Raw genomic sequence first — 288,358 nt, forward strand, 5'->3', positions numbered from 1 at the left:
CTCCGGGGGAGGTCTAAAACCCAGATATCCGTGGCTTCGAAGTCCTCCAGCACCTCTGATGAGGTGATATACGTCACTCCCAGTCCGCCCGCTTTTAAGTGGCGGAACAGCTCTCTCGAGCGAAAAAAAAAATGCAGAGCCCTGATAACAGGCCCATAAAAAAAATTCCTTCCGTTCCATTTTCATGGAACTGTCGAGGACTGTTTAGGAATTACAGTGACATAGCGCATATCTTAGGGTCAGTGTTTCCCGTTGCATTGTGCTTTCAGGAGACCAATTTTGGTCTGCAACTTGAGAATATCTTAAAAGATTATAAAACTTATCCACGCGATCGCGAGCTGGCAAATAGACTCTCGGGAGGCGTCGCAATGGTCGTCCAAAGCGGCGTCCCTGCTCAAGAAATCAAACTTAACACAAAACTTGAGGCAGTTGCAGTTAGCGTCGTTACCTACAAAACAATAACAATATGTTCTGTGTACCTTCCCCCACATATCGCATTAACAATCCAAGATTTAAAAGGTCTGATCGATCGACTGCCTGAGTCATATCTGATAGTTGGCGATTTTAACGCTCACTCTCCATTATGGGGAAGCGAACGATGCGACTCGAGGGGACAAATAATCGAAGTTTTTATCCTCTCAAATAATGCCCGTCTTTTAAATACGGGAAAAGCCATATATTGTTGCCCAAGCTCGGCAAAAATGAGCTTCCTCGATTTAGCTTTCGCATCCCATCTCTTTTTAACGATTTTAAATGGGATGTTTTCAATGACCTTCTGGGAAGTGATCACCTACCTGCTGTCATCAGCCTCTCGTCGTCTATTCCATTCATCCCCACAAGACCACGGCGCTGGAAACTTCACCTCGCCGACTGGTCACTTTTTACAGCAAGGGCCACTCTAGAAAAAAGAATTTTGTTAAGACCTCAGCACGGATGAAATAATGAAAAGTTTACTACTATAATATCGGCCGCTACACTGGCTATACCACAAACGACAAGATCCGTACACAAGAAACAGAAAGTATGGTGGACACAAGAATACACATTGGCAAAAAACAGCAATAAAGAACTTGGGGTGCTCTGTGTCGGTATTGTACTGCAGAGAACTTGCTTGCCTTTAAGAGGGCTAAGGCCAGGGCACGTTTTGTTCGAAGAAATGCAGAGAAATCTTCGTAAAAGAAATATGTGTCCTCAATAAACAGGTCAATAACTTCAAAGAAAATGTGGGAAAAGGTTCGTAAATTCACTGGTGACCATACCCCTTTCACACTTCCCATATTGACAACACCCGGTACACAAACATTGTTGCAAGAACAGGCCAATATGTTAGGCGAGCAGTTTGCTGAAGTCTCAAGGTCATCCAACTACACTAAGACAGAAACACAAAACTATCGCTGAAAAACAAAAACTTCCGTTTGCGGCAGGCATGCACGAGGACTACAACCAGCCCATCACACTCCAGGAATTAAATAGGGTATTATCTTGCGGTAAAAAGGCAGCACCAGGCCCAGACAACGTGCACTACACTACGCTTGCCCATCTCGCTGGGGCTGCCATACAGGTATTGTTGAAATTCTTTAATAAACTATCGGCAACTGGGAAAATACCTGACGAGTGGAAAAGAGAAATCATATTACCTTTTCTGAAACCTGGAAAACTACCAAGTCCTAACAGTTACAGACCGATAGCCCTCACCAGCTGCATTGCTAGATCTTTTGAAAGTGTAATAAACGTTAGACTGACTTTCACACTTATTGAATCTCGGCAACTCTTAGAAGTACATCCATGTGGATTTAAAAAAGCATGCTCGACCACTGATCACCTTGTCCGCCTAGAAAGCACCATCCGGAAGGTGTTCATCCACAAGCTGCACTGTATTGGGGTCTTCTTTGACTTGGAGAAGGCCTACAATACCACGTGGAAGTTCGGCATCCTCCGTAACCTAGCAGAGCTAGGTATCCGCGGCAGGATGCTGAACTGTTTGAACGACTTCCTGGCTAATTTCACATTCAGAGCGCCTAGAAGCAACTCTCTCCATGACTTTCACCCAAGGGAATGGCGTACTTGAGGGGTGCATTCTAAGCACAACACTCTTCGTAGTAAAAATTAATTCCTTAGCCAAAGTAACACCAAAGTCCATAATGTAATCGGTTTATGTAGACGACCTATAGATAGCATGCACTTCCTCCAGCATATCGTCCTGCAAGAGACAAATGCGAATCATGCTAAATAAAGTGGCTGCCTCGGCAAAGAAAAATGGATTCCAGCTTGCTCCTCGAAAAACAGTAGCTGTTCGGTTGTAATTACGACGAGGCCTACAGGTCAATCCCAAGCTGCACTTGAATCAAACCACACTACCAATTAAACAAGGCCATAATTTTTTAGACGTCGCATTTGACAAGGAACTCACATTTCTACCACACGTTAAAACGTTAAAAAGAAAGCATTCCAAGCCCTCAATATATTAAAGGTGCTCTCGCGAGAACGGTGGGGATCTGATAGAGCGTGCCTATCACAAATCTATCGCTCTCTGGTGCTCTCCAAGCTGGACTACGGGTGCATAGTATATGGTCCAGCAAGAGCATCCTGCTTGAAATGACTGGACCATGTTCAAAATCTTGGTCTTCGCCTATCAACTTGAGCATATAGAACGTCCCCGGTAAACAGTCTTTACGTTGAACCTAATGAGCCCGCATTAGAGGATAGGAGTGTCACACTTACATGCACATACGTACTAAAACACCATTCTCTTCCTAAACATCTCTGCCATCCCATTGTTACCAAGTGCCCATCTAAAAGATTATTCGACAATAAACCACATTTTATCAGGCCTCTAATAATGTTCTTTGAAGATAAATGCGAAGAGTTAGCAATACTAGATGCCCTACCGAATATTGCACAAAGATATAAATATTTGCCACCATGGTGCAACCTCCCTTCACTATGTGACTTCACACTGACACACTCAAACAAAAAGTAAATACCGCATGAACACATACTACAAGGATTCTTTACACTACGAGAAAAAGTGGACACCTACACTAAATTTTACACTGACGGCTCAGATACAAAAAGTCATGTTGGAAGTGCAGTAATTCAAGGAAAAAATGAAGAAATAATACGACTGCCACAGTACGCATCGGTTGTTACTGCCGAGTGTCATGCTGTCTTTTGTAGTCGTAGAACAAATACTAAAAGAAAACAAAAATAACATCATTTACACCGATTCTCTGAGTATGCTCAAACCACTGCACTCTAGAAATATTGCTGAACCCATAATAGGAAATATCATACATAATTAACATATTTAAAATAACAAAACAAAAGCATAACATTATTGTCTGTTGGGTCCCTAGCCATGTTGGAATTGTGGGTAATCAGAGAGCAGATGCTTGCGCAGCAAAAGCTCGAATTGGTCAAATAAAAGAAGTGAACGTACCACACAGGGATTTTTTTAAAATTACTGCACAGTAAACTCAGAAATAAATGGCAGGTTGCATGGGAAGAACAGACAAACAACTAACTGCATTCTATAAAGCCTCTTCTAGGAGAATGGCAATCAATTAGACATCAAGAGTGTTTTATTGAAGTTGTTTTATGCCGACTACACACTGAGCACACAAACCTCACACACAGCTTCTTGCTGACAAAACAAGAGAAACCTCTCTGCGAAATGTGTGGCGACGAACTCACAGTAAACCACATTTTAATTTCGCGTACAAAACCGGAACAACTAAGGAAGAAATATTTTAGAACATTCTACAATGAATACATCCCATTACACCCCATGTTGCATTTAGGTGATCGAGAACTGCTTGATTTTTCAAGTATTTTTAAGTTTCTTAGAGAAGTCAATGTTTTAAACAAACTCTAGGTATAAAAAGCATCACCTTTAACAAAACTCTAGCCTTCTGTTTGGCACATCGTAGCCTCAGTTTGTTTTGCGCCAATAAAATCAATATAACTAACCAACTCGTCTTAGAGAGGTGCATGTTTCCGCAGTTAACATCATCGGCAGCAACCCAGCCACATTTGCTGCAGCTGGGACAATGACCTTTTCCACTGATCACCGGTTGGTATAGTTCTGTGCCAGCTATAGCCTTCTTAATATCCTGTGACCACCTGACTGAGTTCTTTCTGCTTCTGCTATGCATACCTTCATGCAAAATCCGCTGTCTAATACTTTAAGCCATTCGATTCCGCCATTCCATCTCTGAGGGCACAGCGCTTCGTGGGTTGCTGGAAAGAATTACCGATAACTCGTGGTAAAAACATGCCAAGAACGCGGTTATTATGTTCAGGCTGATTCAAATGGGGCAGAATGCAGAGAATTTAGCAGAACACGTTATCACTGAAAATAAAACCGAAATACTTCTGATAGTCTTGCCCAACAAAGCAGAAGCAGTGAAAGCCTCTCTCTAAAGGCTGTTGAGAAAATTTAACGAATTTCATACTTGCTTACTTGTTCAAAAAAACTGTTGTGATCAGGCAGGGCTAACATAGTTTAGAATAGTGCAGCTCTCACTTGAATATGAATATTCTTGGTATCCTGCAGAAAAGCGAGTTTGCATTTTCAAATTAAACTAAATAGTATTGAATGTGAGCCGATGCCTCTGACTTAAGATGGCATCACAAATTCCTTGGATAATTCTATTAAATTATTCAGAAAATTTCTCCTTTACCTCGAGCTTGGTGCATGGTGGCCTTAGTTGCTTATGTGCCATATAACCCTACACAACACAACAAATGTTTTTGGGCTGTGCAGATTAAAGCTAGTATAGTTGCAAATGTTGTAATGAACTTTCAACATTCCCATGGTACATCACAAGGAAGTGATGTATCATGGTAAATGTTATGGTAAGTGCTTGCTGTAAGCTCTTATTATTTAACCTTAATGAGAATAGTTTTTACGTAACAAGTGCGATTAATTCAAGGAGCATACTGTGTGGGTCTAGTACATACAACATGATTTGTAAACAAAAACTGCACAAGGTATGCACTCTGGAGAAAAGAAGAGGTGCAGACAGGACAAACAATGACTTTCAAATACTAGTCGCAGTTGAAAGCTTGTATTTGTCAGGCTGCATCTCTTCAGTGTCTCATTATTGGCGCAGTTTTTATTTTAAAATGAAGTCTTATGAAGTGCATCTGCTACACTGTGCCATAAACGATTAATTTGATTTGTTCGCCAAGACTGCGCTTTTTTAGCAATAACCATATTCTACTCAGTGGGAATGATTTGTATCTTAGCTTATAAACCTTCCTGCTGCTCCGCACTTTTTGTGTAGTTGTTTGAACTGAGTTGATTTCTTGCAGGCATGTCTGACTGCTGCTCCAACCACTTCTAAAGTGACTTATCAAGGCAGTAAGTTGTCCTTTTTGATTCGGAAGCTCGTACAGTGCAATCTCATCAATTTGGACTGACTTAATTCACGCTTCTGGTTTATTCCGGTGGTGGGAAGAGGCATCTCTCCTTTACTCTCGCTAGCCAACGGCATAATCCTATGCTATGGCACTACTACCATTGTCACAGTTAAATGCTTTGAGAGTCGCCCATCTGATAAGTAATTGTAGTGCCCGGCACTCAATCTCTCTGCTTTCGGGCATGGCAGGCTTGTTGGGAAATCATCTAGCATATCCCACAGGGTGTACCGAATAGTGGAGAATCCGAAAATGCCGTGCGATCTGCGGTCAACCGATGCTCCAAAATATTTTACGAAGGATTTTAAATTATTACAGAAGGTTAGGCGTCGATCTTCAAAAATTCACCCTCCCCGAATCTGAAGATTTGTTCAAAATCTGAAGTTCATTCGTGGACGAATTTGTGTGTGCGTGAGTGCGTGCGTGCGCGCGCGCGCGTGCTTGCGTGTGTGTGTGTGTGTGTGTGTGTGTGTGTGTGTGTGTGTGTGTGTGTGTGTGTGTGCGTGCGTGCGTGTGTGCGTGTGCATTTGTGTGTGTTTAGAACGCTTGCATCAAATTCCTGTTTAAAAATAAAGCAGTTCTGTGGCCTATAGGTTGCGTGCTCGATTCCCAAGCTGAAGGTCATTGGTTCAGTTGCCCACATCTTCGGAAGAAATTCTATATTCCTTCGCTAATGACGTCACCGGCTTTCTGGGCGCCATTTGATCTCATGATCTGTTGTTGACGTCATGCGAGACGAATGTGACATCATGTGGGGTTTTTGGGACCCCTGCTGCTGGACAACAACGCTGGTCGTCGTGTTTTGTTGCCGCGTGAGCCAAATTTTTTTTTTTTCATTAAAAAATGAGAGGCGATCATGCAACGGGATGCCGAAAGTATGCGACAGCATCGAATTTTAGCTTCTCGGTGTCGCTGTAGCTCAGCGAGATCTCCTTCATCGCGTTGGCGCCGAAGCCGTGGCTGTTGCATCGCAGAGAGCGACGAGTAACGTCTTCGCCATTGCCAGACGAGGTGAAACAAGTTGAACACGTGCGAATCTTTCTGAAGCAGAAGCAGAACTGAACTGATGTGAAGCGAGAGCTGCGAACTGACACGCGGAGGTCATGCTATCGTAGCGTGAGAAGCAATCCGGGCGCAGCGTACAAGTATCGGGTGATCGCTCTGCCCCAGCAGTGGCATCACGGCTCGCGTCAGCCCGAGCTTTTCCGTTGTGAGTACTTCTCGTGCCGCTGTGGGAGCTGGGAAGGTGAAATCACACACAATACACGATGACGACAATGGCGAATTGGCGCCATAAACTGCAGTCGCATTATAAGAAGGGCAATTTTCTGCAGAAGCTGCAAAGATGTCTGCTTGTGCATACAGGTTGGCCTTACACGGCTTGATGATGCTTGATGACTGATTACGACATGAAACGACATTTTTCATTTTGAAAGAATTGTCGAACACATTGACATACGATTACGATAGTCGGTGATGCGAACTCAGCTCTTCACACTCCACCTGCACTGTAAACAAGAATCAACTCAAATGTGAGCTAAAATGGTTGGCGTCACCCTTTAAACTCCATATGCGGAAACATTTACTCCATCAATATGAAGTAAAGATGTGGTAAATGACCTAATTTACACCGTGCACTTAATAAAGGGGCACAAAGGAGGTTTCTACGCCTTATACCTGCTATTTTTAAATTGATATCTTGGTCTCAATGTGCCCAAAGTCCCGAATGGAGTACAAAAAACACCATGGATGGATGGATTAATGGATGGATGGATGGATGGATGGATGGATGGATGGATGGATGGACGGACGGACGGACGGACGGACGGACGGACGGATGGATGAACCCTTTATATCGGGCGGTGGCTCAAGCCACATAGCCATGACTTATGAAATTTTACTCTTGTCTTCATTTTAGCCACGAATCAGATAACCTTCGTTTGGTTACTTCTACCCGCTTAAAATCTACTTACCCTTCACTTTCCTGAAACCCCAATGCCTTGGATAAATCAGCCCCGCTGCTTTTCCCTGTAGGGTGAAGCCCTTACCCCGCCATTACACCGCCACCTTGCGTCTTGTCTGCTTCTGGTCAGCCGTCTGATGATGGCGGTGAGTGACGGCCCCTTGGTTACCATCGTCGCTGGATCTCAGCTAAGTTATACGTCTTCACGGTCGCCTGCCGCGGTACAAGATATTGGCTTGTCACCGTTTTCTGCTACAGTAAGCTACACATTTGAACTGGTCATACGAAGCCTCCAGTGCTCTAACAATACCTCACCTTCCTCTGTTAGTCTAGCCAGCCTGTTAGAGCCTCCGCTTAGGCCTAATTCTCAAGGCTTTTTTTTTTCAGTGTGGTACTTGGGGTGTGTTGCAGCAGATTATAGTGCGTTGCATGAACATGAAACTGTGACAGAACATAACTTTAACGCTGAGCTTTTGATTGAGCTGATGAGGCTACATTTTTCGTCAGTCATATTGAAACGACAAGCCTTAAAGAAGTGAACATGAGCGCAATTACTGTCATACCAAACTACCTTCAGAGGTGTTTTCATTTTCAGCTTATTCTGCACTGACTTTTGTTGAAATATGGCATCGTGTATGACCGCTAAAACTACCAAGAGACTTCTTTTCAGTTTTGAAATATTGAGTCTAATATTACATCCCTTTATCTAGCCACAAGCGACCAAACGAGCTCGTACAGCAAAAGCAGACGACAAGCAGACGCCTCCTGTCGCCTACGCCGCTGCTGGGCTTGCAGACGGCGAAAAGAACGTGTGACGCGGGGTCACATTAGACGTTTATAGCATACGGGAGACGTACTACCGGAGACGTATACCGGTTTACCGTACGCCGGCTGCGCATGCGCAGTGGCTCCCCTTCACCCCAACAATGCCTCTGCGCATGCGCGAGAGGGATCTGGTAAACTGGTATGCGTCTCCGGTATGCTAAAAACGTCTATTAGGGCAGCGCAGTTTCTCAAGTTAGACTGCCGGCGGCCCCCTCAGCTACTACCCCTTTCCGCCGCTGGCATTGCTGCAAGAATGAGCCTGAATGAGAATAAATAAACAAGGCACAATTTTTCGGCTCCATTTCTGTGGGTAGTAAAAAATTTGCTCTCTTGTACGCCTAAATTCCTACCTTGTATAAGGAGGGAATAAAATACCCTATTTATATGGAGTAAATAAAACCTGCTTTTGGGAGTGCGCTGGTTGACAGGCCATTTACTCCCATTTGGGCATTTTATTTTTAACAGTGTGCCACCGCTGGCAGGTGACGTGTTACGCTGCTAGCCACCCTCCGGGATTTTTCCGTGGCAGCCACCTTCCGGTTGTCCATCCCTCCGCTCTCGCCGGGGCAGATGGCGTTTTACGCCGTCGACGCCGACTACGGTGCGGAACGCAGGAAAGGGCGCTTAACAGCTGCGGTATAAAAAAAATACACAGTCAAGGTAACTGATCATCTGATAAACTGACATGCATCAAAATATGCATGTCGGTGGCCGGATGGCATAATATCTCGAACATGAGTAGTTAACACCTATAACGGAGATAAACTCATCTCAATACGCGTAAAAATGACGATAAACCATCCCTAGTATGGGATCGCACTCCCGGTTGATAAACGTGTTTCTGCTTCGTTTACTGCAAGCGCTGTTAGACAAGTATTGACGGCCGTCTTTGGTAAGTAGCTAGACATGACCCGCATGCGCTGTGCTCACACTAGGCTGAGAACAAAACTTCTTGCATGTTTGGTGTGTTCACCTTTGTCATACCTCTTTCACAAGGCATTCCTCGAAGGCATTTCTAGAAAGGCCCTCTTTTCACCAAAGAGCGAAAGCTCAAAGGAGCAGCGACGCAGCTACACGGTGCTGCCCAGTGGCGAAACAGTCGCTGAGGCTTAGCACCCGCTGCTGTCCTTGAGGAGGCTGCTGAAGTGAACGTTTTAAAATTAAAATGGGGAATTCTGTTCATTCGTTGAGCTCAGAGATTTTTTTCTAATTGCTTCCTTAAAAGAACAGCAACAGCTACTATCATCATCATCAGCAGCAGCAGCAGCAGAGAGCAGCAGCAGCAGCAGGAGGAGGTTTTGTATATTGCCTTGGCCTCTGGGGGCAGTCGGTGTTGCTGCAACACTTTGTTGTCTTAAATCGGGGCATAAAATATAAACACTCGTGCAAAAAGCAAAGCCAGGCACACCTTTCGTTTTTTAAACATGCTTCCAAGCATTGCAGGTTGAATGTATTTTTTTATTCCTTTTACTTTTTGACTTGGGACGGCACTGGGATTGCAGGTTCTCGAAGGCCGCGCCTTTGGGCTCCAAAGGTCTCGGACGGGAGCCTTCGCCTCCAAGGCCCTTAATAGCAAAGGCGCCACATTTGTGCCATGTAGCTGCACTCCTTACGCCTTTAGATATAAGGACCTGCTTCTCAAAGGCCTTTTCGGCACCCGTGTGACAGGGGTATTTGCCATATTTCTTTTATCGCAAAAGCGTCATAAACAAACGATTACTATAAAACGTAATATTCGATACTGCATCCAATCATAAATAAGTATCAGTCCATATGCAATCCTGTTTCTGCCATGCTCTTTCAAACTCTGCAAAAGTGTCCATTTTCTTCTATTGCAAGTTCCCTTGCGGTGCCTCGTGGTGGACGCGTGAATTTCTCTTTTTTCTGCATCAGTATCTTCCCATCAGACAACTGGTTTATTTGCATTCTTCTTTCTTAGAGCCTTGCTAAGAACTACCGTAATTATGGGTGCAACGTTAAGAGACCGGAATCAGGCAGAGTGGGTGAGGGAACAAACGCGTGTTAATGACATCCTAGTCGAAATCAAGAGGAAGAAATGGGCTTGGGCAGGGCATGCGCAAGATAACCAAAATGGTCCTTAGGGTTATCGGAGTTGATTCCAAGAGAAGGCAAGCGTAGCAGGGGGCCGCAGAAAGTTAGATGGGCGGATGAGATTAAAAAGTTTGCTGGCATGCGGTGGCCGCAGCTGGCAGAGGACAGGGTTGATTGGCGAGATATGGGAGAGGCCTTTGCCCTGCAGTGGGGGTAGACAGGCTGATGATGATGACCGTTTGCTGAGAACAGGTGCTCATGCTGAGCGTATGCTGACCAGTTCACGCCTGGAGGATCAGAAAGCACTAGTCCAAAGGGCGAGATAGGCAACTAAGGATTTTTTACACTTTACCGCTCAGTTGAATTCTCCTATGAACAGTGGATAAAAATGAAACCGTGTGGAGCTCAGGAGATAGCTGAAGAACAGTTCACTTCCTTCCTATTCATTACTACAGATCCTATCACATGACTCGCTTTAGTGCTCAAAAGCGAGTCATGTGATACGATTAGCCAAAACTCCCCATATAACGCTCAGCCAAACACTACTGAAAACTTCGCTCCATATTATTACGCGAAAACAGTCTGGAAGCGGCAAAAAGAGCTCGTAAATAGCATTTTGCTGAGCTAGCAAAAAGCTCTAAACTCAACTTAGACTCAAAACTCTATGCTTCACCGAGCTCCTCTTCCTGTAAACGCTAGAACTTCGCGGCACCGACACCAGAAGCGCTAGTTTCTAGGCGGTCGGAGGTCGAGTAAGTGAACCAGTTGGTGGATGACGCCGCAGGTGTGCATCCGGCGTATACCACGGATAAAACGCATTCTCCTCATGACGCACGGACTCGCTTCGCAGCGCATATATCATTTGTCTACGCCGTTAGTAATTTCGCAGCTGGTACCTCTCGCGCATGCCGTCTAATCTATTACGTCACAGAAAACAGGTGGATGGCTATGGTTGTGTCTGGCTATCCTTCTTTAAGTCTGCGTTCTAGGCCACATTTTGCCTCCCACATGCGGAGGAGCCTGCTGTCGGCTATTATTGGAGCGTCTGAACCCTCTAAAGATATCGTCGCCTCGGCGACGTGTATCTTTAGTGTATCTGTCCAATTCCCAATGTCCGTGATGGTTCCGATCAAGATTTCCCCCGTCGTTTTCTAAATCTTTCCCATTCCGTGACTTTCGGCTGTTTTAGCCGGTGCAACTTATGCGATGCAACTTTGCGAGCAAAACAGGTGTAGCAGGTGCGACGACATGGAAAGAGGTATGAGCCTAGCAAAAACTTGGAACATTCTGCGACACTTGCTAGATCCAACCAAATCAAAATCTCAGGCCGAAATCAGGCTAGCCAAAGCGCGACACGTATATGATGGGTCAGACGAAGATTTTATGGAGGGAATCATACAAACATACGTAGGAGATGTAACTCGCTCTAGCCTACCGGAGTATAGGGGGCCTCCCAGAGAGGAACTCGATGCGCCTATAACGGAGGCAGAGGTGAGAACAGAGATAATTAAGCTCAAAACGAAATCTGCTCCGGGCCCGGACGGAATCACAAACACAATGCTGCGGAATCTAGACGACGAGTCGATCACAGCAATTACAAACTACATCCAGCAAGTGTGGGAAAAGGGTGAGCTCCCCAAGCAGTGGAAGGAAGCTAGTATTATACTAATTCCTAAACCAGGCAAACCACCAAAGCTGAAAACCTTAGACCGATCTCTCTTACGTCCTGCGTAGGAAAGTTAATGGAGCACGTGATCCAAACGAAAATGACTCGATTTATGGAAGACAACGAGTTATGGCCAAACGAGATGCTCGGCTTCCGACCGAGCTTGAGCACCCAAGATGTAATGCTGAGACTTCAGCACGACATCATAGATTCGCGGTCGAGAGACGCAATGGTAATCTTAGAATTAGACTTAAAAAAGCCTTTGATAATGTCAAGCACGAGGCAATCCTAGCAGAACTGCAAGAAGTAGGTGTAGGCTGTACAACCTACAACTACATAAAAGACTTCCTGTCTGATAGGACAGCGCGTATAAAATATCAGGACATAGAATCAGAGGAAATCACGTTGGGAAGCAGAGGTACCCCCCAAGGCTCTGTACTATCCCCGCTCCTCTTTAACATAGCAATGAGAGGCCTCCCAACGAGACTCAAAGAGATAGAAAACCTAAACTTCAGCAAGTATGCGGACGATATAAACGTTTGGATTAACCAGGGTAGCGACGCTGACATCGAGAGCAAGCTGCAGGAAGCCACGAATATAGTGGTGGACTACGCAGCAGCTATGGGGCTCTCGTGCTCACCAGAGAAGTCAGAGCTCCTTGTGTACAACCCTAAATCTCTGAGACTTAAACAAAGCAATGACTTTAACATCACAGTCGAGGGTAAACCGGTCCCTAAGGTAGACAAGAACAGGATTCTTGGTCTCCATATCCAAAGCAATGGCTATAATGATGCGACTATAAAGAAGCTGGAAGGCTATGCGGCACAGGTCATAGGAATCTTTAGGAGAATAGCCCTCAAGGGAAGAGGGCTTAAAGAGAGGAGCCTAATTAAGCTGGTGCAGGCCTACGTTATTAACCGTCTGAGCTACGCCACACCATACCTTAATATACGGGCCTCGGAACGAGACAAACTAGACTCGATAATCAGGAGATGCTACAAGCGAGCACTCGGTATACCCATAAGCACTTCAACCGAAAGACTCTTAGGAATGGGAGTTCACAACACATGGAAGGAAATCGCCGAGGCTGTTAAAACAGCCCAGCTGGAAAGACTTAGCCAATCCAGCACTGGTAGGGCTATCCTAAACATGGTAGGACTACAAATAGACAGGTGTATGCAAAAGAAGCAGGACATCCCAAGAATAATTAGAGAACAACTTAGGGTGGATCCTCTCCCTAGGAATATGCACCCCATCTTTCACAAGGAAAGGAGGAAGAAGAGAGCTGAGGCGCTAGTCAGGCGCTTCAGCGAGGCAAACGAGAAAACAGTAGCATACACGGACGCGGCGAGTGGCAAGCTGGGAGCGGCGGTAGCCTCGGTGGTGGATGGCCGGGGTGAGGCAGTCTCATCAGCAACCATACGCAGCCGCAATCCGGAGTCAGCAGAAGAAGCTGCAATAGCGCTTGCTTGCGTAGGGACAGAAGCAAAATTCATAGTTAGCGACAGCAAAACGGCCATATATAACTATGGTAGAGGTAGGATTGCACCAGAAGCGGTGCGGATACTAACAGGAGGAAAGATAGACAGGAAAATTAGCCTCGTATGGGCACCAGCTCACACGTCAGTTCCAGGCAAAAAGGCGGCACACGCTCTGGCTCGAGATCTCTACTTCCGAGCCGGAGCAGAACCGCCCGACTGCAAAGAACTAGACGAGAGACTGCAGAATTACACGGAAATAACTGAAAACTACAGATTACAAAGGAGGCTAGTCCCTCCACCGGACAGAGAGCTCGGAAACAAAGAGGCGACGATCTGGCGCAGATTACAGGCAGGAAATTACATTAATCCGGTCTGGGCATCGCACGTCCTCAAAGACGAAGACATAGATGATAAGTGCAAAAAATGTGGAGAGAGGGGAACCCTCGATCACGTAATTTGGGAATGTGTAGACTCCCCAGAGGCTAACGAAGGAATTGATAGCAGAGAAGCCTGGGAGACCCTTCTGCGGAGCACGGACCCCGTCAAGCAGAAGCAAGCCATTCATCTGGCGGTGGAGGCCGCGAAGAGCCAGCAACTCTTTGCCTGCCTTTAATCGCGGGGGTCCCGGCCCCTACCCCCTAGGCCTGCGTGCCGGGGGTAGGGAGTAGGGGGCCTCCCTTCTGATGGAAATAAAGGTTTTTAAAATAGAATGGACGGCTATGGTTTAATATTAATTCTTACTTGCTAACATAACCGATAAGAATATATGCGTGTAATATGATTTGTTCGGCGGCAGTTTCTGCGCGCTTTTCTCGGTATACAAGCTTATCAGCCTTAGGCATCCCAGATATAGCAGACACATGGAAGGCGCATGATATCCTCATCTGCTTATGCCACATAAAACCCAACAAGATATGCAAACACCAGGGATAGCACACGCCAACGGCTTTGTTGATGAGTCCACCCTTGCCGTCACCGATCTGAGTCGTCATGTGCACGAATAACATGGACCCTCTTGCATATGCAAAGCACCCGGTTTAAGTCACACGCAGGAGATGTACAAGCAGCTAAATATTGTCAGCGTAGAATCTGTGTATGACTACAGACTTTTTAAGCAATACAGATTAGAAAGAACTAGAGGGAGTGACACCTTGAAGTTACTGGCAAATCTTGAAAAACACACGCCAATGTACCCAATGCACAACCAAGATGAATTGAAATTGAGCAAATGCCGTACAGGATATGAAGGCAAATATTAAAATTTAGACTACCAACATTGCTGAATGATTTCGCGAGGGGCAGAAATACAGATTTTGACTCTATTTCATTGAAGAGCCTGCGGAATAAATATGTATAGGACTGAAATGTCACCACGTCTTAAATTTTGAAACTGTTTGCGCATTTACTTTTTTCCTTTCTTTTTCCTTTTTTTTCTTTGTTCTCTATTTCTGATGTCTTTGGATCATGTTGTATGCATGGGTAAACATATAAACGCTTCATCACGTAAACTAATAATTTCACTACAATGCACTTTATTTTCATGTATGCTCATGTTTGACTTGCGTTTGTATTCTCCTATCGCACCTATTTTTTATTCTTTATTTTTAACCATTGCAGCATGTATAGCTGCACACTGCTTGCCATGTATTGGGGTACGGGCTTAGTCAAGCCTTCCTCTGGCTTTTTTCTCGTGCTCCAAACATCCCTGAGATGCCGAATAAACATTGTATTGTATTGTATCATGTTCACCGGGCGGTTGCTGCATACAAGGGTTCCGCGAGTTACCTCGAACTGCAATTTGGTGAGGGCCATCTTAACCGAGAATTCCAGTCTCCTTCTCCCGCCTCATTCAAGGCCGCTCTAGATTTTTTCTTAACATATTCATCGCTAAAACAGAAAAATAAATATGGGATGTTAACATCGACGCATAGCCAGAACGTTTCAACCTGTGAGACACTTTCTCTTCAGTAAAATACTAGGCATCGACATTAACATCAAACTGTAAGAAAATAGCAATGATTCAGAGAGAAATGTGCATCAAATGACCTTAGGTACTGAAATAAACCTTCAATAAATATCGGAAAATCACCTTGTTTGGAAATAATAGAGAATAAACATTGTTTCTTCAGTACACTATTCAAAGGTATTCGGTTCCAGTACGAAATGTTTCTCGGCACGAATGTCGTTTTAAACTTGTCAGTTTTGACTATATTTTTGCCGTTTCTATTCACACGATCCCATCGTCAAGAATCATAATCCGGTCTGGTCCTGTATTCGACCATAAATGAAAACTGTCATGCAGAACTTTCAATTTCTTTCGTTGCTCTCGAGTGAATTCCAGCTAAGGCTTTTTTCGGTACCTGTAATTCTTTTGTATAAGTACTAAAATGAAACAAACTGCAAATTTTTTTATTTTTTCTAAGCATTCGAAGTGATTTTTAATCCAGTGACTCGACAAGGGAAAGGTGCAATCAGATTTAGCCCGAAAAGAAAAAACGTTTCCCTTCCTTTCCTCTGACCTCCTCCATTCATTTGGCATTAATATATACATTCAAACGAGGCTTAGGATGTCGTCGAAACCAGGCAAAATCGGCGAGGACCAGAGTAGTTATACAAGAGCATTTAATCTGCACTGGAAATGCTCACTTGATGAATGCAGTTCCCGCGACCGGAAGAGGATCTGGTAAATAAGAAACACTGCCCTAAGCGTGTTGCATGCTGAACCTGCGGCACGAGTCTTGGCGCAAAGTGTGCCGTGTAACCAGCTCTTCCTGCGGTGGGCGCTTTCGGCAAACGAGGAGGAGGCCCGCTTTCCCTCAAGGGCGTCTTCGAGGATCAAGACACTGCATTGGAGACCGCTATCTGCGAGCGACATCAAGATCTAACGAAAGCCTTTTTATGCCTGCACATGAACCTGGGTTTCTATGTGGGATAGCCTTCGCTGCATCACCTAAGCGAAAAATTCGCACTTACTACTGTTTCTCGTGGCAAGCCGAGGAGTTGGAGCTGCTGAAAATTTTCCTTTTGCCTGCGTGTGAGTTCTGATCGATGTGCGTCCTGGACTGCGCGCTGATTCGGTGGAGAGAGACGGCAAGATCCGCTTTCACTATCAATTCTTTACACTGCAGAAGCACAGAAGAACTGCAGTTTTTAACCGTATCCAAAGCTGCAACGGGCCAGTGCCATACCATCACCGAAACTTGGCCTCATCAATTGGTGACCGCATGATCTTCCAACGCGTCTGGGCTGCATTAAAAGAAATAGCCTTGGTGCGCGGCAGTTTTGTGTTGCGCCGAGCTGCAACCATCAGGGCACCGTTTGACGCGGAGAAAGCAGCCGCTGTAACTGGCACATCATACTTCACAAACAGCGAGAATTAAGCCAGCGGCGACAACGACCGCCCTGGCACCGCCATCTGGCCGCATCCAGCAGCTCGAAGCGTGCTGCTGCGAGTTCACTCAAGCGAGAAGGTATAGACGCGAAAGCTGGTTTCATCCCACACGCTTTCCGGCGTTCAATCGAGACGGTGCAGACGTTGTCCCTCCTGCTGTGTGAGTACACCATTGTGCATTGAACGCTCGTATATGTAACGCTACTGTTTTATTTGACTCACTGCCCAACGAGGATGTCATTCAGCTGAGCAGGGCACTCGAAAGTATTTGTCTAAACCGGACCCACGTTATGAGTGGCTTGAAGGGTCGGTACAGTTGTTTTGCATTTCGCACCGGGAAAACGTTTTTCCAGTACTACTCGCTAGGCTGGCGGTGGCCACCTGTGAGCAACATGGTTCCGCCATGGTTCCGCAATGACAATCACGAGCACGAGGTCGCGGGGGGTCGAATACCGTCCCAGGGAGCAGCATTTCAGTTAGGGCGAAATGCAGAATAGTCAATCTGCTTTGCGACGACAGTGCACGTGAAAGAACCCCGAGTGGTAGTAAATCAACTCGGAACCTTTCTTTCATTACAACATTTATCACTTCCCTCCTGTCACGATTAAGGTTTCCACATTGGGTGTGACGTCTGCTGTACCTTCCATTTCCAGTTAAAACACTCACGTGCGGCTGGAATTGAATTAGAAAAAGCGATAGATTCGAATAAAGCAGTACAATGGCAGTTCCTAACGTGTCACCTGCTCATAAAGTGTCAGCGTCGAAAGCACCTTAACGTGCACAGCTGCTCCTGTCAAGGGATGTTCCAAATTACGGACGCTTGGCTTATGTGCAACTATAAGGGCACCTTCTTGTAAGTTAAGACTGCAAGCCGGCGAGGCATACATAGAGCTTAGCCGCTGTGTCTATTCATCGCCGGTCCAAGGACACGAGGTATGTACAGGCGGTGACTTTGCCGTCAGACTGCGAGTAGCAATCTACAGCATCCGAAGATAGCACGTAGGTATGCCAAGTGCACAAACGATGTCACCAACGCAAGTCGGTTGCTGAAGGTGTTGCTGTCGAGTCGGTTGCGAAATTGGATTTTCTTTAAAGAACCACGTTCGTTCCCATTGCAGACAGATGCCGGCATCTGCTCCACAGCCATCGAAGGAGACCCGCACACGGAAACATGAGGATATAGACCGTTTCTGGGGCCTCGGCGTGGTGGTGGCATTGACGTCATTTCTGGCCACGACGGTCATCGCGAACTCTGCCTTCTTCTACGTGCGCCTCAGAGAAGCCTACGGGGTCGACCACGAGACGGCCCTATGGCCCCTGACGGCCATGGCAATCGCCAGCAGGCTAGTGGGTTCGTATGCGGGTGCTTTTTTTGCGACTGCCGCTCCTCCAGCATGCAACCCTCCTTTAAACAGAACATATAAACGAACCTGAACCAAACTGAGCTCAAGAAAAAGTGAGCGAAATCGGACTCTCGAAAAAGACGCGAGTTCAGACAGGGACGCAGTAATTAAGCAGGAAGAAGACAATTAGTCTTGACATTCTTGAAATATCCAGCGACGTCATGCAGGCTGTCAGCTCCATGCTGCACTGCGCAGCTCTGTATTCGCAGTGGCGTCCACAGGCTCTCAGGATACATGGTCGGTCAGCTGGTAGGTCAGGTTTCTCGAGCACATTATTAGCAAACTAGATACTGGCGCAAACGAGGCAAAACACTTATGTTCCTTTTGTTTTATTCCCAATCTCAGAAACTCTAGTTTAGGGCCAAAAATTTTTTGTCGGAAATTTATTTCCACTCTTAAAAATGAGTTATGCATATTGCAGGAAACCGGGATGGGAACAATGAGCTGGGCAGTGCGCATGATCTCCCTGGCTGCTCGCGTGGCTGAGGAGCCTGCGTCGTCAGCCACATTTCTCAGATTGGCTTCCGCTGCCGCTTCCGGTGACAAGGCACCGCTGCGTTCCCCCGGTTTTCGTTTAGAGCGCCAGCCCTTCAAACTAAAGTTACCGAGAAAGACGTAGAAGTTTTTGTCGTCAGGAAGTGTCCGCGGCAATTCGAAATACGGAGGCTCGCGTGCTTTCTTGTGCGCCGCGCCCCATTTTCAAAGAAAACATATAAAGGAACGGTGCGCAAACGTTACAGCTAAGCATCCGAGGGAAAAATAATTGCGGAAGGAACCACGCAGAAGTGGAAACCAGTGCCATGAAACAGTCACGGCGCTCTTTACAGTTTTTCTTCTTATTTACAACTCCTTACTTCCATGTAATTTCTAAAAGTGCTCGCTCAAGTACCCGGTAACATTCCTTAGCACTTTTTTTTTTTAAAAGAGGAAACAATATCGTACTGCTTCGAAGGCACAGTTCGGAACCAAATATTCTGGTTCCCAACTTTTGCTGTGACACCACGTTTTCTAGGACTAGCTGCTCACGTGGTCCAAAAGTGGATGCCTGTCTACGGTGTCGCCCTCATCGGCAGCGTGCTGGCATGGCTTGGACTAGTCGCGTCCGGATTCGCACCCAACATCTTCTGGATCACCGTCACTTTGGGCGTCGTTCATGGTAAAAACTTCACAATGTTTTCCTCTCAAGCACTCATGTCATTTAGTTTTTGCTTTACACGAACTAATTCTAGGCTCGTCATCAATGCAAATTCTAACCGTGCTACAAACGTTAGCAGAGCTCCGTGTTGCGCGAGTTACTTCATAACTCAAATTAGAGAAAATTGCTACGCAGACGATCAAAATTAAGAAGACAAATAAAGAGGTACGCGCTACTGACAAATATCAAGACTGCAAAATAGCTGCAAAAGAAAGTAAAAGGAAAGCAAAAAAGCAAGAAAGCACGACATGTAAAGAACGAACAATCTGCGAATAACAAAATGCCTTTATTTTCTCTTGAAGTGTGCTGCAAGTAAGTTCGAAGAAAAGAGTGTTTCTTTCCTTGACGCAGTTTGCAGATGTCTCGGCTTGCAATCTCCAGGCTTTTCCCAGCATGATGTTAGGACCCCAGTGGCCTAGCGCGAACAGGATTTGTCGCCGCGCCTTCCAATTATTCCAGCGACTCATCCATTCTAATAAAGCAAATTTCAACTTCGTTCAGCGTGATTCCAGCTCACACAGTGCATGCCCTTGCAACAAAATTCGGATTATGGCAGAAGTAAAACATTCCCCTTACATTCCATGCTAATAATCTAACATCTCTGGGAAGCAGTTGCAAATGGTGCGCAGCTTAAGGGACAACTGAAAAGAAATTTTCGCTGTGCTGATGTGTGTGTGTGTGTGTGTGTGTGTGTGTGTGTGTGTGTGTGTGTGTGTGTGTGTGTGTGTGTGTGTGTGTGTGTGCGTGCGTGCGTGCGTGCGTGCGTGCGTGCGTGTGTGTGTGTGTGTGTGTGTGTGTGTGTGTGTGTGTGTGTGTGTGTGTGTGTGTGTGTGTGTGTGTGTTTATGTATATCCGAAATACTCAAAACAAGAGATGGAATTAGTAGGTGCGTCAATAATCGCCATCAAGAATGTGGGTTTTTCAAGGAGGAGCTTGAAAAAGTATCCTGCTGTTACTGGGTGTCGAAAGCGACGCGCAAAGATATATGCCGGCTACGCGCTGGTAGATATGTACCTCGTTAGAATAACAGCAGCACCGGACATAGTACCAACTTTGAGATACTTTGCTTTTATAATGAAAAAAAAGGTTTTAACCGGCAGTACATGCAGCCGATGCTAACTACTGCGCGGTAGTAATTATTTACTACTCTTTAAAAAGTTACATCGAGTGTAAACATGCAAAAACGCGCAAAAGAATAACTATCTCGCTCTTAAATAAATAGTCCAAGAAATGGAGCTGTTTTTATGTTTCTCTTAATCACGCAGGATCCGGAGCGGGTACTGTGCTCATCAGCTTCTCCGTGTGCACACTGACACACTTCCGCCGATACCGCGGAACCATGAGCGGCCTCAAGTACGTGGGCTGGTCAGCTGCCGGTCTCGTGGGCCCGGTCACGCTGGCCTTTCTCGTCGACCGATTCGGCCTGAAAAGAACGTTCATCATTCTCGGCGCTGCAGTCACGAACATCAGCCCACTAGCTCTCTTGCTCAAGACCCCGGAGGCTGCTGGGTGCGACTGCTTCCGCAGGCTGTTCTTCCCGAGGTCAGGGGCTGTGAACATCAACAGCAGGCTCCTCGCCGGAGGACCTCAGCCGAAATACACGGAATCCCGAGAAACTCACGAAGCGCAAATTACGATCTGCTCTGTGGGTACTGCTTTTCAGGTGTGCACTCAAGGACCTGAAACCACGTACACCACATCAACGAGTATTGAAGTTGAGCTTCGCGGGAACCCTCAGTGCTCAACTCGCAGTCAACAAGCGGCTCCGAAAAACGGCGGTGGTTCTAGCCTGCATTCAAGGCAGAATTTGGAAAATGACCCGCCAAACCTTGTGCCCACGGACGAAATCTCATCCCAGCTTCCAGAGGCGTCGGCTTTGGGGTGCTCTCCAGAGAACTCCACCACGTCTTCACCTTGCAGCCTCCGGACCCTTTTCAGAGCTCGTGCGTTCTACGTTTTGCTTGCAACCTACGTCGTGCTCGACTACACTACCTTCGCAGTTAGGGCAACTTTTGTCGCGTACGCTATGGATAAGGGCCTAACTCGCGTCGTGTCTGAGTCACTTATCATGTACGACGCCATCGGTGGACTGCTGGGGCGCCTCGTGCTGCCCTTGCTTTGCGATCTCTTCAGAGTTGCGCGAGGCGCGGCTGTCGCATTCAGTCTGGCGACGCTCTCCGCGTGCTTGGCGGCGCTCACGTTCTTCACGTCGCACCCGGCCGTGGCCTCAATCGTCGTCGCTGCGAGCCTACCCACCGGCTTCTTGCTGGCCATGAAGCCCGTGCTCATCGGCGATTACTTCGGAGTGAAAATGTTCGCCGCAACGTGGGGACTGACTGGAACGTGCACCGTGCCCCTGCTTTTGGTGAACCCAGTTATAACAGGTGCCACATCCATTTTCTTTCGGGTCGCGAGCACCGGGCAGCCAAAAACAGGAGCGCTAGATATCGAAAGAGGAAGCGAAAAATTACGCGAGAAGGGAACTTATCTTTCTAGAGGAATTCAAAACGGATGCCTAACTCAGTTCAAGGTGTCAAATGTTGAGAAAAACTAGAATAGTTAGAGGTTTAGGTGCTTTTAAGAGGTCGAAAGCTGCCCGACTTTTGGAGTTGTCGAGAAAGAAAAAAAATGAGCTTCGGTTCAACTATTGCTGAACCTGGTTCGAGAGCGAAAATTGTGGTGCATCGGCCAAGTATACGTGGCATGGCGTCTGTAACGTTGAGTGCGTTCCGTACACTGGATAGGCAGCGTGTCCACCCTGCCACCCTGGCAGGTGGCAGTTAATGGTTGATCGCGAGAGGTTGGTCACCCAATAAGCGCTGCGGCCTACTGCTGCAGTGTGCCACAACGTTGTCAGCGCTAACCCATTAAGCCCACATCTCTCACCACCGCCACGTAACTTTGAGGCGTCCACTGACTCAGGGAGCCAGTTATGCGCCCTTCTTTTCCTCACGGCCATTGGTGTCTAGAACATTGTCAACGCCAACGCCAATGAACACAATGAACGCCGACGGCCTATAGAAACAGAGGCGAGCGCTCGGTTTCGGCGGCAGCGGCGGCGGCTGAGTGGTGTCAAAGCTGTCACGTGGTCAAGTTCTTAACCCCAGGCTATCACTGTACGAGGGTGTAGTTGTAAAGAGAGCGGGAGTAGTAAAGCATTTGCTTCAAAAGAAGTGGTTACGGGTTCATCTTAAACGTGTAGAAGCGCGACTAAGCACATACACAAGCAGCCCGAATTGAGGACGGGTGCTGCAGCGTATCCTGTTGCCCTGACTCAGGTGGTCACGCTGCATGCGCACTCTGTTCAAAATGCAACACTGACAATGTGAGTTTCATCTATGTGAAGGGCGGAGATCTGCCTTGCTGCGAGGACATCAGCTGTGACCTTTTGCGTTCCTATATACGTTCAACTCAATTTGTATGGAACTGTGAAAAAATTTCATCCCCCGACATTTATACAGGGCACTGAGAACAAGCTGAAGCTCGTGGAGATTTGTTAACGCCTTGAAATTACAAAGAGGGATGAGCGGGAACAACCAATTTTAATGGCCGCGATCTTTGATTCGAGGAATCGAAACTATGCCGCCATTTCGTCCCCTGACATCATACTCACATAGTTCCACCTCTGTCCACTATATTGGACCTTGACGTCATCATCAGCACGCGGCAGGTGGTAGTTTCTGCAATGCTATTGCAGATGGCGCTGCAAGTCTCAAAGCGAAATGTGCTGTTTTCTAGTTGCTGTCACAGATGGCGCTGTGATCTCAGGGTGATAGCAGACCCCACGAAATCCGAAACGCGATGAGTAAGATCTAACGTTCTTAAAAACAAGAGTCTATTGCAGTATACCTAACGTCTCAGGATTGATGCGCAACAAACTGAACGAATCTGCTGTCATTCCTTAGGATATGCCAAAGGAATCAGAGATGAAAATCAGAGAAAAAAAGTGAGAGTGAGAAAATCAACATTAAAGTTTGGCTTCCTTTGGCTCATTTATTCCGCCGTGTACGCTTCTGCGTTTGGTCATGCAATGCATACAGCGGAAGCTTTGATCTTTCCTGTTCATGGCGATATTGTCGCATAGCGAGTTTTAGAGTTGAGCCGGGAGCAGAGTCTTCCTTGGTGCTATCTGTTTCGGTTTAGTTCAGCCCTTCTTGTTGCAAAGAAGACCCAGCTCCCCTGTTGAGCGCCCCGCGAGCTTTCCCCACCTCCGGTCTTGCCGTGAAGGGGTCTTTGGCCCACGTTCCGCGGTAAGCGTGTGGTTAGTGGGTGTCCTTCGGTGGATGCTTCTCGCACATACACGCGCGCATTCTGTCCCTGCTTGTACAAGGGTGCGAGCTGGCGCCGCTGGTTGTTTTTGTGTATTTCAGTTTGAGTGAGTGTGTGTTTGCTGTCGGCATGTCTTGAAAGGATGGGCTCTGGTTGGTTCCGGTAACGGCTTTCTTGATTGGTCCAACGAAGGCTCGCCAGAAAGCTGGTGAAGTGTATTTAAAGGGGTTCTGAAACACCTTCCGAGGAAAGCACACCAACTCGATGAATCCCTGCGTTGTGTTGTCAAGAAAACATGAGTCAAATAATACACTTTACACGCAGCAGAGGATCCACAATCGCGCGCGAAAGTTGGCGAGCCCTTCCCGGCGACTTTTTCTTGCTCGCACCATCCTCCGTCGCTCGCATCTACGTATACATGTTGAGAGGTCCAGAAGGTGCGCCCCCGGAGGCCGGGCCGGCGGAGGAGCGCCGACCTTCCAGCGTGCAAAAAGTGACTAGAGGAGAGGGAAAGGCGCGAAGTCGCTGATATTCAAATTTTGCCTGCAGATAACTCAGCTTCTACAGAGCGCTTTAAAAAAATTCTTGCTGGGTAATATTCGTGAAGCGGCCTGCTTTAACATCCCAGCCATACTCCAACTTTATGAGAGCCCCATTCAGAGCCCCTTTAAGAGCGGGTTTTTCAACGCCAAGGGTCTCGAGAGAAGAACCGCTGCCTTCCGGCTGCTGCTCGGGACCTCCGCTCCGAAGATGTTGCGCGCCCCAGTGTATGTCTGACAGTTTTTCTATGTGATCTCATATATTTTGTCTCAGTTTATAAGTTTAATCAATACTTCGGATCTATCTTTAACAAATTAAGTTCATCAATGCATCTCATCGACACCTGCTGGTCTCCTTCTTCAATGCGGCGGAGCTCTCGTCCCGGCACGGAAACACGGACACTTCTCAAACTAAAATACACAAAAACACCCAGCGGCGCCAGCTCGCCCGCTTGTACAAGCAGGGACGGAATGCGCGTGTGTTTGTGCGAGAATCATTCACCGAAGGACACCCGCTAACCACACGCTTACCGCGGAACACGGGCCAAAGACTCCTGCACGGCTAGACCGGAAGTTGGGGAAGCTCGCGGGGCGCTCAACAGGGGAGCGGTGTCTTCTTTGCAACAAGAAGGGCTCAACTAAGCCAAAACAGGGCACCAACGACTCACTCTGCTTGTCGGTTGCCGGCTCCAGCAATTGACGCGCAAATCTCCGAAACTCGCTATGCGAACCTCTAAGATGGTGGTGCTCTGTTCTAAAAAACCGGAGGGATCCACTGTGGGCCAGGACCACCAGGAACGGCATTGCCTCGCAATTTTCCACAACAACACATCAAAAATTCGGTGTTTACTAAATTTGTACAGCCTATCCAGCTATAATACTCCTTCACGAGATAGATGAAGAACCGCGGGTTACGAGGAATTAATTGCGAAGTCTAAAACTTTGACAAAATTGGGCATTTTATTGGCCGCGTTCCTCTTTATGATATGCATGGCCACTGCGCTTCATCGACAGGTTCACTCCAAAGTAAAGTGCTGGAGAGAGTACTCATAATTTTACTTTTCCTCGATTTGAAATCCACATACTGAACCCAGTTCCATGCTATCATACCACTGCGTTATTCCCGGCTGTACACTCATGCATTGTGCATGTGGTTTATCGAGGTCAGGTTGTCACTTTAGCAGATAACTTCAAGTCATCGCGTGTCCATATCCTGAATTCGCAGAAAGCATAGAAGGAAGAATGATTCTATGCTCAGTATGTTGGACCGCGTTCTGAGTGACCATCACCTGAACAGATATGCTTGAGCAGGGGTGATTTTCCAATTAGTATCAGCGAGCCCGACTACTTGATAGAACTCGACTGACGATTTGTCTTTCTGTATTTCTTTTCCAGGGTTCTTCCGTGACACCATAGGATCCTTCGATTATCTCTACCGGATTTACTCGGCGTTAAATCTCCTGGCTGGAATTGTTCTACTCTCCTACGTTTGCATGGAGAAGATTAGCGTCGCATGCTGCAACAAGTGCAGAGAATAGTATCTGAACGACTTCCACGTCTGCTTACTTATGTTTTCAAAGGAACCGGAGAGCAAAAGGCGCTATCGAGGAAAACGGATATATGTCCTGGATGAGCTCATCACTTCGACAAAGTTTTCCCGGGATCCAGCGTTTGCAAGCCTACCTTTCTTGCCCTGCTGAGTTTGAACTAACCCTATCGGACAGTGCATCGCTTTCTCGTGAAGTTTCGGTCCCTTTCAGTCCTCTGTAGGCCGTTTTTAGGTCCCTGCTCGTCGCAATGTTAAGCCTAACCACCCCCACCATTAAAATTTCCGGGAAGGGAAAGTGGCACCATCTGCCTACCAAATAATTGCCAGCCGCCAGACGAGAAAAAGCTCAAGCACTGTCCAGATAGGTATGAGTCTACGAGCTGAGGAGCAAAACCTCTAGAAAACGGCGGCGTCAGAGCACGTGCCGTCACAATCGGCGTACCATCCGGCGGAATCGGCCCTTTTCATTTGCTTGTGCTACCACCTGTAGTATAGCGCTGGCATCAGAATTGTGGTGTGCTCGCCTAGAGTTAGTTCTCTTCAGATAGCCGAACACGGAGTTGTTCCCACGGGGCACGCAGTGATTCTGTCGAAGATGGCTTGTCCTAGGCGCCATCTCATACCTGAAGGATTTCGAAGACTCAATAATGGCTCGGCGAAGTCGGAGGCAAGCTGCTCACAGAAGAGAGAATTCTTCACTACCCGCAGTCGTCCGGCATTTGGTGCGATCTCCAGATGAACAAGCCGCCCTTCACTTCAGAGAAGAGGGTTAGCGTATGTCGGGAAGGTAATGTTTAATCAAATATCCTCTGAATTAGTGAGGCCGACGTTTTCTGATGTATATGCTTGTCATCAATGAAAGGTTGCTACCACGTCATGCACGCAATGAAGAGAACGACTGGGGCTCTCACGGGGGCTCGCTGCCGTTGCCCGCACTGCTACGTGATTATTCGTAACAGCGTGCAGTCATATTGAAGCGTTCACTCGATCCCGTTTGTTTCTTTAAATATCAGTATTGTTAGCATATTTCCGTGTCTATTGTCGAGAGTACTGTTTTTCTTTACAAATGTTTTCCGCCTTTTGTGTAAATGCATAGGAACGCAGAACTCAAGAACAAGACTATTGCTGGAAATCGGACTGGCGGCTACAAGAGAGGAGCATCTTTCCTTGTGGCTAACGGACAACGCTACGAGCTGGAGCCTGGTCAGGTTTCTATAGAAGAGAACAGCCTCCACGACCTACTCAGCTTATCGACAGCTCTATCTTATGCCACATGAAATAAACAAAAAATCGCGAGGCTGACCACTGTACCTTTGTCATCGCACGAAACGCGATATTCTGAGCGCGCAGTCTCGCATGTAAAATTCCGCGCGGCGTGATGCCTTTAGTACACTGTCCTGAAGTGCATTTATGTGACAATATCTGTACCTGACAGCTGAGAAATTAGCTTTGATTGAGAACAAGCTACCAATTTACGAAAAAGGTGTACAGTGCCATATCTCCCACTGCAGCCGAAAAATTTCATCCACTATTGACTAAGGCTAAAAGGAAGAAGATGTCGGCATGATGCCCTATTCAACAACTTCAACCACAACGAATGCAGTGGTATTTTATAGCCAGATACAACTCAACAGCGAAAGTTGCTTTACCCAGTCAAAGGACCCCCTTCCAGCTGAATGCGTCGGCCGAGTCTCATGACCCTGCTAGCGTGACAATGCATGGGAGATAGTCCCCTCCCTGCACTGTCGCGCCGCTTCCTGCATTGTCACGCTAGCAGGGCCATGAGAATCGGCCAAAGCCGTTGGCTGGAAAAACGTCCTCTGACCGGGAAAATCCGCTCAGTTCTTGAGTTTGTCAGACTATATTAAAGCAGGCGCTGGCTGTCAGTTTTTTTACACTCCCAATGTGTTTCGTGGCTCTTCCGCTAGGGCCCACGGGAATGCGAGAACACAAATGCTTTCCGCTGTCGCTGACACTCCACTGGAAAAGCGCAAACCTTCGATTGCGCTTTGCAATTCACACGCAGACCTTGCTTTCACTCTCTCACACTTCATCATCATCAGCATGACTACGCCCCCTTCAAGGTAAAGGCCTCTCCGATATGCCTCCAATTAACCGTGTTTTGTGCCAGCTAGCTGCGGCCATCCTCTACCCACAAACTTCTTGATCCCATCCGCCCGTTCTCATTCGTACCACCATTTGCCTCACCTGCAGACCGTGTGCGTCAGACCAGTATGACAGGCCTTTACACTCCTCCCGCTGCGGTTTCGCTTCCATCCCTCGAGAGGCCTTTGAGACCCCTTTTGTACCCTTTCCCTCCATCAACCTCTCACTAGATTGGTGTGGGAAAGAAGAATGCTTTCGCATTTCTTCCGCACCAATCTAGGTGAGCGCATCTTTTTTTCGTCTTAATACTTAATAACCACTGACCGTCATTAGCTATAGGTGGCCGGAAGCAGCATTCCCGCTTTTCGAGGTGAGTGCCAGTGAAGACACCGAAGTTTGGACGTCATGGCCCAGAAGTCGAGTGTCTGCTGTGTATTTCAATGGATAAAGTTGCGTTTTTTCGTCCTTCTGTTCGGAACTTTTTAGGTTGTTCTAGTGTAACGTCTGCAGTTATACCAAAAGAATTAGCAAGCTGAACGAGAGAAATGTGACAATCTTTTGGATAACCCTGTAATTTCCGAGAAACCGAGAAAAACAAACGTTCAGGTTTCACCTTGACGCGGTAAAAGGGGACGTATATAAATACACTGCGGGTTGCTAACATTGCGTTCTTGTCCGGTTCGTGTCTTCTGAGCGCAAAGGAGCGCTAGTGGAATGACGATGAGGCTATAAGGTGGTTTGAAAACCGAATTCTCGCGTAGCAAAGAAAAGACGAACGATAACGGAAATGCTGACGCTCGGTCGTCCCTGGAAGAACCGCTCTTTGTACAACTGCTGTAGTGTCAGTTTCGAGTTGCAGGCGGCCAGTGTCTGGTCCCATCGATGGCGAGTGAGGTTTATCGCTTTAGGGCGTCATTGACTCTCCAGACGTGCTTTTAGCCTAACTCTATAGCACCGCCACATTTGACAGCTGCACCATGCAGGAATGCACGCAAAACGACTTTCAAGCCAGTCATTAGCATATCTAGAGATGTACAACGACAAAGAAACGACCGACGAGAAAGACGAATGCTGCAGCGCGTGCCTTTTTCGGTGTGCACAGCGCGAAATTGTGGACGAGAAAGAGGAACGGAGGACAAGCGTTGTCAGAAGTCAACTGCACCATGCATCACGAATAAAAGCCTGGGCCATTCAGGGATTATTCGGTGCAGAAGGAACATGCACTCCGTTGGAAGGCAGTACCATACCTTTTGGAAGCGCTGATATCAACGACAACTCCGCGAGCATTTCACCAGATAGTAGCCGCGCCCTCGCTCCGGTTCGATCGAAACATATAATTGGGTGAAGTGGCCACTGCAAGTCGGCCGGCTGCCTGGTGAAGGTTTCCACCTGTTCTTTCTTAAATTTTTTCGCCATTGATGATATAACTTGGGGTTGGAGCGCAGAAACGTGCATCACAATAAGGAGCGGAGCTGGCGACGCTTCCGCAAAGGGACGACACAGAGCTGAGCAGGCGAGGCTCCGTGTACATACTACGTGCTGTCCTGTCGTCCATTGTAATGCAAATGACCCTCATTTTTGAAACGTCTTTCCCGGAAGACTTTGCTGGTATCCTCAAGCAGTTGACGGCGCAAGAGGTAGGCACTGTCGGAAAAAAGTCTAGAATGGCGAAAAACTGAAATGTCAAAGGGGAAGCGGAAACTTAAATGGGCTGGTTGGTTCTTGAGGAAAAGAAATAGCGCAGCAATTGTCTCGCATCTCGTTCGGCACCCGACCCGTTCCGTAAGGGAAGGGAGGGAGGTGGGAGTCAGAGACAGAGAAAGAGGTGGCGTGGTGCCATAGTGGAGGGCTCCGGAACAATTTCGACCTGGGGATCTTTAACGTGGACTCTCATCGCGCAGCACATGTGCACGGGCGCCTCTCGCGTTTCGCCTCCTTCGAAACGCGGCCGCCGCGGCCAGATTCAAACCCGGGAACTCCAGCTGTGTAGCCAAGCACCCTAACTACTGAGCCACCGCGGCCAAAAACTGAATAATAATAATAATAATAATAATAATAATAATAATAATAATAATAATAATAATAATTGGTTTTGGGGGAAAGGAAATGGAGCAGTATCTGTCTCATATATCGTTGGACACCTGAACCGCGCCGTAAGGGACGGGATAAAGGAGGGAGTGAAATCTGCTGATTTTCCATTTGGTGCACCGCCAAAGGCCGACTTCGGGACGAGGCCGCTTCCTGTGGTTTCACTCTCGGGTGTAGTGAACTGCAATATATTTTTCCACTTATATTGTTACGGTACGCAGTAACGAAGCGAAGACGACGTTGTTGCGTCACTGGGCAGTCGACGAAGACGAGGACGCTGCCGCTAGTGCTTGAGTGACCCGTTTTCTGGTGTGTCTTCTGTGGACGGCCTACAGTTCCTGCTGCTGAACTAACCTCGTAATAATATTTTTCTACGCTACTAACTACTCTAGTGGCGCCATACAGCGGCTAAACTGCATTTCCTGGCAGTTGGCAAGCCTTGAGCCATCTCGGGGCTAGATGCTTCGTCTTCTTCATCTCTCGTGCTGCCCGCTGCCTTGCACGTTCCAACGTCTTGCGCGTCTAATTAAAGCAAGTAAACCAGCCCTGCTTACGTCAACCGTTTCTCAGTGACAATATATTTATATATTCTAGTTCACTATACCAGCGCTAGGCTGTCTAGAGGGGGGGGGGGGGGGGCGAAACTGGCCTCCGAGCACGTGACTACCGCGTAGCGGCGCTGACGCCGTCACCGCGTCGTGTGGCGTATACTTTCTACCGCAGCAGCAAAGCTTGCGCAGCGCTTGCTGCGTGCACTCTTTGATCGCACCAGTCTACCAGTCTTGTTTAATGCCACTGGCCTGTAATGCTATTTATCTTGTTTCATGGAATTCACATACTGCGTAGAACCACACCTAACTCTGGCGAATACAACGGCTGACCTCTTGCGAATTGCAGACCGATGAATATTGATACGTGCCACTGTGGAAGAAGAAAAAGCGCCTGCATCCGTAGAGAAAGAAGGTGTTGCTCTCCCGCTCGCGCGCTCGGACCGCTTAGGGACCGCCACAGTTTTGCGTCTCGTCTCCGGAGGTTCTCCTTCGAATTGCTCGTAACAATATCAACAAATTCGCCAGTTTCCAGTCGGAAGGCGATGAATCGCTCTTGATAATTTCTGAAGGGAGTCGTTTACTTCCAAGAAAGCCTATGCTAGTTTGCTTTCACTTTTTACTGCTTTGTTTTGGTTTTTAGTAGTCCGAAAAATTATGATGACAGGCTGACCTGCTGAAGTACACTTTCATTTTCTGCTGAAACCGACGAGCTTTAAAACTGGATATGAAAATTCATAATTTAGTGTCTGTTCTTTATAAATCGAGATGAATGCATTTCTAGGCAATGTAAATTGACGAGACCAGTAAACGGCGCGGCTTAATTTACGTTCTGCAAACTTTTCAAAGTTACTAATACAACTACGGATTTCACGCAACTCAGGGCTTTTCATTTTCTTTAAACTAAATTCAAGGTTCAGCTTACACGAGTGAAATCCCTCTTAAGCAGAAAACTGTCACCGCTCAGTGCATAAGTAGAGTACGTGTATGCAGGATCAGCTAGCTTATAATGGTACTGAATTAACTCTGACCATGTCTGAACACTCATTAATGGTATACTGGATGCGATGCTACGCAGAGCACTTAACATATTGCCTCCAGAATCGGAAGCATCCATCGATAGCATCCATAGATTGTTTTTTTTCAATTTTTGGCCTGCATGGAACGTTTGGAAATACAGTAAGCGCTACGCGCCGCCTAAAAAAGGAGCTAGGGCGAAGACATGCGATATCGTAACAAGACCAACTGCCAGCTGCAATGTGCTTAAAATAGCGCAGGGCTTAATATCGGCACCAAATGAATCGTGAACAGACGAATCCGGGGGTTAATCGTAACTAAAAAATCTACTAAGAAATGCCAACAATAGGTTTGCAATGGCTTCCTTTAAAGTGTATTGCAACCACGCTTCAGAAGTGATAAGCCATGCAAGTATTTATTCTGTCTTAGCTAAAATATTTCATTTCGTATCGTCTGCTGTGCTCGTTTACTTTCTTGCTTAAATTACCTGCCTACAAAAAAGAATACCCGCGTCAAGGACGCATGCATGCAGTTAGCAACTGTGTTTAAAAAAGGGTTGCAAGAATTGCAGCGTAGCATAAGCAATTGTACTTCGTATCAGGAGCAGTCGCTTTATCTGCGGTAAATATGAATACTTTAAAATCACGTACGTGGATTGCGTGTTAATAATAATAATTGTTTTTTTCGGGAAAGGAAATGGCGCAGTGTCTGTCTCAAATATCGTTGGACACCTGAACCCCGCCGTAAAAAAAGGGATAAAGTAGGGAGTGAAAGAAGAAAGGAAGAAAGGTTCCGTAGTGGAGGGCTCCGGAATAATTTCGGCCACCTGGGGATCTTTAACGTGCACTGACACCGCACAGCACACGGGTGTCTTAGCGTTTTTTCTCCATAAAAACGCAGCCGCCGCGGTCGGGTTCGAACCCGGAAACTCCGGATCAGTAGTCGAGCGCCCTAACCACTGAGCCACCGCGGCGGGTAGGATTGCGTGTTGCAATCCACAAAAAAAAATAAAACTTTCACAGTGTCATGTACTCCCATTCTGCTGAGTTAAATTTCTTGTACTTCTGTGTCTCGTATCTGCTTTCATCGTCCTTGTGTATGTACGCTGTTTTAGCCTTATATATCATACCGAAGCGGTGGCCTTGTGGTAGAGCATACGCCTCGCATTCGGGAGGTGCTGGGCTCGATTCCCAGTGCCGCCGGGTACCCACCGGTTTTTACTGGGTACAAGATTTCCCCCGGCCTGGTGCTCGGCTCTTCTGGGTGAGATGCTTGGGAAAAGGGTCTTGACCACAGTTGCTCTGATGGATCAGCGATAAGTTCCGCCGTCAACAACGTTAAGTCCGCCTCGTGCGGTAGAAGCCCATTGAGGGGCACGGCACCGTGAACGCCATGGAAATCTTACAGCTGCGGATTTTGCAGGCCGCGTTCCTATGTGGTTCCTGCTGTTTCCCGGATCCCGCTGCTTCATCGCCATCCGCTGCCGCTGAGCGACCTTCGCTCTCGCCTGCTTTTTGGCCATACGTAGTTGGCGACCGATTTTTCATCTGGCAACATGGATCTTCAGCTACTATCTCCGACATCGACGACGCATATAAGAGCAAGCCCGGAAACACCCACCTCGGGCACGGCACCGTGAACGCCATGGAAATCTTACCGCTGCGGATTTTGCAGGCCGCGTTCCTATGTGGTTCCTGCTGTTTCCCGGATCCCGCTGCTTCATCGCCATCCGCTGCCGCTGAGCGACCTTCGCTCTCGCCTGCTTTTTGGCCATACGTAGTTGGCGACCGATTTTTCATCTGGCAACATGGATCTTCAGCTACTATCTCCGACATCGACGACGCATATAAGAGCAAGCCCGGAAACACCCACCTCGGGCACGGCACCGTGAACGCCATGGAAATCTTACCGCTGCGGATTTTGCAGGCCGCGTTCCTATGTGGTTCCTGCTGTTTCCCGGATCCCGCTGCTTCATCGCCATCCGCTGCCGCTGAGCGACCTTCGCTCTCGCCTGCTTTTTGGCCATACGTAGTTGGCGACCGATTTTTCATCTGGCAACATGGATCTTCAGCTACTATCTCCGACATCGACGACGCATATAAGAGCAAGCCCGGAAACACCCACCTCGGGCACGGCACCGTGAACGCCATGGAAATCTTACCGCTGCGGATTTTGCAGGTTAGTTATTTGGAAGGCGCTGCCTGTGTGAAGAGCAGTGATTACTGTCTATTTACGGTGTCGTGCCCTGGAGAGTGTATTGATGTACTGAAGCGTGTATTGTCTTTGCCTTCTCGCCTTTACCTATTTTTTTATGGTATGCTGCTCTCACTGTCGGGTGACATCGAAAGCAATCCTGGGCCTATGAATGCAACTGAAAGAGAAACATTGGAAGCCCTCTTGCTGACTGTCCAAAGAATTGAAGCTGGCCAAGCTGTAATACTTAATGAAATCAAAGGTGTTAAAGAAAGGCAGGATGCTACCGATAAAGAAGTCAAGCAGCTGACGTTGAGAGTGGCAGCCCTCGAGGCAACGGCAACCTCACTTGATAGGCCTGATTCTCTTGTAACTGACAATGCCATACAAGCCATTTCTTCTCAGCTTTCTAGTATTTACTCAAGGTGTGATGATGCTGAAAATAGATTGCGCCGAAATAACTTGCTTTTCTTTGGCATCGACGATGTGGAAGACGAAAGCTGGGCAGATTCTGAAGGGAAAGTCATTGCATTTTGTTCAGAGCACCTAGATTTATCTATGACTGCTTCACAGTTTGAAAGGGTTCATAGATTAGGCAAATTCAAAACTGATAGGCACAGACCAATCATTGCCAAGATGACCTTCTTTAAAGACAAGCAGAACATCCTTTCAAATGGCCACAAATTGAAGGACTCCAGTTTTGAAATCCGTGAGGATTTTTCCGCTACAACTCGTGAGGCTAGAAGCAAGTTGACCAAATTTGCAAAGTCACAATCCAAGTCTTATAAACTGGCATTTGATAAACTTAGAATGGACAAACAAACATATGCGTATGACCGAGCCACTGATTCGGTCATATTAGTATCACCATAGCTAGGCAATGCACCTAGATTGCGTGATTGTCCTCAGTCCACGTCATGCCCCCAGGCTCCGACGCTGTCCCTTTCATTTTCTAATATCCGAAGCTTGATGCCTAAACGTGATCATCTCTGCTCTTTTCTGCAAGACAGTGAATCTGATATAGTTGCTTTAACTGAAACTTGGTTGCACGCCGGTATCAAAGACAATGAAATCTTTCCAGACGCCCATGCTTACAATATCTACAGACATGACCGTGCAGATAAAAGAGGGGGTGGGGTGCTTCTTGGTATTAAAAAAACGTTACCATCCACTCCTATCAATTCTAACTCAGACCTCGAAATAGTTTGGGCTGCCTGCAAAACTATATCTTCGAATTTACTTTTTGGAGTGTGTTACCGTCCGCCCGATTGTACGACTTCTTTCATTCACGATCTTCGGTCTAGCATTGCTGCCGCTGTCGAACACAGTTCACCTAGCAACATCTACTTGTTGGGTGATTTTAATTTTCCTGAAATAGATTGGCCTTCTTTGTCTTCAACTAGTCATGCTGCAACATAATTCATCAACCTAACACTAGATTTCAATTTATTTCAAGTGATTAGCCAGAATACGCGTGGTTCTAACATTCTTTATTTAGCTCTATCCACTGCTCCCGATACCATAGGGCCGGTTATGTATCTTGACGGATTTAGCGATCATAAGATGTTGCAGTTTGATATTCTAGTTCCGAGCTTGTTTGCAGGTATTACAACTAAAAAAATTAGAGATTATAGTAAAGCACGATATGATGAAATTAACACGGAACTTGCCTCATTTTTCAATGAGGTGTTTTTCCCGCTAAGGAACGAACGATCTACCGAAGAAAACTGGTTGCTCTTCAAACACAAACTATCTGCACTGATAGAGAAACATGTTCCTCTGATTACAATAGCTAATGACATAAAAAATCCATGGTTGAACAAGACCCTCCGTCGATTACGGAATAAAAAGAAGCGCCTATACAGAAAAGCTAGATCTGCTCCTTCTTCAACCTCGTTGGAAAGATATAAACTGTGTTTGAAGGCGTACTGTTCTGCTGTTACCGCTGCCAAAAACAAATACTTCACTCATGATCTGCCGTCACTTTTGCAGACTAATCCTAAGAAGTTTTGGCAGACTATATCTCCCGAAAGTAAACATGACCTCATACAACTACACAATACTGATGACTTGCCGCTAGCTGACACTGAATGTCCAACCGCGTTCAACAGATTTTTTGCATCAGTGTTCCTATTTCGTTAACATGCATATGCTGTAAATTACTTGAGCATATTATCGCTTCTCACATTTACAACCATCTGGAACGAAATGACTTCTTCTTTTCAAATCAGCATGGTTTTAGGAAAGGCTACTCATGTGATACCCAGATATTTGAATTTACTACTGACCTGCATTTCAACATGGATGATAACCAGCAAACAGATTGCATTTTTTTAGATTTCTCAAAAGCATTTGACAGAGTTGCACATGGCCGGCTTCTTACAAAATTATCTACCCTTTGCCTTGATTCCCTCACATTATCTTGGCTTCGAAACTTTCTCTCATTACGTCAGCAATTCACAGTTGTCAACGGCTCTTCCTCATCCCTATGTGACGTAACCTCAGGCGACCACAGGGAAGCGTACTTGGACCCTTACTTTTTCTAATCTACATTAACGACCTTCCCACTAACATTTCATCCCGTTTACGCCTTTTCGCAGACTGTGTTGTTTACCGTAAGATCGCTTCTGAGACTGACCACCTGACCCTTCAAAATGACCTTGACACTATTGTTGATTGGTGTCAAAACTGGCAAATGATTCTTAACCCTAATAAATGTAAATCAATGACTTTTAGCCGCAAGCATGTTGTTTCTAACTTCATATACTCTATAAATAATACCTCTCTATCAAGGGTTACGTCGTACAAATACCTTGGAATTCAGTTCACACCAAATCTTTCATGGTCTTCTCATATTTCTGCAGTCTGCAACAAAGCGTCGAGGACATTAGGTTTCATACGCCGGAACCTTCGAAACTCACCTAGCTCCGTTCGAAAACTTGCATATTTTACATTTGTTCGCCCACAGCTGGAATTTATCTCACCTATATGGTCTCCCCATCAAAAATATCTCATAGATATGCTCGAGTCCTTTCAAAGCAGAGCTGCCCGGTACATTTTTAGCAATTATAGTCCCCTCGCAAGTGTATCCCAGCTTAAATACCTTAATGACATACAGATACTTGAAATTCGTCGCTCCATTTCACTTCTGTGTTTATTCCATAAATATGTTCACACCCGTCCTTCGTTGTTACCTCTGGCATCACCTTTCCGCTCTTCACAACGCTTACACAATCAACTCAGCTTCAACCGGATATATGGGAAGACCCTGTCGTTTAATTCCTCTGCATTACCTAGAGCAATAAAACTCTGTAATGATCTTCCTGACAACATAATCTCTTTCATTGATCCTGGTGAGTTTAAAAAACATCTATGTATACATTTATTGCCATAGTGATGTTCGAAATGTACAACAGTTTCATTTGTTCTTAACGTTGTTTAGTGTCTGATGTTATTTTAACTCGGTTTTGTATAAATTTCGTGTTCCTTTCTTGTATTTGACTTGTACCTCGTTCTTGCACCGATATTATGGTTTTTTTTCCATCTGTATGTACATCTGTATTTGCCCCCCTCACCCAATGCCCTTCGGGGCCTGTGAGGTACTAATAAATAATAATAATAATAACTCCCCAATCAGTCGGCGTTGTACATTGTTTCGCAATGTGTCCCACCAAACAGCTTAGTTCTCTTGCTGAGTCTGTTTTAGGGTACTTGGCGGGTATGAAACCAGTAAACTTGTTTTTTCATAGCAGGTGCGATGAAGCTCAAAAGCTTTACACGAAAAATGTGTAGCTTGAATCGCAAGCGCGTACAAAAAGCGATTGTCAATTTATTCACAGCGAGAGATGCCCTCAGCTCGTACAAGCAGCGAGTCTCTTGCATTTTATCGAGGAAAGGATCGTCGTCAAGCTCGTATATTCCTGAATTACCACAACTAGAAAACGCAATATTATCAGCAAGTGTTTAAAGCGTGTGTTCATTCCGAAGACAAAACTGGTCGGTGAAATTTGCAGAAGCAGTAGAGTGCACTTCAGAAACATGCACACGAACGATGCATCACGACTAGCTGCCGCTCTTGCACAAATAACTCAGCGGTTTTTTTTTTTGAGGCTGACGGCATTTCTTGTGGCACATCGCAATCCTTCACGACATACCCACACTGCAAATTTTACCAATCACGCATACATGCCGTCAAAACTCTCAAGCGACTGCGGCGACTGCCGCTGTTGCGGCCTCCACGCCTGCAAGCAGAACCCATCCCTACCTCCAATCCCAAACCCCACCCGAGAGGACTGGGAGGCGACCCTGTCGGGCTGCTGCACCCTCGAGGCCCGAAGGGCCTTGACGCAGCGCGCCCGGGCTGCGGCAACCGACAATGGGGCGCCTGACGGAGGCATCCCACCTAGTGGTTGTAAGCGCGTGACCCTTCAGGTCACGACCCCCAACACCCCTCTCTATGATTACATAAATATTTTCACCACCACCACCTCCCCGCCGGTGCTTTGACGGCACTTCGATGGGCGCCCTGGGGTGCCTCGATAACCAGCGTCGCTTTCAGGGTGAAGACACCGCTCTCGGCGAGATCATGTTTGGTCTCCCGCTGCCGTTTGGCTGCATTGGGCGCAATGCGGTGGCGCGCCGTTTCAAAGAGAGAACCGCAGCTACCGCGTGGAATTCAGGAAATTTGGTAATCTACAAATAGAGCGTTGTACCATAGATTTTTTAAAGAGTGTATCAGAGTTCGTTACCCTAAAGTATACCATATTTCGCAGCTAATCTGCCGAGAAAATCGACGCCTTATGAGCAGCCGGTGCTCTCATATGTGTTGGTTCTCTTCTGTCCCGCTCCTTTTGCTCTATGTTCCTTCACAACAGCATTCTTACAAAGTGCGTAGCGTATTCCAGTGCCATCCCTTGACACGAATACTCTACATTTCGACTACTTTTCCAGCAATCAGGATTATATTTAGAGCTGCAGTTGCATATTCCTCAAAGACGGCTATTAAACAACTTCTCGTTCGCCATGAAACCACAGTGAGAAAGCGCTTTTATGGCTGCTAATTTCAATAATTATGAAGATCCAAAGTTAAGTTGGGCATTATATCTCCGTCTCCACCAGAAATTGTTCAGGAAAGCAAGCATTTCGCATGCCTTACCTCGCATGCTTTGCTTTTAAGTGTTGGTCCAGCCGCCTGGTTTGACCTGCAACGGCCAATTTTTTTCGGCGCGCACGCTGTCATCAGCAAAGCGAAATAGCCGATTCCCTTTAATAGTGTGGGCAAAGCACCCGGGCACACAACAGTCCCTCGTTGTTTGATCTCTGACTGCTGCACCACAAAGACAACACGAGCTCACTTAATTCAAACAAAGGGGCGTGGCCCGCGAGGGGCGAAATTGCCAGTTTTCGCTTCAGTTTTGCATGTTTCGTGCGTTCTCCGCTCCCTTTCTCCCGATTAGAGATGTCTCGTTGTCATTACCCGTCGGGGGCCTTTCTTCTGCCGACTGCCGCCGCCAATAGGTACACAACGCACCTTCTGTACCACACTATAAAAAATCGCATGTTTTGTCCACCAGACCAGAAACACTTGTGCCGATGCGTAGGCCAGGAAAGCTAAAAGGCGAGTTTTAAGGGGGCTTTGAAGAGGGCTATAATAAAGTTGCCGTATGCCTGGAATATTAAAGCACGTCGCTTCACGAATTTTGTCCAGGAAGAATTGTTTTATTGCACTTTGTATAAACAGAGTTATCTGTGGTCAAAATTTGAATTTCAGCGTCTTCGCGCCTTTCCCTCTGCTCTAGTCACGTTTTGCACGCTGGAAGGTCGGCGCTCTTCCGCCGGCCCCACCTCCGGGGGAGAGCTTCCTGACCCGCCGGAGCTACGGGGTTCATTGGCCGCGGCCATGGTTGCTGCCTGACCTCTGAAAGAATCTAACCAGTAGCCACCTCTCAACGTGTCTACGTATATGCGAGCGACGGAAGAGGGTGAGAGCATGAAAAAGTCGCCGGGAAGGGCTCGCCAACTTTCGCTCGCGATTGTGGGTCCTCTGCTGCTTGAAAAAAGTGTATTATTTGGCTCAGATGTTCATGACAACACAATGCAGTGAATGAGAAAGTTGATGTCCTCTCCACGGAAGATGTTTCAGAGCCCTGCCAGGCCACCCAAAAATTTGCCTAGCGCCTTCTTCACAATCTGACCACAAAGACTGGTCCCGATTAAGGCAGCCGTATTATTCAGGCGCTCTTGCTGATAAGCGAGTACGTGGAACTCTCGTCGCAGCGCTTTGTTCAGTTTACTGTTTGTGTTATCTTAATGCCGTAAAGGCATTATAACCCCTCCTCTCTCTCTACTTCTTTGTGCCAGCTCACTACGGATATCCTGGCGCCAAACCTGTCTTCTGCGCATCAGTGAGCAAAAAAGTCATGGCTACATGATGCCAATAGAAGGTGGCTTTTTATCCAGTAATCGTGTTTAATGCGACAGGATTAGATGGCTATGTCCCGAGCACGTACCGAGTTTCGTGTCAGCAAAACTTCCTCCGCGCGATTACGTCGTTCTGTGAAGATAATGTGCAAAAGTTTAGTTGTTTAAAATAATGTGTGATGAGGTCTCGCTGTGCAAAAAATTTGGTCGGTGTGGTGTAGTTAGTTATTTAATTAAACGCGAACATTACAGTTCGACGTCACAATCGCTATTGACGTGGACATAGATTTTCCGCACGATTACGTCGTTCTGTGAAGATAAATGTGCAAAAGTTTGGCTGTCTAAGATAGTGTGTGATGAAGTCTCGCTGTGGGAAAAATTTGGTCGATGTGGTGCCGTTAGTTATTTAATTAAACGCGAAAATTTCAGTTTGACGTCACAATAGCCATGTACGTCGACATAGCTTCTCCGCATGACTGTGTCGTTCTATAAAGATATATTTGCAAAGTTTGATTGTGTTAGATAGTGCGTGATGAAATCTTACTGCAGGAAAACTTTGGTTGATGAATTGTAATTAGCTAATTACTTGAACACAAAAATTACACTTTGGCGTCACAATAGCCGCGTTTGTGTCCCGTGTTTCGTGTCAGCAAAACTTTCTCCGCACAATTACGTCGTTTTTGTGAAGATAAATGTGCAAAAGTATGATTGTGTTAGTGCGTGATGAGATCTTGCTGTGGGAAACATTTGTTTGATGAATTATAATTACTTATTTGATTGCACTTGGACGACACAATAGCCACGGATGTCGACATAGCACTTCGATGTCAAGAACCATGGACGTCGACGTAGCACCTAGACGTGAAAAGTAAAATAAATAAAGTAAAAAAATTACAAAAACGAGAAACTAAAAATAAATTAAAAACAATAAAATAATTAAATAGATCGCGTAGTGGCGTCGTGGTAAAACCTCGAGTTCTAGAAAGTCCCATGCTTTCGCATTCCCCCACGTAAGCTGCTCTGGAAATTTTTTTTCGTTCCTTTTCCTATCTCTTTTAAAGAAGCTGCAACTGGGGAAATCGGGCTCTTTTCATTGCCATCACGCAGCCACATCAGTAAAATTCGTCACGCGTGCTTCTGGGCAACCACCTCCTATAAATTACTTTTTTTCCTCTTTCAACGGCAGCAGCAGGGATGACAGCTAGTCGGTCATGTTCACCACCCCGCTTCTTCCTGCGCTCTTTACCTGAAACGTGGTTTTGAAACTAAAGTAGCCGAGACCCATTCCTTAATGAGAGATCTATTGCCCTGCTCGACGGCTATCGAGTGAGGCGGCCAGCCAGCGTCTCTTATGGTGTCTTCGACTGGTCACTCCCGCGATCCGGTTAGGATCTGGCAGAGTGGGAGCCGCTCTCGCTCTGAGCGCATAGCGAGACTAGTCAAGCCGAATGGTCAGCGAGTTTTCAGAGCGGAAGCGCAGGAGGCAGAAGGAGGACATAACTTCCGGAACCATGACGCGGCATCGCTGATGATATGTCAACAGTAGCCGCTCGTAAGGACCCTTGATTACCTTTAGCCGCACGTGGTCGCACACAGTTTGCACCGCGGTCACCGCGCTTAGCCTGTATCGATCGCTACCTCGGCTTTCCGTCCCACGGGACGCTCATTTTTCGAACATCCGCCTTGTGGACAGCACTGTCATCCTCGTCTGAGCTGCTGCTGGAATCGCTGTTGTCATGCGACAGCAACACAGACCGCGTTCCTAGCTTATCCGGCGTTTGCCTCACACAGCGCGGCACCCGCAAAACACAACGAAGCAAGCGTGACTGCGTCAAAAGCCTACAATTGCTTCTGCCTACGTGTAGGGGACGCCGACGCATCGCACCGCTTTCGCGAAATGGCGGAAGTGGTTCTGTCATCTGAACTCATCTCGGAGCCACTCCGACCTTTTTCTTGGAGCGCGTCGGAGCACTCTGAGCTGGAAGCGAGCGCTCAGAAAGAATCAGCAGATTGTTGTCAGAGCGGCCGGTTTCGACCAGCCGAATGTGCTGTCGCCTCTCAGAGGGACAATGGGACAATGCGATTCAAAATATGTAGTTATCAGAGACTTATTTTGTGAGGTTACTTTGTGAATTAGTCGCTTTTGATAATTTTTCGTCATGTTTTGAAAGGAAAAATAAATTGTTTAGTTAAATTTGTTATCCCTACGAATGATAGAAGACGTCGTCGCATCACATCATCATTCTACGTTTAGTCAACATCATCCAAAGGGCAACGCAACCATCGTAATTATTTTGTCACGGTACAAACCACCAAGGGAAGCAGTTCAGAAAATATGACCGTTTCTTTTCAGACGCGGCCTCAGCCTATCACTCCAGAGCAGTGAGGCGCCACTAGGAAGAGAAATTTGACATTACTACGTGGAATTGTTCAGATACGGTGCAGTAACAAGACAGATGCACTTCCTCGAGTGTTAGAACAGTGGGTGTTAACTACGCGGAAATTAATATTTGGCAGGTCATCCTCCGCGCTGCTTGTATACAATAAATAAACTTAGGGCCTTATATGTCAGTCGTTTACGTTCAAAACAACAAAAGCAGCATAATTCAAAGCAATTCGGCGACGCTAACATAGTCAATATTATTATCACTGTCAACGAAGACCAAATAACCGCAGTTCTTTTTCATTGCAGCCGGTGACTGGGAAACACAACAGTCCGTCACAATTCTTTTCGATTGTCATGTAATCGGAGCGAGTGCATCATGCATAAAATGCACTAAAAAGTGCCAAAACACTACTGCCACGAGTGAAACAACTATGTACTTACTATTTCCAGTTCACTCTAATCATTACAGTCGCTACGCAGCCGCACACAAACCATGCCACACGCTGAACGGGCAGGGCGAGACCGGCGCGTGGGACCCAACATGCCACCGCGAAAGGGAAACGGCGGCGCGAAGGGATACAAAGGGTGTCCTCACTCTGAATGCTGAAGCAAGCAGGCATCCAGGCACCATTAGGCGCCCTAACGGGCATCTGGGGTATATGCGGAGGAAACTATGAAAGGAAATGCACCCTAAAATGCGCTCTAGACGCACCCCAGTGCACTAATCTCCACTAGGGGGCTGGATGCCGCATCGGGAGCCCGAAAGTGAAGCCACCGGAAGTTGGGCGGCATGTCCCGGAAGTCAGCCTTTGGCAGTGCACGAAATTGGGCCTCAGCATGGTTTTTCAGTTTTAGTTTTCGTTTTCCACTAGCATTTTGCCTTTTCGACGTTCTCGTCTTTTTTCATGACAATGCCTACCTGTTGCGCCATCAACTGCATGAGGAGAGGAGCAAATTCTTCAGGAAAGCCGTTTCAAAAATAGGGGTCCATTGCATCGCTATGGGATGACACTAGCAGACGACAGAACGTCGCTACACACAGTTCGTACATAGCCTCGTCTGCTCAGCTCTGTGTCGTCCCGTTGCGCTAGCGTCGCCAGCTCTGCTCTTTTTTGTGATGCACGTTGTCGCGCTCTAAGCTCAAGTTATACCATCAATGGGGGATAAATTTAAGAGACAATAGGTGGAAACCCTTCTTATGGCAGCCAACTTTGCAGTCACTATTTTACCGAATTAAGTTCAGACCGAATAACCGGAGAGAGGGCGAGGCCACTATCTGCTGAGGTGCCGACGGTATTCTGCTGTTTCACATTAGCGCGTCCAAAATGTATATGGTACTGTTTTTTGGCGGTATGTATTAAGTACGGTTTCGTACTGTAGCAAATTATGCCTGAATGGGCTTTTATTCGTGATGCTTGGTGCAGTTGACTTCTGACAGCGCTTGTCACGTGCGCTGCTGCGTTCGTCTTTCTCCTCAGTCGTTTCTCTCGTGCTGTGTAGATGAAACGTGGCTGTGCTTTAGATTTAAAGCACGTCTGGAAGGTAAATGACAGACTAAAGCGATAAACATCAACTGCCATTGATGAGAAGAGACATCGTCCGCCACCAACCCGAAACTGAAACTGCCGCAGCTGTACAACGAGTGGCTCTTCGAGTGTCAGGATTTTCGCGCCATCATTCGCCTGTTCTTTGCTACACGAAATTTTGATTTTATGATGACCTAGACTCATCGTCTACTACTTGTCCTAATTATGAACGGAAGACAAGAACCAGACAAGAACACGGTGTTTAATGCACACACCCCTTTAGCGGAGCAGTGTGAGACCTGCATGCCTGTTTTCTTCGGTCTCTCTGAAATTACAGGGTTCCTGAAACAATGTACACACTTCTCGCGTTGAGCTTGCTTATTTCTTTGATATTACAGTACACATTACACGAAAACGACGCGAAAAACGGAGGACGGAAGGGCGAAAGACGCGACATTTTGCATTGAAATACACAGCAGACACCGAACTTCCAGGACATGCCACCCAACTTCCGACGGCTTCACTTGCGCCCGCTTTGGAAAGCCGGTGCATGTTTCCAAAGATCCGAAGCTGCAGCAGCGGAAGTTCCGGTTACGACACTAAGCACAAAAACACAAGCAAGAGAAAACGAATACGCCGCTTACTTTTGTTCGAGCATACGACTTTTTGCACAAACTGAAATGCTTTGTTCATAAAATGGTTCGCTGCATTAAAACTTCTCAACAGCAATCCGCCACCTACATCGGCTGCGCATATCGCGCCATCTACGCGCGATGTGCGCAACGGGGGCGTGGCGCTCTCGCTGGCTTGTGCTTGTGCCGCGTGTGCACGTCTGCATGGCCAGCCAGGCTGCAATGTTAGAGCATTATGCCTAAGGAAGATGTAGCGGAGTGAAATCGCGCAACGGACCGCCACTGTGCAGGTTTGAAAGGAATAATGCTGAAGGTGTCATATGCCGCAGCACACGCGGTCACGCCGGGCTCGCAGTGCATTTACTTTGCACAATTTTGGTCAGAATTTGAAACCTCTCAAATGCGATCTATGCTAGTTATATATACAGCTTATCGGGCCTTATACTTCAGTGAGGTTGTCTTTGAAAAACGACTATTCCATTTTCGGCCTCATGACAACGACACTGAACACAGCCCCCAGTGAAACTATGCGCGTCTTTGAATTTCAGCACATCGTTGTATTCTTCGATCGACAGAGATGCACGTGACAACGTTCTGCCATCACAGGCAAAATGCATTCGCTTTCAACACATTGTACGCCACCGTGATATAAATCTGCATACGAATAGAAGTAACAAATGTTGCATTCGCGCATTCACATATGCAACCTGAATGATACTTGTAGTTGGACCCTGGTTGCATGGCCTTTGTTATAAATAACGACAAGATAATTTTTTAGAACGGGTGGTTTCTGAAAGATATGTGTATATGTAAAGCAATAGTTTGGAAAAATTTATTCTTTTGTTTCTGTATGGCAGGTTTCACTGCCATAAGGTTTTGCAATGTTGCCTTGCTGACTCGAACAAGGTGGGGAGCTGACGCTACCGGAGATGGAAGGCAATGGCGCATGTTAAGCCCAAAAACATGACCAAAAGCTTAAAAAGCTTGGGCGCCGCATAACCTGCCCTTAGGAGTGTAATTCAATAACACAAGGTCCCTCGCGCACAAGAACTCCTCTTTCATATGTTCATAAATTGTGGGGAGTCCTCATACCACTCTTGGCGCAGTGGTTAAGCCATGCGCAAGTGCCCCGGCAGGTGGCTGTTTCAAACAGAGCCACCGATGGGGCTTGCCAGACACAGGCTGCTCTTCCCGAGCTCCCGCAAGGCTCATTTTTGCGGGTAGTTATTTCAGGGGCTGTCTTATCTCTCACCCAAATGAGCTGATGCGCAGTTCCATCGTGAGTAGGCGGGAATTGCAATGAAATTATTTGAATTATTTTCATCGCCACCTGCTTTTTCGTGACATGAACGGTCAGAAGCCAACTTTCTTGTGAATGGGACCTCTAATGTTGTCGCATTAAGAAGGAATTATACATTCCTTTTGCTAAGCTCCTATACGCAGTTGCATAGTGAGCCACACAGCAGGAGCATCACCACCTAGTTGAAAGCGCCAACGCCCCACACCTTTAGCATTTGGGGAGTAAAGTGAAATCACTGTTCTTTAGGTTCTTTGCCGAGGGACTGCCACCATTCGAAACCTGTACACATGTGTGAAAACAGACTGGCTGTTGAGGACACTGCAGACTCGGGGCAACTTCCTAGTAGTCATTTAAACCTGACTAAGAGTATCGCGCATATTTTCTGTGCTGCAACAAAAACACGGCACGGTTGTCAGTCTGCTGAAAAGGTTGCAAGAGAAACTTCCTGGGCTTGCAATTAAAAAATCAGCTGGTTAGAGCCTGACAGATTCCCTCTCATGAAGAGCCAGCTCCCACATGAATTAAGATAGCCTCGTAAGACCTGAGCAAAAGTTCTCTTTGTTAGCATTAATCGAAATATATTTCCATGGCCTAGGCATTCTCATGAATGCCCACAAGAAAATTTCCAGGCATAGGGCTAGCAGTTATCACTCCAGGGGTCTGTGTATTGATAAACCTACAATATTGCCTAATGACACAGATTTAGTTACTGAACACATACTTTTCTGGAACGACAACCCAGAATTACAATACTAGAATGAAGCATGAGAAACTTGTGAGTTATTTCGTATCCGGGAGTAGAAAGCTAATTTAGAATGTAGAAGGCTGCTTAGGGTGCCCCTGTTGTTACACAATTTCTGAAAATATGACAACGTGGGAGTACAGTCACTACTTCCTAACTTCCAAGAGCGCTTAGGCTACAGCACTGGTGCGTTTTTTTATATTAAAATGCCATAACAGACACATCTGCGTTAAAATGCACGTAAAATCTGACAAGAATATAATGAAGTTATGGTGTATTCCAAGCCAACCCAGTCTCGGTAATGATACACGGTATAGTTCAGTGCCTTGGATTTATTTCAACTGCCTGGAGTTGTTTCACGTAATTTGAAATAATGTACGCGGAGTTTAGTTCTTGTACTTAGTATCCGTCAGAAAGTCTCCTCTCACAAGGAATCAAACATGTAACATATAGCTCGTGCAGCAGAATGGCTTCGTCACTGCATCACCACAGAGGCCAGGTCACATTTTTTGAAGGTTTCACTCGACGACATCAATGAAACCAGCATGGCAAAATAATGTATAGTAGTAAAGGTGAACATGGAAGAGAAAAAAAAATAGCAAGGAGAACACTGAACTTGACACATATCTAACAATGACGGTCTATGAAGCTACACGCACCAGTGCGAGGTTATGTGTTACTTCACACTAAATCTCAGTAGGAATATTTCCACAGTGGAACATTTTTCACCCTGTTGATGAGGCACACAGAAATCAATATTGTGCTTGTGGTTATGGTTCATGTTTAATGTCCCAAAGCGACTCGGGCTATAGGACGACGCAGCGGAGGGCTCCGAAAAATTTTCGACCACCTGACGTTCTTTTATGTGCACTGACATCGCACAGTACACGGACCTCTAGCATTTCACCTCCATTGAAATGCGACCGCCGCAGCCAGGATCGAACCCGCGCCTCTCGGGTCAGCAGCCGAGCACCATAACCACTGAGCCACCGCAGCGACTGTGTTTCTAATTAAATATGATCAATTATCTTTACATTCGTATACCAAAACCATACATATACTTAACTTTGAACTGCTTTATGTAGACAAAAAGGTTGTCAATTTCAATAGTTTACCTTATGCGCCGATTAGCACATTGTAAAGTGCACTGACATATAATTGAATTGGGCGTTTTCAGGATGTCTGTCAGCTTTCTTAGGAAGTAAAAAAGGAAGTAAGGAGTAGGAAGTAAAAAAGAAACAATGCAACTTCTGGGCTTTTAAGTGAACTGTGAGCACATCGCTTAGTGCTGGGACAAATAAAGCATTCATGAATTAGTTTTAGTTAACTGGCAGTAAAAAATTTCTTACATCGACTTTAATCCATGTCTAGCGCATCATATATTTTTACTCTTGGAACAGTGTTGTTGTGATACCAAGCATGAACACTGCTTATGAATGAAGTACGAAGAGCATAAAAAGGATGCTTGAAAGTTAATGCTGACTGTATATTGGTGCAGAACTGACACACGGGCTAGTTGGTCTTCATCATCCGACGGGTCACATCCGGTACAGGAGTGTCGTCTCCCATTTATCTCTATTTACAGTGCCTTGCCCTGTGTCACCTGTTAAGGCCGGCAAATTTTTAGATGTCTTTTCGCCTGTGACTGTCTGCAGCCAATTTTTTGCTGCTGTCTTTCTGGTTCTTACCCGGCCTTGGAAAGTGGGTGTGCAGCTAATAGAGTTTTGTTCTTCTGCCGTCTCTTAACATTTGTGCTATCATTTTTCTTTAATAGATCACTGTGCTATCCTTAAACAGAGTGTTTGTGCAGGAGGTAACAAGAACACAGCATGGCACAGGCACAGGCTAGAAATAAGTATTCTCTGAAATAAGCATACATGCGGCAAGCAGTGTTACTTTTTCCGTATCAACTGAAAATAAGCATCAAATGCAAGCCACTGTTCAGCACATGAATCATATCTTTTCTTAGAAAGTTAAAGCAAATGACAGCAATGTAATAAAAATAACTTATTCCTGCACGTGAATAGTACATGAGTTCGCTGCATAACCCAAACTGCAACATCTCGACAGGGTATAGTACCTGTCAGTCAGTACAAGTGGTGTAACACAAATCACTTGCATGAAAGATGCACAAATCATACCACAAACATGCAGATAGGTTTTCAGTGAACTTTTTCAGTATGCAGAGAAAGCCCAGTGAGGTGCTGCATCCGCATTTGTGGATGCGACTTGAGCAGCATCAGAACATTGTGTATGGAATGCAGTTCCTACGAACACAGACGAAATAAAATGTGCTGGAATCTCAAAGGTCATGTAAAATCATATTAAGCCAGGCATGCAAAATGAGCACAGATAATCACTTTCGAAATTGACGCCTCCATGTTGTACAGTAGTCATGGTATGGCTTCGGTAAGTTTGTTTTGGTTTGCTTGTCTTGCAAATGTTAACACATCAGAATGCATAAAATGTGCTCATTTTGTTACATAGTTATTTCATATGGCAGGAAAAAAATTATATCATTTAGACCTTTAAAACTGTTCTGACCCTCAATTTGCACATACGAGGTTGTAGCGGGGTATAGTGGTCCGGCCGCCAAAGACGACGACATGCCGCAGCACACCTGTCAAGCGTGAACAGATTCGATTTTTCATGGCTGCACAGTGGAATGACGGCAGCATGCTGTCCCACTCGCATCTGACTGAGCGGGTCCTGTCAAATATATTTTGTAGAGACAAGACAACGACTTGTGTCGGTACTTCTCCACAAATTTGGTGACTCTGGACTTCCCTTCTTCGCACTCTGCCCCTGACCTGTGCTTGCCTCAACCGCTTAGCTAGACCTACCGCCGTCCAGAGCTCGAGTCCCCGGCTGCCTTTGCCTGCCTGCCTTCCATCGTGCAAGCCATGGCCATGGATTCGTTCGCTAGGGTACCGACTCCGTTGCCTCTTACGCCACCTCCTCGCGAGCCCGTAGTCTCCGCCCTCAAGCTCCCCAACTTCGGGTCAGCAGACTCAGAACTTCGGTTCCTGACCATCAAGGCCTTGTTTCGTCAGCACCATGTTACTTCGCAGATGACCATGTTCGGCCACGTCATTGTTGTGCTCACGCCTACAACTGCTGCGGTTGTTTGCGACGACCTACGTTCTCCGCCTGCCGATCGCCCTTACGATCACCTTAAGGCGACGCTCATCCAGTGCACTTCTGAAACGGAGACCGCAAGCCTACCGAGCTGCAGCGTCGTATCAACGCCCTGGCTGGAAATGTGACTACTGCACAGCATAGCGCACTCCTCCAGGACCTCTTCCTGCAGCGGCTGCCTCCGCAGGTGCGCATGATCCTGAGCGTGCCTTCGTTTCAGAACCTGGAATCCCTGGCTGAGCTGGCTGATAAGATCGATGCCAATAAGAAAGGAATCGGGTAGAGTTCAGGGACTGTGGCCTTGTTAAGCGCATGGTAATCACCACACGGTCGCCAGTCACCGCTCTTTTTGGGCACCATGTGGAGGGTCGATGCTCATGGACTGCAGGAGGGAGAGACGCATGAAGCCAAGGTCCAGCATGTGTCCAAATTCATGTTTGGCAGCAGCAATGCGATACAGTGCGAGGCAACGAGCGCGAGCAAACATGGGAGGCCCAGTCGTCACAAGTTTGCAAGAGAGCACAATTGATCACTGGAGAAGACAGAAACTTTTTCTGTGGACTCTGCCATGCCCATTATAAAAGTCTGAAAATTGTCCTCCCTTTGGTTTATGGGGGTTTAACGTCTCAAAGCGACTTGGGCTATGAGAGACTCCGTAGTGAAGGGCTCCGGAACTTTCAACCACCTGGGGTTCTTTAACGTGAACTCACATCGCGCAGTACACGGGCCTCTAGAATTTTGCCTCCATCGAAATTCGGCCACCGCGGCTGGGATTGAACCCGCGGCTTTCAGGTCAGTATCCGAGCACTGTAACCACTTAGCCACCGCAGCGGCCCTTGGAGTATAATTAGTGCCTGAAGGGATATATGACTTGGAAAGTCCACAAGTCTTAGAAAGAATTTCTAATAATAAATACATCTTGCAGTAAAAGGTTTCTGATGATATTCTGAAGGACATGAATGTCTGATTATCACTGTGTTTTCAAAATTGCTGGTTATAATTTTTGTTTGAAGCAGTTCTCTTCTAGTAAATGTGCACGAGGCAAAGAAGTAGCAAATTTTTGTGTGCACTGACATCACACAGCGCATGTAATTTTTCTTCCATCAAGATGTGGCCTGGATTTGATCGAGAGGCCTTGGGCTCGGCAGCCAAACGCCACAGCCACTGAGGTGGGTGGCTTTGTTCACATCCACTACAGTACTCTCACGGTGAAATCTCTACGTGTTTGCGTGGTGCTTAATTTTGCCCAGAGAGCTGCCTCTGAAGACAACTGGGTGATCATTCGAAAGCAAGTGTGCAGCTGGTGCTATTATGCTCTTTATTCAACTGCAACCATGTGCAGGCCAAGAGTGCAGGAGGGCCTCCAAAGTGTAGCAGAATCTGGCAGTCATCCTTGTGTTTCAGTGCGAGCATCAGCTTCAATATTGTGGAATCTGTAGCTGTAAAGTGATTCTTCTGCCAGTGTGCTAGCAATGGTGTCAATAGCACACTACTCAGTACTAACAATAGCCAGGTCACAACAGCAGGAGGGCCTCCAAGGAATTTGGTAAGCACACTGAACAGAATCTGCGATGCCACTCGTATGCCCTGTCTTCAAATGCTCCTGCCCAGGTCTTTTTATAAACAGGTTCACTATTTAGCCATTTCTGTCACTGCTCCCAATGTAATCATTAAATAGCTGGAAGACAGAGCACTCGGTTAATCCCATCACCCGAGGTTTTTGTGCGCTACACCAATGACCCTTCCATGTAAGAAAGGCGTGACTACCTGCGTTCACGGCGCATCTGAATGGCGTCGAAAAGGCACCCAGTTCACAGTAGAAGGAGAACTGAATAGACAGCTCTTTTTTGAACAAACTTTTGATGCCGCGCTCTCATTTAGTGTGTGCATGATGTGTACCCAAACATGGCCTCTTAAAAGAAAGCAGTTCCCACTCCTCTTCCCTCGAGCAAATACAAGCACATGGCCAGAAAACGTGAAAGGTGACGAGAAAAATGTGTGCAAATATCTCTGCGCAAGAGGCTACTCAAAGCCATCATAAACTCACCGGAACGGCAGCTGCCAGGCTCTTCGCAATGAAAAGTGGCAGAACAAGAAACTCGTGAACACCTCATGTACCTAGCAGCAAGTCATTGGCCCACATCTCACGGTCTTGGGATATTGAGGTACCAAACTTGAATGTACAACAGCTGACGGCATGCCACCAACAGACACACATTCGGGTGTGATTTAGAGTATCCTGTGTACAGAATTTGATCGGGTATACATAAGTGAAACGTATAAAAAAATTCCGAGCTGATACTGCTAACACTGCTGACACTGCTAAGGTACTTTTGAGTGAGTTGGCTCATAGGTGTAAATCGGGACAGTTCCTGTATGAGTTAGTCTGAGTAGCACTCTTCTATCAGACTTACCATGTCTACAAAAACAGATCCTCAAATGCGCTTGCTGAAAAACACTGAAGTCAAAGGCCGTGATAGACTTTGTCAAGCAATGCATATTAAAGAAGGAAAAGAACCTGCATTGCCAGATATATATGAAATTGCGGATTAATCCAACCACCAGGTACACCGTAGTCTTGGCAACGGCGCCTTTTTGCATGCTTGTGCCCGACGTCTATGGCGCATACTGAGCCATAAATTGCCACTAGTTTTCGTCATGCGTCACTTCACGTGAACAACGCCCCCTCGATACATTATTGGTGCGGGCGGGGTCTTCTTCTATTGACAGTACGCGAAGACGGCTCCTGAGTGGAAGCCGAAACGTCTCCAGCTTCAAACTGAATCATTTACGGCCACTGTTCCGATCCTTTCGTATTCATGCCTATCCAAGAACTAACGGTGCCATCAAAATCCCGACTTCCTGAGCAAGTGAGCGCATTTCATTGCAATTCTGGCATCTACGTATAACATTACTGCAACGCTTGATTTGCGCCTACTCGAATATTTGACGCGTTCAGCATCGCGATGCGCTACCCGGTTTGCCGGAAGTGAATTACTTTAGATCTTCCCAAGGTGAGTTTTGGGTTTCTGCTAGGTTACTTTCACACACCACCATAGCCTTGTCGCCAGATGAGCGCACCTGAGGTGGTCTATGAGCTGCGACTTGCGACTTATGCGAGCAGTTCTGCGTTCCGGCGATCACGCTCACATGTCGTACGAATCAAAGGGCTGTGCTTCATTGCCGATGCCTCTTACGCTGACGAAATTCAGACTCGAACGGTTCGCTGTGTGGTGCACATCGGGCCTACGTTGCACGACGTGCTTGGGCTTCGGTTCCCTGATGCTTGCTGCAAAGACTCAAAGCGTGAATTTTCCCCCTGACATCCTTTATTTGGCTGCGAAGGTCGTCGCTGGTCTTAATTTCATCGTGAGTAGAATGCGAAAGCACTGTTAGCTTCAATAACTATGTTGAATGCCTCAGAAAAAAAAGTTGAAGAAAATCAACTTCCAGTGCTTCTGTCCCGAGATCGAGCGTTCATGATGGTTTGGATGAAGATTCGTTCGACTTCGAGCCTTTGTTTTTGAATACGAGGCGACGAAGCTTTGCGAGCTTTCTAAAAAATATTTTGTTTCAATAATTTTACAACTAATTTGTTAGATTAGGCGCTACTTTTTGTGCTTAATTTAGAAAAATATGCTTTTCCAAAATTGTTGATGTAAAACTTCCCTAAATTTGACTGATTTTTTTGTCGCCACAGTTTTTTGGTTTCTAAGATGGCTGCGTCAATGGGTCAGACAATAACTCGGAGGTTTTGTTTCCTCCCAGATAGAGAATGGTTTTTTTAACATTTGTGTGGAAATATCTGTGCTGTATGTTCATAGTTTTCGCGCAATGCTTTTCGTAGAGGTGGTGTTTTTCTCACGCTTGCTTTTTGAATAATTCTGTTCCGAGGACAGGTTTCAGTCACCGCAAATACTTTCATTCAGTAGGGAATGCCCTGTACAGATTATTGTGTACTTCTAAAGGCATTCAAATTTCGCTGACGTGGCCCGCTGCTGCCGCTAGCCGAACGTTTATTTCTTCAGGTGTGTTCTGTTTGGCTGCACTAGTTTTACTAAGTTGTGCACCACCGGGTCAATCAGTGCAGCTTACCACTAGCGTTTTCACCTCCGAGCATTTCAAATGATTAGAAATTCTAATTTGACCATGTTTTTTTTCTTTTCTATGCCTATAGTTCCGGCTAGACGGAACAATAACTGATGCTAGTGTTCCATCCAGGCGCAATATAAATCGCTCTCAGTTACATCCACACAGAACAATGGCTGTTACTAAATTAAGTCCCCTATGACAACAAAAAACCTGCAAAGCAAAAACCACTCATCAGCAGATATTGGTGTATTTTGTGATGCCGTTCAACAGGACGGAACTCCACAGGTGTTATATTGTTCCGTCTGGGTGGAATCTTCGGCATTCTGAAAAAAAGTATAACTGCTCTCGGAATTATGTCCAGAAAGAACGGTAACTGCTACTTGTGTGACGACGAACCAAGTCAAACCTAACCGCTTGAGGTGCAATAAGTATGAAAACAAAACTATGCAGCAATGTACATAGCACATCTTGCGATGCTATGTTCTGGTGCTGGCCTGATAAACACCTGAAAGGACATTCAGCACTGAGGATCAGTCCTAAGGGGAAAGGAGGGTCTGGTGCGGCCATAACTGCAGTGCCAGTAAATGCTGCTTTTGGACAGAACTTTAGGCGGCAGTTCTGTCTATACGAAATACTAACCACACTTCTTTTTTATAAGTGGTGGCCTACATCCTTGAAAAATTGTTATTTGAAGCTTAGCTATGCCATTTTTTCCTTTTCTGCCCCAGAAGCAAACCAGTTCTCTGCTTGAGCAAAACAGAAAACTTTACGAGATGGCGGTTGCTGAAGATAAGTAGCCGCAAACTCGAGGACACGGTAATACAATATAGGACATGCTTCATTCTTGCAACTGGTTTATTAGGAAAGTGAATGAAAACTTAAGACAACAAGAAAGACACCGCTCCTGTATCAGTACAAGCTCACAAAATCATGAGTGTTAAAATCTCTGGAGATAGCCTCATTCTGCGGGAGCGGGAGTGACAGCTTGGTTACACATTTCCTACCTGAATAGATCCAAAATGTCTCCATTGTGTCCCTTGGTGGTGCTATGAATGGCGAAACAAGATAACTGTTTTGACAACGATGGGCCAGCAACCTTTGCATGTGCAAAGGTTATTTTTGTGCTCTCTGATACGTTCGGCCTATGTACGAATGTACGAATGTCTACACTTGAGAGCAATCTCATAAACAATACCGGACCAAGCCCTAGCTTTAGTGAGTCCAAGCTCACTAAAAATGACATTCTGCTGTGGTGTCGTGGTGAAACGTGAAACGTGCAGCACGTGGCTAGTCAAATGCAGACCATTCGGGCTTGAATGCGCTGAAATCCTCTCGCATGTAGCTTCTAGCTTCTCCGCAGCTCGATCATTGTCCTTCTAATGCAGGGGAATTCTGTGCTACACCAATGTTTGCCACTTAGTTCTGGTTCTCAAAGTTATACTGTTCTGTACAAAAATATTTAACAGATTACTATTCATCTTTTAGAGAAACAAATAATCGGATTACTGTCACTTTACAAGAAGCAGTCAATGCATTAACGAATTTGAAGAAATTGTAGTTTATTTCAAGTAATCAATTACTTGTAATGCATTATGTACTAGTCTGGAAGTCACAACACCAATATAAAGTTCGGAGTTTTCCTTGCTACTTTTTCTGTTCTATGCTTGCTTTTACTGGCTTATATTTATTTATTTATTTATTCAAATACCCTAAAGGCCCTCTTGGAAGAGGGTATTACATAGGGGGGGGGGGGGGGGGCACACGAAACACACTAATACGCAAACACCAATATTGGTAGTGGATTAAAGTTCAAATGAAGATAAGAATAAAGTGTGAAAATTGAAACACTGGGGGTTTAAGGATAACACAAAAAGAGAAAAAACTGCAATACAATGTCGAACAAGATACAAAGGTATTAAAATAGCCCTGAAAAAGAAAGCTAATACCAAAAACGCACAGAGACGTCAAATTCAGATATGAGTCCACAGCATTTGATGAAATTGATCGGTGTTAACTTCAGTGGCAATATCTGATGGTAGGTTATTCCAGTCAACTATGGTTTTGGGGATGAATGATTGTGTGTAATGGGCCGAGTGGCATACTGGGCGTTTGACTTTGCAGGGGTGATCACGGCGAGGAAATATGACAGGGGGTGACTGAAAGAAGTCGTCGCGCAAACGATCATGATGATAAAGTTTGTGAAAGAGAGATAGGCGGGCGTGTTTCCGTCGTAGTGATAGCGGATGCAGATCAGCACGAATTTTTAAAGATGTAACACTGGAGTACGGAGAATAATCTGAAAAAAAGAAGCGAGCAGCACTGCTTTGCAGGGATTCAATGTTACATATAATGTAGTCCTGGCTCGGGTCCCAGATGGCACATGCATATTCAATTTTCCGCCTGATTAACGTGGTGTACGCGAGTTTTTTTTAGGTGTGAAGGCGCTTCCTTTAGTCTGTGTCTCATGATTCCGAAAGTACGGTTAGCAGATGCAAGAGTAACGTTTTGTGATGATGCCATGTTAGATCCGATTGCAAGTTGATTCCTAAGTATTTGTACGTGGTAGTAAGTTCGACAACATTGTTACCTATAAAGTATGAAGTTGGAATACGGGAAGAGGAGTGTGTAAATGACATGCACTTAGTTTTAGTATGATTTAGGGTCATTTGCCAGTCTGAACACCATCTGCTTATTGCTTTGAGGTGTGGCTTATTGCTTTGAGTCCGGCGGTGCACGACATACGTGTAACATGCATCTGGTTCTTTTTCACTAGGCTGAAGACGGTATCTCGGAAGGAGCGTAAAGACGGACTACGGAAGCGCACGACGAGTTTCATCGTCCGGTCAACCAATCAGCAGCGGCGATTCTCAATACGTCACACCCATGGAAAAGTTAAAAGCAGCGACGAGGCAGACAACAGATGCAGTCCGGCGGTGCACGACATACGTGTAACATGCATCTGGTTCTTTTTCACTAGGTAAGAACCCAGACATTTTCAAACGGTGCATTTTTCCTCAGTTGTCTTTTCCATACCGCTGGACTGCCTCTTTACGTGTGTGAAAAGATGTCGAAAGTTGATTGTTTGGCGTGCATGAAACCTCTATCTCCTGAGCAAGGAAGAATGCAATGTTCCGAGTGTACAAACCAATACCATGTAGGGAAATGCTCAGGCGTCACAAAAACCGCATTCAAGGCAATGAAATCCGAAGAAATAGCAGACTGGATTTGTTCTACGTGCCGAGTGCACAGCGATAGACAGTATTCAGCGGAAAAAGCAGACAAGAGTGCTGAAAAGGGACAGCATATCAGATCTGAGGTTCTTGAGGAAATACGAAAACTTGCCGAAGCAGTCAAAGTGATAACTGATAAGGTGAATGCGATAGAGAAGGTTCTAGAAATGCAGGCACTAAAGGCCGACACACTGGAAACTAAACTAGATACGGCAGTGGAAACGACTAAAGAAATTGAGAGGTCTGTAGATTACATTTCAAAGCAGTACGACGAAATGCTGCAGAAAGTAGACGATCAGAGCAAGACAATCGAAGGAATGCAAGACAAGATTGGGGGCTTGGAAACCATGATATCGGAGCGAGAGACCGTGATTAAGGAACTACAGCTGGCAGTCGATCGAACAGAACAGTATTCCAGACGAAACAACATTGAAATACAAGGCATTCCAAAACAGGATACTGAAAATCTAGTGTCAGTTGTTCAAGATTTAGCGGAAAAGCTACAGCTGCCCGTCCCTGAAGAAGCGGAAATTGAATCCGTACACAGATTGCGAGCAAAAGAAGAAAAGACACCGGCGATCATGGCTCGGTTTACTAGCAGGAAGACAAGGGACCAGTGGATTGAGAAAAGGATGGCATTGAGATTAGATAATATTTATATCAACGAAAACCTGACACCAAGAATGAAAAACCTTCTTTGGAAAACCAAATCAGCTGCAAAAGCGAACAGTTTTCAGTTCGTGTGGACCAGAAATGGCAAAATTCTGGCCAGGAAAGCACCTGGCGCTACAGTGATTCAAGTGGAGCACGACAGTGACCTTGACAAGATTCGTTAAGATGTCTCAGACCTTTTTGTCTTTTCCGGAATGGCAAGCATATGTCCAAGAAACAATAGAAGCAAATCCTAAACATGAAGTTGACATTACTGTTCTTCAGATCAACGCGAGAAGTGTAAAGAAACACTGGAACCTACTCCACTCATATTTATCGCAGGCTTCTGTCTCTCCTGATATTATTGTTTTATGTGAAACAAACTTACAATATGCTGAATGCTCCCTGTACAACTTGAACGGCTACAACCAGTACAATTATTGTAGAAAGGAACGCAAAGGGGGTGGCATAATGGTGTTCGTCAAATCTGAACATAGATCGGAAATTATTGAGTACAGCTTAGTTTCAGCCGAAGCTGTCATGATATCGCTCAATACGAAAACAGAGAACTACGTCATAAGTGCCATTTACAGGCCTCCTGGAAACAATATAAATGACTTTTTGAAAGAATTGCATGTGTGGCTGAAGAAAGTTCACAGTAATAATCCGTTAATAATAGGTGACATCAATATTGATGTGGCAAAGCAAGGTAACAAGAACGTTCTGGACTACCTAGGTTTACTTGCAGGATATGGATTAAAAAATATGATTGAGGACTTCACTAGAGAGGAATGGAAGGGGAGCTGCTTCACACAGACAAGCATAGACCACATTGTCGCATCAACGAGCAGACGATCAGTTGCTGGGGTGATTCGACAAAAGGTAGCTGACCATTATTTTGTAGCTCTAGCCTATTTAAAAGGGAAGGACTTATGCAACGAAATCGACGTGCAACTTCTAAAGCACATAAACACCGTTACTGTGGATAAACTAATTAAAGAATTTGACTGGAATGCGATGATGTGCCAGAATCACGAGGAAATGTATGAGAAGTTCGTTAAAGAGATGTCGGTCATCTATTTGAAAGCAACTAAACAAAAGGTTTTAAAGCAAAGAAATCCAAAGAACACATGGATTGACCGCGAAATATTAGAACTCTGCAAGGAGAAGGACCACATATGGGAACGGTGCAAACGAGAACCAGACGACATGGTGCTGAAAGAAGAGTATAGAAGGATGAGAAATAAGGTGACAGCAAAGCTAAGGTTGGCGAAAAAGCGATACTTTCTAAACAAATTTTCAAACAGCAAAGGAAATACAAAAGGCACATGGAATTTAGTGAACCAGGTTTTGTGTAAAAAACCAGAGCAAGGTATCGACGAGACCATTAAAGCAAACTTTAGAGAAGATGCAGATGTCAAGAAACTTGCCGACAGATTTAATGACCAGTTCGTAAAATCAATTGAAAGCTTGAGAGATACTGTGCGGGAGGCACGGCCAAAAACAAAGGAGATAGACTCGCTCCAGAAATCGGCCTACTTACCCCCATTAACAGAAACTGACTTGTGGAACATAATAAATTCAATACAGGTTAATAAGCCAGCAGGAATAGATGGCATTAGACCAAGGGACATTCAGAGGAACTTTAAAGAACTGAAGAACGTTATTCTAACAATCATAAATGGAGCCTTAAACTCTGGAGTAATTCCTGAAAAACTTAAAATTTCAGTTGTCAGACCTTTATACAAGAAGGGTAAAAAAAATGATTGCATCAATTACAGACCGATATCAATATTACCTGTCCTTGCATACGTAATGGAAAAATATATAGCGAAGATAATGACTGTATTTTGCGAGAAGAACTCAGTGTTTACAACAAGTCAGTATGGTTTTCGAACCGGTCGAAGTACGATTATGCTGTTAGAAGATTTTAGCGACCTTGTGCACTCAAAAATTGACCAAAATGAAATTGTGCTGAGCTTATTTCTTGACCTGAGCAGAGCATTTGATACAATCGATCGCAATATTTTACAAGAGAAGCTAAAAAAGTTGGGTTTCCGAGGGCCGTTTGCCGCATGGTTTCAAAATTACTTCACGAACCGTAAACAGACGGTGAAAATTGATACCGAATACAGTGAATTAATAGTCACTAAATTTGGTGTACCTCAAGGTTCTTCTCTAGGAGCGTTATTATTCAACTTATACGTGAACGACCTCGGATTCCTAAATTTAAACTCCAAGTTGTACCAATTTGCTGACGACACCGCACTGGTAATGGCACATTCCAGTTTGGAAGAAGCCTCATTCGCTCTTCAATCGGATGTTCATAAGTTTATGAACTGGTACAAGAATAATTACATTTTTCCAAATAGCTCAAAAACAAAGCTCATGTGTTTTCACAATCCCCACAAAAAACTGGATGTGCTACAGCCAATATTTCTACACGTTGAAAAATGCCACAACTGTCTATGTGTCCCACTTGAATACAGTAATAATGTCCGGTACTTAGGCATTGAATTGGATCCTACCTTGTCGTGGAGTAACCATGTGAATTTTATTTGCAAAAAGCTACGAACTGTTGCAGCACAGATGTATCATATAAAAAGCTGCACAACTGTCAACATAAGAAGAATGGTATACCAGTCCTTGGGGGAAGCACAGTTACGGCATGGCATTACACTGTACGGGTTTTGCTCAGAAACACTAAAAAAGAAAATTACCAGCGTAATTTATAAATGTGTTCAAAATGTTTTGTATGGTGTGCTATTAGAGGGTAAAGAGAAAAAAGACCTGTATAGAGCAGGAGACCTACTACCATTTGAAGAATTCAAGAGATATACTATCTATACCAGGTTCTATTACGACAATATGTTTAAGTCAGAGAAGCCTCAAAGCAAGTTCACCTTAAGAAACATAGAACGATTCAGCGTCCCCAGAATTTATACGAATTATGGCAAACGGTGCAGAGCTTACTATGTGCCTGCATTATTCAATAAACTATCCGATGTCGAGATCAGCCATACATCGATAAAAAAGGTAAAGCGAGTACTAAAGGATGTTTTCCTTAAAAATCTAAAGAAAGGTTTGCACCTTAACATTACATGCTGTATATGTGTTACGTTGTATATTTCCACATTCACTATTTCATTTTCTTTATTCAAGTGTCTAGATGTGTAATTATATATATTAGCCTTTTTACTTTTTTTTTATGGAATTTCCCCGGGTCGTAGAGAAGATGCAGTATCTGTGTATGCTTGCCCAATTCTTTAGTTACTAACAAAATTCAATCTGTCCACAGACTAACGATGATGACATGTCGCGCTTGTGTACAAAAACTGTGAATGATCTTGTGCTTTAATCAAAAATTTCCGCTGTCCAGATAGCGACGACGGTAACATGTGCTCTTGTTTTTTTGTTGTACTTTGATAAGATTGTCAAGCCAGTGATTTAGTTCTAGAAAGGTACCGAGAAAACATGTGTATTTCGCAGGCTGCCGGCACCGCAGACAAGCACAACAGTGCTTAAGCGGTGCGGGAATGTACGCTTTGTAAACAGTTGGACAAAATAAAACATTATTATTATTATTATTTATGGTCAGTGTCAGTAGAAACGGTACGGTAAATTACGCAATCATCGGCGAACAGTCTTACTCTGGACGACATGCAGTTAGACAAGTCATTAATATAAATTAGAAAAAGCAAAGGGCCAAGCACGCCGCTCCCTTGTGGAACGCCGGACGTGACAGGAATAAAATGGGAGTTGTAATGATTAATATTTGTGAATTGAGTTCGAAATGACAAGAAATCCTTTATCCGTGCAATGACTTGTGCGTCAATGTTAAAATATTTTAGTTTCAGTAGTAGCCTGTGGTGAGGAACGCGGTCAAAAGCTTTGGAAAAATCTAAGAATATCGCGTCGACTTGGTTGCCAGCGTCAATACATGAAAGCAAGTCATTAGTAAACCCTGCAAGTTGCCCATCGCATGAAAATCTCTTGCGAAAGCCGTGCTGGTATTTGAAGATTATGTTATGTTCTTCTAAGTATTTAATGATTTGAGAATGTATGACATGTTCCAGTAGTTTGGAAACGGTGCTAGTTAACGAAATAGGCCGGTAGTTAAGCGGTGATGAGCGATCGCCAGATTTAAAAATTGGTATGACCTTGGCTGTACGCCAATCATTAGGAATTTGGCCGGATGACAATGACTGTGAAAAAAGAGCGCACAAGATTCCCGAAATACTTTGCGATGTACTTTTAAGCAACTTGTCGTCGAACCCAACGTGGTCAGATGCAAATGATACCTTACGATTATTAAGTAGTGATATGATACCGGACTCGGTAATATTTATCTGCGGCATGATGATATCGGAAAGTGTACCTATGTTTGGGCATGAAGTGACGTCCTCGCGGGTGAACACAGACGAGAATGCATTGTTTAATATTTGTGCACACTTTGACTCGGGAACAGTGGCGCCTGTGGGATCGGTAAGCACAACGTCAGGGTGATTGCTTGGATTTATTACTTGCCAAAATTTACGAGGATTGTTAGTCAGCATAGATGACAGGTCGTGGTTGAAAAAGTGACGACGACTGGATTTAAGTAACTCTTGGTATTCTTTGTCGCACTGTTTGTATTTAAGCCAGGATGGAGCAAGACTGGATTTATGGGCTTGCCTGTACAATCGCTTTTTTGTTGTTTAGACGCCGAAGTTGCTTGTTGAACCATGGCGTAGAGCTCCTACTCCTAATTGTCATGGACGGTATATACTTGCTAACGACGTCAGTAAACATATTTTTGAACGCGACCCAGTTTTCTTCAACTGTACGGGACAAGAAGTCATTAAGAAGCTGGTCTGCAAAAAGAGATAATTGTGCATTCATTCCATCAAAATTAGCTCTGCTATAGCATTTAATTTTTTTTCAGTGATCTTCCTACTGTTATGCCGACAAACAATGTTCCCAGTAATGACGTCATGATCGGAGAGCCCATATAGGTGACTGATGTTGGCGCAAATGTCAAGGATATTAGTAAGGATTAGGTCAAGAATACTGGAGCATGTGGCAGTGCGCCGTGTGGGTTGCATGATAAGTTGGGATAATGAAAAATCTAAACATGACTGAAGAAATGCATTCGATTCTCTTTCACTCTCCGTGACAGATAGAGTTGCCCAATTGATGCGTGGATAATTAAAATCCCCAAATATTAATAACACACAATTTGGAAATCGGTTACACACTTCACTCAAAATGCGATAGAACTCTTCAACAAAAGCACTGCCCATATCAAGGGGGCGATAAAAAACACCAATAAGTATGTCAGTACTGCTACCGTTTAACAACACCCATACACATTCAAGAAACGTAGAAATTATGATGGGTACACATGATAATTTTTTTTATTGCCAATAGAACACCACCGCCTCTCCTATTTGACCTGTCGCAGCGAAATATGTTAAACGTCGCCTCGGTATCAAAAATACTCTCGTCGGGAACATTGTCCGTAAGCCACGTTTCCGTGAACGCGATTAAGGATGCAGAGCATGAATCGATAAGCGAGGAAATGGGAACAGCTTTAGAGAGGATACTTCTGGTATTTGTATAAAGGAAAGTTAATGCGGTAATATGGCAAGGCTTATGAACTGACGGCAAAGAAGGGTTGATTACTTGAGCTGAGGAGGGAGAATGATTGGGTCATTCGTCAGCACTTCCGTGGGCGCCGTCCTCTACCTCTGGCGCATCATTTCCAGATGTTTGTAAACGGACTGCGCAGTTGGCATCCGTGTCCCAGACGTAAGCGTCATCATTTAGAATGAGCTTGGTGAAAGCAAGGCGGGGACGATCACCCTCCTTTTTTATTGACTTCGAGAACTGCCAAAGCTTTCGGCGCTTATCGCGCACGGCAACAGAGTAGTCCCGTGCTATCCTGAAATCTGTTTCCTTCAGCTTGCTGCCATTACTGAGCAAAGTCTCGATTTCTTTTTCATTGTAGAATTTAGCTATTATTGGCCGATTTTTCTCGGCTGAGAACCGACCCAGGCGGTGGGCCCTGGCAATAGACTGTACTGAAACCCCCAGTTTATTTTTACAAAATTCTCGAACTATAGCCTCGGTACTGTCCCACGTTTCTGAATGGTCGGTGTCTGCAATGCCAAAAAACAGTGCATTCGATCATCGTGAATGGTTTTCGAGGTCATCAATTTTCTCTTGGAGTTTGCGAACGTTGCTGTCACAGGTTTCTGGGAGTTGCGTTGGAGGCATAGGCACACATTTAGATTCAAGGTCATCGATGCGTTTAGTTAGCGTGTCTAAGTCATTCTTAAGGATGCTATGCATTTCTAGAATTTTATTTACAGATTATAGAAGGCTCGCGTTATTTGTCTCGAGACGCTTAATTGCATCGCACACTAAGTCAAGCTTCTCCTGCGCCTTTGTCATCGGACCAGGGTTCGACTCAATATCACCACCTAAGCAAATATTCATTTGCTTCAATATCACCACCTAGCAAATATTCATTTGCTATGTTTGCTTCATTGATGCCACCAAGTGGAATCTTCCAATTTTCATTCTAATTAATAATGTTATTCCTCCTCCTCCATGGTTACAAATAAACTGAAAAGATCGTATTCTTTGCAGCTTGAAAAGCTAGCAACGTGGTCGTGGGTGATAGGAGAAAGAATCAACAAATGTGAATGATTTCCTGTGGTGATGCAGCAGTAAAGCAGTCCTGCCTCACAAATAAGGTTAAAGGTTTTAGTTTGATCAGAAGAGATGAATTTCTGATGCAGACTAAGTACAGAAACTCCAGTCAGCGCATCATTTTAAAACACACCAGGCAACCTTGGTAGATTGAAATGAATCCAAGGAACTGCAATACATGCCTTATTGCCTGCACTGCATTGGAATTATATTTCTTATACCCTGTACACGTTTAATTGAACAACTTTTATAGCAATTTTCATTTAAAAAACACATCAGTTCTATAGCTGAAGTGACATTGGAAGTCAGAGAGTGTGGGACACAGTCACCTTTTCAGGAATGTGTAGCTACAGGGCCCCTCTGGGCAGCCTTCCAAGTGTGTTTCTTTTGTCCAAACCAGCTTCCCACTCAAAGCTCCCAAATAACACCAAATTAATTCTTAACAAGGGGAGCTTTGCTCACGTCTAGCAATGTCACGATATGTGGTCTATGTCGGAGCTACCTGTCGTGAGTGGGGACCAGGATGAAACCAGCGGCTGACTTTCAAACTGCAAACAGAGTATTCCAGAAGCTTATCTTTCAGCTTTTTCAGCAGCCTGACAACGTTGCCGACATGTTTTTGTAGCTGCACTTAACAGATCTTGTACATGGTACTTTTCATCGGGTTTAAAAAATCACTATAAGTCACCCTGAGCCTGTAGTGTCCTCTTCAACATGCAGTCTGCTTTCATGCAGGCACACAGGTTTCAGGTCGCAGAAAGCCCTGAGTTAAGTACTTGCTGAAGCGTGCCTTCACTGCTCCAGAGCTAAAAGCGCACCGCATCAGCGCTTTCAACTGTGTAATCATGGTCATGCTAGATGGCTCAGCTTGTTATTGCACACAGAAAAAGAGGCTCAGCAAAGGGCTCTGTAATTCTTTTCCGTGAGTTTGTTCACCTTTTTAGCATTGACAACTACCATGGCCTTGCACTTCGCGCTGCATCAGCTCGTCACATTATTCTCGCTGGCATGGTAACATCGCCATTTTTTATGGCACAGCAACCTGGGAGAAGCAAAAGAACAAATTTAAGATCCCGCATACATTTTTTATTGTCTATGGTACAAAACTATGCCCTTCTCGTATATGCATGTAACAAAAACCATTTGTGCTGAATTATTCCACCACTTCAAATGCGAACACCGAGCAATGTAGGTCAAACCAGGCGTTGGTCCAACAAAACTCATCGTCTGGCAGGTTGCATCTATATGCGCGAATGTTACATTTATTCGTTTTTGTTCCTGTGGAAACTGGCATCGCCGGCACAAATGCTGGCTTCAAGGAAAAAGCATTTCCTATGTGCTTGCAGTGTGTTTTTCGTGCATCTTTAGAAGCACTCAACAGAGTGGCAAAAATTTTAAAAAGTGCACCAGCTTGGAAGGGTGTGCCTGCATTATATCTCACGGACATAAGCCCTAAAATGCAGTTCCTTAGTGGCATTCGCATTGGAACATAGGGCGCAACTGGTCGAATTTAATCAAGCACTAGTCGCATTGTGAGGCTTCCAATGCTGAAGAAACTTATGCAAAGAATGAAGTTGTTGGTTACCTTAGTGAAGATGGCACATATCCATGCGCGGAGATTGGCCCAAGTATGGCGGTGAATGGCAAGGAAAATCATGTAGCATTTTCACAGAAAAGAACGAGGTGGAGAAGTAGAATAATGGAATGACAGAGGCTAGGAAGAAAATAGTAATAATTGTTTGTTGAAAAATTCAAATAAATTAAACAGTTTTGAAGTACTAGGAGTAGCAAAAATACACGTTTTTGGAATGCGGAAGAATTTTGTATAACGTTAGCAAGGTAACATACCAGTTGTAATCTTGAAGGTATCCACAGACAATACTTAATGTGTAGCTTGTTGGGCCAGTTGGTGGAGACACAACTGAAAATTTTTGCTTGACCAAGGAATCGAGCAGAGCAGGGTGCACATGCGCATGAGCAGGGTACCTCGACAAAAGGAACAAGACAAGAGCAAAATAAAGGTCCGTCATTAAAAATGCTGCTATCTTGCACGTGAAGACTATGTCCCATTCATGAACTGGTATTCTTTGGAAGAAAATTTGACTGATATATCGCTGACACAATGAGTGTCTGACTTTTTATTTTAAAAGCTTCCAAGATTCCACGTTCTATCTGCGTTTTGCCTCAGCCGATCATTTTTACACTGCTAAACAGGAGAGCATACAGTTTTGACATTTGTTACAATTTTTTGGGAAATTGACCATATTATCCGGTTGCTATGCTGTCTTTTCCGGTCATTAATGCATTGGCCAGTCTGGCCGATATAGGCCTCGCCACGTGACAAACCTTCAAGGCGGTGACCGCTAAGCCATCAAAGGTAAAAACCGTGCTCTTCAACTCTTGAAGAACCTGAATCTCGAAGGTATACTGAACGAATTGAGCAGAAAAGAGAAAACTGATGTCCTGAAAGTGTTGTTTGCCACAAAAACGCACAAGACCGGCTGTCCCCTCAGGGCCATTGTCACCGAGGGCGGTACAATGCAAAAATTGTCGGCCAGTTCTTGAAAGACTCGCTGGACCCCTTGGCACCTGATGACCGTTTTTCAGTCCAGTCCTCAATGAGCGTAGTGAAGTTTGCCTCCAATATTCCCCCCAGTGGATGCCACTTATGCCATATCCATTGACGTCGAGGACTTGTTCTATTCGGTACCGCACAAGAAGTTACTTCAGACTGTGCGTGGCCTCATCAAAAGCAGAGGTACGATTCCTTTTCAGAACAGTATGTGTCTATCTGTCTACTCGTTTCTGGAAGTTTTAACATGCTATTTGTCATCTACTATTGTAGAGCGTGAGGATTGCACATACATACAGAAGCAGGGTATTCCTATTGGCTCGAGCGTAGCTCCTGTGTTGTGCCAAATACTTTTATCTAGTTTTGACAATGTGTTACTTCACAAGCTTAATACTGACGCTCAGGTTGTTAAGGTTTCTAGATATGTTGACGATTTTTAACCCTTTTAAAACTAACTCCCCTTGACAGCGTGGATTGGGCAGCCAATGACGTTCGATCTTTCATCACACTTTCACTGACCTGAGCTTCACTCATGAGGTGCCACTTCATGGCAACATCCAGATTTTCTCACGATGGCCGCATTTTCTGAAAATACGCTCTTTGAACTAAAAAACGCCTTTTACCCTACACTTGTCGCACTCAAAACTAGTGAAAAAGGTATAAAAAATCTATGTCTAGGAAATGCCCGGCAAAAAAGCTGCCTCCACGTTATACAGAACAGTAGCTTTGAACAAGCTTGTTGTCTCTTATCAGCCGGTTACCCCGAACAGATCCTTGTCTCAGATGCTGAATCTCTGTCACGTAAGCTTAGGTTACAGCGCGCACCTCACAACGAAGAAGCGTCTCATCAGGATTTGAGGCCTGCTGTTATTCCCTACATGCCCAAAGTCTCGCATGGTAAAGGTGGAAATGAAATACGGTGTGAACGTTGTGTTTTCAGCACCCACAAAACTTTCGTCATTATGTGCCCGTATGTTTATCATTATCCGTGCCATATCTTTATCATTACGTGCCCGTATATTGTAACAAATGTCAAAACTGTACTCCCCTGTTCAGCAGTGTAAAAATGATCGGCCGAGGAAAAACGCAGATAGAACGTGGAATATTGGGAACTTTTAAAATAAAAAAAGTCAGGCACTGATTACGTCAGCGATATATCAGTCAAATTTTCTTTCAAATAATACCGATTCATGAATGGGACATAGTCTCCACGTGCAAGATAGCAGTATTTTTAATGCCGGACCTTTATTTCGCTTTTGTTTTTTCCTTTTGTCGGCGTGTCCTGCTCATGCGCATGTACGCCCTGCTCTGCTCGATTCCTTGATCAAGTAAATATTTTCTGTTGTGTCTCCAGCGTCGTCCGTGTGAATTCCTTCTATTGTGTACGCGTCCTCTTCTGCTGGTTTTTCTACCTGCTACCTACTTAATGCGGATCCCTTGGTGCTCACAATGAATGAGAGAAGAACTGGAAGAGACACAAAGAGTCCTAACGTCTCAAGGGTGACCTCCAGATACGACTATCTCTGAAATGTGAACCGCAGGCAAGAGAGGAGAAAATGTTTTATTCTTTCAACTTCCCCAGATCAGTCACAAAGATTTGTCGTAGCAAACCCGCATCTGCATATGTACTATCGGGGACAAAACTGGTATACTCCACGCAACGGGAGCCGGAGCAACGTAAAATTGCATCTTAATGCCATCTAAAGCACGAAACATTGAAACGAGTCAAGCGACATGCCTGCAGATAATAAAGGGCTCCAATTGGCTGTCTCGATCCGAGATGCCACCTGTAGATGGCGTTACGACGCATTTTTCCGTAGAGTCACTGGAAAAAATTTTTTCCAGTGACTAGTTTTCCATAGGGTGCCTCAGTGCCAGCGCCGGGGTGGAGACAACTTCAGCGGCGCCGCCATATTGAATCACACGGGATCAGCGGCGCTAGCGTTTGTAACGGTGCCGTTGATCTTCTCGGCGCGCTTCAAGGTGCTTTAACTTGAACGGCCTTTTGCAGCGAGAGCTACACTGGGCTACCAGTCGAGCATTTCGCGGTACAAGGCAGAGGCAAGTTGTGATTCAATATGGCGGCGTCGCTTAAGTTGTCTTCACCCGGGAACCCTAGTTTTCCATAGTGCTCCTATATATGCTATATATATATATATATATATATATATATATATATATATATATATATATATATATATATATATATATATATATATATATATATATATATATATATATATGCTCCTATATATGCTCCCTGCGGGAGCATTTATAGAAACAATACGGAATAGCCAACAGAAAACTAGTGTTCCTGTATATGCTCCCTGCGGGAGCATGTATATCCTGTATATGCTCCTTGCGGGAGCATATACAGGAACACTAGTTTTCTGTTGTTCCGGCTCCTGCTGCATGGAGTATACCACTTTTGTCACGATAGTACAAATTTAGGTGGGGGATTGTGCATCGCAGAAGCGCCATTGACACCTCACAGAGCCTTGATTTATATGACCAGACATTCCAACTAATGGTATACTTTAAACGCTCAAAACCCGCGGTATTGAGCAACGGAATCACTGAAGCTGGCTGAGCTATGTTAGAAATGCAAGAAATGAAATCTCCACCAGAATGAGGCAAAGGACGGGATTGATTACAAGGGCACTGAGAGCTGACCTTGCATTAAACCGACCACCTCGCTAAAATAGACACCCTAATGACCAGGTACTCGGACAAAATATCTTCTCTCACGGAGAGTGGGACAAAAACCAAAAGGAACGATTCAATAGAGATTTTCCTGAAGTTTGGAGAGAGATAAAACTGAAAGCAGTCTGCAAGGATAAGAACCCGTGCTACATGTCTCGGAATTTTGAGAAGAGCCAAACCAATAGCCAAACACTCTGCAAAGAATAGAGGAGTGTAATCACGGATACGAAACGGAATAGCTCCAAGGCATTCCTGCGAATGTATCATAATCGCCGCCTTCTCGCAGCTCCCGGAGGAATCAGTGGAGAGAACAGTACGGTGGGGAAAGTTCTCTAGGTGATCAGCAGGAAGACCATTTAGGATATTTGCGGGCATACATTTGGGATGGGACGGAAAAATATGGTCGTAAGACAAGACAGGCCCAGCCTGCGTATCACCAAAAATAAAGTAAACGCACTGCACACCAATGAGTACGACACGATCGCGCGATAACTATCGAGACGGAGTTTCGGCATAGCTCACCTTCGGTTTTCTTTTTCTTTTTTTTCAACCTGTACACCGTTCGTGCTGGTTTTGGGGCTGTGCCGTAGCGCGATACTCAGTCCTATGCACATTTCTTCCCGGCGAAGCTTCAAACTTCGATCGAAACCAGCCAGCCCGCCAGCGGCACCGTCGGCCGACGGGAAGATGACGCGACGAACGCAGGCGATATAAAGAGTGGATTGCTGAGAGGAAGTTTTAATGCAGGCGATTATTTTATTTACAATGCATTTCTGTTTGTGCACTAAGTGGTATGCTCGAACAAACGTAAGCGGCGTAATCGTTTTGTTTGCTTGTGTTTTTGTGTTTAGTGACGTTACCAGAACTTCCGGTGCTGCACCTTCGGGTCTTTGGAAACAGAAAGACTGACTGACTGACTGATGTTGCTGAAAGGAAGTAGGAAAAGGAAAGAGCACGGGCTTGCCTACTGGCTCAAGCCGAGCCACGACTTTCTGCATTGAAATACACAGCAGACACCGAACTTTCGGGACATGCCACCCAACTTCTGGTGGCTTCACTTGCGCCCACTTCGGAAAGCGGGAATGCGGCATCCAGCTACCTAGTGGAGATCAGTGCCCCAGTGCGCTCTAGGGTGCCTCGATGCGCGCGCGCGGGCGCGCGCACATCTAGGCACCCTAGTGCGCTCCAGACCGCAGCGCTTCGTTTTGCCCTAGCGGCAGTCACGCGCAGGACGTCCACTCCTCTCAGCGTCAAGCGCGCCTCGCTTTTCGCATTTTCCCTTGTAGGGACTCTACCAGCCAATTTTTTTTAATAAGTGTTTTGGGGAAGGGAATGGCGCAGCTGTTATCTGTATCACAACTCAGCGGACACCTGAACCGCGCCGTAAGGGAAGAGGTAAAGGAAGGACTGAAATAGTGAACATATGCACCATTAGTTTCGCACATGAGCTCCAAGGTAACGCTACGCATCGTCTACTTCCCGCCTTTGGATAGTTGCATCGTTGCATTGGTTGCACAGCTTACATTTCTCCCTACATGTCAACCACAGCCTCCATAGCCAATCCCTCCTGAAGAACATGTCTGAAGCGTCAGGGGTTTTTCCAGGAGTGCGACCGTTGGTGCTATTTAGACGAGACTGAGTTCAGGAGCTTAGCCGAGGCAGGTGGGGCTCGCTTTGCATGCAAGATATGTAAGCGTTTTGAGGAGGACGTTCAGACGTTGAAAGGGGAATGGGCAGCTAGGATTAATGAACTCAAAGGGGGCCTGAAGGTGGAACGAGAGGAACAGATTAAGTCAGAAACTCAGGTCGCCGATCGCTTAAAAGAGAGGAGGATAATGCTGACCTGTTGGAGCGAATTGTGGGCGAGCTTAAAGAGGAGCGGGAAAAGCGGGCCCAGCTAGAAGAGCAGGTAGAAGCTCTCGGGTCGCGGCCGACAAGGCACCCCGGTTAGGAGCAATGTCAGGTGGGGGACGAGGCTCGTCGATCCTACAGTGCTGTAGCGCAGCGGGCTTTGAGTGGGGAAGAGAAGGAGGTAAAAAGGGACATGGAGACTCGCGACAGTAGCGTACGGCGGCGGGAGAGACAGCTAGTGCGATCCGGAGGGCAACAGTCGCAGTTAGGAAGCGAACGGTTAGAGCGCAGGAGGGTTCTGGTAGTTGGGGACTCGAAAGTAGCGAGGGTTGAGGGAGGAGTTTTGACGGCAGTGAAGGCGGACAGGCGGATGCAGGTGGAGGCCCAGCCCGGGAAGTGCATGGTAGATGCAATGGCCAAAGCCCAGGAGGTGTAGGGGGCAACATGGATGGCGAACACCAGGTCGTTATCCATGCTGGTCTCAATGATGTGCTGAAAGGGAGGAGCCAGAATCTCGAGAAGCAGTTAGAAGTGGGGATGCGTAGGCTTAGAGAGGCCTCTGAGAGTGTGCATGTGACCATATGCACAATCCCAGAGGTCCAGAGGCAGGCTCGCGAAACGGAAAAGAGGATCGTTGAGGCTAACCGTGTAATTAGGTTAATGAGTCGACGGCTAAGATAAGGGGTAATGGAAGTTAACAGGGATGTGTACGAGGTCAGGCTCCACCCTTTTACGCAGGATGGCATTCACTACGGTGGTGCCACTGGCAAGTGGGTGGGTAGTAGGATAGGTCGCCAGGCAACAACTTTTATAGGAGACCCAGAGCTCTGAGGGAACCAGTGTAGAGAAGGAAGAACCAAGATCAAAGGGACGATGGAACCATAGGAGAAGAAATAGACGCAAGCGCCATTAGCATGCAAGGTGGCAGGAATAGACTTAAATAGGAGGAAATAGAAGAACAGTTACGGCAGGAGGTTAATGGTATATGGTTTAGTTGAAACGCATCTTAGAGACATGGAGCAACCACCCTGTAACTCATACTACGCATGGGAATATTGCAATAGAACAGAGGGCACCAGAAAGGGGGTGGAATTGGGGCATTCATTCATAAAAGTATGAATTTTCAAAGGGTTAAACTGGGATGCAAGGAAAATTTATGGCTAAAAGGAAAAGTGGCAGGGAAGCAAACACTCCTTGGCTTTGTATACTTGGGGACAGGAGCTAATGCCAAAGAGGAAAACAGGAAAATGTTAGAATGTATTTCAAGCGACATTGATGAGCTAGGAGGACAGGGCGAGATAATTATATTAAGTGACATGAACGCACGTATATAAGACCTGGAGGGGTACACAGATTCGACAGGAAGCATGCTGCAGGACATGTGTGACAGGCATGATTTAGTTGTATGCAACAGTACCGAGAAGTGTGAAGGGCTCATAACATGGGAGGCAGGGAGTCTGAACTCGATAGATTATGCACTAATGTCACAGAGGATGTATAATAGATTAGGAGTAATGAGCATAGATGAACATGGTTCCAGAAGTCTAGGTAGGGACCACAAGCGTATCAAGTTGAGCTTCAGAAGAGAAACCAATGAAGGACTGAAGCGAGATGAACAATCAGAGGGGAATTTTCACTCAGAAGAGCAATTCGAAGCTGCAGCCAAACAAATTGAGAAAGTAATTTTTGAGGATAGTGAAACAGAATGGACTTATACCAAATTAACTCGATTACTGGAGCTAGAGCTAGCTAAGGTGCGCGTAAAGCTAAAAGAGAAAAGACGCAATCCCAAGAGTTGGTGGGATGAGGAGGTCAAGAGGGCGATAGAGAAATGTCAGGAAGCGTCCAGGGAACACAAATATTCCAAGGAGAGCAGGGAACCAGAAGTTGAAGTAGACAGAAAATGGGATACCTTCATAAAGTGTAGAAGGGAAGCATCCTATTTGATTAATGAGAATGTTAGAAGAAAGGGTGCCCAATGGATGTCAAAAGTAAATAAAAAGAATAGAAAAGCAGCTCAGAAATTCTGGAAACATCTAAATGCAATAAGTAATAAGACTAGGCGAGAACAAAGGTTTATTGTTACAGATCAGGGTATTCAACTAGAAGGGGATGAAGCAATAAAACACATAGGAACAAGGATGACAGAAAAATTTAAAGAAAGGAATGTTGTGCATAATTTATCGAAGGAGGATAGCCCGGTTACTGCAATAGCTTCACTTGAGCAAGGAGAGTGGGAAAGGGCAGAGAAGAAGGTTCCTAGTGGCAACTCAACAGGACCAGATGGTATCCCGATTATGTTGATGAAGAAGATCGGAACAAAATCCAAGCAAACATCAATACAGGTAGTGAATAAAATAATAGTGGATGGGAAAGTCCCGATGAATGGCGATTAAGTAGAATGAACATGATATATAAGGGAAAGGGGGATAAAGCTCACGTAAGTAACTATCGTCCCTTAACAGTGACATCTGTGGTGTACAGAGTGGTGATGCAGATTATAAAGGATAGATTGCAGGCTTGGGTGGAGAACGAGGGGGTGCTAGGGGAACTGCAAAATGGGTTCCGGAAACAAAGGAGGTTGGAGAACAATCTATTTTCATTGACGCAGTGTATAGAGTTTGCTGAAAAGGAGCACAGGCCCCTATGGCTATCATTTCTGGATATTAGGGGAGCCATGACAACTTTATTCAGGAGTATTTGTGGGACATACTGGGCACATTCGATGTGGAAGATGGAGTAAATAACCTTTTAAACGAGATATATCTAGGTAACAGAGTGCTTATAAAATGCGAAAAAAATGTATCAGGGCCTGTAGAGATACAGCGGGGGCTTAGGCAAGGATGTCCTCTGTCTCCTTTGTTGTTCATGTTGTACCTGCAAGGGTTGGAGACCAAGCTAGAGAGGAGCGGACTAGGCTTCAACCTTTCTTTTTTCAAGCAAGGAGAATGGGTTAAACAGTCATTACCGGGACTAATTTACGCGGATGATATAGTGCTAATGGCTGATAAGAAGGAAGATTTACAGAAGTTGATAGACATATGTGGTACAGAGGGAGGTAGATTAGGTTTCAAGTTTAGTAAGGAAAAATCTGCGGTCATGATATTTAATGATAAGGGCGGCGAGCATAGAATACAAGAGTTCACGATAGAGGTAGTGGATGAGTACAAATATCTTGGGGTGTGGATAAATAGCAGTACTGAGTATCTGACAGAGCATGAAAAATATGTAATGAATAAAGCCAGTAGGAATGCAGGTGCCATGAAAAACAGGGCACTGTGGAATTACAATAGGCAGGAAGTGGTAAGAGGGATCTGGAAAGGGGTGATGGTCCCTAGACTGACTTTCGGCAATGCGGTCCTGTGCATGAGACCAGATGTTCAAGCAAGGCTAGAAATTAAACAATGGGGCGTAGGGAGGCTAGGTTTGGGAGCACATGGCAATACACTAAATCAGGGGGTACAGGGTGATATGGGATGGGCGTCTTTCGAGAGCAGAGAGGCTAGCAGTAAGATAGCATTTGAGGAGCCATTGAGAAAAATGGGGGAAAAGCAGTGGGCTAGGAAAGTTTTCAGATACCTGTATATAAAGGATGTTGACACGAAATGGAGAAAGCGAACTAGAAAATTGACAAGCAAATATCTGGACAGCAGTAAGGGGGCAAATCAGCAATTATTGGTTAAGAAAAAGGTTAAAGAAACAGAGAGAGCTTTGTGGAAAACAGGGATGTTGACGAAATCGGCACTGGAAACATACCGGACCTTTAAACAGGAAATTGTCAAAGAAAATATCTATGATAATTGTAGGGGAAGTTCTTTGTTGTTCGAGGCCAGGACTGGAGTTTTGCGGACTAAGACGTATAGAGTCAGGTACCAGGAGATAGACACTTTGTGCATTGCGTGCGGAGAGGAGGAGGAAACTGCTGAACACTTCATACTTTTCTGTAAAGGGCTTCACCCTACAGTGGAAAGCAACGGGGCTGATTTACACAAGGCATTGGCGTAGATTTTAAGCGGGTAGGAGTAACCAAGCGAAGGTTATATGATTGGTGGCTAAAAGCAAGACAAGAGTAACATTTCATAAGTCATGGCTACTTGGCTTGAGCCACCGCCCGATTTAAAGGGTTCAGCTGTATCCGTCCGTCCGTCCGTCCGTCCGTCCGTCCGTCCGTCCGTCCGTCCGTCCGTCCGTCCGTCCGTCCGTCCGTCCGTCCGTCCGTCCGTCCGTCCGTCCGTCCGTCCGTCCGTCCGTCCGTCCGTCCGTCCGTCCGTCCGTCCGTCCATCCATCCATCCATCCATCCATCCATCCATCCATCCATCCATCCATCCATCCATCCATCCATCCATCCATCCATCCATCCATCCATCCATCCATCCATCCATCCATCCATCCATCCATCCATCCATCCATCCATCCATCCATCCATCCATCCATCCATCCATCCATCCATCCATCCATCCATCCATCCATCCATCCATCCATCCATCCATCCATCCATCCATCCATCCATCCATCCATCCATCCATCCATCCATCCATCCATCCATCCATCCATCCATCCATCCATCCATCCATCCATCCATCCATCCATCCATCCATCCATCCATCCATCCATCCATCCATCCATCCATCCATCCATCCATCCATCCATCCTAGCAGACGACACACAGGCAGCACAGAATTTTCTTGTGACTGCCGTTGCAGCAAAAGTTTTGGGGACCTGCCCTGCAGCCCCCTGTGTTTGCTTTCCCGCAAGGCACCGTGCAGCAGCAGCCTCACCTCGAGGAGGAACGCATTTCCTTGTCAGTTACATTAACTGGCAAGGGAGAGCGCCAGCGTCGCTGCACGTGAGACTGCTTGAAGTCCGAGCGCGGGAGAGGGGGATGACGCTTTTCGGCTGGGATCGTCGGCGCAAGCGTACGTGTCGCTTGCGGCTCCGCTCTTCCCAGGCGGGGCGAGGAAGCGGCGGGGAGACTGGCTCCCGTACTCGGCCCGTCCAGGGGTGCGGAGTATCCCTTGCCCCAGAGCGGGCGAACATTCGCTCGGAACCTTGCTCGTGAGTCGGAAGACCTCGATTAATTAGCATATCTTGTTGCTAGCTGGCGTTATTGTTGCTGTAGCAATAAATGCTTGTTTGTGTCAGCCAATGTGTGGTTCCTTTGTTCCCCCAGAGCAAGGCCCGCCGTGGTTGGCGTGCGCTCGGTAGCGTACGCGATCACGAGGTGGGTACGGGCGGCTTTGAACCGTGTCAGCCGCGATTGAGTGGGGAGAACGTATTTATCTCCCCAAGTAAACCCCACAAAGTATGCCTTCTTGTCCGCTGTTTCTTATATTATTAGTGTGGTGTGTTTTTTAAGCGGAATTTATTGCCCCAGTGCATCAATGATGGGTGAAGGTGTGATGAATTATATAATAGAGATTAAATAAATAGAAAAAGGTTAGCTGATTTGATGAAGTCCAGTAGAGAACGATGGTATGGTCCCTGCGTCCAGGCAATGTATGAAGAAGGGTTGCTTGGTGAAAGACCTGCTACCATCAGGTGCCGGATCCTTGTAGGCTTGAGAGCTGGGCAGTCCCACAGTAAGTGATGAATGAATGTCCTCGTGTTTACATATCGGACACCCTGGCCGAGGAAACACTTCTCGGTACTGAGGCCACTTCCGAGTGATGGCTGGTGTGAGGGCAACCCCGACCCGGATCCTCCTAAGCGCAACCTCCTCTTCACGGGTAAGACCGCGGGGGAGGGTTACCGCACACGGAGGGATGAGAGCACGTGTGCGGCGCCGGAGGAGTTCCTTTCTTGATGAAAGGAGGGTAAAATTGTCCAAATGAAGGAGCGGAGGCGGTGATAAGTTTGGATTCGCAAAGCGGGTCGCTAAATCTGCCTGGCTTTGATAGGTCAGCAGATCCCGTGGGACCCACTCAATACGTACTGGCTGCGGGATGCGTGCCGCGAGCCGGTGGATGTCCTGACATATCGTGGGACAGCGGCTAACACGTCGTAGCAAACGGACAACTTGAAGGGTGTCAGTGCGGATGACAATGCGGGCCGCAGGGAGCATATTTATGTCGGCCACAGAGCAGAGTGCTTCTTGAACTGCAACGAGCTCAGCACAAAAGGACGAAGGGGGTTCCGTAAGCTGAAACCAAGAGGTTTGATTCAGGGCAGGTCTGCACGGGCAGTAGATAGCTGTTGTTGCTTTGCAGTTTTGTATGCTTGCGTCTACGTAGACAACAATGGATTCTTCAGGCAGGCAAGCATCTTGTTCCTCAAATTTCTGGCGAAGCAATGATGCCGAATGAGCAGATGTTGCCCGGCGATTATCTGTTGGCTTGTTGTCGCTGAGCTGTACAAACTTCCATGGGGGAAGAGCTGGCGTTGGCGGCTGAAGAATGGAGTGTGACGTTGCATAAGTCCTCAGTGCATGCGTGGAGTGCGATAGACTGGCCTTAAGGCTGCGCGCTTCACGGCACTGCTGCACCAGCTCATCAATGGTATTGAGCTGCGCATTCTCTTGTAAAGCTATGACCGGTGTGATGCGTGGAAGGCACGTAATGGTCCTCATAGCCTCTCGGTTCACGGCTTCAAGGCGATCCCATTGGGCTCTTTTAAGATGTTGAAGCTGGGCTTCATAAACAATACGTGGCTGCAGAACTGCCCTCACCAATTTCCGTGCAACGAACGAGCCTGCGCCACCAGTTTTAGGGGCAATTCTTCTAATCAAACCCAAAGTCTGAATAGCTTGCCTTTTTGCCTGAGAAAGCCATGCAGTCGCTGATCCTTATAGGTGAATCATTAAGCCAAGGATTTTTGCACTCGGACTTTCCTGTAGTGGGGTTCCTGATAGTCAAAGACGGATTGGACTTGCAGCAAGTTTATGGCGTCCCCTGAGGTTGGCGACTGAGGTGTATGTTGTTTTATGCACGGATAACTGAAGTCCGTTGGATGATGCGTAATTACAGGTAACATCCAAGGCAGATTGAAGGGCAGCCTCCAGAGTACAGAGATCTTGGTGAGTACTCCACACCGTGATGTCGTCAGCGTAGTGAAGAAATTTTATGTCACGGATATCATGCAAGCGCCAAGCCAGCGGGATAAAAACAATATTAAATAACGTCGGCGACAATACTGATCCCTGGGGCAAGCCCGCAGAGAGGAACAAATGATCCGACCGCTTCGCCGCTGAGGCGTATTGCAAATTCTCTGCCTTCCAAAAATGATTGGACAAAACTACGCACTCTCAGAGGGAGATGAAGCATGTCAATGGAGTTCAGAATGGCTGCATGACTGATGTTATCGTATGCCTTTTCAACGTCCATTGCTAAAACAGTACGCACATTGCGGCTGCGGGTAGGTGACAAAACTGCAGATGCTAAGACAGCCAACCCGTCCTCTGTACCAATATATGGACGAAAGCCGATTTCTGCTGGGTGATAAAAACTGTGCTGCTCTAGCCACCATGACAATCGTGTGGCTAGCATTTTCTCCGCCAGCTTGCACAGCGTAGGAGTTAAGGAGATAGGTCGCAAGTTGGCAAGGTCCGTCGGAGGCTTTCCTGGTTTCGGGATAGGAATCACGACAGCGGATTTCCAGATCTCGGGCACTACGCCATCCAACCATACTTTGTTTATGGTGTCAAGTAACTGAGGGAGTGCAGCGCTACTCAGGTTCTTGTACACCTCGTACTGAATATTGTCCGGGCCGGGCGCTGTTTTCCGTTTCGCTTCATCTATTGCAGCCAGCAACTCAGGCATAGAGAATGCACACGCAATTCCATCTACGTCGACATCAGACGGCGTTTGATATACATGCGCTGGGATGCCTGCCATATGTAAACTAGCGGATGAAGGCACAGCATCGTATTTCGGAAAAAATTTCGCGCTCCTTCTTTGGCGAAATCATCTGGTGACAAGTTAGCCGCGAAGCATGCGGTTGCCGCTGCGTCAGTCGAACGGCGACCACGTTCCGTTATACGGAATGTTCGCCAGAGAGAGGAATTTGGGGATTTTGCAGAAAATGCTTCGCACCACGCATGCCACTGCCGCCGAGAGAGGTCGCGTTCATATTTGCGTGCCTTAGCTGTAAGATAGTGCAATCGCATACGTGCCTGCGACGAAGTACGGTCTCTCGTAGCAGCCAGCTCGGCTTGACGGCATGCCGCCCACAAGTTAAGAAGGCCGAGGTCCGGTGCCGGTCGACCAACATCGGTCCAGGTGGTAGTTGTAGCACTGTTGAGTGCTGTTTGTATGCGCTCAACAAAGATTGGCGAAGAATCTGAGGAGAGATTGCCCATACAGGAGCGGAAACTGTCCCAGTTGATCACAGAACATTTGTAGCGTAAAGGTCAGAAATGTGAGGTGTGAAGACCGATGATGATAGGGTGATGATCACTTCCCCAGCAGTCTGGCTACATGTGCTAGGAGGGAGTACCCGGTCCCGACCACCACGTCAAGTCTGGAGCATAGGAAGCACTGCTAATTTGACGCACTGGCCGTTTTGCTGTCCCAGATTGGTTGAGCAGCACAAATTGGGCATCCATGAAGGCGTCCCGCACACGCCTGCCACGAGGCCTTGAAGTGGGGTACCCCCAATCCTGGTGAGGGGCGTTAAAGTCACCTCCTACTAAAATCGGACACCCGGGATACTGCCGACGGACACTTGTTAACCAGCCAAGATTAATACGGGAGGAAGTACCACCGGCTGGTCTAACGTAAAATGAAACGACCACAACGGTTCCCTTCTTAAGTTCGCAGCCACTGCCACTGTATCATATCAGATGACAGCACGCAAGCTATCTCTGTAGGCTTCCTTACCACGTGCTTATCCCTCGCCCTCTGTCTTCACTAACCCCTTTCCACCTTCGGCTGTAAGTATCAGCGCTGAATAAACAAGCACGTTCTTTGTTATCCAGACACACTGGCTGTCCATTCCTGTCGTCCCGCTCGAGGACGATACAGCCACTACCTCTTGATACGACGTGCACCAGTTTTCGAGAGCAAGGCGTACATGCGGAAAACGTGAGTTCACATAACCGCCGCCTTTCCCGGGGGAGCAGCAGTTTGTACACCGCGGTCTATCATTGAAGGAGACATGTATGCACTGAAGCCTGTTACCGATGGTAAGGCGTTTGCTTCCTTTAGCAGCATGGCCCATACCTGGAGCTTGTGAATTTGTAGTCGGGTCTTGAGCTCTCCCACCTTCGTGGAAATGCCTCTGCAGTGGAACTGCAGCACACCAGCACGACTGGAACTTGCCATTTCTAGTTACTAGCCCAAGCGCTGTAGAATCACGGACGTCAGGTTGGACAACTGGTTAACCATAAACCGGAGCAAAGAAGCCGCAGAGTTGTCCAGTGGCATTGCGGTAAACTGAGAAGAGGCTGCAGGAAATGACACTGGTGGGCGGCAGGAAGGCGATGTTGCTGCGTTTGACAAGTGACGCGTCGATGACTGCAGTTGCTAGGGGGAGTAGCGAGTGAAAATGCGTTTCTGGTCGTTTCGTTTTGCATGTCCAGTCAACGAAACAAGAAGACCGGCGTTTCGTTCCATGAAATTCCTGCCGGCTTAGAACTCCGGGGAAGACGGCTCAAGGTAATTAGAGGAAAAAACTGGCAGCCAAGCACAACATCAAATTATTCTGCAGTTTGCAGCTTGCATTTACAGGCAAGGAAATGCTACTGTAGACAGTTTGACTGCCCACCAAGGCAGGGGTGGACTCTTTTAGCCGACATCAGCGCTCGGAAGACTGTTACATGGCCTCAAGAAGTTCGTTGATGTCATGCTCAAAGACAGAACGCATCTTCAAAGGCCACTGGACACATGCTTGCTCTACAACAAGTGCGAATAAAATCGCGGGTTTGCCTGTCCTGACCTGTGAGAACAAGGATAGCGGCCACAGAGAAGCACTGCTGCATATTATATGTAAGAAGTTCATCAAACCGTTTCTAAAAAACAATGCACTTGACATAACAAACAAGAACGCAGTTGCGAAGAATGTACAACAAGAAACCTATTTGCCGAAAATTCTTGAAATGGCAGTCAGACGTGCTGTGTTACTCCCAAAGTCACTGTGCTCGTGTGCATCACACAGGAATCTGGTGAGCTGTTTTTCTTGCAGAAAGAATAGAGAAGAGGGGCATGGGTTTATTAGAAATTTGTCAAATTTACTCAAGGAGGTGCCATTAGGCGAAAGCTCGTCGAAAAAAATGACCAGAAACAGCGCAGGCTGGGCCTTCCAAGATCTGCTTCAGCCGATCAAGACATCTCTCGCAATGCTCCGCAGACAGATTGTAAAAGACGCGCGCTTCGCAAAGTTCTAAGACCATTGGCTATGAGGGATGTGCCCCCGCGGGCCAACGACTCCCCAGGCAGCTTACCGCGACGTCTCCGGCCTCCATCCATTGAGCGCCATGCAGTCCTCCTTTCCCACGGGTCACCTCTACATTTGAGAGATCAGGTAATTCCGGACTTCCTCCTGTCCCTACTCTATCTCATGGATTATTTTCACTTTTTTCTTGTCCGATCGAAGTAGTTGATTTCTTGCCATTGGCAGCAGTACAATATACAACCATGCATGATGCAGTGTAAATACTTATTTTGCGGAATTTATAGCCACTTCAAGCACTTGTTGCAATATGGATGTTTCGAACATGTTCATTTTGTTGTAAACCGTCCAAAAGTTACTGGTTATGCAGCAGACAAAAGGTACTGGCGGCATATGATAGAACGGCGTGCACAACACGCTTTCAGATTTCGAAAACGAAACTGACGATCCTTTTTCAGTATTAAGTGGAAGTCAGCTCAGACTTCTTAAGCATTTCCTGCACTCTAAGCCCTTTAAAAACATGTTTTTTGTCATTAACAAAATAAAAGTTGAAATAAAAGTTGTGGCTCATTGTTTGAGCAAAGGATGAAGCAGTATGATCGGGCGCCGCGCATCACAGTCTCCCAGCCATTGAAACCGAAATTGAGGGTCAATTTTTAGCGCCGCCTAGCGATGAGGCGATCTCGGGGCCTATTGAAATCGAGCAGGCATGTTCTTCAGGAGGGAAGCTTGGCGTTCGCTGCAAGCTGTGCTGGCGCGCGCCGGCCGTGCGGACTTAATTTGTCGTGCTGTCTTTTCAATGAGTGTAGCGGCTTACGCTTTCTTCTACAAGGATTTTAACTGCATCAACCCGGTGGTGGACAAACTCTGTGGTTGCAGTGCTTCCGGGACGATGTCCCTCGGGCTTCACATCATCGGAGCTGTCTACGCAGGTTTGGTCTTGTGACTTCACTATAATGTGGCCCGGGTAAAGTAATGCTTCGCCCTAAAGAGTGGTAAAAACGACGCTCACCCCTCTGCCTTGGTGCCGGAAATGCTTTGTTTGGGGCTCGGAGAGGCCGTAGTTTGGGAATGGTGGCCCATAGTGAGTGCGGTTGTCGCCAGCGGTTCTTTTATCAGATTGGTTAAGAGATCATTTAAATTGGTATAGCTGACAGACTGCCTCTGTGGTATTATCAAACTTGTACCACGCCACCCTGATGCGAGAATTGAACATCGCTCCGAGGTGTACGCTCTCCGCGGCCCGCCTTTGGAATGAGGCTCTCGCCTTACAGTGGATGTGCTGGCTGGCCGCCCCTTCACCGCGGTCCGCGCGAGACAGCACCTAGGAACAGCAGACAGAGTAAGCTTCACTGAAGTGCTGAAATGCACACAGCCGGAACACTTCTAGTACTCTTCAGAGAACTAAAAAGATTGGGCAGAGAACAGGAACTCTAACCTCGTAATATATTCATGACAACCCTTATCCTGTATTTCTGTAAACCAGTTGGTTTACAAGTCCCAACTGGGCGTTCCGATTGGTTCCCACAATCCAAAAAGATTTTGCAACCCCCAGTGGAGATTACAACTGGTTCCCACAATCCCAAATGGTTTCGATGATTCCAATTGGTTTTGCAGATTTCAGTTTACAAGATCTGAAATGTTGTCACCTTGCTCAATAGCGGGGTCGCCTCTATGTGGATGATATGATTGATCAGTTCGGGGAAAGCGATCAGGGAGCTATGCCAGATGAGAGGGAATGTTCTTATATAACTTTCTCAGAATATGCTTACCTGTTTGAAATTTTCACAAAAGCATGTGAAAATCAGTTTGTGTATAAAAGTTTTAATCACACCGAAAACAATATAGCCAATGCAAGCATATCATTTATTTGAAACTGTGCAGCAATAAGATGACACAAGAAAAATGAGAAGGAATATAATACAAGCAATATAATACAAGCAAAAATATGTACTATCGGCGTCAAATGAAATGCGAACAGCGGAACGCGTGGCGAACAGTCCAGCTTAGGCCGTCTGCCTGTCGCTAGCAGCGATAGGCGCTCGCATCCGGTTATCGACACTTTCGCTTCTGTTTTCTCTTGAGTTCGTTTTCTCGCTTTGCCACTGGAGCGCATGGATGGATGGATACGGCTGAACCCTTTAAATCGGGCGGTGGCTGAAGCCATCTAGCCATGACATGAAATTTTACTCTTCTCTTGATTTTAGCCACCAATCAGATAACCTTCGCCCCCCCCCCCCCCCCCCCTTATGTAATGCCCCCTGGGGCCCTTAAGGGTAAATAAATGATGATGATGATGATGATTTCTACCCGCTTAAAATCTACTTTCCCTTCACTGTCCTTAAACCCCAATGCCTTGTATAAATCAGCCCCGCTGCTTTCCACTGTAGGGTGAAGCCCGCAACTGGTGCAGCGCAGTTCCTCTTGCGGCAGTGGCTGTCGCCCGCGTATGCAAAGCGAGCACTGATAGAGCCCTGGCTTGCAGCACTTCGATTTTCCTGCCATCATCGTGGTGCTAAAGCGCCTGCTCTGCGAAAAAATAAAGGTTGACCAGGGAGATAGGGCCGCTCGCTTCCTTCGCTGCCGCCCGCGAAACCACGCTGTGCAAGTTGTGATCGGTGAAAAGCATGAATGTGGCACTCCAGCGGCAAAGCAAAGAAGCGAAAGTCAAATAAAACAAAAGAGAACTATCGCAAACCGGAAGAGTGCGCCTGTAATTGATAACGACAGGCAGACGGCCTAAGCTTGACGGTTTGCCACGCGCTCCGCTGTTCGCATTTCTTTTGACGCCGATAGTACAAAAATGAGTCTAGAGCTTACATTCTCTTCAAGAATGTCAATGTCAACTCCTATAATGTATGCACTGAAGGGAATGGTCATTACACTATCCAAAGCAAAAATGCACAGAGACTGCCATGATTGATAGCTCACTGACTAGGCACCTGGATGCATGGCTTATCCTTACCAAGCCATAGAGCAGCCAAGATGAGCTTCCTCATTCTTATTTCATCCCCAGCTGCGGTGGCCAAATGGTTTGATGGAGAACAAATACAAAGGATCTGAGTGCTGTGATATGTGAGTGCACTCTAAACCACCCTAGTAGGTCGAATATTCAGTTTCCTTCCAGGGAATCCATCCTAGGGAATTTAAACCATTTATAACACATTGCAACATCTATAAGTGCACAAAGTGAGAAATAATTTCATTTTTGAACTGTGATGGAGCTATGTAAAATGGCATTTAAGAGCAACTCATCTGATTTAGCCATACAACTGCCTCTGCCGAGTGGTTTTGACGTGAAATAGTTGGTAGCTCAATGGTTAAGATGCTCGACTATTGACCAGAGTATGAGTGTTCAGTTTCGACTATTTCGATGGAGCTGAAAGACAATGCACCCGTGCGCTGTGCGATGTCTGCACACAGTAAACATTCCCAGGTGGCTTAAATTCAACCGGAACTTAAATTCAACTGCAGCACCTCTTACACGCAGCTGCTTTGGGAGATTAAAGCCCCACAAAACTAAGGCAAATCGCTCAGATGCTGACCCGAAAGACGTCGGTTCGATCCCGGCAATGGCGGTCGGATTTCTATGGGGGCGAAATTCTAGAGTCCCCGTGTGCTGTGCAATGTCAGTGAACGTTAAAGAACCCCAGGTGGTCGAAATTTCTGGAGCTCTTCACTATGGCGTCCCTCATAGCCTGAGTCGCTTTGGGATGTTAAACCCCCATAAACCATGAACCAAAACTAAGGCAAGTCAACTGTGGCAGCCAATGGCCGCGAGGTCAACCAATAAGATTAGCAGTTTGTAATGATAAAGTGGTTGCACCTGGCATAGAAGCAGGTAACTGAATGTGAATGGGGAAGGCCTTTAAACGGTCACAGAAAGGGGTGTTTGAGCTTGGCTTTAAAATGCTTGCACTATGTAGAGTACAGGTCACCGAGCGTCCATGCTGCGTACAAGGCCTCAAAAGCGAGCGGGAAATTTACAATACATTTTTAAAAATTCCCGCTTTTGCATGACAACCTGGCATACGATGTCACTATAGTCGGGTACAACTTAAGAAGGCAGCGGCATTTGCCCCTCAAAGGCGGATGCACACGAGCCTCCGCCAATAGGCGCGCACTTCAGGGGACGTCATGAGCCGGACGGCCGGTGACCCCGCCGACGGAGAACATGCCTAACATGGCTGCCCTCGCTTCGAACTGGGCCGAGTCGCATCAGCTGTGTGCGTCTCCCTTCGTCAGAGTGAATTCGAATTGTTTGTGGGTGTCTGTCATGTCGGAAATATTATTGCAAGCTTACGATGCACAACTTGTGCCGCGTGCGTTTGTTCTGAGCCGTGAGGCGACGAAAAAAGGTTACAGCGAACATCGGTGACTGCGCTGTGCTTTGTCTGGAAACAGGATCCTGCAGCGGTGTGAAACATCATGCGTGTTTGTTCTATGGTGTTTTGTTTTTCTCCTAAGTGAAGTTACGACGAGGAGAATTTGCCAAAGTCTTGTACCTACTGTGAGCGGCGGGTGTATTAGTGTACTGTGCCCCTGCGTTTCACGTCGGACGTGGCGAAGTGATGGAGCAAAACCATTCTCAGGATAAATGAGAAAAGCGTGCGCGGATGAAACCAACCTACGAGTTCCTCAACCGAAAAGATTTGCGGAAGCAACCTCCAACGCAAAGATTTGTTGCTGCCAGCTCAGCGCGCAATTGATCGATCGTTGGCAGCAGTATGATAAGATAGCCGAGCGTCTAGCAGGGCGTCGTTCGAGTGTTGTGTAGCACCGTCGATTGATCACTCTCCACCAGTGCTAACAATCAGTGACTAACACGCGCTGCTTGAGCGAATGTCATTGGATTATTAACGGCCAGGCGTGTGGGAGCAGTGTTTGTTTCCTTAATGTCAGCCTTAGTACTAATATAAAATTATGACCGATACACTGGTGCCTTTACAAGGGAGCTTGGCATGAATTCGCGTCTCTGTATGGCTTAGAATTCTTCACTCACTGCACGCGCCAGCTGTAGAATGCCTGCTGTGACACAATCGCACATCAGTTGTGCTGCCAGCGCTCGACTTGCTTTCCCACAACACAGCTTTGCGCTTGTTATGATATGTTGCTACTAAAACAATTCCAAGACAGTGAAGGCAACAGAGCCATTATGTACATCAAATAAAAGTACGACAAAGTAGGCACAGCTGCTTGTGAACTGACTCCTAATACCTCTACTCACGCCTGCATTAAATGTGTGTGCATGTTTTCTTGCGTGTTTGTTTATATTTGTTATTTTCCCCTTTTTTGCATTTTAGATCTTAGTTTTCGCGCTCACGTTTGTGTGCATGTGTGTGAATATGTGAGTGCTTCTGTGCGTGTATGTGTTTATTATTCCTATTTGTGTCCTTTTATTTTTGTGTTTGTTCTTGTAACCATGCTGCATCCACCTCTACCTTTACAATTTCATTAACTCGTCTCATTCAAAGCACCAAGTCCTGTGAATAGCAGGGCTGGCCTCTTCGATGTCATTAAATCCCTACATTCTTGTCTACCTTGCTTCCTCAGTCTGCCATCTTGCTGTGTTTTCTCCTACTATTCTGACCTTGCTTCTTGTGCTGTTGTCGCAACGTGATTAACCAACTTGCACTAAAGAAACTTCTATCAGCTGTGACGACAGAAACATTGACCGATACAAAATGTTAAAAGCATCACGTGGCTTGCGCAATAACTTCGTCTCTTACCCCTGTTAATGTGTTTATGCATCAGTGCATACGGCAGCTCGCCAGGAGTGCACATGAAAGGGTGCCATATTGTGCAACAGCATCTTGCGATGTTGTTGCTTTCAGTCTTAATAAATAGATGGTTTCGCTGCCCGTCACATGTGGGGGTACACATAACATTGTGCAGTGGATTATCATTTCCTGTCTTGACGCTTTCATCATTACAAATGCAGTTTTCTAGTGAATGGAGTCCAGCAAAGCAGTGGTGTGAGGGCTTTTTCAGCTTTCACCATTTATTACCTCACCAATATCACTGTCTGAATCTGGCCGTCATTTTGCCTACGGCTTGTATTGAACAAAGGGACTCACTAAAACACGTTCAACCTTGCTGAGCATTTTTCCGGTACGTAAATATGACAAAAAAAAATGCTAGCAAAGTTATTCACATTAATAATTGTGCTTGCATTCGCGTTAATGCCAGAGTCAGATAAATAAATTAAAAATTGGCTATGACAAGGCTGCGCTTTTCAGTGCATACTGCTAACAGAGCCATAAAGCGTGCTCAGACTACTGTTATTTCAACATGGGGCCCGACAAACTCGACGATTGCTGCCTGAATGAGCATTTTGGGCCTCAATAAGCTTATGATGTTTTATATTTATTCTCTTATTCTCATTACTTGTGTGAGCCAGAAAACCAAAATAAACAATGCAACCACATGAATATGCTTTGGCGTGCAAGCTGCTAACAGTGGCTATCAGTTTCGTGTTGACTACTAGTATCGCAGCTGCACTGGCTATGACATGACTGCGATTTTCAGTGCATACTGCTAACAGAGCCATAAAGCGTGCTCTGACTACTGTTATTTCAACATGGGGCCCGTCAAACTCGACGATGGCTGCCTGAATGAGCATTTTGGGCCTCAATAAGCTAATGATGCTTTATATTTATTCTCTTATTCTCATTACTTGTGTGAGCCAGATAACCAAAATAAACAATGCAACCACATGAATGTGCTTTGGCGTGCAAGCTGCTAACAGTGGCTGTCAGTTTCGTGTTGACTACTGGTATCGCAGCAGCACTGGCTATGACATGACTGCGATTTCCAGTGCATACTGCTAACAGAGCCATAAAGCGTGCTCTGACTACTGTTATTACAACATGGGGCCCGTCAAACTCGACGATGGCTGCCTGAATGAGCATTTTGGGCCTCAATAAGCTAATGATACTTTATATTTATTCTCTTATTCTCATTACTTGTGTGAGCCAGATAACCAAAATAAACAATGCAACCACATGAATGTGCTTTGGTGTGCAAGCTGCTAACAGTGGCTGTCAGTTTCGTGTTGACTACTGGTATCGCAGCAGCACTGGCTATGACATGACTGCGATTTCCAGTGCATACTGCTAACAGAGCCATAAAGCGTGCTCTGACTACTGTTATTTCAACATGGGGCCCGTCAAACTCGACGATGGCTGCCTGAATGAGCATTTTGGGCCTCAATAAGCTAATGATGCTTTATATTTATTCTCTTATTCTCATTACTTGTGTGAGCCAGATAACCAAAATAAACAATGCAACCACATGAATGTGCTTTGGCGTGCAAGCTGCTAACAGTGGCCGTCAGTTTCGTGTTGACTCCTGGTATCGCAGCAGCACTGGCTATGACATGACTGCGATTTCCAGTGCAGACTGCTAACAGAGCTATAAAGCGTGCCTTGAATACTGTTATTTCAACATGGGGCCCGTCAAACTAGATGGTGGCTGCCTGAATGAGCATTTTGAGCCCGCCAAAGATAATCAGAGTTAACAGTTGTTCTTCAATTCAGATATACCAGCATTTAAACATGTTTCTATGCCTATTCTTAAATCGAGCACAATGTGTGCTTGACGTTGCTTATCAGAATTGAGCTTCTATTATAAGGAATATGCCATAAATGGAACTGCTTATTTATTTCAGAGGTCACCGAATGGATGGTTGTCTGTTGCGAACCAACGGGAAAAATTTTGGTAGCCCTAATAAAGGCTGTGTTTTTGTTAAAAGAAGCCGTTATGCTTCGTCGAGTGGCTCAATGCCAGACAGCTCGCAGTCGGAGTCGCATTCTTCAGTGTCATCTTCACCCAACTGGATGATGATGGGTTGAATGTGCTCACTCCCAGACGTGTCAAATCTGAACTTTGCCTCCAAGTCCATCACGTGCTGAATGCTCTTCGCCCAGTCTTCCGCCGCTATGTGCTTGATTTTCTCCCTCAAGATGGCGTCGACCGTGGACAGCTTGAAGTCTCTGTTGTCCGCAGCGATGCCATTTTTGACCTTGGCCCAAACAAGCTCAATGGGATTAAATTCGCAGTGGTACGGCGGGAGCCTGAGTACAATGCAACCTGCGCTTACAGCTGCATTGTCTACGATGTAGCTCAGAAAGCGTCACTTCACAGATGCCACCAGCTCAAGCAGCTGCTTCTTTATCATCCTTTCAGCGTAGGTGATCTTCTTGCTTGTGATCCACTTCTGTATCTTCTCCTTCTTCCAGGCCGTCGTTGGCAATTTCTCTTCTCGCCGGCTATGGTAAGGTGCATTGTCTAAAACAATAACGCTACCAGCTGGCAACTTCTGCAGAACGCCATTAAACCAGCCCTCAAAGCGATTGCCGTCCATTTCCTCGTGGTAGTCGCCTGTCTTTTGGCCTCGGAATACATCCAAGCAGCCGTCGACGAAGCCATCCTCGCTGCTGATGTGCGTGACGATCAGGTGCTGACCTTTCCCAGAAGGTTGTTTTAGACCCGTCGTTAGGCCATTTGCTCGAGCGAACAGGCGTCCGCGCTTCTGCACCACGGTGTCTGTCCACACGATCGACCGAGTGTGTCCAGCCGTCACCCATGTCTCGTCCAGGTAGAAGATCTTTCGGCCTTCCGCTCGGTAGCGCTCCACGTCACGGAGGTAGCGATTCCGCCAATCGGTGATGTCATCCCGGTCGATAAGCAGCGAGTTGCGGCTTCTCTTTTCGTGCTTGAAGCCGATCTCTGCAAGCAGACGACACACAGTTCACCGCCTTAGTGATAGGAGTTCCATACATTCCGAGAACTCGGTAGTGATCTTCTCGACCGTCGGTATCTCGTTGCGGCGAAAGAAATCGTGCACACATGACCTCAGCGCGCACAACGTGAAGCTGTCAAACTTTGCGCTGCGTCTTCTCTTCTCCGCATTGCGTGGGCACTTCCGGGACGGCGTCGTCAGTTTTCCACCCGAAAAATGCGAAGCTTTAACTTCCTTCCTCACCCTGAACACAGTCCTTTCGCTGACACCGAGCATGTCAGCGACAAACTTGCTCGTCTCCTCTACGCTGCGTTCAGGCTCCCTGTTACGCCAAAACGTGTAGCAGTGGAAGATCATGTTGCGTGAATCGCTGTTCAGGATGCGGCCGCTCTTGCTCTTGCCGAGGCTCCTTGATGGTGTGATCATCGATGCGACACAAGGCTCGTTCGGCAACAAAGGCTCGCGTTCCGATGTCACCTCGCTGGGCTCCATGGCGGAAAAGAGGTACGGAATGCCGTGCGCGAACGTGCGGGAACTCACGAGATTGTAGGTTCGCAACCGCAAAAAAAAAGAAACAAGTAGCAATTGAAAAATAAGCCTCACACATTAAAAAAATAAGCTTGTGAAAACACACAAAAAGTACATATGAATCCTATGCTATTGAGCCAGACTGTTTTGTAATTACACGCCCGGTGCCGTCGATCTCGCTCCGTAGCAGACGACGCACAGCGTTGTAGAAGGCACGGAGTTATTTTTCTCTCGCGATCCGGCATGTGCTGAAGCATTTGCATCATGATAGTTTTACTAAACCACTCATCAAGATCACAAATCTTATTTATACAGAGAAATACGCGTTTTAGAAGCAGTCACAATTTTTTGAGCAGGACTATTTCTTTAGTCATGGAGGCAATTGGCTGCTGCGCTTCGGTCATCTGGGCGGGGCCTCTCCTGTCTTCTAAAGTTGTACCCGACTATAGGTGCAAGTGACGTCAGCATCCGGGGGTTATCATTGGTTCCAAATTCTTTCAGATGTCACGCGCCATCGCGGCCACTTTATGTCTGCCACAGCCAGCGGAGGTAGGGGAAGGGCCGAGTGGGTGGGGCCGGCGAAGGAGCACTGTAATTTTGGCATGCTATAGTAGAGGGAAAGGCATGAAGACGTGCAAGTTCAAATTTTGCCTACATATAACTCAGCTTCCACAAAACACATTAAAATAATTCTTGCTGGAGAATAATTATGAAGCGGCGCCTTTTAACATCCCAGGCGTATCGCAACTTTATTGAGAGCCCCTTTCTAGGTCCGTGTAACACAATGGGCAGAGGTGGACTGGTGAAGAATAAAATGCGTGAAACTGGATATTCTCTACAATTCAGTTCACAAGGTATCTACACAAACACAAGAGCCCTAGCTCCACTACAGCATCCCTCATGGCCAGAGTTGCTTTGGAACGTTAAACCGCATGGTTTTTAATTTTGCGAATACTGACATCAAGGAGACTGTTTTTCGGAAAATATGTTCCAACTAGCCTGCAAAATTGTTCTCGCACATAAAAGATGAATTGAATCAGACAAAACTGTGATGCATTACTCTCTTTGCGTGTCTCGTGTGACCTCATTACTGTTAATTCTGATGTTATAGGTATTGTTGCATCATGGAAACCTGAAGCAGGAAAAAATATAGATTTGCAATTATTTAACAAGCACAGGCAAATGGCACGTGGTGATTCATGTATATTAATGCCTGGCATTCCATCGGCCATGCTATGCTGAATACCCCGGTTCTAGTCTAATCACGGAGGCTATATAGCATTGAAATCTATCAATACTTGAGGGAGGCTACCTAGAACCACCCGAGTGCCGGCTCTCTTGACCCGCCACGGCGGCTCAGTGGTAATGGTGCTCGGCTGCTGACCAGAAAGACGCTGGTTTGATCGCGGTCGCGGTGGTTACATTTCGTTGAAGGCGAAATGCTAGAGGCCCGTGTACTGTGCGATATCAGTATACATTAAAAATTCCCAGGTGGCCACAATTTCTGGACTTCCGAAGACCCCTACTGCTGCATTTCTTATAGCCCGAGTTGCTTTCGGACAATAAACATCATGAACCAGCCAACCATTAAAAAGTAAACACAAAAGTTAGAAATTCAAAGGCCTCGGAACTGCTGAGACATATGTACTACCCAGGTTAATGAACACACAAGTTTTTTCAATCTGTGTGATTGGCAACAATGTCACCACACTTCCATGCCTTATAACTCTTAGCACATGATGCAAAATTAATGCACCGAACTTTGGAAGTATGCACTTCAGCAGCTGAATGACAGCAAATGTGCTTTCCCCACAGCAGAGAATATTCCTAAGGATGCCATATGATCCATTTGAAAGAAAAACAACTGAATTATTAGTTCTCCTTCCCACAGCATAATTTGAGCTGGTAAAATTGCAGCCATTTCTATACATTCTTGCATATTCCACAGGCCTTTCAGGCAGCATATAGATGTTTCTTATTTCATACTGCGGCTGCAAGAATGGTGTGCCCTTCCCAAAGAATCGTGCCTCACCAGGAATAGCAACACTCTTTAGTGTCCTGGAGCCCGAACCTAAAGTGGCACTATAAGATGCAACTCTGATAGATGTTGCCTCACTGAGCTTGTTGACCAAGCCATCTACTTGCAGGACTCTGCATACTTGTTGTGGGATGCCATTGGCAGCTTTGCTTGCTTTAAGGTCCCATTACCAGACTCAAATGGGAAGGCTGAATGAGCCCACAGTGGACCCCAGTGGCACACACTCTTTGTCAGGTGAAGGAGTTGGTTCTTATTAAAGGTCATGCGCTCCTTACCGTACAAATGTTGTGCATAACCATGGAAGGTCACTAGGTATACTTCAGCAACGTTTAGGTCTGAGGAGGAAATTTTTTCTTGCATCAAGATTTGTATAGCCTCTACAAGACGTGCCCAGTGGTGTAAATATTTTTTTTCCAATATGCCTTCAAGAACTGGTACACTATAAAAAAGAATCCAATTTTACCATTATTTGCTCTTCCACCACCTTCTTTCGCGTGTTGTCCTTGGAAACCTCACTTCTTTTGGAGGTGCTATTGACTGAAGGTTTTTATCGAGTTGTTGCTCTGAGTCTATATAATATGCATGAGCTGAGGGCTGAAGCCATAACTCTAAAAACTGTTTCCCCACCCCTAACAAAACACAATGCATATAGTCAGGAACAAAGCTCCAGACTGTATGAAAATGTTCCAGGTTGATGAGTGGGGAAACACTTTTAACTCCATTTACAGGGTTATTTTGAACGGCGTCCTCCATGTCATTGATCATCTACTCCTCAGTTCGATCTGGGCACTCAGTAACAACTGGATATTTCGTTGCCTTTCCAACTCTCTCGCCTCTTTGGAGACACCAGTTACAACCGAAATATCCATTAAACTGGGTTATTCCCTGCATTGGTGCTCTTGCCACAGCGTCAACTGAACAGCAAATTCAGAAAGCATGAAACACTTCTGCATGACCTTTGTAGTTAAGTAAAAAGCTGTTCGTGGAAAGGCTGTTCATATCTTGCACAAAAATTTTTAGACATTTCCATGCATGGCTTATCCTTGCCAAACCATAGAGCAGCCAAGATCATTCTTTCTGCTGCAGGAACCTCATTTACGATCAGCTGAATAGGCCAAATTGATGTATTGCTTGATTTAAATTGAGGAATACCATCAGCATTTAGTGTAAAAGTGATCCTATGGCCAGCATCACAAGTAGCAGCAACAAAGTCACGGTACATAGCTCCATCACAAATGTCAGACAGCTCATCAGTGCACGGTAGAGGCTGTGTGAGATCAAGGAACTCGCACCCTGCTAAGACCTTTTGCAGCTGAGGAACAATGTCTAACATTACAAAAAAAGGTGCCTCAGAGACTGACCACCACTTCTTGCACTTTGGGCAATCAAACTGCTTTTTTTTTTCCAACCTCCCCCATATGTACAATGTACATAGGACAGTAATAATTAAATTTCAGTGTGTCTCCTTGCTGATTCAGTAGTTTTTCAAACAAATACTGAGAAGTTGGCATTATCGGCTGGCTGAACATTAACTCATTCAACAAGGTATACAAGTCCTGTTAGTGTCAGGTTATGCCGCTGGGAATATTTTAAAATTAAAAGCAATATGTCGCCTTTAGACAGTACAACTTTTTCAGTCAGTGTTTTCAAAAAGCTCAAAAATTGAATCCTCTGTTTTGTCCTCCAAACTTGAGGTGCCAGGATCACGGCTCCCTACTTGATCTGGACTCTCAGGCCGGATTTCCTCTTCACTGAAAGGTTCCTAGAAATGCAAACAGAGTATTTACCAGAGCACAAATAAATTTGTAGGAATTAGCAAATGTGCTGTGGGATGCTATATTCTGCAAAACTTACCGACAGCTGTTGACGCCAGGTTATGTTCTGGGTCGCCTGTGAATTCCGGCGCCAGCGACGACGCACTGCTCTTGCAAAAGCTAAAAACTTGCTTACCAGTGATTGCAAATGCCCATATGCCGGGCCTGCACGGTCTTGCGATGCAGTCAAATTAAAAATGTCGTGATCAGCTGCTGGGCAAGGTACGTTCTGCACACAAGAAACTGGCTGCTAAACATAAAAAAAAGTGAGTAATAGAGGGGCTCTAAACTTAATTTACTAGCGCATATGGTGTAGTAAATCAAGCTGCTTCCTGCTGCTTCCTACTGCTTCCACTTACCTCGGCGTGCTCCCGAGATCTCGGGTGTCCCTCTTCTGACAAGCTTGCCTGTGACAGACCTTTTGCGCCATTTCTACTCTGTAATGAAGAAGATTTTTCTTTCTTTTTTTCGGTTAGCGAAACTACGCAAGTTGAGTGCAGCACATGCAGCTCGGAATGTCACTTACAGCGCCGGCGCATTCGGGGTCACTTCTCTGCTGTCTCAGGGCCGTAGTCCTTGGCAAGCATTGTTGTGAACTTGGGTGTAAATAAGTCGTATAGGGTCCTCGCACTCGCTTTTTAGAATGTTTCATTGGAATCAATGGCGTTTGCAACCGCACAGGTGAATTTTCCCATCCTTGTGAACCACTATGCGACCGATGCAAGCGGCTAGCCCTCGGAGGAAGAAAATGCGGCAGCCAATCTTTGTTGTCGCTTCTGGTAATAGGCCACAATGAGCGTCGATAGATACGTATTCTACAAACAGATACCAACCACGATGGTGTCTACCTTGAATGCTTTCAGCTAGACAGAAAACTGTTTTAAGACAATTTTGTTTTTAGGAAGGCAATTATTTTTGCATGCACACGACTCTACTGAGAATCCAAAACAAGCCTCCGTCAGGGAGCCAGTAGCCAGTAGGCCCAGTGGCGCTGTCATGTTTTCAACCATGCTGAACCACGTGAATGCCAGCCGTGCTATATAGCTAAACACCGTGTTCGCAATTTGATTCGTGGTTGTCGTGGTCGCCTTGCATTTCTGCAATATGCCTTCTTACGCGTACGTACGGTACAAGGACAACAACAGCTTCGCTATTGTTGCTCTCACCGATGTGAGAGGTTTTCATCTCGTAAACAAAAACTTTTCAGCACGGACGTACTTCGTGAAATGGACGGACGCCAATGGCGAGAGCAATTATGATGCTTCAAGAATCCTAGTTCTTGGAAGTGAGTACAAAACTGGATCCATGTAATGCTGGGAAATGAGTGCGCATGTGCACACTACTGGGCATTGTGCAGTAGATCGGCACCATGCACTGCGACACGCGAATCTTGCGAGTGATCATATTACCTAGCCCTGATTTATCGAACCCTTATCTCCTGTTATGCACCTTAATTATTTGATTTGTTATGTGAAATGCGGGATTCTTTTTAAGCCATCAATTGACATAACACGTGTAGAAAAAATTTTAGTGCAGCCATGAGCATGAAAATGATTCGAACCACGAGGATTCGTAAAATATGCAGATTGAGTTCCAGGGGCAGTAATACTGAGAGGGTAATTGTCAGATATGTATGATACAAGAATTGCACAACTGCAGCATACTTTATAATACTCTTAAATTGGAGAAGCTGCAGAGAAGTATGTATGTGAGCACTTGTTTTTAATTATTAAGGTAGGCATGCATATATGTACCAGATGTTCTTGCTTTAATCTAGTGCTTATACTGCTTATGTTTTAAATCAATTTTTCGCACTTATTTTTTGGGGTAGCATTCTAGGGCTTAATTTGTTCAGAAACATTGTGCTTGATATTTTTTATTTTATTTACATGTTAAATGTTCGTCAGTTTTTTCTTGGTAGCAGTTTGGAAGTACATAGCTTAGTGTTCCATAAGCATGTTTCTTTGATATGGGGTTATAGTGCAGATGTAATAAATTAAACAATGCCAGTGTATTGTTCAAAAATTCTTGGTAATTATTTCCAGATTCTGAAAAAAGAAATAGAAGCTACTCTAGAAAGTGGCCGGCTGCATGTGTAGAAAAGCTTTGATTCTAGCACGAGTGAGGACGAGCCTCGGGAGGTACAGTGCTCAGTGTAGTGGTGGGATGATCACACTCCTTGTTAAAACATATCAGATGTGTAGAAAACAGTTGACTTTGTTTGGAGATGGAGAAGGAAAGGAAAAAAAAATACAGTGCCAAAAAATGACGTCCTTGAAATGGTCGGAAAGAAGATAAGAAAAATAAATCAAGCAGCAAGAAGTGAGGAGACCGAAAAAAATGCAAGGAAAACTTGAAAGAGCAGAGAAGGAATTGAAAAGAAAGGAGGAAATGATTGCAAGTCTGAAAAGAACCATAGAAAAACGGGAAGGAAGAATACTTAAGTTATCAACACTGAATGAGGGCCTTCAAGAAACAATTATAACGATGAAGGATGTTGAAGGTATGTCACTGATTACTTATATTTGCAGGAGTAAATTTATTGCATCACCTCAAGTGGAAGTATTTCTCAAACACCCTTCTCAAAAGGATTGTTGTGTTCAAGAAGACAGCTGCTTCTTTCAGCAAAAAACTTGGCATAGGCAGAGAACCTGCTATAAAAAGACGCAGCCATATCATCTGTGAGATGTTGCATATCAAACCGAAGCTTTACTATTTTTGCTGAAATTATGCATGTAAAATGCAATGCGATCACCAAGCCATCCACTTGCAGGACTCTGCATACTTGTTGTGACTAAAAATCTCTAGTAGCTATACAACTTCATGCTATACAAGACCACTGGCATTGCAGCCACTTGAAGGATGAATAATGCCAAGAAGGTTTTCTAGATGGTTAGTACTAGGGCATGATGTCATCTTGTTGTCAGTAAAGCAGTGTGAGTAAACATCTCGATTTACCTGTCCTGTTTAGGGCAGCAAGGCATACCAGTAAAGGTCTTGCAGTACAGAAATCTGTTTTTCTCACATTTTGCTCATTTTGTGAATTTTTTATGTGTTTCTAAGCGAATTTGGCACCTCTTCTGAAAAAATTAATGCCTTTCTTGTTAAAGCAGTATAGACATCTAATTCTGGTGGCATGTTTTCTTATCTGCAGTGATGCGGAAGACACTGCACTGTGCCAATCGTGATGTTGTACTCGCCTACAGCCACTAAATAATTAAGAACCGAATTTTTCTGTCGGGCTGTTTTGGTTTCAGTGTCAACAGCTGAACGATGGCTGTGACTCAAAGTGTGGTTACATGGCATGTGAGTAGTAGTAGTAGTAGTAATTGTTTATTGATAAACATATAATAAAAAGGAAGTTAAAAGATTTTTGCTCACCCCGGCATCTGCCATCACTGTCGGCGGCACCTGAGCTGGGGCAGCGGAAATAAAGGATAGAAGGCAGTATGAAGAACAGAAATGAAACAGGTGAGGGGACAGCAAGAAAGGACATAGGGAGTGGTCATATATAAACTATTTACAAAGAGTCAAAATAAAGTTGTCCAGGTTCTGCGCGTGTACAGTCAATGAGAACAAATAAAATAAAAATAAAAACGCGCACAACACTTTGCACACAACAGCTGGGGTGGGGCGCCCAGCTATTAAGCGTCTGAGATAGTGCACGGGAGTGTTTGGTCACAGCGTATCAATACCTGCCGCAGAACAGACGGGACGTCAAGCCCGTCTTTTTGAGAAATGCACAGAGGCTCACCATAGTTTGCTCACGGGTGTGCGCACTGCCCTGCGGCCACAATAGTGTCTTGAGCGAGTCTGGGGTAAGCCCAGCTCTCTGTAGGCCGCGAGCATATCATGACGAGCATCAGCGAGCGTGGTACAGCGAAGGAGCAGGTGCTCCAGTGTCTCCACTGCACCGCATCCATCACACACATCACTCGTCGCGAGTCCGTGACGCACCCGTCGGTCCCCGGGCCACACGCAGCCGATGCGCGCGCCGAGGATAATTGCGCGTTGCGACCGCGAAGAGCGGGGCAGCCGTTGATGCTGGCGATGCGTGGGTCGGGGTGCTGCCATCGGAGATATTCGTGAATGACCGCACGCACGTCCTTCAGCGCAAGGGGGAGATCAGGTGCCGGTAGCTGGTGTGCGGCGGTTGCGAGTTCGTCGGCCTCCTCGTTGCCGGTGATGCCGCAGTGGCCGGGCACCCACGGTACATACACCACGCATCCTTGCTCGGATGTCGCGCAATAGTGGGGTACCACGGCCGTTGCACTGCAGGCGGGCGAGGGCGGCGCGGGAGTCGCACAGCAGAGCACTCCTGGGTGGCGGAGGGACGATGGAGAGCAGCAGGTCCAATCCCAGCTGGATCCCCATCAGCTCCACCGTGGTGGAGGAGCCCAGAAAGGTGGGGTGTGTCTGGCTGTGCAGCCGCAGCGTGGGTATGATAGCTGCCGCCGCGAGGGAGCGGCTGTCGCGGACCACTGAGCCGTTGGTGGACACGAGGAGATGGTCCTGAAGCTCCTCGTATATGATGGCTCTGATCAGCTGCTGCACAGCACACAGGAGTGTGCTCCACTTTCCTGCGATGCCGACGATTTCTCGCTGTATCTCCGAGGCAGCAGGCCAGGGCGGGCAGGGGCCGTGGGGGGGGGGAGCGGGTTCGGTGAGGCGCTTATATTCCTGCAGTGCCACACTCATTCGTGAGCACGGGTGCATGCGCATCCGCTGCAGGAACGAGCCGCCGTCCGGTGCGCGATGGAACCGGTCGATGTGAGGCAGTGCCCTGCGCGCTGCTTGGAGCTGGAGGGGCCACGCTCCTGCCTCGGCCAGTGTTGTGGCGCACTGGGAGTTCTTTGGCAGGCCGAGGCACACGTGCAGGGGCTTGCGGTGCTGGAGCTCCAGTTTCCTCCAGCACGGCTTGTGCACCGAGATGAGCGGCAACGCATAGAGTGCCACCTTCAATGCTGCGGCGTTGTACAGTCGCAGCACGGCTTGCTGGGAGATGCCCTGGCCTCGAGCGGTGAGCTTGTGCACGGTGGCGGTGATCCTCTTCATCTGCAAACAGGCCTTGGTCGCCGCGGGGCAGAAGGAAAGGCGCCAGTCGATATCCAGGCCAAGGTACCGCACCGATTTACGCCAGAGAATCAGAGTCCCATCCAGTGACAGTGGCGCAAGGCACGCGCGCGAGGGCGAAACGCAAGCTATGGCTACCGATTTGTCTGCGCTTAGCGACAGACCTAGGCCGTGCAAGCAGGCATCAATTGCTGTCAGCGCTCCCTGAAGGCACTTCCGCACGCATAGCGCCTCACCCGGTGGTGCGGTGGCCCCCGGCACCACAGAGCAATGTCGTCACATGGTGTCGGCCGCTCTTGGGGAGGCAGGCCGTCACCACCGACATGGCCACGTTAAACAAAAACAGGGATAAGACAGAGCCCTGCGGCAAGCCCAGTTCCACTGGACGAGGCTCGGAGAACTTGCCTCCTACTCGTACGCGCATGGTGCGCCCGCTCAGGAAGCCGGTAACATATTGCAACAGGCGCCCGCTCACACCGGCTCCCTCGAGCACCGCGAGAATTGGTGCGCGGTGGACGTTGTCAAAAGCGCTCGAGACGTCCAGCAGCAACAGCAGCGCGACCTGTCTTGCCGCCCTGGCGTGCTCAGCGCCGTGACGTCTGAAATCGAACCTGCTGTGCACCGTATCCCACGGAAACCCGTCTGCCGCTCGTCAAACAAATCAGCATCTGCGGCTCGCTCGTTCAAATGCTGCAACGCCGTATGCTCCATGAGCTTACCCGCCGCCGATGTTAGTGCCACTGGTCGGTATCTGCTCAGCTCCGTAGGTGGGCGCCCTGGCTTTCGGACAGGACAGACGACTGCGGTGCGCTAGTCCTCCGGTAGCTCCCCGCGTTCCCACACCAGGTTGATCTGCTGCAGGAGGATCTGTCGTTGCTCCGCATCCAGGTTTCGCAGCATCTGGTAGGTCACCCCGTCCGGTCCGGGCGCCGATCGGCGGCGGCAGCGCTGCAGCATGTTGTTCAGTTCCGCCGCTGTGAAAGGCACGTCGCAGGTACCTTCCGAGGTGACGAGAGAGGGAGTGGCACCGCTTCTGGGGCTCTCGGGTGCAGCCATGTTAGCTGCACCTGCGGGGCTGGGTGGCACAAACCGGTCGGAAAACTGCTCAGCGAGCTCTTCGTCGCTGAGTCCGCTGGATATTGCCAGGGCAGCAAGCGGCTGCGGGTTTGCCTGGGGTTCCTTGATGCGCCGCAAGGTGTCAAACAGCCTCCGCGAGCTGGCGTCTTCCTCCATCCTTTGGCATAATGAAGCCCACTGCCGGCGGTATAGTTAGTTGGCGTGGCGGCGCGCTGCCGCGTCCAGGCGGTTGTAGACTGTCCAGTCGGCGGCCCTGCCGGTCCGTCGCGGCCTTCGCTCTGCGTGCTCCCTTTTTTTCGCGCAGCTCGAGCAGTTTGTTCTCAGGTGTGGGCTGCCCCACCCTCACCTCTGCTCTTCGGGTGGATGTGAGGGCGCTCTGTACCAGACTCGTGAAAAATATGGCGCCTGAGGCGGCCGCCTCGTCTACAGCCTGCCTGAACGCACTCCAGTTGACAATGGAGTATGTCCGTGTGGCGGGCGCGTCCGCCGCAGTGGGTCCAATCAGGATGGAGTAGTGGTCCGAGCCCCAGAGAGATGGTGATCGGTGCCATATTGACACGAGAAGCCTCGATGCTTCTGGATGCGAAGGCAACGTTGATGCAGGAGCCGGGTGTTCCGCGTCGTCGAAAGGTGGGCTCGCCGGTGTTCATTGGTGTGAGTGCCAGCTGCATTGCTGTGTCGTGCAGGTCGTCTCCTCGCGCGGAGTGGTGCGCACTGCCCTACGCACTGTGGTGATCGTTGAACTCACCGCAGATGATTTGGCGCGGGGCACAACACGAACTCACTGCACGAAAACACAGCGCGTTTCACGCGACAGCTCGGCGCACGTAAACACAGGCCACCGACGTGTCAGCACCACCGACGCGCACTGTCACCACCACACACTCCTGGGCATCGGTTGTCGCCGCCGCCGAGCCGACGAGAGTATGTTGCACATCCCGCCGCACATACACTGCACACCGCGATTTCCTAGGTCGATGGGAGCGGTCCACACAGGGCACTGCAGCACAGGACTTCTCCTCACATGTGGTTGCTGAATGGTAACCAACATAGCCGGGTAGCCACCGTTGGGGCTTCCCATCGTGGACCCGCACATATGTCTCCTGCAGCGCGATAACCTCCGGCGTGCTTTCGGCGATGCGCACGCGAAGCCCGGAGTACCGTGCTGCAAGAGATCGAACGTTCCACTGCAGGATTGTGGGGATCCGTGGTGGAGCCCGGTGACTAGCCAGGTTGTGTGGCTGGCTCTGTCCTCCGGTCACCACCTGCGCATACGAAAGAGCTCCAGGCGGTGTAGTGCGGTGCTGCGGGGCGGCCTGGGGCGCCGTTTCCGCGGTGGCCATGGCCCGGGCAGCGCGCCGAGGCAGTGGCACCTGCGACGTGGCGAGCACGGTAGCCACATGTCTCTCGCGCTGCCAGTGAGGGCACACGGGGTCCGTGGTCGCATGTTGCCTGCCGCAGTTAATGCAACGCGGCTTGCGGCGCGGACAGGCGCCCTACTCGTGGGGGCCCCCGCAGCGGGTGCAGCAGTGTGGAGCCTGGCAGGCCCCGGTGATGTAGCCCAGTCTGCCGCACCCTACGCACTGCAGTGGACGAGGTCTGCAGACCCGCACAGCCAGACGCCTCCTGTAAATGGATATGTGTGCCGGTGTCACCGGCGCCACAAATCTGACGGTTAGTGTGGTGTAAGACAGCGACGCCGACAATATCGGCACGGCTGACTCCGTGGCGGCGAGCAGCTCAGCAACCGTCTGGCGCCCGTCCACTCCGAACACCAGGCCAGCGCAGTGGTTCCTAAGAGCAGGCTCCCTCGCGTTCCAGCCACTCCGCGGATCACCGAGGTGGCGAGCAGCTCGCGCATTGTGGCTGCAGTCTCCACGTCCACCGCCACAACACCGCGCCGAGTGTTGACGCGGACTGCCAGGCTGCGGCCCAAGCTCCTCTGCCAGCTCCCAGCCTTGTTCGCGCGAGAAGGCCGCGTCCCGCTGGGCTGGGCGGATGAGGACGGTCCCATGGATGTCGTCCGGGATCTGCACCGCGGTGGCAGCCCTGGCCAGGGCAGCTTTGCGACGCTTCTGGGCCCACGACGTGACTTGTCTCCTTGGCACCAGGCTGCAGTCCGCTTCCCCTCCGCTGGTGTTGTGCGTGGCCTGCTGCTGCATGGGAGGGAGTGGTCCGCCCGCCGCCAGCTCGGCCGTTTCCGCTGCTTCCTCCCATTGGTCCCGCGGCGCCGATTCCGTCGTCACCGTATCCGGCCTCCTGGCAGCCTGTGTGGGAGAGGAGGTGCCTTCCTCCTCGGTGGGCCCCTCTCCCCTTGCGCCGTGTAGGGCGAGGCTGAGCTGAGAGGGGGAAGGCCCTTCACAATGGCGGCCTGGTCAGGGAGATGCTGGAATGCCCGCCATTGTGCTGCTTGGGTCCCCCTGGAATGCGGTCCGGCCAGGGGACGAGGCGAGGCTGCCTGCCACACTCCTTGTCGCTCCCCGTGGTTGTCTGCCGCGGCCATCGTTGTTCCCAGTGCCTGGGGAAGGCCAGCAACGGCGCTTCCGATGAGTAGACTCATCCACGGCCTCGTTCCCCACGTCCGAGACCACGGCTGCACGTGGTGAGTCGATCTCCGGGGCCCCCTGGTTGGTAGTGGGGAGGCCTGCCATCGTTGCCAAGGCTGCTGGTGGTGGTGCAGCAGCGGATCCACGTGGTGGTTGCTCCCGGCTCAATCCAGGGAGTTGCAGGGCCTGCACCAACGCAACCGCCTCGGCCGGGGGACAAGCCACCAGCAGCCTGGTCAGGGTGGCATGATCACATGGCCGAGCGTTGAGGCTGATAGACCTCGGCAGTGGCCTCAACGCATTCTGCTCGCGGCGAATGTGTCTGAGGCACGTGGGCTCCATGCTGGAGCCCATCGATGCGAAGAAGTCTTATGCGTTGCAAACCCTGAAAAGACACGTCTGCTCCCTTCGAACGCGTAAACCAAACTCACATGTGAGGCATGGAAAAACTGGAATATAAACACTGCCTCATCATCTTATTTCACTACAGTGCTGAAGCCAGCCTTCCTCAAGAACCGGAATAACAACGTATATAGAAGCAGCGATTATATTGCAGTTTTTTCATGTCTCACGGGACCTACAACCACACTTTGACATCACAGTCACCGCTCGGCTGTTGAAACCCAAACAACATAAGAAAGAAATTCGGTTATAAATTATGTAGCGGTCGTAGGAGAATTCCACACTAGGAGAATTCCACACGGTAATTCATTTATAATAATGCATTATTGCAAAAAGAAAACGCATTCAATAGTTAGGTGTCTATACTTCTTTTATAAGCTGCTGCGTCTGTTGCACATATTTTTCACCTCTCTACAGCTCCTTTCTATCCGAAAGAATTTGTAACACCACCAAGGCCACAACAGCAGCAGTCCACTGCAAGCACTTCTGGTGCTGTTCTAGCATGTGTAAAGAGCCCTGCTTCCTCGCCGCCGAGTAGCTTGGACCACTCAGTTGCATATACTTTATTCATGGGTAACAAAGGGATAAATGTATTGGTTGAAAACATTTATTCAGGATTGTGGTGCGGATGACTGATCAGTTCCTTATCCCAGGGGCCCGCAGCGGTGGCTCAGTGGTTATGGCGCTCCGCTGCTGACCCGAATGACGCGGGTTCAATCCCGGCCGCGGCGGTGGAATTTCGATGGAGGCCAAATTCTAGAGGCCCGTGCACTGTGCGATGTCAGTGCACGTTAAAGAACCCCAGGTGGTCGAAATTTCCAGAGCCCTTCACTATGGCGTCCCTCATAGCCTGAGTCGCTTTGGGACGTTAAACCCGATAAACCAACCAACCTTAGTCCAGGGATTCACTGGCTTGAGCTGCTGTTCTTGCCCTGCATTCCAGCTGTAGCTGGATCTTGGGGTCAGAGCTAGAGAGCACCATCTCTTAATTCTTCATAGTTGGATTTGTTATTGTGTCTAGTGTTGGATTTTCCTGGCACTCCCATCCCATGTGTGCAGTGTACTAGATTAGGTGTAGTGGCGCGAGGACTGGAAATTCTGTGAAGCTGTAATCCCAGACACGCCTACTTGGCACTGCAATACCTTTCACCTGTGTTGTCTTTCAATGTACTCCCACTCAACCAGCATTCTGGCAGGCTTATTAACTGCGTTATGAAGTCTGGACTGCGCTAGGTCTATGGATCCTTCAAAGAAAGAAAGCATGCAATGTTTTTTTTTTTTTTAACCCATGGAGCATCATTTGGGAAACTGCACTTACATAATCCTTTGCAAATAGGGCTATGCGGAGACTTCGCGAAAAAAAGCAAGGAACCTTTACCACCCACAGAAAAGCCTTTATTTAAATAAAATATGCAGCACTTAAGGAAAAAGTACTGAGAAGCCAGAGTTCTTGTGCTCCTGCTCAGCTTAAGATGTTTTGCTCACTGCCTTTTTGTAGGATTGAGCTATTCAGCCCTTAACAAGGAAATGCAAGCACGTGAGTACATAAAAGGAAATTATTTTTGTCCTCATTTGCTCTCTGTGCTGGTTGCCACCAACACTTTTTGAGTGCAAAAAATTTGCTTTACCCTGTAACACATCACAGATGCTGTTGAGGTGCAGCTGTGCTGCACTAAAAAAGTGGACATATTTTTGAGTCCAAGCATGAAGTTGTATAGCACTTTTGCTGTGTACAACAGTCCACCCCTGACACATTGCTCAGTATAGCTAGAGGGTAGGCAGTCAGAAACTGCTGCTGGCTCAACGAGCAGTATCTCCTTACATGACGTGCATTTGAAGTTGATCACTCATTTTCGTGCTGCATATCTAGCAGTGTAGTAAATAAGTCAAGCACCGCTTCCCTCAGTCACCAGTGAGAAGTGTTGAGCGCTGTTGCGAGTGATTATGTTTAAAGAAATTTCTGCTTCCTCCATTTGGCCCCTGGCAAGCATGTCGTCAATCCTTTTTGGCGTAGGATGTGAACTTGCCCGGTCATCAACACTGATCAGTCCACTAAAAATGCCAGGTGCAGCATTAGTGCCATTACCGCTTCTGGCTAAGTTGTGAAAGTAAAGGCAACGAGCTGTTATAAAGAACTGTTCTGGTGGAGGACTGGCATTGCAGCCACTTGACTGATGAACAATGCCAAGAAGGTTTTCTAGGGGGTTAGTACTGGGGCATGACGTCATCATGCATTTGAACCCAATACTTTGAGTCAGGTACTGCAGCAGTGAAAGTGTACTCATAATCATGACTCTTAGTCCCGTCACAGCAGATTCACTAACAAAACCACCCTTGCATGCTTCCCATCTCTTTAAATAATGAAGGAAGTCCACAAGGCTTGCTTCCACCAGAGAACTTGGCCTCGGTGGCTCAGCTGCATATCTGGTCAGCAAACAGCAAAAATGTAAATCAGTAAAATAGGCTGTCAAGTATGTAGAACAAATCCTAAATGTCTACTCACGCAATGAACTCCTGAGTTGCAGTGATGTTGCCACATTTTCTCTTAATATCATTCTTGTAGAACATCATTTCCTTGAAGAAATTTTATCCAGAAAGATGAAATGTGTAAAACAATCTCATTTTCTCAAGTTAGTTCAGATCAAAATGTGCCTGTTTTGACCCAGCCATCATCTTCGGTGTCCTCACATTGTTGTCACGGTCAAATGTCTCTCGAACTGGCGGTACACATACCTAGAAGCAACAGCACTAAGAGGAGGAAATATTAGTTCCAGAAGAGATGGTACCTTTACCAAACAAGACATACCTTTCCCTCTGGTGTAGTGAAGCCAGACTTCTGCAGGGAATTGTGCAGGCACTTAATGTGAGAAAAATCTGAGATGAAATTTAAGGTTCTGTCATTGTCCACAGCTGCTCTATTTTGCAGACAGTATCATTTGCTGATGCACACACTCCGGCCAGTATCCACATCTTGCGGTGGCAAGTCACTCGATCATATGTAATGTGAACAGCAAACAGGTCTGCTTTCTCAGCAGTCATGACCGCTTTAATCATTATTTTGAACAGGAGGTGACCTTTTATGTTACCTTTGGTAGCAAAAACTGTAGTTATTTGGCTTCGTTTTCCAGCAAATGGAAGAAATGTGACAATCATGCCATAGTCAAACTGCAGGTTTTTTTTTTTTTTCTGGTCTTGTGAACTTGTCGAGGTCAACAAAACCTTGAATTTAGTCCCGATGATGTGGCACTGAAGTTTTCGGACAGCTTTATCTCGTCCACAAGCAGCCCGCCGTGCGTCTGAAAGACTGACATGGTGGAGGTCTTTAAAATATCTACAGCTTTAGCATTGAAGCCAAATTATGATTTGTGCAACCTCGAATAGTTCTTGGGTGTGGTTTTGCTTGGAAAAACCAAGATATGACGCTTCCTGATATGGAGGTAGAGTCGAAGGCTCTTTAGTTTCATTAGTGCCATTGCGGTGGCTCAGTGGTTAAGGTACTTGGCTGCCAACCCAAAACACGTTAGTTCGATCGCAGCCACGGTGGTCAAATTTCAATGGCAGCAAAATTCTAGAGGCCTGTGTGCTGTCCGATGTCAGTGCATGTGAAAGTACCCCAGGTGGTTGAAATTATCCAGAGCCCTCCACTACGACGTCCCTCATAGCCTGAGTCACTTTGGGATGTTAAGCGCCCCGTAAAACTAAACCATCTTTAGTTTCATGAGTCTCTACTTGAGTATCTACTCTTTGACTGTAATGCATACCTTTGCTGCTGCAAAACATAGCTGTACACTTAGCTTCTGCTTGAGCGGCAAGTGTGAAATGTTCATTTTAACTCCTGATTTCTTCAAGCCGAGCAGTCGTGGTGACTATTCGGGCAATAGCACAGCAATTCTTTTCACTGAGAAGTCTCACTTTGGCTGCAGGTGCACTGCAGGTACAGCCTTCTGTGCTTCACCTCACTCAGCCTTGTCAGTAAGACCTTCCTGACATACAATATATGCAGGCTGTTCCTGTAACAAGCAAGACTTTAGTGTAGAAGATCTGTGCACAAGACATTAGTCTTACCAATGCTAAATGAATTGGTAAATAGTACATTCAACACATGCAACATCGCAATTGGAGAAAATGCGTAGCAATGCTGTTCATTGTTAAATTTCAAGCATATCACGGCACATGAATGAAAATCACAATTCTTACCTTTTGCTGGCACATATCCTTTGCACTTCATGCTAAGGACAAGTCCATCGGCATGCATCATTTGCTTCTCTAGTCCTTTTGGTCATAGCAACGATATCTGCTGGTTTACCCACTTCCTTGCAAAGGCTTAAGGGCTCGGCGTCATCCAGCACACGTTTTGCATCATCTATTGCACGGGAAACTTACGCCTGGATAAACAGTCCCCCAGCAATATGTTCTGCAAATTACCTCATTCGGATTGCAATTGCAGTTCAGAAAAACAGTCTTCTCTATCACGACAGAATGAGCTTCGCTGCTGTACAAGGCCTGGACGTATGTAGCACCAACATCATTTGGAAATTTGTGCGTAGCCCTCTGGTCGGTTGGATTGGGCACATTTTCACTGTGAAATAGAATGGCTGGTTCCACACATCCGTTTGGTTCGCTGGGTTGTGGTGTTGTGCTACAGCCGCGTATCTCGTCATCACAGAATTTCTTTGTTTCATTATATTTAATCTGCATGATTCGCTCACGGTTTTCGTCAGAGCTCAAATGCGTTGCCATCCAAGATATCATTCTTCTTTCTAAATGGTAGGTATAGCATAACGTGTTCCCTTTTGTAATTCACCGGGTCGTCCAAACCGTAGTCCCTACATCTCAAGGTGGCCGTCTTCTGCCGCTTTGCAGTCTTTGCCCGGTTGTAGTCAGTTGCAGTCTTTGCCCGGTTGTAGTCAATCACGAATTCGGCAAACGTCACGTCTTCCATGTTGGACGAGCGTTCCTCGTACTTTTCAACAGCGCTCTTATGCCAAATGTTTAGACTATTGGCTGCAAGACCTTCGTCATTCCTTTGCTCGTTACTCTTTCTAGACTTTGTCCTCTCGTCGGGCCAAAGTGTATTGACATACAGCACGTCTTGACTAGTGCTACTCATATCGAATTTCAGTAGCATCCAAGCAGCCTCCTGGGCTGGTATCTCAAAGGCATTAATGATCTGAACCCCCAACTTTTGGAGGGCTTGTTCGTATGAAAGTTCCGTTTCGGGGTTTTCTTCAGTCATCTTGATGGCTCGGCTGAGAAACGAAACACCTCGGTTTGCCTTGTTTACATACTCCACGACGTAAGTTGCACAAGCATACATGTCCAGTATAATCTGCAGGTCCATGTTGGAGCCCAAGACAGAGGCTATCTACGGGTTAAACGGGTTCACCTTACATTGGTCCACCCCTCGTTTTAGCAGAAGCGTAGGGCGACCGAGACCCATGCGGATAATCTTCTCATATTCGGCGTAGTTGCCAATGCCGTGTTGTTCCCATATGGACTCCATATCCGTATAAATCGTGCTGTTCAGTGTTTCGTGCAAAGCGTTATGTCTAGCCTTCAAACTCTTGTAGTGCTCAAGTTCTTCGACGCCCGTCTTCAGGGGAGCAAGTGGTGTGAGTATCTTTGTCGTATGCATAGGCCAAAATGGGACGTGAAATCGGCATGTTTGACAGTTTCCTTTATAGCAGATATGAGTGTGTTGGTGCTCCTGACATCTAGGTCTGTCCAGTTCAACGTGGTCAACACAGAGGAGTCTTTCCGCCATAGCCACAGTTTCCGGCATGTTGTCGTTGTCAACCTGTTCGTCGGGCGCTTCATTCAGCCAAAGAATTAAGTGTGCATGCGCACTACCCCTATGTTGAAACTCTATCCATTTAAAGTATTCCACCACGTGGTTAGGCTTAAAGGGACTTATACAATTGGTCGACAGTATGGAGATTATAACCCTCACCATGTGCTCAAAGTAAATCGCACACATGGCTGGATCATAATTCACAAGTGTCGCGGCGTATTGTTCCATCTCATTGACGTCAATGTTGACGTCAGTCGGTTAAACCTTTAAACGCTGAAGCAGATCGAGAAGCTTAGGCCAGTGAACTTCTGATGCCGATAGAGTCGGAAAGACCGTTGGCTTGCTGAGTTGACAAATCATGGCAAAGAGCTCTGATTTACGTGTGTGCCAGTATTGCGTCGTGTTAGGCGCACCGTCCATAAACCCGATATCGCGTTCACTCATCTGCTTAACTTTCTCGAGGTTTTCAATGTCAGCGCTTGTCATCTTGTTTCGCCCTTATTTCGGAACATGACATTCATGTGTCCGCATACCCGATGACGGATGATCTTCATCGCCATGTACACTACATGCATCGGTAAAACACCTCTTCTATTGCTGCGTCAAATCTCTGACGAAGCCATTGTGAAGGGCGTCAGTTCGGCCTCTGGGCAAATGTACCTGGCAGGACTGAGGTAAATCTGTGGGAACGATAACTCTTCCGCGTGTGTATCATACAGTATGCTTAGAGGACGTTTCCCTTCACCCGGAGTGATCGTCAGCGTGAAATTCTCGTCGTAAACCATCGTATGTTGATCCAGAGTCAGAGCAACTCGTTCCACCAGTGGATCCGACCAGTCAGCCTAGTCTTCACACTCCATTGCCGGCAAACTTGATGCCATTGGCAAATGCCTTGGAACCCCATCAAGCGGCATTCAACTACAACTTGTCAAGTACAAGAAGGATTGTACAAAACGCATTTGGCTGCTTGAAAGCTCGCTTCAGAGGCGCAATGAAGCGCATGGAATGCAAATTGCCGACAGCGAAGTGGGCAGTCAGAGCCGCACGTGTTCTTCACAACATCTGCGAGGCTCTGAATGACCCCGTGGAACAGTAGTGGGTGCAAGAGGCACGTCAGTTCGATGTTCTGTACGCATAGCACTGATGTAGCCAGTGGCCACGGACGGGAAGTTAGGGCAGCTCTTGCCACCTTTTTCAGGAAGAGCAGCCAGCATGTTCAGTAAAGGTTACACTAGTGGCAGAAGTGGTGTGTGCGGTGTGGTGTGTGCAAGAATACTGTCTGCACTCTAAGAAACTCCAATTCTTACTGTATAATATGAAAACAAGCAAAGTAGCAGCCACTGTTTTGTTGTGAGGTGCAAAACGAATCCTCAGGGGATTTTTTAGTGCAGTGTGTCGACAGTGGTGCGTCGACAGCGGAGCACTGCGCGTGCCATCCCAGCGTTGAGCGTGTGCGCGTGCAATGCTGGGATGGCACGTGCAGCGCTCCGTTGTCGATGCACCGCACTCAAAAATCCCCTGAGGGTTCGTTGTGCACTTCACATCCGTTTATTTCTTGCACAGTTCAACCAGAACAGAAATCAGTTTTTCTTCTCTCCCAGCCACTTTGTCCTCCCTTGCATTGGCTGCTGCCTGCACCTTTATTTCGCGCTCCTTGAACTCGAATTCTTTCTGTTTTGATGACTCGTATGCAAGGTGCAACTTTCGCTGCTCCTCAATGAGTTGACTAAGAAGTACTTCTTGTGGCCTTTTTGGGCGTGTGTTTGCAGGCCGCTGGCAACTTGGCCAGCGACTCGCTTGAGCACTTGGCGTAGGTGGCCCTGAACATGAATTTCCGGTGCCAGTCTCAAGGCTCTCAGAGCCGGACAGCTGCAGTGGTGACGGGCTGCTGGACTCTGGCTCGTCCTCCAAATATTGTTGGCTATGTGCCATACTATGGAAAAGCTTGAAGAATGAAACAAGTATGCAGAGTATAAAATTATGTGCGCGAGTTGAGAAGTACGATGCTAAGTGTGCATGCCACACTCGTACTGTACACGTCATGTGAAACAGAGCATATACATCTAGTAAGCTGTGTAGCATATTGTGGTAACATTACGCATAACTATGTATAATGATCTAGCACATTACAACGAAAGCAGACTGTATTGATGTTTATTGAGTATGAAGTACAATCAATTATTTTTGCATTAAGTGATTTTAACTAAACATGTGGCATCCTTAAATGAAAGACTAGCAAAGAAAGATACAGCTTCATAAGTATGCTCAATTAGGGAACAGATATATAGTCTACACTATATTTTGTTTCAAACAAAACTAAAATGTCGTGTAGCACCAGTAGCATTTCAATAGCATAAATGCAATGGTATTTTTCTTACTTCTTCAGCAGTAGCCTCCTGAAGACAACCTGTTTCGTCTGCCAGGCTGACGTCATTTGCAGGCAGTGTTCCTAGGAACTTGGGTATGTCCCAGTAGAACTTCCACGTTATTCCGGAAACCCTGCCCTTTTGTTTTCTTGCTTAGCTCCCTGGAAGAAAAAGTTTTAGAGCTTTGCAATACAAACAACACAGCCTAAACAGTTACTATGCTTCGCATGCTGATTTTTTTACCAGGAAGTCACTAGCAAACTAACGTTGAATGGTATAATTTTGAAGGAAATGAGCAGCGCGCCGTAAGAGCATAAGCTGCTCTGACAAAAGAAAAACACAAGTCAGCACACAGTCACGTGAGTAAACGCACGGAAAAGGCAAGCGTGACTGCGGTTACGCAAGTTCAGCTCGTGTGCCAATGCCTTAGGGTGAAAACCTATATTTGATATTTGAGGTTTAACGTCTCAAAGCCACATGGGCTATAAGGGATGCCATAGTAAAAGGCTCCAGTTTATTTTCAACTAACAGGGGTTCTTTAACGTGCACTAACATCGTACAGCCGGCTCCTTGCGTTTCGCCTCCATCGAAACCCGTCTGCCGTGGCCGGGACAGCGCCTCTGGCCAGGATCAAACCCGCGTCCTCGGGCTCAGCAGTCGAGCGCCCTAATAAGTTATCAACTGCAGCGTGGAGGACTGCCGCAATAAAGGCGGCACTGTTTGTTACGATGACAAAAAATGCTGCGGCAAAGACGAGGCTATTTTGAGTGAACATCCACAACGAGCTGATTGTGAAAAAAAGCTCGAGGCTTGCACGCGGCTGTATCTGGCCAAACATTTTGAAAAAGATGCAATGCTTACCTGTATTTGTTGCCCAGATTTTCTATCTTCGTCTTGATAGCCTTCAGCGGCTTGTCAATGCCCTCAGCACGAAGGGCTTCCTCCATGGCTGCATAAACTTTGGTGTTGCGCTTTGTGCGGTGGAGGTCGCAGAGGTGGTCTTGCCACACTCTTATGAGCACGAATGTCTCGAACTCTGTCCACTGAGCTCGATTTCTGCCATCTGTTTCGGTCATTGCGCATCCACAATTAAAACAATAGAAAATTTCGCGGACAGCTGCTGGCCACCATGCTGCTACAGCAAATATGCGACAACTGTCACAGCGACTACAGCATGGACTGCAGCTACCAAAACAACAAACATGTCCGCCCGACCACTTGGTTGGCTGGTAGCAAGAGTTGTAGTTTTATTTTTGCGAAGCTATTTAGAATCTTTCACACGAATAAATAAATAACTACAAAGTTACGCGAGAAAAATATTATTAGAAGCTTCAGACACTTTTGTAATTTTAAGTGGATATTCTCACCGAGTCTCTGGTTCGAGATAACACATTTGCTCGGAGATTGCTGTCGAGTGAGTTCCTTAAGCTCATTCGGTATCTAATATCGTTTTCGTCAAATGTGACAGCAAACTAGGCCAGTTTACTCTTTTGTTAAACTAGTTTTGAACGAATGTGATTCGATGGGAATGACATTAAATTTGCCATTTGGCAGGGGTTTTAGTCTTCACACTCGTCATCACTACAGCCTTTGAGATTTGTGCGGGGCAATCGGGACTGCTTCTATCACCATTTATCCGGTGTTGTAGTCAGGGCTCTTTAGGCACTTGTGGTTGACAACGTAGTCACTATAGCCATCATCACAGGGGTCAGATGGCCCTTAGAGAGGGCTACATGGTCGAGCAGCAGTCCCATGTCCTTTTAGTTATGCACCCCACTGCAATGTTTGAGTTGTGTCCACATGTCTTCCAGGTGCTGTAAAACATGACATCCACTTTTTCTGATGTATTGAGCAAGTCCTCGCACAAGCCAGTGACAGCTTGCAACTCCTGCTGCTTGTGTTCAAAACAGTCAGTGATGTGTATCTTTTCCCAGTGTTTCTCAAGAAAAGCGATGGACATAGTCCCAGTGACCTTTTCTTTATCAGGCCACTGAATGTGTGGCTGCAGCCTGTCAAAGCAGGCATCAAGCCTTGTATCGCACATCGATGACATTGTTGCCTGCAACATGTGGAACTCGCAGGCAGTATCTTGCATGCAAAGCTGGAGGCGAAAGTGAGTGAAAAACATCCTCGTTTTCCTTTAAAGGGGCTCTGAAACACCTTCTGAAGAGAGCATATCAACTCGCTCAGTTTTTATGTTGCCACGAAAAACTGAGCCACATAATACACTTCTACACGCAGCAGAGGACCCACAATCGCGCATGAATGTTGGCGAGCCCATCCCGACAACTTATTTATGCTTGCGCCCTCCTCCGTTGCTCGCACCTGCGTATAAAAGCTGAAAGGTTGCTATTGGTTATATTCGTTCAGGCGACAGGCAGCTACCATGGCTGCGGCCATTAAGCCGCATAGCTTCAGTGGTCAGAACGCTCCACCTCCGAAGGTGGGGCTGGCAGAGGATCGCCAACCTTCCAGCATGCAAAAGGTGATGAGAGGAGAGGGAAGGGTACGAAGACACTGAAATCCAAATTTTGACTTCAGGTAACACAGCTTCTATAAAGAGCATTAAAAAAATCTTGCTGAACAGCATTTGTGAAGTGGCATGCTTTAACATCCCAGACCTACTACAACTTTATTAGAGCCCCATTCAGAGCCCATTTAAAGGGGGAACGCCCCTCCTAGACCTTTTTCTTATTTATGGATCAATTTGGATGAAACTTGCACTACTTATATTTTGTCATGCTGATTTCAAATATATAATCAGTTTCTTTGTAGAGCACTTAGATTTTAAAATTTTATCTAATGGATGTTCTTTTGGAGGTAAGCTAATTATTAAACACTCTATGGCATGTTGAAAGTGAGCCTGCCAAAATGATCTAAAAAGAGTGCAACAAACTAAAAATTGATGTGCTAGGTTAATTTTATCCGAAAGAGTGCATCAAACTTTTGTGTGCAAAATCTCAAGTTAAATGGCCACAATATATAAGTTTGTAAATGTTTCCTCATAATAATTGTATATAAGTCTTATAGCACTCTTCAGGATTGTATCTTCGCAACAAAAAAGGAATGAAAGCAATAGCACAAGCAATTCAAGAGGTATCGCTCCTCCAAAATTTCATCACCCTAAAAATTGCAGTTCTAAGAAAAACGAGGAAAAACGTTTCAAACCAGAATTGGTTAGAAAGTGAACTAGAGTTAATGTTAAATGTTCTATACCATTTTGAACCAAAGTTAGACCTTTAAAAAACTTCTGGAAGGAAAGGACCATTTCGGTACCAAAACAATCTTTTTAGTAAATTTTCTTCTGTATCATTTACCTTAGTGTCAAAAGGTGCACGACATTGCCTTTTTAGCAAAATAAAATAATTATAGCAAGAGAAGGACCAGAGATATTGGTTTTGGTTCCAGAACTGCAACACCATCCAAATTGGGGAACTGTGAGGAGCACACAAGTCTCATAGTATATTTATTAATCGGGAAAGAAAAGCTTAAAATATATCAGGTGCATAGTTTGGGTGCATGCTGCTGCAGTGCTTTTTTTCTGCTGCTTTAGCAAGGCCAAGTGAAGCTGCCTGCTTAGCAGAACGTGCTACACTGTAGGTCCTTTTCTTGAGCCCTCCTGGAGCCAGTTGCTGCCGCATTCATGTCACGTTCTTGCAGCCAACAATGAAGAGCTGCACAGCTTCTGCTGTGGCTGCCTCCACAGCAAACAGTAATGCATGCTGCTCTTTATGAATGATCGTCCAGATGATAGAATGAAACCTCTGGTTAAAGTTCTGCATCCTCCCCCGCAGGTACCTCTGCAGCAGGCTCTTCTCTGACAAGCGATTGTAGACGGGCAGAAGAGCTTCAGCCACATCACTGGGCAGGTTGTACTTGTGCCTGGGTTCAGGCTCCTGTTAAGTTTTCCCAGCGTTGTGGCCGCACCAAGACTGCTCACCAGTGGGGCACAAGGTGTGATTGGGGCAGCCATCAGTGGACGTGATATGATATGTTGCCATCACGGCTCACTGCATATGATCCACATCACCTGTATTAGATCTTAGCGCCCAGCCATAATATGCAGCCAGCTTGTCAATTAGCTCAGATGCAAGTCATCCCCTGCCTTCTAAACTTTGTTTGCCCTCACCCTTATGCTTCTGCAAGAGGTTACACAGCGCTTACCCCATGTGCTTCCATAGACTTTTGCATCCTGAATGGCGTTGAATGTGTGGCTGTCCCCATTGCACAACATGGTTGTGTAGTGCTGGTTGTGCTGTTGTAGCGACCTCTCAAATAGACTTTTTCCTGCCTCCGCCTCCATTTGGCCAGGCTTGCAAGTGATGTTTCTCTGGCACTGGTGGTGCAATTTCAAGTGTTCGTAGCTGTCAGTGTTCAGCTTTGGGCCAGTCTCGCATCCCAGACAAAAGTTGGATAACACCACATTGTCCAGGGCATAACCATTGAACAATTGTACTATGGCACCGATGCCTATATGGGACAAATGCCTGCGCATCATCCATGTGCCGTCGTAGCACACAGCACCTTGTACCCAAAACACAATTTTTCACCTTCACCACAGCTTGTGTGGCCTGTGCCAGAGCGGTCGCAGCAGCTCGGGTGGCAGCAGGTTGAAGAGTGGTTTTTAGGCTCCGCTGAAATGTCCTACTGTGCATTCCATGACGAGATAGTCCCATCACCGAAAAGATGACGTTCATCACTGCCTGACCATTACTCGTCGACAGCATAGCACAACTAGCCAGAATGTTCACCTCGAAAGGGTTCCACTTTTTCGTGCCGTCAACCCTTGGTGATAGTCTACTTGACCACGATCTCACCACAGTTGTCACACAGCACGTCAAGTTTCACAGCGAGGGCATGCGCACGCTCCCTTGCTGCCAACCTCACACATCCGCGGCACGCTTTGCGCTGCATAGCACCAAGAGGAACGTTCGCAATGTTAAGGTTGATAACTGTATATGATGCTGCTCCGTCTGCGGGCGATGCTGGGGGCGCATCACTTGAATCGGCGAGGAGCATGCTCTTTCGTACAGTCACCGGCGTCGATTCTAGCTGATCAAGCGTAGCCTACTCATGGGCACTTACTTGCATTATGTCACTGTTTGTGATAGGTGCAGTGTCAATTCGTACACAATTGCAGTCGGCACGAACATCGCCACTGTCCAGCAGTCGGAGGAGCGTCGCTGCCCGCAACACGACTGGCAGGCAATCACTGAGCATTGATGGTTGCTTGTTGATCACCACTCACAGGATGAAACGATGTGATGTCAATAACACTGAAAGAGCGTTGATGCTGAAGTGCGGCACACTGTTCTGCAATCCCAAATACTGACATGAATGTGAGGAATGAATGTAGCTGGCCAGTATAGAGAGCTGCTCTTTCACTGTAATGCTGCAAGGCCTCCTGTGTGAACTTGGTTTTCCTTGCTGCATTCAAAAGTTCGTAGACCTCTGAATTGTGAACATGAAGCTCCTTCAGCAAATCTGCTATGTCATCAGCATCAGTGAGCTCAGTACCTCAAAACCCATTTTTTTAACTCTGGCTGTCCGAACATCATTAGCATCAAAATGGAACACAACACACAAAAATATCAGCACTACAGATGGGACAATAAGGAAGAGACAAACACGAGCGCTGACTAGCAACTGAAAGAAATTTTAATGCAGCGAATCAATTTATACCCCAGCGAATCAATTTATGCCCACAGCATAAAAACAAGAACATCTAAAAAACAAACAGCAAGATTCTCCGCGTTCTCAGCAATCAAGGAAACTAATCTTTTCGTTTCAAACTGATAGGAGTGTGCTCACACACTTCACTCCTCTTTTATGAATGACGTGCACTTCAAATAATTCGCGCGCAAGCTTTTCCTTATATCTCCTGAGAACTTTGCTCTTGTCAAGATTTGCAGTGCACTTGCAGGTGGCCACGTGTCCAGGCAGATTCTTCCTCATGCTGTCTTTGATATCTCTGCTATGTTCTTGGAGCCTATCATTTAAACAACGTCCAGTCTGTCCTATGTAGGATGATCCACAAGACAAAGGCACATCGTAGACCACTTCTTTTTTATATTCGATGAAAAGCCTCTCGTGTTTCTTTTTTCACTGTTTTGATGGCTTTTCTTCTTGATTGACCATTTTGCAAAGTTTCTCCAGTTTGTTAGGTGCAGTAAAAACCACCCTTACGTTGTACTGCCCCAAAGATTTCTTCAAAAGATGACTCGCGCCATGCACATACTGGATCCCAACTGTTTTGTCATGTTCCTCTTCCTGTGTCGTCGTGGCTGCCTGGTGGAAATCTTTCAAAATTTTGCAGCCTACACTAGAAAGAACAGCGTCTGCAAATCCGGCGATGTGCAACCTCTGTAGTTGGTTCTTAAAGCTTTCTTCGCTACAATGCACCCTTATGTACCCCTTATGTAAAACCCCCTACAGGGGGTCTTTAAGGAGATAAAAATGAAATGAAATGATGCAGACATGATCTATTGAGGGTGCTTTTCAAGGCGCTTTTATCTGCTGCTCTTTTTACTAGTTTCGACTGAGCCGAACAGTAAGGCACGAGACCTTTCTTTGAGCGTGGGGAGTAGCACCAACAGATGGTGCTCTGGGTGAACGAACAGGCGCAAGTCCAAATACTGGAGTTGGTTGTCTTGTGGTAATTCCTTCGTCAGAGTGAAGTCTTCAAGAATCTCTTCGAATATCTTGAAAAGTTCCCCTACATCACTCTGGGACCCCAGGCAGAGGCCTTGTAGACGATCAGAAAATTGTCTATATAGTTGAACACATTGAGCGAGCTGCTGTTTTCTAGGGCTTTTTTCAGTTTTCTGTCACAGTGGCCATTTTCTGTCACAGCGGCCAAGTAGCAGATCGCTGAGAAGCGGCACCACGCATGATCTTATACATACTCCTTTTTTCTGGATGTAAAGTCCATCTTTAAAGGTTATGAAGGTTGAGTGCAGATAAAACCGCAGGACTTCAAGGAAGCTCGCACAACTAATGCCACAGGCATTTTGAAACCTAACGGTTCCATGGTTTCAATGCTTTCCTTTACCGCCTCGAACAGCAACTCGTGCAGGAGAGAGTAGTAGAGGTCTTTCAAGTCTACCGAGAAAATGTTTGCCCCTTGTGGTGTATAAATTGATTTGCTGCATTAAAATTTCTTTCTGTTGCTAGTCAGCGTTCGTGTTTGTGTCTCTTCCTTTTTGTCCCATCTGTTATTTTTGTGTCATGAACCAACTGCCCCGGCTAATTCCACTCTTAAAACGGAACAAGTGCTTGTTTTGCCATGGGTGTGGAAAGGAGGCTGAATAATTCCAATCTAGGATGAGGTGTCTCACAGCTTTCTTTGTAGCCCATGAGTAAAGTTGCCTGATGTGAAATGATGGTTTGGCATTGGTTTGCAGAAGCAAAGACTACCCTGCAGATGTTGTGAATTCCTCTTAACTCTTTTGCTACCGCGGAAATATGGATGATTTGGAGTGTACGGAAAGAAAATTTTTTTTTCATAAGAAGTAACAAACCCAGTGCATATTGCAACACATGATATTATAGCTTAATAGTTACACTTCTGAAGGAAACAAACAGCAGAGTCGTGTGTGCAAGTGTGCTTGAACATTTATTAGTCAAATGTGACAAAAACACACTGGCTGCACTAAGCACGAACTTGATTTGAGGACAACTGGAATATACAAACTGGTTCACATGTTTATAGCGGTCATTCCTCCAAGTTTCAGCTCTGAGGAAAAATTATTTCAATTTCCATAGCCAGTCAAATCAGCGGTCAACACTGTCGTGCCACTGTGAAAAGCAATCACGTGAAGATTTGAATCAGAGGTAGACGATAGGTGCTGCACATAACGTTTGATCTTTGTTGATGTTTTGTTCTCTGATAGCGGAGCTTGCAGTTCCTTCTTTCTTCTTTTTTTTTTTCGTTGGTGACGAATGGATTCTATGCGAGGATTGGGGCATGGACTTCTACTTCATTCATACTCTAAAATTTGTTGAATGAGCTGCTTCCTGAAAGCCAGCTTACCAGATTTGCCGTTTTGGACAAGCTCTGGAACATCAGGATCGATGAACTTTTATTGATGTGGTTCAAAAGCCAGGACACTATCAAGTATTGCCAATAGATGCAGCCGCCACAGTATCCTCCATGTCCGCTGTGTGCAGAAAAACAAGCAAAGTGAAAAACTGAATTCGGCAAATGTTATTTGATGGCTGAAAGCCGGAATAGATCATTCCTGTATTCCAATAGAGATATAGTCGGGGCAGGTCAACAATTCCCTTGTGTATGATGATTCCAATGAGCTTGTCCAACGGATTCACCTCTTGCATGAACCGTCACACTGAGCGTGTGTTTGCCTCTCCGAAAACTTCATTCAAGCATACTTATTAATGTTTTCGTACAGAGCCTTCATCACCTCCACTGTGAAGAACATCAAGAAGGAACTGAAAGGTTGAGCAAATCTTCGAACGCCACTCCACAGCGTTGCGCCGACATGGACGCCGGGCCGTCATCTCGGTTGGAAAAACGCGACACGACCTTGTGCATTTGACAGACTGTCTTGGCCATATGTTGTGAAGGCCCTGAAGCACAAAATTAAACCGCTCTCAACAGTTACAAACCTCATGCACTGTAGAAAGCACAGAGCGAACGAAAACAAAAGTTACGTGCGAATTCACGCTGACGTTCCAGGCCCCTGAGACGAAGTCTCGTTGTTGGAACTGAAATCCGACGTTTGTGCATCATTGCCTGACTTATCACCACTGCTTTTGTCGGAAAAACTGGAACCGACACCAGCCGAAGCACTCGGTGTCGGATTTCGACGGGTGGATGGCGACGCGGATGCCATGTTCGCTGACTGACGCTGCTGCGGCTGTTTAAAGTTTCATTTTTCACGGCGCCCCCTCACGCTCTAAACTGAAAACAAAAGCTACAATTATGAACTTGGTTCCGTAGAAACAACCTAGATGGCACAGCGTGTCCTCAAGTGCCGAAATGAATTTTGGCAGCTTCTTCAAAACATCGGTCATATATGCCCGGTCGCCTATGGCATAGTAGCGAATGAGTTAAGTGCCCCGATAGGTCTGGAAAGCCAGCTATCTGTCTACAAACACGTGAAAAAAACTTCATGCAAACAATGCATTAAGTACTGCAATAAGAAGTCCTTGCCTGTGGCACTAAGTGAACAAATACAAAAGTGCACAAATATTGTCATGTGGTGACTGCAGTCCAGGCAGTAAGGAAGACCGGGAAAGAAGGCTTCCAAAAGAAACTGCTTATTGGGCTGACCTGCACCCACAGTGAACTGAATGACTCGGCGGTGGCGAAAACAAGCATCGAACAGAATGCTGCGAGCCGCACTGAATTTAAAGCTGGCCAGGAAACTTAAAGAGAAGGGGCCAAAAGCAACTACAACAAAATTTGGAAGCAGTTGCACATGGTCATGATCAATCGAGATAAGTTCGGTTTCATCTTTCATCATAAACAGAACGATAGCGTCGTGTTTCGGCAGCTTTGAGTGCGAACAAACAAACAGTACAAAGATTCGCAGCAATATAAATGCATGCAGAAAAATGTAACCATGCATTTAATTACTGAATCTTATTGTCAGTGAAAGCAGTGAGAAAATTGCTCTGCACTTGTGAAGCCACACCACGTCTAAGCGTTAGTTCCGCCGGTACACACCTGGGTGTAGCACTTCTGGTTGTGAGGCTGGCTGTCAGCTGCAACCATTCAAGCGTAGGATCAAGCTTGCGCACTTACGCCAGGCATGCCCACTCACTCGTGTTTCCCTTGACGACACCACTGTAATGCATGAGGCAGTCTGCTCCTAACGTAGAAGCTAAGGATCTTAATTGGGCTAGTTTGTTTATGGATGCCAACATAGCAACTAGCACTAAAAAGAGACCTGTCTCTGAACTGCTAGAGTTGAACCTCTTCCACATAGCAGCTTTTGTGTTTGTGCATGTGAACTCGCTACTGATACATGCCCTGCCATTCGAACACCTCGAAGCAAAACATGCAAAACATCTATGAAAACAAAAGTTCTTAAGAAGAAATATTGTAAACAATGGGCATTCCGATCACAAGTGAAATTAGTAAACAACCTCAGGCGTCAACCAGTGGCTATGGAACATATTGCACGTCCGTACTCTAATTCAGGTGACTTTTTCACATGGTGACACCAGCTTGGGTTGCTGGTGTCTCTCCAATTAACCCTGTCCTTTGCTAGCTGCGCCCACCCTATGCCTGCAAACTTCCTAATTCCATCCGCCCACCTAACCTTCTGCTGCCCGCTGCTACGTTTGCCTTCTCTTGGAATCTACTCTGTTACCCTTAAGGACCAGCGGTTATCTTGCTTCCATAGTACATGCCCTGCCCAAGCCCATTTCTTCCTCTTGATTTCGACTAGGATGTCATTAACACGCGTTTGTACTCTCACCCACTCTGCCCGCTTCTGGTCTGTTACATTTCACCTATCATTTTCCTTTTCATGGCTCGCTGTGCTGTCCTTAACTTAAGCTGAACCCTTTTCATTAGCCTCCACGTTTCTGCCTCATAGGTGAGTACCGGTAAGATACAGCTGTTGTACACTTATTGGTAACCTGCTATTCATGATCTCAGAGAACCTGCCATATGCACTCCACCCCATTCTTATCCTTCTAGTTATTTCCCTCTCATGATCTGGAACAGCTGTCACTACCTGCCCTAAGTAGTCGTATTCCTTTACCACTTCCAGCACTTCGTTGCCAATTGTGAACTGCTGTCCCCTTGCTAGACTGCTGAACATTACTTTGGTTTTCTGCATGTTAGTTTTTAGACTCAGCGCACTGCTCTGTCTGTCTAACTCATTCATCATGATTTGCAGTTCATCTCCTGAGTGACTCAGCAAGGCAACGTCATCAGCGAATCGCAGATCATTTAGGTATTCCCCATTAACTCTTATCCCCAACTGTTCCCAATTCAGGCCTCGAAATACCTCCTGCAAACAGGCGGTGAATAGCATTGGTATGATCGTGTCTCCTTGCCCGGCGCCCTTCCTTATTGGAATTTTATTGCTGACTTTATCGAGGACTATGCTAGCTGTACAGTTTCTATATATATATATATATATATATATATATATATATATATATATATATATATATATATATATGTAACGTGAAGATGTGCACACCAAAAGGGAAAAATATATTTACAGGGAAACAGCTTACAGCCACGCAGCCGAACAACCGGGCACGCGAAGCCCAGCAGCAGAAACGCACTTCGTCCTCTTCGCGTTCCAAGCGCGAGCGCACCAAGCACGAGCGTTCCAAGCACAAGCACAACCGTAGCATAACTCCCGGCGGCAAAAGCACCGTCCCGGTGCTAAGTGGATGATGTAGCAGGCGTGTGGTACGGTTTGAGACGGACTACATGAACGACGTCAGTCAAAGGGCTAGTGGACGACGTCGGAGCATGAAGAGGTGTAATCTCGTAGGTCACGTCGGTCACCTGACGGAGAACTCGATAAGGGCCACTGTACTGACGTAGAAGTTTCTCAGAGAGACCGACATGGCGAGAAGGAGACCAAAGGAGGACGAGTGAGCCCAGCGGATAGTGTACTGGGCGATGCCGGCGGTCGTAAACTATATATATATCTTCCAGTATTTTGACAGAAGGCTTATCTACACCCTGATTCCGCAATGCCTGTATGAATGCTGAGGTTTCCACTGTGTCTAATGCTTTCTCATAAACAATTAAGGCTATATATTGGTTATATTCTGTGCATTTCTCTATCATCTCATTGATAGTGTGAATATGATCTATTGTGGAATATCCTTTACAAAAGCCTACCCGATCATTTGGTTGATTAAAGTCTAAGGTTGCCCTGACTCTATTAGCGATTACCTTAGTAAATATCTTGTAGGCAACGGACAGTAAGCTGATCGGTCTGTAATTTTTCAAGTCCTTGGCGTCTCCTTTCTTATGAATTAAGATTATATTTGCATTCTTCCAAGCTTCTGGTACGGTCGAGGTCATAAGGCATTGCGTATACAGGGTGGCTAGTTTTTCTAGCAGAATCTCTCTTCCGTCTTTCAACAGATCTCCTGTTACCTGATCCTCACCAGCTGCTTTTTTCCTTTTCATTGCTCCTAAGGCTTTCTTTATTTCCTCTTTCGTTATGAGCGGGATCACGGATTGCTGTGTGCTACTGTCTGTATCATTAACGTTCTGATTACATTGGCTACTGTATAGATTTGTGTAGAATCCTTCGGCTACTTTAACTATCTTGTCCGTATTGCTAATGACATTGCCCTCCTTGTCTTAACGCATACGTCTGGTTTTTACCTAAGTCTAATTTCCTCTTAAATGCTTTTAGACTACCTCCGCTCTTTAGAGCATGCTCGATTCTCTCCATATTAAACTTCGTTATGTCAGCTACCTTGCACTTATTTATTAACTTCGATAGCTCTGCTAGCTCTATTCTTTCTGTAGGGTTAGATCTTTCGTCTCCCGAGATAGCTTGCCGGTATCCTGTCGAACCATCCTACCGCTTACTTCTACTGCGCACTCTGTAATGATAGCTGTCAGATTATCGTTCATTGTGTCAACATTAAAGATTGTCTTCCTCAGTTTAAGCTGAATATCTGTTCTGCAGTGATATCCTGAATTCCTCTATTTTCCCTCTTGCCGCTAGCTCGTTTATGGACTTCCTCTTCACTAGCTTCTTCCGTTCCCTCTTCAAGTCTAAGCTAATTCAAGACCTTACCATTCTGTGGTCACTACAGCGCACCTTTGTGAGGACCTGCACATCCTGCACGATACTAGGGTGAGCGCATAGTATGAAGTCAATTTCATATTTAGTCTCACCATTAGGGCTCTTCCAGGTCCACTTCCTGTTCTCTCGTTTGTAGAAGAAGGTATTCATACTGTGTAAATTATTTTTATCTGCAAACTCTAGTAAAAGCTCTCCCGTTATTCCTAGAGCCTATACCGTAGTTGCCTACCGCCTGGTTGCCAGCCTGCTTCTTGCTCACTTTCGCATTGAAGTCGCCCATCAGTGCTGTGTACTGTGTTTTGATTTTTTTCATTGCTGATTCCACGTCTTCATAGAAGCTTTCAACAGTCTGGTCATCATGACTAGATGTAGGCACGTAGGACTGCACCACCTTCAGCTTGTACCTTTTAATAAGCCTAATTATGATAGCTGCCACCCTTTCGTTAATACTATAGAACTTTTCTACGTTGGCAGATTTATCCTGATTAATGAGGAATCCCACACCTAGTTCTCGCCTATCCGCTAATCCAAGATAGCACAGTATGTGTCCGTCCTTTAGTACTGTATACGCCTCACCTGTCCTCCTAACTTCATTAAGCCCTATCACATCCCATTTAATTCCTGCTAGTTCCTCGAACAACACTGCTAGGCTAGCCTCACGAGATAAAGTTCTAGCGTTAAACGTTGCCAGGTTCAAGTTCCAATGGCGGCCTGTCCGGAGCCAGAAATTCTTAGCACCTTTTGCTGCGTCACAGGTCTGACTGCCGCCTTTGTCAGTAGTTGCTCCGCAGCCGCTTGGGACTGAGGGCCGAGGGTTAATTGGTTTGTTAATTTATACTCTGTATAAATGATGACTGCAGCTTGGTCAAAGAGCAATCGATGGAGCTTACTGGACAATATGCAAAAATAACTGAAATTCACTTTGCTGTACCAGGAACATGAACACAGGCCAAGGAAATAACAGAACGAATGTTTGTAGTTTTCGGGTGTCATTTTGGTTTACAGCACGCAGCTTCAACTGCACAGGCCAAAGCAGGCATCAGTAAGCCGATTAAACCTGTGTGGCGCCTTTCACTGTGCTGCCTGTCACCAAAATGATGGCCACTGCGGCTTTGAGTGCAAGCTCCCTGTAATAATGGGTGCAAGGTGTGCTAATTATTACGGTTCTGGGCGTTAAAGGTTTAACAGGGGAAAACAGCACAGAAATACGAGACTAGGAAGAACACGACGTAGTGTTCTTTCTTGTCCCATGTTTCTGCGCTTTTTCCTCGTTAAATATGATGCACCAACTTGCCCAAGTCTCTGCCTTAGCACAATTAAAGGCTCAAGTAATCAGGTTTAGCTGAACTTCCAAGCTCTCTGTGCCTGCATTGTCGTGCCCCTTATGGTTATTGAAATGATGCCTGGAAGTGTTGCGAGATTCACTTTCGGGCATGAAAAGAATGCACAGAGATTTCAGTTTTGTACCCATGGGATAACCATCCATTCACATATTTTAATGTCCATTGAGTACTGAGAACTTATGCGTCCACTACTCTTATGATCACAGCCAATGATGACATGCAAAAAGTATTGTATGTAAGGTCATGGACAAGTTCATTTGGAATGTCGGAGCAATAACCAACTACTTCATGTGGCTGTGTGTATCCTGTGGTAACCTGGAGCTGAATTATGGATCGCTTTAAAAAACGCTCTCAAGTTTGAGAGCGTGACTTCAAAATGACGGCACTGCGAGATGCCGACCGTGGAATCAGCCAGTTAGCAGCAAGGTTGTGGTGGCTAGTAGCAGGGCTCCGCCCCAGAAGCATTTATGTGCACGACAAGGGACCGTAGGCTAGCATTTTGCTGTAAAGGCAGAGTGAATAAAACGAGTAACGTTTTATTTTGCTAAGAAACTTTCTCAACAACACCAAGCAAAACAAGAAGTATTCTCAGTTCTGCAATTAAGTTTGCTGTTCAGTCACTTTTGTTGCCGCGAAGGTGCGCTGTCAGCAGTTAAGCGGGAACATGTCGACCTAAAAAAAAAGGCAATATATAAACAAAATAATGTTTTATTTTGGTACTAAACTGCGTTGAAAACTCAACAACCTGAAGGAAAATTACAAGCTTTATGAGTTTTGCAATTAAATTTGCTGTTGGGTAATTTCTTTCGCCATAAGGGCGCGCTGGCAGTGGTGTAGCGTGAATATGGCAGCCAGCAAGAGAACAGTTTATTCCATGGCTAGTTCCTGTTTTTTTACATGTCGTCTAAAATCAAGGTAGTTTGCGGATGTCTTTTAAGTGCGCAGAAAAATCTGTTTGAAGGCAGTGAATGCTATGTGCTTGCAGAGATCAACTTACAAGGAGCGCTGGGCTCAAAAATCTACGAAGACAGCATATTGTAATGTGTTCTTGGTTGGTGCTTACTATCGATGGCAAAAATGGCGCAAAGATGCTCTTAGGGGCCGCTTTCACTTGCTTCTGGGTTTCAGTTTTTTTGAAGTACGGGGGGAGATTTGGAAGGATCATTCAAACAGCATCTTCCGACATTGTTGGCCTTCTGCTCGGAATGCGTATCTCTTCACCGTCAATGACGTGAGCATAATCTCTAATTACGCACTGTGGCTCAAAATGCAAATTTCTTTCCTACTGTTTCCTTCTTTCTTCGTCTTGTGGGACATTAAAAAGGAATGCCTTTGGAGTATCTTTTGACTGTAGCCTGTCTGGAATCTGGGCGCAAAGCAGTAACTGCACCACTGAATAGTAACACTTGCACATTAGAGTCAAAGGAAGTCGATGGACCTTGCAGAGATGAATCGACGAACATTGCACTCGCACCAAAAGCTTGTCGACTTGTGCCCTCGTGGGCAGTAAGCAAACGGGAGAGGCGTGCCGGTGGGGCAGTGGCACATGGAATGTCAGGTGGAAACTGCTGCAGCGCCCATAGCAGCCTCCAGCTCTGGCAACGTGAGTGGCTTTAGCACGAAGTATGCACAGCATAGGGCAGAGAGCACACTGCCCAATATTCCGGTACACTATTGTACAGCCATGGTACAGCCACTGTAAGCTAGATGCCTGAAGTGTTCCACGATGTTTGATCGCCACTATGTTGTGCAGACTAGCCACCACTACATGGCTCTTGACAGATCACCCTCGGTTCAGGTTTCAAAGGCTAGAAGATAGCGAAGGTGGTGCTAGATAATGCTATGCATCCTTTATTTCATACTTTAAGCAGCAAGTTTTGTGTGTCTTACAGCAGAAAACATCTTTGGCTTAAGAAATCTGTAGATAGCTTTAGAGACCTCAGATATGATGCCAGATTAGTGTTGTGTGTCCCATAGAATAAGAACTGCAAAGGCATTTCGCTATTTACTGAAAAAAAAAGAATGTGGGCATTAATGTACTGTGGACGCTTATGTTTTCTCCAGAAGGGGATTTGAATCTGGCATGCACAAAAGGCTAAATTATCTGTTAAGCCAGCTTGCAACACACCTAAAAATGCTTGAAAAAAAAAACTGCCTTTGCAGAAAAGCATTGTCACTGCATTGCAGAGAGACTAGGTGCGAGTGCTGGCAGGTGTAGATGCCGAGATGTCATTTAAAATGTAACCTCCAGAAAACGGCTAAAAAATGCATACGGCAGATGATTCAGAAATTCCAAAACTATGTTGTAGTGGTATATGTATGGGAGTCCTGCTGAGACTGTTCAATTCATCTGCTTAGCTTGTTTCTTGAAACACAATAGAGCAGGCAGTACAAATACAGTCTATTGCACCGTATTTTGCTTGATTTTTCCTTATTTCCCATGATTGCTTTCATTTGGCTCATTCACAAAACGTAAAAAAACTTAGAAGTGCTTCATTGCCTAGCTTGTTTCTTGAAACACAATAGAGCAGGCAGTACAAATACAGTCTATTGCACCGTATTTTGCTTGATTTTTCTTTATTTCGTATGATTGCTTTCATTTGGCTCATTCACAAAACGTTAGAAAAATTAGAAGTGCTTCATTGCCTCACAAATTCACCAGTTATATTTTGTAGCAATAGCTACATTACAGTAGCATTCCGAGCCTTCGGCGTGGCGGCGTTGCCACCCTGTGGTTGCGCTGCCACCCTGTGGCTGCGCCGCCACGCTGTCACATGGTTGGTCACGTGATGCGGAGCAGCTGCTGGTGGCGCGGCGCCGTGTCTGATCACATGGTTGGTCACGTGGTTGGTCAAGTGAGGAAGTTCCACTCAGCAGCTGTAGCTATCGTGTCAGTCCAGGTTTAACCACAGCTAAACCACCGCCAATTTTTTTTATGATGACTAGCAATATTGACTTTAAGTGCTTAAAGGTACTTGATTATCACGTTGCGTACTTAATAAAGGGAGATGAGATCTTGCTACTTATGCGCAAGAGCAAACCTTTGAGGAATTTAGACATGACAGCGCTTGAACGGCAGTGCTTAAGTGATATGCTTAGATCATGTCATTCTGCAAAATTTCTTTGGAGTCTAGGCTCCTGTAAAACACAAAAGGCAATAAACGTCACCGCCAGGTCCCACATCTGAATCTTCGATGAGTTTGAAATGTGCCAGATGTCATTATATGTGACGTTGTACTCAATCACCTGTTGCAAGGTACCGGAGTGTAATGGCGAGCCGTTATCCTGCCTGAGCCACTTTTCTGAAATGTCTATCTTTTTTGTTAAGGGTTGAACTTACCTCATTCAGGAGCGATTCAAAGGTGATCGTGTCTACCTGAATCCAGCAGTGATACTTCTCACTGTCTTTGAGAGTGCGCTGCCGCATAAGAGTCTCAAGGGCGGTTCACATGTAAGCGAATTGGCGAACAGCGGCGCGGCGCTGCTAAGTGGTTCGCAAGCTTTCGTTTCACATACATCGCTCCTGCGCGTTTCCCACCGCTGCAAAAACCTATGTTGCTGGCAAAAGATATGTGCTTCCAACTGGCTTTGGTGGCCTGCAAACGCAAAAAAGCATAATATATAAGCATTATTTTGTCATTTCTTTTCACAGTTCATGTAAATATAACTCTTGCGTTTTAAGCATTAAACAGCACTTTATACAATTTCTTTTTTAAACAAAAGTTCGTATGTGCAGCGTACAAACTTGCGTTGCAACGCCGGGCCGTCATTGGTTGAGATGTGGTGTTGCCGCGTCGCCACCGCGAAAATTTCCAACTTGCCCGTACCTCGCCGCTCCAGCCGCTGGAGCTTCCTCCGCCGCTTGAGAGAGGGTGTATTCGCCGCGGCGGCGGAATTCGTGAGCGGTTCGCTTGCATGTGAAACACGCTTCCTACGTGCACTGCTGTTTTCTGCTTCAGCGCGACCCAGGAAGTCCACGGCTTCTTTCCGGGAGGTTCCTCCAACAGCTCCAGTATGACTAAAGCTGCTGTACCAGCAGCAGCCAGCGATTCAGCTTTCATTTCAACTTCGAATACACGATCCTGCACGGAGACTGCCGAAGTGTCGGTGCCGAGCAGCACGGATGGCGGAAGCAAGAGGGGAATTCCTGGGAAGCTCCAGCTCACGTGATGAACTACCACTTTAGCGCGCCGTGATCATTACAACACGCGATGACTGATAACGAGAGGGCACGGAGTCGGTCGTTGTTTTTCTAGCGTTGTCTCGCTAGTGTGACATGGGAGTTAGCAGACCTTCGGCCAACAGCTGTCTTGCTAGAAAGATGGAGCCGATGCCGACAGTCGGCTGACAATTCACATCGGCGCAACGTGATAGCCGCAGACATCCTGAAGACACGGCGTTGGCAGACTGAATTGATGTATCGTGCTAGTGTGATAGGCCTTTTATAAAACAATCCGCACTGCATGCAGCTGACAACTATGCACCAGACCTAATACTGTTAATACTGTTTGGGTCACACTTGTACAAACCCCCCAGTGCCACCCCATTTCTGCCATACAGATCATATGGTTGCGTGCAAACTGGCGTTAGTGTAGAGACACTTTGCTGCTGCTCCTGTGTTTCAATAGCATAAATATTGATTTCAGATATTTTCTGAAGTACATGGAAGGGTGATGAGGTCGGCGTATAGTTCTTCATGCATTTTTATTATTTCTCTGGTCATCTGTGTGAAGTGTGGCCTTGGGCGTTTCCTCGGGGAACCACCTATAGTCCTCTTCTGCTCCATGTTTTTCTTGGCCCCTGCTATTCCACTGTGAAACCTTGTCTGTGGAAGACATGCCTGTCGACCCTCTCGAAACCGGCATCTGTACTTTCCACAGAATAGCACCTACATGCCTGCACGCTTTGCCGTTGCTGGCTATACACATGCAGCCTGCAGTCATTACTTGCCCTGTGGCTTTCACACATCCCTAAGCATTCCTAGGGTCAGCATTTAACGATTGTGGAGGGCACACTGCTCGTTTAATATAGCACAGATCAGCACATGTTTTGGCACATAGACTTTCTTCACCCACCTACTCTGAACATAATAATTTGACTCCAGTGACCAATAGTTTTTCGTCACCTGCAGGTCACAGGCTTTGCAGTTTAAGAGAAAGTATACAATATCTGTGTCACTTATGGAAGGCCACTCTCGGTTGTCACTTATCCAGGTTCTGATGATGTCTGGGTGGTTGTATGTTCGGTTGTCTGTAAGTAAGACATGAAAAAAAGAAGGTATCCAAATACAACTCTGCTCTTGGCTTCCTGAGTACGCAGTGACTACAAAACATTAGCAAGTAAGCACTGCAAAAGTAATCCAAAGTGCGAATAACTCGCGATGACTCTCGCAATGGGTAGAACGCGAAACAAAGGCTTTGTTGTGCTAAAAGACAAAAGTTTTCAGAGGTTCGTTTTGAGCCTTTTTACTCGAGTACTAACGACGATCGTTTATTAAATTCCACTCTAAAGACCCCATGTCTACGTATTTACATGCCTCATTCACCAGTAAGAAAAACAAAAACCCCAAAGTCATTTTCTTGTTCCACAATTGGTTCCTTCGTTCACTTGGCCTCACGGTAAAAGAAAAAAAAGAACAAGCTGGCCAGCACAGCTTACTTAGTGGAACGCGTCACGTGTACATCCTAGCTTATGCATAGCTGCATTAAAGCCCGCAGCAGCGACCTGGCATACCCCTCTAATTATGACTGAAAGCTGCGATACATATTAAATCAGCAAGGACCAACATCAGCTGTTGCTTTTGGCCAGACTCTAGAGAGGAAGGAGCCTGGTAGTGTGCTGGCTGTCTATGTATGATGTGCACGCCAAACATTTTACGTTGCTTGGAGCACATTCAGTCAATGCAGTTGGTTACAAAAAGAAGTGCACAGCCAATAAGAGCTAGTAAATGTATATAACATCGAGATCACAATGCATCTCAGGCCTCTTCGGTTAAGTGATGCGCTACAGCGGGTAAGCAATGCGCCACTGCCCTGCGATTGCAGGTGCCGCCACCAGTGGGGCTTTTGCTACCCAGGTTGCTCTTCCCGAGCAACCACTCGCGACCAATCATTGATTTAACTTCCACCTACCACGGTAGCCAGTTTTCTCACGATTCGATGGTCAGGTTGTGATGGCGCCACAAGGTCACGTAAACTGGTCGACCCACCTAGGTTGCTTCTCAGGAAATTTTTTCGCTCACAACGCCGCCGACAATGGATTTTCTGCAGAATGAGATCCTCAACTTTGCGGTGTTAAAATGAGACTCGTGTCGTGTATCCTAAGTCGATGGTATTGTCATTGGCTTGCTTGACGTAGAGGCCGGCGGCGAGCACAGCTGGTGATGGCTGGAGCACAAGAACACACGAACCAGAACACAGGTCTGCCAGCAGCAGCGTCGTCTTCGGCATGCGCAATCGCACTTCAACTTTCTCTTCGCTACACTACCTCCCCCTATAAAGAAGCATCGTCCCGATGCTAACCCGAGAGCAAAAATCACGCGGTGGAAAACCACACAGGGGCCCAGAAATCTTGCTGGCCGATGTAGAAGGCAGTGGAAAATGCAGGCGATTATCGCGTGTAATATGGCCTTAGCCAGACAACGTGCACGATTTCAGGGCAGGAGGAACGGTGAGACGACGGTCGCAGTCCTTCGGGCAGCACCTCGTAGTTCAGCTCACCGATGCGGCGAAGAACCGATACGGGCCAAAGTAGCGCTTCATGAGTTTCTCGGAGAGACCTCGTCACAGTACTGGCGTCCACACCCATACCTTGTCACCAGGGTAAAAATGGACATCACGTCGACGGAGATTGTACCGACGAGAGTCTGTATGCTGTTGGTGCTGGAGGCAGAGTCGAGCGAGTTGCCGAGCTTTCTCTGCGCGCTCGCAGACTAGACGGGCATCATCGACTACGTCGACAGATGGCTCGTGTGGCAACATAGCGTCAAGTATTGTGGCGACGTGTCTGCCATGCACCAGCTGGAAAGGGGACATACCTGTCGTCTCCTGGACTGCGGTATTATACGCGAAGGTAATGTAGGGTAGTACCTCGTCCCAACTGCGATGGGCGACGTCCACATACATGGCGATCATGTCAGCCATCCTCTTGTTCAGCCTCTCCATCAGTCCATTGGTTTGTGGGTGGTACGCCGTAGTTCAGCGGTGGCTGGTGCAGCTGCGACGGAGGATCTCCTGTGTGAGCTGTGCCAGAAACGCGGCACCCTGTTCAGTGATCAAAACGGCAGGGGCACCGTTACGGAGCACAATGCACTCAATAAAAACTGGGCGGTCTCAGCAGCCGTCGTGGAAGCAAGTGCTCGGGACTCGGCGTATCGGTTTAGGTAGTCGGTGGCTATGATATCGTACTTGTTACCCGACTTCGACGTTGGAAATGGGCCGAGAAAATCCATTCCGATTGTGTGGAACGGAGCATGCGGTGGTTCTAGCGGCTGGAGAAGACCAGCTGGTCGTGTAGAAGGTCTTTTCCGTCTTTGGCACTCTCGACAAGTTTTGACGTAGTGACGGACGTACTTGGGAAGTTGCGGCCAATAATACTTCTCTCGAATATGTGCAAGTGTTCGGCTGTAGCCAAGGTGACCAGCAATAGGATCATCGTGACAAGCTTCAGCCACCTCGTCGCGCAAGTCTTCTGGCACAACAAGGAGCCATGACCTCGGGCTGCTGTCGAAGTTCTGCTTGTACAATACGCCGTGCAGAATCCGGAACGTCGGCAGAATACGCAGGAAAATGCGGGCACCACGTCTTTGTGGCCTTCCAGGTGTGCAATCAGCTGAAGAATCTGAGCATCATTGCGCTGCCGAGCAGCCATACCTGCCGTGTCCAATGCCCCAAGGAAGCAGTCTTTGTCGTCATTATCGCCCCCTGGCGCCGGATTCACGGGGGCTCGAGACAAAGAGTCAGCATCATGATGTTTACGGCCAGATTTGTAGATGATGGTGACGTCGTGTTCCTGTAGCTGCAGGCTCCACCAAGCAAGGCGGCCTGCAGGGTCCTTGAGATTGGCGAGCCAGCACAGGGAATGGTGATCGGTAACGACGCAAAAAGGGCGACTGTACAGGTAGGGCCGGAATTTGGTGATCGTCCAGATGACAGCGAGACACTCTTTTTCAGTTGTCGAGTAATTGCCCTCCGCCTTCGAAAGAGCTCGGCTGGCATAGGCAATAACCCGCTCGGCGCCGTCCTGGATTTGCACAAGCACTGCCCCTAGTCCTTTGTTGCTGCCGACCGTGTGGAGTTCAGTGTCGGCATCTTGATCGAAATGGCCTAATATAGGAGGCGCTGCAAGGGCATGCTCTAATTGGTGGAATGCTGATTGCTGCTCCTCGGTCCACTCAAAGGCGACGCTATCCTTTGTAAGACGGTAAAGTGACGTTGCGATCTGGGCGAAGTTGCGAACGAAACGTCTGAAGTACGCGCAGAGGCCGAGAAAGCTGCGGACAGTCTTCTTGTCAGATGGTGGAGGGAAGGATTCTACTGCAGCTGTTTTCTCTGGATCTGGCTTCACACCCATTTGGCTGACGACATGGCCTAGGAACTACAGCTCACTGTATGTGAAGCGGCACTTCGAAGGCTTGAGCGTGAGTCCGGCGGTTAGGGGAGCTTGAAGAACCGCTTCAAGGCGCACAAGATGGTCAGCGAAAGTGCTGGAGAAGATGACAACGTCATCCAGATACACGAGACATGTCTACCACTTCAGTCCGGCGAGCACAGTACCCATGACTCGTTGAAATGTCGGAGGCGCTGTACACAGGCCAAACTGCATGACCTTAAGCTCGTAGAGCCCATCCGGTGTTATAAATGCGGTCTTCTCGCGGTCGCGCTCATCCACTTCAATCTGCCAGTATCCACTCTTCAAGTTGATGGACGAAAAATAGCGGGCATGACGGAGACGGTCGAGAGTGTCGTCGATGCGAGGTAGTGGATACACGTCCTTCTTGGTCACCTTATTGAGTCGCCTCTAGTCGACGCAAAATCAAAGGGTCCCGTCTTTTTTCTTGACCAGTACTACAGGGGCGGCCCACGGACTGTTGGATGGCTGGATGACGTCGTCGTTAATCATTTCACGCACTTGCTCTTGTATGGTTTCCCTCTCCTTCAAGGAAACGCGGTATGGCAGTTGGCGAATTGGGGGCATCGCGGTATCGACAATAATTCTATGCTTGGCAACGGGCGTCTGGCGAACTCGGGATGTCGTCGCGAAACAGTTGTGGTATCGATGCAAAAGCGAGAGCAGTTCACGTCTGTGGAAAGGCTCAAGCTTGGGATCGATATCCAGGGGCAACATTGTAATGTCACATGACCCGGGCGGGGCCTCCTCCTCAGGTAGTGCAGCAGCTTCGCAAACGTCGCTAAGTTCGTCCAGTTGGGCTATAACTACCCCTTTCGTCAGGTGCTGTGGCTCGTTCCTGAAGTTGGTCACTAAAATATTGGCATGCCCACGTAGAACATTGGCGATCCCTCGCGCTGCCCCAATGCCCCACGAAAGTAGCATCTGGACACTTCCTTCGAGAACGCTTTCGCCACATGTGGTGGTATCGGCTCGGACCGGCAGGAAAACGGTCGACAACGGCGGCAAGTGAACATGGTCGGCATCGACTTTTATGGCGGGGGGGGGGGGGGGGGGGGGTGGGGTGAGGGGGGCGGGCTCGAGGAGGTATTGGTAACGAAGAACGTGCGCGGAGGGTCAACTTGTTCCGCCCTGCGTCGATTTCAGCGCCATACTCACGGAGAAAGTCCATGCCAAGAATAACGTCTTTGGAGCAATTCTCCAGGATCATGAATGTGGCTGGGCACGTTTCACCTTGAATCTCAACGCGGGCAGTGCACTTGCCAACAGGGTTTACGATGTGTAGCAAAGAGAAAGTTGAAGTGCGATTGCGCGTGCCGAAGACGACGCTGCTGCTGAAGACCGAGTAATCTGCACCCGTGTTGACGAGCGCCGTTACTTCACGACCGTCGATTAAAACTAGAGGCCACAGAACAGTCTTCGCTTCCAAGGGTGCCATTAGTCGAGCGTGGACATTCCAACGTAGGCAGAGGTTTTTTACTGCGTGCAACACCGGCAACGCCACCTCCAGGCGTCGCCGTACTTAGTTTTCCCGACGTGGCGAAAGGCTTTCACGGCGAGATCCGCGAGAAGGGGGTGATGATCTGCGAGGGGGCGAAGACCGGGAGGTGCGAGATGAAGCTGACACTGGCGATTCAGAGCGTCAAAGGTAGTCCTGTATATTGCAGGGATGTTCACCGTAGCGTGGGTGCGGATCAGCCCGGTTGAAACCTCGAAGGCCGAGTTCGCGGTGCGGGCAGTAGCGGTATAAGTGGTCAGGTTCACCGCAGTGGAAACACAGCGGCCTCCGGTCTGCAGTCCTCCAGATGTCGGTTTTTCTGTGGCCTAGTGGTTTCAGATCCAGGTGTGCATCAGAGGGGGCACACACTCGTGGCGTTGAGAGCCGGAATTGGCAGCGGCCTGGTACTGACGATGTACGGGAGGTGGACGACGGGCGGCGGCGGCGTAGCTCAGAGATGGTTGGTCGGCTGCAGCTACAATGGGTACGTCTTCGGACGCCAGCGCATGTTGCAGTTCGTCCTGAACAGCCGTCGCGATGGAGACAGATGCAGGCTGGTCAGGAGCTGGGAACAGCCTTTTCAGCTCCTCTCGGACGACGTTGCGGATAATTTCGCGAACATCAGCCAAGCCACCACTGCTCAGGCCAGACGAAGCAAGACTTGAGACAACAGGAAGGGCGCTTAGTCGCCGAAAGTGACTGGTTCTTGTCGTCAATGCCTGCTCAATGTTGGTAGCGTCAGCAACGAATTTGGCTACTGTGGTAGGAGGATTGCGGACGAGGCCTCCAAAGATGTCATTCCGGATAACCCTCATCAAGGCCCGCACCTTCTTTTCTTTAGTAGCCAGAGGGTTAGTACTCAGACGCAGTACGTCTTCGACGAAACTTCTCACACTCTTGGTGGGAGCCTGGATACGAGCGTGCAGCAGATCTTCAGCATGCTGTTGCCGATGCTGGTTTGCAAATGTGCGTACCAGTTCGCTCTTGCATATCTCTCATGACGTTAGCGACGCCTCGTGGTTCTCGAACCAGTATTTCGCTGTGGCATCTAAGGAGACATACAGGTTCTGCAGATATTGTTCGGTTGTCCACCCATTATGTCGAGATACCCGTTCATAGTGCTGGACCCAGTCTTCAACATCATCAAGTCCATTGCCACCTAACGGAGTGACAGATCTTGGGGTGACAGGCACGTAGACGATCCTCGGCGCAATCGCGGGGTCGGTTTGTTGTAACTGGGACGGCATGGTGGCGTTGGTTGTCCTAGATGTCCTCGATCCCGCGGACAAAAGTACGAATTCCGGCGCTTGGCCTTGCTGCCGTCGGCTAGCGCGAGTCTCTGTTTCTCCCGAGGGCTCCAGGAAATCCCGACGGCCGGGACTTAGTACCGGGCTCTAATTGCGAGGCGGGGTGTGTGGCATGAGATGCGTACCCAGCACCTCCACCAAATGTCACGGCTTGCTTGACGTAGAGGCCAGTGGCGAGCACAGCTGGTGATAGCCGGAGCACAAGAACACACGAACCAGAACACAGGTCCGCCAGCAGCAGCGTCGTCTTCGGCATGCGCAATCGCACTTCAACTTTCTCTTCGCTACAGTATTACCTGCTTTGCAGCCTGAAGTTCTTGCGAGGATTGTCAGTCTATAGCTACAAAGTCTCTACATCAGTCTCTCCATGAAAAATTTAAATCAGATCACCCCATCCATTTGCAACTGCTCGTCCCTGGCGTGAGAAGACGAGACCCTCACCTTTCAGAGACGGCCCCGAACATCGTGGCTTGCCGAGCAGCCCCAGCTCCCGAGCAAACACTTCGCCGTACCAGACGAGGAGCTCTTCGCTGGTGCCCACGGCCTTGGGTGTCCAGTAGGATATGTTGCCATAACGCCTGAAGGCCACCAGGTTCTGTTCCTGCGGACTGGCCGTGCAGTTCATGTAGCGCATCCAGTTGGATCTGTCTAGCGGACGACCGTCCACCAGCAACACCTTCCCGTCTTTGCGAACCTGCGTACAAAATGGGAACAAACTCAGCTGGATGTTCTGTCCAGCTTTAGCTTCGTGGCGCTCTGAAGTACTCTCAAATCATTTGAAGCCTTTGCCTTTCAGCCTGCAGTAGCCACCGCTAGCCTGATAAAAGCTACAGGACAGTATAGGGGCCCTTACTCTTTAAATTTCGTTTTGGTTTCTTTTTTTTAGTCCTTTATCGTTGATCATGGCTTTCCGCTGATGACGCAGGCTCTGCAGGAAGACCACAATGACCAAGAACCAAAATAAATGCGCTTAAAAAATTGCGGATGTCATTTACGCTCCGCGTTAACGGTATGACGCGATAGCTGTAATCGATTAATGTCTATATATCCTGAATTTGTCATTCCCTACTTTTGATTCACAGATCCCTGGAAGTCCTTATGCCACTCCTGGCTCTGTGGTACAGCGATTAAGCGATGCGCAACTGCCCTGCGATGGCAGGTGCTGCCACCGGTGGGGCTTTTGCTACCCAGGTTGCTCTTCCCGAGCAACCTCTCGCGACCAAATCATTAATTTAACTGCCACCTACCACGGTAGCCGGTTTGCTCACAATTCGATGGGCAGGTTGTGATGACGCCACAAGGTCACGTAAACTGGGCGACCCACCTAGGTTGCTTCTCTGGAAATATTTTTGCTTACAACGCCCCCGACAACGGATTTTCTGGAGAATGAGATCCTTAACTTTGTGGTGTTAAATGAGACTCATGTGTCGTGTATCCTCAGTCGATGGTATTACCTGCTTTGCAGCCTGAAGTTGTTGCGAGGATTGTCAGTCAGTAGCTACAAAGTGAAAGGGGCAGGAGTAGCAGGGTGCATTGAATGTTTCCCGCGTCAGTGTTCGTCCAGAGGAGATACTTTTTGTCCAGAAAGAATTGATACATGGAGATATTTCGCCAAGCACAAAAATATTTACGGGACTGGTCCGGCATGGATGAATGAAACTTACTGCTGCCACCGACGATTCCTTGCTCGAGAGCTCAACTGGCAGTCGCAGTTTCTGAATGAAATGCTCTACCGGAGCACTCTCCGTTGCTTTCTAATCAGTCTTGACATCTTTACTATTGGCTTAGTAGCTGTACTGTAGCCGCATTTTCAATTGTAATTTTGCATTGCTTGTTTTTTGGTATCTATATTGTTCGGGACTACCGTACTTGCTTTCCTTTTTCCCCTCTGTGTATTTCCCTCTCCTGCTTGGACATACCGCATGTCTGTAGTATTCAATGAATAAATAAATAAATGGAAGATCATGCCGAGGGAGCTTAGAGTTGAGCATTTCAATGGTATATCAGGCAATATGTTGGTTTATCCTGGAAGGTAAAAACAGACGACTCACTGAAAAGTTCCTTTTGATCATATCTGATGGCAGTAGGCCACTGAGTGAAAATATTTCTTGTTGGTAACTAATTAACTGCTGTCGTAAACAACGGGGAACACAAGTTCTCTAACCAGTGCCTCAATGGTTCTAAAGGGGTTCTGTTGCGTCGACGCACCTCCAAGATGTCGCCGTTGCCCTCTCTGTTGTCCTCCATTTTGACGCCCTCGTAAGGGCAAAAGTAGACCCTCTCGGGCAGTGGTTTCAGGGTGAACACGCTGTACTGGGCCCCTTTGATGGTAGAACGGCAGATGGACAGGCCCTCTCGGAGGGTGTTGTTGGCACGCAGCGGGTCCCCGTCATCCACTTGCGAACAGCGTGGCCGTTTCGAGGCTGCCTGCAGTGTCATTGCCCACAGCACTGGAAACACACAAACCACACTTCCGATATTCTCTGGAGCTGAAGTTTCAGACTCGAAAACTATCTTCATTTGTATTTGCATGAATATGCACTGTGACAAAATAATGGAATGAAGCCTTATATACGGCCGGATGTGGTCAAATGGAAAGGTGCAGTGAATGGTCTTAATCAAGGTGGGAACCGGAACCACGCAGTCAGAAATAGAATGAAAGAAACGGTGAAAGGATGGAGAGAGAATTGCCATAGTTGAGACCTGCAATAAGAATAAGGCATGCTCTGACGCTACACACAACTATCTCTGCTCGGCAAGTTGGCTGTCATTTTTTTCGCCGGATCACTATGTGCCGGCCGAAACCAGGTAGATGGGAACGTGGTCTGAAGGCAGCTTTTCAGATTCACCATACAAAGTTCTCATGCTTGGCACTCACCTCCGCGTCTTTGACATAGGTTAATGGTCCGTGTTTGGCGCAGTCGCCGGGATGATTGACACCGCAGTCATCGCAAACTAGAAGCAGATTACCCACACCGTGGTTTAGGAAAAAAGGTGTGAGGATGCTGCATCCGAATTGGCACTGAACCTTCTTTGGACACGTTGCAGGCCTGAACGTCCACAGGACATCCAAGGTAGTTTCAATGCCTATTGGGATTTTATATGCAATGCTCGCTAAGAGGAGCGGAATCAAGCTCTCATGAAATAAGCGTGTCTAGGTGTCTAAGGCTCATTCAGGCCATGATAAAAATAATTAATCGCAGCACTCCTTCTGTGCTTCATACATTAACCGTATAAGAAGTTGGCCAACTGGCTGCTCTAGAAAGTGAAGCGTGCAAGTAGCCAAGAAGGTGTGTGCTAAAAGCTACTGACGCTGTAGACGGGCCGCTCTGCATTTAATATGTTCATTCCTTACTAGCTATACTAAAATATTCATTTACAATGAAGTGTGCATTTCTTATCCTCATTTTGGAAGCCAGGAACCGGCTTTCGCAGACAACTCGCACAGATAATCCTCTTCCCAGTCACATGGGTAATCCTCGTCCGAGTTTTCCTCCCATTCCATGTAGTTGGTCTCTTTGCTGGCGTCTCGGGTAGCGGGACCCGTTGGAAGACGTCTCGGGCAGCCTTCATTTCATCCCAGGATAGTTGTAAGCATAACTTCTGGCGTAGAATCATGCGCATCGAGCAGCTTTAACGGAATGCTACTATTCTGCGCGGAAAAACAAGCATTTTGCAGACCAATCAAGTGTCATTTACTACATTCTATTAGGAGAACAAAATCAAACAGCAGTCCCCAGCATAGTAAAACATCGAACCATATATAATCCCTAGTAATTAAGTGATGTTTCAAAACTTCCGCCCATAACGTCGCTCAAAGCTCTGCTGATTCCTGGCTGGAGTGTCGAGATCTCACTCTTATATTATCTTTTTTGTCTCCCAGACTGACTCTCTTTCAGCGAGAATCGGCGAGAACTTGGCTGAAAACTGCGTGATTGCCTCCGTAATTAACTTTCGCCGAATAAATTAGCTCGTAAATCTCACAAGTAAAATAAAAATTAAATTCCGGCTGGATTAGCCAGCTGAAACTCCTGCATGCTTTTCCATCTGGAAACTTCCTAATTTCTGCATAAGTTACGCTTGTTTCCCGCTAGATTATTGAGCCGGAAAACATGTCCACCTGGAACAGTTCTTGCTCCCAGCTGGAAAATTCCCAAGCTGGAGCATCTCTTCCGCAGCCTGAAAATGCCATTCCAGCTGGAAATTCTGCTGGCAAAGTGCGTTTCCAGCATAAAAACTTATGAAAAAAGCCTGCCTATGTCGATACACTTTCGCCCGAAATAGTCTTACTGTGGCGCTCTCTTTTTCGTAACTGTTGTGTCTGCACTTCATTTATTGCACAACTAAGAACATGGTACAATACTGACACACAACGTTGAAGCCATGCCGCCGGCAACACACACACACACAGCGTCAATACGCACGCATGCAGCTTGTGTCCACAGTTGCCAACACACGCATGGTACGCCGCTGCTTTTGGCACACAACACTTCCTCCCTTGTAATTTTTTTTACAAGTCCAGTTTCGATGGTGGTCGACGTACCCTCACTGGGCGACCTGTGATAGGATCAGGGAGGCTCACGGGAACTGCTACCCGAGGAGTATTAAGTTTGTCTTCTGGTGCTTTCACACATGGATCACGTCGAGGTGATGCAGATTTGTTTTCATCTGGAACACAAGCAGGTGATGTCTCGCTGTCCGGGGAGGTTTGCATACTGGGTAGGAATTCAGGTTCCGAATCCAGATGGCGTTTGTCTTCGGTGTAACCCTTGCGCAGTTGATCAGTGTGACGTTTCCAGGTTGTTCCTCCAACTTCCACTTCATATGATAGAGGCCCTGTTCTGGTTGCGATTGTTCCGGGCACCCATTTACTTGTACCCCTATAGGAGCGCGCACGGAAACTTCTTCCCCCTCAGAAAAGGAGCGCTGAGGCTTACTTGGTTGAGATGACCCTTGTTTCTCATACGTACGTCCACCGGGTTGTGGGCGTAATAGTGCCAGTCGAGTGCGTAGCTCGCGCCCGAGATAAAGGTTTGCTGGTGTCTCACCAGTAGTACAGTGGGGTGTCGTACGGTATGCCAAAAGGAAGTTTGTCAACTTCTTGATGATGGATCCCTCTCCTTTCATGGCCTTCATACTGTGCTTGAAGGACTGCACGAACCTTTCTGCAAGACCGTTCGTCGCTGGGTGATATGGCGCGCTAAATGTGTGTCGCACACCATTCTGCATGAGAAAGGTCCGAAGCTCTTCCGATGTGAATTGAGGACCATTGTCCGTGACAATGCGTTCTGGAATGCCGTGAGATGCAAACATAACGCGCAGTGCATCCACGGTACACTCTGCCGTAGTTGAACTCATCACATGTATTTCAGGCCATTTTGAGAATGAGTCAACAGCGATAAGAAACATTTTGCCCAGGAATGGCCCTGCAAAGTCTAAATGAACTCGGCGCCATGGTCCACTCGGCACTTCCCACGGGTGCAGAGAGACCTTTGGTGGCATGTTGCTCTCGCTGGAGCACCCTGCACATTTCTTAGTGATGGCTTCGATATCGGTGTCAACAGATGGCCACCACACAAACGAACGTGCAAGCGCTTTCATTTTCACAGTGCCTTGATGTCCAGAGTGCAGGTCGTTGAGGACTGTTTCTCGCAATACAGCTGGAATGACAGTTCTTATGCCCCAAACAATGATGCCGTGGTGTAAAGAGAGTTCATCTCTACGCCTGTAGAATGGAAGGATTTCGTTGTCTTGTTTGCACGAGTCCCACCCGTTCAAAACATGGTAGCGGACTCTCGATAGCAGACGGTCACGCTCTGTGGCTTGTCTGACTTGATGAGCTGTTACAGGTAGTTGCTCCATTTGGTTCAGGTAGAAAAGTTCAGCTTCATCTGGTTTATCTTCAGGACTGTCTGGAAGAGGAAGGCGTGACAATGTATCTGCATTGGCATTATCCGATGACTTGCGGTACTGTATCTCGTAGTCGAGCCCAGCTAGAAACAAGGCATAACGTTGAATGCGTGCAGCTTGCATCGCAGGAACACTGCTGGTTGGGCCAAAGATACGTGTCAGGGGCTGATGATCTGTGATCAGCTTGAAGTGTCTTCCATACAGGTATGCATAGAACTTTTGTATACCCCAGACAATGGCTAGTGCTTCTTTATCTATCTGAGAGTACTGCTTTTCCGAAGCCTTCAAGGTTCGAGATGCAAATGCGATGGGTCTTTCACTCCCATTAGGCATTTTGTGCGAAAGGACTGCTCCGAGTCCGTGGGGGCCAGCATCACATGCTAGACGTACTTCCAGGTTCGGGTTGTAGTACACAAGGACAGTTTCTGAGGCTATAATCTTCTTTGCTTGCTGAAATGCCACCTCACATTCTTTTGTCCACTTCCATGGTGATGATTTCTCCAGAAGTGCATGCAGTGGTCTGAGAAGATTAGCACTGTCTGGAATAAACTTCCCGTAATAGTTCACAAGGCCAAGGAATGACCTCAACTCAGACGTGGACTTGGGTGTAGGGGCACGTATCACTGCCTTGATCTTGTCCTCTGTCTTGTGTAACCCGGTTCCATCGAGCTTGTAACCACAGTATGTTACGGAGTCTTCAAAGAATGAACATTTCTGGAGGTTAGCTCTGAGCCCGTACTCTTGCAGTCTTCTGAGCACTAGCTCTAAGTTCTTGAGATGAGAATCTTCCGACTCACCAGTGACAAGAATGTCATCTTGAGTAGCATGGCACATTGGGATTCCCTGCAGGATTTGATCTATTGTTCTCTGCCACACAGCTGGTGCAGAAGAGATGCCAAAAATCATTCTGTTGTACTGATACAGCCCTTTTTCTGTGTTGATGGTCAAGAGCGGCTTGGACTCATCGTCTACTTCCATTTGTAGGTAGGCTTGTCTCAGATCTATCTTTGAAAACTTCTGTCCTCCTGCTAACTTTGCAAAGATGTCCTCAATGCGGGGTAAGGGATACTGGTCCACCACCAAGTGAGGGTTGATTGTGGTTTTGAAGTCTCCACATATGCGGACAGTTCCATTTGCTTTCACTACAGGCACTATGGGCGTGGCCCAATCACTGTGATTCACTTTTGTCAGGATGCCGACTGCTTCCAACCGTTCAAGCTCAGTGTTCACTTTCTCCTTCAAGGCATAGGGCACCTGTCGTGGCCTGCAGAACTTCGGTTGCACACCACTTTGAAGACGCAGTTTCAGTTTGATGTGCTTGAGTTTTCCAATGCTATCATCGAAGACGTCCCTGTGTTCTGCGAGGATCTTGTTCAGTTGATCTGCACGTGGCCCCAGTTGGTTGTCGATCCTCAATACGCTGCTCAGCTCAAGAAGGTTGAAACGATTAATCCAGTCTCTTCCGAAGAGCGGAGGTCCTGGAGTGTCGACTACAAAGAACTGCACACGTTGCGTTGACTTCCCAAACGTGACATTGGCTGTTGCCACACCGTTAGGGCTGAAGGCTTGACCAGTCAGCGTCTTGAACCGTACTGAAGTTCCCTCCAGAGGCAGATGAGAGAGATGCGCTTCGTACGTGGTTCTTGGCACAAGAGAATACTTGGATCCAGTGTCCATCTCCATTTCCAATGTGTACCCTTCGATCTGTGGCTTCAGCCAGATCGGACTGCTTTTGTTCCCATCATCGACATGTGCCAGAAGTTCAAATGCATCATTGTCTTGTTCAATGGCATGCACTTGACTTTTTGAAGCCTGCCTATTCTTGTAAGTAAGGCTTGACCGGCGTGGTGCTCTATTGGCGTCGCTTGACTTGCTTTTACACGCGGTACTAATGTGGCCAACTTTATTGCACTTGTGGCAAACACTTGTGAGAAACTTGCATTTCGACGGTGGATGCCCCTTGCGGTCACACCTGTAACATCGTCGTGCTTCCTTCTCGACATGAGCCACGGAAGCCGGCACTTCTTCCCTGCTTTTGAATTCGGCGATGTCCTTCACGGCAAGTTCATGTGCTACTGCTTCGTCAAGGGCGTGCTCTAGCGTAACCTTTTTTGCGGTTAGCAATCTCTGCTGGACTTGCACGTAGCGAAGACCGCACACAAATTTATCCCGCAGTGCCTGGTCCAAAAATGACCCAAAGTTGCAGTTCTGTGAAAGCCGCCGCAGTTCTGCCATATATTCGTTAGCAGACTCGCCTTCTCTCTGAAGTCTCTTGTAGAACCGATGTCGCTCAGACATTTCAAGGGGCACAGGTGAAAAGTAGTCTCCCAGGTACTTTTTAATGTCTGCGTACGTTTTCTCTGAGGGTTTGTTCGGCGTGGTCAGCTTGCGAAGGATAGCGTAAGTTTTCGCTCCCATGCTTGTAATTATAGCCGCTACCTTCTTCTCTTCCGGTAAGCTGTTGAGCGCGAAGTATTCGTCCGCCCTTTCTATATACGACGACCAGTCTTCAACAGTGTCATCGAAACTGTCGAGCTTACCGATTAGCGCTGCTTGAGCTGCCATTGTTCTCCCGCCCAGCGTAGGGCTCGCAGAGTTAGGCCTGACACTTCGTGTTTGTCAATGCTCTTCTTGCGGCTGCCAGTTACTGTCGCTTGATGTGGTGATCTTCAGGCCGTTCTTGGAGCGTTCTTGATCCGGTCCTCGTCGCCATTTGTTGTGTCTGCACTTCATTTATTGCACAACTAAGAACATGGTACAATACTGACACACAACGTTGAAGCCATGCCGCCGGCAACACACACACACACACACAGCGTCAATACGCACGCATGCAGCTTGTGTCCACAGTTGCCAACACACGCATGGTACGCCGCTGCTTTTGGCACACAACAGTAACAGTCAAAGTGTGCCGGCCGGCGCAATGCAGGCCAGTTGTACAATTTCTCAGTTGTTTATCCTTTCCTTTTTCTGTTTGTATTTTTTGTGTATAAAAATGCTCAGGTGTGCACATCTCTGTTTGTTATACTCCAATGTATTTTCAACCCAATCCTGCTATAGCACACAATGTTTTGCAGTATGTAGAAATAAATAAATGAACAAATAAAACATTGGAGGACACCTAATTGTCATTAACTGTGACAATGGGATAGCATAAGAACCTTGTTACGAGCTGCTCTGCATAACCACATGCCAGAATAGAGAGGGAGATTTTCCGCTCCACTTATTTGTTGCAAAATGTGACACCTTGTGGTTTGTCCAGGGACGCGAGGATCTTCTTATGCGATCGCATAAAAAAAAAATTCAAGGAGCATACAGTGAGCGGATACTTAGTATGACATGATTACTAAACATAAGACCTGCAGAAGGTATGGGACACAAGAAAGGGTAGACAGGACGAGCACAGACTATCATTTTGATTCTTTTCCATGTCCCATTCCTTGTGTTAAATTCTTGTGTTTTAGAACCATGTTTGATGGAGCGTATCTGCTGCTGTCTGGTATGAAAGATATTTTTGATTTGCTTCACTAAGCCTATGCTTTAATCTGACGGTGATTATATTGCACTTAGTGGATATGATTGTCTTAGATCATGAGTCTTGCTGCCACTCTACACATTGTTGGTGGCTTGCACGGCCCTCTTCTTGCAGGCATGCCTGACTGCCACTACATTGAATTTAACAGCAGTTCACCAAGGCAGTGAGTTAAGCTTCTTCCGATTTGGAAGCGAGTGCAATGGAATCTTATTAATTTTGGGCTCAATTAATTCGCCACTCATTTATTTATTTAACAGGTACTGCCAGCCTTATTATCAGGCCTTAGGATCTTTCACCTGATTCCTTCCTCGTCACTCGAACGTAAGTGCGCATATTAAAAATGAGCACGCTTTTCAAACAAGCAGCTAAGAGGCGGTTCGTCGCAGCAAATTATGAATAGTGTTCGCGCTATGTTTCATGCCCTGAAATTTAGATCGAGACCTGTGAAGTCTTAGCACTATATTCGCGCTTTTGAAGAGACTCAACATACTGCCACACAACAATGCGAACAAACGGACCTCCAACAAACTTACATAAAAAATAACTGATTACTTGATTGTGGCCAGATGAGTGTTCGGATCCTGCTAAACCCTGCACTGGCTGTGTGATCATTTGTAATCACTTGTCTGTAATTACTGGATGAGTGTAAACTAGTATTCATCGCAAAACGTTTAGAAAAGAATTACTAGTTCCGTGATAGTCAACCTAAACTGATTCTGCATGCCTAAGCTGTATTATCGTTACATGAGCCGCTAAGCGCTCACGCAGACGACAGCCTTTTCAAGCGGCAGTTAACACGCAGAAATTGAGAGAAATCTTTGCCGAGACTTTCGTGCATTCATTGCGATGGCGAGCGAAGACAACTGTGCAGAAATTTGTCACTATTTCACGGATGAAGAATGGAAGGGCCTTTCGGAATGCATGAAGACGCGGTACGCAAACTTCAAAGAGAACTACGAGCTGATGGGGAAGCTGGATGAGTGAACTCTCTTCTACTGCCCTCCTTCGGAGCTGTTTGCTTGCAAATAGGTCTTGCTTCAGCAATTTTCTGCGATTTATACCCCTCATGGCTACCAGAATGACGCAATTTTCAAACACGAGCTGTGCATATTAGAAAATTTCATGATGCCCCTCGATTTGAAAATCAACGGCTCACAGTCGTGCACAAAAATATGAGTCACTGATTTTGTATAAGACATAAGTGTCTTACAGACTCCTGCCTGCCGTCTTGGTTTCTTCGGCAGGAAATATGCATTTTAACAAAACCTATATGTTTTCTGTTTCTGCTGCAACAACGAACGGAATGACGACAATTTCCATGAGGTTTCTGCATCGTAATTTAGCGTGCTTTCGTAAGTGTAACTGCCTTGCCTCATTTTTGCAGCTTCTGCACATGGGATATTTTTAACCGAGGTGTGGCTTTTTACTGCTTACCGAGAAGAAACTCCCTATCTTCTAGCTGGCCTCGCTCCACCTCCTGACGCAGCCAAGAATGCCGCCACGAAAATAATTTTCATGTTGGAGTCGCAGACCTGAGAGAAAGCACACCACAAGCTTAGTTGTGAACTTCTGCTGTCGAGGCCCGAGCTTGCAGCCGAATATGCAGCCAAAAACAGAGCGAAACGTACTCACTATTATTGTGTTCAGGGCGTAGTAGCCCTTGCGACTCCAAAAGGCGGCCTTGCATGCAGCATTGCCCTGTGGCACCTTGATGGCGATGAGTGTGCCATTGACACACCCAATGACGCCGGGGATGTTGCTGTGGCAAAGGATGCCCTCCTTCGCTGCCGCCTTCTTTTCTGGGCTCGCCGGGAACCGAACCCAAGCATCCCGCGACCCCACTTTAACTATGCGACACCCACCGCACAGACTTGCTGACTGTGGGCTGGGCTATGCTGACGTTTGCATCATTGCCCACGGTGCCTCGGTGCCTTGGATTTCGTCGGTGGCAAAGAAGCGCAGCGCGCACAGCACCTGCACTGACAGCGTACTCGCCGATGCACCTCCCAGTTTATCGGCGAGTTGGTCGCACAGCCACTGTGCAGTCTCCCTCCTCAGTCGCAATTGGCATTGAAATAGCCTGTCCGGCAAGTCAAAACTGTCTTCGTGCACCCTCCTACGCTGTTGCTCGCGCGGCCAGCCGCGTGTGGCGAAGTATATGGCCGCCATCTTCTGTCTCAAATGCTTTGAGACCACTTTTTCTGCTCTCAAAAAATCGTCTCAATCTGCTCACATAATTAGGTGAGCAAGGTCAACACTTCTGGGACGATTATGACGTCAGCCAGTGACGCAAAAAATCAACATGGCCACCGCTCACGGCCGACCAATAGGAGAGGGGCAATGAGACTGTTTTTGGGACTGGTTTTGATTGAGAGTGATCCGTAATTCAGCCCCTCAAGACCATTGGTGTGACAGTGCTTCCTACATCTCCCTTTCAGCAAAATAAGCCTGACATGATAACGTATATAAAGGCACATTTGCAAAACTAGCAGCAGAAGTAACACTTAATCACAATTTATTTCTGCACTAGCAGTAAGCACATGGGCGCATGTTCTGGAAGTAGAAACGAAATGAAGGCATCGTTTTTTGGCATGCCTAACACCAAAAATGTTGATCTGGGAGTGCTTGTCTCTCCTCTTATGCCCGTAGTCTTCTTGCTGTTGGTCATGTTTTCATATCTGTGTGCTAAAGGTAGTTTTCGGTCATCGCTCTCATTTGAAATTAGCTTGTCCATGATTGTACAGTAAACTCTCACTAGAGTGAACTTCAAGGAACTGAAGGAAATAGTTCACTTAACTGAAAGTTCACTAAACTGAATAGTCACTAAACCAACATAAGTCATGGCTACAGAGTAAAAAGTTTAAGTGCAATTCATGAAGCATAAGACATGGCATCCATAGTGTCAAAAGTGTGAAATAGAATTTATACATACCAACATGTACAAGGTACATAGCAATGCTATCTTTCTCACTTTGAAAAAAAAAAATCTGTAATCTTCTGCGCTTGTTGCACAGGAAGCAACAAAACTGTCCAGAGAATCAACGTCTTTGTACACTTCTTCTGGCACAGCTTGCTGTTGAGACGCAGTCTCTCAACTTTCCACTGCACCCTACAACCCGAGCTGGAGTTATAGGGCTTGAAACTGGCTGTGCAGTTGCCTCTTCTTCAGGACGAACACTGGAAACAATCTCCAGATCCGTCTGTCCAGTACAGGTAATCTGCACTGTCACACTGTGCATGAAACGAAGTATTGCTATCGACCTCCAGATGATGGCAGATCTCTGTCCACATCGCGGAGTCTATCATCTCGTCACGCTGTTCCTCAGGCTCCCATTCATTGCTCAGGGGGGAAAGGCCAGATTTCTGCCAGCAGTTCCTAATGGCAACCAGAGTTACCGACCACCAGGAGCGTGTCACCATCACGGCCGCCATCCTGACGTTGATGGGGGCATTGTTGCCAACCCTCAGATTGATCAAAATTCACTGAACCAGCCGCCGTCGGTACTCCACTTTCAAGTTTTGAATGATGCCAGGTCGAGTTGTTAAGCACAGCCATGCAGTTAGGCGGGAGGTATTCGACACGCACATTGCTCATATGAACATCAACAAGGTGGGCTGGGCAATTGTCCTCTATCAGAATAATGTTATGCCGGATGTGGTTGTACATGTGGGAGCTGTTCATCTTCATGATATCGCACTCAAAAATCCACATCTTGCGCTACCAAATGCCTTTTTCACTCTTGCTGCCGTAAAACAGTGTGCGACACTTTATTGGTGAGTGGTATACAAAGCTCCCTCAAAAGCAACAGGAATTTCTTCATTCAGCGAAGCATTTAGCGCCTACATTTCACTCTTTTTTCATTGCAGTAATTCATGAGCCAAGGTGTCTGTTTCTCTGTGCTGCACATTTCAGCCTCTGCACCATGATTCATAATGGCCTGAAGATGCTTGCTGATTTTTTGATCACCTATTTAAAAGCACTTTGCTCAAGTACTTGCACCAAATGCTCTGCCCTCATGCAAACAAAAAGCATTTGGGTTAAAATGTGGTTGGCAAACAATAAATTCTGATGTTTACTCATTGCAATTAAGTCTAATGTAAAGGTGATGTTGTTTTCATAATTCTTACCTATGTTTTCTACTCTAGTAAGACATTTGTTGTTGAATGTTTCCCTGTTTTACTGTCAGCTGACAGTTGATGCCCGTTGTCAGAAAGGCTGGGCAGTAATCATCAATATTCAGTTCTCCAACACAAAGTTCAAAGACTTCTGCTTTTTTCCTAGTGTGTTTTCTCCTTTCAGGAGATTCAAACAACATTCTTCAACGAGTCGCCCTTTGACATTCACTTTACAGTAGACATCAGGTGGCCTATCACAAAGAAATGACTTTTCTGGACACTATAGTCGTTTCCTCGCACACTTTTGCAGTGTAGTATCGTACACCATGCAGGTTAGGGAAACAGTGCTGTGTCCAGTACTGACAAAGATTTTTCAGATGAAACAAAAACTTCAGACTGTCCTTCACCCCATCTGAGCTGGCTGCTCTTTGTGTCACATGCGACACAAAGCGGCGACCGGTCGCATGTTTTATATTCAAACAATGGCTCATCAGGCATGTTTCGTATTTTCTTGCTCCCTGTCATCTGTTCAGCTTCATGCCACTTTCACTTGCTCCTGGGCTTCAGAGTTTTTGAAATACGTGGGGAGATTTGGAAGGATCATTCGAACAGCATCTTCCGACAACGTTGGCCTTCTGCTCGAAATGCATACCTCCTTACCGTCAATGACGTGAGCATAATCTCTAATTATGCACTGTGGCTCAAAATCAAAATTTCTTTCCTACTGTTTCCTTCTTTCTTCGTTTTGTGGGACATTGAAAAGGAACGCCTTTGGAGCATCTTTTGACTGTAGCCTGTGTGGAATCCAGGCGCAAAGCAGTAATTGCACCACGGGCGCCTTAGCTTTTTCCTCCATAAAAACGAACCCGACCGCGGCGGCTGCGTTTTTATGGAGGAAAAACGCTAAGGCGCCCATGTGCTGTGCGATGTCAGTGCACATTAAAGATCCCCAGGTGGTCGAAATTATTCCGGAGCCCTCCACTACGACACCTCTTTCTTCCTTTCTTCTTTCACTCCCTCCTTAATTCCTTCCCTTAGGGCGCAGTTCAGGTGTCCAATGATATATGAGATAGATACTGCGCCATTTCCTTTCCCCCAAATCCAATTATTAATTATCATTGAATATTAACACTTGCACATTAGAAACAAAGGAAGTCGATGGACCTTGCAGAGATGAATCGAACATTGCACTCGCACCAAAAGCTTGTCGACTTGTGCCCTCGTGTGCAGTAGGCGAATGGGAGAGGCGTGCCGGTGGAGCAGTAGCACGTGGAATGTCAGGTGGAAACTGCTGCATCACCCCTAGCAGCCTCTAGCTCTGGCGACGTGAGTGGCTTTAGTACGAAGTATGCACAGTATAGGGCAGAGAGCACACTACCCAATATTCCAGTACACTATTGTACAGCCACTGCAAGCTAGATTGCTGAAACATTCCACAATTTTTGATCGCCACTGTGTTGCGCATACTAGGCACCACTAAATGGCTCTGACAGATCACCCTCGGTTCAGGTTTCAAAGGCAGAAGATTCAGCGAAGGTGGTGCTTGATAATGCTATACATCCTTTATTTCATGCTTTAAGCAGCAAGTTTTGTGTGTCTTACAGCAGAAAACATCTTTGGCTTAAGAAATCTGTAGATAGCTTTAGAGACCTCAGATACGATGCCAGATTAGTGTTGTGTGTCCCATCGAATGAAAACTGCAAAGACATTTCTCTATTTACTGAAAAAAAAAATGTGGGCATTAGTGTACTGTGGGCGCCTATGTTTTCTCCAGAAAGGGATTTGAATCTGGCATGCACAAAAGGCTAAATTATCTGTTAAGCCAGCTTGCAACACACCTAAAAATGCTTTAAAAAAACTGCCTTTGCAGAAAAGCATTGTCGCTGCATTGCAGAGAGACAACTTTAGGTGCAAGTGCTGGCAGGTTAAGGCGCCGAGACGCCATTTAAAATGTAACCATAATCTGCTCACAGTTATTCAGTAAGCTGCTCAAGGTATCTTGAAGCTTTGTAGATGATTTGAGGGCTGTTTTTATGAAACCATTATTTGCTTCTACTCAGTTGTGTTGGCTGCACAGGTAAACTCTTAGTCACAGATGTGACGGGCCCACATGTTCTTCATAGAGTTCCAGTTCTTCTCGAAGTATTGCAATGCTTCTTTACTGCCAAACCTTTCAAACTCTCATCTTCTTTCATCATATTTGTTTGCTGTTTGTGCCTGCAACATTTGGTTGAGTAACTCCATCATAAGCTCTCGTTCTTCAACAGACCTTGCGAATTGGCTGGCTGCTGTTCTAAAAGCCTTAACAACATGAAATTGGCACAGTTGTATTGATGGCACACTAAGGAAAGTGCTCCAAATTGCACTTTGTCTTTGTCTACTACTATTACATCTCTCTTTTCGAAGCATGGGTTTTCCTTGACAAAAAGTTCCAACAGTTTGGACACAGGGTGGCACTGCTCAGAAGCAACAAAAGCATATGTGACCACCTGGCTGTCTCTACAACCGTGCTATACTAAGAAAATGAAAATTGGCATCTTAAATTTGTAGGTTCTGTAAGTCGCATCTAGTCGCAGCACTTCTGGAAATGACTGATACACCTGCTGCATGTGCGGTTTCTGGATCAGGAGAACCTGGAGTTGCTTTTCCTCATCGCTAACAGGTATACTTTTTGCTTTGTGCCATTCACGGCAGCTCTCATTTTCTTCAATTAGTAGTTCGGCCTCATCTGCTTCATAAATTGAATGAGGTTGTGCAGGTCTTTAGTTGTCACTGTCTTCCCTGAAAATAATGTAATCAATTTGTTACTAAACCATTTGTTTCAAGAGCAAGGCTATGCTATTGAAAATTAAGGTCATCAGAAGAAAAAGCACATTCCTCACCTGTCTTCGACTAGCTTTTGAACAATTGCACTCGGCAGAACGTTGAATTCCATCAGCGGAAGCACATACTCCTTTTCTTCTGTGAGCCCACGATGCTCCGGATATTATACGAAAATTTCTTTGCTGACATCATGGTTGTGATTGTAGTCAAGTGTTTTTTATTGAGCTGCTGGTTTGCGTGGCAATGCTGCAAATACAACTGTGGCCAGACATACTTTCTTCATTGTCCTTCACACAATTTAGAAACTGTAATCAAACTGACATCCTTGCATGCTTGAAAAATTTCAATTCTATACAGCAGCAATTGGGGCAAGTTCATGGCAAAACACGGAAAGCTTGCACAATGCAAGAAGACTATAAACTCTCTCTTGTGCCTTGGTCTTCCCACACAGGTTGCAAGAATAGCAGCTGGTTTAGCATGGCTAATGCAAAATATTGTTCAGTAGTACTAGTTACGATGGGCACTTTACGTGCTGTGAATTCGAAAACATGCTTTTACCAAAGGCCTTAACAATAAAATCCTCTGACCTAAAGGCATTGACACAAAGGTCTTTAACCTGATGGCATTTACCTTGAAGGCCTTCACCCATGATTACATGCTAAATGGAGCTAATGGTTGTCTAATTACTAACCTTGCCATTGAACCTAACACCAAATTTATTTAAATTGGCTAACTACCGCTGGATGTGTAGGGTCACAAAATCTGATCCAAAACAGCCCAGACTTAACTTCGCCAGTTCGAGTGATATGGCCTGACTGGCAAGAAATTTTCATACACACGACTAGCCGTGTGCACAGGGCAGTGTATTCCAATAATTTTGTAGAAATGTTGGCCACAAAGAGGCTACACTATCAGATTTACTGCACATCATGCACTGCCAACCCTTTCCCAACATCAGCCTCCACGTCATCTGTCTGCACTCATTGGTCAGGGCTGTTTTGACATCCTGAAAAAGTATTTAAGCAAAAAAGTGCAGTCTTCAAGGATCTGATATTACCAAGAAAAATAGAATACCGTATACGTAGACGCGTGTAACGGCTGCATGTTTTCCAAGATTTGGGTTGAAAATCGGGGATGCGGCCATTACATGGCGAAAAGGACACCAAAATAAATACTTTCCATGGTACCTGCCTTTATTGTTGTTCAAACATTATTCCTCATCATCCTATTCCTCCTCAGAACTCGTCGGGAGTTTGTGCTTGTCCGCGTCCCAGATAAGGTCATCCTCCATACCATCCAGTTTTTTGGATATTTCTGTGACCTTGGAACTTCTTTCTATGGTCTTGAATGAAACCGTGCCCTAAGCTTTGAGTATCCAGTGGCACACATCCTCAAAAGATGCCTTCTTTAGTGAACCGGTCGACGTCTTTTGATGGACAGTCATTGCCATCCACTGAGTGTATGCACTGCGAAATCCACACAAAAAAAGGTCGGTTTTCCGAAACAACTTGAGGCTGAAGCATGGCAGTGAAACCTCCAGTTACGACGGCCAAGTCCATTTTAGACGCGCAAAGCTGTTGCCGCACGCTGTCTGTCAGGTTTCCTGGGACGCTGTCCAGGACGAGTAGGGAACGCGTATCAAAATTTGCACTTGGTCGCTTTTCCCAAATACGTCAACCAGTCTGTCACCAGCTCATCCATCATCCACCCTTTGTCCTGTACCCTAACAAAGATGCCATCAGGGAATTTCTCTGAGGGTACACGCTTCCGTTTAAAAACAACATAAGGCGGTAGTTTACACCTATCCGCTGTGATGCAAAGCATAACAGTGCATCGCTCTCTTTCTCCCCCCATTCTAAGAACACACACGCTCTTCTTTCCCTTCGCCTCGATCGTCACATTCTCGGGTGCACCAAGCCGTACTGGGGTTTTATCGGCATTACCAATCTGAGGGAGCAGTTGCCCTCTGCGCTTCTGGATAATGAATTTCTGGAACACTAGCAGCTTTTCTGCATACTCCTCTGGCAGACGTTGACATGTCGCTGTGCGACGGCAAAGAAACTGGTTCTTTAATTTCGTGAAGGGCCGGATCCATCCATTGCTGGCTCTAAACACCGTGGCCGGAACCCCTTTGCTTTGTGCGATGTCTAGCGCTTTCATGCACAACATTTCAGTTGAAACTGCAAAGCCGTTGTGCCGCGTCTCTTTCATGTTCTTGAAAAGTGAGTCTTCGATCTCCGGGAACATGCTCTGCTTCCCTCGGAAAGCAGAACTGTACAGACATTTTCTGGCAGCTGTCCTGCCAGAAAATGTCTTTACAGTTCTGTTTTTCAGTTCTTCGGTTGCTTTAAAATGTCACTTTTTTATTATTTACCAAAAATTTTAGTTTTCAGTTATTCTGTTATTTTACAATGTTTGTTTTCTATCATGTACAGAAAATCTGTGAACATAAATTAAGTTCAGTTTTCTGTTTTTGGCTGCCCTGTTAATTTACATGTTTTCTTTTGGTTTGCAGAAAATATATTTGAAATTCTTACAAAGTTCTGTTTCCTGGTTGTTCTTTTATTTCAATGTTTCTTCCGCACAAAGTACAGTTTCTGTGCAAGCATTTAAAGAACGTGCACATTAAATTACGAATACGATGTTTACGTCGATTACGCCAATGAAAGTGTGAGATCCCTTAATTCGCTGCTCAAGGGAAGTTGCCTGTAGCTAATTTAACAGTATCTAAATATGAAACATTTGCACAACACACTAATTTTCATCGGTATAGCATTGCCTGAGAACCATAAGCCAAACAGCTTGATATGAAAGAACACTTTGAAAGGGGGTTTAATAGCTCAGGCAACACCAGAACCAGGAAGGCAGAACCAGGCGCAGAACGAGGCCTTCTAGGCATCCGCGGTTATTCTAGAGCCCGGCAGCAGCACGCACTCAGCGATAGCACTGCCGCTACCTCGTTGTCACATCTTCGTCTTTACAGTGGCCCCCGGGGATGAAAGGAGCCATCCTGGCGACTTAAGGCGTAGTGCAGATCAAGGGGTCATGGTAAGGCTTGAGGCGACTGACATGCACCGTTTCACGGCCATGACGGCGAAGGTCAGAGGAGGGTGTCAGTGGTTCAACGACATAGTTCACAGGGGAAGGTTGAGAAAGAATATGGTAAGGGCCTTGATATTTGGCTTGGAATTTGGACGACAGGCCAGGAGAGCCAGCAGGGATCCAGAGCCAGACAAGTGAGCCGGGGGAAAGGGGTACGTGAGTTTGACTACCGGAATCCCGACGCTGTTTTTGTTGATTCTGGTCAGCGGACGTGAGGGAACGGGCGAGCTGGCGGCATTCCTCGGCATACTTGGCAATTTCAGAAGCAGTTGCGCAGTCAGATGCATCAAGATGGTAGGGAAGAATGGTCTCAAGCATGCTTGTAGGTTCGCGGCCGTAAAGAAGAAAGAACGGAGAATAGCCTGTGGTGGACTGGACGGCGGTATTATATGCGTAGGTGACGAACGGAAGAACGAGGTCCCAGTTGGAATGGTCGGGACTGATATACATGGTGAGCATGTCACCGAGTGTCCGGTTAAACCGTTCGGTGAGGCCGTTGGTCTGAGGATGGTACGCTGTGCAGGTTCTGTGAACGATGCGGCACTCTTGCAGAAGCGCCTGGACAACCTCGGATAAAAACACACGGCCGCGGTCGCTCAGAAGCTCACGAGGGGCGCCGTGGCGGAGAATGAGCTGGCGGAGAATGAAGAAGGCCACGTCTCGCGCTGTAGCTGCCGGAAGAGCCGCCGTTTCAGCATAGCGCGTGAGATGGTCAATGGCGACTATAACCCAACGGTGACCTGAAGGGGTAGAGGGCAGGGGCCCGTAAAGGTCGATGCCGACGTGATCAAAGGGACGGGCAGGGCAAGGTAATGGCTGCGATGGGCCAGAAAGGCGCTGTGACGGAGACTTGCGGCGTTGGCACGCAATGCATGAGGGAATGTACTTGCGTAAAAAGCTGTACATTCCACGCCAGTAGTACCGGTGCCGAAGTCGAGTGTAGGTTTTCAAAACACCAGCATGAGCAGTCTGGGGGTCGGCATGGACAGAGGCGCAGACTTTAGCTCGTAGTTGGCGAGGGATGACGAGGAGCCATTTGCGACCGTCGGGCATGTAATTGCGACGATAGAGGAGACCGTCATGCAGAGTGAAGTGGCGGGCTTGTTGCCAAAGTGAGCGAGAGACAGCTGCCGTAGGGGGCCCAGACAGATGGTGCACGAGAGATGTAATCCAGGGGTCCTTGCGCTGTTCCACAAGCATGTTTACCGGGCGCAACGAGGTCAGCTCGGAGTCAATGCTCGAGATGGTCGCAGTGTCGGAAGGCAGCGGAGACCGGGAGAGGGCGTCAGCGTCAGAGTGCTTACGGCCAGAGCGATAGACGACTCGAATGTCGTACTCCTGGAGGCGCAGAGCCCAGCGGCCAAGGCGACCCAATGGATCCTTCAACGATGACAGCCAGCACAAAGCGTGATGATCGGTGACTACGTCGAAGGGGTGGCCCTAGACGTATGGTCGGAATTTGGTTATCGCCCACAAAATGGCCAAGGATTCTTTTTCAGTGACGGAGTAATTGATCTCGGCCTTGGACAGCGTGCGGCTCACATAGGCGACAACGTATTCTGGAAATCCAGGTATTCGCTGGGCGAGCACAGCACCAATGCCCACGCCGCTAGCATCGGTGTGTACTTCTGTCGGGATGTTAGGGTCGTAATGGCGAAGGATGGGAGGTGAAGTAAGGAGTCGACGTAGGGTAACAAAAGCTTCATCGCACTCAGAGGACCATGACAACAAGGAGTTCTGGGCTTGAAGCCGCGTCAAAGGCGAAATGATTGTAGCGAAATTTCGGATGAAGCGCCGAAATTAGGAACAGAGGCCAATGAAACTCCGCAGTTCTTTGAGAGTAGAGGGCTTTGGAAAGTCGGCAACAGCGCAAAGCTTTGCCGGATCTGGAAGGATGCCCGCTTTGGATACGACATGGCCGAGTACGGTCAGTTGGCGAGCGCCGAAGTGGCATTTCTTCAAATTTAGTTGCAGGCCGGCGGCGGTGAGGCAGATCAACACTTGGCGCAGACGAGTCAGATGTGTGGAGAAGTCGGCCGAGAAACCAACGATGCCGTCGAGGTAGCAAAGACACGTCTTCCAGTGCAAGCCGCGCAAGACGTTATCCATCATGCGTTCGAATGTTGCGGGGGCATTGCAAAGACCAAATGGCATGACGTTAAATTCATATAGTCCATCGGGCGTGACGAAAGCAGTTTTTTCACGATCGCATTTGGACATGGGGATTTGCCATTATCCAGAACGTAGATCCAGGGACGAAAAGAATTCCGCACCTTGCAGACAATCGAGGGCGTCATCGATGCGTGGTAGAGGATAAACGTCTTTCCTAGTCATTGTGTTTAGGCGTCGATAATCCACACAGAATCTTATGGAGCCATCTTTCTTTCGAACCAGCACGACCGGGGATGACCAAGGGCTGTGCGACGGCTGTATAATCCCACGCTTGAGCATGTCGTCCACTTGCTCGTTGAGGACTTGACGCTCTGTCGCTGACACGCGATATGGGCGCTGTCGCAGAGGTGAATGGGAGCCGGTATCGATGGTATGGTAGACGTGAAGAACTCCCAAGGGGAGACTGGCACGCGTCAAACGATGAACGAAATTGGTGTAACAGGTGGAACAGCTGGTCACGGTAGGGAGAAGTGAGATCTTGATCGATGGTGCTATACAGAATGTCAGAGGGCGGTGGGGGTGACAGGGGAACAGGAGTAAGAGAGTCCAGCGATGGCGGGAGAGCAGTTTCTCGGTCGTCGTCAAGGTGCAGAAGTTCAGCCGGTTCGACGCACCCAAGGCATTCACCATGAATCAGGGTCACTGGAGATGAGAGAGGGTTGCTGACGAGCATGGCTGTCGTTCCGGAGGTCACCGTGAGGACAGCGAAGGGTAGCGGCATGTTCTTGCGGCGAAGAAATAACTCCGAGGGGGTAAAGAGTAGAGCTACAGCAGGTTGGTTGCATGATGAGGCGCACGAGAGGGATACAAGGACAGAGGAATTTGCCGGGAGCTCGACATCGTGAGACAGGTGTACTTTCGCCGGATATTCAGGAGACGGTGCGGCCGGGTAGGCGTTGGGCAGAGAAAGTAACTTTGGCGCAGGCACAATCGACGACGGCGGAGTGCTCAGAAAGAAAGTCCCATCCTGGAATTACGTCATGGGAGCAAGAGGAGAGGATCAGGAATTGAATGTACAAGACGTCTTGAATAACGACTCGCGCGGTGCAGGTTGCGAGCTGCTCGACCTGTTCGGCGGTAGCAGTGCGAAGAGAAACTCCCGAAAATGGCGTCATGACTTCCTTCAGTTTGCTACAAAATTTCGCGTCCATAATTGAGACAGCAGCTCCGGTGTCCACGAGAGCACAGGTTGCAACACCTTGCTACACCTTGCAGGTTGCAACACGCAGCTCTTGCCTCGGGAACTGCGTTCATTAGTTTTCCGCAGCGGAAGGGCTGGCCCGACGGTGCATAGGAGATAGGGAACGGCGCCGCGGAGAAGAGGAACGATGAGAGGTGGCAGCCTGGCGGTTGGTGGAGAAGGCAGGAGGCAATGGGTCCGCTTGCACGCGGGGCGGCTGTATGTAAGACCCATGCGCAGATGGTGGCATGACGTCAGCAGGCGAAGAAGGATGTCCGCGGCAGTAGCGGGCTACATGGCCGGCGAAGCCGCAGGCAAAGCAAATAGGCCTATTGTCGCGAGTACGCCACAAACGACCGTAGTGCGAGACTGCCGGCGTGAAGCGAGGCGACGGTTGTGCCACCTGAGCCCGATACGAGAAATCAGGCGGGGGCGTCGAAGGTGGCGGCGCTTGAGTGGCGTCTTGAAAAGGGCTCAAGGGATGGGATGGTGGTCTGGCAAGAACGGCGGCGCCACAGGTTGCTCTGGCAGGGGTGGCAGGGCCTCCGTGACTTGGGCTCGGATCGTCTGCTGAAGGGTGGGAGACAGCGCTGGCGGGGGGTTCCGAACTCCAGAGATGAGCGCTAGTTGGCATGCGATCTCCTCTCGAATGAACTTCTGAATGTCATACCTGAGCTGCTGCCCTCCTGCGGTCTCGACATCAGCGGACAGGACGTCGGCAGGCTGTACGGTGCGACGAGTGAGGACGCGTTGCTTGCGGAGCTCCTCGTAGCTCTGGCACAAGCTGATGACGGAGGCCACGGTGGCCGGCTGCTTGGCTAGAAGCATTTGGAACGCATCTTCATCGATACCCTTCATGATATTTTGGATCTTATCAGCCTCAGTCATATCGCTGTTCACGCGCTTGCAAAGATCCACCACGTCCTCAATATAACTAGTAAATGTCTCGCCAGGCTGCTGAGCCCGTTCGCGTAAGCGCTGTTCGGCGCGAAGTTTGCGCACGCCAGGACGGCCAAATACCTCAGTGAAGCTCGTCTTGAACGTGGACCATGTGGCGATATCGGCTTCGTGGTTACGGAACCAGAGGTTGGCGACATCAGCCAGGTAAAAGATGACGTTTAGTTTCATGGCGTCGTCCCAGCGGTTGTGCGTGCTGACCCGCTCGTAGGAAGCCAGCCAGTCCTCGACATCAGAGTCACTGAGCCCACTGAAGACAGCCGGGTCCCGTTGTCGAGGTGTGCCGGAGCAGACATGTGGAGCAGCCAGTGGCTGGGGAGCCAGGGGGGCGGTATTCGGCATTGCTGATGTGACAGTGCCGCTGCGGAGCTCCAGGACGGGATCAGGAGCAACCTCCACCACTTGAAAGGGGGTTTAATAGCTCAGGCACCACCAGAACCAGGAAGGCAGAACCAGGCGCATAACGAGGCCTTCTAGGCGTCCGCGGTTATTCTAGAGCCCGGCAGCAGCACGCGCTCAGCGATAGCACTGCCGCTACCTCGTTGTCACATCTTCATCTTTACAACTTCATTAAAATGAAAGTGAAAACATGGGACCATGAGTTTTAAGCAGTCCTCCAGCTCCAAAACTGTTTGTGAGCACATTTATCAATGCAATTATGAAACACTTATTTAGAAAAGAAGTGCACTGTCCTAGAAACAGCAAATCAAGCCAAAAACCTAAATGTCGTAATCTGAGTGCTGTTATGAGTGCAGCAACTCTTGGTGCCAGGCAATGTTGCTTCCCGCCTGTCATCTCAACCTTCGTTCCTCTTTCAGGGTTAATACCTCCAATAGCACTGAAACAAAAAGCCACGAGCTATGACTGACAACCAGGCACAATAACTAAAAACGTAATTTTTATGGTTGAAAGACAAAAATACATATGTTGTACACTTGCACAACCACTCCAACAAGGGCAAAACAAACTGTGTTAAAAAAATGGGATCTCATGTATGACGCCCTTCGTTCTGAGTGGTAAAAGCTAAGCAAAAAAAAAGCATCTTCCTGTTCCCACTCAGAAATTATACTCTAGCTTTCTAAGGCGTCACTTTTCTGCTCAAACACTCTTGGCAGACTCCATATAACGATAAAGCTGCAAGATTCGTTTTGTCGAAAATCGTACATCAGCATGAGTCGCAGGTACTGCTAGGTGGAAAGATCATATGATGCTTCTACATTCTCACTGTTTATGAGGCGCATGTTCTGGTGGTGTTTCCAGTCACAGAGGTACCGTCGGAATCAGCTTAGCCCTTAATAAGCAGTCTAGTAACCTGTGCCCTTAATCTGCTCGTAATTTAAGCATGCTGTCAAGCATCAACGCCGTTTGCAATTCTGCACCAGCCTCCGAAGAGAGGACACGTACAGGTGACCAGTAGCCCGTGCCCATCATAACATGCATCTCACCATCCAGAACTGTCCGAAATATACGTGATATAATCCAATATGGTAGTCGTCATTAGCCGGCAAAGACAGCAGACAGGATATTCAACATTAAAATTTTTATATTTCACAGCCATAGCAAAGCCGTGTTGAATCTATTTGACGCTTAAGCCGATGCAGTGGCGGTGACCAGGCTACCTAGCCTACTCAGGCGAAGACATGCTCCACCGCAATACACGGGAGAACGCAGGCGCGCAGCAACCGCAAAGCGGGAAACTGGAACGGTCTGCTTCCGGGATAGCGTTGCTTGTCGACAGCTAGGCAAGTGCCCAGACCGCAGCTTTTTTTTCTTGCAAATGTTCACATACATAAAAGTTGAACACTCATGAGTTCAAAGATAGCGTGAGCCGAATGGCCTCCGCTCAGCCGTAGCCCCTTGTGAGCAAGATGTGGTGCCGGTGCATTTGGAACGACAAGCTTATGCGCGGGCCGAAATCTCATGAGACTGGTTTCGACTCGCGTGATTGGCCAGTGTGCAGGCTGCCTGACGACGGCCGCCGCGCCACCCAATCGCACGAGCAAGGCCAAGTGAGAACCTGGCCCCTGGCTGATCTCAACTTTAACGCACACACCACGTTAAAGTATTGCAAAGATTTAAAATATCCTTTAGAGGCATCATGAACGCAAGGAAAATGAAGGGCTTCGTGGTTGCGGTAGCAAGCCCACGGCACGATTTAGAAGCTAGCACGATGGTACTAAACACGATGCTTGCCGCTACATGGCGTCCGGAGCAGCAAGGGAATCACGTCAGCGCTCGTCCTGCTTCTTTTAATTGCATGTCAAAGCTGCACTTTCACCATGAACAGTATAAGGAGCATAATAGGCAGCATGAAACCACAAGGTGAAGGATGAAAGTTACATACAGCTCAGGCTTTCCCGCCATTTTGTGAGATGAGAGCTCTGTGCCCATGCTTTAACATTTCGCTACAGTAGTCCACCTCCATTGCACGCAACATCTACAGTACAGTTGAGACCACCTCAGCTGACACGAAGCAAAACATACTGTCTGTATTGAGCGCGGAGGTTATTATTTCACTCACCTGTCCAAAATGAAGCAATCGACGCAGCAAGAAATCCACCGCTCTTCATTCGGCAGCCATCTTGCAAAGTGCGGCTCTGCATCAAAAGCAGCACCACGGAGTACTAGTTGTGCGAACAATTTAGCGCTACACTTCAGTTTACTACACTCTAGGCTTTAAAGAAGAAACGGAAGATTTTAAGGTTTTCGGGTGTATTATTCGTTGTTTATTTCCTACTAGAAACGCACGTGACGACCGTGGCAGTCACAAACAGAAAATGTCTGTTTTTTGCTTGATCACGTTTCTGTTATTTCCAGTAACAGTTTATTTCTGTGCAGCAACGATAAATTTCTGCAAAACGCCTGTAATTTTTACACCCTTTTATTACATTACAATAATTCTTTTCTTTGCTGTGCTGCCCTCTGGAATATGGGTCAGCCGTGAAACACAGTGAACGATCCGGAAATATCTTATCGACTGGACCTGTTTCATCGCATTTGAAGACATCCTCAGGGCTGTAGCTTCACAGCACAGAGATTTAATTCTTGGAGCGGTATTCTGCTACTATTTCCTTTTTGACGGCTCCACTTTCTCCACATTTTCTTGGAGGATATTTCGTTCCTCTTAAAGCTGCGGAGCCATCCATCAGTGAACTTGGAAGCTCTCAATGTTCATCTTGATAGCAGGAGTCTCAGCCTTCTTTTTGGGCGTGTCACCGGAAGCTGAAAATTTTTTTGCCGGAACCCCTTTCAGCCAGAGTTTAAACGTGTCTTCCAGCTCTGGCTGATCACCCTTGTGGTCGTTTTTTTTTATTCTTTGAGTGCAAATTCTCTAAAATATACCGTATCTTAGTCTTGTTTTGAACGTACTCTGAAGCTGTTTTCTTGGAAAGCTGGAACTGTTTTGTGACTTCTGTTTGCATCCATCCTTTCTCCACGAGTTCATCGCAGCTTTCCATTCCGGCGTCATGGTGCTGTAATTTCCGCGTTTCTTGGCAATGTTTGGCGGAAGGGCATGAGGCGGAGCCATAGCATCAAAAACACACCACAATATTTCTCTTCGGAAAGTCATGAATACCCAAGGTTAGCGGTGGCAGGGACCATTGGCGGGGACGAAGACCGAACGAACCAGCAAGGAGCAACGATGACGATGACCTATGGAAGCATGGCGATGAAATAAAAAGCACAAGCAGCGCAAGCTTTCTGTGACTGCACTACTGCCACACCAATCCAAGCCACCAGCCATCACGTGCACGGAGGCCCGGTATATACTGTCAGACTTTAAAACTGCCATACTAAATTTTGCTTGCGGGAGAGTTCACGTCCCTGCATTTCGCATGCTGAACTCCCTTACCGCACACCCGCCCTGCCACATGGAGCTCATATGGGTGCCTGCCCACTCCGGGAATCCCCGAGGTTCTCTCAACCGGGCAGCGGCGGCCTCTTATCCAGGGTTCTCACGGGAGCGCATGTATTCATTCAGTGAACTGACGCAGGCCTGCAAAGTCGAGCGTCGGCTCTACCCCCCACACCATCTCTCCCTCGACAATTATGACAGACACTTTGGAGGTGGTTCCAAACACGCATCTTACCCTCCTTTTATGTACGCTCGCGCTATCACCAAGTCCACACAAACCCCTCCTGTACCCTCTGCCACCACCCCAAGGCCACTCTTGACCATATCCTTTTCCTCTGCCCGGTGTATCCTACCCCGCGGGGCCTGGAGCACCTTACCACTTGGGAGGCTTAGGAGACCCTGCTGCACTCCGAAGACCCGGCCAAGCAAGCCATCGCCACAGGCCGAGCTGCCAGCGTCATGAGCCTTCGGGACATGAACGTTTGAGTGCAGCGGGGCCGTGTTGGGGCTCAAGGACCTGTGTTTCCTAAATTATCTTGTTTTAATGAACGTTTTCACCACCACCACCACCCATGGTACCCAACAAGCTACCAGAATTCAAAATGGCGACATGCGGGTGCCAGCTGTGCCCCGCATGACACTGTTACAGCGGAAAGTAGTCACGAAATGACTTGAAAGTGCGAATTTTTGTCCGAAGCATTAAACTTTCTTTGCGCAATTTGTCGGAATTGTTAGTCATTTATATATACAGTCTCCTATGGGAAAGCCGACGGTGCCTGGCGGATGTTCAAAATAAGCAGCAAGTCTGAACTTTTCGAGTCTGAAAAATCCGTTGGCGACTTTACAACTCATATCCCCATGGCCAATTTTTCACAGCATTAGTTTGCCCTCTGAGCTGTGATAGTATCCCAAATAAAGATAAAAATAGAGCAAAATAATCTTTGTCGATCTCATCACGGTAAACATAGCATAGGAAGGAAAAAGACTATTGATTACCTTGTCTAGGAACATAATTTTTATACAGCACTGTCATACAAGACATGGTGACTTACATCAAAATATGCATAAGCAAGGCAGCAATGTGGGCTAGTTCCAGTTGTCCCCCGTTCCAGTTGTCATTTTTGTTAGTGTGTAGCACGTTATTCACACCAAATCAAAATATGCAAATAAAAAACCATACCGGGAGTCAAGATAATTAAAAAAAAAAGCTTTGAACATTGTAGCCAGTGCCAATCTCGTTCTTTTCTTTCCCTTCTTCCACTGTATATTGATATGCTGTGTTTGTTTCAATTGATAATGAGCGATATGGCCTTCCCAAAAGTACTTTGTAAATCTTATTGTGATTGCATATGCACCTTGCTTTGAGGTCGTCAAATGGAAGTAATTGAATACGGCTAGAAGTGCATGGTTTTAATACATGTCAAGTAAAAACTCCTCATGAACCTGATACACTTACTGACACATGATGCTAATAGCGCTTTTTTTTTAAACTCCTATCTGGAGTTAGCTTCCACCTGCAATTATTTCTACAGCAACACTTTGGCTCTACTGTCATGCTAGGCACCATAAAATAAATCAATACATATTCAACAAGCCTGTTAAAATGAACTTGCCGCCCAGAATTAAAACGCAAAAGCTGTAGTAATCAGAACTGCCGTCTGCCGCTGTCCATTTCACGGAATAATGCACCCGTGACGAAAACTCCTTTTCATTTCGAGGCTGAAAATCTGTCGTCGGTGCCATTGATGGCATACTTTTGTCTTCATAGCGGACATAAGCATTTACTAGAGCAAGTTGATAGGCGAGTTTGTTCTGTATGGTAAATATACAGTGCAAGGCACAAAATAAGGGACAGAAAAACTGGGAGACATACACAAGCACCCATGTGTCTTTCAGTGTTTCTGTCCCTTACCTTGTGCCTTGCGCTGTACATTCACCTTACACACATTGCACATATCCCAACCGCTCCAACCTTTCTTTTCCATTTATCCTGCTTGGGTAATCCAAAGACACGCTTGAATAGTCTCATTTTTTCTTCATGACATGCAGCCGTTTCTTTTCTCAGCTGTTCTTAGCACTTTTTTTTCTTCATGGTGCACCCTTGTCTACTACTTTTCAAGAGCTGCCTTCTGTTCTTTTAGGCTATGCATGCGTTCCATTTCATCAAAAAAAGTTTAATCTCTTGTGCTCATGAACTCTATGCTCGCACGGTCTTGCTGCTTCCCTGGTTCTCAACAGAACTTGCAAAGGCATGTAGTCTGAAGGACTGCCAGCCCTCCAACACACTGCCAGGTTCACTGGAATGGCCAGCAGTGTCGTCTTGGAGTAAAAGCGCTGCTGTAGTGGAGGGGTATGTGCATCTCGCCTTTTTTGAAACCAAATCATAGCTGTCGCATAGTTCTGCTTTCTGCAAGCTGTCATCAAGCCAGCATATTTTTTCTACTTCGTCCTGAAAAGTCACAGGCATTGGGGAGTTGTCTGATGTGTTTTGTGCTGTTGTGGTTCTTTTTCCACTTCAGTACGGTTTGCAGCGCGTGATACACTGCTCTGCCACCCTCAAGACTCCAAGAACTTCCTTGAGATTGGCCACAATTTTCGAGAAATTTCTTTTTTGTTGCCAAACTTTTACCTGGGCGCCACTCGGGCAAAATAATGCTTATAAAATCTAACAGTAGCTTTGTTTCACCTGATGTCCACTCACAACTATGGCCTGCAAGCGTGAAAAACACAATCAGGAGAGTTTACGTTCAGTATATTACATTTCCCACTGTATGGCAGTTTCAGGGCATTAAAATAACTTTTTCTGCCCAAGAGGCGGTGGCACGCGCTTCCGCTGCCGCCGCTCGAGTCCGGCCGTGCCCCACAGTATAGTTCCTAGAATATACTGGCTAGTGTGCTGAGTGCAGGTGGCGCAATGGCACCAGAAGTGATACCTGCTGCCGCCGGCTGCATAGCGGCGCTGTGCTGCGGGAGGGTGCGAGTTGGTCTCTCACGCATCACACCAGGCTGATGCGAATGCCGAGAGTTGGAAAGGGCGCTGCACGTAGCTTTAGTCCTCGTTTCTATTTTGTTTTTTAGCTATATCTGGAGCTTAGGAACAATATAACATTTTAGCATGCTGATGTTAATATCCCATTGCTTTATGCAGATTTATACAGCTTGAAAGCTTGGTACGTGAACCACACGCTAACCTGCAACCGCACATACGAGCTTTAGGTATTGGAGACTCAAAAAGCACAGGTTTCACAAAACACAGAATGAGTTAAGTAGAATGAATACAGCATTTTTAATCAAAGGGAGCAGTGCGAATGGAAGGCAATGCTCTGGCGAACAACCGGAGCGGCGGAAAAGAGTGGATTCAATTGCAGTGTCGCAGCTTTAACAATTTCAGTCACTCTCGCTGCCCGTATCGTTCCTTGTTAAAACCCTTGAAAAAAATCTAAATCTTAACAGTATATAGTACTTCAGTACAGCCGGCAGTGTATGCTTTTGCTGCTCGGTGCACCCAGTGGTTGTAAATGTTAGGGAATATAAAAGGTTTTCCAACTCAATCTTTCCATGTGCAACTGGTTCTTCCTGAAAAATGATGTAGAGCGGTCTTTCATGAGCTTTACAGCTCTTCTTAAAGCTTGGCTTGGGTATATGAGCCCACCATTATCAAAGTGGGCAGTGAAATCTGCATTTGCACTTGCTTCAGCACTGCTTATGAAAAAGTGAGCAGCACAACTAGGGCAAGCTGTTTTTGCGATCATTTTTCTTGCCACATAGCCCGCTACATAGTAAAGCAGGGCAATGTTGCTTTTCTTCTCTGTATATCCTGTATGGTCACTTTCTGAAACTAGAGCATCGATTAAATCCTCGGCCTCATCAACCCTTCCCTTGTTCATTAAGGTGTCCATAGAATCAAGAATTTGCTTAAAAGATGTCTTGTTGATGTCACTTGGATTCAACAGTGCTTGGACAACATCCTGGGAGCAGTTACCGCCTCGTGGCGACTTGGAAAGGTTATAAAGTGCCATCATATTGACTGTGACCAGGAACTGTGACATGGTTGGATGATCTGTTACATCCTGACGATTGCCTTATGATTCCAAAAAGGTTTTCCAACTTGTCTGGGCTTAAACGGGATGTTAAAACGTACTTGTAGCCTACACTGCTGCTTAGGTATGAAAGCAAGCCTAGATTGCTCATATCAGGCGATTGATTAGCTTGACACAGTATTCTATTGGTTGCATGTATATAGTCTCCACATGCCGCCGTTGCAGAAAAAGCCCTCAATTACCTTATCTCCAAAAAGTTGTAATGCAAGATGAACTTTCATATTTTCAAAGTTATTGGGTCTTATGTGCGCATGTTATCTTCGGCATTGCCTTAAGGGTAACATTTTCACAGTCCACATTTGAAGCAGCTTGAATGATCCCACTATGAACTTCGCCACCAGGTGCGAGGTATCCTTTCGAAATTGATGAATGCCGGAGGTTATTAATTAAATGTGGAAAATTAGACACAAAAATAGTTTCCTGTTTGTGTCCACTGGATGTGTAGCACTGCACTTGACATGGCCATCTGAACCTATGAAAGGAATATAGAATGTCAGTAAGTTCAGATCTAATTCCTAAAACTACCATATTTTTCCTGCTATCGTAAAGTAGCACCAACGTAACTTTAACACTATGTGACATTCAGAAGGCACAAAACAACTGAAGTTAACCGATATGTTTTCACAACAGTGGTTTATAATTGTGTTGTCATAATCTTACCTTGGATTCCAAAACGTCGCCACATGCTTCAATTCCAACTTGCACAGCACAGGTAGCTGAATTGATGTACACGCCAGCTTGTTCAGAGAGCACAGTACTCTCCAAAATTATTTTGGCTAATGTGAGTGCTTTAACATTTCCTCTTGAAGCAAATACTCCAAGTATTTGTGTCCAATTGCCTAGAAAAAGACGAATTAGGTGTGATGCAAAATTATTCCTGATATCAATTTTTACAGCATGATGTGGCAACACAACATACCAGTGAACGGCTGAAACAGTACAATCATTCCATGGTTTTCTAGTACTCCCTTGCATTCGCCAGGTGTGTGGTCACCGAGGTCTACAAAGCCTTCAATGTCACCTGAATTGCAAAGCAAACGTAGCGCTTTTAGACCCATGAAAAACATAGCCCCTTGGGTGCCATTCTGCTGTCATGAATATAAGAAGACAACCCACCTGATGGTTTCACATTCAGATTTTCACACAACTGATGTCGTCGATGACAAGGCCCCATTGCAGCTGAATGTGGCCATGTGTTTGGTCCTCTCGTGCAGAGCTGAGAAGATACTTGCATTCGATCCAAAACCACCCTTAAAACCCTGAAGGTATTTCAGCAAGCAAGAGCAACCTGGCAGAGCCATTATTTCTTGTCATCTTAGGTGCTAGTAGAGCCTTGAGCTTCTCATCCTCATCAGCAGTCACTCGAGAGTCCACCTCGTCGTCCTACTTCATGCCACTTGTTAACTTTCTTCTAGCAGCAAGGAAACTTCTTTACAGCCAGCTGCTGCGATGGAGTGCTTGAATTATTTCTTCAAATAGCTGCTTGCTTAAAGTTTCATTTCATTCTATCATTTGGAAAATTTGTGCCTGTGCACTGATGAGCCTCCTTTTTGTTCTTGCCAAATTGTGAAAGATGTTCTTTGACTTCTGTTCATTACATGCACTTCTTTTCTTTGATCTGAGCAGTTGGTTTTGTGCAATCTTGGGCTGGTATTTACAGTGCGCACATGATTCCCTTTTGGACTCGTTTGTGAGAAGGCACCTCTCGGCAAAATACATTTCGTGGTACAAGGCATACTTCGTTGAGGTAGGCTTGATGCCGCGGCCGCCGCACAGGAAGTTCATATTAACATCTCCATTCAAAGATTCCGCCTCATACCGTGTACTGACAACTTTTTTGCCATCCTCTCGGCTTCTCAAATATACGGCCATGAAGACGTCATGACTGCTGACCGACTCAAACCAGCCTACATTGCCATTCCTCTGCCTGTTGGCTCTACACTCACTCTTGCTTCGACTGCGGCACCATTGTGCGCAGCTTCCTCCAAGCACATCCGCTGGGCGAATCCTGTGGCTTCGCTCTATGGGGGGAGCCCTGTAGCGCCCCCCGCACCACGTTCGGTTCGCACGCCATGGCACGCGGCGCTGGACAAGAAAGATAAAGCTGGGTAAAGGCGGCCGCAGCATGAGCAGCGCAAATAAACAGTTCAAACTTCGACGCTGTCGGACCTGGTTCTTCCTCGCCTGAGCTACGAAACCTTCAGGTGGAGGCTTTCCAAAACTTACCACTCTTTCCATAAACAAATTTGAAAAATTATTTGCCAGTGCTTCGCGGCAGGCATACGCTAGACTGTCATCCACGGAAGGTATCCGCATCCATGTAAACAGAATGAGTATGTCATCAAACGGAAGACAGCCTCTGTGGTGTTTAGGTGTTTGCAGTGTAGCCTGGCTGTCACTCTGTTCACCCGCAATGTCCACATCACTGAAACCGGAGCAGTCGCAGTATTTAGAGCTAGCTTAGAGAACACATTAGCCCTCATTGCCTGATTCACCGGGTCCAGTACCAACGTCCCGCTTACGGCGTTTACGAGCTGGTTGCTGCTCACAAATGTTTCTCTCCTTCTTTGGTGCTGTCTTGGGCACAAGGTGTGGAGGGCAGTCCTTAAAACAGTCGGGACAGCATCGGGCTTTGTTTCATTTGGTTTTCCCAGTTGTTTCATGAGGTTTTCATTTAATCCCTTACACTCATGCAGCAATCGTTTTCAAATTACTCTACTCGATGTTTCCTTTCATAGCATGATTTCAGCATTATGTGAATTTTAATTCTTATTGCTTACAACCATTGTTAGAACCCTTTTGAAGCAGAATGTTGGGGAGGAAGTGCACTGCAGCATCTCTATTTTTAATTCAGCATCCGTACATTCATATGAGCTCGCTCATAAATATGGCAAATAAGAGTTTATGGGTCAACTTGCCAATACATAAGCACATGTAAAGTATTCGCTTTAGTTTGCAGAAAGAATTCAAGAGGAATTCATAGCATTTACAGTATTAAAGTATATATTGAAATATGTATATTGCTACGAAGCGGCAGAACAATGGCGCATACGAAGTGTGTGTAGATCTGGTGCATGCTCGCTGACCAAGTCCAGCGTGGCAGCGTCTTGACATCCTCTGTGCCTTGTGCTTGTCTCGTGAGAGGTTGTGCGTCATTGTTTTACATTCCTTCTGCCCCATAACAATATTGCCACACTGCTGACATTCTGCCGGCGCCACCTGGTGGCCGAACCTGTCTCCCAGCGCGTGGCCGAATATCTTCTGTCTCGAATGAGTGCAGCGGTTCGGCAAGCCTCGTCCTAGTAAACGGCTGTGTTTCCCGCTTCTTGCTACGTTTGTCGGTGACATTTGGTGGAGGTGCTGGGTACCATCCCATGTACGCTGACACCGTCGAAATCCTTGACGCTTCTCCCCAACGTGCGGATGCCACACCTGTCCACAAAGCCAGCCGTCGCCTACGAGGCCTGCAACCCAAGTTCGAGCCATTGACAAGGCCTGTGCGAGCTATGATTTCCACCACTGGTAGCCAGACAGGTCAGTACTCTGGCAGTGCCCCGCCGTTCGTCCTCGCACCTCGGTCGCCACCATCCTTCCACGGCGACCGGTTCGAGGATGTTGAAGGTTGGATGGCCAGTTTTGACCGGGTTGCTGCATTCAACCAATGGGACGATGAGCGGAAGCTGATGAATGTTTATTTCGCACTGCAAGGCTCAGCGAAAACGTGGTTTGAGAACCACGAGGCATCCCTTTCCAACTGCAGCTTTTCGCCGTGAGCTGCTCGCTACATTCAGCTCGAACGAGCGAAAGGAAAATGCTGAAATTGCCTTTCGCTCCAGGTCACAGCAGTCCAACAAGAGCGTGGCCATGTTTATTGAGTACATGACCCGCCTCTTCAATCGGGCCGACCAAGCCATGCCCGAAGCTACAAAGTTGTGGCACCTAATGCGTTGGGTAAAGGAGCAGCTTGTTTGCTGGCCTCATGCGCGACCCTCCGAGAACCGTCGCCACCTTCGCTAAGGAAGCTACGAGCATGGAACATTCATTGCAGGAACGGAGTGCCCAATACAGCCGTCAGGCAAATGTAGCGGCCGCTCACTACTGCACGTCCTTACCAGGTCTTGGGGATGAGGCGCTGCGAGAGCTTGTGCGGAGCATTGTTCGCGAAGAACTGCGACAGCTCCACTTGGATGCTCCGTCGGCAAGCACACGTTCTACAGGCGATGTCCTCCGTGACGAAATTCGGCGAGCGGTGCAGCCACCACCAGCGCCACTATCGGAGCCGCACGTGATGTCCTACAGCGATGCCCTGCGCCGACCTGCCCCCGCACCGCAAGCGTTTCGCCCCGTTGCTGAACCACGACCACCCCATCGTTACCTGCGTCCCGTCGAGCAGCAGCAGGACCTGTGCCCTCCTTTCAGCAAAGCGCACGTATGGCGAACATCCAACATTCGCCCGCTCTGCTACCGCTGCGAGCAGCCCAGCCATATTCTGCGGAATTGTCCGTACCGGCAGCTGGGTTTGTGGGCAGTTGCAAAATTTTGACCGTACTTGTATGGCCGCCCATTTCTGGTCGTGAGCGACCATCATTCACTGTGTTGGCTGGCGAACCTGAAAGATCCCTCGGGGCGGCTTGCTCGATGGAGCCTTCGGTTATAAGAATTTGATGTCACCATCGTGCACAAGTCTGGCCAGAAACACAGTGATGCTGACTGTCTCTCGCGCGCTCCTATTCTCTGCCCCATGGACGAGTCCGACGACGATTCCGCTTTTCTCGGAGCTGTCACCACACCTACCCTTGCCCGCCAACAAAGGGATGACTCCAAGCTGCTGCCCCTCATCGAGTACCTCGAGGGAACCGCTCCATCACCACCTCGACTCTTCAAGCGCGGACTGTCATCGTTTTGCTTGCGCGGTGGTCTCCTCTGCGAAAAGAACTATGGCCCAACAGACACTGCTTGTAGTGCCTACAACGCTTCGTGACGAAGTTCTACGTGTGTGCCACGACGACCTTCCCTCGGGCCACCTCGGGTTTTCCTGCACGTTAGCATGCATACGTCACAAGTACTACTGGCCCAGGCTTGCTGCGGTTGTCCACCGCTACGTGTGAACCTGTCGTGAGTGTCAGCGCTGGAAGACGCCGCCGACTAAACCAGCCCGGCTCCAAATTTTTGGTTGTGAAGTACATAAGATAAAATTTCATAAATTCCAGAAGAAACCCAAATTTTTATAGACTATAATGTGATAGCATGTCCTAATGTGTAGTTGACAAAGAAGGCAAGAAAATTATGGAGGGCACTTAAGACTGCTTACATGCTTTGAATGCAAAAGCATTGTCACATTCAAAGCATTCTCCCATTGTGAGTTCTGTTGCAAGGTTTTTTAAGATTCCTTCCGCTCTAGTGACACACCTACTCATTTCCACACACACTTGTAAGGAAATGCTTACACTAGGTTCACTTCTATTTGTCAAAAAGTAATATTGTTTCAGGACCTATGGATTGTGTGCTTGCCGAGCAATCTGAAGGTCATTGGTGCAATTCCCCACACCTTTGGAATAAATTTTATTCTTTGCTGCAGACATCAGTATCTTATGATCTACTGCTGGCGTCTTGCGAAAGAATGGTAACGTCAGTGAGGAATTTCGTGCTGTGGGCGCTTACAGATGGCAACTTTTGTGCTAATGGGACATATAATGATTTCGCCTTAATAAACGCTAAGCTGTACTACATGTTCTGGCAGTATGCTGTTCCCATCACATCTCGGCAACAGAAAAGATGGTAGCATTTCCTGCCAGTTGCTGATATGGCTAGCTTTGCCCTCAATAACCATGTGATGCCAAATTTGCTGTTGGGGAAGCATGGCATGGCACACTGTTGCGAAACAATATGACTAAGCAGGTGAAGACTGGCACCTTGGTCTACTAAGCGAGAGAAACGAGCCGGTCCCTTTCACTTTGTTGTGATCCCTAAAGGCAAAACTCTGACTGTGGAATGGCACTTCGAACTTTATTTTTAACAAGACATGGCTCTCTTAGCCGTTGCATATCAGTTTCGCTGCACTGCAAGCCCAGCCTTGATGAACCTTTAAATGATGTTGCATTTAAACTGCAATCAGCACAATGATTTTGACAGCAGTTGGCTTTCCCAGAAGCAACAGCTGATTTCAGTGTGAAAAATGTTTAGGAAATTTTGCATATGACACACTGTATGCTAATCGGGGTATTATAAACTACTCGTTCTGGCTCCACAAAAAGGCACCATATTTACTGATGCCCCTTAAGACAGCAGCATTGCTGTGGGACACGATTTTTACAAAAGCTTTTGGTAAAGACTTTATTGACATAGCGTGAAGCACATAGCATCTAGCCAGTATTTTTTTTCCTACACTACGTGCTAGGTCGGCAGATATAGAAAGTTTTCCAGAACCATTGCCTCGGAGTCCACAACTGTGATGTCGTAGTACTCAGTGCGGTGCCTCGTATAAGAAAGGGAGCAGTTGCATGCACTACTTGTTCAAGCTTTTTTCATGAAAAATACCTTTAAATGTAGCTACATGCCTTGATCTGCTTGCTTCATGCTTTTGACCGTAGTTACATCTATTGATTTACACCAGACCAAACTTACTGATGAGTATGGCAAACAGCACAGAACCAACTAGTGCTGACTTTGTGGACCAGACAAAGCATGTAGAATGAACAAGATGCCACGCCTTATGCATACTGCGGCGAAAAGATGTAATGCCAATGTGAACAGACCGCATTTTGGGCACTTACAGTACCAACAAGAATAAGGGCAAACCATTACATTAATTTCAGTTGCTCGTTTCTCCTGACTTTGCCACTTTTATCACAGTACCCCTGATAATTCCCCAATTTTTCCAGGTACATAGAATCCCCCTGATGATCCAGGTTTTCTGGGTCGCTAGACACCCTGAACTTGTGCACTTGGGAAGTGAGATTCCGTGCCAAGGTGCACCAACTGCATGCTGGGCACTCACTGTACTATTGCTGTTCAATCCAGACCGTCATGTCAATTTTAGTCCATGATTTTCCATACTTTGGCTAACTTTTCGATGGTATACCTGATTTTTCGAGGTGCACAAAATGTTCCTGTTGTAGGTTTTGAGTTTACTGGACACCCTGTATAATGAGAGCAGGTTTAAGATTACATTGTCCTGCACAAACAAGGACCATATCACTGATTGTTTTTTTTTATGTGATTGGAAGTGCTTGTTTATAGATCCTGTAAGTTTTCATCCTATTGACTGCTCGCTCCACATGAATGCGAACAGATGCAATACGCCTGGTTGCGGTGACCTCCATTTCAGTCAACTGTATTTTCCCTGCAAAACAAAATGTGATATTGCATTTGCTGAAAACTCTGCCATGTTGCATGAGAAGTAACACGCACTTTTCGTGAAAGCTAGCATGTTGAGCCGGACTCCTGCACGAGTACATCATTAAGGGGGAAGCCTCTGTCTGCCATAATTTGATCACCTCGCTGTACGCCTTCGACACAAACATAATGGGTCCATTAGGGGTAATTGCTACAAGATATTTCACGGTATTATGCACTTTATAGGTGCTATATGTTTGTGCTCTTGCCATCAGCTTCTTGGGGCGATGCAGCATAGCTTCTGTGCAATCTAGAATGCACAACATGGAATCATATCCATTTTCAACAAAGGATGCTGGCATGCTATCCCTGATGTCTTCTTTTGGCAGCCAGGTTACAACCCATTTCATTACCTTGCAGAGCACCCGAAGCATGTAGCGGATGTTGTTCCCCATACTGGGCACTGATAACTGAAATATCCTGCCTAAATGTCCATATAAAAGGCCAAGGCGAAGCCTCATAAGGCTCATCAGCAGCCTGTCAGCATGTGGCAATACACTTCCCTTTATAGCCAATGCCGATACTGCTTTAACAAGGTTGTTGAATGCAGTTTGCGAGATGCCCGTATAAAGAAGAATGTCATCAGCAGAAAGCTTCCCCACAAATGAAGCTCTGTGCAGCCCAATCATTGGCAGTTGCGCATAGCGGTGGTCCTCATGGCCCTCATGCTCACTGTGTGGACTTGTGTTTTGGAGCCTAAATAGGAAGGAAAAGGGGGGGGGGGGGAGCAGAATGTCAGAATCAAGGCACCAAGAGGGGTTTTTGTGCATGAGTCTTCAGCCATGCACTAAATAGCTGAATCCAGGCAACCAGCCTTCTTTTTGGGCAGCAAATCAGAACATGCTTGGAACACATGCAATTGTGTACCAGACCACCGGCAGTCTTAAATGTTCTCCTGGTTGCTCACACTACGACATGCAGTAAATCATTTGCTGAAATGGCTGCACACATGGTGATTGTGTTTCTGTGTTCTATCATATTTACTGATGTAATGAATGCACTCACATCATGAGCGTAATTCCTAGTTTGGGTGTCAAAAGTATTCTTCCTTGTCATAATGAACGAACCTTTTTCTTTTGACACGCATTGGCTGCTAATGATGGTGAACGCTAGCAGGCACTTTTTTTTAAATGCCGAAACAACTACGCAATAATATAAAGCACCCCCTGTCAAATGTCAAGACTACTACACTTCGCCCTATGGAACTATCTGTCAACAAGTATGTTCCTAGAGGAGTCCAAGAACAAATAAGGTTTCTCTGATTTGCCGTGTTACCGATCACAGCAATTTGTTGCAGTGAGCTTCACGCTTAATGCTCCAAGTTGTGCTAGAGTAAACTCTAGTTGTGCCCTCTTTGGAGAGCATTGTGAAACAGTACGCAAGTTATACCTGTCGGTGTAAGATAAAAGCTGTGCATTACGATCTCGAGCATGGAAGCCGTGCTGAAGAGCACGTTTTGCTTTATTTAAAACCAAAGTTGTACTGGACAAAGTATTTATTCTGCCAGCATACTTTCTGTCTTATCTTTACCACTTCAAATTTGTTTCTCAATATGTTACCTCGTAGAATGAATGTACTCCCAAAAATTTTGAACCTTTTTTTGGGAATACAGCGCTTTCATTTTGCAACTTAATATGGTACTCCATGTTCATCATTTAAAGACAACGCCGCCTATTTTTTACCTTCGGAAATTCAAGTTCCCTACTCTAAAGGCAACTAAAAATGCAACACCCAGATCCTAATTATAGCAAACACTTTTGCAAAAGCAACAGGTATGGTTCTCAACAAGTATCTGTGACTCTGGGATTGTGCCAAGTTTTTGTTCTCAAGATCTGAGCTGCACTGGAAACTTTTCGACAAAAGGTTGCACGTGCTGTTATGTACCACATTACTTTGAAACAGCTAAAGTGTAACGGTTGCCCAGTTTTGTATTTGGCAGGTAGTACCAGTAAAGATAATTGGTCTTGAATTAGAGAAATCCTAGCGCCAAAACCATGAAAACCACAAGGACGAACGACGACGAGACACAAGCGCTATACTGACAACTGAATTTTATTGAAGCCAAGATGCAGCTTATATATGGTGAAGCTTCAAGGGGAGAGAAGGGTGACAAGGAGCAGAAGGTGAACAATGGCAACATAGCTTTGCAGAAATGCGCAGACAGCCAAAAACCACACAAGAGAAAAGTTACATGATAACTGAATCTAAAAAGTTTATCTCTTTTTGCCTCAGAGCTTAAGAAGGAGTACTGATGCACCTACAGCCAAATTTCATGTAGAAAGCCTCCAAGCTAACACGCGCAGTCTTATCTTATGCTCTTGCCAAGAATCTTCGTCTCATTCAAACGATGAAGATTCATTCATTCGTCGTTTGTCCTGGTGGTTGGTATGGTTTTGGCACTAGGATTTCTGTAATTCAAGTATGCACCAACTAGCCCAAAAAGAGGTGTTAATGCAGTATCTTTCTTATGCAGTGAGCCCTTTCTTTTGTGTTCCTCCTTCTCGCCTAATCAACCTTTTATTGAGGCACATCGTGGATGCAACATTTCGGGCAAGACGTTACGCTTTCTTCATCCACAAGGGACTTGTGCCTGAAGAAGTAAGTGCTCTCTTCGGCCCTGTTAAACCATCGTGGGGACATGGGACATCGTGGGGACATTTGCAAATTAATGCGCTCAGAACTTTGGTGAAAAGTTCGTCTGCTCTATGATTGGCTGCGCATGGTGTGCTACCATGATCACCCCGATTGGCTCGCCAAGAGGAAGCTTTCTTCTTTGAAAAAACAGCTGCTCAACTCTCTGAATTCCATTGGAGAGGCATCGTGAACCAGCTGCTGTTGTGCTTAGGGAGGAAGAGTGCACCAGACAAAAAGAGAAATGTTACAGTCCTGGGCGATGTCTTTGTGCCTGACAACGTAATGCGGCTTCTTCAAAAAGGACCGAAGTACAGTTTGGAGCCTGGTGTTCAGCCACACGAACTCATCGCTGCAAACAGGAAATTGGCCCTAAATGTAAGAGATGGAGAGAACCAGGACTGGTGCCTCCTAGAGGGTGTGGACTGCTTGAGGAACTGTTCACCAAGCTGCGTAGGTGCGCAGAGCCACAGGATGCTGAATGGTGTTGTTTCCTTCTTTTGGCAGAACAGCCTTAAGCTTGTTCAAGCTGACAAAGAGACTAAGTTTGTTGTTTTGCCTGAGGAAATGTACGACCAGAAAGTGAGTGCGGCTGTCAATAAGAAATTTGTATAGGTCAAGAAAAGTGCTGTTAGAGTCAAGAAAAAATTCATTAACTTTTACAAAGATTTAAATCTTCAAACGTTTGCCAAGGATATTATAGAAAGAAGCAGAGGTAAAAGCCTAAATGCTTTCTTTACAGCCAAGACCCACAAGCTAGAAATACCTTTCAGAACTATAGTAAGCGAAGAAGATTCATGGCAAAAGAATGTCAGCAGTTTTAGCAAAAACATCTTAAATTACTTGTTTTTTGAACGACCCCTTTCTCACAAAAAATTCCACAGTTGTCGCTGAGTACCTATTCCGATGACATCATATTTGGGTCTCAGTAGATGTGCAAGATTTGTTTTATTCTGTACCTCAAGACCAGCTTTTGTTGGCTGTAAAAGGAATGCATAGAAGCTAGCGGCGACGTGTCTCCAGAATTCTTCAGGACTGGTGGTTGATAATTTTATCGCTCTTTTACAGTTTTACTTAAGTGCTACTTTTATACATTTTGACAACCTGCCTTTTTTGCAGTGCAACGGTGTGTGCATAGGGTCCTGCGTGGCCCCTATCCTTTGCGATATATTTTTAACAAAGGTTGATCAATCTTTAGATTAACTCTTTTATAGAGGAGGGGTGGTTTTAAAGGTTTTTAGGTATGTAGACGATTTTTTAGTGCTTTTAAAAAAGCAGACGTCCTTCACCTACCCCTCTACAGTAGGTGATGTTTTAAATGCTTTTGACAAGCATGGTCTTGGGCTCACTTTTACACATGAACTGCCCGACACTAATGTTTTACAGTTTTTAGATTTGAAACTAACCTTCCTGGAAAGACACGTCTGCTGGGGCTATTACCCGCGTGCAAAAAAAGATTTTTTACCTTATGATTCTAAACATTCCAAAACTGTAAAAAGAGCAATAGCGTCGCATTGCCTGGAGTCTTCTCTGAAGAAATCGTGCCTGCATCAGTTGCAAGATAGCGTCCACAATCAGATGAGCCGACTTTCGGTGGCTGGGTTCCCCTGCTCTGTGTTGGTTGCTGTTTGCAAGACCCACCTCCAAAAACTAAAACACGGAACCCGAAGAAAGTCCGGAGAAGATCGTGCCAGGACACAGAAGCCGCTAATTGTGCCTTATGTACACAAGACCTCGCACAACTTCAGGAAAGTGGCCAACAGGTATGGCGTGAGTGTCGTGTTTCTGGCTCCTAACAAGCTGAAAAAGTTGTGCCCCTGAATCTGCAACTCTAGGAAGTGGGGTTGCCAGATAAAGCGCGACACTCCGTTTATCAAGTGTTGCCAGATAAAGCGCGACACTCCGTTTATCAAGTGTTCTGTAGGAGTGGTCTACGCTATCCCCTTAACTTGTGGGAAGTTTTATGTTGGTCAGACTGGCCGCTGCATCAACGAGCGTTTGGGGGACCATGCCCGAAATTTGTAAGACTTAAAAGATAAGTACGCACATTTGGTTGCGCACGTAATGAGCTGCGATGGGTGCGAGGCGCGTTTGAATGAGATGAAGATTCTTGACAAGAGCATAGATAAGACTGCGCATGTTAGCCTGGAGGCTTTCTACTTCAGGAAATTTGGCTGTAGGTGCATCAGTACTCCTTCTTTATCTCTTTTTGCCTCAGAGTTTAACTTTTTAGATTCAGTTATGTAATTTTTCTCTTGTGTGATTTTCGGCTGCCTGCCCGTTTCTGCGAAGCGATGTTGCATTTGTTCACCTTCTCCTCCTTGTCACCCTTCTCTCCGCTTGAAGCTTCACCATATATAAGCTGCATCCTGGCTTAAATAAAATTCAGTTGTCAGTATAGCACTTATGTCTCGTCGTCATTCGTCCTTGTGGTTTTCATGTTCTTGGCGCTAGGATTTCTCTAATTCAAGTATGCACCAACTAGCCCAAAAAGAGGTGTTAATGAATATTGGTCGGTAAGCCACTGTTTCCTGGAAGGGATACTTCTGACTATCACACTATTATTTTTAATTCTTTTTCTGGCCCACTCTACTATATGCCCACAAAGGAACCAGCATTGCTTAAAATTTTGTAATGTCAAGTGCACATGACTATGGATTGGTAATGCAGTGAGACCTGTATTCAAGGAAGAGTGACATTTCACTATGTTTGTACTATGTACTTGAGGTCTTGTCCCATCATTGAAGCCAGCAGCAGCAACTGTCTGTGTTGCCTGAAATTACACTTTGTTCATGAATGCTGAACCACCATTTATGAGGCTGAAGTGAATGTAAGCAAAATGGTGCAATTTGTTTCTCCTACCATGCCTTGGCATGTTGTTGGCAATCCTGCATCGACATCTCTGTTAGCACTACCTGTTTTTACAAGCTGGAGTAAGTAAAGCAGGCAGTTTTCCATCTAAATGTGCAAAGAGCCCATAAACATTCTCACAGTGCAAGAATGTAACCCATGTGCGTTTGTCTATGAGCTTGAAAAGACGCATGAAGCCATTATTAAACTTGCCCTGTCTCCATGCTGCAGGCAGATACATGCTCCAAGAGAAACAGGACTTTCCTGTGTTTGTGTTGTCTGAAAGTAATTGCACGATATGAGGGCCTTTCAAAAATGAAAAAAATTTCTTATCTTAAAGTTTGCTCTCTACAAGATCAGACAAGGCTTTTTCGGATTTTCTGCTTATTCATTGGGCAGCTACCGGCATTATCACTTTCTGTTTGGCACAAAATTATTCACATCTTACCTTTCCCCAGAGTGGGAATTTTTTTTTACTTCCAATGTTTTCTCTTTTTGGTGCATATGCAGAGACTGGGATCCCTTGGAGGCAATGTGCAGTTTTCTTTTGCCTTAATCCTGTCTTCACCTTGTTAAGTGTCGACAACTATGACTGGCATGGCCAAATTTACTGCACAGGATGGTGGACCAGCATTCGGTGCGTACATCTGTACTGCTTTTTTCAGGGTAGGGCATGGTTCCAGCGCAGTTCTCAAAGAAAATTTTGAATTTCAGACAGCTTTCCTTCTGTGTTTTCAATTTCTGTGTTTTCAATGGACGGGGGGAAGTATAGCGCCCATTGCAGGTCATGTACTTTTGCCAGCTAATATAGAACTGAACTATCCATATTAACGAGCCACTGCTGTAGCAGAATGTTGACTGTTCAATCTGGAGCTTTCCAATATTTTGACCACAGGGTACTATTGAATGGCAGTGAGAAAGGGGAAATGTTTCTAGTCACGGCTTCTCTTTTGTGGTTTCATGCTTTAGGGTGCCAAGAGTCCAGTTGACACTCTTTACTGTCTGCTATATTCATTGAATGGCTGTGAAGGCATCTCTGTCTACTTTATATGCTGCATATAAATTAGCTTTTAGCAGCTGTGAACTGACTGAGTACAGATGTGCACAGTGGTTTGAGAGATCTCAGCAGCCACAGTAGGAGGTGTATTATCACTCTGAGACCTCATGGACCACTAGGTGCTTCAAACTGCACCACTTTAATTAAGTGTAACGGCTCTTTCATTACTACAATTGGTGATCTGGAGATCTTAACCATAGAATTGTTTTCTTTTTCCTGAGCTTTTTGCCCTTCACAATTCACTGGACTGGCTGCTCTATGAACAGATTTGCTCAGCAACCAAATTGTTCACATTAACAAGGCTTGACTGTATTCCTGTCCGTGCAGTGTGACAGTCTGAATTTTTTTTCAAAAGAAATTTACCGACGATTACAATACTCGGTAATGCGAAGTTTGAGTTGTCCTTACATTGTGATCGCGTTAATGGTTCTTGTCTACGGCTCTTTTCAGATTTGCATTCACCTTAATGCACTTTGCTGCCTGCTTAATCACTACACCCTTAAACTCCCTCTAAAAAGTATGAGATCACTGCGGCACCTACATTGGAGGAATGCGCAAGCATTGACTCCTCCTCGCACCTCTTTGCCTCTGTTTACTCAACTCGTCACCTCTCTTTCAAATTTGGCGCCACTTTCGCTGTGGCCCCGCCCACTTTTCTAACTCAATTTGTTCGAACCTTATCATGATGAGAAGCTCGTGAGGGCACAAAACTGCAAACATAGCCATAAAATGCTTACGCATTCAAATTCGCTCATTCTCATCTTACACATTATCTGAAACATACATTGAATACACTCGTAAACTAACGCACTGTGTGAAAGACCACCTGACATAGATATAATGCCCCACTTTAACTAAGCTGTCCTAATGTCCATGTCTGATTCGGGATCCAAAACTGCCAGGTTCAAATGCAGGGAAGGGATTTCCATCTTTCCAATCTACCACCTGCTCGCTATGGCATTTCGCTCTGCTACTACCTGCCACAGCTGGCAGGTAGCATGTTAGGCCACTGACTAGGAATCTAGAAAAAGAAGCCTGAGCTTCACTTTAAATACAGCAGGAGTTAAGGAACGGCACCTAAGAGCTGAGCTCTAAAAACAGCAGTGTGTGTTTGTGACCAAATGGCCTTAAATGTGTAAAGACAGAAGGATGATGCTTTCATTTAAAATGGAGATTATGCGTGTGTTGGAAATGTCATTAGTTATGCAAATAGTCACATTAACATTCCCTTCTGTAATGCCAAATGGCCCTGGGGGTATTAATAAAGGAAAAGAAATAAAAAACACTTTATGAAAGAATAACGTTGACTTTGTGCACTTAAATTGCTATTTAAGTATTGCAAAAATATTTTAAGGTGGGTCCCTTGAAACAAAGCATGCACCATCATGTGGACGTTCTTATTAGCCTTGCCTAAGGTAGTGTTGTGTTCTTATGCTACAAGAAATGCTTCATGCTGCTGCCGTACATTGCATTCTTTGCTCATGCGCAGGACATGTCCATCAAGGATCCTGGCGCGACCGGGCAGACCCTTGTGGTGCCATGAAGCTGCTCTCAAAAACTGACGGGAACTGCAGCAGGAGTGCTCGAGAAACTAGAGAAGTTTTCAAGAGCTACTTCTGCAATGAAGGCCAAGTTAGCTGGCAGTGGAAACTTGTGTCCAGGTGAAATAGAAATCTGTGTTTATTCCTGCATGTTGAGGACATTTAACATTTCAACTGGAACACTGTGCCTTGATAAATTAATTTTTACAACTGCCTGATAGGCATTTAGCATGGCCAACTGACGGTCTGGCCCTGGCAGTATTTGGCGGACAGCATGCGCCATCATGCTGCCAAATGCGTCGCATTCGTCATTGGCTGCCAGGCGTTGCTGACTCCTCTGTAGAGTTTCCACCGCTGTTGTCAACAGAACTTTTCTTTGTTCTATTTCTTCATCATTTCGCCTTCTCTTTTTTCCAGGCCTTGAAGTCCCAGCTCCACTCTGCTGTGCTGGCTGACTTGGCTCTGCACAATTTTGTGGCGAACAAGGAAAATCCATTTCGGGATCTGCGGATTCGTTGTTCCAGAGCTCGCACTGCCGTTCAGTCTCCTAAAACAAAAGGACACAAAATCCTAAGTCAAAACAACACAGGCTGAACTGTATCTTATTTAAGGTATGGCGCCACAATTGAAACATAGTTATGCTAGTATTAAAATTCCCAAGGCGACTCAGGGACGCTACAGTGAAGGGCTTCGAAAATTTCTACGACCTTGGGTTTTTTAACGTACACTGTCAAACCCTTGTCACACGGGCATTGTAACCGCGGTTACGCTTAACTGCGGTTAGACGACTTAGCCGCGGTTAAAGAAAACCGTCAAACCACCCCTGCCATACAGGAATTAGTCCCACCACTCGATGACTTGATGATGATCACGTGTTTTCCATTTCGACATAACTAAAATTACAACATTTGCAGCATTTTTTTATGAAAAATTGCTTAATAGCAGTTTGCGGCATTTTTTATTTGCTTGACTGCGCGTGTGTAGCAGCTGCAGGTAACTTCAGTGCGCATGAACTTCAATCTGACACCGTTTACTAAGCGCAGTCTTTTAACACTGGGTCTAGTCGGCTTCGTAGACATTATAGTAGCCAACTACCGCCGGCTCTCCTGCGTTTCCGCTCACGGCCCTTGCACTACCTGCGTGGTTTGTACGAGTTCATTTACGTGCATCGTTGCTTGTGCCCACAGGATTCGAGCAGCAGACGCTATTAGCCTGACGCAACGGGATCGCAGCGCATGCGATGGCTGCGAGCAAACCGGCTTCCGAAAATCGACAGCGTGAAGATGAATTCTGGTTAATGTTTACGATGCAACAGGCTGCCGTTCAGCGCCAGTGTGTTCAGCCTATAGCGCTCCTAGCCGCCAGCTCGAGGCTGCTGTTGTGCAATTGTGTCCACGCGAGCGGAGGGTGTGGGCGTACCCGAGAGGGAACTCTTGGTACGAGACGACAGTGCCTCACCTTCCAGACAGCGAATTCAGGGCGCATTTCCGGGTGAATCGCAGTACTTTTAGGTACATTGTGATCGCATGCGAGTGCATGAGAAAACAAGACACAAACATGCGAAAGGCTGTACCGCTGCACAAACATGTTGCAATCGGCCTTTACCGTCTTGCCACGTCGGGCGAAGACAGAAGCGTCAGCAACGCTTTCGGTGTGGGCAGGTCCACAGTAAATGAAATTTTCTGGGAATTTTGCCATGCTGTTGTGCTGCTATTGGAACCGAAGTTTGTGATGTTCCCGAGAGCTCATGAGTTGGCCGAGCACATGTGCCAGTTTGCTGCAGTGACTGGATTTCCGCAAGGCGTAGGCCTTGGATGGATGCCACATCGAGGTGTGCCCACCTAAAGAAAACGCAGTCGACTACTTCAACTACAAAGGATGGATAGTGTGATTCTTTTGGCAGTGGCCGATCACAAGTACAGACTGCTGTACGTAAATGCTGGTGCGCCAGGTAGGAATCACGATGCTGGTGTATTTCAAGTTTCAAGGTTCCCGAAACTGTTGAGCAGCGAGCTGTTCAGCAGAGAAGTAAAAATTCTTGATGGTGTGCCAGTTGGGCCTGTCATGCTCGCCGACCAAGCGTTTCCTCTCCAGGCACACATGATGAAGCCTTACTCGCAACCGGGTGCACTAGGATCTCCGACGCAGTCATTTAACTATCACCTTTCATCTGCAAGGCGCATTGTGGAAAATGTGTTCGGAAGATTGAAGACCCGGTTCCGCATGCTGTTGAAGGGACTAGAGTGCGACATACACAACGTGACCACTGCCATTCGTGCTGCCTGCGTACTGCACAATATATGTGAGCAGATGTCCGATCGCTGTGATGTGGCTTGGCTCGATGCAGCTCGGGCTGAAGAGCAGCAGCGCCCTCAGCCAGTATGCACCAGCAGCCGTTGTGATGCACCAGGGGTGGCAGTTCGGGATGCCTTAGCAAAACACATTGCTTCAAATTGAAATATGCCATCAGTGTTGTGTGTTGCGATAGAAGACTGGATTTGATGCATGAAATTAATGTGCAGTACCCTCAGTGGTGCACTGTTGCACAAAACAAGCATGACACATCACAAGATGGTGATAATGTGCAAATTTGTTTTTATTTCTTTTTTTGGCCAAGAAATTCTCCATCATCTCAACCATTTTGCTTTGGATGCTGTTGGACTCTTGCAGGAGCTCCACAACTTTCTTTTGTAGTTTCCTACTTTTTTTGGCTGCCTTTGATGCTCTGTTTGCCTGCTCACTATGAAAGTGTAGCAGCTGCTGCACTGCAGATGATGACTGCCTCTTTCTGCTCTTGTCTGCACCTGTGATGGTGGGCCGGGCACTGGCTGGGGAAATGCTACTTGGCCCAGGGTCAGCAGTGCTGCTCATTTCACTAGTGCTTACGTCAGCAGCAGTAGTATTTAAACTGCTGGTCTCCTCATTTCCAGTTACGTCATCATTTTCATTAAATGCGACTCTTTCTTCCCATCACTGGAGCTCCGCATCTTCAGGCATTTCAGCCACCACTGGCACCTGAACAAGACAACCACATAACATATAGCATTGTTCCTAGGATGCAATTCTTGCTATGCTGTGCAATATTTACTGGAGGCATGAATCATCCCTTTATAGTTCTCTCTTGCATCCATAACTGGTGTTGAGTGCACAAACTCACTGCATTACAAATGAGAAAAATATTGACACTGCACGTGAGCACAAAATGCTTGTGCAGAATGAGTGTGTTAATAGCCTTCTTAAGTTCCAACCACATGTAATAAAGAATTGGCACTGAAATCTAGTGCCCGCATTCCTGTTATGTTATGCTCAACAATACGTATGTTGTATCCTGTAATGGCGTTGGCCGGCCAATAGTATTGAAAATAATATAAAATTTCCTGGAAACACCGAGGCCGATGTAGCGGCTAAGCAAAACCATTGATACTGTCGCATCTGGCCTTCCATTCTTGAGGTGTGAATTGCCCTGCTTTTTGAAGCCATTGCATACTAATATGGGTTCAAGAGATCTAGTTCCAGCCGAACTACAGACTTTCTCATTTAAATTTTATTGACCTTCTGCCACGTTTCGCCATTCCAGCGACTACTCTCATTCATCGTTTGCGGTGGGGAACAGCATACATGAAGCACTCTACATAGGATTGGTTGTATGGAGAGCCCACAATGTGCATATCGTGATGACAATAAGAATGCTCAGAACATAACTTTAAAGGGATTCTGACAGCCCTGGATAAGAGGCCTTTCAGTCTACAGATTGATGACTTAAGGCAGGCAAAAGCTGCGTGTAACGCGCTTCGTCGACATAACTTGTCCTTTTTTTAAGTATACTATGCCTTGTGCCTATCAATCATTGAAAGGCACAAGGGCATTTGCAGGCATGATGATGTCTCTCCCACAGCAAACATTCTCCACTATCCACAAGTACATATCTATGCCCATTTTCCTGACAGCTGTAAAATATGGGTTTCTGTATAGTAAAAGCTGCATGCAATAGGTGAATGGAAAGGAATGTCAAGAGTAGTTTGGCACTCATTAAGCATAAAACGAAAAATAATCCTTCATTTGCACTTTCGCACTGCATTTCAGTTCTGTTCTGCAGTGAAAACAAGAAATGCATAGCTGGATCAGCAGTGTTTTCTTTACGTTGCTGTACATGTTAACACAACAAAAATACATGGACCAAAATGGGTTCCGAGCCTTTGCACCCTCCATATCTATGCAAATGAGTTTCCATATTACCAGGCTCCAAATACATTGAAGACGTTTGGTACCCAATAAAACCCTATATCTCAAGTTGTTCATGTTAGTGGCTATCATATTAATGGGACACAACAGTGTCTTATATTCCAGCTCCGGCCGTTCTCTTGCGTTACCAGGCAAAGAACTTTCGTAGTTGGCAAGGCACGCAAAACACGATTAGGATAATTTTTCTTCCGCATTGTACCTGTTTGCATTCTCGCGCACATCAAGCCATGTATTTACACATGTCGATTTCAAGAATAAACATAGCTTAAAGTCTACACTGTGTGTATGTCCTGTCTGCGTCAGTCTTTCTCACTGTTCAAAGAAGCGTAAGCCATCAACTAGCCCACACGTCTACCCTTGTCAACGACTATATGTTTACAATCAAAACTCGCTGACATTAACATGTAAACAGCTCATACATTCTTAAACTCACAATCTAGTTTTGTAATCTGCATTTGTTACAACAGCGTGCAAAATGACCCTTTAGCGTGCTATTTGAGGAAATGTAAATCACAGCCTACCTCTACATTTTCTTCAATCAACATTTCATCATTCATTGAGAGCGATCCCAGAAACCGTTGGAGGTGCCAGTAGCACGGCCAGTCTTGTCCGCCTGAGCCGGTGGTGGTGCCAGTGCGCTTGAGCTTCCTGGAATAAAAATTACCACTACTGCACATATGATGCAAGTAAAAAAAAATCCTAAACATTTCACTGAAAAAGAAAACCTTCAGTGAATGAATGTATCTGCCGTATAAAATCAAAATAATGCACAGCTGGCATGTGGAATTTCAGTGATATTGTGAACGTAGCGAAAAGATGCGACTATGACAGTGGCAATGACAGCGCACTTTTGGTGACGCAGCAGCAGCGTAATTACATTAGCACTGCGGGTGTCAAGTTGGAACTGGTACACACCAGTCTTGTGTCTCGAACGAAAAGAAACACGGATCGCTATTTCTCGTGCATCAAGCGGAGCCTAGGCCTCACGATTTTCTTCTGTTGTTGTTGTGGTGAACGTAGCGAAAAGATGCGACTATGACAGTGGCAATGACAGCGCAGTTTTGGTGACGCAGCAGCAGCGTAATTACATTAGCACTGCGGGTGTCAAGTTGGAACTGGTACACACCAGTCTTGTGTCTCGAACGAAAAGAAACACGGATCGCTATTTCTCGTGCATCAAGCGGAGCCTAGGCCTCACGATTTTCTTCTGTTGTTGTTGTGGTGAACGTAGCGAAAAGATGCGACTATGACAGTGGCAATGACAGCGCACTTTTGGTGACGCAGCAGCAGCGTAATTACATTAGCACTGCGGGTGTCAAGTTGGAACTGGTACACACCAGTCTTGTGTCTCGAACGAAAAGAAACACGGAACGCTATTTCTCGTGCATCAAGCGGAGTCTAGGCCTCACGATTTTCTTTTGTTGTTGTTGTGCTGAACCACACAAAGCTCGCACTAAGCTACAGCACCCTCACAGCTGCATGCCGCTATACGCAGCGTTCAGACCAGCACTCGAAAGCAGCATGCATAGAGATTATAACTTTACTTACCGATACTTCTTATGCAGGTTATCTATTTTTTGGCTGACCTGCTTGGCGATATACGGCCCCTCGCCGTGAAGCCCAGCACTCAGCTCCGCTGCCATCGAATCGTAAATACGCGCGTTTCTCGTGCACGCACGGAGAGCAGGCAAGTTCTCCTCCCAGAGCCGTATTAATGTCATCGTCGCATGGTGTGACCATGACACTCTCTTCATATCAGCCCGAGACTGTTTACCCGCAACGCATGACACTGGTATGGGTGCCGCCATGTTTACGGTTTGAGCGACGAAACCGAGGTTTCCAAGTTCGGTTTGTGCTAACTGCGGTTAGCGGGCTAACCGTGGTCGGTTCCGCTGTGTGAACAGCAGCAACTACGATTAGCGGTGACCACGGTTTCGACAACTGCGGTTAGGAGTGCCCGTGTGGCAAGGGTATCACTGTAGTAAATAGGTGCCTTGCTTTTCGCCTCCATCGAAAGCGGCCATGGCGGCTGGGATTCAGCCCGTATCCTTGGGTTCAGCAGTCGGGCACCCTAACCACTGAGCCATCGTGGCAGTACTAGGATTTAATGACTAATTTATCCCATACAGTAATCCCCAATGCTCAAAGTTGCACATTGTCACATATCATAAGGAGTTTAAAATAAAATTATGGAGGCAAGAGGTTTACAATAAGGATAACGTGGATTAACCGAAGACTATAGAAGATGAAGAAGAAGCATTCGGTAAGGTGGAGAGAGATGATTGGTGGAGAAGAGAAGAAGACGACAAGGCTTGCATGGACTAACGCCAAGGCTATAAAAGGACGACGGAGAGCGAGGCACAAGGGGGAAGAACAGAGAAGCGGAGGCTCCGGCGGGTCAGGGACGCTTTGGCTTGAATAGTGCGACGCAGGCTGCTGCTCCGGTGAGCTCGAGTTCTACAGCAACGCATTGTGGGCTTCCTGCTGTTCCCGAGCCCGTTCTGGGGAGTTAACTGAGGACGCTACCACCTGCTACAGCCAAGTGTGTCTCCAGCGCTGTTGCCACCCATTCGGGTGGTGCCCTCAACGCCACCAACACTGGCATCACCTCCAAGGACGCTTGGACCGGGAGCTTATACGACACAGCCAGCGACGCCAGCCTGAGCACGTCGAACGCCATCTAGAAGCCGGCTACTGGACCCATGCAACGCCGCATCCGGACAGAACCAACAGTGAGCACGAACGCCGACCGTTAACAGTAGAGTGCTAGTAGTAGACGCTGGTAGCAGTGTTTCCGGGTCGTGTGTATTTACAGTCTGTTTTGTGTTAGTTTGTTAATTAGTTTTGTGTGCTAGTGTGCATGCCACGTAGAATGTATTAAATGTGCGTCTGTGTGGGCACACCTGTCGCCTAGTCCATTCTTTCGGTCCGAGTGTTCTCCGGGGAAATTCGTGACACAAATCGAGTATGCGAAATGGTCTATTGCATTGCAGGGTTACTAATTCATTTTGACCACCCGAGCTCTTCTGCACTGGTATAACCCAGTAACATTGCCATTTTTATGTGCTGCTTTCCCCGAAATGCAGCAGCCGTGGCCAGAACTTGATCCTTCATCATTGCGCTCAGCAGCCATTTACCACTGATAAAGATATTGAGATGAATACTGTGGATGTAGTCATGAAAAAACTGTACGATGTAAAGAAAAAAGGTTGAACATTAATGCCATCTATGGAACAATGAGTTGATAATTGATAGACATCACTGTCTATTGTATCCATTTGTAATCCTTTGTAACGAAAGCTCTTACTATGAGTAACCTGGCTCTCTGCCACCTATTTTAATGTACCCAGAGTACGGCTTTTGTTTCTGAAGTGAGCTACAGTATAACGCAAGGCACAGTCTGTTGTTAGATACGGGCGTTGAAACAATCATTTATGAATAAATTTTTTGCAAAACAGTAAGAGATTCGGTTGCACCTCATACGTTCATGTCTATTTCATTACCCTTTTTTACAGTTCATAGAGTTCTCGAGTATTGACTGGTTATGCTTTGTTAAACTGTTGTTTCCTTCACTATTCTTGTTTGTGCATTTATTTTTGGGTGTAAGTTTCTTTATGCACTGTTATATCCATATTTGCTGTGTTTCTTTTCTTATGCTGTAATCTTGTTTTTGAGGTGCACTGTAGTTGTTCAATCTTGATTATATAAAAAGCATCTGCTGTTCTCCTTACACAATGTTCTCTTTGTAACAGCAATGGGACACTCCATTAAAAACTACAGACTGTGGAACCCTTATTAGTACATCTTAAGGAATGTGTGTATGACTGGTACACCATAATTGTAATAAACAAAGATGTACCTTGTGCTAACGTTACTCAAGCGCAGAAAGGCAAAACACAGTGCAAAGGCTTTTAATAGCTACACGGCATGATTGCTGCAGTGTCACTGGATACATGTGAAAATGTCACAGTGCAAGTGGTCACATTCGTTGAGGATGTAATGCCATAGAGAAACACCAGTATGTTGAATATTCAGGTTCTTTTTTTTCATACTGAGCAATGCCTGTTCTGATGCTTTTTTTAAGAAATAATGCTAAAAGGCACACTTTTTGTTCTGTTCAACTTAACGTTTTGCAAACATTCCATAAATTTCCGACAGTTTTGACACATAGGTAGTGCTGACATCAGGCAATGCAGTCGTGCTTCATTAACATGCACACCTTAGTTCCCAAGCCAAGCGATCCATAAAGGAAGCCATCTGTGAAAATAGAGCCTACTGGGTTTCATGTAATCTCGTCGCATTAATTGTGGGCAGCCATGAGAACAAAATATAAACTTTTTTAGCCATATTTTCATTTTGTATGTTGCCATTGAGAGAGAGAAACAACTTGAATGGAACACTAGCCAATGAACGCCAAGAGAAGTCCATCACCCCTAGCCGTCGGCCGGAATCCCTTGGGACACAGCAGCAGCAAAGACTTGACCAATGATGTCCTGCTGGAAGTTAGGGTCTGGGCTACAGAGCAAAGCCTTCCAAGGGTTCTAGAGTGCGCGAACTCTCGTACTTAGCCAGACATGTCCACACCATGTGGACCAATTTTGCTGCCTTGTCGCAAAATTTGCACTGTGATCTGAAGACTTCAGGGTGCCACTTGCTGTATAGTACTTGGTTGGGAAAAAACCCCGCCTGTAATTTTCTCCACACAACCTCCTCTTTCTTATTGAGCTTTCTGTCCACTGGTGGATGAATTTGTCGATTTAGTCTGTAGTATAGTGCGATTTCCTGGTACGAGCGCATATCCTCTCTGCTGTTTATAGTTTCGGTGACTTGGGAGGTTCCAGGGGTCAACCGGCAATTGAGACTTCGGGCGACTAAATGAGCCTCTTCGTTTCCTCTAAGTCCTTGGTGAGCTGGTGCCCAAACCAGCAGAACCAGTTCTCTGGGTCCTCCTTCCCTGTTTAATATACAGACGGCAGTCTCCATCACCGTCCCCAATTCATTTACAGCGTTTTTTTTAATCACTGATGACCACCCTAAACCCCCTTAGCTCATGGCCAAGGCTATGGCCACTTCCTCTGCTTCTGCGGTCTCAACGCCACAAACTGTGCAGCATGCCACCAGGGTTCAGTCTTCCTCCACAGGCTCATGTGCCGCTTTGATCTTGTATACTGCAGCGTCTGTATGCAGGACGTCCTGCCAACCTGTATACCTAGTTTGTAATGCATCTGTTCAGTCTTTACATCTGCCTTTGTGAAAGGCAGGGTGCATGTTTCTGGGCAGCGGAGCGATTTTAACCTTGTCCTTGATTTGTCGCGGTATGTCTCTTGAGTGCACATGCTACTGCTTAAGCTCGTAGCCCAATCTGTCTAAAATTTTCCTCTTCATTTTAGTTCCAAGTAGTCTTTCATGCTGCACTGTAACGGCAGCCTCAGTCAGCTCCACGAGAGTGTTCGAGACCGCTAGCTTCACGTCGGTCAGTAGACATGTTCGGGGGGAGTCCGAGTGCCACCTTGATGCTTTTCCTGATAATCACTTCTAGCTTGTTCCGTTCCACTGTGTTGAGATTGAAGTAGGCTGCCACATACACTATCTAACTGAATACGAAGGCTTGTGCAAGTCTCAAGAGATTCGCCTCCTTCATCCCAGCGTGCCTGTTTGCTATTCATCTTATAAGATGACGTGTTTGATTTGTGCTGGCTTCTAACCTAGGAAGCGTTTCGTGTTTTGTCTGTTCGCCTGAATTCTAAGCCCGAGGACGTGGATACTGACGACCGTGAGGATCTCTCCGCCGTTGACATACAAGCGGATGCCTGCCTCGTGCTTTTGGTGAAGCCGTCATTTTCCGAGGGGCATGAGGAACAATGCTTCCGGCTTTTCGTCTGAACATTTAACTTCTTTGGGTTTCAGGTACTCTTCAATGATGTCAATTGCATTTTGTAGAGAGCTTTCAATTTGCCCGTCGCCTCTCTTGTTTATCCATAATGTTAAGTCATCTCTGTAACTGGTGTGGTTTAGATCTCCAATTTCTGCCAACTGGTCGGGGAGTCTCAACATTACAATGTTGAAGAGGGTTGGTGACAACACCGAACCCTGTGGCACCCCCCTGTCACCCACTGTAATGTCCTCGATGGAGTCTTCCCCTAGCTTGAGAGCGGCTTTCCTGTTTGTAAGAAAGTCCTTGATGTAGTTGTCCACTCTCCTCCCGACATTAAGTGAGTGAGTTCAACTTCTCCAAGACCGACACGTGCCTCACATTGTCAAATGCCTTTGCCACATCCAACACAAGATTCCTAAGAGGCTGTGCGAATTTTCACCCTGTCTACCGTCTGGGCAATGAGTTTCCATTAACAAGGTTAAAATGAATGCAAAAATTTGGGTTTTTAAGAAAATGCTCATAACTTGAGCCGCGCATGTTAAAGAATATTGTATTGATGGGGCACAACTGCACACCAGAGTAGATATAATGTAATATGGCCTGCAGCAAATTTCTGTTGCCTGTGTAGCCCACAACTTGTCTGTGTAGCCCACAACGATTTGCTTCAGGCCAGCTTGATTGAAGATGTGATGCACTGTTGATTTCAAAAAGCATGCCAGTTTTCATCCTGTAACATGGTTTATCAGAATGGGTTTTGAACATTATTTCAAGATTCAGTGACATAACACTTTATCGTGGATGCTCAAAAAACATGTTGTACTCAAAATGCAGCTTCAATACAACACATTTAGAAATGCCCCTGCATACTCGCCAGCTATCAAGGAATAAACACTACATACCTCCTCTTCTTCCTGCGTGTAGAGTGTTGAAAAACTTGGCTGCGAGGAGCAGGAGCTAGCCAAGAACAACAGACTTTTGTAATGAGCCTACTTTGGCTGGTATATCTCGTCCGGGCTTGCGCCGGAGCGGGCCTTGATCTTGCGCCTCTTGCGCATAAATTGTGTTCGCAAGTTCGCGAACCGCGCGCGCACTTGGGCAACTGAAAAGTAACGTCAGAAAAGGGAGCATGGGTACAGCGTGGCAGTCAAATAAAGTTGGTGGCTGCTTTTTGACTTCTCCTGCAGACAACGCCAAGCCACATAGTTAATGCAATCGATGGTCTGGAAGTCACGACGCCACACTAACCATAAGCAGTGCTAAAAAAAAGAGCAGACACCACAGCATCAGATATAGTCTCCGATACTCCGCGCAACGTGGTATGTTTCCGTACGTACCTGTGAATTGGCCTCCCAGTGCCTCGCATACCTCCGTGTATGCTACTTCTTTAAAGTCGCGGCGGTGTTAATGGGGATGTTTAACGTCCCATATCAGGCGACGCTCTTCGATTAGGGAGATCAGCTCCGTCTCCACTTCCAAAGAAAATGTTGCTGCAGTCATTCTCGTGCGAGGTGCCGATTGAAACGACCGGCACACGCTTAAAAACCTGACCAAAGGAGGGTTAATGCAATGTGGACACGATGTCAATTCGGCTGTCATAATAATTTGAACGTTTTGTGAGCGCCGAAATGTATCCGAAATTTATTCTCCGCAGGCTGGATATGGAAGCAGGGCCTTGTTTCGGCAATGTTTTTGCTCGGCGACCGATCTCGCGACGACACGGTCGGCAGACTGGTTTTGTCGACGTCGCGGTCATCAAAGCTTGTCACACTACAAAGACATCCGGTCATCGGCCGCGTTGGTGTCGTAGTCGGCCTAGTGTGACAGCTCGGTCTGCCACAGACAAGGTCGGCCGACCGGGTTGGCCGATCTTTGGTGTCTTTGTCGGGTCGGCGGCGTGTCGGCCTAGTGTGACAGGGCCCTTATCCTGTTATTGTGGTGCTTCAAGAATAACACTTGGCTTTCACAGCTAGCATGGTCTGCAAAGAGATGATTAGTGGAAGTGTTGTTACATGGGCCTGTATTCCAACTGCGTTGCTTTTGAAAATTCTTCAGTGTCACCAAAATTCTTCACTGTTACCAAACGATTGGAAGGTGGCACTGTTATTCAAGTCAGGTGACGTGCTTTCACCCACTAACTATACAGGGTTCGTACAGGCTTTGAAGCCACAAATTCAAGGGTTTTTAAGGGCTTTCAAGGCCCCGAAAAGTTTTTTCAAGGACTCGTTTCAATACTCAATTTAGTACCCTTTATGGTAAAACAACTTTTTTTAAAACACGCTGCAACAAATTTATTGAACACTAAGAAAAGGACGCACTTAGACAAGACTAGTTTAATACTAAACTAAGACAGGTCATAACAAGCGTTCATGAAAGCTCCTGAAGCTTTGTGATTATTTCTTACTTGATGTTTAGAAGTTCTTCCGTCTTGCTTTTTGCCGTTTTCCTAAAGCAATTTGACTTCACAATGTGCACGACTTCGCCTGTCTCTTCTGCTTTCTCAGCCAAGTGGTCTGCTGAAGCTGTCAGATAAGCAACAGTTGCTTCAAGTCTTGCTTTCTTTCGCTTTAAGGTATCAATTTCTTCCTCAACAAGGCGCCTCTTTGACTCCTTTGCTTCAAGTTGCTCCTTCTTCTGCGCCTCCAGATATGCATGATAATGATGCCTTGCAGCTATAACGGAGGCCCTCAACTCCTTTGTTATAGGAATGTTAAGGATACCTCCTGCCTTATCAACGGCGTCACATATAACGCGTTGTGAGACATACGACAGACTTTTCAGATTTTCCACACAGACCTGCCGGTTGACACTAAATCCTGTTTCCACAGTTGCCTGGCCGTGGCTGAGCACAAGCAAAAGCTTGTGCTTCTGCATCTGCAGCATTTCGGTGTACTCCGAGAGAACAGTCCCGTTGGTGATTGCTCAACCTTTTTGCAGCTATGAGGGCATTCAAAACATTCTTGAGTCCTACTAGGCACTGGTCTGGCTTGGTGCACATTTGACGGGGATCCAGTGAGAAAAGGCCTCTAACCAAAGGGAATCTTGAAGGACTCTTCTCAAGAACATTTTTACACACACCAGCAAGGAACTGCTTGCATTCCATTTTAAATGCAAACGCATCTTTAGCACTGACCTTGGAATTCTTCAAAGTTTGTTCAGCTGCATAACCAATGTCCACTTTCTCAAGTGCTGTGTAATTATTCACATCTTCAATGTTGATTTTCAACAGGCCTGTTGTCCCAACTGATGCAGAGAGAACTGAACACTTCACAAACTTTGTGGGAAAAAACCAGAAAAACACGAGTAGTTGGTCTGCCTGATAATCCGTCAGGAAAGGTTTCAGAATTAGTACAATCCCAAGGTCAAAGTTAAGTTTTGCTGGGACTGGTGGGTCACTGGAGAAACTGACCAAGTTTTTAAAGGAGGCACCTTTCGGCTGGTTCACTTCTTTCTTTCTTGCAGACTCAATGTAAATTCTCACACCAGGCCACAGTGAAAGGGCTCGTTCAATTAGCGGCACGAATACAGATGTAACAGTTTATACAAGCAAATGTGCAGTTTTTTGACACATGGTTTTGTGCAGCTGTGTAACTGTGTATCGAATTGTTGGGGATGACTGTGGCTGGACAGCCCATCTTCCTGCTCCAGCGCACTCTATGTCATCTTCTTTTATGTTTACTCCAACATTGTTTCATTCTTTTTTGACAAGCAAATGAACTTTCTGCATTCTTGCTTATTTTAATCAGTCTTTCAAACAATTTGTTAAATTTATCAATACTTTTGTTTTGTTTTCCACCACAATAACAGTATTTAATCACTCAGTGTAGAGCTTCAAGTCTCATGTTTGTGTTGATGTGTGCCTCCTTGCAGTAACATGCAGCCCAGACTTTAGATTGCTGAAAGTAATTACTGAAGAAGTAAGTCTCAAAGGTGATGAGGCCATTTGCAGCAGTGCCGTTGTCGTCACAAAAATCTGAGAAGGCCTTTATCAATGTTTTGAATTCTCCTTCACTTGGAGCATCCATCGTGGTTCTGAGTGCCTACAGATAAAGACATTGAAAAGTAGGTGTGAGTTTCTTCTTTCTTTTGTAACATTTATGTGCACTCGCAAGAAAAGTGGCTTCTGTAACAGTTTAACAGCAGTGTCATTAGCCACTGCACTACTTATCCTAATGTGCATTTGCACTTTTCCTTTCCTTGTTATCCGCATAATTTGTATTTTTCAAGAATTGTACTCTTTAGCATGAAAAAAAATGCATCTTTTGTAAAACAGTGCGAACAACAACGTACAAGAACAAGAAGGACACGGGATGAGCGCTGGTCTGACAGTGGGTCTGACAGTGTGGTCTGACAGTTGAAAGTTTCCTAGAGCTACTCCGGTTTTACCTGTGTTCGACTGTCGTGGGTTGGCAAAAAACAGCACTCGTCCCGTGTCCTTCTTGTTCGTCGTTGTTCGCGCTGTTTTACAAAAGATGCATACATACCAACTCGCCCAACTAAACGTTCTGCTTAAAAAAAATAAGGGCAAAATTAATTCAGACGATAGTGAGAAATCAGCAGAGTGGAAGTTTGAGGAAATATTTAAGCTGACCTAGGCTGGTAGCTTTACAGTTTGTAGTTGTAAAGGGGCTGCTATCACTAAAACAGATTGTTAGGTGAGAAAAGCCAGAAATTGGCTATTGCCACTGGCATGTCTCGAACTAAACTGTGGTGATGTTTGGGGAGATTTTGTGCTGCATAGAAGACCACACAGCACGCATTTTTTGGATAGTACTTAGGTAACTGCTGCATTGCTTTATCTGCTCGTGCATAACATGACCACTGCTATAATCTGAGGGTGGAGCTGGCGTCCTTACAGAATAGAAACAAAATCAAGTACAATTATAACCTGAGCTTTGCTTAGAACATTCACAGTAGCCTGAAAAAATACGGAAGCAACTTGTAGATGGTTTGTCCTGTGCAGTTGTCATCGCTGCTTAGCTCCTTATCCCTGAAAACACATTGTCAACTTCTTTGCCATGCTCTTGACAAAAGTCTAGCAAAGCCTCTCATGATTCTTATCACATTTCTTTCTTCACCTGCAAATCATTGACTGTTTTTAGCCCAAGGTGTTGTGCACCTCTTAAGTTTCCAATATTTTCCTTTCCATATTCCCCACAACTCTTAACTCTTGCCAGTCAACCCCGTGTGACATTTGCTACAACCCGTGTCACTCTTGGTCATCCTTTGCTAATTTGTATCTGCTCCCTGTTTGCCCGTGCATGCCATGCGGGTAGCCTCTAAGGTCCCAAGGTTGCCAGACAGTCAGTTTCTCTTTGCAGCTCGTGAGCCTAGTGGTGGACCTATCTTAGAAGCAAAAAACAAAAACCATTATATTTGTACCTTGGTTCAAACTGTAACACGAGATGATTTGCAGACAAACTCTCGTAACATTCATGTAAATACAGTAAATTTGGCGGCATGCTTATTGCACATGGAAGATGAAAATAAAATGAAACAATACAAGGTCACAACATGCTGTCACTGACATTGTCAGATTATTGAGCACAAGTGGAATGTTTTCTGTGAAAAAAAAACAAAACAAAAACTGACTCAAGGCATGAAGGGCCCAGCTTGTAGACTGTTCTGAACAGGACCCCGATGGATTTGTCATCACTGACCTTTTAAGCATATGCTTATTGTGCATAATTAGGCACTTGGTTCTCAATAGTGGTGTTGCTTTCTGCCACGAGAATTGATTTGGAGAGATGGCAAGCTGAATTTCCTTTAGGTGAAGCATTTACGATTGCAGTAGTACTGCTGAGTGAAATAAGTTGTTTTTACAGTTCTGAGCTTCAAAAGATACCCTTTTTTGTCTATTTATTAAATTTCTCTTTCTTTCTATACTTTCCATGCACCTTTTCCTATTACAAGGGACCAGTGGCGCGGCTAGGGTCACCTGCACCCGGTGCGGTGGCCAGCGCGTCACCCTCCCATTCTCTTCCACTGCATGGCACTATCGCCATTTTCCACTTCACTGCTGACCTCACTCCATACCATATGACATATAATTCAGTAAACAGTTGCATGACAAACCAACTTGGTGAATTTGCATGTTGATATTAGCAGAGACAAAAAACAAAACGTCAGGAATTTGTCTTTTTAACAAAAAGGTCAAGAGATAAAGATGACAGCGTTTTGAAGACACGTATGAATACAGCGACTAGAAGCGTGAAAAGAATTGCAGACATTGTGTGAGCATTTAAAAGTTGATATGAGTAGGAAAAGATAGGAAGTGTTAAAACGGCAACAGCCCGAGGACTATTTCAAATAGTGAAAACCGCTGAATTGATATCTGCAAGGATAATTAGAAACCACTCATTAATTGATGCAAACACCTTCTTAGCATGTGAAAATGTGTGTACTCATTACGCAGGAATGATGAAGAACTGAAGAGGCGAATTTCTTAAGGCCCTTTTGAATATATGAAAACAACTGAATTTTACTGCCATTGGAATAAGTGAGCCAAAAATCACCTCTTCAAGAGAGTTTAGAAAGCTAAATTAAATTGCAAGAGTATCAAGGCAACGTTATTTATTACCACAAAACAAACACCTTCAGAACGTCAAGTAAGTCGTTTACTAGAGTACTCGCTACGGACGTGCCTAGCGGCGGCTCCTCAGGTAGGTGGGCCTGCGGTAGAGCCGTGAATGCGACTATGTGGACTATGAATAATCTCTTCATCGGCTACCTTTGCGACTACCTCAGTAAAACAGGTCTTTACTCCTTCTTTTAACTTTCTATCTCCTGCATTCTTTCTCCCTTTCTCAGCTTATGCCTCATGGCACACTACTCAATAAAAAAAAAGTTGTTTACTCTAGTATATGTGAGACACTTCTGGACATGTACACACTAGCACTTCAGTCTGATTAAAGCGCTGGAAGTGACGGGATGACAAGTGCAATTAAGTGTGGGCTAGACAAAAATCAAAGGATTTCGAATTTCGCACAATGTGTTCGCAACTTAATGTAAAGAAATGTAGTGTGCAAATTTCAGCAGGAAAGAGTACAGCAACAGCCTTTCAGATTAAGCGAAGTGTTGTATTACTGAAACGCACGCCACATAAGACAGTGACTTCAGTATGCTTCAGTAATGATAAATACGGTGGAAATCAAACCAAAATGTCGTCAGAAGGTGACAGCAAATGCGCTACGGCAATTCTGCGCACGTCAGTGTGCCAGTATTCAAGTCTCACAAAAACAAGCAATCTGGGAATGTGGCTTCATGGAGCTTAAACATTGACCCTACTGTTCATATCTTGGTGCCTGTGATTACTTTCTGTTTCGTAATTCAAAGCAAATTTTGCGTGGACAACAATTTCCTGACGATAACATAATCAAAGAGCGCTAAGAGGGTTCCTGCACCACCAAGAAGTCTCCTCTGTTGTGAGCGCAACCATATAAGATGAAATGTTTGTTCATGTCAAGGAGTACCACACTCATAAGTAGTAATTCAGTTTTTTCCAAAACTCTTGTCTTCATACGCAGGCAGACAACTTATTGGCACCTAGTGAACGAATTTGCTCACTCAAGAGTTTGTGTGCAACCAAACAAAACGGAATAATTTTTTTCTCACCACGAGGCCTGCAAACCTGCTGATCATTTCTTCAATTTTGATGCGTATTACTAGTTTGCTTTCAACATATAATACAGTAAGGCCTGAGAAACAATGTTTCAACTGTAAATGTCAAGTAGATTTTGATAGGTTGCAAATTAGGACTCCCGACCCTCTCATGATACCCCAGGCAGGGATATCCTGAGGAATATTTCAGTACCCAGTGAAAAGGTTGTGTCAGGTGACAGAATCCAGCTGAGGGATGAATGTAAAGAAGTGCAATGCTGGCCAAGGCTTGCCCTCATCCATGTCAGTGCATGCTGCTTCAAAATGTCTCCATAGCCAAAATATTTTGGGAGTTTCGGAATTGAAAAATGGCGCTAATTAACAGTTAACAAAGGCACTGCTTGCCCGCCGCCATCCTTCTCTTCTACAGCTACACCCCCTTGAGCTCTGCACCCTGTGCGGACCGCACACCCCTCGTGGCTCCACTGCAAGGAACATCGATGTTTGAGTCTGCATGCTGCCTTCCTACCCCTTAGCCAGCATGTTCGTAGACAATATTCACCCTTTTCATGGATGGGCCGTTTTAATTTGCTATTCCTGGCATGCTACAAGAAAAGTCTGAACAGACTAGAAGAAATGGTAGTGTGATAACGTCAGCATGTGACTTGTGAATTCTATGCTGGTATGTGACATATATTTACAGCTTTTGCTTTAAAATTTACCTTCACCAGAATCCCTCTCAACACATAACACATCGAACACACCTTAGGCTGTGTGTTTACAGTACTATGCATCAATTGCTGACAGCTGTGCTTGCCAGTGTAGTGGGTTTCTTTGCGCTTTTTGCAAACCAATGTCCCATAGTCGTCAACACCTAGCACTGTAGGTTCTTAGGCTATGTGGTACTCCGATAGGTTGCATTGGCGCAAAGTGGTCGATACTGCCTCACTCTTTTTCCTTTCTTTTCTTTCTTTCCACTTTTATTGCATCTAGGAGAAAGCCCGGTTCTCTTACAGGGAATGCGGGCATTGCATTATTATTTTTCTTTCTTATTATGGCCCATCCTAGTGAATGGAAATGGGAAGTATACGCACTATTCTTTGTCAAGTAATAAGAAAATTTTTCATGGAGTGCCTAGTGAGCACAGCTACAGATAATTGTGTTTCAGTGGTCGTATATATTTATGCCCCGTACAGTAATACATTCATAATTACATGTTGAGCACACTACATTGAGTAGGCATACATGATTTCCCGTTTACTTAGCTTTTCCAAATTGATTTGTCATGCTGCCTGCGAACCTTGGACCAGGATCTTCAACTACCAAATTTCTGTGCAAGCTGTGTGCCTTTCCTTTCTAATCAAATGGCTTCGCTTGGGTGGATGGCAATTAGTAATTACTCCCTCATTTCAAATCTGCTCTGCCTTGGGGATTTCCGTAAAACATTGGGCTGTGAATCCTGCTTCCTTTTCTGTTTTATTGCTTTGTGGCACCAGTTTTTTGTTCTTGTTTTTGCTGAACTCATTGAGCTGTATTTCAACTGGAACTAAGTTTTACCTAAATATCTATCACTGAATTTAGGTTCTAGCATCATTTCATTCGCCAAAAAGTCTGCGGCGGCAACTTGCAAAAATGCCAATGGGCTCTGTGATGTCCATGCACATTAAAGATCCCCAGGTAGTCTAAATTAATCCGGATGTTAAAGCCCAGATACCATACCACATACCATGATACCCCTAACAAGAGGAAAATAAGAATTTTCAGGGAGTGAATGCGCTTTTACCCACCTTGTACACAAATGCTTGTAGTTGCTGGTCTGAAATATGCTTTGTTATGTTTTCGCACCAATTTTTGTCCGCATGCCAAGCACATAGGAGCCGCTGGTCAGCATCTCCCATGACTTCTCTCCATCCGCTATAAAAGGCAGGTGCAACATCGCCCACAAATGCCTTTGCCTTAGTTTGGCCGCTCTTCTCGTGCACCGCAGCAAAGAATGTTTCCATAGCCTTCTTGTCTACTCTGTTTGTGATGCAGAATGCCACTGGACAGCCAGCTCCAAATTCATCGACACAAAGAAGAGTGACTGGCTGAAAGTCGAAACCTGCAAAAATTTAATGATAAACATAATTTTGTGCGATTTCCAAAATAACTGTTCAACAGTACAACAGGGAAGATGCGGTGGTCTAAACTGCTTTGGTAATATTTGCTTGAATATTTGCTTAGCATAGCAATTGATTAGCATAGGTAGTAAAATGTGGCGAAATTGGAATAAGGCAGTTTTACGGTATCTCCTGTATTTTTTTAGGTGCAAAGGTGAATGCTTGTTCATATTATTTCCACTTTTAACCAACTAAGCAAAAAATTCAGTTTTCATTTTCAAATGAAGAGGCACAAAAAAGAGTCTTCGTATGTTGATATGATATTCATTTCTACAAAAAACTAAAGCATGAAAAATTGCACCCGTATATAGCCTTCATTCATTATAAGAAAGTGTTCGACAGTAGAAACCTTAGCAGTCGCGCAGGCATTATGGAATCGGTGTATTAAATTCAGCCAAAAACATTTCCCATACCTTGTGCTTTGCGCGTGATGGCCTTGGTTGCCTATGTGCCATTGAACACAACACACGGAATTGGGATGTACAAGAGTCTTATGTGAAAATACTGGCAGATATCTATAATGACTCAGCTACCATAGTCCTCCATAAAGTCAGCATAAAATTTCAATAACGAAGGGTGTCGGGCAGGGAGACACTACCTCGGCAGTGCTATTCACTACCTGTTTACAGGAGATAAAGTGACGCGCAAAGTTGAGAGACCGGAAGCGGGCGGAGTGGGTGAGGGAACAAGTGCGGGTTAACGACATCCTAGACGAATTCAAGAGAGAGAAATGGGCATGGGCAGGGTACGGAATGCATAGCCAAGACAACCGCTGGTCCTGAAGGGTAACAGAGTGGATTCCAATAGAAGGCAAGCGTAGCAGGGGTCGGCAGAACGTTAGGTGGGTGGATGATATTGCGAAGTCTGCGGGCAGCTGGCAAAGGACAGGGTTAATTGGAGAGACATGGAAGAGGCCTCTGCCCTGCAGTGGGCGTAGTAAGGATGATGATATGATTATGATCTAGAATAACATTTTCACCATTGCATTCGTAACAGACCATGATTTACTACCAAGTTCGCAACTTTTGTAGCTAAGTGATGCACGAGTTTGAGTCGTACTTTTATTACCCTGTATTGATAAGGTTTGTGCACTTGCCTGTTGTTCCATGCGTCAGCATGAAGTCATCATCTGACAGGCAGTCATTCCTGTTCAATGTTGCCTTAATGTCAGGCATGCCTTGCTGCTTGAAGAACGACAAAGGGTTGTCTGTTCCTTCAGCTGCTCAACCCAAAGCAGGACACTTGTTGCGTCGTTGCTGTGGAGGCGTTCTGCATTTATACAAAAGTCTCGCTGCACGTTGTACAAGTCCTGGCTAGTCAGGATGTGCAGGCATTCCACGACTTATCCAAGTTGTTTCTTACTCCTTCCAATACAGCGTCCATTGTTATGCTTTCTTGTAATTTCCCTTAAGAAACAACAAAGGTTGCTGTCGTCAGTTTGCAAAAGAATGGGTTCTGTCAAAGATGACCAAAAACCTAGTTGCCCAAGGTGAAGGGTGGATTGCTTTTTTGTTTTGCCATAAAAAGTTTATCTTCACTTCCAGCGTACCGTTTTGAAAATTTTAAGCGTCAGGTGACATCTGGGGAAGTTGCGATGGCAGGAGTGTAGGTGACGAGCACGTTTGCAAAGCGCGTGTCATCTGTGGACAGCTCTGCTGGACAGGTGTAGGCAGTGTGCTTTGAGGTGGGCAGCCTGCCACAATGCAGGGTTCACACAAACACACACGGCTAAATGTGCGGAATGACCACTATAAGTGCTACTGCACTAAAAGCTACACGCTTTCGCATTGCGATTGTTTGAAGCAGGTGGTCGGCCTTCCTGTTCTCATCACTAATCATACGTGGGTAAGCCCACTCATGGAAATTCACACATGCTTTACGCTTAGCAGCATCTGAATCTGACTGGTTCAAGTGGTAAACCCTGATATAAGCTAAAAAAGCCTTTTTCATGTTTTCTTTGCACTTTATGAACTTGATCTTCAAATAATTTGCCCAGATAGTGCGGTTTGGCCACTGGCAGATCTATAAAAGTTGGTGTGATTTGCGACTGGTACCAAATATTCAGAAATTTTTTGAATATTCTAAAATTTTCAAATATTGAATTCTCCCATCGAACATGAACTGAATAGCAAAGATATTCGATTCCTATTTCAAATTTCAAATATATGCACACCCCTACTACTCGGCATTTACAGAATGGAAAAATTTGTGCTTGTTTTACTGCAGGCACTTTGCAAATAAGGTAATAGCTTCCTACGGCTTCTTTAGGTGCTCAGTGCGCACACACAGTAAGTCTGTAGATACGGCCTGCTGTCGTTGCTACATCACAAGACTGTTAGTAGTTGTGCATCATTTTTGTTTGGTCTTTCTATTGTTCTGAAATTCCGCAATTATTTTTAGAAAAAGTTCGCTGCAAAATAAGCAAGCACCAAGAAAGTAATGTGGCCATTACTAACATGTCTCTGACTTATGCAGCTGTGCTTTAAAAGCTAAAACTTAGTGGCTTGCAAAAAGGCTGGGCATGCAATTTATGCCCTCGTTTTCATTGCTTTCACTATCTTTGAGAGTCCAAAAACTAAATACTGAACCAATTACTTACAGCAACGGCAGCCCGTTCTGTCTCCGACAGGAAGGTGTGGCAGAGCTTAAAATCGTGACCACGATGCTTTTTTTTTTGGAAAACAACTTCTACGCCTTTAGTTCTTTCGGTCACAGTCATTTTTGAAAAGCACATGTGGCCACATCTGACGCTTCCTTGTGTTTTTAGTTTGCGTTTTCCATTGCCTGAAAAAGAGATGCGGCAGACTTTACTTCTGTTTTGATCGTTCATGATATCAAAAGTGTATTCTGAGCAATATATTTCTTTTATTTACACAGCCAAAAATGAGAATTTATAATCAGGTAGACGTTATTTCCTTGTAGTACTTTTTACAACTCGTTTTACCTTTTACAGAACTATAACCTGCACCTAGCTACATCTGCTTGGAGTGGATCTGGCTGATACTAGTAAAAAATGGCAAAATTTGCGAAAAGTGGCAAGGTCTGTGAGGTTACTCGACACGGGTAGAGAGGCAACGACAGATTTTAAAGCTTTCATGCAGTTGCGACGGGGATTGAGATGAAAGGCGCACCTTCATAGCTTTCCTTGGAAGCATCACGTGATGGTAGGGAAACATATCGTTGCAATGCTGTGGTCTGTCTGTTTCAGTGCATGAGGCTCCATCACTTTTTGACGTGCGATGGGACTGAATTTGTCTGGCATGATTGCAGACAGATCTGGTCGCATCTTGTGTTGCTAACAAAGTTACAATTGATACTCCTGAACAAGAGAGTTTAAAACAACATAGAAGCAGTTGCATGTGGCTGCAGTTATTGTACACAAATTTGGTCACATCTCCTGTGTCACAAAGCGATAAGGGCCGCCGCCGCGGCTCAGTGGTTACGGTGGTCGGCTGCTGACCCAAAAGATGCGGGTTCGATCCCGGCCACGCCATTCGCATTTTCATGGAGGCGAAATGCTGGAGGCCTGTATTGTAGGATGTCAGAGCCATCCACTAGGGTGTCCCTCATAGCCTGAGTCTCGGATGTTACACCACATAAAACCAAATAAAGCGATAAAGCCACATGCTGGCAGCTGTGAAAATGAGCACACAAACACATGAATATGCTGAAACCCATGTTGCAATCTAAAGTTCGTGCTGTATTTTGTTCATGCTGTTTTTGTCTCCGAGCACAACTTGGAGCAGTGAATGAGATGCAACTACACACACTAAGCTTCAACAGTTGGTGCCCAAGTAGGATAGACTGGCACTACCATGGCAGGGCTCACAAATTGATTAGAGGCCGCAAGCTTTACTACCTTGTGAGCATGCACGATAGGAAACAATGAAAACTACATTTGTGACTTTATACAGAAACCTCATTCTTTACACTGCTTTATTACAGGGGAATTTTCCACTGCAAGCTATATGACTGCAGTGCTCGGCCTGTGGCACCTGCCTGCGAAGCAGAGATGAGCACGTCCGTGCACACCCACCATGTGCATGTGCATGGACTTGACCAGCTATAAACACCAATCTGCAGATCATCTTATGCCAGGCCACGTGACTTTGCTGGACTCCATGATTGCAGCTAGCGTCATTCCATTCCTGCATAGCCATTTGTAATTCAGCATTTCGCCAGTCCTACCTCACAGTTGCTTCTTAGCTAAGGTACCACCACTGCCACTGGAATGAGTTGCTGAGACGACCATTAACTCAGAGGCAAGTTGCCCAACCACTCCTGCCACCTCTCACGACAATAGCAAGAAAGCAGCCCCTAATCTGGCTTTACTGCGATTCCAGCTCTCACTTTAAAGGGGCTTTGAAGGGGGTTCTAATAAAGTTGCGGCATGCCTGCGATATTGAAGCACGCCGCTTCACGAATAGTGTCCAGCAAGGATTTCTAAATGCGCTTTGTAGAAGCTGAGTTATCTGTAGTTAAAATTTGAATTTAAGCGTCTTCGTGCCTTTCCCTCTCCTCTCGTCACTTTTTGCATGCTGGAAGGTAGGCGCTCCTTTGCCGATGCCCCTCTGGGAGCGGAGCTTCCCGACCCACCGTAGATAAGCGGCTTATTGGCCGCGGCCAAGGTAAGCTGCCTGACGTCTGAAAGAATCTAACCAATGGCCACCTCTCACCTTGTCTACACAGATGTGGGGGACGGAGGAGGGTGCGAGCATGAAAAAATCGCCGGGAAGGGCTTGCCAACTTTGGCACGTGATTGTGGGTCATCTGCTGCGTGTAGAAGAGTATATTGGCACGCGCGAGGAAAGCAGAGACGAGGCGTGGGGCTTGGAGTCTCGGTGCCAACTAGTTTTATTCTTTCTTTGTGCGCCGGACCTCTCTCGGCGGCCGGCTGGCTACGGTCGACTGCGGTCGGCTACGTTCCGCGCTGGCAGCACCGCGGCTTATCCGCGGCATATTTGTGTTCACCACAGCACTCCCCCCCTAGTGAGAACACGAACGGAACCAACACGAGAAAACACTCGTGCGATTAGATTTTGAGGCGACTTGGCGCATTTAGACGTCTGCCACTGCGCGTGTGGTAGGTGCGAGTATCAGGCGTGGATGCATTTTCCTCCCTGGTGGAAACCGCTGCCCTGGGACGAGGCACTCTTGTATGGGTTCCAGGCGACGGGATGGAGGTGGGTGTCATGGACTGCGTTTCCATGTGCGCAGGTTTAAGTCTGTCCAACGAGACAACTTCCCGCCGCCCCCGCATTTCGATAGTGAACGTCTTCCGCCCACGGCGGAGAACCTTGAATGGCCCATCGTACGGTGCTTGTAGTGGTCGTCGTACAGCGTCGTTCCGCAGAAAGACGTGACTACATGACTCAAGCTCGTTGCTCACATGTGTCCTCCTCTCTGCGGGCTGTCGCGGAGGTGTAGCTCGGAGCTTGTTCATGATGTCGCGAGGGCGAGATGCGTAGTCGCTGGCGGTAATGCGAGCTCGCTGTTGGTCAAATGCAAAGAAATCACCAGGCATACGTAGCGTCGTGCCGTAGACAAGTTCCGCAGCGCTGCAGCCGATATCTGCCTTGCACGCTGTGCGTATGCCCAAGAGCACGATAGGCAATGCTTCCACCCAAGAGTCGTGTTCACTTGCCATGAGTGCTGCTTTCAGCTGCCGGTGAAATCTCTCGACCATTCCATTGCTCATCGGGTGGTAGGCCGTAGTCCTGATGCGCGAGGCGCCGATGAGTTTCGTCAGGCTGGCGAACAACGCAGACTCAAACTGGCTTCCTCTGTCCGTTGTAATGGAGGAAGGCGCACCAAAACGACATAGCCAGTGGTTGACAAAAGCGCGAGCAACAGTTTCGGCTGTAATGTCGGGAATCGGGATAGCTTCTGCCCACCGCGTGAAACGGTCGACCAAAGTGAGCAAGTACATTTGGCCCTGACCAGGTGTCAATGGTCCAACTATGTCCATATGGATGTGGTCGAATCGAGCATCTGGTCCTGGGAAGTCTCCAACGGTGTCACCGTGTGACGCTGAACCTTGGACCGTTGACACGCAAGACACTCGCGAGTCCACTGTCGGGAATCGCTGTTGATGCCAGGCCATACGAAACGCGCCGTGAGAAGCTTCTGGGTCGCCCGGATTCCTGGGTGTGAAAGCTCGTGTAACGAAGCGTATACCTCACGACGGTGGCAAGCAGGCACGTATGGTCGAGGACTACTTGTAGATGTATCGCAACAAATGTCTCCTGCTCCGGGCAAAGGAAACCACTGTAGGATGAGTGACGTCGATGTTTCCTGCAAACGGCGCAGTTCGTCATCGTCGCGTTGAGCTGCCGCCACTTCTGCGAGGTCTATTTCCGTGTGAGTGAGGGCATTTACTGGGCTGCGCGACAGAGCATCGGCGACAGCGTTGTCTACTCCCTTTATGTGGCGAATGTCCGTGGTGAATTCCGATATGTAGGACATCTGCCGCAGCTCGCGGGCTGTGTGCGTGCCGCCATCAGATTTGAGGGAGCGTAAGGCGTAGGTGAGAGGCTTGTGATTAGTCATTATAAAGAATTCCGTCCCTTCTAAGTAATGACGAAAGTGCTGGATTGCTGCGTAGACGGCCAACAGCTCGCGTCCGAAAGTGCTGTAACGCTGCTCGGTGGGTGTCAATTTCCGAGAAAAGAAAGCGATCGGTTGCCATACTCCTTTGTCAAGTTGTTGAAGGACAGCCCCCACAGCTGCGTCCGAGGCGTCGACCGTGACGCACTGTGGGACTCCCGGTTGCGGGTAGGCGAGAAGTGTGGCGTCGGCGAGGTGTCTCTTGATCTCTTGAAAAGCCGCTTCGGCGTCGTCCGTCCAGAGCAGCTCCCTAGCAGCACCTTCGTGTGTCGACAGCAGAAGGTGGAGAGGGTGCAGAACGGCCGTGCACCAAGGTACGAAACGTCGGTAGTAATTTACAAGGCCAAGGAACTCGCGCAGCTGGCGCTTAGTGGTGGGTCGTGGAAACTTCTCGACAGCTTTAACCTTGTCTGGATGAGGTTGAATGCTGGAGCTTGAAACAACATGGCCAAGAAAAGTCAGCTTCTCGGCACCCAGCTCGCACTTGTCCGTGTTAACCAGGATGCCATGCTCCGCCAGGCGCTGAAACACTGATCGCAGATGCGCCTCATGCTCGTCCGGTGAAGTGCTTGCGATGAGTAGGTCGTCGAGGTATGCATGGCAGAATTCGAGGCCATGCAAAACGCCGTTGATAAAACGCTGGAATGTCTGGCCGGAGTTTCGCAGGCCGAACGGCATGCGCAGAAACTCGAACAGGCCGAAGGGCGTGGTTATCGCCGTCTTCGATACGTCCTCTGGAGCCACGGGGATCTGATGGTACGCCCGCACGAGGTCGATCTTGGAGAAAATCGCCACACCATGTAGGCTGGACGTCACATCATGAATCTGAGGTACCGGATAGCGGTCTGGCACGGTTGCTCGATTGAGGGCTCGATAGTCGCCGCAGGGTCGCCAGTCCCCTGGTGTTGACTTCGGCACCATGTGCAGTGGAGACGCCCATGGGCTAGCGGACGGGCGGATTATGCCGAGCTCGAGCATGTGGTCCAATTCCTGTCGAGCTGCTTGCAGCTTTTGCGGGGACAAGCGGCGTGGGCGTGCGTAAACTGGTGGGCCTGTGGTGACAATGTTGTGGCATACATTGTGTTTGACGGCCGCGCTGGCCTGTGGTGGCCGCGTCAGTTCGGGGAATTCGCCGAGGATGCCGATGAATCGTGTAGCGCCCGGCGGTGCTACGAGCGTGGGGCTGGGGGGAGGATGCCTGGATGGCTTCCCGCGCACTTCTGCGTGTGACAGGGGGTCCTGTAAACGCCGGTTGCGGACATCACAAGCAGTCCGAAGTTGCGCAAAAAGTCCGCTCCCAGGATGGCAAATTTTACGTCAGCCACGACGAAAATCCACCGAAATGTCGTCTTTAGGCCCAGGTCCAGCGAGAGAGAGCGTTGCCCGTACGTCGGTATCGTCGTATTGTTGACAGCTTGCAACGGTGCTGCGCACGGTCGTTTGCGATCGGCTGGCGACGCTGGCACGACACTAACTTCCGCCCCTGTGTCGACTAGGAAACGAGCACCTCTTTCGCGATCGGTCAGGAAGAATACCGATGGGCGACTGTCCGGCAGGGCGGGGGCACTGGTCACCCTCAGCGCTGGCCCGGGGCGTTTCCCGAATTTTCACAGGACGGCACACAGTTCCGTGCAGCGTTGCCGAATTTGCGGTGGTACGAGCACACCCTGCGTTGTTGTGGTTGTGATGCGGTACGCTGTCGTGGTCGCTGGTTGCCGCTCGAGTGCAGCGCTGCGACGGTGTCTGCGAGGCGAGAAATTTCCTCTCCCATCTCTTGCAGGGAATTGGCGGACGGTGCGTCTGCGTGCACCGACGCGACTGTGGGCACGGCGACAGCCATGAGTTTGTCGGCGAGCTCGGCCATCTTGGCAAGGTCTGTCTCGCCCGACGCCGTGAGGCCTATCCGTACGCTTGTGGGAAGCCTTTGCAGGAACAGTTCCCGCACCAAACGGCCGTCGCTTGCTGTCGTGCCGCCGGCCAGTTGTTGCATGTGGCGTAGCAACTGGCTGGGCCGGCGGTCGCCAAGTTCGGCCTCCCGCAGTAGCTGCTGGAGACGCTCCGGCTCTGTAGGTGTGACACGGCGAATCAGTGTCTCTTTTAGCGTCTGGTAGGCGTTCTCTGCGGATGGTGTTAGCAGTAGGTCCCGCACCTCGCTGGCTGTCGCAGGCGGAAGGCTGCCCACCACGTGGTGGTATTTAGTGCTGTCAGCAGTGATGCGGCGTGCAGCGAACTGCGACTCAACTTGCACGAACCAAAGTTCCGGGTCGCCAGTCCAAAACGGAGGTAGCTTCGCGTCAAGTACGGCTACCGTGGGACTGCCGGCGTCGCTTGGCTGGTTCATGGATATCACGTCCGGGTCACCAATTATTGGCACGCGCGAGGAAAGCAGAGACGAGGCGTGGGGCTTGGAGTCTCGGTGCCAACTAGTTTTATTGTTTCTTTGTGCGCCGGCCCTCTCTCGGCGGCCGGCTGGCTACGGTCGACTACGGTCGGCTACGTACCGCGCTGGCAGCACCGCGGCTTATCCGCGGCATATTTGTGTTCACCACAAGTATTATTTGACTCTGGTTTACATGGTAACACAGTGCAGTGATTAAGTGAGTTAATGCATTCTCCTCAGAAGGTGTTTCAGAGCCTCTTTAAATAGCTTTTAAATAGCAGTTGTGTAGCTGATTCTGTCAATAGCTTTAGAAGAATCTGCAAGTACTGCTGAAGTTATGTTTAGTGCGTTAAGCCGTATTGATGTAGCAGTAGAGCATATATAGTGGGGGATTTTCGCCTGCACCGTGACTGGCGGTGTAGTGACATATACTTCAAGGAAATAATGTAGTTTTGTGCATCATATAGTCTTGTCTAAGCCATTTGAAAAAATGGCTGGTGGTTTAGCATTGCTAAGCATGAAATATTGCCCGAAAGCATCGCTTTTTGTAGGTAGACGCCATCACCATATTCCTAAAAGCTCAGTTGAGGTGTCCACTGACCCAGGGAACCAGTTAGGCGCGCCTTCAACTTTTTCATCGTCAGTGCTGCATTTCTGCCACAACGTTGTCCAGGCCAATGCATTCAGCGCACATATTTGTCACTGCCCCCACATAGCTAGCGTAAAGCGCGAATATGAGTTTCATAGTAGTATTAGTTGATGAGGAAGACGATGGCCAATTCACAGCACGAGACTATGTTGCCACTTTAACATGAGGCATGATCGGCTTGCATGAGGTTGAAAAAAACGCTGGCATGTCATACTGACAAACAAAATTTTCAAATTGTGGGTGACACTATGTATGGAGAGGACTATTTGTTGCTTCATCTTTTAGGTTCTATTTTTCTGATGTGCCCTGCCTTGCACCTTTTTTTATGTAGCTTTTTTGTAAAGAGTTTGTTGAAACTTTCTCTACTGGGGATTTTTTGTTAGATTTATTTACAGTACCTACAGTGCCCGAAGGCGTTTTTGTTGGGGGAGGGATATGCACAGAAATGAGGAATCAGCAAGAGTAATCTATTTGTATATATATATGCACACGTAAACTTGGTTCCATATGTTTGCTAACACCGCTTACACTGGCAGTTAAACAGTACTGTTGTTCATGCGGCAAAGAAAAATTCATTACTCATATTTAATATGCAAGCCGAGCAAAACATGATAGAATGCATAAAAACTGAAGCAAAGGAAAAGACCGAATGTATTAAGAATATTCAGAGGTTTGACATAAAACTCGGTAGTTTAGTAGAGAAACATGAGGGAGGAGCGATGACGGTACGTTCCTATAAAGCCTTTGTCATGGATTGCTTTTGGAAAGGATATTTAAATCTATTTACCCTACACATGTATTCATAGATTTCCATTCTGTGATCGCTTCAAACATACATTGGTAGCTTATTGTGTACATCCTTAGGAATGCCCATTTTGCCCTGAAATACCTTATACAAAAGACAAGTCTGATTTATTTCCTCCTTTTTTGGTGTAGTGTCCAACTCATTTCGAATAATTCTAGCACTTTTTCTAAAGCCATAGTCACCGCAAACAAACCAGGCTATATGCTTCGGCACATGCTTAAGCTCATTTATGTTTAGCTTCGTGTCAGGGTTCCATGCAGAACAACCACATTGCAATATTCGATAGTTTTGTATTTGCATTAAAAAATGAAAGCCAAGAACACACTGAACCGTAATTTTGGAGCATTTCGCTCCTTTTTGAAGTATGTAAGTAATGAATCAAATCATACCAGTTGGGACAAAGTTTCCTGAGCGGTGGCAGTGGTAGTGTGTCACCACTGCTCCTGAAGACTTGCTGATTTTTGCTCCAGATGAGATTACAAAACGACTGCGCATCTCGCCTTCCGTTTTTGCTTTCCAGGCTTTGAAGGCTAGTCAAACAAATGAAATCTGTGGCGGTGTCCATTACCTTCAGGTCTTACTACACATAGAAGTTTATGAACTATTATCAGCAACCTTATTTTCGTTCCTTTCACTAAACACAGTTTAGTTTCTTTTTGAGGCACTTCTTAATAGCAGATACATTTGCATAGTATACACACACTACCTCATAACTGCATTTTTGGTGATAAAATTTTGGTGATATAGCCTGTGCTCCGTGCTTGTTTGCAGCACTGGCATACATGCTGTCAACCATCACACCAGACAAGTAGATGGAATTGCAACAAAAGTTTTATCACAGATGTGAGCAAACAGTTGCTCAGAAGAACGCATGGGCATAGTTCGCTGTAGAACAAAACAGCATTAGGCTATGTGCAAAGACTATGTACAGTCTTTGTCAAAAGTATACAGCCCAAGGGGCCTGCTTCTGAGCCATGCAGCGCAGCTCCTCTTGCATACTCAGGGACCCTAACCTCACGATGGCGGGAGGAACTTAAGTCCTCAACCCTGTCAAGCTTCGGACTGTCAAATATGCTAAAGAGCCCCGCTACACAGCTCGAAAGCAAACCCCTTGGGCTGTATATTTTTTTAAAAAACTCTACATATGAGATACATTGCAGTCTTACTGCATTTTAAGTCATATAAAGAGCCAAAAGTAAAAGTAACCTGCAATAATCATAAGGACTGAGAAAAAACTTGCAATAAATGGTGGGCACGAAGCAGCGATGAAGACGGACAAAAGGGTCTTCTAAAAGAAAATTGTTTATTGGGGCTGACTTGCGCCCACAATGGACTGAATCACTCGGCGGCGGCGAAGCGACAAGCGTGCTCAGCGGTCGTCGAACAGAATGCCCGCCACTGTCGGCCGTGCTCAATTTAAAGTTGATAGCGAACTTTCGAGATAAAGCGTGCAAAGTTACTAGAACATTCCGGAACAACGTAGAATCAGCTCTGCCCGGCTGCGATCAATCGAGATAAATCTAGTCGCGTCTTGCGTCGCAAGCAAAGCGATAAAGTGGTGTGGCGGCAGATTTGAAAAACGAACAAACACTGCAAATATTCGCTGCAATAGCAACCCTAATACGTGTCTCCAAGTCTATGTGCGCGGTCCAAATGGAACACCCACTGCGGAAACCAATCGGTGCCTCACTGAAGCCTTGAAGAGACAGAACATGATTCGTGAGGCGGCTGAAGACTACCCGTTCTACAAGCTTAACCAACTTTGATGTGAGAGCAATAAAATATTTTCGCAGTTTTCCAATTTTATGGAATCCAGGCTTTCTCCAAAGGCGAACTGACAATCTGCAAGAGGTCCGGGGCAAAATCTTGCATTAGTATCTTCAGCATGCCAACATTTACTCCGCCAACCCCAGGGGCAGCAGACTCCCGGCAGACGCAGCGAAGGCTGCCCTGCCATCCTGAAAAAAGGGCACGCCGGCATTTCAGCCGCCCGCCCTCAAGTCTTCCCCCAGTCGGGAGAGGCCTCTAAACCGCACACCCGCGGGTTCTGCGCGGCCGTCCAAGGCCTAGTGAGGCAATGGACACAACTCAAAACTCGCCCCCGCTACAACGGCGGAACAGCTCTCTTGAGCGTAAAAGAAAAGACAGGGCCCCCATTACAGGACCCTTAAAAACTTGAACAAGTTTTTTAACTCCCTCAAAACTTATCCAACATGACATTCCTAATTAGTTGGAACTGCAGAGGACTTTTAAAAAATTACAGTGATGTAACAGATCTTTTAAACTCTTTTTCCCCTGTGGCGTTATGCCTACAGGAAAGGAACTTAGGTTCTCAACATACAAAAATTTTTAAAAAATACCAAGTCTTTCGGTGTGACCGAGAGCAAGCGAGTAGGCTTTCTGGAGGTGTTGCGATTATCATCCAGTCTGGTTTTGCAAGCCGTGAAATCAAGTTAAAAACGAAATTTGGAGCAGTTGCAGTCACTGCTATCCATTTTAAAACTATCACAATATGTTCCATATATCTCGAGCCACACCAAGCAGTTACACTTCAAGACATGGAAACACTTCTAGAACTGCTACCAGAGCCATATCTCTTAGCCGGGGATTTTAATGCGCGCTCCTCTTTCTGGGGAAGTGAAGAAACTGACACTAGAGGCCGCGTTTTGGAAGATTTTATTCTATGCAATAATGTTTGTCTGCTAAATTCGGGAAAACACACATATTGTACCCCAAGCACCGGAAAAATGAGTTGTTTAGACTTATCGTTTAGTTCACCATCTGTTTTTACTGATTTCAAATGGGATGTTCTTAACAACCCACGGGGAAGTGATCATTTACAAATAATTATTAGCCTGTCATCCTCTCCGCCAATCATTCCGAGCAAACCTCGTCGTTGGAAATTACACTTGGCTGACTGGGCACTGTTCCGTGAAAATGCTAGTCTGGAGAAACTATTTTCAGATGATCTAAGCGTTGACGAACTAAATATTTTCAAAACCTGTGTAATTACTGCTGCACGCATATCTATTCCTCAGTCGTCGGGCGTAGTGAGACAATGTCAGAAGCCGTGGTACTCACGAGAATGTAAAGAAGCGAAATGGAAACAAAATAAAGCATGGGGAATTTTTCGTAGGTACCCTACCCATCAACACCTCGTAAATTTCAAAAAAGCAAGAGCCAAAGCGAGGTATATTCGTCGAAGCGCCGAGAAACATCATGGCAAAAATATATAACATCTATAAACACTTCAATAACATCGAAGAAAATGTGGGAGCAAGTTCACAAAATAAATGGCAGCTACTCTCCCTTCACAATCCCTTTTCTCACAGGCCCAGGCACACAAACAAGTATTAAACAACAGGCAGACGTTCTAGCGAAACATTTTTTCTACAATTTCTAGTTCCGCACATTACACAGTCATTTCTAAGGCACAAAAACATGGCTGAAAAAGACTTCCAACAAGTGGCGGTTCGAACGAACCGTATGACAGCCTAATTACACTCGAGGAAATACATAAAGTACTGTCGGCTGGCAAACAGACAGCACCCGGCCCTGATGAAATACTGTCACGGATCTCTCCTGAGAACACTCGGACTGAAAGAATGGACTAGGTGACGGGTGTACCCACACAAACGCACATTTAATACACCCTACGTGGCACACACACTAGAACACAAAACACAAAGACTATAAATACACACGACCCGGGCACACTGCTACTAGCGTCTACTACTAGTGTTCTACTATTAGCGGTCGGCGTTCGTGCTCACGATTGGTTCGGTATGGCTACGGCGTTGTATGGATCCAGTAGGCGGCGTTCGCCGTGCTTGGGCTGGCGTCGCTGGCGGCGTCACTGGCTATGTCGTACAAGCTCCCGGTCCAAGCGCCCGTGGAGGTGATGCCGGTGTTGTTGGCGTTGGGGGCACCACCCGGATGGGTGGCAACAGCGCTGGAGACACCCCTGGCCGTAGCAGGTGGTAGCGTCCTCTGTTGACTCCCCGCAACGGGCTCAGGCACGGCAGGAAGTCCACGATGCGTTGCCGTAGAACGCGAGCTCACCGGAGCAGTGCCCGCGTCGCTCTCTTCCAGCCGATGTGTCCCTGACCCGCCGGAGCCTCCGCTTCTCTGCTGTCCCCCCCCCCATGTCCCTCGCTCTCACTCGCCCTTTTATAGCCTCGGTGTTAGTCCACGTAAGCCTTCTCGTCGACTTCTTCTCTTCTCCACCAATCATCTCTCTCCACCTCACCGAATGCTTCTCCACCAATCATCTCTCTCCACCTCAACGAACGCTTCTTCTTCCCCTTCTTTATTCTTCGGTTAATTCGCGTCGTCTTGTTCACACCTTTTTCCTTTAAAATTTAATTTAGGCGCCTTAATATATGTGACAAATACATTATGAGATGCTGGCACACCTTTCCGAAGCATCAGTAGAAGCACTTTTAAAAATTTTTGACAAAATATGGAAACTAGAAAAAATACCAGAGGCTTGGAAAAAAGCAGTTATTGTGCCATTACTGAAACCTGGAAAGCCACCCACTTCCGCTGCTAGCTACAGACCCATAGCACTCACAAGTTCCCTCGTCGAATCTTTCGAAAGTGTGTTGAATATCAGGTTAATGTTTACCCTCGAAAACCGTGAACTTCTCGACATCCACCAATGCGGGTTTAAAAAAGGATGCTCGACAACTCACTATCTCATGCGCCTTGAAAACACTGTACGAGAAGCGTCCATACACAGGCAACACTGTCTAGCACTATTTTTTGACATGGAAAAGGCTTACGACACTGCCTGGAGGTTTGGCATTCTCCGCGACCTAGCAGACCTAGGTATCCGCGGAAGGATGCTGAACTGCCTGAAAAATTTCATGTCGGAACGTTCATTTCATGTACGCCTGGGTTCAACACTTTCCGAAGAATTCGTTCAAGAAAACGGAGTACCACAGGGGTGCATTCTGAGTACCACGCTCTTTCTTGTAAAAATGAATTTCATATCGAAAATAATTCCAAAGTCCATCATGTATTCTGTATATGTTGACCTTCAGATTGCATGCACATCATCCAACTTATCAATCTGTGAGAGACAGATACAACTCACACTAAACAGACTAGCTGTTTGGGCAGACAAAAACGGGTTTAAGTTCTCCCCACAAAAAACAGTTGCAGTTCTTTTCTCGCTCAAAAGAGGCTTGCACAACGACCTCATCCTACATCTAAATGAAACTATGCTACCAATAAACAAGAACATAAATTTTTAGGCATAACATTCGACAAAAAACTAACATTTCTACCCCACATAAACACACTAAAAAAGAAAGCCTCCCAATCTTTAAACGTACTGAAAGTGCTTTCAAGGAAACATTGGGGTCCCGATAGAACATGCCTTCTACGCATATACCGCTCTTTGGTACGTTCGTTGTTAGATTATGCGTGCAATGTGTACGGTTCAGCAAGACCCTCATATCTAAAAAAGTTGGATCCAGTACGCAACTCAGGTCTACGCCTCTCTTGTGGCGCGTACAGAACATCTCCCATAGTTAGCCTTTATGTAGAAACTAATGAACCTCCTCTTGAAGATAGAAGAACCACTCTGACTTGTTCATATATCCTTGAAATAAGGTCGCTACCAAAACACATCTGCTACCCACTTGTAACGAGTTGCCCTTCCAGAATAATATTCAACAACAAGCCACAAGCCACCAAGCCTCTACTCTTGCGATTTGAAGATATGTGCCAGAATCTCGACGTACTAGACATATTACTCGGTGTTGTACAAAGGCTAGATCCGCTACCTCCATGGTACAATTTTCCTACAGTCTGCGATTTTACTCTTGCACAGTTCCACAAAAAAACAGACTCCACAACAACATATCATACAAGAATTTCTTGCACTTGAAGAAAAATACGGCGACTTCACAGATTTTTATACTGATGGTTCGAAAACTAATGTTCACGTAGGAAGCGCAGTGATACGAGGGAATTCGGAGGACACAGTACGACTTCCACAGTGTGCATCCATCTTCACAGCAGAATGTTACGCAGTCTGCATAGCCACAGGAAAAATAGTAAATGAAAACCTCACAAACAGGATAATTTACACAGACTCCTTGAGTGTACTTACAGCTCTTCACCATAGAAATGCAATCACTCCGCTACTTGGTGAGATCATGCACAACATAGCAACAGCCACAGCTCGAGGGCACGTCGACAACCTGCGCCCCATCTCCCTCATGTCGTGTGTGGGGAAGGTGGTCGAGCGTATGGTTTTCAAGAGACTACAGAGACATTTGGACGTCACTGATCAGCTACCACCGACTATGTATGGATTCCGGAGGCACCTGAGCACGCAAGACGTCTTGGTGCAACTACACGAGCTAGTTATCAAGCAAGCGAAGCCTCATACGCCAAGAGCTATCCTGGCGATCGATCTAAAGGGGGCCTTCGATAACGTCACACACGAAAGTATCCCCCGTAACCTGCGCCAAACGGGGTGCGGGAAGCGCACCTTCAAGTATGTGCAGGATTTCTTAACCAACAGAACGGCAACAATCAAAATTGGAGAGGAGAAGTCGAAACCAATAGCCCTGGGAGACAGAGGCACCCCGCAAGGGTCGGTTCTTTCGCCGCTTCTCTTCAACCTGGCACTCCTCCCTCTCCCGACTTTGCTTCAAGACATAGAGGGCACAGATCACGCTCTTTACGCAGACGATATCACCGTGTGGACGTCGAGGGCAGGGTCGGAGAGTTGGATGGAGGAGACCCTTCAGGGAGTGGCAAAGACCGTGCACGAGTTCGCTCAATCGTGCGGCCTCAGTTGCTCGCCCCAGAAGTCGGAGTTACTCGTCATCGAGCCCAGAAGAAAGCAAGGAGACCAAGAGAACATCCGCATCACCATCGATGGGGCGAACGTAACGCCAACCACGCAAGCACGTATTCTGGGTGTCATCTTCCAGAACAACGGCAAGGAGGGGGCGTCGATAGACGAGATCAAGGTTTCAACGGAACAAATTTCGCACATGATCAGAAGAGTAACGAACAGAAAAAGAGGATTCAAGGAGGACGATGCACTGACGCTCCTCCAGGCCTTCGTGACGTCGCGCATCGTTTACGCGGCGCCGTACCTGAAGTTACTCAAGAAAGACCAGGACCAGTTGAACGTTATTATACGCAAGGCAACCAAGATGGCGCTGGGCATACCGACGCATTCCTCGACCGACAAGCTTCTCGGCATGGCCAAGCACAACAACGTTGAAGAGTTAATAGAAGCTCATCTGTCTAATCAAAGAGCCCGGCTCAGTCAAACTTCGGCGGGACGTCGCGTTCTTGCCAAGTTGGGCTGGCAAGAGGCAGACCGGAAGGAAACGGGACCGTTACCCTGGTTGTGGGCGCATAAAATCTACAGTAAACCGCTGCCTCGAAACATGAGGCCGGGTCGTAACGACGGCCGCAGAGCGGCTCGTATAGCGGCTTTGACGGAGACATTAGATCAAATAGAAGAAGAAGAACAGGGCGTCACTCTCTTCACAGACGCTTCATTACCCAAGTTTTCATCGAAAGCCACGCTGGCAGTTACGACGCGGGATATGCTCGTAACCTGCGCCTCTATTGAGACGCCTTTCCAGAGGTGGCAGAAGAGGCCGCGATAGCGCTAGCACTCGCTCAGCCCAAAGTGGGAAGAATTGTCACTGACTCGCAAAAGGCATATAACAGTTACAGAAAGGGGTGGGTGTCCCTTGCGGCACTAGGAATTCTCAAAAGTAAACGCGACGTTCTTGAAAGGAAAGTTGAGTTGATATGGGCACCGGCTGACTCGAGGGCAACGAACTTGCCCACCAGTTCGCCCGAGAGATGGAATACCGGGCAGAGGAAGGTGAGCCACAGTCCATTTTGAGTTATAAGGACATTACGAACTATTACAAGACGGAGAGGCGACGTTACCCCTATCCTCACAAATCGCTTACCAGAGAACAGCAAGCGATCTACAGGCAGATACAGGCAGGATCCTTCCCGCACCCTTACCTTCAAAACAAGATGTACCCGGAAAGGTACGAGAAGGAATGTGATTTCTGCAAGGCGCAGTTAGGCACGCTCCAACATGTCATTGGAGTATGCAACTTCAACAAGGAAATCCCCCACCTCTTACCTGCCCCACTACCCCACCCCATCCCTCACCCTCCCTTACCGAAAAATGGGAGACCTTGCTAACCAGCCCCGCCGTGGAAGACCAGCTCGTCCTGATCTCCAGGGGCCAGGCGGCTAGGGAAGCATATGGGTCCCGTGAAGAGGGAACCACTCCCATCGACGGCGTCTACGCAGACGTCAAGCTCGGATCAATAAAGTTGTTTCTCTCTCTCTCTCTCTCTCGAGGACAAAACATAAAACTGCTGGGTACCGAGTCATGTCGGAATAAAAGGCTATGAGAGAGCAGATTTGTGCGCTGCACAAGCTCGTGGCAAGGAAATAAAAAAAAGTTAATATACCTTTTAGGGATTGCATGAACTCAGTACAGCGTAAATTAAGAGAAAAATGGCAGTCATCTTGGAACAACGAAGTCAATAACAAATTACACTTGATTAAGCCGGTTTTAGGCGAATGGAGGTCATGTCTGCACCAGAAACGTATTATGGAAGTGATTCTCTGCCGTCTTAGTATAGGCCACACACACCTCACACACAACTTCCTTCCAACAAAACAAGACAAACCTCTTTGGGAAAAATGCGGAGATGAGCTTACGGTTAACCATATCTTATTTTCTTGCATGAAACTCGAAAAACAAAGAAAAAAGTACTTTAATAAATTTTATAATGAACACATTCCTTTCCATCCTACACTACTTTTAGGAGATAATGGAATCGTAGACACGTCTTGCGTTTATAGCTTTTTAAGAGAAACGGGATTTCTCGGAAAAAACTAAATCTTTTTCCCACTGGTCTGTTCAAAATTTTAATACACCTCATCCACATTCTCAGCCCTGAGAAAAAGGCTGAGGTTTTTATTTGTTTTATTGGGAGCCTCAAGATCCTTGCCCAGCCAAGGTTACCCAACTGAGGTTACCCACTTCTGAGGTTACCCAACCGTCTTGAAAGCTTTTAGTAGTAGCCATTTCAAAAAAACTTCCCTATCTGTTCACTAGATAGCACTAACATTTGAGGCCCTCTACACCAAGGATGTTTTTCATATTTCCATAAAATTCAGCAAAAAACTTCTCCGATACCTTGTGCTTGGCGCATGTGTGCCATAAAACACAACACACACAACACGCAGCATACTGCTGACGATTGTATCATTAAATGCTGCATTGGAAGGTTACATTAATGTTGAACCTTATTAAATAACATTATTTGTTATAAAGAAAGCATTAGTTCAGCATTAAGAGCAAACATTATTTTTATATGGTGACTTTTTAATGTTAATACATTGTTAAAATTACCATACAATGTGATATGATGTGCCGAAAAATTAGTTTATTGTTCCAAATGAACATTGTTTTTAAAGATGTGGCGGGCAGTAGCTTACGATTTTTATGAGTTGGAGACAACTTAAAAAGACAAACCACCAGTTTTTAATATTGGGCCACAGTCCGCGGCGTATTGTACTACTCCGCGCGCCTGTCACAAAATTAAAAGAAATTCGCTTTTTAATGTTCGGCTTTATTAAACAAGTCAACTATAAAAATTTTAGAGCTTATAACTTTTTTCTTGTGATTAGCTTCTTGTTTAGGCAACAAGAGAAGTTTTAACAATGTGCTACTTTTTGCCATGGAGGAATTAGTGCATTGGTCCTAAATGGGGGCGGAGTTTCACTGCAGACTTAAGTTGTATCCGACTAGCTTCCTTTCCAAGCTTTCTCCTATCATTTTTCTCGTGCCCTGACTTTGTTGATGACCATTCGTGAATTTTCCAGGTAGCACCAAAACATTATGGCAATGTTACTTTTTGTTTGATCGAACATTAATTAAATATTCTTTATATATTTGTAAGGCCGATGCTTGTTTGGGCTACATTAATTTCTATTAGTGTATGACGCCTACCCCGCAGAAGATAGATAGAGCGGCGCCACTCTGCCAGAGACGAGCCTGCCAAAGATCCACCTTAAGGGTTTCCCATTGTACAAAGATGCATGTGTTGGGAAACACGTGGCCGTGTCGGCTGGTCTTGTGGGAAGATGGTCGGAATCATTTACTCGCTGCCGCCGCTGTGGCGATGCCTGTCACGCCGGAGGGGCACTCAGCCAAATGCACATTCACAATGGTTGCCGGTTCGGTGGCCGGCGTACGAACGTATCCTGATTATAGCGAGAAACGAAGGCGAAAATAACATGCCCTGTGCACTGTCTGCCTCCGTGTCGCTATCTCTCTAGAGATCAAAGAAACAGACGCCCATCTCAAGACGGCTCGAAACACATTCTCGCCGGTGCCGCTGTATGTCTGCAACAGGTCGCCCCTTTTGCAGAGCTAACGATGGCGTCGTTTGAAAACGGCGGAACGACGCGTGCCCGGACGCGGTACTTCGCAGGCGTAACCCAAAGGTTGGAAGCGGGGCTGCTTTTACCCTTTTGGCTGAGCGCACCACCACCCCTGGCGTGCGGCGCATTCCCCTATGTTTTCGCCTTTGACGCAGCCATCACTCACGGTTCTAGTGAGGAGGCGCGTCTCAGTAGCACTCAATTCGAGGAAGACGGCGGCGATGTGGGGGGAGGGGGAGGGCGAAAGAGAAGGCTCCTGACAGGAGAGGGCTTGGATACCTTTTCAGGAAAGAGGGATCTTGTATTTGGTCAGGGTGTACGAACATACGGCTCTGTGTATTTGATTTTACTTTGGTTTGTGTTATGGCCGGGCGCTGGGTTTCAGGCTGTAGTGTGGCGGCCGCTTCGAAAGCAGGATCTGCTCGTTGTCGGTCCCTTCGGCTCCCTGTTAAGCCGCTGACTCGCTGGTCATTAAGGGCGTCGTGGCGTTTGCCAGCGCCCGTTCACGAAGAGTGCCGGCTATGTTTTATGGCCGTGATTTCCCCTCTTTAGCCGTTTCATATGATTTTACTCCTCTCCGAAGCCTAGCTGCGGCTTTCCTTTATACTAGCTGTTTTCATTACAGTATGGAAAAAGCGCGCGGGCCTCAATTCTTGGTGTTTCTCTCGAATACTTTTTATATACAGTATTGTGCGTTTTTATCGCTACCACATTCAAAAATTTCCCCGCCTCAACCGCTGGCTCATTTGCGGTGAAACTGCACACAGAGCTTGCGTATTATGGTAACTTTTGTATCGTAGCAAGTTTGACAATGGTACGCTTTTTCGCTGAGAACCGGCAGTGGCGCCATCTGTTTTCGGCAGCGGAAAGCGTCACGACTATGCCGCCGAGGCGAGCGTTGCAAGGAGCGCGGGCCCTTTGAATATGCCGTTCGGCATTTGCTTCATCTTAAGTATTTTCAAATTATAGCACTTAAAAACAAACCAATTCCAGGCGTATCTCATAATTTGCCCTATTAAAATGGTATACACACATTAGGCCGGAAGAACGGCTCTTTTTCTCGCAGGACGCTCCGTCGTCGGAAGGGAATGGTGTGAGCTGTTGAAAGAAACAATACTAATTTATTGGCAGTACACGCCGTACGCTCGTGTGTGCGTTCCGTCCATGTGTCCGTATCTTTCTGAACTGTTTTAAGAATGATCTGCCACCGACTCACCATTGCAGCTGCATTGGTTGGAAAGCTGGCAAGTAAAAGACGTTCAGGCTCCTCCTGGCCAGTGGCCTCCTGCAGCGTCTATGCATCGCTGCAACCTGTGAGCGTATTCGCTGAACACTGCAGCTCTCATGTCGTCGCTTATCGTGTCGAATTCTTTTTTTATATGCTCCTGAAGACGCTCAACACTGTGAAGGCTTCCAGCCCTCTAGACGCGCGATTTTATGTATCCCCACACGAAAAAATCGCACGGCGTCAGGTCTGGCGATCGCGCTGGCCAAGACATATTGGGCGACCCACGCCCCATCCACCGGCCCGGAAATTCTTCATTGAGCCATTGTCTAACTTTGCTTGCGTAGTGAGCAGGGGCGCCATCTTGCTGGAAGATGCATAGTGTTGCAAATGGGTTGCAAGCCCCAAGGGTAGCGTTGGCCTGGCGGCCTGGGGCAAAACTGGAAACATCCGAAGGTCCCGGCAAAGGATGAGTCGACTGGCAACAGAACAACTTGTTTATTCTGGCATCGCAAAAGAGCAGCCGGTCAGGGCGACCACGTTACTCGAAGGAAGAAATCGAAGTCCCTCCTTGGCGTCCGGCGCAGCTGTCTTTTTATACCCTCGGAGTCGAGGGCAAGAAGGAACGGCTTGGGATGAGTCGCACAAGACGGCGACGCACGGACATGTACAGACGTGACGGGCGCGTCCGCCGGGCCGGCGCCGGTCAGACCTCCTCGCCTCCCAGTTGGGGAGCTCCTCTCCCCGGCTGCCGCGCTTTGACAAGCGTGGGCACCAACATGCACACACACACACACACGACGACACGTGGCATTGAAACCTGCCTGGACGCGCTTGGCGGGAGGCGTTACGGCAGCACTGAACGGGCCCAAAATGACCGCCACTTTGAACGAAGCCCCGGCGTCCGTTGCATCCGCGCCGGCTATACCGCGCGTCGTAGGCGAAACGAAACAATAGCTGCTGCTGCATGTGGTACTCCACCAGCTTCGGCAGAAATCGTTCCTTCAACAGGCGCAGATAAGAGTCAGCAGTCACAGTGTCCTCAAAGAAGAACGGGCCGACCACTCCCTCTCGCCAAAATGCGCACCAGACAACAATACATGGCGAGTTCACGGCCCTTGTGTGAGTGAAATGCGGGTTGTTTTTCGACCAGAAACGTGTGCACTGCCGGTTTACTTGGCCGTCCAGGTGAAAAAACAGCCTCGTCGCTGAACATCAAAAAATCGAGGCGTCTAGGATCTGCTGCCAGTCTCTGCTGCTCTGAGCGACAGAATGAGACCCGCTGGGCTTTGTCTGCTGTGCTTAAGTGCTGGTGTACACGCACCCTGTACGGACGCCATCCTTTAATCTGAAGTGCTCGGCTCACCGTCGATGGGGCTACGCCGAAAAGAAGCCCAGCACGGGTGCATGTCATACGAGGGTTGGTTTCAAAGACCCCCTCAACCGCATCACCGATTCCACGGTGTCCCTTTCCTTTATCTTTTCTTGCTTGCCTATTCACGGATCCAGTGTCTTCAAACTTATGGCGCCATTCCGAAACGGCTGTGTGAGACGGTGGCCGCCGACGAAACCGCACCATAAATTGTTTGCGGACGTAGTGCATTGAGTTTCTCTCAATTAGCCACACCACTGCCGCAGCTTTCTCTTTCGCCCTGTAAGTTGGCATACCGCAGCTCAACACACAACACAGTGCAACGAAGACGTCTGAACAGCAGGGAAGAATAAAAAGTTCGCACCACACAACGAAATTAAACGAGAACAGCAGCTCAGGACTTCGTGGTGTCACCCTCCGATGCTTTCAGAGAGTCCCGAAAGCAGACGAAATGAGCTGAATTGGATAAGCCACTCGGCAGAAGAAGAGATCAAACAATGTTTTTATTAAGGTAAAGCCTCCTTAAATCAGTTGTTTTGATATTTTTCCGCTCAATTAGCCGAAAATGTTGTAAGCGCTTCAGTTGAAGCAGACGCAAATGCCGAACGGCATATTCAAAGGGCCCGCGCTCCTTGCAACGCCTGCCTCGGCGGCCTAGTCGTGACGCTTTCCGCTGCCGAAAACTGATGGCGCCACTGCCGGTTCTCAGCGAAAAAGCGTCGTCTGCGGGTTTTGGTTCGCCGATCTCTCGTAGACGCTTACGTTTTCGCATCATGTGCGCCTGAACTAAGTAAGTACCATTGTCAAACTTGCTACGATACAAAAGTTACCATAATACGCAAGCTCTGTGTGCAGTTTCACCGCAAACGAGCCAGCGGTTAAGGCGGGGAAATTTTTGAAAGCGTCAGCGATAAAAACGCACAATACTGTATAAGAAAAAAAGTTGCCTCCTTCCCTTTTCTCCGGCAAATCATACCTATAGTGCCTAGAATATACTTGCTAGTGTGCGGAGGGCGCGCGCTCGCGGTGATGCCGCTGCCGATGTTGCGGTGGCCGCTGCGGTGATGCCTTCCTGCGGCCACCGCGTGGTGGCGCTGCCAGTCGCGTGGTGGCGCTGCCAGAAAAGCAATTGGAAGTAGCAGCCAAACAAATCGAGAAAGTAATTTTTGAGGATAGTGAAACAGAATGGACTTATACCAAATTAACTCGATTACTGGAGCTAGAGCTAGCTAAGGTGGGAGTAAAGCTAAAAGGGAAAAGATGCAAACCCAAGAGTTGGTGGGATGAGGAGGTCAAGAGGGCAATAGAAAAGCGCAAGGAAGCATCCAGGGAACACAGATATTCCAAGAAGAGGGGGGAACCAAAACCCGAAGTAGACAGAAAATGGGATACCTTCATAAAGTGTAGAAGGGACGCATCCTATTTGATTAATGAGAAAATTAGAAGAAAGGGTGCCCAATGGATGTCAAAAGTAAATAAAAAGGATAGAAAAGCAGCCCAAAAATTCTGGAAACATCTAAATGCAATGAGTAATAAAACTAGGCTAGAACAAAGGTTTATTGTTACAGATGAGGGTATTCGACTAGAAGGGGATGAAGCAATAAAACACATAGGAACAAGGATGACGGAAAAATTTTCAACAAAGCACGTGGTACATAATTTATCGAAGGAGGATAGACCGGTTACAGCAATAGCTTCACTTGAGCAAGGAGAGTGGGAAAGGGCAGAGAAGAAGGTTCCTAGTGGCACATCAACAGGACCAGATGGTATCCCGATTATGTTGATAAAGAAGTTAGGACCAAAATCCAAGCAAACATTAATACAGGTAGTGAACAAAATGATAGTGGATGAGAAAGTCCCCGATGAATGGCGATTAAGTAGAATGAACATGATATATAAGGGAAAGGGGGACAAAGCAGACGTAAGTAACTATCGCCCCATAACAGTGACGTCTGTGGTTTACAGGGTGGTGATGCAAATTATAAAGGATAGACTGCAGGCTTGGGTGGAGAACGAGGGGGTGCTAGGGGAACTACAGAATGGGTTCCGGAAACAAAGGAGGTTGGAGGACAATCTATTTTCATTGACACAGTGTATAGAAATTGCGGAAAAGGAACATAGGCCCTTATTGCTAGCATTTCTGGATATTAGGGGAGCCTATGACAACGTTACTCAGGAGCATTTGTGGGACATATTGGGCACATTGGATGTGGAAAATGGAGTAATTAATCTTTTAAAAGATATATATAGAGGTAACAGAGTGCTCATAAAATGGGAAAAAAATGTATCAGGGCCTGTAGAGATACAGCGGGGGCTTAGACAAGGATGTCCTCTGTCCCCTTTGTTCATGTTGTACCTGCAAGGTTTGGAGGCCAAGCTAGAGGGGAGCGGACTAAGTTTCAACCTATCTTTTTTCAAGCAAGGGGAATTGATTAAACAGACATTACCGGGACTAATATATGCGGACGATATAGTGATAATGGCTGACAACAAGGAAGACCTGCAGAAGTTGTTAGACATATGCAGTACAGAGGGAGATAGATTAGGCTTCAAGTATAGTAAGGAAAAATCTGCAGTCATGACATTTAATGAAGAGGGCGGCGAGCATAGAATACAGGAGTTCGTGCTAAAGGTAGTGAATGAGTACAAGTATCTTGGGGTGTGGATAAATAACAGTGTTGAGTATCTGACAGAGCATGAAAAATATGTAATGAATAAAGCTAGTAGGAATGCAGCTGTCATGAAAAATAGGGCACTGTGGAATTACAATAGGTATGAGGTGGTAAGAGGGATCTGGAAAGGGGTGATGGTCCCTAGCCTGACCTTCGGGAATGCGGTCCTGTGTATGAGGCCAGATGTTCAAGCAAGGCTGGAAATTAGGCAACGGGGAGTAGGGAGGTTAGCTTTGGGAGCACATGGCAATACACCAAATCAGGGGGTACAGGGTGATATGGGATGGGCGTCTTTCGAGAGCAGAGAGGCTAGCAGTAAGATAGCATTTGAGGAACGATTGAGAAGGATGGAGGAAAAGCGGTGGGCTAGGAAAGTTTTCAGATACCTGTATATAAAGAATGTTGACACGAAATGGAGAAAGCGAACTAGAAAATTGACAAGCAAATATCTGGACAGCAGTAAGGGGGCAAATCAGCAATTATCGGTTAAGAAAAAGGTTAAAGGAACAGAGAGAGCTTTGTGGAAAACAGGGATGCTGACGAAATCGGCACTAGAAACATACCGGACCTTTAAACAGGAAATTGTCAAAGAAAATATCTATGATAATTGTAGGGGAAGTTCTTTGTTGTTTGAGGCCAGGACTGGAGTTTTGCGGACTAAGAAGTATAGAGTCAGGTACCAGGAGATAGACACTTTGTGCATTGCGTGCGGAGAGGAGGAGGAAATGGCTGAACACTTGATACTTTTCTGTAAAGGGCTTCACCCTACAGTGGAAGGCAGCGGGGCTGACTTACCCAAGGCATTGGGGTTTAGGGATAGTGAAGGGAAAGCGGATTTTAAGAGGTTAGAAGTAACCAAGCGAAGGTTATCTGATTGGTGGCTAAAAGCAAGACAGGAGTAAAATTTCACAAGACATGGCTAGGTGGCTTGAGCCACCGCCCGATGTAAAGGGTTCAGCCGTATCCATCCATCCATCCATCCATCCGTGCCACCACGCCGCGTTCGCTGCCGAGGCTGCGTAGGTACGCTGCGCTTTTCACTAGGAAGCCTGTCTCCGAACACTTTGAGAGCACTTTTTGCATAAAAACACTACTCGCTGCAGGCAATCTTACCGGTCTGGCATTACCAGGAGAAAATCCTGGACTGAAACAGCGCTCGCCGAAGCGTTTGACACGTACCACCAGGTCCAGTTTGCTAAATTTTTTATTCGTTTGTGGTTGAACCGCGGAAGTCATATCGACTGCCTAATGTTCAGCGAGGTACCCAACTTGAAATAAGCAACGAAAGTTTATGCGTTGGCTGCATTACGTTGTTGTGATTGAACGATCGAGTATGGTCTTTTTTTTTATTCGAGAAGTGTGCCATGAGGCATAAGTTGAAAAAGGAAAGGGGGGGAAGGAATGCACGGGATTGAAAGTTAAAAGGAGTGAAGAACCGTTGCGCTGAGGTAGTCGCAGAGGTTGTTAATGAAGCGGTTGTCCATTGTCCACTTCACGAAGTCACTTTCGCGGTTCCACCGCAGGCCCACCTCCCTGAGGAGCCGTTTTCTGATAGCAGCCGTCGCTGGGCACGTCCACAACAAGTGCCGCACATCGCATATGTCTGGTGCAGCGCTACAGTGAGGGCACCTGTCAGGTAGTGGCAGATCTTTGGCACGCCACCGACGTAGCAGTCGTCGACAACGCAGAATCCATGCAGACGCGTAGCGCAGCCTCGCTCGGCAGCGCCGAGCTAAGCCTAGCCTGCCCCTGAGGGTTCCGGTTGGGTTTTTTTACTTGAGACTGCGTCCGCCGTGCCGGGAATTTCTCCGCAGGGGCGTCGTTAGCATTCGGTCTCACGGAGGGCACTGTCCGACCCACACCACACGCGAGAAGACAGCGAAAAGCGAAAACACAGACCTAGAATCAGACACGTAGCCACCCACTAGGTCTTCGTCTTCTTCCATCGAGTATGGTCCGGACTCATTGTTGCTACATGGAAACTTCCGATCGAGATTTTATTCGACTAGGGGCCAGTCGATTGCGATCCACGCATCACGATCGTGGGTGAAGGACATCGTATACACCTTCATGCTGAGTGCGCGCTCGGCTATCTCTGTCCAGGTGAAAGACCGAGTCGTGGCCCCTATTAATTCTCAATGGCGAGCAGAACATCTAACCCGGAATGGCGTCGCATATAGGTAAAAGAAAAGCAGGCCACTCTCGCTCTTTCCCACCACGGGTTCCGTCTTCAAAGATCGCATGCTACTGTGATGACCCCCATAATGCGCAGGTCCACACGGGACGGAGAGGCAAAGAGACACCGTATGGCTCAGTTTAAACAAACAGGTATATTCAATAATTACACATGATTAGGATTATACATCAGAGGCTGGGGCGTCCGAGCTTACGTGCCGACGACTTCATGGGGGCGATGGAGTGGCTCCGGAGTTGGGCTCGAGCGGTTGCTGGCAGAAGCTGCACGCCGTCGGGCTTCGGCGCTGAAGGCCCTCTTCGCGAACGATGTCGTCCTGAGCGTGTATGCAGTAGAATTTCAATAGTCGTCCGTTTCTTCGAGGATGGTTCACAAACCCTTCCTCTAGTGTCGTTAGGCTTGGAAGATGAACAGGAGGCGAGCTTGTAGATGATGAGAGCAGAGCATCATTTTACAACATACATATACAGAGAGTTAAACTGGAAAAAGCAGAACTGAATTTACAAAAGAACAAACTTTGCACTACTTTACTCATCGACCGGGCAGGTTAGTGCCTAAGTAGCATCACATTACATGCTAAGCATGGAGCCCCAGCTCAGACTGGACTGCATCCGTTTACATGCGCTTTTAAGCACTTGATTAACAAAGGACTAAGGGCGGTCATTTCCAGTGGCCCGCCCAAAGCATCAATTCTCCAATCCAAAATAACATGCGAGATGGGGACCACCCCTTGGGTTGGGCTTAGCCTCGAACCCAGAGTCTGTTAACAATACAAACTAAATAAACAACAAAAACGCCACCACTCTCTCTCAAGTGAGAGTATACACAGGCTCTCTCTTCGGAGCTAATTCACTAGCGCCTGTCTTTCCACATTCTTGGCGAGTACTGCCTGTCCGCCATGACAGGTGTCCGTCACGGCCCTTCTGGGAATGCGCTTTTGTTCACGAGGCACGGCGGGAAGCTGTGGGTGCCTTCCCGGCGATAGCCCACGTCGAAAGGGGAAGGAGGGAAAGAATGTTGTCTTCGCGGTAGCGCATAGCGTCGGCTGTGGTACGGCGCGCTCTGGCCCGCTGACAGCTCCCTTGTCCTGGAATGTGCCCGGAAATTGGGGAGGATAAAGCCTGTTTCCCCGCGGCGGCGGCGGCGGGTCCGGTTGTTCTGGTCGTCACTCAAAGAGCATGGCTGGGTAATTGATGATGCCGCTGTCACGGCGGCGGGTCCCTTCGTCTACGCCGCGCCGTCGAACGTGGATCCTCGTAGCACACACAAAGAAATACCTGGGTTTCCGTCTACGCCGCGCCGTCGAACAATGTACCTCGTAGCACACAAGGAATGTCACACTACGATAAACACAACCAGTTGGAATAGGTCTCACTACTGATGTGTTTTATTTGCAAATCACAGCTTGCTTGATCAACTTATGCGGGTGTGTATGAGCTTGCGCTTCCATTTGTAACAAAATAAAACGGTGATTGTACCATATTGATCCTTATTTACAAATCTGGAATACAGTAAAAACAGATAAAAAACAGAGCTTGTTGTAAGCTCGTGCTTGCTTTGTTATTTGCCGAGAAAATACACGACCACAAGGCTGCGTTCCGGCATCAAGCTTCCAAATGTTATACCATTCTTTCTGCATACAACGTGGCAAAGTTGTTTTTCTCCGCTCCATAACGTGCGTAGGCTACAGAGCCAGCGGGTACGAGCTTCAGATATTTTGGTCCAGGTTTCACGGATACAAATTGAGTCCAACGGATGCTGATCTTCAACAGCAATACAACCCATCTGCTGCTGCGGGCATGAGTTCTCACTCGACTCCTCTGTTGCTGCCGGCTCGTCGGAAACATCGTCGAGCGTGCTTGACGGTCCATGGCTGACGCCTGCACCGGCAATGCGCGTTTGCCATTTAGCGGCAGGTTGGTCACACAGGTTCCTCACTTTTCTTTTCGATGTCTTCTTAGGCAGAAGGTATTTCGGATAGTTGTCGAATACTGCTGGCATGACATCGGGCATGAGATGCATGTGGTCTATCTCTAGCGAGCTCGTTGACGACACCGTTCACCGTCTCTCGATGTGGCAGTCTTCAAAATGTTTCACGCAAACAACACACGCTGTAGTCAACTTGTGGTCCTGTCTTTTGATCAGCCGTTCCTACTCCGCAAGCCGTGTTGGGTCCGAGGACACACGGAACATGGAAGCCTTGCCCGGATTCGACCGGTAGCCGCTCCGACAGAGCGGCACGAAACATAGTTCTGTAAACCAGCGCAACGGCTCGAAGCCAAACAGAAAGGGACAAAGCACAGCGCTGATTTTTTTATAGCCTCACCTGACGTTGCCATTCGGACCTCAAGAACTTGCATATCCTTATGCCGTGGCTAACTGAAGGCTGAAAGCCCACAAACAAGCCCAGCACCTCGGGGGGCAGAATGCGCTTTCGAATGCAGAAGCCAAGCATTCGCGATTTACACGAAGCATTTGCGATGACGGGTATGAAACGAGACGGTTCGGTGAGACAGGACAAATAAATAGAGCCCCTTGTACAAGAAATAAGGCTGTGTTTTGCCCCTTGCTGTTTGGCTTCGAGCCGTTGCGCTGGTTTACAGAACTATGTCTGACCAACTCGCCCACCAGTTCATGTTGTACGGCACGAAACATGTTTTTTCTCGGCCTCGATGCTTCGACTTTACCATCATTAGGCGCTGTGGTTTTCCCTCACATGGAACAGCACGGACAAAACAACAGAAAAAAGCTTAGATGCGGCCAAAATGCTGTAATCCACAGCACGCACGACCAATGCAACTGCAGCGACTGCGGTATGTCCGGCAGCAACGGCACCTTTACGACGAGCAGCACCCCTTGCGGCCAAAGTTGGAAGGCATCGCGCGCGCTGCCACCCTCTCCCATTGGGAGAGCGCTCCACTCGACACACTAGTAGGATATTCTAGGCACTATATCATGCCGCAGATATGGAGCCACCATACCGCAGACGCACTGCAGCCGTTTTCATGGCAGTGTGGCTCTCTGGGTGTTTGCACTGTATAAATTCGTCCGAAGCGCTTGACAATCGTTTTCATAACCAGAAAATGAAGCAAAACATATACTTCTACGAATTACACTCTTCCATTATTAAAAAGCTTATTTAATTTACTATCCTATTTCGATAGGTAGCCACACACAAAATTTAGTTGCGGTTGCATTTATCTGGGACCAAAATATGTGGTTCTAAAGTCGTTGAAATGGTTCGCATAATGACGCTACTGGCCTCGGCTTTCAGTCCACTACAAACGTACAATCTTTTTGAGGGGCGGATTTATATAGGCTTGGTTTTTTGTGGCGGTGTGGTCTAAATTTCGTCATTTCGGCAAGGAGTGTCCACAAGCAAATGTGACGCCACGGGAACGTGTCACACTTTTCTTGCTTAGTGTGGCGGTCTAGATTTTTTCCTAAATGTAGCCGGCAATTTATGAGAAAGCGGAAGTTCTCGCGATAATACCGCGGAGATCTCCAAGTTCGAGATAGAAAACCTCAAGCGTTCCTCTCAGAATTGTTCGCTATCTTCAGCCTGTCATTCTTTCACTGCCGTGGCATCACCAGCAAGACTACGTCGTAGTGTGAAGAGTGCAAAGTTTGCTCACAATCCTGAATAGTGCTTCTAGGGATATGAGGAACCTGAGTGTGCTCATAAATCTTTCTGGCTCGAGCGAAAAAAAATTACTGTCCAAATTTCCAGGAAAGTACAGCCCTTGCCCCCCCCCCACCCCCCCCATCCGGACGCCGATGCAAAGGAACGGGCAGATGATCTTTGGGAGACTCTAATGCCCAGCTCAGTGGTGGAGGACGAAGATGGCCTCTCTTGCAGTGAATGCAAAGCTGTGTACCATGTAGGCGAGTGCGCTGGCGTGTCAAAAACTACACTGAAAAAAAAGAACTACCGACAAACATGGAGATGCCCCAAATGTAGGAAACCAGACAGTGAAAACCAACAGCTTGAAAAAGCAGACACGGAGCCAAGCATGCAGAACATGTGGCAAATGTTGCTAGCCATCAATCGCAAACTGGAAACACTGACTCCCTCCCTTATCCCTTCCCTTACGGCGCGGTTCAGGTGTCCAACGATATATGAGACAGATACAGCGCCATTTCCTTTCCCCAAAAAAAAAAAACCAAAACCAATGCCATTGAAACAGACAGTTGAAGGGTTAGAGCAGTCTGTTCAATTCATGTCCGATCAACTGACTAACTTACTGGACCGTGTTGATAAAAACGAGCACGCGATAAAGGACATCAGGAGCCGAGCCAAAAAACTAGAAGAAAACGAACACACTGAACCGCTAATAGCCCAGCTAGACGAATTAGAATGGCGAAATAGGCGAGCCAACTTACAGTTCCACGGCATACCTCAAACAGATAAAGAAGACCTCTTGGCAAAAATCAACATTATCGCTGCAAGGATTGAGCTTCCGCAACTTTCTGATGACGACCTGCATGCAATACACCGGCTGCCGTCAAGGCGGGGTAAGGTCCCTGCTATTATCTGCCGCTTCTCTAAACAAAAAACTCGTGACCTATGGTGGGAAAGCAGGAAAAAGATCGGGAATGGAAATGACAACGTGCATATTCTTGAGAACCTAACCAAACGAAATCGGGAGCTGTTGCAAAAAACACAAGAATGGACAAAACAACACGACTACAAATACGCCTGGCACAGTAACGGCAAGATACTGGTCCGGAAATCTGACGGCACATCGGCGATAGTGGTGTCCAAAGCATGTTACCTCGATCGGCTTTCATAGGGGTTTGGCTCCTACTCTTAGGCATACTGCTTTTCCGCACCCACAATGGAGCCACTTTGTTCTCTCTCGGGCCAGACAACGTATCCGTCCTTACGACCATCTAGCACATCCATAGCGCCTACTGTGAGCAAGAAAATGTCGTTCATTCACATCAACGCTCAATCGTTGCGCAACAAAGCTGATGAGTTTGAAGCGTTTCTTTCCACACTTAACTTTCGTTCCAATATACTAATGATCACTGAAACTTGGTATCAAAACACATGTGAAGCACTGGACTTGCCAAACTACAACACGTGCGTAGTGAATCGCTCTGACAAGCGCGGCGGCGGTGTTATGATAGCGATAGAAAAGGATCTGAGCTACAGCCTTGTCACCGACTTTACTTACGTTCATGATGACTATGAAATCCTCTCCGTGCGCAACGGCAGAAATATCTTCACAGTTATCTACCGGCCGCCTAAAGGCAACTTCTCCAATTTTAGCAGCTTTCTTGACGAATTCCTCGAATGGGTAACAGAAAATAATCTTAATCTTGTTCTAGGCGGGGATATCAATGTAGATTTGCTCTCATATTCTACCAACAAACTAGAAATTGAGTCCATATTGCAGTGCAATAGTTTTATTTCTGTTATAAAAGAGCCCACTCGGTTGCAGGCAGCGACGGCAATCGACGTCTTTTTCACCAATCTTCCAGCTGATTGTTTGAAATCAGGGGTTATTACTGCTCATATCAGCGACCACCTGCCCATATACCTGATAGTCGATTCTTTAACGTCTAAAAAACAATGTAGTTCAACTGTAATAAAATACCGGCGCATTAATCCTACCACATTAAATCACTTTCGTGTTGCACTAAGGAATATTTACTGGAGTGTCGTTGTCAATGAAACCGATCCTAATGATGCCTATAATGCGTTCATTACAATATTTAAGTCTAAATATGAAGAAAACTTTCCTTACGAAACCTTCCAAAAACCCCGGAAAGCACGAAAACCGTGGATAACCACAGAATGCCTAAAGATGATAAAAAGAAAAACAGACATGTACAACCGCTTTGTCCAAACTAGGTCACTGGATGGCCTTCAACAATTTAAAACATATCGGAACCAAGTTACGTCCTTCCTTCGTCGTGCGAAAAAAGAGTACATCGAAAAACTGTTCAACGGTGACTCGCTTAAAAAGGCTGATCTTATGTGGCGCAACATTAATCAAATTTTAAATCGAGGTACAACACCTACTGGCGTGTCCGAAATTTTGGTCGACAACAAACCTGTGAACGGAAAGGAGTTAGCAGACACTTTCAACAATTACTTTGTGTCTCAAGCAGCTCAAAATGGGAATTTAATGAGTGTGCAATGCCTGGACGATAGGGTTGTTTCTAGTGCATTCCTGTCACCTACTGACGCGAATGAAATCAGAAATGATCTCCTGGTCTTGCCCAACAGTAAGGCACAGGATATTGACGGCCTGAAAATGTTACCAGTCAAACATGTAGCCGATATCGTCAGTCCAGTCCTGGAATATATTTTTAACTGCTGCATAGAGCAAGCAGTGTTCCCCAAAAGAATGCAGATTGCGAAAGTTGCGGTTATTCATAACGGTGGAGACAAACATCATCTGTCAAACTATCGACCTATTTCTATTCTACCTGTTTTCTCAAAGTGTTTAGAAAAGATACTGTTTAAACGAATAAACGGTTTTTGCAGCAAACATAACATTATTAATCCCAGCCAGCATGGCTTTCGAAAACATTTTTCTACTGAAACCGCGCTCTTAACCCAAAAAGAACTTATTTTAGAATCATTTGAGCTGAAACTACTTACGCTAGGAATTTTCGTCGATTTTTCTAAAGCTTTCGATCGCATCAATCATAAAATAATGTTAGCTAAGCTCGAGCACTATGGTTTCCGCGGCAAGTTTCTTCAAATAATTCAATCTTATCTAGGCTTTCGTGTGCAACAGGTGATAATAAACAACTGTTTATCAGACGCCTTGCATATCTTTTCAGGCGTTCCGCAAGGTAGTATACTGGGGCCCCTGCTTTTCCTCCTTTACATCAATGACATCGTCTGCATAAGCAATCATCCAAGTTATGTCATTTACGCAGACGACACTTCCTTATTTTTCAGAGCCGCAAACTTGGTAGATCTTGAGCAACAAGCAGCAGATTGCTTACACTCTCTACACGAATGGTCCAAAATTAACTCCTTAAACATAAACACTGAAAAAACAAAAGCAGTGCTTTTTAGACCTCGCAATAAACTGACTTTATTGCCACCACTTTTTCTTAGGATGGGAACATCATCCATTCAGTTAGTTCCAACTGTCAAAAGTCTTGGTGTTCTTTTTAATGAAAATTTGACTTGGAACGATCACGTTGACCTTGTGGCTAACAAACTGTCTAAGGCCGTTGGCATTTTATGTCGACTGCGATATTTTATGCCAAAGCATATAAAGTAAATGCTGTATAACGCACTTTTTTCTTCTGTTGTTGATTACTGTTTACTGGTCTGGGGTACCACATCTTTCACTAACATCAACCGCTTGCATCGTTTACAAAAGAAAGCTGTTAGAAATATTGTGAACGCTCCTCGACTCGAACATTCTGCACCAATTTGTGAAGAACTAGGCATCATCCCACTTCCTCAGTTATACAAAACATTACTTCGCAAACGATACAGGGCAAGCGTCATTAAAAACAACTGTTTTATGTTACAGCTGTCAAGATTACAGTGTAAACATTCTATGTATTCAACTAGAACAAGTTTGAAATGGTTGTTACCTAGGACGCGCACAAATTATGGCTGTCAAATGTTGCGCTTCACTCTCGCACATTTATTAAATGATGAATCAGAGTTGACGAACAACTGATTGATAACTGTACTACCTCATGCCCTAAATGTTCGAATGTTAATCCATGATCTTCTCTGTATCAACTTGGTTTCTTTCTTTCTTTTGTTGTTTATGTGTGTCACTACCAAACTGCCTCTGTAGGGTGCGTCGGCCTCGTCAAGCCTCATCACTGGCTTTTTGCCGGCGCACCCAACATCCTGATGATGTTGAATAAAGTATTGATTGATTGATTGATTGATTGACTCTGAGACTCGGCAGATAATCGTCCGACTGGACGAAAACGGCGCCCGGGTCCAAGGACTCCAGGCCGTCATCTAGGCGGATGGGCTGATGCCAATCCTGAATCTCCCAGTTACCTGCCAGTAGTAAAAGCAGAAAAAACTAAGAAATACTGCATTTTTAAAGCTGCCAATTTTCGCGCAGTAGAGAACTTGAGAGCACCCGGTAGTAGTAGCAATAGTCGTGGTTTATCAATAAAAATACAAAAAGGAAAGGTGTTGCTAGCCGCGGCAATTTATCTTATTAAGCACCCAACCTGCGGGAACAAAGAGAGAGGATAGCAAGGAGAAGTGCAGAGGGGAGCAATAGCGATGGAGGGAGAGTTTTATACACTAAAAAATCAATTGTACATTCCAAGTGTGAAGCTTGAGTATCGGTCGAAATCTTAACACAACTGTCCTTGTGAATGCGCTTTTGGTCGGGCATTACAGTAAAAGCGAGGAATACATTAAATATTATCTAACCTGCGCAGGAGCATGCACTGCTTTCGGCACAACGAAATATCTTGTACAGATAAAGACATTCTATTTATTTTGAAACTAACGTCTACGCTCAGGGAAAAAAATGTGCCACGGCCAATCAAATGACACAACGGGGTCATGGAGCAGCATCCACGAAGACGGCAGCGAGCGCTTTGAACGCCGCGAGTAGGGTGTGGGAGTAACGCTTTTATTTATTCTTATCTGCCTCTTGGGGCCTGTGTCGTATCCTGCTGAAATGTTCTCTTTTTTTTTTTTTTTTGCCCGCAGCAAGCAAGCGTGGCGCGCCTATCGCTTTCTTTCCTTTCTTTTTGCTCACTGTTTTGTCATCAGCGCTTCCGCCCCTCTCCTATCGCCGCCCTTTCTACTGGGCAATCGTGGAGAGGCGACGACGCTTCGCAGGGCGCATCTTCGGCGTGCGGTGAGTGCTTCGTAGGTGCCAGCCACGACGTGGTAGGGGCAGGCCTGTATTTGGCGAAGTTACGGGGATTGGTCGGTATCATGTGATGGCTGTACTACGTACACAGTATTCGAACCTCTGTTTAATCGCGGATTCTTCAGTGAAACTGGCCACCCAGACTAGTTCTGCGCCCGATCGTCTGGTTTCACCATTCGTTTTGCACGCTCCCCTTGCGGAACAAGTGCTGCACACAAGGACAAAAAAATATCTTTCTTTTGTCGTTACTTAGGGGGAGAATGCGCAACTCTACAAGGCCGACATGGACCGTGAGCCTTGTCACGTCGTTGCTCCGCCGGACGAAACCTCGCTCGGTGCGGCGAAAGAAACAGCCGCTCAGTCCATGCACTCAATGCGAGTGGGCGACTAGCGCCGCCTAGCGCCGCGCGGCGTACTTCACATCAATAGTGGAGCCGCGCGTGTACGACAGACACCGAAAAGCATAGAGTTTCTTACTATTAACTAGATGGAAAGCTGGCAGCACTGCACCTGAACCTCCACGGGCGCGCAAAGCATCATAGGGTGATGAGCTACTTGGTGCGGGACAGTCGTTTTTTTTTTTTTTTCAGTAACACAGAGTGGCTTTACTGAGATGTCCCGTTCCGTCCACAGCGCGCACGACTTTGGCGCAAATGTAGTGCGCAAAAACCATAGCAGGGAAAACGCAGCAGCACCCGACGCCAATAAAAGGTTTTGGTTTCCGAAGTACCATTAAAAACCTCTTGAAGTGTTGAGGCGACAATTTTTTTGTTTCAGAAAGATAGTTCTTTTTAAAAGTGCGCCTGTTAGGCACGGAATATTGGCTTTCGTGGTCTGCAATGCTTGGCCAATAGGAGAGCAAGCGTTTGCTTATTTTGAGCAATTTTTTTTTTATTTATTTACAATACCCCTAAGGGCCCTCGTGCGAGGGTATTACATAGGGGGGGGGGGGGGGGGGGGGGGCGATACAAGCATAAAAATATGGCACAGGCATTAGAAACAAAATACACGTAATAATTAATTAAAAACTAGTAATGTACACAAATAACAACAACAAACAACGCAGAAGAAAATACTCAGTAAATGCACATAATACAACAAAAATACCAAATCTGTTAGTCCATGGTTTGTTTTAACGAATGCTGAAACGATTGTGGGTTAACCTCAGTAGCTATGTGTGATGGCAAGTTATTCCAATCTATTATAGTGCGAGGAATGAATGATTTCGAGTAGAGCAATGAACGGCATGTGACGCGTTTTATTTTGTTAACGTGGTCGCGGCGAGGAAAGACTGCAGGGTGTGGCAAAAAGAAGTCGTCGTGGAGGGTGGGATGGTGATACAGTTTGTGAAGCAAGGTTAGGCGAGCGAAATGGCGTCGACATGATAGCGGTGCCAACTCGGCACGTTGTTTTAATGCTGTGACACTGGTGAAGCGTGAATAATCTGAAAAGATGAAGCGAACAGCACGGTTTTGCAGGGATTCAAGGTTGTTTATGATGTAAGCTTGATGAGGGTCCCATATGGCAGACGCATACTCAACTTTCGGGCGGATTAGCGTGATGTAAGCAAGTTTTTTTAAGTGTGAAGGCGCGTGTTTGAGAATACGCCTAAGAAGGCCGAGTGCGCGATTTGCTGATGCTAAGATTGTGTTAATATGGTAATGCCAAGTTAGGTCAGACTGAAAGTGAACTCCTAGGTACTTGTAAGTTGTTGTAAGTTCAACTTTATCGTTATTGAGGAAGTATGTTGTAGCAATTCGAGTGGAACGGTTAGTAAACGACATTAACTTTGTTTTAGATGCATTTAGAGACATTAGCCAGGAAGAACACCAAGCCGTTACAGCGTCAAGATCAGTTTGAAGTGATTGGCGGTCGGTTTCATTAGTAATATTACGATATATTACACAATCATCCGCGAATAACCTAATTTGAGACGATACACACTTGGGTAGATCGTTAATAAAAATTAAAAAGAGCAGAGGGCCAAGTACACTTCCCTGGGGGACTCCAGATGTTACGGGGACAGAAGACGAGTTAAAGCCGTTGACAGAGGTGAATTGTTTTCTGTTATCGAGGGATTGTTTTATCCATGAAATAACGCTGGGATGGAGATTTAAGTTTGTCAATTTGGTTAGGAGCCTGTGATGGGGAACGCGATCAAAAGCTTTAGAATAGTCTAAAAATACTGCGTCAACCTGTAAGCCAGCGTCTACTGCGGAAAATATGTCGTTAGTAAATCCAGTGAGTTGTGTGTCGCATGAATAACCCCTGCGAAAACCGTGCTGGTATTTGAAAATGATATCGTGCTTCTCTAGATAATTAATTACTTGAGTATGAATTATGTGTTCCAGGAGTTTACAGATGTTGCTGGTTAATGAGATAGGGCGATAGTTAAGTGGAATGGTGCGGTCTCCGGATTTGAAAATGGGTATTACTTTCGCTGTACGCCAGTCGTCAGGAATTGTACCAGATGATAATGATTGTGAAAAAAGTGATGTCAATACTTGATAGAGGTTTAGAGAGGCATTCTTTAGTATTTTGTTATTAAATCCAAGGTGATCAGAGCTAGTAGTAACTTTGAGGTTATTCAAAAGGGCTAGAATTCCTGATTCGTTAATGATAATTTCTGGCATGGAAGTGACGGAAGATGACTGTAACATGGGCGAGGAAGTGGTATCTTCATGGGTGAACACTGAGACGAATGCGTCGTTAAGAAGCTGTGCACACTCAGTTTCAGTTACAGGATCACCGTCAGGATTAGTTAGTACGATTTCGGGGTGGGAACTCGGATTGATGACGCGCCAAAATCTATGACAGTTATTCGTTAACATGGTGGACAGGTCGTGACTGAAGAAATGATGACGAGTTGTATTAAGCAGTGACTGATATTCATGATCGCAATGCCTGTACTTTGTCCATGATGATGGAAGACCTGTTTTGACTGCTTGGCGGTACAAGCGTTTTTTCTTATTATTAAGACGACGAAGGCGATTTGTGAACCATGGTGCATTTTTATGATATCTGATGGTGATGACCGGCACAAACTTGTCAACAAGATTAGTTAATGTGTCTTTAAGTGATTTCCAATTTGTTTCGACAGAGCGAGATGAACAGTGAGCTAGGAAGTCCTCCGAAAATGATTGCAGTGCAGAGTTAATCCCATCGAAATTAGCGCGGTTGTAGCAGTGAATTCGCTTAGTGGATGTTTTCTTTCTACCAAATGGACGAGTGATGTACCCGGTGATGATTTCATGATCGGATAGCATTTACATGCTTTTCTGCTCATTTGTTACGATTTATAGACAGGATATTGAATGATAGGACATTCTTCATTATCGAACAGCGTTCGTTTTTTCATTATTTTTTGGCCAAAAGTTGTATTTCTGCAGGCGGCAGCTCTCCGCCCCATAATGCTTAGAGCGCTCATGGTGGCTGAGGTGGTCTCGAGGAAGCTCCATGCAAACTCCCATAGGCGGTGCGCCAGCTTTCCTTCTAGTTAACATATAGTAAGAAACTCTTATGCCAAAGGGAGATAGGGATGATGTCGAATGAAAATGCAGAGAATACAGCCGGCGTAGAAACAGCGCTGGCATTCCACTCTTCATTGGGCAATAGGTTTTGGGAGAGAAAGGCAGAAATAGAAGGGTGTATAAAATATAAAAATGAAGGGAATGGAAAATACATGCCGCCATTGAAGTGTATGTACAAAAAAGGAGAATTCGCAAAAGATTTAGAGTTGATGAATAAGTACAATGTCCTGTGGGTGGCCAGAGAAAAACTCCACTGCTTAGGAAATACGCATTAAGGGGTACGCAAAAAAAGTTTTAACGTTTATCAATATGTCCAGTGTCGTCCAAATAAGCAAACAAAATTTTCAAGGCACGGCTTTGCGGCCTTGGGCACAGCTAGGGACTTAAAACGTAGCTCATGGTTACTGGCACTTGTGCGAGAGTCTCCATTTGACGCTCGTAATATGCTGGTTCGTCTGCGTAAGCTGACCATTCATAGATAATGTGCTGCGCAGTTTAAACTGAACCACAGTTGTCGCTTGATCTAAGTGCTATCAGAAGCGGTTTGCAAGCGCGGCATTCAGTCGAAGACGATGATAGACTCCAGGCGGCGTGGAACTCATTGCGGGAGCCTAGATTTTAACTTTGCGCAAGTGCAAATTGTAGAAACCGAAATGATGAAATGCATAATAATGTGATAGCAAGCTCCAGAGCCGACCCCTTACCTCAAAGACGTATATATATTTGCCATTCCGGACATGCCAGATTCTGTGAAGGAAATTGTACTGAAGTTTCGATGCTGGTGACCTTTGCGAGCCGCTTCGTATAACTGAGTATAACTTTTGAGCACGCGATTAGCTACACCGGTAATCTGCGTTATGTGATGCGACAAGTTAAGATCCCTGTTTAAATGAACACCTAGGTATTTATATTCTGTCACAGCAGTAATTTCTAAGCTGGAGGTCAAGTATATTGAAGATGAGTGGCAGTGACGTCGATAAAAGGAGTAGAGATGAATTCTTCACTTTTAAATACGTTAATGCATTGTTACTCGAAGTTGTTACGCATTCAGTGCCAAATTGCAGGAGTTGAACGTTACTATACTGTTAGCTATTGGGTGGTAAATAGCGCAGTCATCAGCAAACATGCGCACATTAGAATATATGTTAGCTGGTAAGTCATTTGTATATTTAAGGAATAGAAGGGGCCCCAGGACGGTTCCTTTGGGTACCCCAGATACAGCAGAGGTATGAGATGTACATTTATTAGCCAATACAAACTGCTGCCGGTTAGTACGCAACTACTGCTGAAACGAAAAAATAGCATTTCAGGATCAAGCCTGTCAATTATTAGAGCAAACACCTTCCATCAGCAGCCTAAATGAAGGAAGTAACAAAGAGGCCAAGAATAAGGCACTGCAATTCAGTGGGAACAGTTGCCTACCTAGGTATACACTCACATTGTTCGAACCCTTTCTTATATACTGGTGATATAAAGCCTTTCAATTATGGATAGTGGGGAGTTTCATTTCATTTCATTTCATTTTAATACCTTAAAGACCCACTGGGGGTATTACATAAGGGGTGGGTACATACAGTCAAATGAACAAGTGTTATGTTGAAAAATGGTTGGTAACAGCTTCGGCGAATGTGGATGGGCATGAGATGGTAGCGATGTCATTGGAGAGGTCGTTCCAGTCTACAGAAACACGGTGAAAAAAAGAAGCGGCACAGGTAACAGTACGGGCACGGGGGCGAAACACTTGGAAAGGATGACGAATGTGGTGGGATATGCCGGCTGGCGGGGCAATGTAGGGAGCGCAGCGCAGCGAACTATGGAAAAATTTATGGTATAGGCAGAGGCTAGAAATACGACGACGAAGTGAAAGGGGCGCTAAACTGGATTCCGCTTTTAAAGATGTTACACCGATATCGTACGAATAGGAGGAATGAATGAATCTGGCTGCTCTGTTTTGAAGTGACTCGAGCGCATTGATAAGGTAAACTTGATGAGGGTTCCAAACTGGCGATGCGTAATCTAACTTTGACCTGACAAGCGTTTTATATGCTTGTAATTTTACCTGTTGTGGGGCGTGGCGAAGATGACGTCGTAAGAATCCGAGAGTTTTATTAGCCGAGGAAATGACGTTAGTAACGTGTGTAGCCCATGATAAGTTGTTACACAGTGTGACGCCTAGGTATTTGTATGATGAAACGGACTGCAGGTGAACGTTAGCGACTACATATGGGAAATCAAGCGGGTTACGGCGGCGGCGGAAGGACAAACGTTTACATTTATGGGGGTTCAGTTCCATTAGCCAACGGTCGCACCATTCCTGTATGCGGTTTAGGTCATCTTGTAGGTATGTTGGGTCGGAGGCGTTAGTAACTGTGCGATAAACGACGCAGTCGTCCGCAAACATGCGAATATTAGAGCACACATTGGCCGGTAAGTCATTAATATAAATTAGGAATAGAAGCGGGCCTAGTACAGAACCTTGAGGGACGCCTGATGTTACTGGTAGCGGATTGGAATTTTGATTGTTAACAACGACAAACTGTGAGCGATTAGTCAGGAATTCTTCTATCCATTTTACTATGTCGGGGGGCAAGTTCAAACAGGAAAGTTTTAGGATTAAGCGTTTATGAGGTACCTTGTCAAATGCTTTTGCAAAATCCAGGAAAATGGCGTCGGTCTGTAGGTTAGAATCGAGATTAGCATGTAAATCATGAATGAATAGGGCTAGCTGCGTTTCACAAGAAAAACCTTTCCGAAAACCGTGTTGAGACGAATGGAAAAAATTGTTCGAGTCGAGGAAGTTTATAATATGAGTATAGATGACGTGTTCCATTAGTTTGCAGGGCACACTAGTAAGGGAAATGGGTCGGTAATTTAACGGCGAATCTTTGTTACCTGATTTGTAGACTGGAACGACCTTTCCAGTTTTCCAATCGTCCGGTAGTTGTCCTGTTGAGAGTGACTGGGTAAAAAGTAAGCATAAGAACTCGGCACAAATATCATTAGTGTTCTTTAGAAGTTTCGAGTTAATATTGTCTACACCAGATGAAGATGAGATTTTCATGTTTCTAATTAAGGACGCAATACCCAGTGAGGAAAATGCGACTACCGGCATAGCATGCTCAAAGAGTAAATTAGATGTATGAAGTTGCGTATCGGTTTCATTAGTAAAGACGGATGAGAACGCTGCGTTGAATAAAGTAGCGCACTCAGAGTCGGTCATAGCCATGCCTGATTCGTCTTTGAGGGTAATCGTGTGTTCATGATGAGGGTTAACGGCTTGCCAGAACTTCCTGGGATTATCACTGAGCATATTAGGAAGGTCTTGATGAAAAAAGTTGTGCTTGGCGTTATGGATAGCAGATTGATACGATTTTTCCGCAGCGCGGTACTTCGCCCATGCGCTTTGCGCTCCATGGGCTCTTGCTGAGCGGAACAGGCGTTTCTTTTTATTTTCCAACCTTTTAAGACTTTTAGTAAACCATGGTTTGTGTGGATTAGCGTGGAAAGTTATTTGGGGAATGAATTCATTGACTAGGGCATCAAGTTTATTCTTAAATGCTAGCCAGTTCTCATGAATACTTCGTGAATGAAAACTTGAGGAAAAACTTACGAAAAACGTTGTCAGTTCGGCATTCATTATATCATAATTACCTTTGTTGTAAAGGCGGATTGTTTTATTGTATTTTGGGCGCCTAATTGCTTTAAGGTCGATGTTGACATGCATAGTTTTGTGATCACTGATCTCAAGGAGGTACGTAATGGGCTGAACGCTATCTGGGCAATTAGTCAGTAATAGGTCTAAAATGTTCGCACAGTTTTGTGTTACGCGCGTAGGTTTGGATATTACTTGAGTAAGGTTAAAATTGTAGCAGAAATCTAGAAATTCCCTTGCTTCGCCATTATTAGTTGTCGGTGCGGGCTGGTGCTGCCAATCAATATTAGGAAAATTAAAGTCGCCAAAGAGGAAGATGTGTGCGTTAGCCCTATAACAGACACCGAGTAAAATCGTGTGTGGTACAGCGTGGCAGTGGAGCCATAAGATTTCCAGGTCGGACGAGTCGTCAATTATCGACATTGATAACTGCTGGCTCACCGCTATCAGTACTCCCCCTCCTCGTGAGTCCTGGCGGTCTTTCCGAAAGACTTGGAAGTCTGGCAAGTCAGTTAGTACTTCGCTATCTGCGATGGCACTGTTCAACCAGGTTTCGGTTAGTATCAGTAGATTGCTGCTAGATGACAAGACAATATTGGAAATAAGTTCGCGCTTGGAAAGGAAACTACGTATGTTGGTGAACACAGCGGACAGGGGAATATTTTTGGGGCGGGTTTTTAGTTGTTTGCGAAGAGATGATTGCTAATCTGATTGTGGTGTAGCAATTGTTATTTCTTTCACAGTTTGCGAGATCTCATCAAAAATGTAGCGCCTGGGACCGATATGCAAGGTTTTGTAGCGTAGGGCAAATTTGTCGGAATTAGCTTTAGCAAAGGTGACTAGCTGCTTGCGGGCGCTACGAACTCTGTGGGAGAAGTCTTCGCCGACACTGAATTTCGTTCCTTTAAATTTGCGGCCGTTAGAGAGTATTGTGTCTTTTATTTTGTACGAATTAAATTTGACTATTATTGGTCGAGAGCGGTTGGGTTCATGGCGGCCGAGTCGGTGGGCACGTTCTACTTCCTCAGGATGAATGGTTAAGCTCAAGTGTTGAGCGCAGTGACGAATGACCTCTCCCTCAGAGTCCGCAAACGTTTCGGAGGGGTTAGAATCCGGAATTCCATAAAATATGAGGTTGTTACGGCGAGATCTATTTTCACTATCGTCAATGCGGGTCTCAAGGGTTTCAATCTGACGAGATAGCCGAGTATTTTCAGATTTTATAATTTCTAACTCAGATTTTATGGCTGTCATGGCTTCCAAATGTGTCTCAAGATCGGTCATGCGCTTACTTAAACCAGCTATAGCACCGTCAGTGGATATAAGCTGGTTTTTGAGACCTTGCACTTCGGAGATTAGTTGAGTTTGACCGGCGGATAACTTTTTTAATTCTGCGAATACAGCCTCGAGATTGTTAGGTCCTGGGTTAGTTTCAATATCGCCTGCCAAGATCAGCAAGCAGCGAACAACATGAGCGCATTCAAGCACAAGAAAAATGCAGCATTGCGGGCTCGGCAGCTGCACTAGGAAATAATTGCTACTTCTTTTAGCATACAAGGAATGCGGATAACTAACCTGCATGATGTAGACAAACGGATTAGTGGTGTGCACGCTTGCACAGCCACCGAGCCCACAAAGCGGCGAAGGCGGTCGATCGCTGCTTATATATCCCGTGGCTGATGTTGCTGGTGATGAGGCTTTCCAGGATGGGCCGGGTAAATGGTATCCAGGGGGAGGCGCTGCCGGGCATGATGAAGTGATGACGTCGGGTTGGGGCCATGCGAAGATGCGATCGTCACTGCAGTAAACTGCAGTGGATGACGTGCTTGCTGGGGGAAGGGCCAACAACGCCGGAAGCAGGGCATTAGCGACGAAGGCGAACACCTGCATGATGTAGACAAACGGATTAGTGGTGTGCACGCTTGCACAGCCACCGAGCCCACAAAGCGGCGAAGGCGGTCGATCGCTGCTTATATATCCCGTGGCTGATGTTGCTGGTGATGAGGCTTTCCAGGATGGGCCGGGTAAATGGTATCCAGGGGGAGGCGCTGCCGGGCATGATGAAGTGATGACGTCGGGTTGGGGCCATGCGAAGATGCGATCGTCACTGCAGTAAACTGCAGTGGATGACGTGCTTGCTGGGGGAAGGGCCAACAACGCCGGAAGCAGGGCATTAGCGACGAAGGCGAACACCTGCATGATGTAGACAAACGGATTAGTGGTGTGCACGCTTGCACAGCCACCGAGCCCACAAAGCGGCGAAGGCGGTCGATCGCTGCTTATATATCCCGTGGCTGATGTTGCTGGTGATGAGGCTTTCCAGGATGGGCCGGGTAAATGGTATCCAGGGGGAGGCGCTGCCGGGCATGATGAAGTGATGACGTCGGGTTGGGGCCATGCGAAGATGCGATCGTCACTGCAGTAAACTGCAGTGGATGACGTGCTTGCTGGGGGAAGGGCCAACAACGCCGGAAGCAGGGCATTAGCGACGAAGGCGAACACCTGCATGATGTAGACAAACGGATTAGTGGTGTGCACGCTTGCACAGCCACCGATAAAGCAGTTTTTAAGGAATTTTGGCTTCATGAATATGCAATCAATAGCTAGGTATACGGGTGTCCCAGCTAACTTGTGCCAAGGGTTTAAAAATAAACAATTAGACACAGGCGAGGGAAACCAGTTGTATATATTGGTGACAGCCATCTTGCGTACCACAGGGAATTTTTTCTCACTTAACAGATTTATTAAGTTTATTTATCTAAATTAATAAATATTGACTTTCGACAACAAATTGAATACGAAGAGTTGTCGAGCACCTTCAGAATCCCCCATTCCATCACTTATGATAAGGAAACCCTCACGTGTTTCTTTTTTTTTCCGCTGCGAAGAATGCCGGCGAAATACAAAAATAAAACACGTGACTAACGTAATCGCGCCCCACGATCGTGCTGCTCTCAAGCGTGGTTTGAGCAAACTAAATCAGCTGCAGCCTTGACGGCTCCGCAGCAGCGGCAGACCGATTTGTTGGCGGTGCACGGTTTCATGACCTCGTCAGGCAGTTGGCACATACGCGTGACAGTGCAAGTTGCACCGAGCGCGCCGCGCTTTTGCGATAACGCCATAACCCCTATCTCACAAGTTACTGAAATCTCGAGTTTGCTTTGTCACCGAGAAGCAAAAGAGAAATACAACGCATCTTTTTTTTTTTTGTCGTGAGGTGTTCACGGCAGTGTTGTCGCCATCTAAAGAGGATTTTGAACGCTGGACGGTTTTCTTCCTTTCTTCTTTCACTTCCTCCTTTATCCCTTCCCTTACGGCGCGGTTCAGGTGTCCGCCGATATGTGAGACAGATACAGATACTGCGCCATTTCCTTTCCCCGAAAACCAAAAACCAACCGCTGGACGCAGCTGTCTAGCAAAGTTTTTCAGGTTCTGTTCTGATGCCAGTCACATGTGAGATGGAAGCTGAGTTCCAGCGTTGCAGACATGCGGTTTACGAATGAAGCGGGAGCAGACATGGTTCTGGCTCTAGGAGCATCTCATGAGAACAGAAGGCGCGCTGCAGACTTTATGCAACAATGGCACCCAGGCAGACGGCCAAATCCAATAACGATCCTGCGTACCTTCCAGGCCCCGTTTCTCCAGAGCAGCCGTCTTTGGTGAGGATGTCGAGACGAATATTTTATCGCCATTCGCTTTGGATCCCCAGGCAAGCGTCCGCAGCGAGCCAAGATGCCGGAGTCTCCATGTCATCAGTTTGGCGGATGCTGAACCGCCTGCATCCGTGCCATGCAGTTCAGTTGCATCAAACTCTGGCGCCACGAGACTTCCAAAGCAGCACAGATATTGCTAATTGGATTCTGATAGAGATGCAAGACAACCCGGATTTTTTGACCACAGTGATATGGAGTGACGAGGTGAGGTTTTCGCGAAATGAGCAGGTAAACCTGTACATTGCTCACTACTGGAGTGAGTCAAATCCCCACTGGGTTTCACAGACGCGGCACCAGTACCAATGGTGGCTCAGTGTCATCTGCGGAATTTTCGACGATAGTTTGCTGGGGCCTGTTTGTTTTTTTACCAGACGTTGACAACAGAGCGCTACGTCAGTGACATTCTCAAAGGACCCGTTGATGACTTCCATTCGAATTTACCGCTCGCCAGGGCCACAGTTGCGTGGTTTCAGCACGATGGCGCCCCTGCGCACAGCAGCGACAAGGCTCGGACCTGGCTCGACGCAGCGTTTCCACAGAAATGGACAGGATGACTAGGTCACCGGATATGACACCTCTGGACTATTTTTTTGGGAGGTTACATCAAGGACAAGGTGTACAGCGCGCCAACTTCAACACCGCAAGACCTGAAAGATAAGGGAAGTCTGCTTGAATATGCCTGAGGCGGTTTTAAGAAATGCAAGACCTCATGCGGAAAGATGCCAGAGCTGTATCGTTGCGCACTTGTTATAACTGGTAACAAACCTAAATGAAATGGGTTTAGGGCAGCCGCGGGCCACGACTTTTATCGCCGCGTAGCCATGCCATATACCGCCAGTATCTGTTTTTTATAAGTGCCAAATAAAGTTCATCCCATATGTATGTTCTACCCTCCGAGCTTGATAGTCTGTATCGCGACTGCAAAGCGCGGCGCGCTCGCTGCAACTTGCACCGTCACGCGTGTCAACTGGCTTAACCGTGCACCGCCAACATATCGACACCCGCCGACGCTGCGGGGCCGTCGAGTGAAGGCTACAGCTGACTTAGTTTGCTCAAACCGCGCTTGGGGCGCGAATGCGTTAGTCACGTGGTTTATTTTTTTATTTCGCGGTATTTCTTTGCAGCTGGAAAAAAAAAAGACACACGAGGGTTTCCTTATAAATTATGGAATGGGGGTTTCTGAATGTGCTCGATCGACAACAGTTCAAATGCAATTTGTGGTCGAAAGTCAATATTTGTTAATCTAGATAATTGAACTTAATCATACTATTAATTAATTGCGAAACAAAAATTGCCTGTGGTGCGCAAGATGGCTGTCACCAATATGCAACTGGTTTCACTCGCCTGTCTCTAATAATTTATTTTTTAACCCTTGGCTGAAGTTAGCTGGGACACCTGGTATACCAACACATTTAGCTGCAAACTTCTATGTTTCATTACTGCACGAGCAACAGAAAAAAAAGTTCGGACCACTGTTTGAAGTAGATGATTCGAATCGACTTGTTCATGTCTAGAACATTCTTCTTTGCACTGCGCCAATTTTTAAACACTATTAGCCATTGTTCCACAAACGTTGCCTAAATTCTCAGTCAAAAGTGTACGAAGGAAAGGACAGAGTGACTGTCTAGCTTCTGGGTGGCCTCACTCCACGGCCCCTTTGCAGAAAGCTGAAAGCCTTCTCTGTCTGACAACTCCCTGAGAATCAAGAGTTACGCTTTTTAGATCGGAAGCTGATGTTCTGTAGCAACCATGTTTGCTATATGTACTCCTCCCGTGCCAACAAAGATTTATTTATTGAGCTACGACTGAGCACACTACCAGGTAGTGAAAATAGCTATTGCTTCTCTTTGTTTGCAACCTGCTCTTCAGAAATCGTGCCCTCATAAAATGCAGGCTAGACTAAACAGTGAGGTTTGTAGGCCAAACTGGCCGCCGCATTCATGACCGACTTCTGGAGCATGCAGAAATATAGCAAACAACGACAACAACTCGAACCTTATGCTGCATTTGTCTTCCTGTGTCAGTACGTGCAGGGCACGATTTGAAAGCACCAATTAAGAGTCTGGGCAGGAGCGTCAGTGTAAAGGCTCGGCTTCTTCTAGAGGCCCTCCATATCAAAAAGCTATCTGATCGCTGCGCGAGCGACACTTCTTCGCAGATTTATAATGCTGAATGCGTTTTCATCGATTCCTTTTTTTTTTGCCAAATCAAACCACGGTTGCGTGGTTTTTTGTGTCCGTACTGCCGCCGTCGTTGCGCATGCTCACACTTTGCTTCATATTCTCTGCTTTCCGCCTCAGTAAAACAGCGGTAGTAGCGCTTGTTAATCGTCAGATGTGTCTTTCATTGTCCTTTGCCTCTTTTCCTGCGCTAATTTCTTTGCAATATGCCTCACTTGATTGTACAATGAGGGCGAAACAAGTCAGACGCTCCTTTTTAAAGCACCCTTATTGTGTACGATTCATCGCGCAGCCTAAGCTACGCAGTTGCAATGAGGAAACCGCTGCTGGCGGTACCTCTGAGAGAGGTTACATCAAGGACAAGGTGTACAGCGCGCCAACTTCAACACCGCAAGACCTGAAAGATAAGGGAAGTCTGTTTGAATATGCCTGAGGCGCTTTTAAGAAATGCAAGGCCTCATGCGGAAAGATACCAGAGCTGTATCGTTGCGCACTTGTTACAAGCACTTTTTATAACTGGTAACAAACCACATATTGCGCTGTCAGTAGACGGCTTAATGTCACCCTCATTATTGGGGACAATTATTTTATTATGCGATCGCATAGAACCAAACAAAGTTGGAGCGAAAACCCGGCGACTGCCGTCGTCACACCTGGCAGGTGGCGACACCTGCCAACCGTTCTTCTCCCTCCCCTTCTCGTTTTTCCCCATGCAGGAGAGAAGAGAGAGTCGATGGACTACGAATGACTCAGCTCATTGGAAAATGGCTAAGATTGACGCAGCAAAAATTAATGAAACAAGCGATCAGAATCGAAATAGAAATGGCATCAAGAGTGGACTAGAATTGGAATGTAGTTCGAATTTGAATAGATTGGCGAGTGAAAAAAAAAACGCTAACGCAGTTCCTCCGCATCAATCCATTTGATGGCCCCTAAGTTTTGCCATCTTGCAGAAAAATGCATAAGAAAATACCCATGTCACGGCAAATAGGGAGGCTTGCGGGACTGGGCCCGGCAATATCGGCGAACGACAAATGCAGGCATAATAACTTCAGTGAAGAATATAAGCAATAATTATTAAAGTCGTGAGTAAACACTGAACTCAAGCAAACGAGCTCGTATAAAGTAGGTAAATCACAAAGCAAGAAAGATACTTTTAAGCTTGGGTTTGTAGTCACAGCAAAATATATTCAGGGAGTTAATTAAACATTTCGGGAACGCAGACGCATCTTCTAGCGCTACCATATTTCGTTGCACAATGGGTACACTGAAGACCGGAATTTTTCATAACGCTTAAGGATTGACATTTCTTTGTGAACCCGCGGTGCCAAAAGTGACCCAAGACGACAGTCTGAATAAAGAGTCTAAAGATCGGAGACCAAGAGATCAGGCACGTCCCCCCCCGGTTGGCTGAGGACGAATGTATGAGACAGAGTGCGGCATTTTCTTTGGGATATGATATCAATGCGAGCCGCCGCGGTGGCTCTGTGGTAGTGATGCAAGACTATCGATAGTTGTGTCACTATTGTTTGTAAAAAAAACTACCGATAGTGGTATCGATAGCAGTATCGCTAATACTATCGATAGTAGTATTGATAGTACTATCGATATTAATATGGATAGTACTGTCGATAGTAATATCTATAGTAATATCGATAGCACTATGGATAATGCTTTCGAACTGTCCCAGGTACCTTTTAATTAAAAACTGAATTGTCCCGGACGCTTTTGCGTCTCAATTTAAAGGGCTAGTCATTTTATTTAACTCTTGCAAGCCCTCACAACCCCGACAGTTATCTTTGAAATTGGTTAACTTGTACACAGCTCGGCGTGTAGAGCAAAAATGCACTAGGCTTGCACAGTGCATGTGCCATGCTATCATGAGCCACAGAAATTAATGCTCGTTCTTCTCTTTGCGTCGTCTTGTTGCATTCTGAGTCATAGTCATGCCATCGAGTGCCTTCGTTACGATGCGATACATAATTGAATATATTAATGTAGAACTCCTTCCAATGTTCTGTGATTTTTTGCTTATATTTAACTCTTTATCTAGCTGGTATATCAAGATGTCCCTCTTATTTGTTGTTCCATTGGAAATGCTTCCCAGGTTTCAGCAATGAACCACTGCTACGTTTATAACATTACCACCGACGAAATGCTTGATAAGCATCGCCATACATTTGCACACGGTAGGTATGACAGCGCATCTTCTAGACAAGTATGCTGCAGTGAGGGTGCGACAGTTCAATAAACAAAGATCGCACAGCTCAAAATCGTGCAACAGTATTTTTTCAGTTATGCATCAAGCAATGCATATATATTTCTAAAGAACAGTTTCCGTGCCATTCACATGCCGCAGCCTCGAACTCTACACATAGCGAGCCAAAAGTTCACCCCGATGCCCTTAGTCTTTAATGCCATAACTAATGGGTAAACCTAATTTGCTTTTACATGTTTTCTATCACGTTTTCATTAAATCTTTTCCCAAAAACCAATCTGAATGTATGACACCCCGTTGAACTAAATTCGTCGTTAAGATGTTACAAGGTTCTTCCTGCTTCGCACCTCATTTCTTTCGAGGTGCTCGCTTATTTGGCATTGGACGTGTAGCCGACAGCCAGACTGTAGACGAGTGATGACAGACAGACGAACGAAGAAACTGGACATTTATAACAGTTGAAAAACTACACAAACAAATATACACAGAAACAACAGGGGCTGCACACTCAGCTACCAAAGCTCCTTCCGGTGGCGTTGTCCTTGCTCCTGCCGGTCTGCCCGGAGAGCGGACAATCCCTAGCGATGTGACCCACTCGCTCCGTTTTCCCTGGTTCACATCGCGCTCCTTCGTGTGCTCGAGCGCTGTCACCGGTTGTCGCACAGCTGCACCTCTACCTTTCGCATCTTCAAATGTGTCTACCTCTCTGGCTAGCTCCTTAGGTGTGAGCCACTTCTTACCCTCACGCAGCCGTATGTACTCTAGTCCTTCGGCGCTGAGGCCAGCTTTCATGCGGTCTGCTACTACTGAAGAAACAATTTCTTCTTTTGTTTCCGCCTTTCTGGACTGGAGGTAATAGTCAAAGTATGTGCTGGAGGCGAACTGCATCCAAGCGTCGTCTTTCCTCTTGAGCGCCTTCTCAAACCGCTCCAGGTACTGTGCCGGGGTCGGCTTCAGCCCGTTCAGTACTGCGGCCTTCACCACGTCACAGCTATTGCGTTCCTCGGCTCCTAGTTCCTGCAGGAGGTATCTCACCCGTTAGGTCAACGACTCAGCGCTTGCATGATGAGGTGCACGCGACTGTCGTCTGCCACATTGTACGAAACGAACATGCTTTCTACCTCGGTGAACCATAACGGTACGTCCACATCATCGGGCAGGTTGAGACCCTTTAGAATTTTAGCGCACTGAGTGACCGGGTCTAAGCCTGATCGCACGCACCCATCGGCATCTTGACCAGCGGTGCTCTGTCTACCATTCGCCGACCTCGACTGGGAATTTTCCAGGCCAATACGCTCATCGGCCTCAATCTGTCTTCTCCAGGTTTCTTCTACCTTACTATCGACAGTCTAACTATTGATAGTCTCACTGTCGACAGTCTCACTATCAATAGTCTCACTATCGATAGCACTATCGATAGTCTGTGGATAGTAGCACTATCGATACTTTTTTTTACTCTATCGATAGCACTATCGATTTATCGATAGTACTATGGATGTTCTATCGATAGTTTTTTTTTGCAATATCGATAGCTTAAAAAAACTATCGATAATATCGATAGTAAATTTTTTGATAGTTTTGCATCACTACTCAGTGGTTATGGTGCTCGGGTACTGACCCGAAAGACGCGGGTTCGATCCCGGCTGCGGCGGTCGAATTTCGATGGAGGCGAAATTCTAGAGGCCCGTGTACCGTGCGATGTCAGTGCACGTTAAAGAACCTCAGGTGGTCGAAATTTCCGCAGCCCTTCACTGCGGCGTCCCTCATAGCCCGGGTCGCTTTAGAACGTTTAACCCCCATAAACCAAATCAAACCTATCAATGCGGCATTGCCAACATTCAGCCCAAAATTGCAAATACATCAATTCCTTGCCTCAGTACACTATACGCTATTGCATGAATGATTGTTCTTAAATAAGAATAATATTACTGTCATTATTATTGAGAGTTCTTACCTTTTTCTTTAGACTGAAAAGAGTCTCGCAGTAGCCCGAATGTAGATTTGCTCAGTGATGCTAACCTTCGTTATCGGTAGACTAACTGAAAGTATCTGCTGAGCATAACCATTTATGAGAAGTTTATTTATCCTTCGTTTAGCAACCATATTTGTAGTGGTTGTCGTGCCTGGAGGACGGCAAGACAATGGCTACAGATGGACCTAAACCCTTCTACCAGATCATCGACGGCATACGGAGGTGCCCTTTCATTACTCCGGAGTCCCTGAGACAAGGCTTGGATTTCGTCGCCCGGAAAGGCGACCTCTTGCAGGTGTCGTACCCGAGGAGTGGCACCCACTGGGTTCAGTACATCACTCAGTTAATCCTCAATGAAGGCGAACCGGTGAACACGTATGAGCAGTTCGCACAGGCTGCCGTGTTCGTCGAGTACCGAGTGGGTGCCCCAGACTACGAAGCCAACACGCCCGTGCGGACCTTCTGCACCCACCTCCCTCCGAGTAGGGAGAAGCTCAACCCGGAGGCCAAATATATCTACGTGGCCCGAAACCCCTGGGACGTCTGCGTGTCGCTCTACCACCACGTACGTCGTCATGATGATCATCGTCCGCTTAGGACTAAGTTCATCCCAGCACTTACTATCGGGGGCGAATTCTGTGAGACACGAGAAAAACGATCTGGGCCCGTATCCCAAATTGCGCCTCTTTCGAGAACGTCTTTTTTGGCGACATCTGACTGGCCGGAACACCGGAAGTGGATGCGTGCAGGCGTTTTCGAAAGCGACGCAAGTTGGGGTGTGTGTCCAGGGCGCACAGGTTCCGGGCTTGTCAACGATCATCTTATTTCCCTACCACGCTCCAAAACACTCGAGTCCTAATTTCACCTCCACAAATGTGGTCTAGAGACACCGGCTAATGACATAATTATCATCTTGAGTTGTGGCTCGCGCGTCCTGGAGATGGTTGTCTCTATCGTGGGGTGCGCGGAAACTCCAGCGGGAAATTTGGTACCAATCAATAAAAGCTCGTCTCCGAAAGGCCACGGAAGGGTTCTGGAATATTACTTAACTTCGTCATTACCGAGTAGCCTTATAATCTAGGCAGGATTTTGCATATTGGAGGCCACATTTAAGCTTCCAAAAGATAGTAGGATGATGTGTATACTATTTTTAAATGTCAAGCGCTATATTAATGCTTGTAGGTTTTCTTCACGGTTACGTTTCACACTGGCCGTATGCTGCTCACAAAAAACGCACCGCCTTACCAAGTAAAATGGCAGCACCGAAGTAATCATCCGTTTTCATTTGTCGTGATCCTCTCACTCTTGCAGATAAATGGCTTGACCACGTTTCGCTTCGGGGACGGCACGTTCGACGACTTCCTGGAGGCATTCCTGAACGGGGAACTCGGCTACGGTGACTACTTCGAGCACGTGAGGGCCGGCTACTCTCTGAAAGATGAACCCAACGTGTTCTTCGTCACGTACGAGCAATTGAAGAAGGACACGCGAGGAACTGTGCTTCGACTGGCCGGCTTCATTGGAGACCGCTATGGCAACATGCTGGAGGAAGGTGATGAAGGAAAGCGGCTACTCCAGATCCTGGAGCGCAGCAGTGCCGAAAACATGAAGAAGGTCATGACATTCAACCTGAGGGATAATACTGACCCCGTAATGCAAAAGTGGTTGAACGAACACGAACTTCCGTCAAAGCCCGGGGACAAAGAAGACCTCAAGCGGCAGGAGGTCCTCAAAGAGGCAAAGGTGGGATGTTGGAAGACCTACTTCTCGCCACACAACCTGCGGCGAATGGATGTCGTGACTAAGCAGAAGACGCGAGGGTCTGATGTCATGGAACTGTGGGCGGACATACGGCAGGAAACATTAAGTTTTTGTGAACGGTCGGATTAGACTGTTGGGCTGTGTGACGCTAAGGCTGTTTTCGCATCTGCAAAATGAGGTTTGTTTTATATCGTGGTCAGTATATACTCCGCCTCATTTGTTTTTGCCATTGGAATGGAAGCTACGAGCTCCGGACGACAGCTTGCATTAATGTGCTGTTCTTAGGCGTTCGCAAGTCACCCACACACTTCTGGCAGCTGTTGCTTCAAATGCGTGCAAGCAAATTAACTAGTGTGAAGAAAGTTTCCTGGCCTTTTGAGTGCATGCATAAAATGCTTTTTTTCTGTGCTCCTCATTAGGAGAGAATAAAAGCGCAGTCCTGGCTGCATTTTTTTTTATTTATTTGAGCCACTCACAGCGTAGTGCAGTCAAACATCACATGCAAATCTGCACTTGCATACCCAACAATTCCGGACAAAAGCAATTTTGAACAGGAAAGAGTTTATGGAAACAATTTTTTTATATATTGTAACATTTCACCATAACAATCAATATATCCCACAACTCCTGTCGACAGACTTGCTTCTTTTTCCTGTCGTCAAAAGCAGTCCCCATTGGTTTTCTATGGAAGTCTTAACTCCTCTATGCGTGCGAAGGAAAAAAATTACAAGATTTTGCTACGCATCAGAAGATTGTACAATTTTCGAAAATTCGAAATTTCTTTCAAAGAATATTGGACAAGTTTGCTTACATGAAGACATAGAGGACATAATAATGAAACCCACCTGCGAATACGAACCAAATTTACTCCGATGCCGCGAGTTCAAAGTTGCACACGCGGCTATCAATTGAGCTTTATTTTGCATGCTCACTTGGACCGCCAATTTTTGCAGTGGGCAGGCAAACACGAGAAATAACGATGTTTTTTGCCTCTGTAGTTTTCTTTGTGCTTTGAAGATCGCGAAAAAATTTATTTCATTTTTTTTTTAATTTTAGTTGCGTATAGTACAACGTCTTGGCAATGTTATGAAATGCAACCAAAAATGCAGGAGAAGAACGGTACAAGAAATGATTCATTTTCGAAATACATACAGTTTGGTCATGTGGTTAAAAATATAACAGAAATGGGTAGAATACAAATTTTTGTTTTGTTTTTATTCGATGTCATTTTTTTACCGAGGTTGTGTAGATTAGAAAATATACTACTAGATGTAGTACGCCAAAGTTCTGATTTTTTTTTCCCCTATGCACTCTGCATCAAGCTACAAAATTAATAGGGTTCAGTGCAACCCAAATATTTTTTTTCTGATAATGTTTTGGCATCAAAACAGTATGAGTTTTCCCACCCGAATGGCCCAGCGATACACCTGGCAAGCCCAAAATGGAACCAGGTTATGCAACGGCATTCAGCTTCACGCGATGAAAAGCAGCCCACTTTATTCGGGGCGAAAAGCCTCCCCCCCCCTATATTCGCTGTCACGCATTTTTTGGACGGTAAGATTTTGCTGAAGGTCAAATCAAGAAAAGAACTACCCTATGGACATGAAATGCAATCGCGCGAATCCTCGTCACCCTTATACGGTCTTCGTGCGACGCGGCAGCTTTTCATCGTCAGGACTGCAGCAGCCTGTCTGTGCAGGTGTGTGACGCAGCGCGAGTTGAAAGGAGCGCGAGGCCCTCTCCAGTATAACCGGGATTCCGGGTGCAATTTATTTTCCTCTGAGGGCGGTGCGCACGTCTTTTTTTTTTGTCTTTTTGCCGCCAGAGGAGAGGCAGCGACGGCGCTATCGGTTTTCCTCAAAGCCCGCTCGTTATCAACTCTCCCCCCCCCCCTCCCGCGCCTCTCACTATCGGCACGTGTCGAGCACCGGCGCCGCATCTGTCGAGAGCGGCTTCACGTGTGCTGTACAAGGTGAGTCAGTTGTAGCGTGCCTCTCGATGCGTTAGTCTTCCGAAGAGTCGCTGGTGTAGAGACAACTGTGGCGACTACTCAAACGTAATGCTACAGTCAGATGCAGCAGTCGGGAGCCGCTCGTGTTAGTGCCAGAATGCTGGGAGTCGCAGAAGTCCTAGCCACACGAAGCCGTGTTTGTACAAAGGTTACGGGACACGCTGAATTTTGTTCAACCGCGTTGGAATGCGGGCATAGGGGTTCTTGGATGACACAGATATGATGCACCTGCGTAATGTTCCGACGAAGGGATTGTTGTGATAGCTGGATTTAAGGTTTCTAGGCCAAGCTTCCATCGTCTAAGGCATGGAGTCAGTGCTTCTAAAATTTTTTGTTGTGTTCCTGGGACATGATTCTTGCGGTATACAAGCAACACGACGAACGCAGAGGAACGGGACATGCTCTAGACAAGCATTTCTCAATTTTGTCCTCTAATTTTTAGGACTGAAATAATAATTTATTTTAATGCTCTAAACCAGCGAGATGAATTCTCGCTCTATATGCACTCCTACCTGTTGGATGAGTGGCAATAAGCATTGTCCGAGCAAAAAAGTTCATTCAGCGCCTCGGAGTGATGTCTTCCTGCTGTCAAGTGTCTGTTCCCATGAGTGTTTTGACATATCTTCGTCACACGCCGTATGCATTCTAATGTACATTTGTATTTTACGGAATTTTCTTACCAAACACATCACTCCTGCATCCTAGATGTCGTGAGAAGTCAGAGCTTCCACACTGAGCCCCCAATCAGTCAGCTTTTCAAGAACTGTGTGACAAGAGGCGCACTCTGAGCAGCCTTCCAAGTTTGTTGCTTTGTCTAAATCAACTTTCTGCTCCCTGCGGCAAAACATCTCCCAGTTTCGGGAGACATTGTTTGTAATCTTAATTTGAATAAGCATATTGTCATGCACATCCATGTATATAAATAAATATACGCCATAAGATGTTCTTGCACGTTTCTGAAGGCGTACAATCTCGCTGTAGAGAGCACGGAGAAAACTAATTGAGAAGGAACTGTCGGACCTGCTACAGCTGCAAAATTTTTTGCATATATTCAAAGGGACACCATGATTTGGAAAATTGTATTTCAATTAACGCGGAACACCCCAACTCTGGCTCTGGTCTGACGAAGATGTAACACCAACTTACCTCTTTGTGCTTTTAATTTGCTTTGATGACAAGCTTACTCAGGCATTGCAGGCGACAACTGCTTTCTGTTATTTTGTTTCCATGTTTACAGTTAAAACATCGGTTCCCCTCACTAAGACATGGACACCAAGATGGCGGCAGACGGCCCGAAGCCCTACTATCAGATTATCGACGGCCTGCCGAGGTGTCCCTTCATGAGCCCGGAGTCTCTCAAGCGAGGCCTGCATTTCGTCGCCCGGAAAGGCGACCTCTTGCAGGTGTCGTACCCGAGGAGTGGCACCCACTGGGTCCAGTACATCACCCAGCTGATCCTGAAGGAAGGCCAACCGGTGAACACGTACGAAGAGTTCATGCAGGGAGCGCAGTTCATCGAGTACCCAGTGGGCGACACCGACTACGAATCCAGCACGCCCGTGCGGACCTTCTGCACCCACCTACCTCCGAGCAGGAAGAAGCTCAACCCGGAGGCCAAATATATCTACGTAGCCCGAAACCCCTGGGACGTCTGCGTGTCGCTCTACCACCACGTACGCGAAGCCTAATTAGTCGCTTCTCGATATCGATGATGTCATTTGAACTAACAATCAGTCAGCTATCGCTAGGGCTCTTTGCCACTGCTATCTATCTAACCCATGCATATAAACCGAGATTTTTTAAAATAGTTGAAGCCTACTCAATAGGTGTTTGCATCGTTTTGGATGTCTAGACAGGTGGTATCCACGCTGGCTGGTCTTAGTTCTAATGGAACGCAGCGTCGATCACTTGAATTGACTAAGTGTGGCAGGCTGGCTGTGTACGCCATAGCGCACTTGTGGAAAGCTTCCAGCCGACCGCGGCGGCTGCGTTTGTATGGAGGAAAAGCGCTAAGGCGCCAGTGTGCTGTGCGATGTCAGTGCACGTTAAACATCCCCAGGTGGTCAAAATTATTCCGGAGCCCTCCACTACGGCACCTCTTTCTTCCTTCTTTCACTCCCTCCTTTATCCCTTCCCTTACGGCGCGCGGTTCAGGTGTCCAACGATATATGAGACAGATACTGCGCCATTTCCTTTTCCCAAAAACCAACCAACCAAAGCTTCCAGAAATCATCTCCTGTCACGCATGGGAAAGCAAATGCAAGAGGCACGTGCCGTTCACAGATAGCATTAGTTTATGAGCATGATTGCCTACGCATTCACATCCCTCACCGTATACACTGCAGCCAGCGAACAAGTTAGTGTTAAAACTTTCATTTTGCTCAGCTTAATGCGACCGCAACTTGAAATTCATAACTTTAAGGCAAGAAGACTACTTAGAGCGCTTTTCAACGTAAGGATTGCTTAATAAGAGGGCCGCCACGCGCAGTCGTTAGCTGTCGCAGCGCAGGCACGAACTTGGACTTTTAAAATTATTTGAATATCAGTGGTCCAGGGACCTTGTGTGCTCGTTGAATGCATTTCCTGTGGAGGCACGGGGAGTTAAGTTGTACAATTTGGCTGGGTCTACTCGCGTCCGTTTCTTAATGCCATGGAGAGTGTTACGGGATCACAACAGGTCGTTCATGTTTGCTCAATAAATGTAGCGCGTGGCCGAAAAGCACAAAACGTGATGCACGTGAAGTGTTCTGACTAGCCTAAAACGCCAGGCTGGTGCACATAATCCTTCTGTCGAACATCGGCACTCTTTTAAATCTTAAAGAAAGCCATAAACTGCGTTCCGCTCTGCCGCATCTTTTATAGGCTGGCCTGGTTGTCCCTCCGGTATTATTTCCGCAGAAAAATTCAGCAAAATGTCCCTATGGAAGAGCGCCCCAGAAGCTAATAAATAGTTTTCCGTGTAGTGTTACCCGTCGACACATTGCAGGCGGAAACACTGGAGAGCGGTTCAGCGGTGGAATATAAAAAGAAACTTTGTTTAAATGCGTATACTGACATTGTTTGCTTCTCTGCACTTGATCGCAGCATGCTTCTCTAATGTACGTTCTCGTCTCAATGAAAGCAGTCGTGTGGTCGGAGAGCAAATTTAATGCAAAGAACACATCAGCACGCAGGTGGCGACCAGAGGGATTGCTTGGTTGTGATGTTCACAAGCGCTGCTTCCGGAGTCTTTGGCACTTTTCAAAGTGAAGGCCGCACTAAAGCAGCAGGACTTATTGTTCAGCGCGCCCACAAAGTCTGTTTGGCTGAGCAAGATGGATATGATGGCTAGCTTATATAGTTCTTGTACACCTTCCGCCTAGAGCAGGTCAACCAAAGCACGTCTTCCCACTGCGTTCGTAGCGATCCATTGGCATTGTTATGATCAAGTCATTCTCTTCTTTCAAGCATTACGAAGTTTTCAGCTTGCCCTATGTTTTTTGGTAGGAGTAATTCACCGTCAGATTTCCCGCTTTGTTCAGAACCATGACACGCAAAAATGCTTGTCGGCATTTCCCCTTATGGCGGACACACCTTGTTCAAATCTTCCTCGATATTCAAATTCGTGATAATGCCACAGCACAGAGACTCATATGTTTGGTTCGCTACCATACCTTCTCTTCCAGGCAGACATACGATCAATGCACCTGTTTTTGTAGTCGAGTTGTGTTTGTTCGGAACGTTTGCATCGAAACACTTTCTGAGATAGCGCGCGGTATTTCGTGGCTCGCGTGAGATCCCAGCGAGGTGTGACTGTTTGCACGTGTAGAAAAAGAAACCAAATCAGTCTTTTAAAACGCAGACCGCTTCGCCTGCAACACCTCTGCCACCATAGTTCGGAAAAAAGTGCCTAAATACAGTTAGTCATACAACTCGAATATTAGCACGTGGTTCTGTGATATAAAACACCTGACCATGGTGATAGTTTACTAAATTTCTGTCATTAGAATTACGCCGGGATCGCGGCTATGAAGAAATCCGCTTGTTGTTGCTCCTACGCAGGTATTGCTGTATAGTTTTTTTCTTTTCTTTCTGTGCGGAAGATCTTTAAGAGAGCAAAACACCTGGGTGCTCCTAGCAGCCTTGCAAATCCAGAAGCAATCCTCAAATTTGAGCCGTTTTATCGCTGGAATTTTGTGGCACGCTCATCGTGAGAAAAACAAGAAACTCCGTGGAACATTCATTCTCCGTGAACGCCGTATTGCTCGGCCGTATACGCAGCGGCGGTAGGGGGCCACGCGTTCAGCGCATGCGCACCAGCGCCTCGCTATTCCCCTATCCTCGTAACCAATAGGGTCACCCTAATCCAAATATTTATAATTCCGTAGCTCGCTAAATGCTTTAAATTGAAGTGGGGCAAGAGTCAAGCACTGAACGAGCCTTGGGTCGTTCGCGCGGCAGAAAGAAGTTGCTGGCGTAAGCAAGCCACAAGTCCCATACGTTTTCAACTTGTACGACCTTTATATTACTTTCATTTTGCTGTTTGCACTGTACGTTGAGGCGCATTTATTAAACTAGAAAGTGATAAAGCGCCAAAAGCTTCCAACATATAAAACTAACAGTGCTAGTTTCTTCAGCTGTGGTTTTCCATGCTCGCAGGTAAATAACTTGAGCATTTTCCGCTTCGGTGACGGCACGTTCGACGACTTCCTGGAGGTCTTCTTGACCGGGGAACTAGGCTACGGCGACTACTTTCAGCACGTGACAGCCGGCTACTCTCTGAAAGACGAACCCAACGTGTTCTTCATCGCGTACGAGCAACTGAAGAGAGACACACGTGGCACCGTGCTTCGGTTGGCGCGCTTCATCGGCGAGCGCTACGGCAAGATGCTGGAGGAATGCGATGACGAAGGGAAAAGGCGGTTAGACCAGCTCCTGGAGCGCGTCAGCGCCGAGAACATGAGGAAGGTCATGATCTTCGACCTGACCAGGCATCCAGATCCTCACATTCAGAAGTGGCTAAATGAAACCAACGTCTCGTCTAAGGCTGCCCACGAAGGAGATACTAAGCGGCACGAAGTCCTCAGACAGGCAAAGGTGGGGGGATGGAAAGAGTTCTTTTCGCCACATCAGCTTCGGCGTATGGAATCTACGATCCAGCAAAAGACACGTGCGTCTGGCGTAATGGAACTGTGGACGGACATACGACGGGAAACTATAAGCTTCTCTGAAATGTTAGCCTAGACTCTCGATCGTGTTACAGACCGCGTGGCTAACGCTCTCTCAGGAAGAGTTTTGTTATTCAGCAAAGCTTGTTTCGTTTTTCGATATTTGGCCTTGATGGAATATTTTTTGGTGCACCTCAAGAGACAAGAATAAACAATCGTTTTTTTTTTTTACCATGAGTCGCACCTTGTAATCGCTTGCAATTGCGCCAACTTCAATGTATACAACTATTATGTTTTAAAAGACCTCTGGCCGTAGACGCTAAAGCCGCCGAAAATGCGACTGAAACATTGCTCCGAATTCACTCGTTATTTTACTATTAAAGCACCCATCTGCAGACGGGAAAAAAGGCTATATTTCAGTTAAATAGTTTGGCCACTCCAATCGCGAAGTATATAGACTACCCGCACCACTACCGTGGTCAGTGTATACGCAGGCGCAGTATATCTAGTCGCTGTACTCATGGGCTTTAGCGTTTTCCCTCCATAAAAACGCAGCCGCCGCGGTCGGGTTCGAACCCGGAAACCCTGGATCAGTCCCCGAGCGCCCTAATCACTGAGCCACAGCGGCGGGTGTGGTGTGCGATGTCAGTGCACGTTAGAGATCCCCAGGTGGTCGAAATTATTCCGGAGCCCTCCACTATGGAACCTCTTTCTTCTTTCACTCCCTCCTTTATCCCTTCCCTTATGGCGCGGTTCAGGTGTCCGCCGAGATGTGAGACGGATACTGCGCCATTTCCTTTCCCCAAAAACCAATTATTATTATTATTATGCTCATGGGCTGCAGGTCAGCGAGGTCCCTCGAACGCATGCCTTTGTGCACATTTTTGGAGGTTCACTGGAAAGAAGCACCCATTATGTATACTCTGGCCTCCCAATAGTGTAATGAATAAATGAAACCTCGGTCGAACGTAACATATGGTATAACTGCCACAACTTTTGGAGCTACACGCGAGATCGAGGTCATATTTCGCCCAGTTTTTGCAGGTATGTGCACCACCGAGTCGATATCCCACGACTGTTCAACATAATCTCAAGCCACTGCTGTATGCAAAAGACAACAGGTCAACAACGGAGATGCCTCCATCTCTGTACAAACTGCACGAAAAACTGGACTCCTCAACTAGGTACAATTGTGCCACTGGCGCAAATTACTGGGGCCGTGACTGTTTCGTTTTCGTTTTTTTTTTCGTCCGTCTTCTCTGACAGCTGCTTTCGGATTCCGCGAGCCGTGGCCGACGACATCAACAACAGGGCAAGCAACACGAAACGTTACAGAATGCGGCCTAACTTCGTCCACATTCTCGCCTGAGAAAAGCCTATCCGCAGCTTTTTGCGATCAGTGACGGCATGCGCCGTGACAGAAGCCCGGGGCTGAATAATATTGCCGAAGCAGGAACAAAATTTAGACACAAAATGCCGGAAAGTTAGTGACACCTTTTGGGACAACGTGAGCATGCGTACGTGAGTGCTTTCAAAGTGCATTTTATCTGCTTTCGGATGCTGGTATCTGTCTTTTTAAAACAAAAAGGCATCTTTTACTTTTATAAGTGGAAGCAAATAGCCAGCAACATTGTCGCTTTGCTTAGGCTGGGTCTTTTTTCCGTCAAGATAAGCTTGAAGTCAGTAAGATCGCTTTACTTTTGAGCTGACGGCAAGCCGAGATTACTATTGTGACAATCATAATAGAGTATTTTTTGTTCATAACTTACACATACTTCACAAAATGTTTCCGAACCAGTACGCGGACACGTGCAAGTGGTGTGGAGCCACCCCCACTTTATACCGTATTACGTGGGAGTGTAAAAACAATTATTCATTCCATAAACTAAAAGAGCCCAATGCGGAACAATGGGAGAGCCTGCTCACCAGCAGCGTACTGGCGCCCCAGAAAGGACTGGTCCAGCATGCGTAAGTAGGTAGCAAAACTCAGTGGGGCCCTGGAATAAGGGCACCACCCCTGGAAGACTCGGAACATCAACATGTGGACACCCGGGTCCCGCTGAATCGACCAATTTTTGGCGCCAATAAAGTTTTTTTTTCTCTCTCTCCCACCCCTTAAGTTGTACCCCAAAAGTGGGGTCTTTAACAAAGGGAAGTGAAATAAAGTAAGTGCTCAAGATACGTCCAAGTCGCGGGCTTCATTCGAGAGAGAGCGAGAGAAGTGGTAGAGGAAAGGCAGGGAGGTTAACCAGTAGAATGTTCCGGTTGGCCGCCCTGCAGTGGGGGAGAGGGATTAGAGGTAAGAAGAGCAATGCCGTCTGTATCTGGCACGAGAAACAATAGCAATTAAACGCACTGAAAGTCACAGGTCGCCGCAGCTGTAGCCTGCGCATCTTGAGGGCTGCCGAACGCTTCGACCTGAGCAGGACACATCTTCAGTCCTACATCACTAATACGAGGCAGACAGGCAGCGCAGACGCTCCAGTCTGTGGAAAGGCTGCTTGCCGTTGCGGCTGATAATGTTGATGACAACGTAAGCTTCGGGCTTCTCGGAAGGATTGGGCTGGAGGATGCGTTGTTCCAGCTATTGAACAGCTGCAAACACTGGATTCAACATATCCAGCATCTGCAGTGCATTCTGTGCAGCTGGCATGTGCAAGCTAGAAAGCAGCACACGCATGGCATTCACGATTGGCTTCATCATTGCAATTACTTGCTGGTCTGTGACTTGGGCTGGTTTCTGACCTACTACCCGACCAGCAGTAGGCTTAACACACTGAGTGCGCGGCGTCTGTTCGGTCATTAAAGTTGTGCAGTGTTTCGGGAACGATGGCCAAGTACAACTTGCCGGTCCCGGTCTCGAACCGGAGTTGGGACTTGTGCTTGATTCGATTGCTTGATTAAAGCACGCACTCTATACGTGCCGGTTTTTCTCAATTGAGTGACTCGCGCTTCTTGTTTATCGCAGTACCATAAAGCCCAGGTGATCTCAGACCCGTTCATCATCATCGTCATTATTTTTGTTATAATCATCATAAGTTGAGCGCACTGCACAATTGACACATTCTCCTCCAGTGACATACTGACGCTTTTCAACGGAGAAGGCGACCGCTATATGCATGGCTTTACAGGGCATAGGGACACCTTTGGCGATGGCCGAAGTGTAAATATGTCCTCTTAATAATAATAATTGGTTTTTTGGTGGAAAGGAAATGGCGCAGTATCTGTCTCATATATCGTTGGACACCTGAACCGCGCCGTAAGGGAAGGGATAAAGGAGGGAGTGAAAGAAGAGAGGAGCAAATAGGTCCTCTCAGTGCCCCGCTGTTCAATAACGCGACCACCATAACAATTCAATAAGAGCTAGGTTATAGGAGAAGGAAAAGCGCAGTAACTTTCTCACTCTCGATGAGCACCCCAACCTTGCGCCGTGAGGGAAGACGGGGAGGAGAGACTGAAAGAGCGAAGAGAGCAAGGTGCATAGTAGGTGCATAGTAGAGAGTTGCAGAACAATTTTGACCACCTGGGGTTCTCTGACATGCACTGACATCGCACTGTACAGAGGTGTTCTTTGCGCTTCCAGTCTAGTGAAACGCGACCGCCGCGGCTGGCATTTGATCCCGCGACCCTGGGCTCATCATCCGAATGCCAGAACCACTTAGCCACCACTCAGCAGGAACTCGCAACACCTGTGCGCTCGGGGGCAGCAGGAAGAAATCCGATGGAGGCGAGATACAAAATGTGCCCCTGTGCTAGCTATTGTACGTCAAAGATCCCCAGGTGGTTGAAATTATTCCGGAGCCCTCCACTACGGCGTCCCATATAGCTCACGTACGTGTCGCCTCGAGGCGTAAACCCCAAATACCTACATCTGCCTACCTACGGGAGGAGAGACTGAAAGAGCGAAGAGAGCAAGGTGCATAGTAGGTGCATAGTAGAGAGTTGCAGAACAATTTTGACCACCTGGGGTTCTCTGACATGCACTGACATCGCACTGTACAGAGGTGTTCTTTGCGCTTCCAGTCTAGTGAAACGCGACCGCCGCGGCTGGCATTTGATCCCGCGACCCTGGGCTCATCATCCGAATGCCAGAACCACTTAGCCACCACTCAGCAGGAACTCGCAACACCTGTGCGCTCGGGGGCAGCAGGAAGAAATCCGATGGAGGCGAGATACAAAATGTGCCCCTGTGCTAGCTATTGTACGTCAAAGATCCCCAGGTGGTTGAAATTATTCCGGAGCCCTCCACTACGGCGTCCCATATAGCTCACGTACGTGTCGCCTCGAGGCGTAAACCCCAAATACCTACATCTGCCTACCTACGGGAGGAGAGACTGAAAGAGCGAAGAGAGCAAGGTGCATAGTAGGTGCATAGTAGAGAGTTGCAGAACAATTTTGACCACCTGGGGTTCTCTGACATGCACTGACATCGCACTGTACAGAGGTGTTCTTTGCGCTTCCAGTCTAGTGAAACGCGACCGCCGCGGCTGGCATTTGATCCCGCGACCCTGGGCTCATCATCCGAATGCCAGAACCACTTAGCCACCACTCAGCAGGAACTCGCAACACCTGTGCGCTCGGGGGCAGCAGGAAGAAATCCGATGGAGGCGAGATACAAAATGTGCCCCTGTGCTAGCTATTGTACGTCAAAGATCCCCAGGTGGTTGAAATTATTCCGGAGCCCTCCACTACGGCGTCCCATATAGCTCACGTACGTGTCGCCTCGAGGCGTAAACCCCAAATACCTACATCTGCCTACCTACGGGAGGAGAGACTGAAAGAGCGAAGAGAGCAAGGTGCATAGTAGGTGCATAGTAGAGAGTTGCAGAACAATTTTGACCACCTGGGGTTCTCTGACATGCACTGACATCGCACTGTACAGAGGTGTTCTTTGCGCTTCCAGTCTAGTGAAACGCGACCGCCGCGGCTGGCATTTGATCCCGCGACCCTGGGCTCATCATCCGAATGCCAGAACCACTTAGCCACCACTCAGCAGGAACTCGCAACACCTGTGCGCTCGGGGGCAGCAGGAAGAAATCCGATGGAGGCGAGATACAAAATGTGCCCCTGTGCTAGCTATTGTACGTCAAAGATCCCCAGGTGGTTGAAATTATTCCGGAGCCCTCCACTACGGCGTCCCATATAGCTCACGTACGTGTCGCCTCGAGGCGTAAACCCCAAATACCTACATCTGCCTACCTACGTATACTTGTATGTTGTCACGACGCACCTATATGCGGCGGAAACTTGGAGGCTAACGGAAAGGCGTCAGCTTGGACTGAGGACAGCACAGCAACCTATATGGAAAGGAAAATTATAGGTGCAACGCTAAGAGACACGAAAAGAGCGGAGTTGTTCAGGAGAAATGATATCCTAGTTTAAATGAAGAAGAAACGGACTTGGCAGAGTATATAATAATGCGAAGGGAATTAAGATATGCAATGGCCTTCAGGGCACTGGCATGAACGGCACTCGATCGGTGCGGTGGCCCCACGCTTCACCTCGCTCGCTCTTTCTTTCGCTGCATCATATTCTCATGCCTTGGGTCGCTGTGCAGCTCGCTCTTTTCCACGACTGGAACTGGCAGTCCACTTATTGCACTAGCGGGACATCAGAACACCTTTCAGGCCGTGATCAACGCGACAAAAAAGGTAGGGGATTAGTAAAGGATCCGAGGATCGAGTAATGTATGGGGAAAGAGAATTTTTACGGTGTTTCACAAACTTTTAAGAACAAAAATGGTGTCATTCTTTTAATTGACGGAGTTTTCAAGCTGCTGCAGCGAAAAAGAGCCATGCCAAAAAGCTTCGTCAAAAAGGTTTTTGGCGTGGCGTGGTGGGTACGTGTGGGCCGTAAGAGACTAGGGATCTCTACACGCTCTATATATATCTCTCCACGCTCCACACCCCCAGACTCCTTTCTGCTGAGCTGGCCTTTTCCTTTTCACAGTTTTGCAGGTCAGCCGGTCAGTCACCTTTAGCAGCCATCATGCCTTGACAAGATTCACCCTCTCCATCCTAACGTCATACCCACTCCATATACCTCCTCCCCCTCACCGGACCTTCCTCCTCGGAGGGATGACCCTATTTAAATCCCGCCAATGATCGATCAACGCTTTGCCCAGACGAACACAAATACACCTGTCGAAGCGCTGCCAATGCACACTGAGGTTTTCCCTCCTTTGTCGCTTTGTGTTCGATGAAACCGAAACAATTGGAGGATAGCTAAATTGAATTATAAAATTATTCAGTGGCCGCAGGGAATGCCACGTGCATGCATTCTAATATCTTACGCACCATTACAAAGAAGAAAACGTAGCACTGAAATGAGGTGCCTGTATATATAGTCCTTTAATTGACACAGGAAGAAGAATGCAGGAAAGAAGGGACAGGGCATGACTCAGATTTACTTATAATAATAATAATTAGCTTTTGTGGAAAGGAAATGGCGAAGTATCTGTCTCATATATCGTTCGACACATGAACCGCGCCGTAAGGGAAGGGATAAAGGAGGGAGTTAAAGAAGAAAGGAAGAGAGAGGTGCCGTGGTGGAGGGCAAAGAAGAAAGGAAGAGAGAGGTGCCGTGGTGGAGGGCTCCGGAATAATTTCGAACACCTGGGGATCTTTAACGGGCACTGGCATCGCACAGCATACGGGCGCCTTAGCGTTTTGCCTTCAGATTTACTTAATAATAATAATAATAATAATAATAATTGGTTTTTTGGGAAAGGTAATGGCGCAGTATCTGTCTCATATATCGTTGGACACCTGAACCGCGCCGTATGGGAAGGGATAAGGGAGGGAGTGAAAGAAGAAAGGAAGAAATAGGTGCCGTAGTGGAGGGCTCCGGAATAATTTCGACCACCTGGGGATCTTTAACGTGCATCTACATCGCACAGCACACGGGCGCCTTAGCGTTTTTCCTCCATAAAAACGCAGCCGCCGCGGTCGGGTTCGAACCCGGGAACTCCGGCTCAGTAGTCGAGCGCCCTAACCACTGAGCCACCGCGGCGGGGCAACATTTCATAATGTATTTTGGCATTTCGGTGCAAAGTGTCAACGTCGCCAACATAGTCACGTTGGTTCCGCAGGTTCCGCGGTTCCGCTTCGTTCATCTGGCAACCACGATTGTTTGTGCTGCTGCCTGCTCTTGCTCTGTTGTCGGTCAGCCTCCCTTCGCGACTATCTGCACTCGTTCGTTATGTTACTTTATTTGTCGTTGGGAAGACGGTGCAGTTGCTAATATCCACGCTGCCATGGACGGCAACGAGGTCACCCAAAAGATACGGGTAAGCCTGAGGTCTGCACCGCGCCGATCGGTCAACTTTGGCATGCAAACGTCGGCAGCTTTGTGCGTGGCTGCCCCCGTTGCCCGCTCCGTAAACCAACTGGCACAGGAACCGATGTCCTTTGGCCTTGAGTTCTTGACTGGCGACAGAAAAAAAATATATTGCGATAGAGCAGCGCGTACGAGCAGCGTTGACTAAGGACGGGGTGCAGTACTCTTAGCGAATGTTTTGTGTCGAGTGCATGCTCAGCGGTGCCTCGTCGAACGTCTTCGGATTTTACTAGGTCATTACTGGGGCTGCTTAAACCGGTGTTCGAAAGAAACCACACTTTGTAGATATCGTAAACTCGCCGCAGCGTCTTCAGCTTGCTATCTGTCATGTAAATTCATGGCACAAAGGCCGTAGTCAAAGGCTAGGCGACCGCATGTGTACGGCTCAAATTTTCCCGTCGTCTTCCTTCTGAGGCCGTTATTCCTGTTGCACAGCTGCTACGAATCATAAAGCGCGAAATCAACGAAACTGTGGCCCTGAGCCGTGATTTGCCCGCTTTTGCAAGTCTAGTAGCTCGGAAACCTCCGCTGCGTTTTTTTCGAGAGGAGTCAAAGTTTGCAGGATGCGTTTGAAAGATGGCAGGTAAAGAAAACGAACATTTGTTGAAGCGTGCCTGCCGATTTACAAGTATTAACGGTTGAGGCCTAAAATATGGCTCACATAATTCGCTGCGTTCCTGGTTATGAATGGAAAGGGTACTTATGTGCAGTGCAGTTATGGTTCTTACACAAGTTTCCCTAGGGGAGCTATGAAACTTCTACAGGCATTTGATCTGTTAGGCTGTTAGGGAGACTCTTTGTTAGACTGTTTGTGACTTTTGTTCCTTCAGTTTTTGTCAGAATAGGGTGTTTGGTAAAAACTGTGGTGCGACAAATGAAAGTGAATTAGCGTAATAAGACTAGCCGTGTTGAAAGGGTGCAATGTTTCACTGCTGCTGCTGCTAGGTGCTGTTTGTGGTGATGTTTCTGACAAGGGCAGATTTAGAGGGCAGAGGGCCAAGCATCCCCTTCACACCACAAGTGAGAAATTAGCTATACGTAGCTTGCGGTGACGTCACAGCTGCTGCCATGCTGGCGAACCAGTACCACTTCAAGAAGGTGCTTATTTTTATAATCTGCTTATCGAATCCTGTTTTGGCCTGCACTGTGAAGCTATGTGTGGTTCACCGCCATGGCACCCGTGATGTCAGGTGCCAGCGATCAATTGGAAGAACGACAGTAACCTTTCTTGTCTGTGTGAATCTTTTAACCCTTTCAGGCGCAAGTTAACATTTCAATTCAAAGTAAATATTTTTCGACCTAAATAGCATTGCAACCCTTCAGACACCCAATTCATTATTTCAGCTGTCACGGTGGCTCAGTAGTTATGATGTTCAGCTGCTGACCCGAAAGATGCTGGTTCGATCCCAGCTGCGGTGATTGCACTTTGATGGAGACCAAATGCAAGAGGCCTCTGTACTGTGCAGTGTCAGAGCACGTTAAAGAACCCTAGGTGGTTGAAATTATCCGGAGCCCTCCACTACGACGTCCCCATAGCCTGGGGCTTTCGGGACATTAAACCCCATAAATCCAAACCATTTATTTTTTAACGGAAAACACGGAATGTTAATTTTTACTCGCTGTGCTGACATATTACATTGACAAGGTAGTTTTTTTCTGTGTACCGCATAAATTTGGCTCTCCCTTCTAGACATCAGTCATGATATGCCTTTCTAGGAATTTTAAGGTGCTGCTGATTGTTGCTAGTCTGTTTTCAGTTCGTTTTTCTTTTCCTCCTCTGTTACCACGGCCTCATGGGAAGCTGCACTCTTTTCAGTAATCATGGAATCATTTGAATTGTCTTTGACTCTGAAGCATTCATGATTTGGTAGTCGCCTTCCAAGAAAGGTGCTTTGTGATGAACCTATGCATAGATGTCCTCAGTGTACCCTGCAACACGTTAGCAGTTTATTAACTGAGGCCTCTGCTCTATACCAAGTCACAACACCTTCACACAGAGCAGTGAACATGCACGGACATTCAGCCTTACTGTGCTCTTCTCATCGCCCGCTAAATGCATATCTTTACAACACCACTGGGGTTGCAGTGCTTCGCGAACTGAGCTCTTACTGCATCTTGTGTGTTGGAGCTCATACTGAGTGTAACGGTAGGTTGTTAGAAGGTGTGAAGCACTTAGGATTTTCTAATGGACATTAGTTTTTGTTTCATGTTAATAAAGTCTTTCAAATGTGAAATGCTGTTTGCTTTAAGAACAAAAACAAAACTCTGGACCACATACTTGTGCTGTCAGCATGACAGCTTGTAATTTTCATTGCCTTTCTGCGTTTTCATGTGTGGTGTCTTCCTGCCAGGCTGCCATCAAGACAAAGTTGGTGGAGCTCGGCGCCTATGTTGGTGAGTGAACTTCAGGGCAGCATTGAGATTGGAAGCCATGGACAGTGTGTCAGTTACTGAGACTGGATTAACCCCCCATCTCCCCTGATAACCTGCCATCACAAACGTTACAGGTAGAAGCAGTATGAGAGGCAACCTGGCAGCGTGTGGCCTCCGCACTTCATGAAGCACTGCCGCCGAGAATGAGTGGCTCCAGATGCATGTGTGGAAAGAGCAGCCGACCATGCTTGCTCAACATGCACCTTTACCGCAATTCCTTACCGGCTGTCAGTGGCAGTGCTGCACGAAGCGTGGAGGCCACTCCTGTTTTCTCTCATATTGGTTCTTCCTATACATTGCTTAGAGGGAATAGCAGAATGCTTCTTCAGAGTTATGTCTTTGCCACGTAGCAGACATGCACACAGTAGAAAAATGTCTTTGTAAGCTGTGCAAAGTGAACATTAAAGGGCACTGAGAATGAATTTTAAGTTGGCCTGTATCGACAGGTTACTTTTCCAGCTTATAAAATCTGTTGTGAATGAAAGCAGTCACGTAATTTATCTGTTACATTTGTATAAATTACAATCTATATCTATAATTTACATCATCTATAGAGCAGTAATTATTGATACAGCCTGACTTCAGTTTGCCCTTAGTGTCTCATTAATGGCGTGACGAGTGGGGCTAGTTGGTGCTGCATCCTAATGTCTTTTCTGAAAGTGTTTTGAATGGCAAAGGCGGTGAAAACTGAAGACTGGATGGCATTTGCATGCTCACCGTCCTGTCTGTCGTCTTTGCCACTTTTGCTCTTGACGGAGACTATTGCAAAGAAATCAGTGTGTAGAAAAGTTTTTTAAGCCATATGTGCCCAGAGAAAGTGGTATTGCTGACTGCCATTGGCTCTCGCTGCTTCCCTTTCGATACATTCTCATTGAGTTTGAAGCGAAATTGAATGTTTTGTGCCATGTGTGGCACATGTGTGTTTAGAATTTGCTTGCTACACAATAGTTAACGCTTCTGCCCACCTCATGTGTAAATATTTCCGGCAGTTTACCTTGAAAGCTGTGTTTTATGCTTTAAAGCAGCTTATGTGCAATTTTAAAATTTTCCCAGAGAAAGTGGCATTGCTGACTGCCATTGGCTCTCGCTGCTTCCCTTTCGAAACATTCTCATTGAGTTTGAAGCGAAATTGAATGTTTTGTGCCATGTGTGGCACATGTGTGTTTAGAATTTGCTTGCTACACAATAGTTAACGCTTCTGCCCACCTCATGTGTGAATATTTCCGGCAGTTTACCTTGAAAGCTGTGTTTTATGCTTTAAAGCAGCTTATGTGCAATTTTAAAATTTTCCCGGTGGGCCCACTGCCCCCTCCTATGGCATGTCTGCTATAGGTGCTACTTGTCCCAATTGCAGTAATTTTGGTGCCGCAAAGGAAGCCGTTTATTTCGCTCTGCCTATAGCTGGACAATTAGGAACACAAGCACCATCGGCACAAGGAAATCCAGGAGCACACCCTTGAAGCACTCAGTGCCATTATGAACCCAATCATGTTATGCATGTGGAGTTGCAACATTCTAAACTTTGTTATTTGATTGTTTTTCAAATTCGGAGTAAGAGTGCTGACCAAAACTGCACCTTGGCAAGCCATAGGATTTAAGTTTTGTCTTTGAAGTACTGGAATTTTTATTGAAATCAGGACATCGTTCAACTAAGCTGCATTTGCCCTCAGCATGTATTGAATGAGAGGAACTAGACTTTACTCAATGTAAGACAAGACTTTGAAACTCTGTTCTTCCGTTCTATGGTCTGGGGTGTGCTGAGGTGACAACTTATTTCAGCCAGGGCACAACACAGAGGAAATGCCCAAGGTTTTATGTCACTTTCATATTATGGTTTGCCTTGCAGTGTAATGTGGTGCAGTTTTCCTATTCGTGTTTCCTCCAAAAGCAAACCGAGCTTCCTCTGCATCACCGCTGCTATTTTATAGTTTTGTGAGTAGAATCGGAGGTTGCTCCGGGATGTTCAGGAATTTGTTGTAAGCAGTCGCATACACCTGTGCAAGTTATGATGTGCACTGTCGTTTTTCCTGATGTCACTGCAGATGATGAGCTGCCCGACTACATCATGGTGATGATCGCCAACAAGAAGACCAAGGAGCAGATGACGCAGGACCTGTCACTGTTTCTTGGTGACAGCACTGTTAGCTTCACAACCTGGTGCGCCTTGTTAATTCTTACTGCCATCTCACTGCTCACCTAGGCACTACTTAGATACTGAAAAGTCCTTCAGATTATCAGTTTGTAAATGAAATGTTTGAGGTCGCACTAGTCAATTGGCCTCAAGTGTAATGCAATATGTACTCTACTTTCTTAGTTTATTTCTTAAATTCAGCTTTTCTTGCAGTGTTTTTTTCCTTTTTGTTTTTGACTTTTTAAAATTCTTTTTTCACAAATGTTAACTCTTTTTGATAGCTACATGAATTACTTTGATGTCACATATCTGTCGCATTTGTTTGTTTACTTACCATATTTACACGATTGTAAGTGTACTCCCATATCTCATGTCAGAAAAAAATATGCAAGCCGAGGGGTGCTTGTGGGCATATTCCAGAATGAAAACATATTAATCAATCACTGGAGTCATCATCGCTGCTGCGGTCCCATGGCGCATTGTTCTAATGTTGTCGTCCAGCGAAATCTCAGCTTTGCAAACAACCACAGCATGTCGTTGTCCCGCGAATTCCTGCACTTCTTCACCAACAATTGCACCTCGACACTGCCTAAAACAGCTGAAAATTTTGCCTCTCTGCGGCTGCCACACCCACATCACCTATTCCAAAACGTTGGAACTCGCGGCTCGGCACGAAGTTGTTCGTATTCGTTTTTTCACAGTTGTTCGTTTCTTGAATGTAGCCGTGAACGAGCGCCGAACGCTTACCGGCCCCGGAGCAGAAATGAGGATTGATGAAGCACTAAAAACTGGTAAAACACAGGCAGTGGCACTCCTTGGAAGCACTGCTGTTCTGAGTGGTGGTGCCACTGTGATTGGAACAGCGGCCCTTCTATCAACTATTGGCACCCCCATGAGTGCTGAGTGCGCAGTTAAAAGTAAAAAAACAATTTAATTCTTGTGGACAGGCATGCAGAATAGCGCAATGCTACTGAGTAGAGCTGTAGAGCTAACATAAAATTGCATCCACGTTGTACCATCCCTGATATCTAGTTTGTCTCGTCTTTATTTATGGTGCCATGCTTTGCTTTTCAATTGTAAGTTGAAGCCCACACTTCGAATTTTCAAATTTTCAGAAATAGGTCGACTACAGTCGTGTAAATGCGGTATGTAATCACTCTGTAGAAGAGGTGTCATTTTTTATATGTATTTTCTGTAAGCAATGGTGGAAAGTCGTAGTAAAGTAATAACAACATAATAGTATTGAAATGAAAGTTAGATGAGTGCCAGTGTTGTTATTTGCACTTGCCTCATATGCTTAGAAAGTATGTACAGGACGTTGGCTTTTAGGAGAAGCCAAGAAGTCCCATTATGTATCTGAAGAGTAGGAAGTTGCTGATGTAAATCTTGATATAAGGACTCGTGTGGTCATTGTTGTGTAGATGCCTACTGGCCTCAATTTATAGTTCCCACACAGCTGGTGTGGGAACTTTCAAGGCCACTTGCATGATTTTGTTTCATGATGACTGTTTCCTTTCAAACCATTACCAGGTTGCAGGGCGTGCTGGACCACCTCCAAGCCATTGCTGCAGGTGAGGTGGCATGCTCTCGTTAATCCGTTCACTAGCTGGTTCCACCAGCGAAAACTCTTACTCTGCACCTCTGTAGCCGCTTTCTCGGCTGACTTGTGCAGGTGGTTGGTTCTTGGACCAATGGTAGGTAGAGCAGTAAGCTCTGGACTATGCTTTGGGCCAAAATCATCGGAATCAGAAACTATTTAGGACCACTGACAGAACTGGTGACAGGCCTGGTGAGTGACTTGCCACTTACCAGGCCTGTCGGTCAGTACGCACGTGACCAGGTGTGCCATTTTGTTGCCTTTGATGTCCATTTTCCTCCGATTTGCAGCCTTGTGATTGCTTCATGACATGTCAGCTGCATCTTGATGCCATCCTGTGCAAAGAAGGTTGCCGTTGTGTTCAAGGAGAAGCTTGCTACTGTGTGGGACGTTGGTGAAGGGAGGCGAACACCACATGATGCCAGTCATGCTGTTAAGATGCATGCTTCTTTTTTGACTAGCTAGAGCTGCAGAAAGGAGGAAGGGGTGTAGGGATTCGACTTTAGTTCTTTGAAGCCTTTTTTGGCCAGCAAGAGCTGTCAGTCTGAGGGATGAGGGTCGATTTTGTGAAGTGGCTTAGCTAAAGCAACATGAAGGGCAAATGAGTCTACCTCTTTGCTTGCGCCTGCCAAGTTTGAAGTTGATGTATTGACTCGAATGTAACACGACCACAACTGTAGGCGTTCCCGAAAAACAGCAACTAAATACGTTATTCGTTTAGCTAAAAAAAAAAGGAATGCGTTGCCACTTTACGTTAGCTACAATAAAAGGTAACGCGTTACCGTTACCGAAAAAAAGTAGCGCACGTTACTTTGCCGTTACTCCATGGCCACAAATTTTAATCAGTGCGTCTTCGCTACAAGAACTCACGATAACAATTTTATAAAGCTCATATTTCACATAAAACTTCTATCCCAAACAACGATTTTACCTGAAATCCTGATTTAACGTGAATACTTTGCACTGTTTCATTATGCTGAAAACTTCTTGAACATATCATAGCCAATTACAGTAAAACATTTCTTGATGACAACAACAAATTATCGGCTTCCCAGCGTGGATTTCGCAAAGGCTTTTCTACAGTTGCCCAACTCGCATCTGTAATTCGCAATTTTGCTCAAGTTCTTGACAATTCCGGCCAAATAGATGTCATATTTCTAGATTTCAAGAAAACTTTTGATTCAGTTCCGCACTTATCCATAAACTTGAAACTTTTGGTCTTCCTTCTTTTATTGTTAACTAGGTTTCCGCTTATTTATCTAACCGATTTCAATGTGTTAGTATCGATGGTCACTGTTCTGACGAACTTCCAGTCGCTTCTGGTGTCCCACAAGGCAGTGTCCTTGGGCCACTACTGTTTCTTATTTAGATTAATGACATTACTGACATCATCACTCATCCTGTTCAAATGAGGTTGTTTTGCCGATGATTGTGTTTTGTTTAATGAAGTTAAGGTTCCAGGTGACCAGATTTTACTTAATTATAACCTACATAATATTGGTGAATGGTGCGTTAAATGGGGAATGAAACTAAATGTTGACAAGACAGTATTTATGCGGATCACTAATAAAAGAAACAGTCATTCGTTTTCATAGAATGTTCCCACCTGGCACCTTTCAGAAGTCAAAGAATACAAGTACCAAAGAGTAACACTAATGAATACCCTTAGCTGGAATAAGCATATTGACACCGTATGCTCTTCTTCGTTTTGCAATCTCTGTTTTCTTAGGCACAAGTTCAAACAAGCTCCTCCTAATGTTAAGCAGTTTGGCATATTACACATGATTAGACCAGAACTTTAATATGCATGCACTTTTAGGGATCCTCACACAAAGGATAACGTTAATGCCCTAGAAAGAATTCAGCGCAAAGCTGTTCGGTTTATATCTTCTAAATATCACACCACTGACTCACCATCTGCCCTAATGCTTCAACATAATATACAGTCCCTTGAAGCTCGGCACAGAATACTAAGGTTAAGATTTCTCTTTCTACTAAAAAATAACAAATTGTCAATGGCTCTCGATTTGTGTCTTCAACAGATAATGTCCAGGTCAACAAGAAACAGGCACACTGAATCGTTAAAACCTTACTTGGCCAGAACTAACATATTCAAATTTTCTTTTTTTCCCCACACCATTACCAAGTGGAATCAGTTACCACCATCACCAGTAGTTGACATTGATGCCTTAGAACAGGCCGTTCATTGAGTTGTTTTTGTTGATTTCTTGCATTGTACTTTTTGTTTTGCGCTTCTTGTGCCCCTTCTGCCAGGGCCCTTCACTGGGCCTGCAGTATGCTCTAAATAAATAAATAGATAAACAAATGTGCAGGAGTTTAGCAATGTTATGGTGGCCTAGAGTTTCCTGTAGAGTTACATGTGATGGCTTTTAAGTCTGTGGCACATGGTGAAGCCATTTTCTTAATGTGACATTAAACACAAAATGACACTTCATCATCAATTCTAACTTTACAAGGAAAACATCGTTAACTCTCAACAAATTTACAGTAATTCTGAAATATGTGATGTTCCAAAATGCCGGGCATGCTTCCACTCTTTATAAAGAGTTGTGTGTGTGAGTTTGGGAAGGGGAGGTAGGTGAAGGCAAGTGTGTGAATGCCTGTTCGTGCAGGTTTTTCGTGCTTTATGGATAATCTGCCTTTTTCATTTAGTTGGGTGCATCGTCTTGGGCAGGTGCTTTCTGGCATGCATGCGAGCTGCAACAAGGGTCGTCGAGAGCACCTGTACACTTTGTTTATTTCAACACCACTTTAGGTGCTGTGCGCTTTTTTTTTTTTTCTAGAAAAGGAGGTGGAGGAGGGGGAAATTGGAATAAAAAGTAACTAGTAACATGACACCTCTTGTTGCTGAGAAATGTTAATGCAAGTATGTTACCCGATGCAGTTCAGAAGTAGTAACGAGTACGTTACTAAGTTACCGAAAAAAGTAACGCGTTACTGCCAACACTGCACGACTGTAACGCGAGGGTCACTTTTGCTGGTTCGGAGCAGGAAAAAAAGGATTGAATAACAGTAGCTGACTGATTTTTCAGACTCCAGTAATTCGGACTTACACGATATTTCTGACTCTGTGAAGTCTGAAAGTTTGACTTTTCGGACTAAAATATGCGCCAGCAATGCTGTGTAGATAGTTTTTCAGCTGAATGTTTGTTTATTCGATCTAATATAGATGCAAGCGGGTGTCGCTTTCACGACCAACCGCTTCTCCATCATCATGAAAGGTGCCATCTTGGATTGAAGGAGTCGGTCAGACGGACTGGCTTGGATAGGCTTGCCAGTTATTCCTCATTGTTGCCACTCAAAAAAGCAAACTAGAGAAAGCATATGTTCCGCACAAAGATTGTCTAAAACTAGCAGGGAGTAAACTAATAAAGAAGTGGCAGCCCACTTGGGATGATGAAATCAATAACAAACTGCACCTGGTAAAACCGATCCATGGTGAATGGAAGTCGTGTCTTCACCAAGAACACTTTATTGAAGTCATCTTGTGTCGCTTTCACATTAGACGTACAGATCTTGCTCATAACTTCATACTCATGAAACAAGAAAATCGTTTTTGCGAACGTGACGAAGTGGTCGTTGTAAACCATATTTTTTTATTTTCTTGCAAAACACCTGAGAAAAAAAAAATAAGCATTTCACAATAGTACATATTTTACAACAAACACTTTCCTTTTCACCTCGGCCTGCTCTTAGGAGCGAATGCAATACTAGTAGACTTAATGCGAGTACAGTTAGATTCCTGAAATGTCATCAGCAAATTGTAACTTTTTTTATGAACTAGTCTCCCAGCACAGTAGTGAGATCTTACCAACCTTGCGTTAGGTGCGTCATAGCCTCAGCTGCTTACTGCGCCATAAAACCCAACACATGCACACACACACACACTATCGAGGTGAAAAGCATGCTTGCCAGGGTGCTTGATTGGGCATGATCCCGTTAAAAGTGAACCGTCTGCAGCATCCGCTGTGGCTTAGACGATGCTGCCCGTGGTGCAGAGCAGGTAAGGGGACGGGTGGGTGGCGGCGCGGTTGGAGGCGCTTGCTTCTTCCCACGGGTTCACTCTCCTGGTCTCGGCTACCATTGTTAGCTATGCAAACAGACTTTTTGCTTCAGGCAGTGTGTGCATTGTTGCACCTTCACGGCATGACCTGTGGCTGGTCACAGTCTGGTATAGGTAACCTAAGGTAGTACAGACTTGATGAAAGCATGACTAGCTGAAGTGCAATCTAATATTATCGCTTGCAAATGAAAATTAAGAAACAGCGATAGTTGACAATTTTTAAAGCCAGTTTTTCACATAAAAGTGTTCTGTTTTGTTTAAGTGCACAGATTTTTAGGACTGCTCGATTATTCAGACCATTTTTTGGCTCCTGTCAGGTCCGAGAAATTGGTCAGCGATTGTTCTAAATGATATTGATTCAGCTGTATTGTGAGGGGTGACTTCTCCCTTGTATTTACAGTATAAATGCTCCTGTTGCTTACAGCTAGACTCGTAGTTTGGGGTTGTTGGTCATACATAGCCTAGTGAGGTGGCGGAGAAGCTACTAATACAGGCTTTGCAGCACTGGGTTCAGATTTCATGGTGCGCACATAAATGACTGTGTTTGAGGTGCACTCGGAGGATGATGCTTTGCTCCCACCATCTTCATCCTCTTGTGCTCCTTTTCTTGTTTATGCTCGGCTCCTCCTGTCATATGGGTCACAGCTGGTGCGTGTAAACGCTGCTCTTGGCTCGTAGTAAAGTGTCGGTAGTTTCAGTCTCTGGCGCATTGATGGTTGTTTGTCTTCGTTTGTGCTCGTGGTGGTTGCATTTGAGTGAATGTGGTAATCCCTGTCTCGCTGCTACCCTCTTCTTCCCACCAGAGGCCAAGCAGCGCAGCAAGGAGCAGCAGCAGCATGCCCCCCTGCCTCCAGGGGAGCCCGTGCGCCCCATCCCGCCCCCACACCTGGATGCGGCCAAGCCGCAGGAGGCGGCCGTGCCAGTGGTTCCTCCGCCCACTGTGGTGGCCGTGGCCCCTCCCTTCCGAGAGGAGGAGGATCCATCTTTACCCGAGTACAGCGACGAGGTGCTCGCCCTCAAGGCTGACCCCGAGCCAGGTTTGTGGCCTCCTGAGAAGCGACGAACCCTGAGGGGCTTGTCTATGTGTCTCAGTAGCTGTCTCTGTTAGGCCACATGATGCTAACAGATTCTGCCAAAGGTGTTCAGTCATTCGGCTCCTTTCATTGTGGGTCACCTATGCCAGAAGGCAAGGACAACGTTGACCTTTTTTTTTTAATCTGCTGAGAATTGTGTTGGGAACATAGGGTGCAACAATTGCTCAATGTTGTCGACAGCTGCTGAGCAGGGCGTTTTCACTTCGTGAGATGGGATGGAAGGAACTGAAAGCCTGTGCTTATTCCTGATGCTCTGTGCACTGCACTGCTTTGCCCACAGCCAACTGTGTCTTGTTGAATGCCACCTCCTACCTTCTGTGGCGTTTGTTTTCTTCTTTTCAGAAAGCGTTTTTGTGCTGTTAATCTGCCGCCACCATTGTTGATGTCGCTTAGTTACCCTACCTGGCACCATGTAATGCAAAGAACATGAATGTCGTCTCAGTTTTATTTGGAGATTAAATCATTTCAAATGCTAGAACAAGGAGACCTTGCTTGCTTTAGCTGCAAGTTTCAGACCTTTGATTCCTTAATGCTCATTGGAATTCTGGAACCTCTGCAGTAGCCCTTTAAACACCGCGTACCCCAGCCTACTGGCAGCGGGACCATATTTGGATCCGTGCTGGTGCTGTGATCTGCCACCTTCTGTGGCATCATGTAGCAGTAACTTGACAAACAGCTTCTTTTACACCTCACTGCCCTGTTGTCCACCTGTGTAGCTGCCAGTGTCTGACAAAATCCTCGCATCTCTTTCTCTCAACACTGGGCTCAAACTTGGCTTGTCGTCTTGCCCATGTAGATGATGACCTGGCGGACGACCTGCAAGCCATAGTGGAGCAAGCGCCACCCACACGGCATACAGCGGTCACCGGTAGCAGCAGCAGTATCTCCCTGGTGCGGCCCATCCCCAGGGTGATCGCACCCGAGCGTTCACGGATGTCACCATCCAGGGTCTGTTGAAGAGGCTTGTTCTATCGGTGCTTTAGTGTTTGACACCCGTAACGAGGTCTACATCATGGTAGCTTTCTTCACTTGGTAACTCGGGTTGCACTTCCAGAAGGCACCGTTTTCTGCAGCTGAGTGGAACTGGCCTTGCACTCGTGTTAAACGAGCAGTTGTCAAACTGGGCTCCACAGAACCCTTAAGGGCGGTCCACATGCAAGCGATTCGGTGAATAAAGCGAACAGTGGCATGGCGCTGCGAAGCCTTTTACGAGCTTTCGTTTCACATGCGTCGCCGTTGCACGTTTCCCACCGCTGCGAAAATCAGTGTTGCTGGCAAAAGATATGCGCTTGCAACCAATTTTGGT

The 288,358-nt window shown here is 46.6% G+C and overlaps 7 protein-coding genes and 1 long non-coding RNA gene across 14 annotated transcripts in view; 5 read left to right on the forward strand and 3 right to left on the reverse strand.

Moving 5' to 3' along the window:
- The first annotated feature begins 17,921 nt into the window (after window positions 1-17,921).
- Window positions 17,922-21,080, forward strand: LOC144120203 (monocarboxylate transporter 11-like). Its single transcript, XM_077652619.1, has 4 exons — window positions 17,922-18,150; window positions 19,215-19,358; window positions 20,663-20,962; window positions 21,061-21,080. Exons 1-4 carry the CDS (start codon window positions 17,922-17,924, stop codon window positions 21,078-21,080), a joined length of 693 nt encoding a protein of 230 aa, XP_077508745.1.
- Window positions 21,081-21,463: 383 nt separating this feature from the next.
- LOC144121943 (uncharacterized) lies at window positions 21,464-26,794 on the forward strand. The gene is made up of 2 exons (XM_077655412.1): window positions 21,464-21,781; window positions 25,601-26,794. Exons 1-2 carry the CDS (start codon window positions 21,466-21,468, stop codon window positions 25,741-25,743), a joined length of 459 nt encoding a protein of 152 aa, XP_077511538.1. The 5' UTR covers window positions 21,464-21,465; the 3' UTR covers window positions 25,744-26,794.
- Window positions 26,795-82,694: 55,900 nt separating this feature from the next.
- LOC144121944 (uncharacterized) lies at window positions 82,695-196,113 on the forward strand. 2 transcript variants are annotated; one of them, XM_077655414.1, is made up of 4 exons: window positions 82,695-82,901; window positions 183,025-183,151; window positions 185,061-185,232; window positions 185,530-196,113. In XM_077655414.1, the coding sequence occupies exons 2-4, from the start codon at window positions 183,103-183,105 to the stop codon at window positions 185,534-185,536; spliced, it is 228 nt and encodes a 75-aa protein (XP_077511540.1). In that variant the 5' UTR covers window positions 82,695-82,901; window positions 183,025-183,102; the 3' UTR covers window positions 185,537-196,113. The 2 variants fall into 2 exon arrangements, with proteins under 2 accessions (XP_077511540.1, XP_077511539.1); XM_077655413.1 differs by lacking the exon at window positions 183,025-183,151.
- On the reverse strand, window positions 161,192-162,039 carry LOC144121940 (uncharacterized). The gene has a single exon (XM_077655408.1). The coding sequence runs from the start codon at window positions 162,022-162,024 to the stop codon at window positions 161,200-161,202; it is 825 nt and encodes a 274-aa protein (XP_077511534.1). The 5' UTR covers window positions 162,025-162,039; the 3' UTR covers window positions 161,192-161,199.
- A 9,975-nt stretch (window positions 196,114-206,088) lies between the features above and the next one.
- LOC144119234 (uncharacterized) lies at window positions 206,089-209,819 on the reverse strand. Its single transcript, XR_013312306.1, has 3 exons — window positions 209,661-209,819; window positions 207,584-207,768; window positions 206,089-206,253 (listed from the first exon to the last, which is right to left on the reverse strand). It is a non-coding gene; the product is annotated as an uncharacterized LOC144119234 (long non-coding RNA).
- A 32,247-nt stretch (window positions 209,820-242,066) lies between these two features.
- Window positions 242,067-268,602, forward strand: LOC144121948 (amine sulfotransferase-like). 5 transcript variants are annotated; one of them, XM_077655415.1, is made up of 5 exons: window positions 242,071-242,176; window positions 259,581-260,021; window positions 260,768-261,199; window positions 264,466-264,901; window positions 267,867-268,602. In XM_077655415.1, the coding sequence occupies exons 2-5, from the start codon at window positions 259,626-259,628 to the stop codon at window positions 267,872-267,874; spliced, it is 1,272 nt and encodes a 423-aa protein (XP_077511541.1). In that variant the 5' UTR covers window positions 242,071-242,176; window positions 259,581-259,625; the 3' UTR covers window positions 267,875-268,602. The 5 variants fall into 5 exon arrangements, with proteins under 5 accessions (XP_077511542.1, XP_077511545.1, XP_077511541.1 ...); XM_077655416.1 differs by lacking the exons at window positions 259,581-260,021; window positions 260,768-261,199 and having other exon boundaries at window positions 242,067-242,176; XM_077655419.1 differs by lacking the exons at window positions 264,466-264,901; window positions 267,867-268,602 and having other exon boundaries at window positions 242,070-242,176; window positions 260,768-261,665.
- Window positions 249,714-251,870, reverse strand: LOC144119235 (uncharacterized). The gene has a single exon (XM_077651905.1). It carries the CDS (start codon window positions 251,570-251,572, stop codon window positions 250,076-250,078), a length of 1,497 nt encoding a protein of 498 aa, XP_077508031.1. The 5' UTR covers window positions 251,573-251,870; the 3' UTR covers window positions 249,714-250,075.
- A 6,901-nt stretch (window positions 268,603-275,503) lies between the features above and the next one.
- Window positions 275,504-288,358, forward strand: part of Nab2 (Nuclear polyadenosine RNA-binding 2) — a 78,018-nt gene continuing 65,163 nt past the window's right edge. For both annotated transcript variants that reach the window (XM_077655421.1, XM_077655420.1), the window contains exons 1-6: window positions 275,504-275,663; window positions 278,065-278,107; window positions 280,189-280,303; window positions 281,808-281,848; window positions 286,762-286,995; window positions 287,849-288,000. In XM_077655421.1, the coding sequence (XP_077511547.1) occupies window positions 275,631-275,663; window positions 278,065-278,107; window positions 280,189-280,303; window positions 281,808-281,848; window positions 286,762-286,995; window positions 287,849-288,000 (618 nt within the window). In that variant the 5' untranslated portion in view covers window positions 275,504-275,630. The remainder of the gene's footprint in view (window positions 275,664-278,064; window positions 278,108-280,188; window positions 280,304-281,807; window positions 281,849-286,761; window positions 286,996-287,848; window positions 288,001-288,358) is intronic.

The sequence above is a fragment of the Amblyomma americanum genome, chromosome 2 (assembly GCF_052857255.1).
Source record: "Amblyomma americanum isolate KBUSLIRL-KWMA chromosome 2, ASM5285725v1, whole genome shotgun sequence".
In the NCBI taxonomy this organism is placed as follows: Eukaryota; Metazoa; Arthropoda; class Arachnida; order Ixodida; family Ixodidae; genus Amblyomma; species Amblyomma americanum.

Excerpts from the sequence above, each read along its gene's own strand:
- LOC144120203 (XM_077652619.1), top strand. The coding sequence starts at position 17,922 with ATGCCGGCATCTGCTCCACAGCCATCGAAGGAGACCCGCACACGGAAA. Across the intron at positions 18,151-19,214 it reads AATCGCCAGCAGGCTAGTGG|GACTAGCTGCTCACGTGGTC; the intron begins GTTCGTATGCGG and ends CACGTTTTCTAG. Across the intron at positions 19,359-20,662 it reads CACTTTGGGCGTCGTTCATG|GATCCGGAGCGGGTACTGTG; the intron begins GTAAAAACTTCA and ends TTAATCACGCAG.
- LOC144121943 (XM_077655412.1), top strand. The coding sequence starts at position 21,466 with ATGTACGACGCCATCGGTGGACTGCTGGGGCGCCTCGTGCTGCCCTTG. Across the intron at positions 21,782-25,600 it reads GGTGAACCCAGTTATAACAG|GGTTCTTCCGTGACACCATA; the intron begins GTGCCACATCCA and ends TTTCTTTTCCAG.
- LOC144121944 (XM_077655413.1), top strand. The coding sequence starts at position 82,769 with ATGAGTGTAGCGGCTTACGCTTTCTTCTACAAGGATTTTAACTGCATC. Across the intron at positions 82,902-185,060 it reads CATCGGAGCTGTCTACGCAG|GACATGTCCATCAAGGATCC; the intron begins GTTTGGTCTTGT and ends GCTCATGCGCAG.
- LOC144121940 (XM_077655408.1), bottom strand. The coding sequence starts at position 162,024 with ATGCCGAATACCGCCCCCCTGGCTCCCCAGCCACTGGCTGCTCCACAT.
- LOC144119235 (XM_077651905.1), bottom strand. The coding sequence starts at position 251,572 with ATGCAGGTGTTCGCCTTCGTCGCTAATGCCCTGCTTCCGGCGTTGTTG.
- LOC144121948 (XM_077655415.1), top strand. The coding sequence starts at position 259,626 with ATGGCTACAGATGGACCTAAACCCTTCTACCAGATCATCGACGGCATA. Across the intron at positions 260,022-260,767 it reads GCGTGTCGCTCTACCACCAC|ATAAATGGCTTGACCACGTT; the intron begins GTACGTCGTCAT and ends TCACTCTTGCAG. Across the intron at positions 261,200-264,465 it reads AGGTCCTCAAAGAGGCAAAG|TTAAAACATCGGTTCCCCTC; the intron begins GTGGGATGTTGG and ends CCATGTTTACAG.